Genomic DNA, 288,358 nt, shown 5'->3' with positions numbered 1-288,358 from the left:
AGATGTTCCATATGCCTGTCTTTGTATAGTTTAGTCTATAACAACCCTGATGATCTCTTGACCCTATATTATCCATTATTGAATACTCACAAATGCATTTGAGTTCAGCAAATGTAAGAAAATGCCAAGATTTTGTTGTGCTGCTTCCATCTTCATAAACATGCATAGGTGCAAGTCATCCACTTAAAGAACAATAATTTCATCATGGTGTATCCATTATCTGTGTACCTTTAGTTTCTATACTTGGAATCAATCATTGGGGGTTGATTTATGGCAGAGAAGGAGGCCATTGACATATTGAATCTATGCTGCTCCCCATGGATCAATCCGGTCAACTGCACTCCCTTTTTTGGTCACTGAGCGCCTGCAGGTGTATTTCCCTCAAGTTCCCATCCAATTTCCTTTTGAAATCATTGATTGTTTCTGCATCCACCACTCTCAAACAGGGAGTTCCACATTATCACTCATTATGGAGAAAAGGTCTTCCTCACAGTCCTTTCATCTTTTGTCCAAAATGTTACATTTGTGTCCACTGCGCATGTACAGTTAGCTAAAGGGAAGCATCTTTCTTTGTCTACCATACCTAAGCCTGCCATAATCTTGTGCACCTCTGTCAAATCTCCCCTCAATCATCTTTGCTTCAAGGAGAACGACAGCAACCTTTCAAATCTAATTTTGTAAACTGTACCTTCCCATCTCTATTTATGAAAGCCAAGATCCCACACACTTTGCTAACCACACTGTTCTGCCAAAATGTATCAACTCTGCCACTTATCTAGCCATTCTATGCCCTGTTGCAGGCAATTTGTACCATCTACCATCACCTGCAATTTTCTGTCCCTTAGACGTTTTTTTCAACTACACACAACTCCTCCACTTGCATAAGCCTCAATTTTGTTGACTTTCATAGCACCTTATAAACACTTAATCCACATCAACAACATGCACCACATTCCCTTTCTGTTCCATCGTTAAAAAATTAAATTAGATTAGTCAAACATGTTCTACCTTTTACAAACTTGCCCTGACTATCATTCATGAATTCAAACCTCCCCATACTGTTGATGTTTGTCCTGATTCCAAGTTCACCACTAATGTTAAACCACTGGCCTTATAGCTGGAACCGTCCATGCATTCCACCATGAATACAAGATATAACATTTGCCACTCTCCAATACTCTGGCACTTTCCACATATTTCGTCAAGCAATAAAAATTAAGACATTCCTTTCTGTTATCTTCGCCCCCACTTCCTTTAGGATACAGTTGTTTCTGCTATAACGCGCATTTCTTCAATGCGAATTGCCAATTACACAATTGAAGAATTTAAACCATTATTTGTAGAATGCAAACTTTCCTTACCTGTATTGGCTATAACATGATTCCGGTCCCATTGATTTAAATTGTGCTGCTACTATGCAATTTTCTTACAACCCAGGATCACACAGGAATGCAACTATTGCATTATATTAGAACAGACTCTACATGCCATCTAGATCAGGCCATTTACCTACCCCAAGCATGTACCACCTTTCCAATGCAACTTCGTTTCTGTTGTCTCCACTATCTCTGTTTCTACAGATACTTGCTCAAAGAACTCCTAACATTGTTCTCTGCATCCAAGCATGTAGAAGTTAATGTCACTATCGTCTTGCCAGACTGTAGGGCTGCTCTCTTATGAGAGAGAGGTACTAGTTATGGCTTAACCTGAGGGTCAACATGCCTCAGGCTCAGGGCGAGGTTGAAAAGGAGAATCCTTCATGGTAATGAATCCTTCATAAAAAGTGTGAGAATTGAACCTACCCTGTTGGCATCACTCTGTGTTGCAAACTAGCCATTCAGCCAAATATGCAAACCTAACCTTTGTTCCTAACCTGATCCAATGCACTTCCCACGACCCAATTTTTATTTACAAGCTGGTAGACTTTTGTGTTCCCCTTTGCATTGACTGACGTACTATTTGCATACTATCTTTTTGTCTGTTTCATTTTCCTCTCCACCTCCCCACTCAATCTGACCTGCTTCTCACGTGAAGAATTCACATGGTTTTTCATTATCAACTTACCTCTGTTTCAACGTGATTTTTGTTTCCGTAAGATAAAATCAAGACCTGTGGATGCTGGAGACCTGAGACAAAAACCAGACAAAGCTCAGCACGTCTGGCCGCACCTGTGGGAAGAAAGCAGAGTTAGTATTTCAAGTCTGGTGACACGTCACCAGAAATTAATTGGTTTTGCCATAATCTCTGCTTCCTCAACAAAGGAACACTGTTTATGCCTTACCTTTCACTTTTGTTAGAATGGACTTAGCCTGTACCTGAAGTATCTTTTTATAAAAGAGCATGTTTTTTCCATAGTAGTTATCCAGTCAGTCTCCAGTTCTACTTTATCCTAGTGAGATTCTCTTTCAATTTAGAAGATTTATGTCAGATTTTTCCTTGCTCTTCTGTTACTTGTCGAACAGAGAGATCTAGGGGCTCAGGTGCACAGTTCTTTGAAAGTTGCCTCACAGGAAGTCAGGCTGGTTAAGAAGCATATAGCATGTTTGCATTCATTGCCCAGACCATTGAGTATAAGAGTTGGGATATCATGTTGCAGTTGTATAAGATGTTGTTGAAGCCAGTTTGGAGTAATGTGTATTGTTCTGGTCATCCTGCTAAAAGAAGGATATTATTAAATTGGAGATAATTCAGAAAAGATTTGCAAGGGTATTGCCAGGTCTAAAGGGTTTACGTTATAAAGAGAGGCTGAATAGGCTGGGAGTTTTTCACTGGAGCATAGGAGGCTGAGGGGTGACCTAATCGAGGTTTATAAAATCATGAGGGACATGGTGAATAGTAACAGTTTTTTCCCGAAGGCAAGGGTTTAAGGTATGAGAGAAAAGATTTAAAAGCAACCTGGGGTGGGGGGGGAGAGGCAACTTTTTCACATATAGGGTCGTTTGTATATGGAATGAACTGCTGGAGAAAGTGGTAGATGTAGATACTGTTAGAACATGTAAAAGACATTTGGACACTACATGCACAGGAAAGGTTTAGAGGGATTTTACAGGCAAATGAAATTAGTTTAGTTTGGGAAACTTTGTTTGCATGTGCGAATTGGACCAAAGGATATGTTTCCATGCTGTATCATTCTGTGACTCTTTAAATCCAGACAATGTGGTATAGAGCTGAAAATGTGTTGCTGGTTAAAGCACAGCAGGTCAGGCAGCATCCAAGGAACAGGAAATTTGACGTTTCGGGCCAGACCCCTTCATCAGGATTCCTGATGAAGGGCTCTGGCCCGAAACGTCGAATTTCCTGTTCCTTGGATGCTGCCTGACCTGCTGTGCTTTAACCCGCAACACATTTTCAGCTCTGATCTCCAGCATCTGCAGACCTCACTTTTTACACAATGTGGTATAGAGCCATACAGGGTTACACAACAGAAAAAGCCCTTCAGCCAATCGAGCCTGTGTCATACAAAAACAACCAGCTGATGATTCTAATCTCATTTGCCAGCACTGGACCCATAGCCTTGTATGCCTTGGCATCACAAGTGCACATCTAAACATTTCTTAAATGTTGTGAGGGCGTTTTCCTCCTGCCCCCCTTTCAGGCAGTGAATTCCATTACTCCTGAATTGTCTGGCCCTAATTTTTAGAATATACTCCCTAGTTGTGAAACCTCCGACCAGTGAAACTAGTTTATCTTTACCTTTTCTGTCCTTTCCTGTTAATATCTTGACGATTTCGATCAGGTCATCCTTTAACTATTAATCTCACCCCATTACTTCACACCTGAAGCCCAAGTATCATTCTTGTAAACTCATGTTGTATTCCCTCCACGGTCAATATATCCAATATTCTATCTGTCGCTAATCTAGCAATTCTACCTGTTAGAATTGCAGCCATGTACTGTCATGTTTTATGCAAAAACAGATTTTTTAATAAGGGTAATCACTTCTGTAAGTCACTGTCAGACTCATGAACAAGGGGTTTCACTTCCCTTTAAAGTTGAGACCCTGTACTCGTGGTATCAATGGCATGAAACAAACCTTGCATAAAATTTGCCTTTTACGTGGAGCACCTAACTAGATGGTGATACAAATTCATAGTACCAGTTGCTCAGTAAACATGTAAACAAGCTCTCATTCTTAGGTTAGCCCATTGAACAACTTATTTTGTGCATTTTCTTTTGCAAAAGTATCTCTGAGTACATTACAAAACATTTCAAATCAGACATTATGGAAAATATAATGAAATATTTTTCTCAGTTTCTCACTTTGCACCCTTAGGTGCCTCAATCCAGTGTAAAAAGGTGACATTAGTAATATACATTGCATTTGAAGAATACAGCCCAAGGGAATGTATAAACCATCGGTCCTCAGTACATGATGACTGACCTTTACATCAGCTGCCCCAAGTTTTAGTGCGTCCCTGAGCATGTAGTCTTGAACCTTTAGAATATGACAGTCTGCAACATTCAGTCAAGGATAACTTGTTGCACTGCAAGACAAAAAGTTTTGGAGCAAACGAAATGAGTTGATGATAATCGAGGTATGATTGATGGTTGTCATGGTGTGCATCCCTGGGAACAGCCAATAGAGCATTGAGCCATGTACCACGGAACTGCTCAGAACATCTTCAACATGGAGTGTTGCACCTCTCACCAGACGATATTTGCAAAGGCATATTCCTCCAAAAATCAACCAAATCACTTTGTTGCAGCTGCAGCCTCAATGTCTTTCTGATTCTAACTTTATAACCTTTCCTGACTGTAGATCTTCACAAGGCAATACCTTGAAAGGGCTCATTCAATTGCTTTTTGGTGTCTTATCAATCTGATCATGACTATATAAGATCATCTAATTCAAATTGATTCCCTGCTCTTAACAGGGAGCCCCAAGGTACAGAGCATTAGGGGACGGTACTTTGTCTGCCACAATGCCTGGACAAGGTACTTTCATAACACAGAAAGAAACCTGTTCCCTGTTTGCAGGGAAGCCATTGTCTGTGTGGAAAAGTTGCAAACAACATGTTTATTGAAGTAGTTTTGATCATCTTATTGGCATGTCAGTGTTGTTCTTTAATTAAAGCCATCTTTGTTTGTTTTTTATTTAAAAAGAGCCCAGCATATGAAGTGATCAGTCAGGATTCTGTTCCTCTCCATTCCCCAGGTTGTCCATGTACCACGCTGGCTACCACCCAATGAACGCCACATACTAACCGAGATCACAACTGATTTCATTTGTATGCAATCAGAAACACAAGAGGCATTAAAATGCCTTGCAGCACTTATTTACTTGAAAATTCTACTCAAGGTTGGAAAGCAACCCAGGTCTAAACATGCATGGGAAGTTTATGTAAATCATAATGTATACATTCATCAATATTGCATCACTAAATGAAGACAATTCAAATTTAGTGCCAGAGGGCCATGACATTCTCATAATATTACCAGTGAAGCAAGTAATGCTCACAAGAATAAAAATCTGTTCGAGCCCAGAATGTGTGATAGTATTTCTATGACTCTAATGTGTTTATTTATTTCCCAAGTAAAGGCTAAAAATGTTGGCTTGCCTCAGACTGAATCTCTGTAAATGACATATAATAATATTGATAATATATACGATATCAAATAATATTTGTCTAGACTCAAAGAATAACAATCTGAAATGAAAGTTGAATAGATTATAACAGTAGTAAAAATTTGTGTGTCATTTTGCTTTTTTTAAAACAGTTCTCCCTCTCAATTTCATTGTAAAAGTGGAGATGATGTGTTACATTAAAGGATATCATACAGTACTTGGTTCTTGCACATCAATGATCAAAATACATGAGCAATCTACTGCAAAAGAAAAGAAGCCTTGTGCAGGCCATTTCCAACACTATCTTAACGATTTCCTGTCCACAGGAAGCCCATCATTTAGTGATTCATTTTGTAATTTGTTTTCCTACCCCCTGGATCTAAAGATAAGGAGCTTGCAATCTGCTATGCTTAACAATTCTCTCAAAATCAAGATGGTATAGTCTTATCTCCATCTTTCCACAAAAATAACACACATTTCATTGTCACTGGAAGTCCTGTCAGAATAATCTACTTTAATACTCCAACCAACAAGAAAAGCGGGTCACCCAGAGTGCAAAGGGGATGGCTCACAATATCCCATAGCTGTTGAGTACTGAATAAGTCTAGTACCCTACTCCCAGACTTTTTCAATCTTTGGAGGCTCTGAAAATAAACAACAGTGTATTGTCCAGTTGATCACCATACCAACATGGGGCATCATTTCTGTTTGGAATGCTGACATTTCCTTGTGTCAATAGGATACTTTGTGGAGGTTCACGGTTAGTGGCGTCAGATTTTTTAACTTGAGGTGAATGGCTCGAGATGGGACATTTCTGGACTCACTAGACTGGCCTTGGTAAAACAAATGCCGATTTATGCAATTTTCACTTGGTTTCAGGGGAAAGGGCATTGGCGACTGGAGGATGGCAGCTGTGGTCAAGCGTCGGGGTACATCTGCTATACTTCAGTTTGCTGGGATTGAAGCCCAGTTGTTTGAGAAACTTGAGAGTCCCTCTTCCCATTGCTTCTTACCACTCACATTCTATGGCCTGTGCCTGCTAACTTATTCCCCCATGTATCGCACCTCTCAGCTACCCACATCCTGAACTCCACAGCATTGCCTCCTCCGACCATCCCTACTAACTCCATAACCATCTACACAATTTCTGCCAAAGGCTATAATTGTCTTGCACTGCTCACCACTTTCCACTTCCTGATCCCAGTGCAATCCAGTCAATGGTTCCACAACAAGAGCCCTCCTTTCTCAGTGCTTCAGACTTCAGTCCTCCAACTTTTTTTCCAAACCCACCATTCAATTCCCATTGCTCCCACATCCTAACAACCCCTATTGCTATTCTCATAAAACACAAGCACCCTACCATGGATTGCATATTCCAACATCCAACCATCAATTTTCTTGTGACCTCTGTCTCATTTCATCCGTGCCCCAAAACTCTCTGAAAGTGCTTTGAGACTCCTACATCACTACCACACCATACCCTTAGGTACCATTTCTCTCATTCTCAAACAGCAAAGCTCCAGACAACTATTACATATCAAACAACATCATCCCCCGAATCCCACACCTTCTTACTCCCCTCTCTTGCATCGCAATACTTCCAAAATTCAACAGGACTCCCAAGATGCAATGCTTCCTCAGCAATACTCCCATCACACTTCTCTGCTTCTCCAACAACCACAATGCACCTGAAAATCTACCTGCATAACCTGGACTGAAAATGATGAGGGTGCTATTTGAGTTCATTGCTTCACAAACACAAACAAATAAAGCCAACATTTTAAGATTTCAGCACTGAAATAAAGGCAAAGAAATGTGGATACACTGGAGATCTGAAATACAAACAGAAAGTGCTGGAAAAAGTGCCACTTCATGGACTGAGAAATAATGTTCATGTTTGAATTTAGTATGACTCTTCTTCGGAACCTAGAATCCAAAGAAGAATCTTTTGAACTCAGAACATTAACACTTTCTCTCTCTACAGATGCTGCTGGATCTGCTGAGTTTCTCTTGTATTTTTTGTTTGTAATTCAAAATTTCCACTAAATTAGGAATATAATTATAGAATATTGTGTCATAAAAAGGCAGTTGGACCATCTCTTACTCTGACTCTGATAATCTATTCTACATTACTCAACATAAAGCAGTGTATCTTTTAACTCCCTCAGTAATAGCACAGTCGGTCTGCTTTGATTATAGATTTTGATAAGTAGAGATGATGTACAACAGAAACACAAGCCTCTATGTCAACAGAAACAAAAGAATCACATACTGCATGCTGGAAGCTGTGTGGCGTGCCACACAATATTCGGTCTCAGGCAGGCAATTTTATTTGTGGGTTGTGGGTGGCTGTGGTGAGGCCATGTTTGTTTCCTACCCTGCCTGTGCTGGACTTCCTTCCTTATAACCAGGTCATGATGCAAATTCCAGGAGTTGGATCAGCATCAATCAAGGAACATTTCTCCAAATAATGCTGCTGCATAATTTGGAGGGGAGTTTGATCATGTCTGTGGTTCTTTCAGACACTGCCAAAGAAACATAATGGAAGATGGTCTGGACCCATGCATAGTGGGTTGCCTTTGCTTTGCACACATCAGAAAACTAGATAGGGCAGAATAAACATGAAGAATGTAGCCAATTTTCTGAGGTTCACTACACTGATATGATTGAGTACACTTAAATGCAGGCCCAGAAAATATCCCGAATTATCCTTTGCTTTTTTGTTAGTTTAAATGCAAATTAAAATGCCATTAAATTGATTTGCAAGAGTTCTTTGTCCAGTTCACGCAGCTATCATTTTTATAATGCTTCGATATTACTTGTTTCATAACTTGAATTAAGTATATTTATACGTTCTAAACACCACCTAAATCTGACTTGAAAGTAGCCTCTAGTATTTATCTAATATCAATAGCATTTTAGCTTTACACCAGGGTTCCCACACCACGATAATATCCCTAGTCTGGATGAAGCAGAGCTTCAAATTGGGATTCTCATATTGGTTTCTATATTTCTTTCAGTCAAACCTTAGGACTTTTTGATTCTATTTGTTAATATTAGTTTGAAATAAAGTCATCATGGGTATGAAATGGGAAACCAGCTTTTATTTTGCTACTAAGATGAGTGAACTGAGGAATATAAGCTCCATTCAATTGGATATAACAATCTTTTCACCATGCTTTTTTCTACCCACAATTCATCCTCATACCTTCTTATCTCTTAGAAATGCATCCATTCTTCTAGTGATTGAGGAAATAACAAAGCTTTGAATGTTTGTCTTTCTAGGGCCATTATTAACAATCTAGTCCATGATTTAGGTGACAGAGTGTGAAATTTAATATAATATTTGTGAGTTTCCTGACTATCTAACCTGGTTAGGAAACTAAGTTATAAGGAGGACACAGAGGCTGCAAAGGAATATGTATAGAATGGGTGGTCAAGAACTTTGCAAGTGGGCTATAGTGTTGGTGAGAAATGAAGTTGTCTGTTTGGTTGGAAACGTGTATATTTTCCAAGAGGTGAAACTCATGGAAAGTTTGGTATTCAAAGGGCCTGAGTATCCTTGGAAATGAATTGTACAAAGTTACCATGAAGATATAATGAACACTTAAAAAAAACAAATAGTATGCTCATCCTATATTTCAACTGAATTGGAATACAAATGCAAGGGAAGTGGTCAAGGAAACTGACTATTACGGGCAATATAATGGGTCAATATCAGCGGTCCTGTGCCAAATCCCAAGAAACATTCTTTTTCAAAATAGTCATACTGCAGTTCTGAAAGGTTTTGATGTGACCTACCCTAGAGAGCTGTATAAATGGTTGCAGCTTATCTGACAAATGATATATTTGCAATGGTGAAGTGCAATGAACATTCATTAGACCTATTTTCTGGGATTACAGACCTATTAAGAGAGATTGTGTAGGCTAGATCCTCACTCCCCAGAATTTAGGCGAATGTCAGATGATTTTATTGAAACAGGTACAATTCTTCAGAGGTTTCACAGGTCAAATGCTGCGAGGCTGTTTTTTTTTGCAAGAACCAAAGGACACAGTCTCAGAATAAGGGGTTGTTCATGTAGACTGTGATGAGAACAACTTTGTTCACAAAGAGGTCATGAACCTTTGGTATCCTCTGCTCCAGTGGGGCAGGGATGCTCCATCATTTCATATCTTCCAGACAGCAATTGATGAATTCTTGAGAACCAAGGAACATACAAGCAGACTTGGACAAACTAGCCTACTCCAATACCTTTTTATTATGGCCTTGTGTTTTCATTGTCCGGGTTTGTTAGACTCAGAGATTCTGTCAAATATAGCTGATTATGGAAACTGGGAAACTGTTAACAGATTATAGTTCAGTTGAGGAAGAAGCTTCACATTTTTAATGAATATAGTCTTAACCAAATAGAGAATGTTGAGTATTTATGTCTAGCACAAGGAATGTTTAAGGGATTTCCACTTTTTCTAAAATGGGTTCATTCAAAACTAGGACATTTGTACCTTTGAACAACACAATTTCTTCCAGGAATATTCCGGGAGTATAATTACAGAGAATAATAGCTAAGAACTCTTCAGCAGAGTCACGTAACGTCAAATTCTGACGGTTTCTTATCAATCTGAAGAGATTCTTGTCTGAATATTATGGTCTAAATAAAAATAGCAAGGTGAATTGGTATTTACCAACTTCTGGCACTGTCTATCAATGTTTACTCTCCCTTTTTAAATATGTATTTAAATCATAGATTCTCGAGATTTCAGTGAGAATATTTGTAATAGAGGGAAAAAGGAGCAATCTACCTGAGCAGTCTTTGTGTTGCTATAGGGTGGGCTGGTATCCACATGTAGAGCTTAAATCCATATCAGATGTCTAAAGTTTCAGAAGGAGTGCAGAGCAAAGAAGCATTTGAAAACGTTACACGGAGTCATGGCAGGATAAGAGGACCATGCTGTTAGATCGAAATCTAATGATGCTGTTATAATTAAGTGGCTCTAATTGCAATTTTTACTGTTCTTTGGTTTTCTGTTTGGAGCTTGGAACAAGAATCATGCGAGCTTGTGATTTTAAATTCAAGTAATAGAGTCTAATCCTTGCAGAATCTGTCCACCAAAAAGCCAAAAGTAATGAGCGTCGTTCAAGAAAAAAACGAACTGTTCCAACCCATGAACCCACTGTTCAAAATTTGTTAGACAAGGTATTTGGAAGCAGTTGTTCTGGTTTGTGGTGAGAAATGACTGTCTGAATACTACAGAAATGCATCTTCTGCCCATCAAATAGAAACCAATCTCTTCAATATGTAAACCCAGAAAAACATTTCTGCTTATTTAACATTCGGTGATATGTTTCTTCATGTGTCATAAAACCTCAGGGAGATTTACAACCTAGTAGGACGTCATTCAGCCCATTTGCAGTCTTGTATCACAAAACTGTTGATTGTTATCAAATTAAACTATCTCAAAAGCAAATGCAAATTAATTCTGCAACATCAAAGTATCTATCAGATAACAAATGATTCAATGCACAAAGACTTCACATTGTGGTAATTTTCCAAGAGAATGCACCAATTGGTATGATTTTCTTCCTGAAATTCTTTTGTGGTATATGCTTCTTGCTGGTTGTGCCAGCACTAATTGCCCATTTTAGTTGCCCTTGCCCTTGTCCTTGAGAAGGTGGGGATGAGTTGCCTGCTTGAATCATTGCACAGTGGCTCACTGGCTAGCACTGTCCTCACAGAGTCACTGGGTTCGATTTCACCTTCAGGTCATGGCATGGAATTTGCACATTGTTCCCTTTCAGTGCGGGTTTCTTCCCACAGCCTAAAGATGTGCAGGTTAGGTAGATTAGTCATGGGAAATGCAGGATTACAGAGATTGAATGGGGACAGTGGTTCTGGGTGGGATGCTCTTTAGAGGGTCAGAGTGAACTTGATGTGCCAAATGGCCTGCCTCCACACTTTTGCAATTCTCTGGTTTTAATTAAGCAGCTCGCAAGAAGGGATGCAAGAAACCACAGAATCAGCGATTGATTTTGAATATGACAGAAATTGATTGCATTTAATACTGGAAACTATTAGTAATCATAATAATTTATTCTGGATATTTATATCTGCCAGTTAGATCAACTTCTAGGATTAAAAATTATTTTTGATGTGGCCATCTTTCATCTATATTTAAAATATAGCTTACAAATAATGGCAGTACACAAGTTGCTTGTGTGTTCATAAAGACATTGCATATATCATACTGAAGCACACTGATATGTAAGGGACTCTCATATACAGTTGAGGTTCTGGTAATCCAATTTGTTCTAATTCAAACCGTACACTGAAAATCAATTGTCCATTAAAATCAAATATGCCCATTAACCATTTCTCAATAAAATTGGCATCAACATTTGGGAATTTATCAATAGTCATCAGATAGGAACTAACATACGATTTGGGGGGTACTTTATTCCACTGTTTTAAATGAAATTTGTTTAATCCATGAATTTCCTTATCCATGAATTTGTGTTTTCACTAAGAATAGCAAACTGCAGATATCTTTTCCAATTTACAGTGCTCGGAGAATAGTGTCTTAAGTGTGTCCTACAATTAAGGGCCTGCTCCATGTTTTGCTTATTTTCCTCTATGTGTCACAACAGAGAGCAGGATGTTTTATGAGAATCTAATTTCTGGAAAAATTGCTTCCCAGCAGGTAAGAAGTGCTTTAGTCATTGTAGAGTTAATAAATCATGCTGACTAGGCTGTGTAAATAGATCTAGGCTGCCTTACCCAGCAGTTGAGTCCCACATACAGACTACTGTGTGCTTCAGCCACGCTCAGTAACACAGACCATTCATCAGGCAGTAGATGTTGGTTACTGCGCTGGCCAGAAGTCATCACTCATACCTGTTTGAGGGCTGGTTGCCAGAATTGTCAGCACATTGTTTTATGATTCCTTAGATCAAAATCTCTCAACGCTTTAAGGACTAAACATCCTTTGCAAAAGGGGCAAACTTTTAATAATAAATAAGATGAATGCTAGGAGCATTTTAAGTACTGTATACTTTCACAAAACTGATGAGTTAAAAATGAGCACTGAGATCAAATTCAGATTTTCTCCTGTCCTTCTAACATTCAGCTTATCTGGATCCAGTGTCTGAAAACTAGGACTGATTTGGGGATCCTGAGTAACCCATTAGAAAGGTACCTTTAGTATAGAGATTACTCCAACCCTACCCCTATCACTGCTGAACTAATTGAGGTGTTTAAGAAAATGAGAGAGCTAGATAATGTAGATGTGGATAAATTATTTTCCCTATTTAAAATTCCTGAACAAGATAACATAGCATTAAAAATTATAGCTGTGTTGTTTAGGCAGCTTCTTCATAAAATTCATAGAAATTTGGAACTCTCTCGCCAAAGTGGCTGAGCTGAGATCATTTGAAAAATTTGAATTGAGGTTCCTTTTGTCAGGGTTTCTAACCACACATATGCTCCTATACTGCAGTCTCCTGCCTCTGTCTTGACAACATTGCCTGAATCTAGTCCTATTTCAGTTGACACGTTTATGCCTTTGTTACCACAACACTTGGATTTTCTCTTGTTTTCCTGGTCAACCATGCACCTTCCAACCTCAGTAAAGATGGGCAGATCGCAACCTCTGCTGTCCATATTCTGTTCAGACATCACCATCCTGCTCAGTGACCTATATTGACTCCAGGTCTGGCAATGTTGCAATTTTAAATGTTAAAATCCTTATTTTCAAATCCGTCCAGTGCCTCACCCCTTGCATTCCCCATAATCACATCCAGTCCAACAAGTCCACACCGACCCTCTGAAGAGAAACCCATCCCCCTGTATTTACCCCTGACTAATCCACCTAACACTATGGGCAATTTAGCATGGTCAATTCACCTAACCTGCACATCTTTAGACTGTGGGAGGAAACAGGAGCGCTTGGAGGAAAATGTGCAAAATGTGCACGGAGAATGTGCAAACTCCACACAGACAGTTGCCTGAGGTGGGAATTGAACCCAGGTCCCTGGTGTTGTGAGGCAGCAGTGCTAACCACTGAGCCACCGTGCCACCTTGACAGTTATCTGCAGTCTTCCAATTTTGTCCTCTTCCATATCTCAAATTTAAAAAGCACGCAACCCCAGGTTATAGGCCAACAGGTTTATTTGGAAGTACTAGCTTTCAGAGCACTGCTCCTTCATTAGTTGCTGTGTAGCAGGATCATAAGAATTTATAGCAAAAGATCACAGTGTCATGCATGCAACCGATATGAATATTGAACAAACCTCAATTGCTGGTAAGTATAACCTGGTGTGGTGTGATTTTTAACTTTGTCCACCCCAGTCCAACACCGGCTCTTCCACATCATATCTCAAATTGTAATCCCTTTGCCAAGAGTAGCCAGCTTTCAGGTGCCTCAATCCTAAACTCTGGAATTTTCTTTCTTAAACTGTGGATCTCTCATTCTCTCCTCCTTTAAAGTGCTTCTTAAAATCCATCTCTGACAAAACATTTGCTTATTGATCCTAATAACTCCTTATGTCTCTTAATATATGGTTTTGTTTAATAATGCTATTACTGAAATACCTTGGAATGTTTTACTGTACTAATGCTACATAAATGCTGTTTATTGTTGCTCTTCTAAGTGGAGTTAAAAGATAGACCAACCATAATTAAATTGAATGGCATGTGGGGGTGAATGGCCTATTCCTATTCCTATATTCCTGCCGTTCAAGAATTCTGAGGAATTCAAACACACATTGAAATGTCATGAGAAAGACAGCTGAAAATGAGCCATTCCCATGAAAAATATGCAAGCTCAGACCTTGATTAAACTAAGATAATTTGCATGATGATCAGAATTATGAGAATGAGATATGAGCCTTTTCCTCACCAATCCACTAGTTGCAGTTCAAAATACAAGAATTGCATTAAATGTTTCTTTACTGCAGCCATTCCTCCAAACAGGAGATTGAAGTATTTTGCAAAATGTATCTAAAAATGTATTTAAACTTGCTTTTTGTGGCTGAAATATCATTTCAATGAAAATAGTCTTCGGCCCATTTGTTGAGCTGTCTGATTGAAGACCTACACTTGGTAGCACTCTTCTGAAATCTACATGGTGAATTTGTATATAATTTGTTGAGCTGTGTAGGCACCCAACAGATTTTGTCTTCAAATTCCTCATTTATCACCCATTGGGAACTCGCCAACCGCCCACCCACCACAAATAGGAAATGCATTTAAATGAGGCTATCTATTATTTACAATTGAAAGCATGCTGTGATGGGAAGTTTTACGACAAAACAATTTTTACATATATTTTTAAATACAACTTATTTTCTCCTGTAAATCTCAGACAAGCCATGTGTAACAGCAATGGTCTGAAGGCACATGCAAAACATATTCGGGGCAGGTTAGTTAGATTGGAAGAATATTGCATTCAGAACTAACAGTAGTTAAAGAAAACTTATTACGCAGTGAACATTCACAGTGCAGCACTGTACCGAAGCTTTGTTTCAAATAATTTCCCTTCAATGTGAGAAATTGAGCCTTATGTTTCACTTTATTTCAATCAATATTTGATCATTTTCACCAGCTTTATGATCTGTAAACAAAAAAGCTGCTGTGTGAAATGTTGGCACAGGCATTTTTATCTGTCTGTGCTGCATTTTTCCACTTGGTCACATGAATATTCTTGTTCTCTGAGAATGCTAACGTGAGTTTATATTTCATAGAATCATAGCATCCCTACAGTGAGGAAACAGGCCATGCTCATTGAGTCCGTACTGACCCTCTGAAGAGCATCCCACCCAGACTCAGCCCTCTGTAACCCTACATTTCCCATGGCTAACCCACCTAGCCTACACATCCCTGGACATTTGAGTAATTTAGTACGGCCAATCCATCTAACCTGCACATTTTTGTAACTGTGGGAGGAAACTGGAGCACCCGGAGGAAATCCATGCAGACACGGAGAGAATTTGCAAGGGTGGAATTGGACCCAGGTCTCTGTCACTGTGAGGTAGCAGTGTTATCCACTGAGCTGCCATGTTATGTATATTATGTGAGAAAAAAGCATAGAATCCAACCAGCAGCCAAAGCTACAGGGGCTGCAATATTATGGACTTGATTTTGTTTTCATACAATATTGAAAAACAGGGAGGAAAATGCATTAAACATTTGTTGATGAGAATGTAGGGGGCATGGTTAGTAAGTTTGTGGATGACACCAAAATTGGTGGTATAGTGGACAGTGAGTAAGGCTATCTAAGATCACAAAGAGATCTTGATCAATTGGTTCAATGAGCTGAGGAGTGCAGATGGAATTTCATTTGGATAAATGTGAGGTATTGTATTTTGGTAAAACAAACAAGGATAGGTCCCTGGGTAGTGTTGTAAAACAGACACCTAGGGGTTCAGGCACATAATTCTTCGAAATTGGCATCACAGGTAGACAGGGTGGTTAAGAAAGTGCTTAGCACTCTTGGCTTCATTGCTCATACCTTTGAGTGTAGGAGTTGGGATGTCAAGTTGCAGTTGCACAGGACATTGGTGAGGCCTCCTCTGCAATACAGTGTGCAGTTCTGGTCAGTCTGCTATAGGAAGGATATTATTAAATTGGAGAGCATTTAGAAGATAATTGCCAGGATGTTGCCAGGATTGGAGGGTTTGAGTTGTAAAAATAGGCTGGACAGGCTGGGACATTTTTCACTGGAGCATAGGAAGTTAAGGGGTGACCTTGTAGAGGTTTATACAATCATGATGGACAGTGGTGAGGTGGATAGCAAGGGTCTTTTCCCCAGGGTGGGGAAGTGCAAAATTCGGAGGCATATTTTTAAGGTGAGAGAAGACAGTTTTAGAAAGGACAGAATGGGCAGCTTTTTTATAGAGAGTGGTTTGGAATGAACTATCAGAGGAAGTGGTGGATGGAGGTAGAGTTGTGACATTAGAAGATAATTAGATAAGTACATGAATAGGAAATGTTTGCAGTGATATTGGCCAAACGCAGGCCTGTGGGACTAGTTTAGTTTAAGAACATGGTCGTGGCGGACTAGCTGAATCAAAAGGTTTGTTTCCATGTTTTATAACTCTTAACAAACAATCTCTGAATTGAGTTAATTTTCATTCATTTACAAGATTCTTAACTCAGTTTACCTTTTGCTCAAATGTGATCCAGCTTTAAAAAAAATCACACCATAGGCCAAATTGCATTCTGAATTCCTAGACTAATAGCATACTTTGTCAGAGTGAAGCACCACCTACCTGGCCCAGCAGGAAAGAAGACCTAACTACTGAGTCAACATGTTGATAAGAAGCCTGGCATTTTTACTGAGGCATCCAAAATAAATTCTGTTCAGTCTGCTTTGAGCAAAAACTTTGCTTTTCCTTTGACTTTATCCTGTTGTGTGCGGTAGGGGGAAGGGCACTAGAACTCAACAGATTAACTGCATGCTACAAACGTTTCACTGAAGTAGCAATTCTAAGTTTGTAATATTAACTATTTGAAAACAAATTGCCATCATCTTTTTCAAAAGACTAAAGTATACAGAGTGACGTTGACAAAGTGACTTGCAATTATTTTTGGAAGGTCAGGCTGAGCATAAAAAAATACGAGACGTCTGTTCGAATTCACGAGGTTCATTGTGAACTTAGGTGAAATTAGATACACACTAATCATAAAGTACATACTTGATAAAACTGGAAGTATCATTTGCACTCAGCTCTTCAAGATGCGTATGCATTCAGTTTTGCACCTAGAATTCAGTGTGCAGTAAATATTGCTCCATTTCATTTTGTAATAAACTGACTGAGAAAGTAAACTATGGCAGCAAGGACTGTCACTGAATAGCATAGGGGAAAAAAATTGAATTGTCTAGAATGCACAGCACAGAAACAGGCCATTCGGCCCAACCATTCCCTTATGGCATGAACGTTGTAGCTGAGCTGTTTCCTGACCTTTCTTTCCAACCGTCAGCATTACCCTCTATTCCTTTCTCCTTCATATGACAAGGTAGCTTTCCCTTAAATTAATCCATGCTACTCAATTCAACTATTCTCTGGTATAACAAGTTTCACAATCTTACCGTTCTCTGGCTGGAGCAGGTTCTTTCAAACCCCATAGTTAACTTCTTGGTGACCATTTTATCTTGAGGGTTTTGCCCTTTTCCACAAAATGAAAACGTTTTCTGTTTCTCCTGTTTCAAAGCCATTTGTAATTTCAAAGATCTCTATTAGATCACCGTTCAGCCTTCTCATTCAAGAGAAAAACGTTCCACACTGTTATCCTTCACTGATGGCTTTCACCTTATACCACGGCATCACTCTTGTAAATCATTTTGGGCCTCTTCTATATTTTGTGTGAAAAGACAACCCAAATTGTACACATACTGCTAAATCGAGGCAGCAGCATTCTGTTCCTCATAGGAAGCAATACTGCTCATGTTAGTACCAAGGTTTGCATAAAATGGATTCTTATACAGTTCCATTCTTGTGTAATCCATGTTATAAGAAAATCGCATAACGGCAGCACTATTTAAACTAATGGGGCTAGAATCACATTATAACCAATACACGCTTTAAAGGCTTCTGCTTTAGAAACAGTGTCCCCAATTTATCAATCACGTAATAGCGAATTCACAGAAATGAAACACGCATTATATCAGAAGAACCTGAATAACATTCCTGGATTAAGACTGAATTTTGTGGAAGATTCAAGCTTAGCCAATTGATATTGTGATAGGTTTGGTCAATTTTAAATAGTCAAATCCCTTTTTTCCCCACATTTTTTAAATCAGACAATTTTTGCCTTTTCAAATAAATGCATGGTGTTGATGCAATTAAAGATGAGCTTAACAAATAATATGTTTAATATTGGTTTGAATCAAAGAAATTAAGAATTACAGTAATGTGATTGGAGTTCCCCGGGGGATCTGAAACTGTCATTTCAATATGGCTCAAGTAACAGCTTTTATCTTTATCTCTTCCCTTTGACGCAAGCTCCTGCAGAGATTACACTCTGGCTGTATGGCTGTATTTGGATTTCATTTTCATCAGTTACTTGATAATTTGCTACAATAGTGTGAACATATTAGCCCGATCTCTTCTGTTTCATGGCACAGTTTTAACAGCCTATCACGTAGAGGTTGAACTGATAAATCTAGGAGGCTGTACCTCTGGGTGCTCTCAATTACATCACCTCCCATAGCTGTTGCTGCCCTTGGGAGAGCCAGGTGTCACTTGTGTCTTTGCAGTTGACCCGATAATAGAACAGAGGGTGATTGAAGTGCTGAAAAGATAGTCCCCTAAGATGAAAACCTGATTTAATCGAAGTACTTTCAGGCTTAATCAGTGGCTACACTTGGATTTAAATCAGTCATTAACTTTGTTACACTGGCTGCACAATCATTAGGTACCAGAACAAATCAAAGCACTACATAGGCTTGTTTTATCTGAGGGGAACTTTGTGCAAGCATCAACATATGTGAACACTTGAAAGTAGCTCAGCTTGGCAAAACTATATGAAGGTGCATTTAAAGAACACAATTGTCTGGCTGTGGATTGGATACCTGATCTTTTACACAATTGTATTTGCTTTATGAAATCAGCATGGTTAAAATTAAAGTTGAAATATTTAAAATAAAATGTCTTGCACTAACATTTTCTCAAGGATTGATGAGGGCAGAGCAGTGGATGGATGGAGTTTAATTTAGATAATTGTGAGGTGCTGCATTTTGGAAAGGCAAATCAGAGCAGGACTTAGACTCTTAATGGTAAGGTCCTGGGGAGTGTTGCTGAACAAAGAGACCTTGGAGTGCAGGTTCATACCTCTTTGAAAGTAGAGTTACAGGTAGATAGAATAGTGAAGAAGGTGTTTGATATGCTTTCCTTTATTGGTCAGAGCATTGAGTACAGGAGTTGGGAAGTCATTGGTTAGGCCATTTTTGGAACATTGTATGCACTTCTGGTCTCCCCCCTATCAGAAGGATGTTGTGAAACGTGAAAGGGTTCAGAAAAGATTTACAAGGATGTTGCCAGGATTTGAGGGTTTCAGCTATAGGAGGGGATGAACAGGCTGGGGCTGTTTTCCCTGGAGTGTCAGAGGCTGAGAGGTGACCTTCTAGAGGTTTATAAAATCATGAGGGACATGGTTTGGATAAATATATAAAGTCTTTTCTCCGGGGTGGAGGAGTCCAGAACTAGAGGGCATAGGATTAGGGTGAGAGGCGAAAGATATTAAAGGGGACCTTTGGGACAACTATTTCATGCAGAAGGTGGTGCGTGTATAGAATAAGCTGCCAGAGAAAGTGCTGGAGGTACAATTGCAACATTTAAGAGGCATCTGGATAGGAACATGAATAGGAAGGGTTTGGAGGGATGTGGCCCAAGTGCTGGCAAATGTGACTAGATAGGTTAGGATATTTGGTTGGCATGGACAAGTTGGACTGAAGGGTCTGTTTCCGTGTTGTATATCTCTATGACTCTATTACACTAAATATTGCAGCTTCTCAAAGTTACAGTAACATTTGTGCAAAGGCGAAAGTATGGTGCTTCCCAAATTCTTTTCCACTGTGACCCAATTTTGAGTCTTGAAAATTATCGTAATCTTTTGAGAAAAACTAAGTGGGGGTGTGGTGTGTGGGAATGGAAACCTTTGAGAAAGAGGTGAGAGGTACTGAGTTCGATGGCAACCATTGCTATCAACAAACTCATGACACCAAAATTTCAACTTGCCACTCCAACTCCCCTGCCACCACACTTTGGGAAGCCCTGCTTTTTTAAAGTAGTTTGGCCTTCAAAGCAACAGCCATTTGAACACTCCTCACAAATCTGGAACATTTCTCCCAGAGTCAGGCACTGCATCAGAACAGGATTGGCATAATGGGTCGTGCAGAGATTGTGGAGATCTCAAAATGGAGAACAAGAATCTGCTACTTTTGTCCTCCAGATACAAAGTGCTGCTTACGTTGTGAGAATAAGGATAAACATTATCAGATCAGCAACCAGAATGCTCCCTGTGGCACATGGAAGCAGGTGGTGTCTCAAAGGGAAGAAGAGGAACAGTTGTAGGGCGTTCAGTATATGTGGGGGGGCAGATAGAATCCATTCAAAGCACTGGCAATTCCACATGGTACATATCCAACCTACTGCCAAGTCAAGTGACGTCTAGAACCAGATTGAAAGGATAGTGTGTGTATGGTTGGGGGAGGGGGGAAGGGGGGCGGGGGAGAATTCCAGTCATTGTGATACGTTGGGGCATATGGTTTCCTTCTGTACAGTGCTGTTTCATTCTGTACTTCTACATGATATTATTTTAGGATTAACAGTGTAGGAAAGAAAGGCAAAGGATCTTGAAGAGAATACCAGGAGGTAATAGATTTTTCTTTTAAGAAGGCCACAAGGGTCATGCCTTTAGATTATTGACTTAGCTATGTCCAAATCTTCTTTGGAATGTGGGCTTCAAAGAGACGAATATGTGACTGAAAGGCTGGTATGGGAAAAGAAAACTCCTTTTCCTGGGATATTGATATCAATTCTGGGGTGGGAGGGAATTGTTCCATTTAGAGAGACCCTGGCTGAACCAAGGTGGAATGAGGTTCCGAATAGAAAGGACTGATAGGTTGGTCCCTGGCACATCAAAGTGATAAACAGGGCAAGGCTCAGGTGGATGTAAGGTGGTATGACTAATGATCCTAAAACAATTGAATTAAGAGAATAGAGAGTAACAGTCAGAAATTGTGTGCTAGGCACTACAGGGTAAGAATGGAAGATTTTATTTAATATAAAAAAGTAAGAGTATTAGAGAAAATGGACAGGCATGTTTCAAATAAGTGTTCTTTATACAAACACATGGAGCATAAGGAATAAATTGCAGACACAAACTCAACTTTGAAAATATGACATGGCATTACTGAGATACAACTGCAAGATGTAAGGACTGGAACTGAGTATCACAAATTATAAAGTTACAGAAATAGTATGGATTACAATAGGGAAAGCGGACTAACCTTAAAGATTAATGAAGAAGTTACTTCAAATGACAGAAGATGATGTAGGCTGTGAAGATTAGTTAACAGTGAAAACCATTTAAACTATTGTACAAGTGTGTATTGTCTCATTGGTAGCGTCTGTGAACTGGTAGAGTGGAGTATTGCAGAAATTACGTGGATATGTTATAAAGACAGAGTAGTTTAAATGGAAGATTTTGACTTTGTTAAAGACTGGGATAAACAATTGAGTTCACACCAGCAGTGAATATATTGACTTTGCTTTGAATAGTTTTCTGTGACAGTATCCTTGCAACAACAAAGAGCCAATAGTATGAGATTCAGATATAAAACTAAGCTAGATTTGGTTACTAGGGAAATGGTATGTAATCATAATTTTAGAATAGTGATCATAACAATGATTGACCTTAATGTTCTATTTTAAAGGGAGAAACATGAAGCTGCTACCAAGATTTTAAATTTAGGTAAAGTTGATTTCAATGAGATCAAACAGAAACTATCTACTGAGAACTGGGGATATCTTTTGATGGATAAAACAGAAGGAGAGCAATAGGGATTACAAGAAGAATTAGATAGAATACTAAACCAATTTATATTCCCAAAGGAGAACAGTTCTACTTGTCAGAGAGAAGAAATCAATGGACGAATAGGTAAGGGTCAATATTAAACTAAACTTTAAGCACACAAGGATGAAAAAGGTAGAGATGCGGGTGATTGGGAGAGATACAAGAACAGCAAGAAATATCAAAGCAATAAGAGTTACAAAGATGGAATGTAAAATAAAATGGCATGTTTTTTTAAATCAATGCAAAAGAAACCTTTGGCATCACCTAAATGGCTGGCTCCTTTTCTTAAGACAATGACCACTAGCTGTAAACCCTCCAGCAGTAGGATTCTGGCCACACAGCATCTACTCTCTCAGACTCTCTCAGAATTTTACCTTTCATCTCACTTTTCTAGGCTCAACAGGATGTCTCTCCTTATAGGATAGTCTTATCAACCCTTTGCATCCTATCCAAGGCAAGTACATCATCCTTACGAAAGGAGCCCAGAATTGTACGTGGTACTTCAGGTTTGATATCACAAAAGCCATAGACAATTCCAGCAAGGTTTCTGTCCTCAGTAAGGCTATGGAATACCATTCCTGTGTGACCTGGGTTGAATATTCGTGTCACATATGCACTAGTTTAGTCTCTTTGAAGATGGTCCAAACAAACATTTGGCGATACGTGGTTCAGGTAGGAACTAGTAAGCTGCTTATTTCACAGTAAGTAAATATACAGTACACTGTTATGACTGAACTCATATAATCTGTACAACTTATTTTTGTGAAGCAACACAAAGTACACATTATACTAAATAACATTCACAGGTCATTTTACATCATTTAAATAAATATGACTTCTAACTGTGTTCCAGCTTGTCTACCTCAATTTGTGTTAAAAAAATCTCATTTTTACTTTCAGTCCACTTGACTTCCCTCATAATCTCACTGTTTTAAAAAGCCGTGTCTCTATCTTTCTCTTATTAATCTTTACCAGTTCACAAACAGACAGGGATCAAAGGACCTTTCAGTACAATGGTGTGAGAGGTTTTCAAATTACCCAGCCAAGATAATGATTCTTTTTTATTGTTAATCTTTGCTGAAAGCAATTTCCACAAAGCATATTAATCAATTTTGTGTTTTTAGGAACATAGGAACAGGAGTTGAGCTAGCTCGCAATTCAATATGATCATGGTTGATTGAACACATCAATGCCTTTTGCTCACCTCATCCTCAAAGCCCCATACACTATTGGGAATCAGAAATCTATCAACCTCTCCTCAAAACATATTCAAAGACTGGGCTTCCACAGCCCTTTTGTGGTAGAGAATTCCAAAGGTTCAGAACTTTCTAATTAAAAAAAAACACTCATCATCTCAGTCCTCACCTCAGCACTGCTGCCTCACAGTGCCAAAGACCCGGGTTCAATTCCCGCCTCAGGCAACTGTCTGTGTCGAGTTTGTACATTCTCCCCCGTGTCTGCATGGGATTCCTCTGGGTGCTCCGGTTTCCTCCCACAGTCCAAAGAAAATGTGTATGTTAGTTGAATTGGCCATGCTAAATTGCCCGTAGTGTTAGGTGAAGGGGTAAATGTAGGGGAATGGGTCTGGATGGGTTGCTCTTTGGAGGGTTGGGGTGGACTTGTTAGGCTGAAGGTTCTGTTTCCACACTGTAAGTAATCTAATCTAAATGGCATCCTTTTTATTTTAAAATGTTTTCCCTCATTCTAGACTTCACAATCAGGGAAAACATCCTTCCTGCATCCGCCCTTTCTATTCCTTTAAGTATTTTGTAGGATTCAATGAGATCACCTCTCATTCTATGAAACTTTAGAGAATACAGATCCAGTTTACTCAACTTTTCTTCATCTTGGGAGGAAGTCTAGTGAAATATTGTTGCACAGTCTTTGGCAATAATATGCTACCTGAGATTAGGAAACCAAAACTATGCACATCATTCCATGTGTATTTAAACCAAGCTCCTATACAATTGAAGCAAGATCCCTCTGCATTTTCCAACATCTTACCAATTAAGAAATACCCTGCACATCTGTTCTTCCTAACAAAGTAGATAATCTCACATCTTTTCACATTATTTTACATCTGACATACTTGTCCAAATCATCCTAAATTCACTTCAGACCACCCTCACTACAAATATTCCCATTCACTTTGAATCATCAGCAAATGTTTAAATAATATGTTTGGTCCCGCGAACAGTTGGTCCCTATCTCTAAATCCACATTGTGAACAGCTGGGGCCCAATTATTGATTCTGCCATTTTTCCATTAGTGATAGCCTGCCAACATGAGAAGGGCCCATTGGTTAACAGACAGAGAATAAGAACAAATCATTCATCCATGTCAATACATTACCTCCTATGTCATGTGCTTTAATTTTTCTGGCCAGCTTCCTGAGGGTGACTTTACCAAAAGCCTTCTAAGCATCTCTCCTTTATCAGTTTTTAATATCTTTAAAGAATTCCAATATGTTTGTCAAATTTGATTTCATATTCTCAAATCCATGCTGACTATAGCCAACCAGTTGATAATTATTCAAGTCAATTTATCATGTTCTTTATAATAAATTCTAGCATTTTCCCTGTTGCTGAGAGAAGATGAACAGGTCTTTAGTTCTCGGTTTTCTTTCTCACACCCGTCTTACATAGTGGGTTGATATTTGTTATTTTCCAGTCTGCACGAATCCTTCCAGAGTCCATAGAATTTTGGAAGGTAATTATCAATACATCAACTTTCTGTACAGCCATCTCCATCAACCCTCTGGAATGTAGAATATTAAATCCTGGGGTTCGAGCAACTTTCAGCACCATTAATATCTCCAGTACAATCTTCTTACTGATACTGTGCTAATTTCCTTCAACTCCTAATTCTCCCAGCAAATTGCATCTCTACTTCTGGGAAATTTCCTGTATCTCAGTGAAAACAGATACAAAAGGTCTTATAGGGGTCTGAGCAATGTAGGTGATGACAAAGCATGTGGCAACATTGAGCAATGAGTACATTGAGGCTTATGTCAATGTCAAGATCATCTCACTTCGTCTTTTATGTTTTTCATAAGTAGTGAGACTGTCACTAGGCAGCACTGAGATGGCAATTGATGGTCATTATTACTTTTGAAAACCTTATTAACAACTTGGCTCATTCATAGTCAGACTCTTACCAAACTTGCCAAAACAACCCGACATCAGGAAAACTCATCAAGGAAGCCAGAGTGAGCTCCTGGTAATGATGGCTCATCACTTGCTCTGAATGACCTCCTTGTTGGAAACTGAGCACCAATATCTCCAGGGTACATTCCATTGGCAGTAGCCACATCCTATTCCATTAACATTCGGTATGTGCCAGCTTCATGGCAATCTGTGATTCACTTACAGACCGTTTCTTGGCTGCAATGCTGTACCTCAGGCTACACCAGTAACTCATTGTAATGCTGCAGCAAGGACACTGTGCACTCGGACACACACTCAGCTCATGGACTATGCCAGGCTGTATTTCCAGGCTCTTTGCTCACAGTTGTTGCACTCACTCATCCTTAGCCTACCTGAATGCTCAAAGCATTCCCACCACACATCGCCTTGGCTTGCCCTCTTGCACTCTGCCTCCTCAGCTAGAGATACTAGACTCATGTTACTGCAATCTCACCTTGCTATTTAGCAGAGGCACAAAGCCAGGAGTGTTATCATTGTTGTCATTGTTGTCAGCAGGTCTGAGTTAAATCAAGAGGAATAGCCTTTGCTCAGGGGTTCTTGGCAGAATAAGTCAAGAGCCATCTCCGATACAGGTGATCAGAGTCAGGATCCTTTTCTCATTAAGAGTGAGGAACTGAATATTGGGCAACAAACCTCCTGTCTTGACTCTTTCTATCCTATATCTGCTGTCTTTTGCTGATGCTTAGCTCCAAAGAGAAGCCACACATTGTTCTTCCAATCTTCCAACCCTCCCTTGCTAATGTACTGATCCTATTTCTTATGATCAGTACAACGCCACCTCTTTTTCCTTCTTATCATTCTTAAACATTGAATGTTTTTGAAGATTCAGTTCCCCAGTCTGGGTCACCGTGCAGCCATGTTTCTGTAACAGCTATTTGATCATACCAAAGTATCTCTATCTATGCCTTTAGAGTATATACTTTGTTGTAATGCTGTGCACATGTAGGCAGAGTGAAAAATATAACATTATTTTAAGATCATTGTTGTGGAAAATTACTTTAAAAATCTTGAGTTCTGGCAATGCCAGCAGTGGAAATATATTTCTGTACTGGGATTTTATGGCCATGGTCTTCCATTCTAATCTTGTCATTGTGAGCCAAGACTCACCTGTCACGCCAGTTACCCCATTTGTACAACTTCTGTCACCTTTTCGAGTTCTCGTTGGCATCGTGTTTTTCTATTTTAGCATGTTTGTTCATGGAACTTTGGAACCTCATTGAAAAATTGTGGTGAATATTACTTCCTTTTAATTATAACTCCTCTCTTCCAAAAATCAGAGGTAAATTTCAATTTCTTTTTAAATTCCTTGCTGTTTTTCATCCTATTTATGTTTTATAAACCTGCCAGCATTGGAAAAGCATTTTTAGCTAAAAGAATTCGTTATAAAAGTGGAAAGTTCCAGAAATACTCAACAGCATGGCAACATCTGTAAAGAGAGGAACAGAGTTAATGATTCAGGTCAGTTTTTGAAAGATTATCGACCTGATGCATTTAACCCCGTTTCTCTCTCCATAAATATTGTCAGGCCTGGATATTTCCAGAATTTTTTACTTTTATTGTGAGATTTCCAGCAACTGTCTTGCTTTTGTAAAAGTAGTTTATGTTTGTGCACATACTGTCCAAGGTTTTAATGCTACTTCAGGTTCTATTGCAATGAAACAGTGTACTGTAGTACATGACAATAGATCTCCCTTTCCCTTCAGCTTAGCATCTGATTGATGCAATTCTGATAAACACTCTCAGAAGTAGAGATAAAGCATAGTTTCCTAATCTGTAATGCTCTACCATCATCATACAATGAGAGACACTAAACAAAAGTGCACAATTCCCAACTGAATGCATGCTGTATAACAATTAAATGGCATATATTAATGATTTTGATGAGACAATGAAATACAATATCTCCAGGCTTGCAGATGGCACATACTGTGTGGGAGGGTGAGCTATGAGGAGGGTGCAGAGATGCTTCATTATGATTTGGACAAGTTGAGTGAGTGGGTTGGTGCATGGCAGATGAAATTCAGTGGGGATAAATGTGAAGCTATCCACTTTGGTAGAAAGAAAACAGAAAGGCAGATTATTATCTGAATGGTGATAGTTTAGGAAGGGGGGAGATGCAATGAGACCTGGTAGTGCTGGTACACCAGTCACTTAAAGTACACATGCAGGTGCAGTAGGCAGTGAAGAAGGCAAATGGTGTGTTGGTCTTCACACCAGGAGGGTTTGAGTACAGGAGCCAGGATGTCTTGCTGCAATTGTACAGGGCTTTAGTCAGACCCTACCAGGAGAACAGTCTGCAGTTTTGGGCTCTTTAACTGGGGAAGGATGGTCTGGCTATGGAGGAAGTGCAACACAGATTTACCAGACTGATTCCTGGTGTGGTAGTACCAATGTATGAAGAGAAACTGGATTGTTTAAGCGCTTTATTCACAGGACTTTAGAAGAAAAAGAGGGAATTTCATAGAAGTCGTAGTCAAGGTAAACAATGGAAAGATATTCCCCAGAGCCGGGGTGTCCAGAACCAGAGGTCAGTCTAAGGGTAGGACAGAGATGAAGAGAAATTTTTTTATTCAGAGAGTGGTGAGCCTGTGGAATTCTCTGCTACAGAAATCAGTTGAGTCCAAAACAAGGAGTTAAATATAGTTCTTACGTCTAAAAGTATCAAAGGATATGGGAGAAAGCAGGAACAGAGGACTGAATTGGACAATTAGCGTGATCACACTAAATGGTGGAGTGGGTTCACGTGGCCAAATTGCCTACTTCTGTTCCTATTTTCCATGTTTCTATGTAAATATACTTTCACTAAAAGCGAGAATTTTAGTTTACTGCTCTGGCTCCAACATTTCATTGAAAAAGTCTGATCTTCAGTTATTCTGTACTTCTTGGCAAGTACAGTTTAGGGTTTCTTTGATCCTGAGTGTAAGGGATGGACTCGCTACTGAGGTGGGCTTGTGTCTGAGAATTACCCGACTCACCAGATCTGTCTCAGTGAAAGTGCCTCAGATGGCTTGGTTTTCTACTGGGAAGATACGGCTGACAGAGGAAATGGGTAGGGGATGGTGGTTGAGGATGGGGTTGGAGTGGTAATGGTGTTGGTAGACGTCAGGCTTACTAAACCTGGAACCAAAGCGCTTGCAACCAGGGAAGTGGATGAGGTAGGTGGGAGCTGGTTGAAGGCTTGCTTCATTTCTTTGGAAGTTCCTCCTAGTGGCTTCAGAAACTGCTCCATGCTCGAACTCTCACCATGGTCCTTTATATTCTTCATGGCACCAATTTCAAATAGATGCTGCTCTTTCAGAGCAGGAATTGGACCGAACCCAAAGATTTAGTGACAAGTTTCTGAAGGCCTTTGGGAAAGGGTCTTTTCTTAGGACAGAAAATTGGAGAATTAAAGATTTGACCATCAGAGAGAGAGGTTTGCTTCTGATGCCAAAGTTGGAGGGAGGTGCAGAGTTGGATGGGAGGGAGTGCAGGAGGAAATTGGAAGGGAGAGCTCGTGTGGTCCACCTGAAATATTCCTTGCCTCTGGCAGCCAGGTGGGAGACAGAGCACACTGTTGGGTTCACTGGGGGGAAAAGAGTGAGACATTATCTTGACATAAGGGCCTGCCGTCTCCAAAGATCTAGTCTCAACAAGACCAGTCTCGGTGAAGGCTACAAGTCTAAAGAAAAGAAGGTTGCACTGGTATGTGTTTTGATGGCGCAAACTCTAGTGCCACAAGCTCCATCCCTTCAATGACACTAAAGGTTATTGTCACTCAATTTATATGCAGTCAGCTCCTTTCAGATCTTGTGGCATATGCAAACAGCTGCACACTGGTACTACTGCACCGTTTTCTCTGTTGGGCGGGGGGATGGAAATCATATCAACTTTCCTCTAGATATGCCATTGCAGAGTCAGAGAGCCAAGGCCTTTACTGACTCAGTCGGCTTCCCACAGGTATGAAGAGTAGTCAACCATGCGCAGATAGCAGTAACAGCACTAATTCAAAAGTTCGAAATTTTGTAAAAAGGAAATCTTTCTACGTGCAACTGTGTGACTACAGCAAAGCATTATGTGTACATCTGCCGGTTTTCCAAGCTGTGTTGCACTTTCGTCCTGGGCTAGCCCCTGCTGTTTCAGCTGTTCCAGACAATGCCACAGGCCTGTGTTTGTTTTTTGGGGCACTAAGGGTAACCTTTCAGGAGGTGGCTGCTGACTCCCTTATGATAAGTGGAGACACAGCCGTGTGCAGATGAGGAACACCTTCAGGCACTGAGTTTCTCTAAGATGCAGCTTAGATAGCTTGACTGTGATAGAGGAGCTCTCCAGTTCTTAGCTGCAAGGCTTTTGAACATAGTAGTCATTTGCTGCACACTCTCCAATATGATGGCGTGAAGAGGCTTCCCTTTTGAGGCAGTAGAAGCCAGAAACAGTGTTTTGTCATCAGAGGTGGAGGAGTACCAAGTTGAATTCAATATAGGTGATATGAAGGAAGAGGATGCTAAAGGGAACATTCAGGGGATCATGCTGGTGGTAACCATGACCAGTTTCAAGTGAGGTGCTATTATCCAGTGCACAAATTTACCAAACCAGGCTTTACAAGTTCACAACAAATCCATCAGTCAATCTCTGGTAAGCTGCAGTCACAGAATATCCCTCAGACATTGGTGCAATGTACTTTTGAGAAAATGGCCGTGCCCAGTAAGAAAGATTACCAACAGGAAACACTGACGTTAAGTGTCATCACCATGGCTGAATCAAGGATATTCAACCATGAATTTCACATTATCCACAGGTTAATTTTCGAGATGTGGGTCTTTTGCCTGAAACGTCGATTTTCCTACTCCTCGGATGCTGCCTGACCTGCTGTGCTTTTCCAGTACCACACTCTTGACTCAAATTTCTGCCAGAGGCTAGAGAAGACTTTGTGGCCACACTGCCCAGTATACACGTAAGCAGTACATGTTAAGGTGCATGCAGGCCCTACATTATGATTGTGTGATCCAATAGAACTTCAATAATGGATGATGTGCAGACATAAGCTTGACGTGTGTTCATGACACCTTCATCTCCATTCCACATTATCCACCTGGGCAGAGTATCAACTCTGTGTGACATAACAGGCAGTGCTGTAACTCATCAAGGCTCCTTCCACTCAAAGTGCATTAGCTCACAATGCCTCTGGGATCACTGCCAGATGTTTGAACATCTGCTGTTGTTGCTGCAAGAACTGTGCATCCTGAGGTGACTCTTTACATAATGCATACCAGAGCAACACCATGCCCTTCCCCCTCCATGAGGAACTGTGTACAGATGGGTCAGATAATGACACCTTCTTTCATACTCAGAGGAGTTGGTGGCATCGTGATAATGTCATTTGACTCGAAATCCAGATGCCCATACCAGTATTCTGGGAATATGGACTCAAATCTCACCACAGCAACTGGTCAAATTTAAATTCAACTCTTTAACTTGGAACATAAAGCTGGTTTTAAGTAATGATGATAAATCTATAATAGCAAGCAAATTGCAGTAATGCTCACCATGAAGCTCTTGTGTATTGTTGTAAAAATCCATCTGGTTCACTAATTTCTATTAGGGAAGGAAATCTGCTGTCCTTACTGAGTCTGGCCTACATGTGACTCCAAAACCTCAACTTGGCTGATGTTTAACTGTACTCTGAAGTAGCCTAGCAAGTAATTCAATTCAGGGACAACAAATGCTGCCCTTGACAGTGATGCTGACATGTAAAAAATGAGGTCTGCAGATGCTGGAGATCACAGCTGCAAATGTGTTGCTGGTCAAAGCACAGCAGGTTAGGCAGCATCTCAGGAATAGAGAATTCGACGTTTCGAGCATAAGCCCTTCATCAGGAATAAGAGAGAGAGAGCCAAGCAGGCTGAGATAAAAGGTAGGGAGGAGGGACTAGGGGGAGGGGCGATGGAGGTGGGATAGGTGGAAGGAGGTCAAGCTGAGGGTGATAGGCCGGAGTGGGGTGGGGGCGGAGAGGTCAGGAAGAGGATTGCAGGTTAGGAGGGCGGTGCTGAGTTGAGGGAACCGACTGAGACAAGGTGGGGGGAGGGGAAATGAGGAAGCTGGAGAAATCTGAATTCATACCTTGTGGTTGGAGGGTTCCCAGGCGGAAGATGAGGCGCTCCTCCTCCAGCCGTCGTGTAGTTGTGTTCTGCCGGTGGAGGAGTCCAAGGACCTGCATGTCCTCGGTGGAGTGGGAGGGGGAGTTAAAGTGTTGAACCACGGGGTGATTGGGTTGGTTGGTTCGGGCGGCCCAGAGGTGTTCTCTGAAGCGTTCCGCAAGTAAGCGGCCTGTCTCACCAATATAGAGGAGGCCACATCGGGTGCAGCGGATGCAATAGATGATGTGTGTGGAGGTACAGGTGAACTTGTGGCGGATATGGAAGGATCCCTTGGGGCCTTGGAGGGAAGTGAGTGTGGAGGTGTGGGCGCAAGTTTTACATTTCCTGCGGTTGCAGGGGAAGGTGCCGGGGGTGGAGGTTGGGTTGGTGGGGGGTGTGGATCTGACAAGGGAGTCACGAAGGGAGTGGTCCTTGCGGAACGCTGATAGGGGAGGGGAGGGAAATATATCCTTGGTGGTGGGGTCCGTTTGGAGGTGGCGGAAATGGCGGCGGATAATACGTTGTATGCGCAGGTTGGTGGGGTGGTAGGTGAGAACCAGTGGGGTTCTGTCTTGGTGGCGGTTGGAGGAGCGGGGCTCAAGGGCGGAGGAGCGGGAAGTGGAGGAGATGCGGTGGAGGGCATCGTCGATCACGTCTGGGGGGAATCTGCGGTCCTTGAAGAAGGAGGCCATCTGGGTTGTGCGGTGTTGGAATTGGTCCTCCTGGGAGCAGATGCGGCGGAGACGAAGGAATTGGGAATATGGGATGGCATTTTTACAGGGGGCAGGGTGGGAGGAGGTGTAGTCCAGGTAGCTGTGGGAGTCAGTCGGTTTATAATAGATGTCTGTGTTGAGTCGGTCGCCCGAGATAGAAATGGAAAGGTCTAGGAAGGGGAGGGAGGAGTCTGAGACAGTCCAGGTGAATTTCAGGTCGGGATGGAAGGTGTTAGTAAAGTTGATGAACTGTTCAACCTCCTCGTGGGAGCACGAGGCAGCGCCGATACAGTCATCGATGTAGCGGAGGAAAAGGTGGGGGGTGGTGCCAGTGTAGTTGCGGAAGATGGACTGTTCCACATATCCTACGAAGAGGCAGGCATAGCTGGGGCCCATGCGGGTGCCCATGGCAACTCCTTTAGTTTGGAGGAAGTGGGAGGATTGAAAAGAGAAGTTATTCAGGGTGAGGACCAGTTCAGTCAGTCGAAGGAGGGTGTCAGTGGAAGGGTACTGGTTAGTGCGGCGGGAAAGGAAGAAGCGGAGGGCTTTGAGTCCTTCGTGATGGGGGATGGAGGTGTACAGGGACTGGATGTCCATAGTGAAAATAAGGCGTTGGGGACCGGGGAAGCGAAAATCATGGAGGAGGTGGAGGGCGTGGGTGGTGTCCTGACATGCCCAGAACAAAATGAAGAATGAGGGTAATGTACCCTTCATCTTGTACCACCTGCCACATCTCTGAGAAATGTTAGTGTTAGCCTTTGCCTTCAACCTGCTTTGCAGAACCCTTACTTTGCACTCTACCTATACCGCATCGCCTGGCCTGTTCCCATCAATGACAATGTGCTGCTTTAAGTGTAATGGGCAAGGTACAATTGGATGCCAGTACTTGATTTGGGGGAGATGAAAGGCTAATTCAAAGGACAAAAGTTCCACATGTAACATCCTATAAGCAACCACTGAAGTACTATGCTAATATAAATTAATGCCCACATGAATTAAACAGGATTTACCTCTGCATTCATTTTATGCCTGAAGTTAGTAAGCCCAATTCTAACCCAGCCCGTGCATTGTAAGGTTTGTGCTATTCAAAGGCCTTTCTACCCGGGTGGGTGCAGCAAGTTAGGAAATTGCCCAACTCAGGTTACCTGCCTCAGGAGCAAGAATTCAGGCAATGAACACGAAACTGGGAGAAAAATACTTCCTTTTTTTTCTCAGAGATAACAGCATTTCAAAAAAAAAATATTTAAAGGGTAGTGGATTTTAAAAAAAAACTCTGATCATCTGCTTTGGCTATACCTTGTCCATTCTTCAAGAATGTTTACCTCTTTGTGACTATGCGTCTGTTTGAACTCAATGCAAATTTCAAAGAACCATGTTCAACTTGGGTTTTCATCCAGCTTAATACATACCCCAGCTTCTGCCCCAGGGGAAGGAAATGTTGGATTTGTTGGTAATGGGAATGGAACTTCCACAGACTGGTCCATTGTTGTTCTTAAAGATCAACAGAATCTTTGCAAGAAGCCAGCTTTAAGATTCATTACTTTGTTGCAGAATGCAGATAGATGTGAACATTTGTAATTCTATATGGTATGGGAGCATATCTACAATGTTCAACTTTTAGTGAAAAATTCTAATAATTTGCTCATCTACAATTGTGGAATGTAAAAGTAAAGGTAAGGAACTTGCTATTATACGCAACCAGATAAAGTTTAATCAGCCTCCAGTGCTATTTGTAGGAAGTGTGATTTAATCATCAAATTATCAAAGGGAAAATGTAGTGTGAATTCTGCTGATCTTGTAGTCTGCTGTAGGATTAAAACAAGTCATGCATTAAAACTGTTCATTAATTAGGGACATTCATTAATTAAAGACATTTAATTTAAACAGTCTCTGATTTTATCCTTGTTTTATATTGTAAATTGAGTAAAATAAAAAAAAAGCAATCTGGGCTTTTAAACGAATTTTGTCTTTTTTAAGCGGTAGTTTTTGATGTGTAAGTCTCAACAATCCATGAAAATAATACTTTGTGAACTATCTTATGATTATTTTAAAATATTTGCAAAAACTGCTTTAACAAGTTCCTTAAGTTCAAAGTTGTAAACAAATATAATGACTGTTCAGAATGACGGGATATAAATCTTTACCTCAGCAGTGATGCTGTTATGTAATAGGTACAAAATTATATTAATACTTATTACTCATTGATAATAAGCCCATGGCTGGAACTTACTGTAGCCGATGAAGAATCAGCACCTCCTGCTAGTTAGACTTGCCTTGGTCTGATTTTTCTTTGCAAGTTGCTATAAGTGGCAGGTGGAAGTGGTGCAGTGTCGCTACAGGACACCTAGGATCTATGTGGCAGGTCAAGCAACTGTGTATCTCCTTAACCAATAACATTGGAGCCTTGTGAGGGTAACAGGGCAGAATTTGAGTTGAACCAAGTAAGTTTGAATAGTGAGATCAATGTAAAATATGGTACAGAAAGCAAAACAAAGAGAAAGAAAGAAAAACTAAATAGATTTAAAAAAGAGAGACAGAAAGTAAAAGCAAAAACTATGTCTTCCTTAAAATTGTCCAACAACAATTAAAATCTGAAGGAATGAAACTTTGTACTTGTAGTAATTCATCTTCAGTGTCAGAGAGTTTTGTTTGGTTTAAGTGCGAGTTGCATCATGTCTTTTGAAGGATTTTTTTAGCGAGGCTTAACAAGATTTCACAACGTATTTTACCAAACCAACCTACACTTTCCCTATGGCATCCATCATGTCCGATTCCAGCAATATCTTACCCTGTGCCACTGCAGAACAACTCAGCACTCAGTGGATAGCCTCCAAAACACTGGCATTTCTTGCACCTGCACCATTTTTGAGAGGGCACTGTGTCCCTGCACAAGTGTTGGCAATCCAGCATTACCCCTCACCAGCAGTGTCATGGCATAGCAGCCACAAAGCCACACTGCTTGGGCACATCGCTGGCATGGCCAACACTCACTCACAATCCTGTTCCCACACCCGACTTGCTGTCTAACCACCGGGCCACACAGTTTACCCATCCATTGCTACATTCCATCCGAACACCCAATCAGTCTGTGGTTTCCATTGTCCATTGTAGACCCACAGTTTGTCATTGAACATTATGTGTAAGCAGGCAGTAGACATGAGCTTTTATTTACAGACAGTAAAAGAGAACACAAGTAAAAGTAACAGAGACTCACCCTCACAATGCAAACCAAATGCTGACATCATTACCGATGATTATTTTCCAGTCCCTGATGGTGTGCTGCAGCCACATCCTATCTACTGGAAGCGGACGTCAGTCAGGTTCTGACTGGTTTGTAGAGCCTGATACAGCTGACCTCTGTCATGCACAAGGAGAACTTCCACCTCTCCAAATCTTTGTCGTCCTCAGAAGAAGCTCCCTTTCTGTCAGTTCCTCAGCATCTTGGACATCACCTTATTGCCTGCAGTAGTTGTGCATATCACAGCCCACCAGGTGATGATGTGGCACACTCTGTCCAGACCATACCATAGGGCACCTCCCAGCCCAGTGCAAGCAGCGGAACTATATTTTCAACAGCCCTATCATCTACAGCACCATGCCCTGGTCAGCGCACAGACAGCACTGTGTCTGTGCTTTGCATCAATCAGGGGGTTTGCTTAATGCTGTCATCAGCTCTGAAAATGTGTTGCTGGTTAAAGCACAGCAGGTCAGGCAGCATCCAAGGAACAGGAAATTCGACGTTTCGGGCCAGATGAAGGGCTCTGGCCCGAAACGTTGAATTTCCTGTTCCTTGGATGCTGCCTGACCTGCTGTGCTTTAACCAGCAACACATTTTCAGCTCTGATCTCCAGCATCTGCAGACCTCACTTTTTACTCTAATGCTGTCATCAGCCATGGTCACAATGGATATCCCTTGCCGCCAGTAACAAGCCTCGTAAAGTTCCTGGACTCTCACAGACACCAATACAAGAGAGTGCTCCAGGATGTAAGTCATAACTTTTGCCAGAAGTGGTAACAGTGATCACACATCACCTGAACATGATTCAAATGAACACCTTCCTGTTGATGAATTCCACAGAGTGGACCCTCTCAATGCCATGCATGCATAATCAATGGTACCCTGCATCTAGGAGAAGCTAGTCATGTTCCTGAATCCTACAATCCAAGCTGTGGAACTGAGTGTGTCATAGGAGAATGAAATGGACAAGTCTGTGACCTTGCACAGATGACATCAGCCACAGTCCTGATGCTTTTGTGGGAGCATGACTGAGAAATCCCACACAGGTTACTCATCAGTCGCTGGTGAAGCCGATTGCTTCAAAGTTTAACATATTTGAAACCTTACAGCCACGAGGAAAGAATAGCCTCCCACTCCTGCAACCCTCAGATCTAGCAGAGTTCCATCCCAGTGTGCCAGTCCATATAAACGTCATGGGTTTGGACAGCCTCTGAGACTGCAACCTCTCTCTGAGCTGGCAGCTCCTCATCCTCTGCTGCTGCTCCTGAGCTCCCTGCTGGCCCTGAATCCCTTGTGTCTGCCTTCAGCCTCTTAGGAAGGCAGTCACAGCGACCAACACCCCACCAGTGACTGGGCACAAGGTTCTGGGTGAAAATGATCCACACAAGGAACATGAGAAGGGAAAGAAGTTGTGAAGTTTTAGCTGAACCAGTGCTAGCGTACCCTGCAGGCATGGACTGCACACTCTGCTCCATTCAGTGAGACATGCAGCAGCTGGGAATGAGACCTCAATAACAAACAGCCATGTCTCCATTCATCCAGCTTCTGCCTCAGCACATGGAACAACTCAGTGACGTTGCTGCGCTCACTGAGAGAACAGCACATGGCATTAAAAAGGAAACACCTGCTGTGCTCCCACCCTCTTCCCATCCCAGACCCATTTCAATCTTATGACTTCTGTAGCATTCTGTGTAGACTACCTTTACACTGACATGGCAGATGATGAGTGAATGGTGTTCATCCTCTGCAGCATCTTGGAAATTTCGCAAATAATGGTTCCTTTTGGCCTCCTTTAATTGCTTCTAACTTAAGTGTCATTGAGATGCTATTGTTCAACTTGCAAGCACTCGTGACCTGGCTTTCAACAGCCTATGACCCTTGAGCACCTTTACTGTGCATGCCTTGCAAAGGGCAATGAAGTGGTTGCAAATTAAACAGTGCTGGGCTTTGGAAACATCTGCTTCATGTACTTGTTTGTTCAGTGTCCTGGCATCCAGCAAATATGGCTTATGTGCTTTTGCTCATCAAACTGACAGTGACTCTGGGCGAAAGTGAGAACTGTCGATGCTGGAGATCAGAGTCAAGATTAGAGTAGTGCTGGAAAAGCACAGCAGGTCAAGTAGCATCCGAGGAGCAGGAAAATCGACGTTTCGGGCAAAAGCCTTTCAGGGCATTCCTGATTAAAGGCTTTTGCCTGAAATGTCGATTTTCTTGCTTCTCGGATGCTGCCAGATCTGCTGTGCTTTTCCAGCACCACTCTAATCTTGACAATGACTCTGCCCAACCTGGGCTTTGCCTCAGCTGTTTTGTGGTGATATTTCACATCTAGAAAAAGAAAAGTGATGGCACTATGCTGGGCACTGTCAGTTCTGGCCTTTGCTTCATCACCAGATTTTCCCCAGAGTCTCCAGCTCCCTTTCCACTTTACAGTACCCAGACAGACAAGTTCCACCTAGGCCCTCCTGTGGAGACTCGCCACATAGAACGTCACCTGCTGCTATCCTCCCTGACCCCTTAATCTTGACATTATTCCTCAATGAAGCCCGCTTTATCCCCTGTGCTTTCCTGTGGGGGCCACAGACATGATCACTGCCAGTAGGCCACCACACCCATAGCCTACCATGGGTTCTGATGCTCTTCCCTGTTCACATCGCTGAAAATACCATTGCTTCTCTCCTTCTTCCACCCATCTTGGCAGCGAACCCTCCCTGCTGACCTTACAGACCCCACTTGCATCCCACAGACCACTGTGTTTGCAGCACACCAACTGAAAATGCCTGATCCCTCTGTCTGCAGTGATGTCCCTACAGGACTGACCGCTGCCCACTTCCAAGATTGCAGTTGGATAGCTCTCCTGACAATACTTAAAGTATTTGGCTCTGGCTGAAGCATGAACAGGAACAGCATGATATGATGTGCCATGGCAAGGCAAGACAGGAATACTCTGAGCATGAAGGTAGCTGCTCAGTGAGTGAGTGTGAGGAGAGAAAGCAAGCAACCCTGAGGGTGCAGTTGGCCTGATCTTTGATTTGGGTGTCTCTCCCTGCATGGAAAGTATCTCTGTTGCAGCCTTTCAGCACTAGTTGCTGGTGCATCCTGCAAGGCAAGTCTGAAGAGTGGTGGGTGTGTGGAATGCACTGCTTTGGTTCGAGACAAAAAAAAAGCAATCCTGAAGAAGGGTTATACCCAAAACATCAACTTCTCCATCTCCTGTTGCTGCCTGGTTTGCTGTGTTCTTCCAGCATCCTGCCCATCGATTTTGGAATACACTGCCAACAGTGGTAGCAGAGTCAGATACATTAGGGTGTTTAAGCGACTCATGGAGAGGCACGTGGGAGATAGATTAGTCTGAGCTCAGAGTAGGATAAAAGATCGAGGGTTGAAGGGCCTATATTGTTCTATATTCTATGAATTGCCTGCGTGTATCAGAGATGTGTCATGATGGCCATGAGGTGTTGGCAATGTCCTAGGACAAGGGGTTCATGCAGCTGGTGCCATGGATTGTGCCCTGAGATGCTGATTGGTGCTGGGTGACATGGAAGCCCTTCAGATCGAGTGGCAAGCTGAATTTGCTGGATTCCCACTCTGGCTTCTGTTACCTGGTTTTTTGAAGGCCAGCTTTTTTGGTTCTATGGAAAGTTTAGCTTGTATCTACCATGTAACTACAGGAACATGGTGCCAGTTAGTGCATTTGAATGGTGAGATAGACAGGACATTATGTATCATCAGCTGAAAATGTGTTGCTGGTTAAAGCACAGCAGGTTAGGCAGCATCCAAGGAACATCATCAATAGCACCTTCCAAATTTGCAAGTAGATTAGATTACTGACAGTGTGGAAACAGGCCCTTCAGCCCAACAAGTCCAGCCCAACAAGTCCACCCCAACCATCCGAGGAGCAACCCACCCAGACCAATTCCTCTACATTTGCCCCTTCACCTAATACAATGGGCAATTTAGCATGGCCAATTCACCTAACCTACACATTTTTTTTGGACTGTGGGAGGAAACCCATGCAGACACGGGAGAATGTGCAAACTCCACACAGACAGTTGCCCGAGGCAGGAATTGAACCCGGGCCTCTGGCGCTGTGAGGCAGCGGTGCTAACCAGTGTGCCACCGTACTACCAGCCTTATAGTTATTCTGAAACAACTTCCTGATTCTAAAATTATTAATAATCTCTTATATGTCCACCTTTCTTTCACCTTTACATATACATCATTGTATGTTGTCATCTGAGAAATGTTTGGTCAATGTATGACTTAGACCTAACTATAACTGTGAAATCACTTTTCGCTCCTTATTGTATTTTTAAAAATATTTGTATCTCTTTACAAATTTCTCAATATTTGAGAAGCAAGCTGGCAAGTCCCACTGGTCCCTAACGTTCTGAAAGGGCAGCATCAGGTGACTTTCTGTCCGGTCTCCCTTCTGCACTCCAGTGAAAATAAGTCCACTTTGGCTTGATGTCTCCACCTAATAGTTGAACCATGAGTGGATGATGCATCCAAAGGCACGTCATGCAGTACTAGTATATTGTGCTATTACACAAAAAAGGACTATCTCTGCGACAATCATTAAACAGGGCACGTTGCATGCAGATAGCCTTTGGAAAATAATATTAATCCCTGGACTGTTTTAAACCTGCAATAAAGTTGCTGGAATAGCACCACTGACTTTGTACTTTTGAAACTACATTTTCAGCAAGATTGTATCTGAATATCAAAAGAAATGTTGCAATGCAGCAAAAAGAAGTTCAGGGGCCAGGATTCCCACTGGAACTTCATGTTGCTTTGAACACAAGCCAGTTACAACTCCAACAAAGGAAGTAACTGTAACATTAATTTTAAATTTGGTCTTTGTCAAACCTTAATCTGTTCGGTTCCAAATACCCTGATCCTTCAATTAAAGCAGATTCTGAAATTTTTATCATTTGGAATTATACTGGGAATGAGGTGGTTGTTAGTTATGTTAAAATGAATATGAATTCATTTTAATCTATTGTTAACACCTAATAATTCAGTCACCTTATTCCTATAAATTAACACCTGTGGGTCATTAATATTCATGATGTTATTCATGATGAATTGTGAAATAAAGATCAAAGAACTAGAACAATTTACAATGATAAGAAACCATATGGAGACTGATGGATGAAAAATGGGAGGAATATTAAATATTTAACATTTAATTCCTGATCATGTGTGGCCAAATCCCCCATTACAGCTGGTCTGGAAATTGATATTTGTGTTATGAACTGACACCAAACTTCCAATAACAATGGCTGCACATGTAGTGTAAAGGGTTAAATCTGATTTGTGATAGGCTAATAAAGCACAGTGTAAAGCATCACGGGAAGTGATGGAATGTCATGTGATCTTAGGAAAGAATGTAAGAGTAGGCTGTTCAGCCCCTCAAAGCAGTTCTGCCATTCTAGATCATTATTGATCTTCACTGTAATTTTTTGTGCTGTTGTCATAACCCTCGATGTCAATAGCTTGCAGAAATCAATATTTCTCAATCTGGAACATACTTATTGACTAAAATTCTCATATGCAGGGAATTCCAAAGATTCAGTACCCTCTGAGGACAAAATGTCCTCTTGATTTCAGTCCTGAATGCCTTGCTCATCATACTGAGACCCTATCCCTCATCCTCAAGCTCCTCCATCCATTCTGCATCTAGACTTTCTAGCCCAGTAATAATCTTGTAAGGTTCAATGAGATCATTTCTTGTCTTCAAAGCTCTCTTCAGAACTCAATCTGACCACCCCAAGAATTAACCTGGTGAACGTTCACTGCACTCCCTCTATGGAAGATATATTCTTCCTTAGTTAAGGGGAGCAAAGTTTGTTCTCTCATCTCATGGCAGGATGAGTTGACAGTAATATATTTCTGAAATGAAATCAATGCTTTCGATACTGTAAGTATTCTTCAGCAACGCAACGAGAGAGACTTTTTTTTTAGATTTTAATGTCATCAAAGAGTATAGGGAGAAAGGAGGAACATGGCATTGAGCTCGATGATCAACCATGATCATATTCAATAGTGGAGAAGCTTGAAGAGCCTAATAGTCTACTCAGTTCCTGGTTTCAATGTTTTTTTATGGAACCAATCCAAGAATATTATTCAATGGCAGCAAGTGAAAGAACACTAAGGAAAAGTTTCTTACATTACTGAAAAGCTTTGAGTAGGTCACAAACAGTAATCAAGCAGACAGAATTGGCGCCAATGATTTATCAGGTTTCACACAGCCTCTGGACTCACTGCAATGCCCAGCAGACAAGAGAAGATCATCTCCCTCATGCATGCCATGGGTGGCTGCATAGATCAGATTGTGGAAAAGCAAAAGCTTGATAACGCTAAACCAATCTTTGAGGAAGTAATGGCATACATGTTGGTTACTTGTTGAAAAGAATTCCATTTTTGAGTGAGCAAAGTTTAGTCAGCATACCCAGTAACAAGGGACAAGTAGTGATACTTCTATCAGCCATCTCTATTGACTGGTAGTCAACTGTGAATATAGCAACTTCAAAGAAGAACTGATCAGGGACAGAACTTTTGTCAAAGTCATTGATGAAGCAACGTCGGACTGCCTACAGCTGAGGGATGGCTTAACGTTAACAAGGGCAATTCAACTAAGCAGATAAACTGAGGTTGAGAAGAAAAAGCATTTGAAAAGAACAGTTTAGCATACTATTCAACGTATGTTATCTGTGATTGAAATATTAGCTCAACTGGGAAAGAGTTCAGTCTTCACAAAGCAAAATGCAAGTCATTTTTGGCAACTAACCTTCCAGGAACAGTCTTAGGTTACTTACATATATTGTTGCCCAGTTGGAAGGTTTTGTTTTAATAAAATAACCCTTGGCATCACATTCGCCAGAAATCTTCCAGAACATAATGTCAAGTATCCTGAAAGGTCTAAATTTATTGTATGTCACATCGCTGATGCCCTGATCCATGGATCCACCCAGACAGAGTATGACACTAGAGTGCGAGCTGTGCTACAAGACCTGCAGGAATCAGCAAATTGCCTTCAACAACAAAGTATCATTCTCACAGCCAACTGTCAAGTTCCTTGAGCATCTTACGGATGCATCCAAAGTCAGAGTCAATTCTCAGAACAAGAGAGCAACCATGGTATCTCCACTTCCTCAGAATGTGTTTGATCTTCCAAAATTCATGGGTTTGGTAAACCAAGTTGGAAACTTTCTGCCCAACAAGGCTATTGTCAGTGGGCTGCGATACCAACTGCAGTGACAGGACGGTAAATTGTACTGATAGTAAGTACAGCAGAAATCTTTGGAGAAAATCAAAGAGAAGCTGGTATTACTTGATATTTCAGCTTACTGTGATCCACGACTACTTGCTAACATTCCTTAGATGCCTCTTGTACAGGATTAGGAGCTGTACGTTTTCAAATCCAGGTGAATAGAAAAAGTAGACCAGATTATAATGCACCCCATTTGTGTCAGTGACTGGACAGAGATGTACAATGATAGATAAAGAAGCAACTGTTGCATGGGCTTGTAGAATGTTTCCAGATTATAGAAACATACGTAGAAGCACAGAAAATAACCACAGGAGTACGCCATTCAGCCCTTCGAGCTTGTACCACCATTCAATATGACCATGGCCGATCATGCAATTTCAGTATCCCATTCCCCCTTCCTCTCCATACCACTTGATCCCATTGACCACAAGGACTATATCCAGCTTCCTCTTAAATATATCTAATGAACTAGCTTTCTGTGGTAGAGAATTCCACAGGTTCACAACTCTCTGAAGGAAGAAAGTCTTCCTCACCTCAGTCCTAAATGGCTTACCCCTTACTCTTAGACTAATCTTTAGTTCTGGGCTTCCCCAACATCGTGGAAATTCTTTCTGTATCTAGCCTGTCCATTCCCATCAGAATTTTGTATGTTTCTATAAGATCACCCCTCCTTCTTTGAATTCTTATGTTCTTGATCTTCATTTCAAAATTGAAGGAAACTACAAACCTTTAGCTGACAAATTCTGAGCAGTTAGCCTCCAAGTATAACCATGCAGAGTAAGGACAATAAGCTTAGATACAAAGGCAGAGTATGTTCTAAGAAAACAGCAGACTGCAGAAGATGTGATACCCCATTTCCTTATGACGTGGCCTGAACAAGTAGATGGAGTTTTTTTGGTGAAGAGATGTAAACCTTTACATTAATAACAATCACAACTCTACCAGGAACAGCTCAATAATTAAATTAAATCAGAGATGTACACAAATCTGTTGAAGAATGTATTCCGGTCAAAGGGTACTGTATCAGACGATGGCCAGCAGACATATACACAATTACATTTTTTGATAGTATTATGTACAGAGAGGACACCTCAATAGCAAATATTTTACTCATCCATGATAAGAGATTGGACATTCCTAGAGTCCAGAGACTCCATTTACCACACCAAGTGCACTTAGAGCATATGTGTGTGTCACAGAATGTCGTGTCAAGACAAGGTATTCTGACTGATGGCTAGGCTTTTGAAAGTCATTTGCAGAAATGCTATTAAACTGTAGTGTTTACGATATTCATTGTCAGGAGATGAGAACTATTGGTGCAATTTTCTTTTCCATCACAGCTATGGGAATGTCTTGAAATGGACATCATTGAAGTCCAAATGCATCGACGTCCAGCAGCAGTCGGGTCACCTGTCTGTAACAGCCATTATATCTCTGAATAATTGAGCCCTTCATTCCTGATGAAGGGCTCTGGCCCGAAACGTCGAATTTCCTGTTCCTTGGATGCTGCCTAACCTGCTGTGCTTTAACCAGCAACACATTTTCAGCTCTGATCTCACTTTTTACTCATTATATCTCTGAAGACAATCTTCACAACACATGACCTTCTGATCACCAACCGTGATCTCCAACACTACTTGCTAATGATTACTTTTAAGAGTTCAGGTCACCATATGATACACACTACCAACTCAACAAGATGTCAAAGATATAAAGTAAAGCTACAAAAATAATTAGTACAGTGAAAGCATTCCTGAAGGATATTGGCATCTAACTTGCATCTCGGAGCTATTGTTAACTCCACTCCAACATGGATCAGCTCCATGTGACCTCCTAATAGGTGGAAATAAAACTGATGACTGATGCTGAGTATAGCCTGACGACTTAGACAAGGTGAGGGAGAAGGTGAAGGAGAAAGAGGATGTGAAATTATGACAAATATAATAAAGCGTACAACATACCAGAGACTCCCTGCTAGTTTGAATTTGATACTAAACACACCTTATGAACAAGTGGTAGAGTCCACATCCACAACGCTACCTCATTCAGATTGAGCCAATAAAGTGCAAAGGAGTAGATGTACAATAGTGTCTGCACCAAGTCAACTTGCTGCATAGTCAAAGTTGTCATGCATTTATTAAGCAGTCAAGATGACTATCTGATTGCTGAACCACAGTCATGCGCCAATTCTCCTTTTGCACAGCCGAGTCTAAGTGACTACACAGAGAGCTCAACTTCCCAATCTCCTCCCAAGTAGCTGAAACACACTCAGGTAAGCCAGTAAAACCATCACAGAGGTTATCTCCTGTCAAAAATAGAAATTCAAGTCAGAGACTTGGGGTAGGGAGTGTCGTATGAGGTGTTATGTTTGACTGTGCAATATGCTAATGAGATTATTTATTATCACAGGAAGTGATGCAGTATCCCATGATATTCTCCTACAATCTCATGGCAAGCTGAAGCCACATGATAATACTTCTTCATGGAAACCTTACCCCAGCAGACTTCGTAAATGTTCTTTAGTGCTGCATTGAGACCAAGAATATTATAGCATAGATCATTCACCAATTGCTCGCATCAGATTTTTAAAATATGATACAAGCATACCCTTTCAGTAATGTTTGGTTTAATGACATCTGTAGGAGAAAATGAAAACTGCAGATGCTGGAGATTAGAGCTGAAAATTTGTTGCTGGAAAAGCGCAGCAGGTCAGGCAGCATCCAAGGAGCAGGAGAATCGATGTTCGGGCTTGAGCCCTTCTTCAGGAATTACATTCCTGAAGAAAGGCTCATGCCCGAAACGTTGATTCTCCTGCTCCTTGGATGCTGCCTTACCTGCTGTGCTTTTCCAGCTACACATTGATGACATCTCTACCCAACTAATAATCTGATGCAAACTTTCTGTTGACATAAATTTGAGATAAAAAATCTACACACATATCTGATTTTTCAAATTCAAGAATGAAGGTAAAAAACCATTTACTTGATTAATCCTAACCTGACCTTGAATGAATTCTCAATGCATGACCAACTGAGATGTCGTAAAGGGCATTTTTGCTTGTTATTGACAATTTAGTGTTGACAAGCTAGTTGATTAAGCTTGTTTTAATAAATTGAAAAGTGCTTTGGCCTCAATGAAACAGGACTCTGCAGTTCTTTCCTTTCTTGTTTCAGCCAGGGTAACCCAACATAAAGCAACATTGTTCAGAAAAGATGTGCAAAATACCAGAAATGGCAAAATCAGCTAATTTTCTAGGAGATTGCATGTCTACCCAAGTATGACCCAAGTCCACCTTTTATGCATGCTCCAGGTTGTAAGAAGAGGTGATTATCTCTGAGCATCAGTATTTAAATTTTATCTAAGAATGATACGGGGACAATTTTCTCTCCCTTGAGGCTGAAAGCATCTTGAGTAAAGTGACTCTGGAGAGCAAAATCTAGTTTCCAGCTTTTAAGTTTACAGCTCAGGACTATGCATAATTCACAATTAATTAGCATAAATTGGAAGGCTCACTGAGAGATACAATAAGGATAGATAGTGTGGGAAATGTAAAATCTACCTAGTTTGTTGTTCACAGCTTGAGCTGAGGTACATTGGAACATAGAAGAGAGTTTTTATTTTGCAGTTGACTTGTGTATTACTTCAGCAAAATTGCTGATAAAGATTACCAAAGGTTGCATACTGCGCCATTTCCACCACCTTGATGAAAAAATAATCCCTCAAAAAACTATGATAAATGTGACTGTGGAAGGTATTTTACCCATAAATTAATCAATAAACCATTTATTAATATTGGCCCACAAAATGATTATTGTCTGCGCATCACCACTTCTGCCCAATAGTCATTAAATTCGACAGCAGATTGTGTTTGACATTTGTCAATAGATTTTCTCGTTCCATTTGGTAATTTTTCCTCATCTGTTCACAGCATGGGGAAGAAATGCTCTAAGTTGTGGCAAAATGGGTCATTATATTATTTTCACATGTCATTATAATGACAGAAAGGCCACTTGTTCAAACAAAATGTTTGTTACACAATTACTGATGAAGATTGTACACTTGTTTAAAACCAGAGGACTCAGCTGTCCATTGAAATTATGACCTTTCACTTTGCCTCCTCTGCATTCCTATGTTCTTCTAAGTTGTATCTGTGTTTTATAATTGAAGCAAATACACTGCAACAATAAATTCCTGTCAGAGGCAAAATTGTAGAAGCAGTGGGCCAGAACTCTGGATGCAATAATCTTAATCCACCTCTTGAAAATGTGTACCCTAAGATGGTGCTTTTCTGTAATTCAAGAACAGATGAGGTTGGAAATACGCAGCAGGTCAGATAACATCCATGGAGAGATGAACATAGTTAACATTTCAGGTAGTCTGAAACTAAATGCAATTATTGTGGGAATGGACTGCACACATGGCTGAACAAACAATGGAGTGGAATTTAGTGTTGTACGTTTTGTTTGAGTTTAGGACTTTCCCTCAGTCTTCAACTAAAATGTCATGGTGCTACAACTTGCCTGCAGTGATTTGGCAATTCAATCAATGGTACATCCAAACCTTGGTGAGCAATGTGACGAATAGTCCATTGTCTTAGCAAATGCAGTATAAAGGATAGAGAAAGAGATAGGATGAAATGAAGTCATTTAGAGAGAGAAAAATAATACTTAAAAGGCTAGATTTTCATTGAGTTAGGGCAGTTTGCTGATCCCAGAATTCCCAACCCCATAGCTATGTTCCCAGTTGTCACCATTGCGAGTAAAGGATGTGTGTTGGTTTTTACCCTGCATTCGCAATCTGGCCAGCCTCATGCAGGGATGGTCATGACCCAATCCTTCAAATATCCATGGAGCCAAACAATCTTTTAAAGGACCTGTGATTGATGGCCCCTCAGATTTGTGTGAATTATCGTCTCAATAAGGGATCCTTTTGAAAGCTAAGTGCGAAAGGTGTTGCCCATTGCCCATGCCATGCTCTTTCCTCCACTCACCCACCAAGAATGTGTGTAGAAGCTTGGCTGAGAGCTCAGGATCTATGATTTTGCTGGAACAGTAACACTCCAGGAAAACATTTCTTGCTGTATGATCTATTTTGTCAATTGCACAATGTTTACATACACAAGATAAAGAGATGTCAAAAGCTTGTAGTTTCTAGAATTAATACTTAAAGTGTTTGGATGATTGATGTTTTTACATGTCCTTTTTTAAAGGAAATAATAAGTTATAAATGAGTGACTTTGAAAGTGTTTTTTTCACACAGCCAATTGCTCCTAAAGGAGTTAATTGGTTCTGTACAGAGTGATTATTGAATGAATAGGCATGGGAGTACTATAACGTTGAGGAATTAAGAAACCGTGAACGTGTGGGTGGATGGAAGGGCATAGCTTAGCATGCAGGGTAAGAGCAACAGAGGGGTGGGTGGAAGGGCATAGGTTGAAGGGAGGGGTAATAGGGGTAGTGTGTAGGGAACAGATTAGTATCTAAGGTATAAAGAGAGATGGGGATGGGATATGGTTTGATGCAAGTGGTCATGCGTATGTATACGTAATGTGTAGGGGTGAGGGCATATGAAGGATGAGGGTTTGACGACTGCTTTCTGTTTAATGAATTTTATTGTAACTGGGACAGAGTCCCAGAGGCCACCATGACAGATCTTTATAAATAGCCCGCCTTGGTATCTACATCCCACATGGCTGCCTCCAACCTCTTTCCTGGGGCAGAAGAAGTAACTTCTGGTAGCAGCAACACTGAATGAAAATAATGCAATTTTTAAGTAACGTTACATGTTTAATAGCAGGAACTTTCTCTCAAACATTAGAATGTTAATTTGGGAAGCTTCCCAAATTCCACGACCCGCATGTAGGGTGAAAAAAAGAAATTGCCAAGAGTAACCAAAGAGAAAAGAATAATAGGAAAAAACATTATAAATCTTAAAGCACAAATTATTTGTTCATGAGAAGAAATCTCTTGTAAGAATTAACAAATTTTAAAAGTTTCATTTCCAAGTCTCTGAGCTTGAATTGCATCACTGGAGCTAAAGTCTTGTCATTTGAAAACATCCTTACCTACCAGCCTGAACTATCTGCATTCATTCAGTTCATAGTTCTGAGGCAACGCCAGCAATTTCTTAATGCAGGAGAAGGTTGATAGTGAACTTTGGTTTTGTGAGCCTCGTAGCCAAGAGACAAAAATCATCATGCAATTTGTTGTGATATGTAGCTTTATATCCACTAATATTAGTGCATGTGTGCTATAACTTTAAGATTATTTTCTCAGTTGAAGTAGAATGAGCTGAAATGAACTTCTGAACTTTAGCCGATGACAGCACACTGTTGGATAGCAACATTATGTTGTATATCAGAATTCATCTTGTGAATCATTGTATGTATTTAATCTACCAGTAATGTGTTGCAGACATTCTTTCACTCTTGTAAAAGCTGACTGCCATCTTTTGACCTCCACAGGATTGAGGAGTTGTGTGCCTTTCATATAAATTTCTGAAAGAACATTGAATGATGTTTACTGATGGGACAACCCAAATGTTCTTTCACCTATGGATACACCTATGAATAATGTATGTGCATGACAAAACTACCTTTTACCTACCTTCAAATTCTGTACTTCAAAATAAGCAGTGTGATCATTGTCATGTTAAACTCAAGGATCTATTGTCATGACGGCAGTGATTTTAATCATATCAGACCAGTGGAAACCAGGCAAATAGGCAGTTCAATGAAAACAAAATACTGCAGATGCTGTGAACTTAAAATAAAATTAGAATGTGCTGGGAAAGCTCAGCAGGTCTGGGGCATTGCTGGAGAGAGAAACAGACTTAGTGTTTCTAGCCAAATATAATTGTTTTTTTTTGGAACAAGCTAGGCAGTTAAAGAACACAGCTAAAATGCCTTGTGTTATTCACCTGTAAAGTGGCCAAACCCAAGTGTTACAACTTTAATCAAGGGCAAAGCTGGTTTCCTACTGTACATGTAGATCTGTGCCTAATGACATCATTAGCCCCCTGCAATTTTAACTCAGTCACCTGGCCCCCTGCTTTAGACTCCCTTTCAAATCTAGAGTCACCAGAATCACAAGAGTCGTTCTATCACAGAAGAAAGCCATTCAGCACAACATGCCTGCACTGGTCCTGTTACTTATTGCCCACCCTCCTTTCCCTCATTCTGGAATTCTGCACATTCTGCCACTGGGGCCTTCATACAGGCCAAAATGGAAGGACACAACATTGCTGCACATTACCAAGGAGTATCCCCTGTACAGATTAAGTGGCCGACGACTTGTCCCAAGCTTGGCAAATGAGGAGATTATCACATGGCCCTGGGATTTGCTTTGCTTATCGGATAAGTAATTCCAGCATCCAATTCCCACAGCAGCCAGCCAAGGGATAGTATTTTTCCAGAGACTGATATCTGCCCATTAGCTGACAATGCATTAAAGAGGCTCAGGCTTCAAAATGCCTCTGGCATGTCCTTGGGTGAGTTGGAGAACCCTCATTAACATGCTGCCAGTTCATATAACCACCCACCCACTCACCTCCGACTCATCCACAATGAGTACTGGAACTCCTGTGTGAGTTAATTTCACTTTCAGGGATGGTTTTAGGTTTGGGAATTAAATGGATACAAGCAGTGTTCCTGAGATGTGAGTTCAAGTCCCATATTTCTTAACTAATGAAGCATTGATGGGTGCCCATTGTAACATGGGACTCTAGTGCCTTCTTACTACACTATGCTTGTTGTTCAAAACATTGTAGTCTTCATTACAGTGGTGTAATCAATTTGAACACAAAAATGAGTTTTAGCAGATGCAGTGAAATTTCCTGTGGTACAAGTTAACAACTTGCCAAATACGGCATCGATGAACGGACATTAATTTGACAATTGTTTTTTCAGAGGTTACAAGAAGGTGCAAATCAGACAAAATAAATGTCACTCGACAGCATTGAGAGCAGTTCTATTGACATTGTGCCTATTTCATGTCTTGGCCAATCACGTTAGTGCTGCAAGGTGGTCCTTGATGATTGTGAGTGTATTGAGGCAGATATTCTACTTTGTTGCTATTTATAGAAAATGAACTATTACAAATCAAAATGGTGGAGTATTGATCTAATGCATGAACTGATGGGTTGCTTCTCTGTGATGCACTGCTCTGGCAATCCTGTTGTACAACAATGAATGAGCAACAGTAAAGAAAGATTTTAAAAGCTAGTTTTCTGCTACATACTGTGTGTTTCAGGGAACTGTTGATGAAGTCCTCAAGTAGTATTCCATCTAGGTACTTCTGTGTTTACTGCCCTCATGACATGCATCTATGTTGTTGCTTCCGTTACTTATTCAGGGAGTATCTTCTATGGCCAGAAGTATCATGATTTGCACTGCATCATTGCTGAAGCAACATTTTCTGTCGGCTCTGGGCCATTTTCTGGTACAATTGCCCACTCTGTGGTCAGATTAATGAAATTTCCAACATCTTTACTGGTTAAGTGGCTCATTAACTGTTTGAGAACTATTAAAAAATCATTATTGTGGGTTCATAATGACTAGCTGTTAGTTTTTCATAGCCTGAGTTCATGCAATATGCCACAACAGTTTATCTACAAAATTCTTAATTTTGACTCTGGGGATGTTTCCCCTAATGCAGACATTAACTTGTATAGGGCAATACTTTTGTTAGGTCTTGTCTATGATCTTATATACTTAAAGGCTTTTTAAACAAAATATCTAAGATGGGACTTTCAAAGATCATTACAATTCAGAATTTTTCAGACACAGTTTCTAACACCACCTTCTCTCACTCACCCAAACTCCCATGAATGTTTCATAATGATACTCCACTTAATCACTATGTCTGCAATTCCCAGCTAAGCACAAAATCTTAACTCTTTACTTTCTGTCAGGTGTTGAATGAAGTTCAGGCATTTTATCAAAGAACTGGAAATGAGATGAGCAATATCCCCCTCGGATATCCCCCAGTTGATAACTACAAATTAGGATGGATGCAAACTTGAGAGCAGATCTCCAACAAATTTACTCAGAGACAGATCATAGAATCCCTACAGCATGGAAGCAGGGCATTCGACCAATCAAATCCATGCTGACCCTCCAAAGAGCATTGCACCCTGACCCACCCCCAAACTCCACCCTATCAGCCTGCATGACTCATGCTCATCCACCTAACCTGTACATCTTTGGACTGAGAGAGGAAATCAGAGGAAACCCACACAGAAATGGGGAGAATGTGCAAACTCCACACAGACAGTCGCCCAAGGATAGAATCAAACAAGGTCCCTGGCGCTTTGAGGCAGCAGTGCTAATCACTGAGCCACCATGCCACCCAGTGGATATTTAGAGAAGAATATAACAATCTGTAGTTATTTCTGACTCTGTATGATGTTTCTGTTCATGCAGTTATTATTTGTTTATCCTTAACTCATTCTGCCTTCCTATTTTATTTCCTTCTACTCCATTTTCTTTCTTTCACAATTGTTAAGGGTGCGAGCAGATATTATATAATTTATGCCATACTATGTGAACTCTAGATTTGATAGCATCCTGTTACAAATTCTAGGTATTATGGTAACTCCAGCCTCAAATATTGTATTCTTCAGGAGGTCATAACACCTAGAACTCAAGTTCCAATGATGGAAATTTAATCGGGAAGGACTTGAATCTACAACTTTGGCCTGATGCTGACTCCTTGCCATGTCGAAGGGATGGGGTCAGTTCCATGGTTGAAATTGACGACTAGTTCTTATATGAGTTAATTATATACAGGCAGAAATAAGAGTGCAACTGTAGATCATTGGCTAGCAACTATTCTGGTCAACATCAAACTGTATCTTTCCATTTGGCAATTTTGTGATAGATTTTGAAGATCCAGAAGAGGACTCAAGCTGTACGAATGGCTAATTGGATGAAGTTGAGGGGCAGTCCAGGGATGGCCACCAAAGCCTTTCTTCAAATGCACAGAGAGCTCATATCCCAAATCATAATGAGGGCTTTGGGTACCCAACAGATTCCAACTCCAACCCATAATTATGCCACCTTCTGTGAAAATGCCTGCTTTGCCATCTAACGTGTGCAACTCGAGTCATTGTCTTCTTTGCTAAAAGAGTGAGAGAGCAAAGGAGCACACAATAATTCATAATGACATGAGAACAGGTGGATAGGGTGTATACTGATACTTCTGCACAAGCTATGGATGAGAGACAATTGAATTGATGATATCATATCAAATATTAAATATTTGGACTGTAACCACTTGTTTGTCTATGTTGATCTTAATCAGAACAATAGGCGACACATATAAGCTGACATTGCAGTCCATAGGCATACAGTCATTCTGGCATGAATTTTTAATTCTCAATTGTTTGTGTGTTCTTTATAATGACACACGGTCGTGAAGCTTTATTGACTTCAGAAAACAACAGCAGGATCCTAAAGGTAGGCCACTGGAGACATTTGCTCAAACACGAAATGTAGTTTTGCATTGGAGAAGGGTTAATCTACAGCCAGATCCACACTTTTCCATAAACGCATCTCGTGTAGATTCTTACATTTATTCTTGATAGTGAGCTGCTCTGTACTAACCACTAATGCTATCTGGCATCAAAGCAGATTTCTATCTTTTTGAAAATGTAACAGGGTCAAATGGATTCATGTAAGAATTCCTTTCGAATCTAGGAGTGCAAACATGACACGTACCCAGTTCCTTACTGTGGCTGGGATGAAACTAGCACCACTGCACTAGAATTTCAAATAAAGATCATAAACTTACTCTTTTATATTTAAGATTATAAGAGATACATAATATGTAGGAGCAGAAAAAAGGCCATTGCATTTGCTCCATCATTTAATGAGATCATGGCTGATCTGACAATCATCAACTCTACTTTCCTGTCTTCTCTGCATAATCCTTACTGATGAAAAATCTGTCTATCTCAGCCTTGAGTATACTTCATGATGCAGCCTCTACAGTCACTGTGGTGAAGACTTCCCCAGGTTCACTGCCCTCCGAGAGAAGATATTCCTCCTTATTTCTGTCCTAACTGGGTGACCCTTATTTTGAGATTAAGTCCTCTGATCTTTGACTCTCCTTCAAGGGGAAACAACCTCTCTGCATCTCCTCTGTCAAGTTCCTGTAGGAGACCCAATCGGCTGAATTACCTACTTCTGCTCCTACAACTGGTCTTTTAATAAGGTTGTATCTTATCCTTCTAAACTCCAAACAGTACAGGTCCACCTACACAACATTTCCTCATATGACAATCCCTCAACCTAGTGAGTCTTCCATGGACTCTCTCAAATGACAGTGTATCCTCCTTTAGGTAAAGGGACCAAAATTGTTCACAGTTCTCCGGTAAAATCCGATCAGTGTCTTGTATAGTTCTAGCAAGGCTTTGCCATTTTGTACCCCATTTCCTTTGAACTACAAGGCAACATTCCATTTGTCTTTCTTGTTACCTGCTGAACCTGCATGATAACTTTTTTGTGATTTACGTAGGAATGCCAAATTCTTCTGCGCTGTCTTTTGCAGTCTTTCTCCTTTGAAATTCATGGTCCAGGAGTTTCCTTATAGTAGATTCCTCATCATGTAAAAAGTGATCATTTGTACTGGTCACATCAGCCAATTTAATCATTCTTTGTGCAAGTGAATTTAAAAAGTTTTAAAAATGGAGAACCATTTCACAAACAACTTTGAAAATTATTTGTAATTTAAATGTTCTTCATTCTTTGGGTGAAATTGTGCCATGGTACTAAATAAGACTTCTTGTGCTGGGCAAAATCAGGCAGTCAGGAAACACTTTATATTTGGACACTATAATTATTCATTTAATTGTCACAGCAAGCCTTCATGGAAGGAGCGTGATATTTTAATGTGTGTAACACATATAAAATATCTATTTTGGTAGTGAGAAATGGCTTAGTATATTGAATCATACACAGAGCAAAACAACTCTAGAAACAAAACAAATATTCATTTCATTTTACAGAAATTCATAGCTTACTGCCTCTCTACTTAAAGAAGAACACTGTAGTAGTTTGCAGGATGTTCAAAAGTGTTTATTTTCAACATTTCAGAGTTAAGATTTGCCTGAAGTTCAAACTTTCCATGTTTAATTGAGACATTGAGAGAACCTGAGTCAAATTTCACCAGTGTACGTAAAATGATAGTTGCTATACTGTTAGCAAGTGTATTATATTTGGAGATATTACAGGCTGATTGCTGTAGCAAGTTTATCGAATCATAGAATACCTACAGTGTGGAAACAGGCCCTTCAGCCCAGCAAGTCCACACTGACCCTCCAAAGAGTAACCCATTCCCCTACCCTATTACTCTACATTTATCCTGACTAATGCACCTAACCTACACATCCCTGAACACTATGGACAATTTTAGCATGGCCAATTCACTTGGCCTGCACATTTTTGGACTGTGGGAGGAAACTGGAGCACCCTGATGAAACCCACGCAGACAGAGGGAGAATGTGCAAACTCCACACAGACATTCACCCAAGGCTGGAATTGAACCCAGGTACATGACACTGCGAAGCACCAGTGCTAACTACTGAGCCACCGTGCTACCCTGAATTGTGGTGAGGTCTTTCTGTGTGTGAACATTCTCCACTCAGTACTTCCTGCATCCCTGTATCCATAAGATATAATACAGACCACTGATGATACAGTCAGCACCGTATTCTCACCATTATATTGTGCTGTATCTATATTTTTTTCAAAACTTTGTTTTAAAAATTCCAAGCTGCACAAGGCATTTGCAAAATCAAAGCATAAGAAAATGTAGCACTCCAAAGTTTTCTTGGGTAAAGACTTGTACTTTACCCCCACAAGTCAGCATCATTGGAGCAATGTTGTGCGGCTCGTACATATCTCGCAGCAAGTTGCCCCTCTGATAAAACTTGCAGTTTTATGGACCCACCCAGTGGTCACTGATACCGAAATCTCTCTGAATGGGTAATTCGAAATGAAAGCTATTGGAAACTAATTTGTTTCACCTCATTTCATTTGGGGAAAAATGATTAAGGAATTAAATCTATGTTTAAAATTTAAGATGACTCAATGTCAGAAATTTGCAGCAAAATAACAGTAGATTCCTTTTATTATGCTTCTTTGGGAGCATTGGAAGTGTGTTGCACTGAGAGATGTGCTATAAAGAGGATGTTTTACACATCTAACCGTGAGGACCGTACTAGATTGGAGGTCACAGTTTTCAAAAGCTGCTGAGTTTGCAAGCAGCTAAGAAGTAAAACACGGCATGAAATTGCAAGTTGAAATTGTGAGACAGGAGTATCATAAAACTAAAATCATCAAAAACAAATGAGTCTTCAGTAGCTCAGGAGCTAAATGTTAGGTTATCATGGTCAGTGAATATTTGTTCACGAAAACATTTTGAGGCTTGCAAAACTGATTATCTTACAATAGTGAATAGTCAGCTTATGAACAAAACTTGGTTCTTCTTTTCTGTTGGATTTATCCCCCGCTAACTGAAGGTGATCAATCATTGAAGCATAATAATATGTCATTGGATCAAATTGCTCTCTTCAGAATATATTTTAAAATTAGTTTTCTTCAGGAAAATTGGTCCTATCTATGGTCATTATTTGACAATGGTAAACAGTTTTACAAATATGTTGATGCCAAATGGATTGCTCAAAAAGCAAGAAAACATGAAAGAAATATTGCATCTCTCCCTTGATGCACAGTGACCTGTAACAAGCTCAAACTGCATTGAAAACTGATGTGTCAACTACATGATAAATGTGTATAGCTCACCATGTTAATAGCAATTTCTAGTTAATAGGGCCATTAACCCAACTGATCAGGCATTTCTGGTTACTTGAATTTTGTATATAATGTTGCCCATATTGAGTATACTATGGTAAGAATTTTACTGACCTGAGGAACTTCATTTTTCTAACTCTCCAATAACATTAGAACTACAACTCCTCAGATGCCAAATCAGCACATGTGCCATGTGCAACAAGACTGAACAAGGTCCAGGTATGTGCTGCTAACTGGCAAGTAACATTCTGCCACATAAATGGCAGATAATTACCATTTCAAACATGAGCGAATCTAACTACCACCACCTAACATTCAACAGCATGATAATTGTTGAATTCCTCACTATTCTCTGCCAGGACCACTCAGCTTCTGACCTCATAACAGCTTTAGTTCAGACATGCATGAATTCCGAAGATGAGGTAAGAGTGACAGCCCTTGATATAAAGGCTGCATTCAACCAAGTATGGCATCAAGGAGCCCTAGCAAAACTGGAAATTATGGGTATCAGGGGTCAAATTCTCTGGTGGTCAGAGTCATATCTAACACTCAGGAAGATGGTTATGGTTGTTGGATGTCAGTCATCTCAGCTCCAGGACATCTCTGCAGGAGTTCTTCAGAGTAGTGTCCCAGGTCCAACCATCTTCAACTGCTTCATCAATGACCTTCGCTCCATCATAAGATCAGAAGTGGAGATGTTCACCAATGTTCAGCACCATTCACAATTCATCAGGTACTGAATCAGTCCATGTACAAATAAAACAAGATCTAGGCAATACTCGGGTTTGGGTTGACAAGTGGGAAGTAAAATTTGTGCCATACAAATGCCAGACTGTGAACATCATCAACAAGAGTCCGTCTAACCACCGCCCCTTGACATTCAATGATGTTACCATCACTAACTCCCCCACTGTCAACATCCTGAGGGCCATCATTGACCAAAAACTCAACTGGACTCACCACAGAAACACAGCAGTTACAAGAGCAGATCAGAGGCTAGGAATAGTGAGGTAAGTAACACACCACCTGACTCCCCATAGCATGTCCACCAGGTACAAGTCAGGAATGTGTTGGAATACACCCCACTTTCCTGGATGAGTGCAGCTCCAACAACACTCTAGAAGCTTGACACCATTCAGGACAATGCAGTCCACTTGATTGGCACCACACCCACAAACATCCACTCTCTCCACTGCCGACACTCACTAGCAGCAGTGTGTACTATCTACAAGGTGCAGTGCAGAAATTCACCAAAGATCCTCATACAGCACCTGCTAAACCCACAACCACTTCCATCAAGAAGGACAAGGGCAACAAATACATGACAACATCACCACCTTCACATTCCCCTCCAAGCCACTCAACATCCTGACTTGGAAATATATCACCATTCTTTCACTGTCGCTGAGTCAAAATCCTGGAATTCCCTCTCTCGTGGCATTGTGGGCCAACCCACAGCACAGTTCAAAAGGCAACTCACCACCACCTTCTCAACAACAACTAGGGACAATCAATAAATGCTGGAAAGCCAGCAACGTCCACATCCTGCAAATGAATAAATCAAAAAAACCTTGAGGATGACCACTGACTGAATTGAGCCAGCCATATAAATATAAATATTGTGACTACTATAGCAGGTCAGAGACTAAAAGTTCTGCAAGACACAAATCAATGATGGAATAATCTCCACTTGTCTGGATGGTAGAATTTAAACAGCACACAATAAGCTCAAAGCCATCCAGGAAAAAACAGTTCACTTCCTTTGAACCCCTTACCCTCCACCAACAATGCACAGAGGCAGCAATGTCACTTGTGTGATTATTCCTTCACTGTCACTGAGTCAAATACGTGAAACTGCTGTCTCACAGCATTGTGAGACCAATTATACCACATGGACTGCAGTGACTCAAGAAGGTGGCTCACCACCAGTTTCTCGGAAGCAAGTCAGGATGGGATTAACGCCCTGGAAATCCATTTTAACTGTTCAGTAAGTGGACCTAAAAGACATGCAGGTGGTTCAAGTAGGTTGCTTATCACCACTTTCTCACGGCAAAAAGGAATGGGTGACAAATGCTGGCCTGGCCAGCGATGTATTCATTGCATGACTGAATGGTAACAAAAAGAAAAAGATTTGATTAACACATTCACTGAATGTGCTCAACACTAGCATTTATGCTCAGAAGAAAAAGGTGAAGAAAATAACCTTAAATTTCACTTAATTTGGGGTCAGAAGACATCCTTTGTTTCTAAGCAGTCAAGCTTGAAGAATGCAGACACATTTTTGCAATTTGATGGGGAATGGAGGACTACTGTTCTAAAAGATGTTAGCCCTGTTTAGACGCAGTTGTGGGTTTGTATTCTGAACAAATCTGCAAACAAAAATATTTTAGAGCACCTTTAGTCAGAAGAAGACCATTTGATTTGAAATGCTTCTGAACATTATTAACCTACACTGAGTTAGGACACCAATCAGCATTTTTCTGTGTGGTCAATTGTAATTTGTCCTTAGGCCTGAGCATTTGATTTTCTGATTTCACAGTTTCCCTTTGGACATTGCTTGTGGGCTCATGTCTGTGTTCAGGGAGCATGGGTAGCAGTTCAGTTGGAACTGTGGACTTCTCAATAGTTTGTAACAATGTCTCTCCATAGTCAGCAGACAAGTGATGGCTTGCTGCAGGTTGAGAAAGATGCTTGAAGCTGAGCCAGCAAAGCAGATAAATGTGAAACACTGCTGTTCTGATCAATATACAGTTAAAAATTTATTCCTGCATAGTGGGGATTATATTACTGGGTTCTGTGCTTTCACATGAGTATATTCCTCACTCCTGTGCCTGTTTTCTCGTGTTCTGCTGTTAATCCATTCTGCGAGTGCATACCCTCATTATACATTGGATTTCGTGCACCAGTAGCTGCAGTAATAGGGAAAAGATGTTTTATTTATTCATTGTATTCATTTTAAAGCAGTGTTTTGGTCCAATAGCCCTGTTCAGATGTTGTGAATCTCAGCCATCCAAAACCATGTTTCACAAAATGAGCTCATTCTTCCGGGCCTCGTCAGTCTCTTCTTTCCCTCCCTGAGGTGAAATACTCATGTCAGTACATCTCCATCTAGCAACCCAACCAATAACTGGCATCATTTTCCCATTGAAGGTAGCAGCATTCAAATGCCAGTCAACTGGCCTTCAGGCTCCACATCAGTGTTCAGTATTCAGATCAATTCAGACTTCACATTTGAGCCAGTGTGTTCAAAAATTCATATTGTCTTAATTGGAAACTCAAATTGAGCAGTCAGAGCATGAATAGGACGTGCTTTCATCAACTATTCAGGGCAGCTGACATGTATTCAACATTAAGCTGCTCAGGATGACGATAGTCTCTATCCCTCCTTCTGGACTCTGAGAGAAACAGATGCCCACCCACCAGACAACAGGAGATACAAGATGGGAATCCTAATAGGATGAAAATATGTTTAAATCCCTACTTTATCTTGGAGTTATTCCAGGCAACTGACAATTCAGAGGAGTACCTGTCGCATGTAAGTAAATAATGATTTCTCCATTTTACTGATCAAGGCAAGGGCTTTTGGTACAGAAAAATGGGCAGCATTTGGTTAAATTTTCTGACTTGCCCTAACTGTGTACTGCAAGGCCAGTCCAATAGCCTCACTGATTGTGACTCCCAACTTCTTACTAATTATCATCAACTCAGGTTCAATATTTCATGGTAACTTGGTGGTCACACAAAACTGAATTGCAATTGTCCAAACTCATGGAGCTTCTTATTGTTTCCACTATCAACACACCCATGAAAGAATATATTCTGGCACTCAATAACTATCTGAATCATTTCCTGAGTTGGTGAAAAAGCAAATGAAAATAAGGATTAAACATGGCACTATATCTTCAAAGCAGTAAATGTAATTGTTTTGTCATCGTGGTTGGAAACTCCCCCAAGAAGATGCTATTAAAAATTTCATCCAGGACCTTCAAAGCCCAGGTTTCCAGGAAAGGAACAGTGTCCTTCAAGTCAGGACAGAGTTTGTCAGGGCAGTTGTCTTGCGGGGGGTGGACTGGAGCGGTGAGAGTTAGATCAATTTAAAGGGATAGTTGGGTTGGGTCAGGTTGTGGCTGCCAAGGTGGGTAGTCAAGTGATGAGGATTGGTAGTTTGAGTCGGTGAGATGCTGGGGCAGTTTATGTAAGTTGGGTCAGGGAATAGACAGGTTATCGGGAAGGTTGGGGTGTTGGAGAGGTGTCTGTGGGGGCAAATATTAGTTGTGTTGTTGCTCAGGTGTTTGGCCAGATTTTAATCCGCCATTTCCTGGATCATTATCCAGGCAACACCCTGGAATTGTCTGACATCTCCAACTCTCGCTCAGGGTCAGGTATGTTCATGGAGAGTTCTGCAGAGAAATAGCCTGCCAACAATTTAAACGAGGCTCATGTATCAGGACTTCCACAAGCTCCTGACGTGTCTTCGATTATAAATTTGGTGTTCAGTGATTTAGAGACTGGGAGACCATAATCCTTTGTTTCACAGTTCTTTGGAAAGGAAAGAGTGAGATTTGTTAACCATTGAAAGTTGACTTATATCTAATCCTTATTAAAATATTTTCTTCACCCATCTCGTCTGTACCACTTGAGTCATATTTGCTCTTGAACAAGCAATGCCTCAATTTTAAAATTTGGACCTTTTTCTCAAGTGCCCCATGTCCTTTCCCTTTATGTAATTTCTTACAGTTCCATATCCTGCAAGACATTTCTGATAAAAGCAAATTACTGCGGATGCTGGAATCTGAAACCAAAAGAGAAAATGCTGGAAAATCTCAGCAGGCCTGGCAGCATCTGTAAGGAGAGAAAAGAGCTGACATTTCGAGTCTAACTGACCCATTTCGGATCTTCATTGCTCCACCAATAGTGGCCTTGCCTTCAGCTATCTTGGCACTAAAAGGACAGCAAAACTTCTCTACCTCGCTGACCTTTTCCTTAATTTACTTCTTAAATCCTCCCTCCGGCTCTGATCAAGCTTTTGATTAGCTGTCTGTCTTGCCCGACATGGTTTTGTATTGTTTTACATTATGATGGACCTGTATCGGGATGTTTTATTGCATCAAATGTGCTATGTAAATACAAGATGTTGTTGCTGAAACACATTTTCCTGCAAATCCAATCCTGCACACTACTCATAGAATACCTTGAAGAATCTACGAGAAACTTTGACTTAAAATCAAACTATTAAGACCATTATTTTGGTATTGTAATCAGCACACCATAAATTAATAAATGCTTGTGGTCATCATTCAAAACCAGAACCAGGCATTACCGTCTAAGGATATGGGGTAGGCCATTTAGGTCTGAGAAATCTATTTGTCAAGACAGTGATGAGCCTGGAGAATTCTCTGTCACAGAAATTAGTTGAAGCCAAAACATTGGATGTTTTCAAGAAGATGGAGTTCTCGGGATGAAAGAGATCAAAGGGTGTGGGGAGAAAGTGGGAAGAGGTTACTGAGTTGAACGATCAGCCATAATCACGTTGAATGGTGCAGCAGGCTTGAAGGGCCAAATGGCCTAATGCTGCTCTTATTTTCCATGTTTCGATATATAATACTTAATATTGTCAAAGTAATCGTCTGAAACTGAAACTGCTATACAGTAGTCAAAGCACTAAAGCTGTCAAAGCAAAAAATCTTTTCTGGTACCAGGCGATCTTGATTAAATTAAATTTCTGTTTATTGCTGGCAATATTTTCAAAGAGCTTTCAGAAAGGTTATTGAGATTTCAAATGGTCGTAACCTAGCCAACAAGTTCAAGTTGGATGGGAACACCCAAAAGCAGGTGGCTGAGAATCATGGGAAATGTTTTAAGGCAAGAAATCTGAAACCAGAACTGAGCTCTTGCTCTTGTCGTTTAAATGGAGACAGCTCAAGAGCCGAGAGATTAATTCACTCATGGCAAGGAGGTTGATCATCTAAACAATGCCACATAACTGCGTACATGCACTTAAACAGTTTATTCTTAACCTCTGGGCCAAGTTTTCCCAGGTTTTAGGAAACATGGCAATGTAAAGGAGATGAGACAGGCTGAATCTGTCTCAACAGTTTTGCAGCACTAGGTGCACCAATAGGAGCAGGCATTTTTCTGCCAGGTCCAACAGATCACTTGGCAAATCACTCACCTGGTCATCTTCCTCATCTTTCCCTGCCAATCACCATTTGTCACCTCCCCCCTTCCTCTGTGAATGCACAAAACTGTTGTTGGGATCACCGACCCTGTGAAGTTAGCTACCATCCTGGAAGGACCCCAGCCCAATTATCAATGGGATGGAACCCATTTTAGGGAGCCATGCAGTGATGCTCTGTAGCACAGCCATCCTATCATGTTTCCTGACTATACCCTCTCCTACCCTTTAGGACTAGGCCAGTAGGGCTGAAAAACAAAATACTGTGGATGCTGGATATGTAAAATGAAGTACAAAACTCTGGAGAAACACAGCAGGTCTGGCATCATCAGGTGGAGAGAGAAACAGAGTTAACATATTGAGTCCAATATGACTCTTCCTCAGAGCTAGGAAACCCTGTACCTCTCTGCACAAATTCTGCCAGACCTGCTGAGCTTCTCCGGCACTTTCTGTAGTCGACATGATCCCAACCTGTTGAAAACCAGCCATTCGTCCAAGGACTCCAATCCTGATTGTTTCTTCTCTCTGTTATTATTTACTAGCCCTTCAGAGTTAAGATGCATAAAATAAGAGTCAGCCCCGATAAGCAGAAAATGTCACTAAGCACAGCTTCTGCTAAGATGGAAGCAAGCTATTAAAATGGAAGTGATTGCTGTGTTCACCTCATCCCGCTGAGGTGTGAGCCCAGGGACCACATGGAGGTCAGCCACTGCCGACACAATTGTGCCTTCAAATTTCACACACAGCCTGGGAAATATAGAAGAAAGAGGTGAGCACTAATTTGCTCCAGCAATTGTCTCCTTTCTGCCTTCCTGCCCCTCAGTAATTGAAATGGGTGACCTTCCAGCTTTGTGTTGCTGAGCACATTTGCTGCCAGCTCAGGTCACATAACATGGGAAGAGCCCCAAGTGCCCCCAGCAGCAGCTCCACCATCATTTACAAGGCCATCAGGAATACTGACAGTTTAAAATAAGTCCACAGCTTTACACCTTAGTACTCAGCTCCTGAAATCCAGGTGGCAGCCTTCTTACTTTGAGTTTTAACAGGGCTGTTAGTTTGCATGGTGACCAACCTCCATTTCCATAATTCACAAAATGCATTTGAATACAATTCTTTCAACCAGCACTAATTTCAGAGAAGCCGGGTAAACCTTGCTCAATCTACTTTCTGAAACTCAAGAAACTTCCCTTGAACAAGAATTGCAACTGATCTTGTAATACTGTGCCTCCAAATGATGTGTATTCCCACTCTATTATGGAGTGCTCCCTGGGGCAAATATGTGACTGAAGCACCTTCACTAGTTGTTACTGTAGAAGTGAGATTTGACTTTCACCAAGAGTGGCAGAATGCTGATTGTCAGAGACAGAATCTTCTCTACCCCCAACACCCAAACTACCTCCCAGAGAGATGACACAGGCCAGTGCAGACAGGGGAGGAAGTTTACCAAAGGGAAGGACAGTCTTCATAACCTAGTCACAACCTGTGTTTCCAAGTTACCCAAATGCCGTAGCATCATGATCAAACAGATTGGCTCACTCCTAAATTCAGTTTGCTTTCTGCATTAGCTAAAGTGCATAAAGAAATCTTAATGTATCAATGTAGTCTTCTCATAAGCACTGTGCAAACAAAATATACAATGACTTCATGAAATATATATGTGGACGTGAATGTAAACTCTTGAAGATACAATAAAAACGAAAGATTATTGAACTGCATAAGCTTCAAATGCACATTAAATATTAAATGTTGTGCAAGAAGGAAATGTCATTAAACTAATCATGCAAAAGTGAGAGATATTGATGAATAATGGTGTTCAAACTCATGTCATCCCGGAGGCATATTGTTACAGCCAATGTTAGCACATTACTCTAGGGTATAAGATCTTGTTGTTGGTATTGCTTTTATGCCATTTCTCGGACAGATTTTATAATTATAGTAGACCTTGTATGGAATTGCTTCCTTTGTATATCTCCCTTGTTTCTAACTTGAGCCTATGAAATCAGTTGAAAGAAATGAGTATATGAAAATAGGATGGAACGGGAAAGCAAGAAATGGAATTAAAAACAGAAAATGTTGCACTTAAGGGGCTCAGTCACAAAGGCAACTAAATATTCAGTGTCACTCTTTGTGGGTCCTGATGAAAAGTATTTTCAATGAATGGTTAAACCTGAAGCATTAACCTACAATTTTTCTAACAGATGGGAGCTGAGCAATCTGTAATATTGACTATTTTATGCATGCTCAAATCTATGCATAAGATCTTGTTTAATAAGTCAATTAAATGCTTTAGGGCACATTTGGCACATCTGCCCTGCAATTGTTGCTCCGATTCCCTGGCCCACACCTTTCCTCCATTCAGCCACAACTCTGGGGACTGCAGGATTTGCTGAATTGATTCGATAGACTGTGCTGACTGGTGCATGCTTATTTGCTAGCATGCAGTATTCCCTATAGATGTTAAGCACTCAGACGATGAACAGAATGTTCACTCCCACTGGGTTTCTGGTAGGATCCCATGGGTTTGAGTCAGATTCCTGCTTGTGGAAGAATGTGACAATGCTGACTTTAACCATTGGGCAGCATTCACAAGCTGCTAGCCAAGAGGCCTATGAAAACTCAGTCAGGCCTTGCCTACCCACCAGCTCTGAGGTGAGTATTGGGTTTGAAGTCCCTTCGGGGGTTTGAGTTTGGGAAGAGGAAGGCCTGAGTTTTCCAAGTGCTCCTAAAGGAGATGCGACCAGCTACCCCCACTTTACTCAGTGGTAAAATACCAGCCTGTGGTTGAAGACGTCATCGGCGTATTTATAGAAGAGCCTCATTGACAACAGGCTCCTGATGGAATATCTGCTGGGTGATGTTAGTTCACTAAAGAAAACCAGACTGGTAGAATTAAAATTAATTCCAATGGGCATGCCTCCTAAAGAGATCAGAGACTGAGTTTGAGCACAACATGGGATTGCATGTAATCCACTGCAGTTGGAAACATTGCAGTCAATTAGTCATAGGTCAGTCAGCAAGCCAGTCTCCCAACAAACAGTCTCAATTAAGTTCACAGCAGGAACAAGTATCTGGGGGAATCTTGCTCTCTCTCAGTAAGTTGTCAGTTAGACTCTTCATTAAGCCAATTGCTACCACCTATTCCTGAGCCCACCAGAGGTTAGCGGTGATTCATTGATTGTATGCAAGTGGCATGGTTTCCTGGTGACTCCAGAATGCCACTGGTTCGTGGTTTCTCAGGGATGGGTTTGACCCTCTTTCAAGGCAAAGTGCTCAGTTGGACTGGGGTAGGACACTAAAGCCATCTCACTGCTCTTGTCCCTGACCCCTTCTGTCCCACAACCCACTTACCCTCACTCACGTGACCTGGGCCCCTTGCAATATGAGTCCACATCTTGCCTTCAACCACAGTAGCCAACACAGGTGTGGGTGATCCCCACAATGATGGACTGCCAGCCTTTGACTATACTCTTGGCAAGTGAGATTTACGTCTCCTTAAGTCCTTAATTCTGGGAATGGCTCAGCACTGACCATCAGCTGAGGCCTCCCTCTTAGAAGTGATGTGGATATACACCAGTTCTTCAACTAGTGAGCTGAATTTGCTGGAATTACATTAAATTCCATCCTTTGGATCAGAAAAATAGCATGAGCAAGATTGGAACAACTAGGGTGGGCCACATAAAGTAATATATAAAAATAAGGTTGCATCACAAACATTTTTTATCACATGAGGTTGCTTTTCCTTTGGTATTTGGGATTTGGCTGAGGGGCTGAACATGACCAGCAGTGAGCTTTCATGAAACATGACCATGACCTATCCACAATCTAGGTTTAAAATGTTCAGATAGAGGCCTGGTTTTAAGTTGAGAAAAGGGGTAGAGATGAGGAATGGTCAACATTAATCAGGCAGAAAGTAAAGAAAGCTGAATATTCAAGTAAAGAATTGAAGGCACAGTTAAAAATCACTTTGAGTGGACTTTTAAGACCAATGGATATAGAAGCAGAATTCAACCATTTTGCCCATCGAGTCCGCTCCACCATTCAGTTATGGCTGATGAAATTCTCACCCCATTCTCCTTATAACCCTTAATTCCCTGAGTAATCAAGAATCTATCTATCTATCTATCTGTTTCTTAAATCCTATCTATCTTCCACTCTTAGGCGACTGTCTGTGTGGAGTTTGCACATTCGCCCCGTGTTTGCGTGGGTTTCCTCCAGGTGCTCCTGTTTCCTCCCACAGTCCAAAAATGTGCAAGTTAGGTGAATTGGCCATGCTAAATTGCCCATAGTATTAAGTGCATTAGTCAGAGAGAAATGGGTCCGGATGGGTTACTCTTCGGAGGGTCGGTATGGACTGGTTGGGCTGAAGGGCCTGTTTCCACACTGCAGGGAATCTTAAAAAAAATCTCAAGACACTTCATGACTTGGTCTCCAAAGCAATGCATTCCATAGATTCACCATTCTCTGGCTGACGAAATTTCTCCTTATCACAGTTCAAAAGGTTGTCCGTTCACTTAAAGCTATGGCCTCGGGTTCTAATCTCTCTCACTTTTTCTCCATGTCCACTCTATCCAAGCTTCTCAGTTTTCTGCAAGTTTCAATTAGATTCACCTTCATCCTTCTAAAGTCCTTTAAGGATTATGGATCTTTACTCTATCACTGCTCATATGACAAGCCCTTCATTCCCAAGTCATTCCTGTAAACTTTCTCTGGACCCCCTCTAAGGCCAACACATCCTTGTTTAGATACATGGCCCAGACTGCTCACAATATTCCAAATACGGTCTGACCCAGACTGTCTAAGTTCTTTGGCAACCTCCCATTTCTTCAACACTACCTGTTCCTCCATCTATCTTTGTGTCACGTACAACTTAGCAAGAGTGCCCTCAGTTCCTTCATTCACACCATTAATGTATCATAGTGTTGTTCCAACACTGACTCCTGTGGAACTCCACTAGGCACCGGCTGCCATCCTGAAAAAGACCGCTTTGTCCTCACTCTCTACCTTCTGCCAATCAGCTAGTCCTCTATCCATGTCAGTACCTTGCCCTAATACCATGTTTAGCAGTGTCCTATGCAGTACCTTGTCAAAGTCAAAGCATTGAAAGTAAAGGGAATTAACAAGGTAAAGAATTGATACAGGGAGTTCTTAGATTCAAGAGCCTCAGAGATGAACAAGCAGGCACCAAGGGCAGAGCAGGGATGTGGAATGGTCTAATGTTTGTGTGTGTGTGTGTGTGTGTGTGTGTGTGTGTGTTGTTGTTGTTGTTGTTAGGGAGGGGGTATGGAACATGGGGAACATGCTTATTCAGAATGTGAATGCAAGAGAATGTCCTTTGTGGGCTTGTATCTGTGAAACTCTTACATTGACATCTACTGCTGTGAATATCTGTATGTTTGTTCAATCAATATTTACTGTGGATGGGTTTGGTTGTGTGGCAGGTCTATTATAACACATGTGCTTGTAAGCATTGATGTTTACTTTTAATATGCATGTATGCATTCCTCACGTTGGGATATATTTGTGTGCACGATTAAAGCAGCAAAGTAAATGGAAAGGCAGACCTTGCCAGTAGCCTGCCTATTAAGTGATAAATTAGTTAAATAGCTTTGTTTGCCAGCAAATTAGGACTAACAGTGATAGCACTGCAGTGAGCATTGATGTGAACATTAAACAGGTTTGCACAAGGAGGGCATTATTTTCATCTTTTATCGATGCAGTGTACTTTAATTGTTGAAACTGCGATGGTAAGTTTGTACCAGGTGTTTATCCATAAAAGTGTATAATTTTCTCATTGTCCATGTAAAAAGACTATGCTTTCATTCTGTTTGTCATTGTTAGGGAAAACTGAATATATGGATAAATGCTTTCACTAAACTATGCAGTTCAACCTTCAACTGGTTAAGAATTGGTGCATTATCCAAGCTCATGGTTCAATAAAATGAGTAAATGACACCCTAGTTACCACAATTGTTTTATTTTTTTATAAGGAAAAACAAATATGAATGAACTTTATCCTGGGAAATGTATAATAAATGGAAGAAGGAGTTTGAGTTACTTCCTGGATAATTTCAAAATATTGTACTCCTAATGGAATCCTGAATTCTAAATAATCTATAATAACAAAACTGATATTGCTACTGTTGCATGGGAGATTCTAACATGGTTTTGCTCAATTTTTATTGGCCAGTATTACTGACTTTTATAATTTCAAGATGCAAATGAGTTTGAAAATGTAGAAAAAAAATCAAGATCAGCAAAATACTGTAAAACTCATCTGATTCCTCTAAATTATATGTAGTTTTATTTTAAATATATAAATGATACTGATTAGGCATTAATGCTCTGTGTGAAAATATGCTGTAACTAATTTATATTGACATTGCAAAATAAATCATGATGCACAAACATATCTGCTATATCATTCAACTTTTCTGCAGTCTAAACATTTCAGGCATCTTTTTATTGATGAAAGTAGGGTCAGTAAAGTATTACCATTGCTACACCCATTCGACATATCTGTTTCTTGATATCACGTGGCATAAATTAAAGTGGCTACAGACTGCCTTCTCTAATGATGGATGCTTTGAGCTGACTGGTCAGGCAGTATCCGATGAGCAGGAGAATCAACATTTCGAGCATAAGCATTTCATCAGAAACGAGGGGTTGGCTCAAGGGGGCTGAGACATAAATGGGAGGGGGTAAAGTTGGGGGAAGGTAGCTGGGAATGCAACAGGCCAGTGAAAGTGGGGGTGAAAGTGATAGGTCGGAGAGGAGGGTGAAGCGGATCGGTGGGAAGGAAGATGGACAGGTAGGGCAGTTCAAGAGGGCAGTGCCGAGTTGCAAGGTTGGATCTGGGATGAGGTGGGGGGAGGGGAAATGAGGAAACTGGTGAAATCCATATTGCTCCCGTATGGTTGGAGGATCGCAAAGCGGAAGATGAGACGTTCTTCCTCCAGGCATTGTGTGGCTAAAGTTTGGTGGTGCCCCTGGGCCTGTCGTTTTTTGGAGTGACACGGTGGCTCAGTGGTTAGCACTGTTGCCTCACAGCACCAGGGACCTGGGTTCAATTCCAGCCTTGGGTGACTCTCTGTGTGGAGTTTGCACATTTTCCCAGTGTTCCTCCCACACTCCAAAGATGTGCAAGTTAGGTGAGTTTACCATGCTAAATTGCCCATAATGTTCAGGGGTTTGTAGGTTAGGTACATGAGTCATGGGAAATGTAGAGTAATAAGGTAAGGGAATCGATCTGGCTGGTATGCTCTTCGGAAGGTCAGTGTGGACTTGGGCCAAATGGCCTGTTGCCACACTGTAGGGATTCCATGGTAACTGGACAGGATCAGTGTGTATTTCACCAGTTTCCTCATTTCTCCACCCCCACCAACCTTATCCCAGATCCAACTTTCCAACTCGGCATCGCCCTCTTGAACTGTCTTACCTTCCTTCGGCATCGCCCTCTTGAACTGTCCTACCTTCCATCTTCCTTCCCACCTATCTGCTCCTACATATCACCTTCAATCCCATCTTCAGCTACCTATCACATTCCCAAGCTATCTTTCCCCACCTGCCCTATTCCCCTCCCACTTATCTCTCAGCCCCTTGGGCCACCCACACCCCCATTCCTGAAGGCGAGCTTATGCTCAAAATGTTCAACTCTCCTGCTCCTCAGATGCTGCCTGACTGGCCATGCTTTTCCAGCACCACACTCTTCAACTTTGATCTCCAGCATCTGCAGTCCTCACTTTCTACTACTTTGAGATGACTGCAATGGAGCATCTGCTTGGTACTTCCGGCTGAGAACGCTTGCTAATGTATTGGCTCAGTCATTTGAGTGCTCGGGTCCACTGTCTTTCAGGATGAGCATAGTTATTGAACCTCCTCTCATGTTGGTGTCTGACTATTCACTATTATTCTCAACTGCCAGGCTTGATCCTCTAGTTGAAGAGAGGGGGTAGCTTAAGGATATGCTGAGCCATGATGTTACAGAATGTGATGACACATAATTTTGCTGCCACTTATGGACCACAACACATTATGTATACCCGGTTTTGACCTGCTAGATCTTTATGGAATCCATCCAGTTTAGCCAAGGATTGTCACGTATAGCGGATGTCTTCAGTGTGAAGACAGGACTGAGCACTGCCACTGATAGTCTTATAGATAAAAGCGTCAGTGACAGGTGAGTTGTTGAAGATGGGATCATATTATTTTTCCCTTTTGTGTTGGTTCTCTCATCACCTTGCACAGACCTAATCTGGCAGATACATTCTTCAGGACTTAGTCAATTTGGTCATTAATGGTGTGATTGAGCGACCTTCAATGATAGACATTTAAGTCCAACCTGCAGAGTGCCTGCCATGCTCAGTGCTTCTTCTAAATAATGTTGAATTTGGAGGACTACTGATTCATCAGCTGCAGCTTGAGGTTGATGGTAATCAATGAAAGGTAGCCTTGCCTGTGTTTTACTTGATGTTATGAGGCTTCATAGTATCTGGGTTTAATAACTCACACTTCAAGGCTACTCCTTCCTGCACATTTAACACTGTGCTCTGTCCATCAGTGCCACTGCCATACTCAGGAATAGTAATGCAGGAATCTGGAATGTTGGCTGTAAAGTATCGTTCGGTGAGAAAGATGGTATCAGATTGTTGTTTGACTAGTTTCTGAGACAGCCTTGCCAAATCTGGCCTAAGTTCCTAGATTCTAATCAGAAGGTCAGCTATGTGTCACTTTGTCATGCCAGGGACCCAGGGCAAAGTTGGATGAACCATTTGGTTTTATTGTTTAGTCTTAGTGTGGCAGTTTGGTACAACGAATTAGTAGCTTACAGAACTATTTTGTTAGATGTTAGTTTAGAAGAAACTTCTGGAATCATCCAAGAGGAAGATCAACATCATAGATTAATTTCAAACCTAATATAGCTAAAACTTGAGAGTGCAACTACATTATGATAGGATTAGTGCAAGCCCCTATAGGTTGCCTTGATGTCATATTTGTCCAAGTGTGATATCATCCAGCTATGATAATTACCCACAAACCCAAGTATTTAATATTTCAGGTCCACAGCAAGCCAGCTGGTATCAAATGCACCTTATATATTATTCTCCCTGATCCACAGCCCCTACCATGCACCTTGGGTAAAAGTAAGACCCCCCCAGCAAGGGGCAATTGCCAGGGGTGGTGGGGGGGGGGGGCGAGGTGTAACAACATTCATACTTAGCAGAAGATTCTGAAAGTCAAATATTGTTGTCATGTTTTTGGATATAAAGATTATTCCTTGAGCATAAAACTAACACCAGTCAAGTTTCACAGTCTTTCTGTCCTTTATGAATACATTAGCAACTCCAAAAAAAATCAAGTTTTTATTTCAAAATGATTGAATCAGTATGTGAGAACATAATAATATTCCCTCCTCCGATTACAGTGGACAAGCACTTTTCTATTCAATACATGCTGCATTAAGTGGTTTATAATCTACACGCACAGAATTAAATTCTGTTGATTGTATATTCCACTGACAATAATGGGGAAAGCCTGGTACTGATTTGCTCCACTATAATCTAATTGAGGGGCTTTATATGACATCATGAAGCCAAACTTTTTTTTAAATCCTATTCAGAGCTTCAAAATTAGGTTATAGCTAGAAATCACACCTTGTAGCTGTTATTTCTGAACAACAGTTCTATATATTTTTAAGTTATCTCTGTTTTCACACCTTCTTGGGCCTCTTCCTTCTTGGAAGCCTTCAGTGCTATTTGGAATCAAATGAGAAAATGAGAAGTCTTCATCAAAACCTATCAACATACCTTTCTGTTACTTCCTGCACCAAGTTTAATTAGTTTTCTGTTAAATGCACGTATGGTATTTGGCTTAACTATTCCTTGAGGTAATAAATTCCAACTTTCTGGGTAAAGAGGTTCCTCCTGAATTCCCAAATTGATTTATTAGTCATTTTTGACTGTGCAGAATCTAATTTTAGACTCCCCACAAGAGGAACGACCTCTGTCCAATTAAACCCTTTCATAATCTGAAGCACTTTCAAGAGTTAATTACTCAGATTTCTTTTCTCAGGGAAATAGCCCAGTCTTTACTGATACCCTCTCTGCTGTGGCATCATCTTGCAAATCATTTTTTCCACCTTCTCCAGTGCCCCTCTATCCTTTTTATAATTTATGTTTTGTGACTGATGTATGAGAGTTTAAAACGATTGTGTACTTATTGATTGCTGTGATAGATTTTAACTGGGTTGAATTTCCTGGTAAATAAATGTGACTTGCCCATTTTACGGGCTTTGCCAAATGCTGCTAAAGGCAAATGCAGATTGCCAATTCTCATAATTGTCAGGCCTCCCTCTGTGCTCTGATGTTAATTTGGATACAATTGGCATTTGCTGATGGTGTGTAAGTCATATGTTACTTTAACCTCAAGCATTTCTCCATAACATGGATTGTCAGTTCAATGTAAGTTAATATAGCTTTGTGCTACTTGTCAATTATTCTCTCCCAAAACAATAATCACCAAAAAAAAACAGATGTGGAGGAAGGAGCCTGAATTATGCTGAAAACAAGACTTTATGACATTATTTTCATCTGAATTTGTGGCATGCCCAGGAACCCCAGAAACTAACCATGTTAAAGGTATGATTTACATACCACAAGTTCAAGTACCCTAGTGTTGAAATCAGTTTCTCTCTTTTGCTTGCTTGCAGAGCTTGTCTGTATACAGTATAGGACACAAAAATTGTCAGTGGATATTGGAGTTCATTTCTGTGTCAATGATACATTTTGGTCTTGAAACACAGACATTTTGAAGTAAATTGAAGAGATGAAAATAATACTGTTCTCCTTCAAATAATCCAACCTGTCCCTTTCAGGTCAACTTTATACTAATTTATTCCAAATCAGCTAATAAAAAATTCCTGTGATGTGGAAATAAAGCTGTCAGTAAATATATTACTGCAATATGCAGAGGATTGTTGAGGTGAAGTCATTGAATATAATTGAGGCTGAGATGGAGAGGTTTTTAATCAGTAAGGGAATGAAAGGTTATGAAGAAAAGGCAGGAAAGTGGATATGAGGACAATCAGATTGGTTATGATTTTATGAATGGATTCAGTGGGCTGAATGGCCTACTTCTGCTTCTATGCTTTGCATATGAAATGCTGCACAAAGAGAGGTATGTGCATGAACGCATAAAGCAAAGTTATTGTATAAAGAATTAATACTGCTGTAGAAATATTGAAAACTCTGAGCACAGAAGGAAGCCATGTAACTCAACAACACCAGAGATAGGAGGAGGAGTCCACATACAGTCTATCCTGTATGCTCAGCATTCAACACAATCATGGCTGATTTTGATTTTCATAACCACTTTCCTGCATATTCCCCATATACTGCAATTCCCTGAAAGAGTAAACATCTGTGTATATCCTATTTGTCACATCTTACATAAAGTCAGTGATGAAGCATCCAAACCCTCTGGAGTAAACTACTACAGACATTCACAATCTCATCAGTAATGTCATTTCTCCTCAAGTCAGTCCTAAAGGAACAACACTTTATTCAGTGACTGTGTCCACATGTTTAATTCTCCAGCCAGTGGAAATAATCTTTAAGCATGTCCCATGTCAGCTGAGTTTTCCAGCCTAATCCTACTGCCCAACACTTGACCCATAGCCCGCTAAGTTGCAACACCTTCTCTGCAATTCCAAATTATTTTCTCTAAATGAGGCTTTCTGCCACCACCACTCTATCAGGCAGTGAATTACAGAAAACAACAAATGTGCTTGTGTTGATTTTGTTAAGTTATCCTACGGAATATATACAACAGAGAGTCGGACTTGTATTGAGTCAGATTCTAGAAATGTATTAACAACTAACCATGTATGATGCCTTAGATTTACTTATACAGTCAGGGTTATATGTTTATTCAGATTACTGTATTATTAGACATTGTTCACTGCCTGACAAACAGACTAACTAGCAGATTGCTGACTTCACTGCAGACTGGAAACTTAACAGAGTAAGATCTACGATAACATCATATGTTGTGACAACATCTAGATGTATAGGTATACATCTTTTCAGTAGAAAAGAAAACCTCTACTTTCCTCTAATCCTCTGGCAAATACCTTACATCTATGCCACACTCATTGACCTTCCTGAAGGTATTATGTCTTTCCTACCTACTCTATCTACACCCCTCACAAATATATAAACCTTGATTAAATCTTCACTCAGCTTCCTTCTTCTGAAGAAATTAATCCCAGCCCAATCTATCCACTCTTTCCTCCAATTACAAACTCTCTATTCCTACCAATGTCTTCGTTAAGCGGCTTTGTATCCTATCTAGTGTGATCAAGTCCTTCTGGTAATGCATTGTATGGTTGTATTTGACATTACAGAGAAATTATCAAATTAGCTGAATACTTAAATGTTTTAAGTTTTATTTATTTAAAATAATCAAGACCTTGAAATTTTTGATGCTAATTGTTGATCTGATACAAACCAAGTTTTGAAAAGCCTGTACAGAAACGAAATTGAAGTGGCTGAAATTCAAATGATGTGGTGGGACATTCTCCCTCAGCATATTTACAAGATCACTTCTGGTTGAAAATGTGTAGTGGCCATGCTGTTTGTAGGTGACATATCCCATTCACCATCACTGATCACACTGCAGTAGTTAGGATTCTGGGTGTAACACGATTAGTTAAAAAATCGAGCAGCAATCCAGCTCACTGGATCTTCTGCTATTCTGTGTTATGTGTGACGTTTCAGTTAGAGTGTATGGCTGGCCTCAGGATTTTAGCACTTTGCATTTTAATACTTTAATGAACTGAGATAAATTAGCATATATCACAGGGAATGTGTTTTGCTTTCAGTCTGACCATGCAAAATGAATGCATTTATAAGTTGTCCCTTTAACTGATATTTCTGTGACTATTGATGCAGCGACCATGTAGACATTGCAATTACAGGAATCAGCCACTTTATTTGTTTAGTTTTAGGGGTTTTTCCTATGCAGTATAATGACAGAAATATAGGGAAAATGCAGAAAAGTGATATGAGGAATGTTCAATCAGCCGTGATCCTATTGAATAGCAGAGCAGGGTTGAGGGGCCAAATGGCCTACTCCTGTTCCTAATTCTAATAATCTGACAGAATATGAATAATTCTAATGAGTTGCAAAGTTTAATTCATGTAGACATTTTTATGTTTTTTTTTAAAATTTCCCCAGCTCTTTTCTGCTGTGTTGCTTGTGAACATGCTCAATGATCCTTCAGATAAGCAGTAGCACTGGTGGTGGTTACATAGTCAACTGGGGAACTGAAGGCAGTCCACAACTTGTATCTGAAATGATCCTTATTGAGACTGCAAGTGTGCCAGGGATATCATTTGGAGTATGTATTATGTGCTCTAGGCTATCAAAATCAGCACCTGTTCTTGTGCAGAGCTAAGTGATGGCACAGAACCATCCCTGAAACTAATGCCAACCGACTGCTCCTGTGCAACTCTGTGCCTTCCACAACTTGAAGGCATGTCCTCACAATGCCCACCTGTGTGACTGCATGGAACAGTGCCCAGATCGTGGGGCTAATTAGCTCAGTTGGCTAAGTTACTGGCCTGTGGTTCAGGATAACTCTCAATTGTTTGGGTTCAGTTTCCATTCCAGTTGGGGTAAAGTGGGGATCAGCTTTCTTTCCCTGCCTCTGAAAGTGAAAAGCCATGATGAGCCACCATGTCTGACCTGCTAAGTATGCCCAGTATTTTCAGGAACCTTGTGTCATAGTGGTACTGCTCCTACCTCTGTCACAGAAGGTCCAGGCTCAAGTCGCACCTTGGGATGGTATGTTAATGGAAGTGTGTCATAACATGTCAAAACTTTTTTTTGGAATAGTGACCATGCAAAAAATCTTCCCTACAAGTTTATTTAAACAATGTATTCACTCAATGAGTTGAGCCTGTCGCTGATATTCCTGAAGTTTATATTGTTTTATGTCAAAACGGGATAACCCTATAAATAACTCAGCTGGAAGTACCAGTATGTACCTAAATGTTTAATAATAACCTAAAATGCAGACAGTTTAATGACCTGTATTAGTTACTGCACAGACCTCCTTTCCACTAAAATGTGCAAGATTACACGTATCTGTTCACCATGAGTGCTGGTTTACCAGCTGCCACTTTTAGGCAGATTTATATTCTTAGGCACCTTAAATGGGAACTTTAGCAGTCTTCACCTCTGCCTTGAAGGTTTCATAACAACTACATCCCCTTTCTCATAACAACTACATCCCCTTTCTCATAAATGCTTAGTACCTTCTGTTCCTATTCTCAATATTTTCCACGATGCATGTCTTGACTGTTTTTGTTTCGAATGGCTAGATAGTAATCAGGTGGTTAGTCTTTTTTTTAGGTACAACTGGAGAGTCATTCATCTTGTTCTGTGATGAGGACAGACTACACAAGATGATTCTCTAAGCATTCTTATTCATAGGGTGCTATATTATCATTAGCTACCATATGATGCAATGGTTCACAGTTGGAAATTAAGAGCAAATTAATTTATCTTGTAAATCATAGAAAATTTAATTACTGTGATTATATATCAGTGAATCAAGCCAATTTTCACACTTCAAATACGTTTTAAATTCTTGAATAAAATAACAAAGATTTTATTTCCAACCTAGATTATCAGTATTCACCGTTGTATTCCTCCACTGCAAAAGGCAGTCATACATAGAATCTGCACATATTCAGAATAGTACAAAAATCCACAAGTTGCTGTTAGTAATTCGATGGCCCTCCAAAGGGTTTACATTTCCAACTTCCTGATGGCAATCAATGGTGGTCAAATTCACTTTAATGTTGTTGATCTTACAGTAAAAACAAAACTCTTGAAAAGATCACACTTTGCTGAATGAGTTCTAACTACGCTTTTAGAGTCATGTTAATTTGAAAATTGTAGCTAACCATCTCATTGATTCTGAAAATGTTGTGTTTGTGGAATATCAATGCTTTTCATAATGACAATAAAAATCCCCACTTCATTTCTAATTTAAGTTTTAATTTGCAAAAGAAAATAATTGTGTATAGTCAAATAGGATAGCAATTTAGATAAAGTTAAACAGACTTTTAATAAAATGAGGTGAAGGATGTTAAGCATTTTAAAATTCCCGGATTGATGTTTGTAAGAATTGATCAATGCAATAGGCTTGGTCACTTCGCTCAGTTGATTGGACAGTTGATCATTGATGCGGAATTCTGCCAAAGTGGCCCAGTGGCTCAATGGTTAGCACTGCTGCCTCACAGCACCAGGGAACCAGGTTTGATTCCAGCCTCGGGTGACTGCCTGTGTGGAGTTTGTGTGTTCTCCCTGCGTCTGTGTGGATTTCTGCCCGGGGCTCCAGTTTCCTCCCACAGACCAAGGATGTGCAGATTAGGTGGATGGGCCAAGCTAAATTGCTCATAGTGTCCAGAGATGGGTTAGTTATGGGAAATGCAGGGTTACAGGAGTAGGGGCTGGATTTTGGTGGGATGTTCCTCAAAAGGTTGGTTTGTCTCTCAATGGGCCAAAAGGTGTTTTCCATGCTGTAAGGATTCTATGATTCTATTAACAGCATGGGTAGAATTTTGCTGAGATTACCAGGACAGATTCTCCTTCTCAACCTCTTCTCCTCACCTGAGGTAGGGTGAACCTCAGGTTAAGTCACAACCAGTCATCTCTCTCTAATGAGAGAACAGCCCCATGTCTTTGTAAGACAATTGTGACTTTACCTTTCCCTAACTTGGGTCTAAGATGCCTCCTTGTAGTTTTGTATTTGTCCTTCGAGTAGAAGAGGGTCTTGGTTAAAATGTGATCATGCGAAGCACTAATTGTCAGCATGAGGATGGCATTCCATTGTATTCCCCACTCCATTAAGACAAAGGTTCCTTTCCAGAAAGTAGAATCACAAAAATCTTGGCATTAAAATTCCTCAAAGGGATGTCCCTTTCTTCTTACGGAATGTAACCAAGGATATAGTCCTTAGTCAGAATATAATTTTTGCTTGGAATCTTCATTGAAGTTAAAGGTTGGGGTATAACAGCTGATGACAGTGGCATACAGCTGAACTGTCATGGGTCTTCTGTTTGTGCATTTGGGGTATTCTGGCATTGTATCCAAAAGCCTTTTCCAGATGGCAAACCGACTCTGTGGATACAAGGGTTACCATCAACCTTTCATGTCTTTCGATAGGAAAAAGGGTCTCAGCAAGGACAACAGTGTCATTTTGATCTTGTTACGATTGTAATGCTTCTATCCAGATGGTCACTGTTGAGTTTATCCAAGTTATAAATTTTTTATTCCAGATTTTCAGCAGAATTTTGCTTTTGTTCAAGAAGATTTGTAGCTCTCTTCTCAATCTTCTTTCAATTCATGTTCCACACAGAGGTTCTAGAAAAATCTGAGCATTCATGAGCACCACAATGGGGTGTCATGTCAATTGCTGAAAATGTGTTGCTGGAAAAGCGCAGCAGGTCAGGCAGCATCCAAGGAACAGGAAATTCAACGTTTCGGGCATAAGCCCTTCATCAGGAATGTCAATTGGTCATCCATTTGGTTTTTTAGCAGAGCTTTGTAACATAACAAAGTCCATCAAAATTATTACAAGCACATTAACTGTTATGTACATTTGTAGGCTGAGGTTTTATTCAGTAAGGTGGAGGGAATATCATTAAGAAACTTTTGATTTATGAGGCAAGCCCAGTCAAAAGTCAGCGGAAACAAAAATGGAAATGAAATCTCTGTTTTTCTGCTGATTTCAAATCTTGACGTTGAAAGATACAATGCACATGTGGGAATTCTGATTAATCATCCTGAAAATCAGCCACACTTCATGTCTTTGCAATATTCTTGTTCAGTCCTTTTATAGCTCAAATAGCACAGGAAAAGTCTTTGGTCTTTTTGAGTTGTTTTTAAATAATCCATGAATTACTGATTTTCAATTTCCGTTAAAGTGAAGTAATGTTCTGGTGCTTTCTTTATGGCATAGATTCCAATATTTAATTTCTGCAAAATACTAGAGACATGCCATTCCCTCTGGTTATTATAATGTCCAAATCTTGTCTGTGTGCCATGCTCTTTAAAGATATTAAGGTTCAAGCTTATATTGTTCATTTTCTCAGAGTTCCAAGATGTGCTGTACACATGTGCACTCATGTGCTGTGCGGTGCTGTGCTGTGCTGTGCAGTGCTGTGCTGTGCAGTGCTGTGCTGTGCTGTGTGGTGCAATGTATGCCAGCTTGATGGAGATATTAACATGCCAGGTGGTGTTTATCCCCTGGAATGATGCAGAGTAGGCACTTCATGGTGCCAATCAGCATGCACTGCCACTTTGACATCAGCACTACTGTGGAACATTTGTTGAGGAGCTGGAAGGACTTCAAATCCCAACCCTCCATCACTGCGACATAAAGAAACTATGAACTACTTGCAGGTGAAGTCATGATTGATTTTTTTTCTGGCTGTTGGTACAATTTTGCTATTTGTTTTGGTGCTGGCCACAGTTGTTTCAAGTTTCAGTAGTCTACAAGAAGTGGTGCTGCAGATGCGGAGGTAGTTTTTGGTCATTTCAGGGTTTCTGCGCAATCAAAGAATGCTCCCACATATCAGTGCATTAGTGGACCTTCCTTTTGGAATAAAGTGTAACCAAGAGAATGAGAAAAAGCCATGAAGAGCAGCATAAAGTGCTGTTAGATGATGAAGTGGGCTGGGCAGGGCTCTCAGTAGACAACCATATCTGCCCAGAATGCTCAAGATATAATACTTCTGCTTGACCTTCCAACATATAATACAGATATGTGTCTATATATGAAATAAAAGTAAGCTTCCTAAGGATGTTCTCGACAAACTTTGCAGCAACAACAGCAACATGCAGCTGCAAAGCAAGGACATCATAATGGGTACTGTACATGGCAGGTTAACCATGATTTCCCATGAGTTTGCCTCGTACCTGGATGTTGTGGATATTAAAAACACCTCACAGTTTTCCATCCACAATTAAATAAGGCAGGTCGCTTTAGCCTTTATTTAAAGAGAGATAATTATATTTGATTGTCCCTTGCTAAAGCCAAATACATGGAGCAATACAAATGTTTGCTTGGATTTAAGGTTTACCTATGGTGTATGCTGTTATTGATTGCATGCACATTGACTGATGGGAGCTGTGTGCCAAATTTACCAGAACTGAAATGGTTTCTACACCCTTAATGTCCAACATGTGACTATAAACAGTGCATCATGAAGGTCAATGTGTCGCATTCTGATAGCAGTCATTTGGAGCATTTCAACCACAATGGCAAACCAGAAAGTGGCTATTGGACATCCTCATTCCTGATGAAGGGCTCTGGCCTGAAAGGTCAATTTTCCTGCTCCTTGGATGCTGCCTGACCTGCTGTGCTTTGTCAGCAAGACACTCTCAATCCTGATCTCCAGCATCTGCAGACCTCACTGTCTCCTAATGGACAGCAGGACCTATCCTCTGATAATAGAACATAGAACATAAAACAATACAGTGCAGAACAGGCCCTTCGGCCCTCGATGTTTCGCCGACCTGTGAACTATTCTCAGCTCGTCCCCCTACACTATCCCAAAATCTAAGGATTGTTTAAATCACTGTAACGTGGCTGAGTTGACTACATTAGCATTCCACGCCCTTACCAGCCTTTATTTAAAGAGAGATGAACAATGGCTCCAGTTTGCAATCCTTGCGCATATACTGGGCATGCATACAATGCTGCCATAACCTGAATGGGCAGGTCATTAGCATGGTTAAGTAACAACTCCACTGCCAGGAGCAATTTGAACAAGCATTCCTCTGCTGAGCAGCTCTCAAGATTTACAGTGGTCAGATACACTTTGCACAAGCCTGCCATCATGAGGTGGCAACACTTGCTAATCAGGCAGAGGAGAAAGAGAGGCAGTAGCCTAGTCAATCCTTTATGCCTTGACTGTGTATGAAGAACTAACTCAAGTGGGAAGCAACCTTATTTCTCTGTTCACCAATAGTCTCACGCTCCTTTCCTTTGCTCTGTCCTCTTCATTGCAATAAGTATCACCACAAAATAGATAGTCCAAACCAAATTGATCAGTGAAATCATGCAATTGTACATAAAAAGGGGAGCAGTCACTCTTGTATGTAGGCTGCTTATCTTCTGTTTGCTACCTTTGCCTGTGTCAGTGTTCCTATGTAGTATTACTGCAGTAGGTGTAGCATTGGCAGTGAAAGCCCATCGACCAGCATCTCGGGCCTTGGCATATCTTGGCCTACAATGTAGGCTGGCTGGCTAACAGGCATGCATTGGCGAGGTAATGGATGGAAGGGTGAATACTGTCATCTTGAAAGAAGACAGCAGGTTGTATTCCTTGGGACTGAGCTTAAATGGAGGCCATCTTCAGCTTGCATGGCCATGGATAAAAGATGCATTTCCTTCTGTCCAATTCTTTCACCAAGTCCTCCAACATGGCACCAGTAACATCTTGGAGCCTGCACAAAACACAGAACCTGCTTCAGTCACTTCACTGGTGCTAGCAGCAAGTTCATCTCCTCCTCATTGATGCACGCAACCAGCCAGTAAATAGTGTCATCAATATTGGCACAAAGCAGTCATACATAGGAGCAGGCAACACAAAGATGTCAGCATCACATTCAACAGGCACAGGTTATCTGTGCATTGTGATTCCCTACCTGTTTTGGGGGGGATTATCTAGTTTTTGCTAAACTTGCGTAGAACTTTGTGCTGTGGATTTTGACAAATCTGTTCTGATGATATTGTGCTATATTAGTTAAAATAGAGCTAATATCCTGATAAATTCTGAAATTGAAATAATGGCTTATTATTCAGGTAAACAAAACAGGAAAGAACCAATAATAGTTACAATTGAATATACTTATTTTTGTGGAAATCGTTGTGAGGTACACAGGATAGGTCAGATCACTGTGCATCATTTGCAGGTTTTACAGGTTTTTCCTTCAGCTCACACCAGAAAGAAATGATTGTGAAAACTGTCATCTTAAAAGGCCAATTCATTCACTACTATCTTCCTAGGAAAGGAATCTATGTTCTGTTCCCAGTCTATTTGATATCAGTCCAGCTCATTGTGATTGGCCCAATGTCCTCAGATGTAGCCATGCATACCAATCAGTTGTCAGGGCAACTAAGAATGGGCAATAAGTGCTGCTTACTAGCAACACCATGAGTACAACTAAAATTGAATCAGGATTTCAAATAATCAAAAGATATGTGAGGAAACTGGTGATAGACCTTGCATGGAATCAGACAGCACGATAAGGGAAGTCAGAAGGTTTCAGTTCTAACTTCATGCTGCAGCTATGCCCAATGAAACTTTGAGCCTGAAAATTACTTTGTTATCGGGGTGATTTCCACAGTCCATGCCTTAGTTTCCTCCTCCCTACTCAATGCTGCTCACCTTCTAGTTCAGGGCATAATTTAGCCCTAACAGTATGATGGAATGGGTTTTCATGATGAGGCACCTTGTCTTAAAGAATACCTCAATTATTGACTTTGAAACCCAGTTATTATTGCTGTTTACACAAGCATGGTGGCCATTTTACACACGGGAAGATTTTACAATGAAATCAGTGACCAATTAATCTTTCCCTTTGTCTGATGTCAGTGAGAGAACTGTTGAGCAGGACACCAAAAGAACTCACCCATTTATCTTTAATCTTGACGCATGATCAATTACCTCACCACCTGAACAGACAGAGTTTATGCTCACCATCTAATCCTAAGAATAGTACCTCCAGTGGTGGAACTTAAGTGGCAGTCTTCATGAGAAGCATAATATTTCTTGTAAGTTGTATCAAATTAAAATTTAAGCATATTTCATTTGTGCATTATCGCAGTTTTTGTTTTGTGTTCATACTGAATTGCGAATCAAAGAACCCTATTTTATGACATCATGTTTTACAGGATTATCATATTTGAAGCCACATTTTACTTATTAAAAAAAATTGCATTTCTGTTATTTGAAATAGCCACCAAGAAGCCAGAATTGTTTGTGTTGCAACCCAAGGGAACCTGGATTAGTTTTCACCATCAGCAATATTAACTGAATGTTTCACGCAGCAAGTTTGAGGTGAGAGTAAGTTGTGATATTTAAAGCAACATTGAACTGAAATGAAATTTTTACTGAGTCAATTGACTAGCTTCTCAGGAGCAGTCCTTTAACATTTGCTTTGTCATCCATTTATGGATTAGGACTACATTCTGTCCTGTACTGGAAACTGTTGAGTGATGGAAACATATTCCCTTATCTCAGTAGTGGTGTATGTTACCTGTAGTCCTGCTCTATAGCAGAATTACATGTCTACTCTGCCCATCAAGGACAGAAGGCCTCCATCCCATAAATTTCAAGTAAGCAGTGGTGAATATCGCACTGTTATTTTCATCACAATGCATTGACTTTCATTTGTTTGAGTTCATACAGGACACCCTGCTAAAATTGTGAATTGAAGCTGAAATATTTGGGCAATGTACAGAAATAATGCTGTCGCCCTCAGGGCTTTAACTTATGACAAACAGGTTGCAGCAAAAATAACTGATTTCTATGGCATTTAGTGAAGTATGAATGCATTCTGGGCAAATCTTCCTAAAGAGATTAAAGGAAACTTGTATCTCATTTTTATTTAGAAACAGATTTCTTGATCCCTGACCATTTTGGTACTGACAATTATTTTTTGCTGTGAGGTAGCTGAACATTTGTGGTTGTGACAGGGACAGTGACTGTAAACTCATAATGAATCTGCCCTCTAGCTTGCGCTTGACCCCAGTGACTGTTTTGTACAAAAATTCCAGTGTAGTCTGATGAGCAAAATGAAAGTAATTAAGGGGAAGCAGCAGCAGTGGATGCACTGAGACAGAGCCAATCACTAAAATTATTGAATTATCAGAGTCTGAAATCACAGCATACAGAAAAGGGGACAGTTGTGTTCTCTGATAGAATCCTCAGGAGGCTCAGCATTGACCAGCCTGGTAGCAGCGCTGACAATTAGAATAAGGAGGGAGCTGCACAAGGTTCGAGATCAGTTCGTATCCAGTAATTGGGTATTTGTACCTGTGCTTATAGCAATTATCAGATGTGATGAGGCTGAAAGGGTGAGGATTTAGTTCTGTGTCAAACCTGCTGTACTATATTACACTGGATTAATCAGGATCAGGGGTTGATGAAGCTGAAAGGATGAGAGTTTAACCAAATCATCAATCCTGATAAATAATCTGCAGCGTTGTATTGCATTGTATGAAGACAGTGATCAGGAGGAGGATATAGCTGAAAGGCTAAGGGTTTCACCACAGCCACTGATATTTTATTACAAATATGTTCGAAGAAAATGTAGGCAGGACAATTAACCTGGATTTACATTTGCACTGTCTTGCTTTTCTCCGAACCCATTATTAAAACTTTACAGTGTTCTACGAAGAAGCATGTGTAAGGGACCTGTAACTGGTGAACTGTTTTAGTACAGGGCTAGAAATGAAACTGATGCCATTGCAAGTACCTGTACATTGTGACTTAAAGTTGGTACATTACAGAGCCACATACCTGCTTTGTGACGTAGTTACATCCATAGCAAGGTTATGGTTAGTATAAACTTAAAACTAAAAAAATGCCCGTTTTCTCAAGGCTAGCAGTGAATGTAGTATGTAAAATTGCTGTGTAGCTTTGATGCTTACTTCAGAAATACAGGCACATAGAGTTGATAAAAAGGGATACTGAGGGTGCAAATGGAAATCAGTTTCTCTTCATCTCACTGCTGTCTCCTTGCTCAGGTGAGCAGAAGCCCCTTGCTCTACCTGTCAGATTTGTGAAAAATAATGAACGCAAATATCATTATGTTAATGTAGAAATAGAGTTATAGATTTGGTATAAGGGATGGGAGCAGCCAGGAATTAGAACAGCTTAATGGGCCCTGAATAAAAAGATAGTCCTAATGACAAGCTGGCTGACAGTCCTAATTAATAAAAGTTATAAAATCTGCTGTCAAGAGGAAAACAGTCAGACACAAAGGAATTCTAAAACTCCTCGAGTAGAAACAGGAGCTCTCTAAAAATCTGTCTGTATATGGGAAACAGAAGGTAACATTACCTCCAGATCATTTGTTTGAGTTCTTATTAAAATGAAGGGAAATGAGATCATTCAGACCATCATTATGCAGTGGGCATTGGTTAGCTCGGTTAGCTGGATGGTTGGTTTGTGATGCAGAGTCATCCACAGTGTGGGTTCAATTCCTGCACTGGCTGAGCTTACTGTGAAGGGCTCTCCTTCTCAACCTGTCCCCTTGCCTGGGGTAGGGTGACCCTCACTGCCTCCACCAGTCATGTCTGGGGCCATGCTGGCTAACATCATTTTAAACAAAGGTACCATCCACACTTCAAGCCTGTCTTTTAAATGCATTTTAAAATGCTGGCTTCAATTGGAGCAAAACATAACCTTTATTAAAGTTATTGGTTGCATAGTGACCTCAGCATCAGCTTGAGGAATTTGCACAAGGAACAACTTCTTCCAAGTTCATTTTGTGTGAGTTAAATGTTGGATAAGCTCTTAACCTCAACAAAATGATGTCATTTCCCTTACAAGTGATGCTTGTGGTCTCTCTGATTTTTTTTGTGCCATTTTCTGGAATTCTGTTGAAATTGTCCAACCTCATTCCATTTAGCAAAGCACTCTTACAGATAGGAGTGGAAAAGGAAACTACCAGCATGAGTTGATTACAAAGCCAGGTCTAACCTACTGCAGCTTCTGGTCCCCCCTCTGCTTTTGGATATATTTATTGCAATGCAAGGGAGGTCTCCAGCACACGGCAGCACGGTGTGTCAGGGTAGCTTCCATCTGTGTGAAACAAACCTCAGTCAGTGTGAGCATCAACCAGTTCTTATCTAGCTCAGTTAAAAAAGGCACAGATTATAAAATGCACTGTGCGTACCTCTCAAAAAATATTTTTCTCAACTCTCTTTTAAACTCCAAAATGTGCACACCTTTCCTCAACTCTGCAATATTTCATGTTATCTCATGCACAGCTCTTTAGGCACCAATCTGTTTCTTCATCGCATGAATGGTTGTGAAAAAAAATGTCAGTGTGGCGAATGAGGAAAGTATTTTTAGCATGCAGGAATAGTCTGGCACTACTAATCTTTTAGCCATTAATGACATTAAATGCATTGAGAAGAAATTTAACTTCTTGATTTTAGAAGTGATTTCAAAGGGAATGCAACTAAAGGTGCAAATTTCTTTGATTTGAACATAAAACTGTGCATGAATGCATTGTAGATGTAAGGAGCCAGCACAGTGTGCCTATCGGTTGAAAATCTGCTGACTTGTGGCTTACTGAGAGCACATACTGTGAAGAGTGGCAAGAATGAAATTGAATGGTCGAAAGGAAGCTGGAGATCAAGGTAAATAGGAGGGTGAAATATAGGTTTGTCTATTTTAGGTCCATTTTCTAGTCTTAATTATTTTACACGTGAGATGGGCATTGCTACTTATTTTACATGGCCATCATCTAGAAAAGCAAAAAAATGAATTGTACATTGTCAAGAATACCAAAAGCAATTCAGATTGTGAACTGTGCTGATGTTTATTTCAGGTTTCATTTTCACAAGTTTGTAGACATATGAACATTGCTGTCACAGTATGTATTGTCTTACCTACCCTATAGATCTGGACACACACTTACATCAGAGAACATTTATATCAATCAATATTCACTTGCTCAACAATACTAAAATTATTGGATTTGAACTCTTGGCTTCCACTCCTCCCATTTGTGCTTAAATCATGTTGAGAAGCTTTACTGACCTGGCCATGCCACTTCTGATGAAAGGTCTGACCCAACATGTCAACCTCCTTTTTTCAGCTGCTCACTTAAACTGTTAAGTGCTTCCAGGGTTTTTTTTGGAAGGATTTTATTTTTGTAACTCTGCCTAAGCTTCATCCTCCTGATCAGAGTTGTGCTTTTATCTATAGAGTAAAGCAATGCAGGCAATTGTGCAAAAATAGTTCAAATTCCAAATTGAATTGGAAAGAGGAAGCAGTGCATTATCACTTCAAGGAGAATGAAATCTTGGATTGTTTCCTTATCCCAAATTAACCCTTAATGTGCTATTCATGATAGCTATTGTGACAGCTCAGTCATGCTGCGTGGGAATAGTTAATGTATGAATGGACAATATTATTTCCAGTAGAGGTTTCGATTGCCTGAGGGATTCTGAGAGCAGTTTTACAGATTTCTCTTATTTAATGCCGCTCCCAGGAGATCACATGACTGCTTAGGGTGGAGGAGGTATCTAATCATGAAGTTCCACGTATCATATGCGGGACAGGCTCGATGGACCAGCTAACCTTTCCTTACCCGTCATTTTCAGATGCTCGTATTCACTTTTGCTTGGATAGTAATAGTTAGTGCTTTATAGTGTAGACAGTAGAGCAGGTTTTCCCTAACAAGCAGATAGTTTTCTGAGCTAACCACTGTGCATCAACAAAATGGATGCTATCCCATTAACGATATACTGATTGTGATACATCAGTTCAGAGATTTTCAAATGTTTATTGCCATAAATTTTTTATGCCTTAAAACCCTAGGCATTAGCTTGCAATGTGGAGCTGGGGCAAGCCTGTGAAGTGGCATCAATAGGAAGCCAGTTAAAAATTCCTTACCAAGCAACTCTGGGAGGCTTTAGTGATTTTTGTAATGTTTTATAGTCCTCCTGTGGCACGGTCTTTCAAAATGAAATATTGCTGCACTGTGTCATGCTATTTTACAACAAAGGAATCGCACAGGCTTTAATTGTGTAAAGCAGCCATGGCCCCTGAGCTGAGAGGGAGAAAGCAATTCAAACACACACAGATAATTTGATTTGGATTGTAACAGGAACAATTTATAAACACAATTTCCCAGCTTGAATCTGGACATGTTAACAATATTGTCCAATGGCAACTCCATTCACATTTGTATGCTGCATTAATATCATATATTACTAGCTATCTGCAAGCACAATTTCGATAACCTTTATTACGTACATATATAAATATGTGTGTGTGTGTATATATTATATATATATAATATATAGAGGGAGGTGGAAGTGTATCTATTTAATTTATACAAAGCACCTGTGAGCAGGTTTGGTGAATTATACTTATAAAGGATGACAGGGTTAGCTTTGCTCTATTTTATTCAGTGATTGTATTATTCTCCTCCTCAAACACCATCTTTGGTTTGCCAAACAAAGGAGAAAAAGCACTTGATGGCAAATGAAGGAGGACATTGACAGGAACTGCCACCTTCCCAGTTGTCAGACCAACTATATAGTGTTTGACAGATCCAAGCATGGTGCATGATTGTGCCGTCTCTTTTATATCAAGCATGTTGTCTTGGGAGAAATAAGGGAATTATGTGCAACTTGTCGCTATGGTTTCAAACTGACAAACTCGCAGCCTGCATAGCTCAGCAGGTTGGAATGCAGGCCACCAATGTGGCCCAACAAACAAGCACAAAAAATAAACTAGATTTGTTAACAAACTACAAGCTGTGGATGACTTTGAGATTGTTCTACCCTGTTTTCAGAAGACTTTCCCTTAGATTAATTAATCAACAGAATTTACCAGGATCTACACTCCGCATTGTTGCACCTGTTACACAGGCTAAAGTAAATGCAGCAATAACCAGTTTAACAGTTCAGAGGTCTGTGCCCTATTTACAAAGCAGTTTGAACCACTGTTAAATTGATTAGCACCATTTTTATGTGACACTAGTAGCTAACCGATGTGAATGCAGACTTCATCTTCAGTATTGAATTAAAGCCGTGAAAGATCTAGGATTGTGAAAAGCCACAAAAATATGAAATCCAACCTCAGTTCAAAGCATCAGGGCCTAAGTACTGGAATTTTCATTCATGGTTGCCATTTTGAGTTTAATTATAACTGTTTTAGATGTCTGTTTATTCCTTAATTCGGGATGGTATGATCAAGTAATACAGAACCATGTGTTTTCAAAGTGGAGTGACTGTCCATGGCTGTCTAGGGATTGGATAATTTTGAGCTTAAGAGTGAGAGATCTGTCTCAAGCTGTGAGAGGTCAGTGAAGTGTCCGGTAAATATAGAATATTGTGAAAGACGAGTTGGAAATTGACTGCAATTTGTTGGAACGAGTTACTGAGATTACCTAGAAGAATGAGTACTGGGTGCATTAGATGAAAAGCAAAATAATTGTAAAGACCACATTGTCTGCTATGATGAGATTGTTCAATTTCTTCCTGCACTGCAAAGGAGATCTAGGGTTCAAGGGAGGAAATCTCATTGCTCTTTCCAGCAAGTGGGTAAAATACTTCTGGTGAATTTCTGACCTGACTCCAAGCAGATCATTTCTTTTCCTCCCTATCTCCCTTCTTGGTTGCTGTTCATTTATTTGAACTAGCTGTCATCCACACTGGCAAGGTCGCTTGCCTCAATCATTCCAGACATGACCTCTATTCAGCAGTCCTCAGATATTTTTGGAACCAATCTCCTTCCTTGCTTAGGCCTTCCCCACAAGTGCTGCCTTGCAGTCAGTCTATATCAGTGAGCCTGTTTAACTTAGCACAGCAGTTTATTGGGAGGCAAGAGACAGTGTTCACTGCCACAATTTGAACACTGAGAGAAATCTCATTGTCTTAGTACCAATGGCGCATCAGAGTTTCGAACCCTTGGAACCTATAATGCAAGATGAAATTAGCAAAGATCTAGAAATATCTGGATACGGCAATCGTCATCAACACAAGAGTTGTTAAAGACACATCTTAATTGACAAACTGAATAGAGATTTGTCAAAGAATTGACCAAATGGATCGAAACAGTGGATGGATTTTTAGAAAACATTCAGTAAATTGAATCACATATGACTTGTTTCAAATAGTTGGGTGTGTCGTGTAAAAGAAATGTAGCAGTTTGAGTAGGAAATTAGTTAATCCACAGGAAATGTCTAAAATAAATTATCATTGTTTAGATTGGAGAATGTTTGCCAATGGGAAGCCTCAGGTGTCAAATGAAGTTGTGTTCTTTGTCAATGTAGATAATTTGATGGTTGTCATAAAAATCTCAGTACAAACTTGGGGCTTGACAAAACAGCAGTAAAAGATTAAAGGGAGCTATGGACTAGGCAGTAGATGTGTACAGATGACAAGTGCAATGTATTGAAACGTTATACCTTTTGGGATTGAAAAAAACATTGAGGGGTGTATAGAATTTAAGGTTGGCAGTCAGTGTACCTCTAGGGAGAGTTGAGCTTAAAATTAGTCATACAAGGAAAAACTGTTGCAAGTGAACATAAATTATTTCAAAGAGAGGAATAGAACTGTATGAAAGTAATGTCTTCTAGATAAACCTCAGAGAATGGGCAATAGTTTCGATGGATACGGTCAACCATATTGAATGCCAAAGAGAAATGATACAATATGGTGGAATTGGACTGGAATATAGGCACCATTGGGGATAAAAGGGAACAGTTGGGCAATATAGCTGCCAACATAAACCAATCAGTCAATCACTTTATCCATAAGTAGTAATGATTTGTGCCCATCCTTGAATTCACTGTGTCCAAATTCACAATATGAAAATGAAAATGCTCGTCTTACATTAACATATATTGGATCACACTTTAGTGCACCCATCCAGCCTGATTTTGATACAGATGGAAGTCAGTCATTGTCACAGTGAAACTTGTGGATCAGCAATAATGAACAGGACTAAATTTGTTTCAATTTGAATCAAATAGAGCAAAACTCAGAATGAGAACCTAATCATTAACGTTGCTATTTCTGCATCAGTACAAAGCAAAAAACTGGCTCAGCCCCAATTTTCTCATTTGAAGAAAATAAACTCAATTTCTATTTATTGTTCTGACCTAAATATGATTACTTTGGGTGTCCGTCCACCCAGGATTTTCACTTGTCCCACAGATGATGCTTATACTTCATTTTAACAAAATTAATAAAAGAAACATCAACCATGTTTCACATCACTAGTGTGATGGATAGTTAAGGAACATTTATTTTTCCATCAAATATAATAATACTGCTAATCACCATTTTGTTTTAATATCTCATGATTTCTGCATAATTTAACATGATATAATGAGATTTTAATGGTTGAGAGGGTTTGTTTAAGTCTACATATTTTTCTGGTAGTTGTTTCCTTTCTTTTTAGTGCTCATTAGAATGGAGGTGTTTGACAATGCAAGATTTTTGCATCACTTTTATCTTTATAGATAAAGCTAAATCTTTATGTGAGAGTAAGTTTGAGTTGAAGTGACTATTCTGGAATTTTGCCAGAGTAATGTTCCTTGTAAATTAGTGATTTCATAATCTAACTGTCATATTGCAACAAGAGAGCTCCCCACTTTCCCCCTGTTTAAAAGAGAAAGCACATTCTAAGAAATACAAACATCTGTACGGTTCTCAATTAGCCTCAGTTGTTTCTTGATGTTATATTTGATGCTTCAGACAATGGGTTAGTTGGTAGGGAGAAAGCGATTTGTGTAATACTTCCATTCCAGTGATATTCCTGCACCAGCTGAATTTACCATGACAGCCCCACTTTGTCAACCTCTCCCCTTGCATGGTGACCCTCAGGTTAAACCACCACCAGTTGTCTCTTTCTAATGAGAGAGCAGTGCCGTGGTTCTCTGGGACTATGCCAACTTCACATTATCAGAAAAAAAAGAGGGTCTGCCATTTCTAGATTTACAAAATGGAGAAAGTTTAACGTCAAGTGTTTCTTTTTCTTCTTCTTGAGTTCTCTGTCCAAGGTAGGACCGACCCATGGTGCTATGATCTTGACCAGTAGTAGGGCAAGGAGGCAGGCCCAAATCCACCCTCGTCAGAACAGACATTGAACGCTATGTCACGGCACCAATCAGATCCATTCAGCCAACTGGCACCTGCTACCTACCCATCCCCGCAAATACAAGGAATCTACATATCCTTTGCAACGTTCACTTTCACGTTCATATTGTAACTGTAGAAGAATGATGATTGAGGCTTCAATTTCTTTCTGTCATGGCTTGCCATTCTCACTGCCTGCCACTGGAGTATGTTGGAAGGATTTACAATTTGTTCAACAACCTGTTTTGCCACACTATACATGTACTTTGTGTAGTTTCCTTGTCCAGCAAGCTCTGAAGTGAGATTGGAATATGGAGTTTTGGCTCACATTCAGGGACACTACTCACTGCATCACAAGTTTCTCCTGGCAAACATTTATTCCCATATTGAAGGTCGATCAGTAGAATGTTGTTTCTTTCAAAAAGAGGTTTATCAAGCAAATGATTTAGTGTGTTGCATCCAGTATGATGATTCTTCACAATGAGACTCAAGCCGGACTTGAAATATTAATTCTGTTTTTCTGTCCACAGAGGCCGTTAGACTTGCTGAGTTTCTCAAGCATTCTCAGTGTTTGTTTCAGATTTCTAGCATCTGCAATATTTTGCTTTTAAGCAAATGATTTGTTTGCCGCCAAAAAACCCAGCCACATTGTGGGCTTGAGCAGATGTCGCACATCCCAATTATGTGGAAATTCCCGATCTATCTTGAACTGTTGAATTTGTGCCTAGAGTAATGTAGCTGTTGAAAACTGTGCCAGTGGAAGAAGCGATGTTACACTGGATAGAGTTTGCCTATTTTTAGTTCGTTGCTGGAAAAGCGCAGCAGGTCAGGCAGCATCCAAGGGAGCAGGAGAATCGACGTTTCGGGCATGAGCCCTTCTTCAGGAAACTGGCCGAAACGTCGATTCTCCTGCTCCTTGGATGCTGCCTGACCTGTCGCGTCTTTCCAGCAACACATTTTCAGCTCTGATCTCCAGCATCTGCAGTCCTCACTTTCTCCTATTTTTAGTTTGTGTTTTGTCATGTGAGATTCATGCTGCCCAGTCTGCACAGTGCTCTCCTTTTCATCTTTAATTATGCAAATGGGCTTTTGGGGATCTTTCTTCGGGATATCAGTCAGAGATGCAGAAATGCTCACCACTACCAGGACCTTCTGCCATTTATGCCATTCAGCCATATTTAAAACCCAGCTACACACAGTTTCAGAGTCTGCAGGTCATGAATGACCCCTCACATGATGATGATCCATCATGATCACTGAGGACATATCTGCAGGAAAGGAAAGGTCACTTCATGGACAGAGACCTGGAGGTCATCGCAGATGGGGTGGTGGAGAGGAGGACAATTCTTTTTCCTGCAATCAATCTACGTATGGATGAGTCCCAAACATCAAACCAAGGTCGCAAAGATAAACCCCATCATCTTCTCACTGCTACCTCACACTTGCATGGCCATCACTCTCTCTAACTCTGCCTCATCACACACTTCTCATTGAGACTGATGGACTACAGCTGTCACTATTGCATACATCACATCCACTCAATGTCTCTCACCGACCTCAAACTCCCAAGCTACTGTCACTCTTACCCTCTGTTTCAGGTTCTCACTCACTTGGGACATCTTTTTGCATCATCACTAATTGCTTTTCCATCTACTCCCATCAGACTCAATCCCTCTCTCTATTACATAGCAGGAAAAGCTGGTTTCACCCTGGACTGAAACCCCTCACCCCTCTTACTGAGCTACCTGTAATCCCTGGACTGGTTGAAATGTACTAGCAGGACCAATTGTGGCCCAGGCCCTGGATTGCAAGGACATGGATTCCTGATCTCTAGTAGGAGCAAGTGTCTGTCTCACTGTGGTTAACATCTTGTTATATAATCCGATAAACAGATTGACTGTGGATATACCCCCTGACTGAATGACACCTCTGTTGACCCCAGTAAGGGCTGCTTCTTTGCCGTTCACACTTGGCCATTTGCTTGAAGCACATGCAGTATATTTTGCTGCGCAAGCTACTGGCACATGCTGAGGGTGTGACATTGATGTAGCACAGTGCTGCACAGTAACACATCCACCCCCACTGCGCTTCAGTGATCCCAACCTCAGTTCTAAAAATCAATGTAAGCCACAGATACTGGAAACTTGTAAATCAGTGAAGGCAGTGTGGAGTAGAGAGAGGCTGGCAGCATCTGCATAAATGCAAAGTGATCGAGTGATAAGGAAACAAGCTAAGAGTCATAAGATGCATCCTGCACAGATACATGAGATGCATGTGTGTCCCTGCATACAAAGTGAGCTGGCAGAAATATACAAGACGCATGTGTCCCTGGGCTCCAAAATAAAGTGTTGAGGGCCTGTGATTTGGTCTGAAAGCTGATGGTTTGATGGTGCCAGGGCAGAAGGGCAAGGTCGATGGTGGCCATGGTGCATGCAAGATCATTGTGGCAAAAATGCAGTCAAATGTTGGCCTAACCGAGCATTCGGGCCAGCCGTGGGCCCACCTTGGACACTCACTCTGATGTACAGATTAGGGATTTGCACCATCTAGCTTCTCAAGAATAAATGTGAATTTGGAAGTGGTGCACAAATAAGGTGTGTTGAACCTTCAATGAATCACAAATGCATGGAAATGGGGTAGTGCTGCTCAATAGTAAGTTTCTGATGTCACCATTCAAAGTTTGAGGGGAAAATTGCAATGGTTCTGTTTTTTTTGTTCTTTCCATAGTTTCCCACCTTCCTCATTATTACTCATGCCACGCCAGGGAAAAGAAAATTCCACTTAGTGTTCTGCAACAGGCAGTATGCAATTATGACTCAAAAAGTAATTGTACCAGATTACAATAAATGCCATGCCTTTGTGAGTTGCTCACTAACTTTTCATGGAAACACTTCAGTTCGTATGGTCTCAGATTATAATTGAACATTGACTATCAAATTTATCTCCATATTTGTCATTTTTTTCTAGTACACATGATAATAAAAAAAATTGCAACTTGTAAAAAAGCTGTTATCACTATGGGAATTGCATTGTCAAACCTTAGTGTTTCATCACTAAAAAGACATTACCTTTGAAGAAATAATCACAACAAATTAGCCCTCTCTCCTGACAACAGATCTCGACCCCACCTGCAGTCTGTGAGGAGTACCACCTCCCCACACCATTCAACTTCACCAGCTTTCACTACTGAGGATCTTTAACCTCAGCCCTAAGAGCTGAGTCTGCAATTACTGTCGGATCATCCATTAATACAGTTCAAACTGTGACAGTCAGACCTCGGGGACCTCCAAAAGCTCTGAGTACCTCGCTGCACTGAAGCTAAATCGTCTTCTTTCTTGCTGTTTTCCTTCAAAGCATAACCTTTTATTCAGCAATCTGCTCAGTTCATCAGTTTTTCCCCCCTGAGTTTTTTTGTACATATTTTGTTGTTAAACATGAGCGAAGGCTGCTGGGTAGTGCAGCTTTGGCTCAAATGTTCCATCGTTGCTTGTTTTTTGCCAGGATTTGGCCCTGGAGAGGTCTGTTTCTGCATTGCCAGCTGTATGAAATACAGTTAATCCCAGGCAGGACTCCATTCCTTCTGTTCAGTCCCCAGTGCAGGATATTTCCTCCTCTTTCAGTCTTTGCTTCCCAGCAGGGCCCATTTGGAACGGTGAGGGATTGCCAGCAAGAAGTTGGATTGCAGCACATTGTAATGACAAGTTGTGGTCTATCTCAACCCCTCCCATGGGCTGTCATGCTAGATTAAACCCCTGTTGGTAGTGATTTCCCAATACTATTACAGAGGATGCATTCAGAAATCTTTCATCATTAACCATTTCACTGACGTGGAAATCTAAACACCAAGTTGCTTTGTGAAAAGGAACACCTGGTGCACAGACAGGGCTCTGAGTGCTGTAAGATTCTGACACTGGGCTCAATGAGTCCTTGTGTGGTATTTGCTCATCGATAAAACTGACAGCTGGTTGGAGCTATTATTCTAAGGAATAACAACATACTAGACATCCCAGTTGAACCTATTCTGATACTTTGCACAACAAAGCACTCTCAGTACAGCCTCTCATAGAAGGCTTTCCTCTTGTTACATTACCATTCAGGAGAATACAGGTATTACTTTGTAATCCAAACTGGATCAATGCTTCTTCTTTTCCCCAAGAAAGTTTCAGCGTTTGTGACTTACTGCCTACATTTCAGTCTCCACAATGTTACTCCAATCATTCTCTTTATCTCAAATGTTAAAGCTGTGATCCGCTCAGTGTCAACCCTGCCCATGAGCTAGCCTGGCTGTCCAACTTTCACAGAGCACTTTGATTTTGACATTGTGGAATTGGCTAGGGACTGAGAATACATAATTAAGGAAATGTATGATACAGTTTTTCAAATTGAATGTGGAAATCTCAAAGAATGGGCAGGTGGCTTTAAAGTTTGAGGTAACAATCTTAAAATCTAAAGGGACGAAAACCTCAACAAGGCCTATATATGATCAGGTACCTGTTGCGGTCCTGTAGAATGCAAAGAGTTAAATTATTCACAATGAGGGAGTGCTGCATAACTACAGATTATAATACTGCACTCAGACTTGGGAACCTGCTCAAGCCTTTTTTTGAGGCAGTTCACGGTGAGGGAGAGAGAAAGAAAGAGGGAGAGAGAGAGGAGAATATGCTCTTATATGCATACACCGATACAAACTGAGCAGATATGAACTCTCAAAAAAAGATCAAACATACAAATCTTAAAAGATCTTTTTGCATAGTATGTGCACATGAGAGTGAATGTTGAAAATCAGAAATAATTTACGGGAAATGCTACAAAGAAAAAAAAAATCAATCAGTATTTGTTAGGGAATGGTCATAATGAAGGGTCCCACGCAACACACTGATCCATCTTTCTTTAAGTCAACCAATTGTACATTTCCACATTTTCTGTTTTTAAAGCAGATTTGATGGGTGAACACACAAAGGCACAGATATAAAAAAATTTGCACACAGGATTATGTAAACACGTGTGTACATACATATCAAACTCATCATTCTCATTAAGTATTGAGCATTTTTATTATTCTGCTGACAACCTGGACCAGTTCCAATTAGAAAGCTTTGATGGGATTTAATGAAATTGGTGCTTCCCAATGAAACTAATGTACTTCTGGAAATATAACTCGTTCACGCCTTCCTTCAGTTTAGAAAAAAATGGACAATTTATTCTGATCGAGTACAACACTTAACATTCCTTGAAACCCAAAGGATTGCTTAGAAACCAATAAAAACCTGCTGCAGCAGCAAATCAAAGAATTGATCATTAGCAATTGTGCACAGCTCTCAGTGCCATATCAATTTACGCACACCCCATAACCAACTGGGAATTACTTTTGATGCAAATGCTGTCCCTTTCAGTGCAACTTTCTTCTGACGGTGTGAAATTTTTGAATGTACCATTTTAGTATTTTAATAACTACAGCTGTGATACCAATATGTAACATACAAATTTTAAAAATGCTTACATCTAGCAAAGGTAACATCAAAAATTTCTTTGTTTTAGATTTTGATCAACCCATAACATGGTTGTTATCCCTGTCATAACTCTAAAGGATTGGTCCTGTTGTGCTTTTGGTTTCTTTCCTCACAGTGTGAAGACTTTAGCAGTCCATACTCAGGGTCAGTTTTTCACATTGAGCTGTTGTATTGTGCTGTATACAATTCCATATGAACTTCTAATAAACTGTTGCACTGCAATCTCCTGGGAAGAGGCTGCAGGTATTTTCTTACCTGTATGCACTCATTCAGCTGAAAGTTAATTATGCTAATCAGGGCCAGTGAATGGAGTTTGCTGACCAAAGAAACTAAAATGCAAATCAAAGACCGCTAAGGAACCAACTGTACTTTACAATAAAGCAGTCTGGGAATAATTGACACAGAATCATCCAAATCAAAGGAGAATAAAAGGAACGGACTTTGGAGAAAGCTCCCTTAAAATTTGTGAGGTGCAGCCCAACTACTGCAAGTTCCTTCTGAATAAATTGAAATAAACTCCCTGTAATTTTTCTAGATTTTTCTTTTGTTGTATCACTTAGAATCTTCTGCTCGACGGGGGAGTCTCAGAAGTATTGGACAAAGGCTCAAAGTTAAATATTGAGACTGCTAAGGAACCAACTGTATTTTACGATAAAGCATCTGGGAATAGTTAGAACATAGAACATAGAATAATAAAGCACAGAACAGGCCCTTCGGCCCACGATGTTGTGCCGAACATTTCTCCTGTCTTAAGCACCTATCCATGTACCTATCCAATTGCCGCTTAAAGGTCACCAATGATTCTGACTCTGCCACTCCCACAGGCAGCGCATTCCATGCCCCCACCACTCTCTGGGTAAAGAACCGACCCCTGACATCCCCCCTATACCTTCCATCCTTCACCTTAAATTTATGTCACACAATTTAGTTGCCACAAAGCTTAAAGTTTTAAATAAACTGTTCTTTGCAAATGCATACGACACATATCTAAATTTACTTTAAAACCAAAAAATACTGAGAAGAATGACAAAAAGTGTTTAATATACTTTATTTTATTTGTGATCCAGGATATTGTCAAGGAATTAGAATAGGAGATGATAATGAGTCCAGAAAGAGGCTTGTAATTTCAAATTTCACAGAAATTATGAAAAATACCTACTATAACAACACCAAAATTAGCTCACTAATCAAAACAATGAATCTTCTTTGTGTGTTTTTCCTGATTGTATGACTTATGACTGATAATCACAATGAAACGTCACAATGTACAATACTGATTACTCTTTAGACCGTCTCCAGTTGCAGAGTAATAACTGTCCTGTGTAATGGCTCAATGACAACACACAAGCAGTACATCACTTGAATTTTCTATTGAAGCATATGGAAACGTGTTTCAGTAGGGGAGAATATTTCAACAAATGAAAAGGATAAGCTTTGCATAGGAAGACAAATCAATCAGAAGCGACTAGTCAAAAGCTGGTAAAACTTACATGACCCAAGTACAAAGGTAAAGCCTGTGTGCTACTAGAAGATAATAACCATGACCTTTATGGATATGATTTAAAGGTTTATATGTTCAAGATTTATCTTCTCAAAATTGGAACCAGCAGAATAAATATTAGTGAGATTATAGCAATGAAGGTGGCATGGTTTTGACAATTACACTACGTAATGGGAGTGAGAAAATGATTTCCTTTTGTAGACCAGATGATCTCTTTTATTGTTATATTTGAAGACCTATAAGAAGTACATTATCAAAGAGGCTGGGTGACAGGTTAAAACATCGAGCTCTGAAGAGGAAAATATTGTTGAGCTATTTGGGAGGGTCAGCTTGGAAAGCATGACGTTTCTAACACATCATGATATTTTAGCTTCAGCATACTGTGATAAAAGTTTACATAGTCATTACTTATGAATTTGGAGCAAATCTAGAGTAGAGGAAAATAGATCCTAGTTGTTAGTTCTGTAGAAGTGTTTTTTGTAAGAGGTCGGATCATCATTTGGAACAGTGAAATAAAGACATAATTTCCAAAAAAAATGTGGATTTAAAATGTTAAAAGTCTCATTCAGATTCTTGGTGAGTTAACTGATGAATGCCAGTTTTACAGCTACAGAATGGCAGATAATCAGAGACCAGAATAAGGTTTCAGTTCAAAAAATAGTTTAATATCGGAAGAAGGTAGTGAGAATGGGCAGAAATCTCCAAGCTGTCAAAACTGGGAAGTGGTATTCAGGCCGTCAGAGCTGAAAAGAAATCTGTGAGCCACCAGAACTCGGAAGATTTAGTTGAGTAATAAATCTTAAAATTAAGAAGGGAATGACCCTTCTTTGGAATTGAGTGACAATAAAGGATTTTGCTGGGTAAAGCATTTAATCTTTGTTATTGCTGTTAAAATCTTTGTTTTTTTTTTATATATAGCTTATTTGTGTGTAATAAACTTGTGTCCTTTTGTTGAAAGAAGATTGGCAGGCTTATTTGCATACGTTCAGTGACTGACCACTGTGATAACCAAATTTTATGATCTATCAAAGAAGGTTCCCATGTTCAGATCAGACTTGTTCAGTACTATCATCAGCTGGGATCATAGAACCTCAGCTGTACACATAACACAGCATGTAACAACATTGTGGTAGCTACAAGTACAATGTGCTCATTTACTTATGTCATTGACTGCCTTCACAGAGTAAAGGGAACCTGTTCATTACAAGCATGAAACTTTAAGTAACACGTATCAAAGCACAACAAACAGTGAATTTTATTTTAACAAAAGTAATTCGTAATGAAAATCCTTGTATATGGCTCATGGAGAGACCAGTTGACAGATAAGGAGTTAGAATGCAAGTACTTCTGCTGAGCTGTGTATGGATACCAAACTCAGTGGGCATGCCCTGATATAAAGCTGGGACAGAACCACAGACTCAGCTGAGCAGTCCAAACACCAAGCTATAGTCATGGCTAGTTCCAACTTACTTGGAGAATGCCTATAGTGATCACGAGGTAGAATTTCAATTCACTGGCATTATGTAACCCTAAAAGGATTAAGCCTACAGAAATTCTAGCAACAAACACCATTGTGGAACATGCAAATCCATCTGCGTCTATTAGAGATGCAAGCAGCAAGCTCTATGTATCCCCATGCAATGGACCATTTGGTTGTGCAGCAACTTCTCAGGACTCTGTCTTCCACTAGTACAGCAAACTTGCAGGCAGCAAACTTGACAATACACCAGGAAAACACACCAATTACTACATCATTTGAAATTCCAGCCTCAGAGGATGCACTCACAAACATGGCTCCTTACTATCATTGGTTGTGCATTCCAGATGGTCAAGTGTCTCTTCAGGTTATTGTAGAGCAGTTACCACATCAGACTTCCATCCTTCCTGTTGAAACTTAGTTTGCTGCTGCAGTTTACCTCAACCTGGGTAGCTCACTGCATTGTGACAGACCCACTGTGTGACTAGAGGAGTCAGAAATAGACCAATACTCAAAACAGAACAACAGTTTGGTAGTGCTTTCTAGCTTTGTTGAACCACTGTTTACTCCTATGTCCCTTATTGCTAAAATTAACAAACACATGAACTTCAGTAGCAAAGCAATTAAGTGGTCATTGGTGTAGTAGTAACACTAACACAACATCTCACCAGAGGGCTTTTTAATTCATTCCATTACCTCCATGGCACTCCACCACTTAAAAGTCTTCTAATCAAAATATAACTCAATTTAAACTCTATTTTGCTCCATAAATGAATGGATATAGGAGATAACAAATATTGCCAGAGATCAATTATACCCCTCCAGTGTGTATTTTGAATATGCAAGAAGCTTTGACCACAAAGTGATTAGTGTTGATATTTTAATATTTTATGAATGTGAGTGTGTCGCTTAAACATCCCTGCCAATTCCTGGACTTCTAGACTGCTGAGGGCTGAAGTGAGGTTTATGTAAAGTAACAAAACAAGGAAATGTGCAAACAGAACACTTTAAGGGGTTTTGAGGGCATTAAGTGAAAAATGATCCTGTTCTCCACTCATGCCTATTTTGTTTTAGGTTTCTGAAATGTCGACAATGCATTTACAAATGAAGGTAATATCTAAATTGCAATTAGTGAATCGATGTGATCACACAGCCCTGCTACCCACCCACCATCAACGCCAGGACTTGGCAATGAAGCTTGCATTTTGATTGCTGGTTGGCATTTTGTCTTTTTGACGGTTGTGAGTGTGGGAGTTTTGAAAAGGACGTTAGTGGTTGTTCATTGGTGGTGAAATCCTAATTTAGATTCTAGGATCTTTAGGATTATGAAAGAGTTTGATAGGGGAGATGTAGAGAAGTTGTTTCCACTGATGGGTAAAACTAGAACAAGAGAGCAGAGGGCGGCACGGTGGCTCAGTGTTTAGCCACTGAATTCCAGGTTCGATTCCAACCTCGGATGACTGTGTGGCATTTGTACATTCTCCCCGTGTCTGCATGGATTTCCTCCGGGTGCTCCAGTTTCCTCCCACAGTCCAAAGATGTGTAGGTAAGGGGAATTGGCCATGCTAAATTGCCCATAGCGTTAGTCGGAAGGAAATTTGGTCTGGGTGGGTTACTCTGCAGAGGGTAGGTGTGGACTTGTTGGGCCGAAGGGCCTGTTTCCACACTGTAGGGAATCTATGAAACTATAAGACCACACTCGGGGAGTGCTTAGAATGTGAAACTAACTACTGCAGAGAGTAATTGGAATGAATTGTCCAGATAAGCACAAACGAGTAAAGAGCTACAGTTACAAGAAGAAAGAGGATGTTTGTATCAACCATGGTCACCGGTATGGGCTTATTGGGTCAATAGCTTATTTCTATGTAGGAAATGTTCTATAATACTTGATAATACATGAGTATTAGTGTGAGATCTTTAAATGTGAATGGAATCATATTTTAAACTTAGTACTAACCCACTTCCTTGAAGCCCTTTGTATGTTAGGAATCCTACCCAATTTAGGTTTCTCTTCAAAAAGAATAGATAACTCAGGGACCACCCATTGCAACCCTTCAAAGAAAAGTCACATGTCCCTGGATTTTAATGCTGTTTTTTTTCAAATCACCAGGGAGGAAGTAGCAGGGCTGTGCCATATGCTGCAACCTGAGCAGTGGCCAACTCAGCCACAGGCACTGCATTGCCACTGGCTGTGAAGGTCACTTCAGTCCCTGTCTTTTACTCATCAGGCTCATTCCAGGCATTCTGAACTTGTGTGGGAGGACACTTTATGTGCCAAACAGGATCCTCCCATCCAGTAGGAAATCAGAGCTTGACAGCTATGAAATAAAATCAGCTGCTGACAGGTTTTGCTCGGTGCTGCTGCATTGGATTTCTTTAACTTCATTTTTATCTATATTTCCACTCCTCTCCCCCACCACAGATTTAGCTTCTTTTTTTTTCAGTTTTTCTAAAAATCTATAAGAACTTTGCTGCATCCCTTTTGCAATCTTCAGCCAGAAGTACAAAATGGATGATCCACCTCCGCCTCCTCCAGTGGTCCCCAGCATGACAGACACCATTTCTCAGCCAATTCAAATCACGTCATGTGATATCATAAACAGTTGGAGACATTCTAGCAAGAGTACTGAAGGCTTGTGCTCCAGAACTTGCAGCTTCCCTCACCAAGCTGTTCGAGAACAGTTACAGCATTGGAATCTACCTGACAGTGTGGAAAATTGCCTGGGTATGTCCTGTACACAGAAAATACAATAAATCCAAACAAACCAATTACTGCCCTATCAGTCTACTCTCCGTCATCAGTAAAATGATGGAAGGTGTCATCAACAGTGCTACAAAGCAGCACCTGCTCAGCAACAACCTGCTCAGTGACTCCCAGTTTGGGTTTGGCCAGGGCCACTCAGCTCCAAACCTAATTAAAGCCTTGGTTCAAACATGAACAGAAAAGCTGAATTGCAGAAGTGATGTGAGAGTGACAGCCCTTGATATCAAAGCTGCGTTTGACCAAGTGTGGCATCAAGGAGCCCTGGCAAAACAGAAATCAATGGGAATCAGGGAGCAAACTCTCAGCTGCTTAGAGTCTTATCTGACACTGTAGAACGTTGGTGTTGGAGATCAGTCATCTCAGATTCAGGACACTCTACAAGAATTCCTCAGGGTAGTGTCCTAAGCCTAACCATCTTTAACTGCTTCAGCAATGACCTTCCCTCCATCATAAGGTCAAAATGGGGATATTTGCCAATGATTGCACAATGTTCAGCACCACTCAGGACTCTTCAGATACTGAAGCAGTCCATGTTTAAATGCAGCAAAACCTTGATAATGTCTCCAGCTGAGCTGACAAGTTAGCATTCATGCCACATAGATGTCAGGCAATGGCTGTCTCCAATAAAAGACATCAAGCCCCTTGATGTACAATGGTGTTACCATCATTGAATCTCCCATTGTCAATATTGTTGGAGTTACCATTCGCCAGAAACTCAACTCAATTTGCCATGGAAATACAGTGATTAAAATACAGATCAGAGGCTCTGAATACTGCAATGAATTACTCACCTCTTGACTCCCAAAACCTGTATCCCATGTACAAAGCACAAAGGGTGTGATGGAATACTCCCTACTTGCCTGCATATGTGCAGCTCCAACAACACTGGAGAAGTTTGACACCTTCCAGGTCAAAGCAGCTCACTTGATTAGCACCATATCCATAAGCATCCACTCACTCCACCACTTACACTCAGAAGCAGTATTGTATATCATCTACAAGATGCACTGCAGAAACTCACCAAAGATCCTCAGCACCTTTCAAACCCATGTCCACTCCCACCAAGAAGGACAGGGCAGCAGACACATGGGAACATCAGTTGGATGTTCCCTTCCAAGCCACTCACTATCCTGGCTTGGAAATAAATCACTGCTCCTTCACTGCCACTGGGTAAAAATCCTGTAAAAGTCTCCCTAGGCATGTTATGGGTCTACCTGTAGCACTCTAACCGTATCACAGCTGTTAAAAAAGGCAGGTTATCATGACCTTCTCGAGGGCAACCAGGGATGGGTAATAAATGCGGGCCAGCCAGTGATGCCCAAGTCCCACAAATTAATTTTAAATAACTTCATATGCACTGTTAATATTTCAGGTCCAGTGACCCTTCCTCAGAACTATTCAAAGGAAGATCACTGGACCTGAAATGTTAACTCTGATTTCTCTCCACAGATGCTGCTGAGTTTTTCCAGCAATTTGTTTTTTTTTTCATTTCTAGCATTGGCAGTTCTTTCAGTTTTCTTCTATACTGTGATTTTCCAATTCCCATTGGATACCTTCATTCAGGAGGTTAAGACATCAAATAATTCTCAAATGATCTAGACTTGGAAAATTTTTCACATTACTGAGAAAATCTCACAAATGCAGACATTGGTTTAGCACAGCAATAATTCAATTCCTGAAGAAGGGCTTATGCCCGAAACGTCAATTCTCCTGCTTCTTGGATGCTGCCTGACCTGCTGCGCTTTTCCAGCAACACGTTTTTCAGCTCTGATCACCAGCATCTGCAGTCCTCACTTTCTCTTAGCACTGCAATAAACAATTACGGTCACTGAAAATCGAAATGAACATTTAAAATTGAATCAATTTTCAGGAACCATTTTTCATATTACAATTTTCAAATTGGACAAATATCAGAGTGATATCATGGAAATTCCATTGAAGAACAATCTTATTGAAGCACCACAAATTTCTTCATAATTGTTGTATCGTATGAATGATACTCTCATTCATAGGAATGGTTTGTCATATTAACGGAAAGTAAAGTAATTCATTTGGTACAGTAGGGCAAGCCAAGCCACCATCTGGGTAACTAGATTGATGAAAACATGAGGCACTGATAAAGCAAATATTATGACACAAAATGACCAAGCTCAAAGTAAAAATATGTAGTGACTTCTTCTATAACACGATAGTTCAGTTCGTGTGCAACTCCGCGCTCTACAAAAATCGCACATTACAAATAACATTTCAAGTATTAGTGATCTCATTGCTTTGTAGCCAACCCACGTTTTACAAATCATGTTTTAAAAACCGTGTTCCCAATTCATCAAACAAGTTACAGCTAATGCATGTTAACAAAAGACACATTATAGCAGAATTGGCTGTACAAACAACATGTGCCACATTTGCAATCTCCGCTTAAAGTACAAGTACAGAACGAGCTTGGAGGTGAGAAGAGAAGACTGAACAACAGTTGGAATAAGCATCTTTCTTATACTTGTAAATATTGCTAACCTCACCATGAGATTAATTTTCAGGCAATTGGAAGTTTCCTCCTGTGAAGAATGGTTCACTGAAACAGAAAAATAGAACATAGAAATAGGAGTAGACTGTTGGGCCCTTCAAAGTCGAGAATATGGTGCTGGAAAAGCACAGCAGGTCAGGCAGCATTAGAGGACAGGGAAATCAACGTTTCGGGCATAAGCCCTTGATCAGGAATGAGGCTGTGAACTGAATGGGTGGAGAGATAAATGAGAAGGGGGTGGGGCTAGGGGAGAAGGTAGCTGAGAGTGTGATCGGTGGATGGAGGTGGGCGCAATGCAGGCTTGCAGACCTGTTGCTGTGCTGTAGTTTTCTTTGTTACTCTATTTGGAATTCCTGAATTTACTGGTATTCCTAATATCCTTTGTTAGGCGTGGTCTGGCCATGTTATATTTTTATGCCAAAATGGGATGAATAACTTTAGTGGTCTGTATGCTCTTTAAATGTTTGCCTTTACCTATCTACCATCATCCCTTTAAGTAATGATCCTCAATTTATCATCACCAGCTCTTATCTCATATTATTGTAATTTCTTTTATTAAATTCAGGGCCCTGATCCCAGAAATAATTTCATCACTTTCCATCTTAATGAAGAATTCTATCCTGTTGTGATCACTCTTCCCTAAGGGCCTGCATACAACTGGATCAGCTATTATTTCTTCCTTGTTACATAATACCCAGTCAAGGATGGCCATTTCTCCCATTGGTTCCTCAACGTATTAATTCATGAAACTATCCTCTATGTACTAGAAGAAGTCCACGAGATATTACTATGATTTAATTAAAGACTCAGTTTCATCTGGTTATCTATTCTACTCTGGAATTTACACAATTTATCATATTATTCTCAACCTCAATTAATTGATTGTGAGTTTTCATGCGGTCAATAATTATAAAATCTTAATAGGAAGAAACAACTTCTCAGTGATTTCTTTTTAACCTTCCAATTTATTCTGTCATTGCAAATAATAAAAGATACATTGGTGAAATTGAATAAATGTTTTTGCATATTGTTGGATCCTTCTTTCAGTACAATCCATGCTATATATTGCAGGCATCTCATTCCTGCCTGCACCAGAGCCTCACAATCTATTAAAATTAGAACCTGCCCACAATGTCAGAAAGCTGATAGAACCAGAGAACTACATTGGTGCTGCCGAGTCAGCTGAGAACAAAGGTATCCATCCACTGGAGGAGAAAAAGAAAGATACCAAGGAAGCAACATGTGCTTCAACTGATTTAGTGCCTCAAATTTCAGCAAAGTACCAGAGAATTGTTATGAATTACACTGAGCAAGACTAACTAACACACTGTCAGCTGTAGGCAGCCATTATTGAACTAACTTTATTTCCACTTTCACAACAGAGAGGTGACATAACAAAATGTTCAGATCTTAAAACACACTGCACTCCCTCCTCACCTAAAATTAATTTATATATTAAAAAAGCAAATGGGTATATGTAGATAAGTCCACAGAGTCCAATATGACTAAATCAACATCAACAGTGCTTGAAACTTTCACGGGTTGTGGAGTGCTTTTGATTTTACTGTAATTAAAACCAAAACATCAATTACTCATACTTGCAGAGTGATTTACATGTAACTGAAAAGTTTTTTCCATAACACTCATATGTGTTTTTAAAAATCACCATTTGACAAAAAATTATAATTAGTTTTTTTTCTTCTTCTTCCTTACATCCTTTCAATTAATCTCTCTGGCATCTTTCTCTTTCTGTCTGGATATCTCCTTCCATTTCCATCAGCTTTCCCCTATTTTCTTGCATCTCTGATTGTGTCAATCTGAACTTGACTGACTATCAACGTCTATTAATATTTTTGATGGTAACATTAATTGAATTGTCCTACTCAAATACCCTCACTCACTTTGCTCTGCCATTGAATTCTGTAATATTGTTAAACTTTCCACTTCTTCATGAATTTCATTTTCATACTGATTTTCCTTTGGGCTGTTGGAGGAATTTGGACTCTTGAAGGTTTCTCCAGTTCTCCCTTTGTCAGATTTTAGATTACTTACAGTGTGGAAACTTCAGCCCAGCAAGTCCACACTGACCTGCCGAAGTGCAACCCACCCAGACCCATTCCCCTACATCTTATACTACTGGCAATTTAGCATGGCCAATTCATCTAACCTGCACATTTTTGGACTTTGGGAGGAAACCGGAGCACCAGGAGGAAACCTACGCAGACACAGGGAGAATGTGCAAGCTCCACATAGACAGTTGCCTGAGGCAGGAATTGAACCCGGGTCTCTGGCGCTGTGAGGCAGCAGTGCTAACCACTGTGCCACCATGCTGCCATTTCTTCCTTCAATCAAGTAATCTGCAGGATATTACTTGTTTCTCCCTCGCTTTCACTAAATGTGTATGTACGTCTGTTCTGTGTAAGGGATGTCAATCACATACCCCTCCATGTTACCACTGTGGCTTTTAACCGTGACTTTCTGACCAATGCCAAACTCTTCATTCTTTCATATTTTTTATCAAGTTTTATATGCTTCTCATATCATGATCTATATTCCACATTGTGGAATTATTATGTAAAGAAATTGAAAATGTGTCAAAGTATGATATGGAGCTTACTGCCTGGATTATCACCAAGCAAATATTTCTGCAAAGGTCTTTTCACAAATTGTACATTTATCTCTACATCACTATTTGATCCTCGATGATATGTTAGTTGTATAGTGTGTTTGACACCATTCTTACTGAGAGATATTTCAAACATAAACTGTGGACTGTTTTCTGGTGCAAACCAATTCTCAAAACTTTGTACTTTGTATGTGTGTGGCATTGGTTATAGACTCAACATTTATCCTCTTGTTATATTTATCGATTAAGGCAAGATACATTTTACTTTCCACTTCAAAAATAAAATGATAGATACTTATTCCCTTGATTTCCTTCAGCTTGGAAAATGAAACAAATTTTCGTTGAATCATTTTTCAATCTGAGACACACTTCACAATTATTCACCAACTCTTCAATGACTGTCTGCACCTTTGGGTACCAGAAACAACTTCAACCATAGGTTTTATATGAACTAACTCCACGTGATTTTGACAAATTAATCTAACAATCTCTAAACCTTGGAGGTATAATGACTCTTAAATCCCATAGAAGACTGTCTTGATCTTCACTTACTTAATTTCTGTGTGTGAACACTCCTGCAGTTTCTCATCATCACATCACCAGCCGTAACGTAATTCAGCATTTTACAGAACACTGCATCCTTGCAAATTTCTTCATTATTTCCTCTGGTAATTTGTATGTGAAGTACTTCACAGGTAAGTCAGTGGCTTGGGAAATCTCAAAAGAATGTCCACATTTGTATCCTCAGTTGATGTGCAATATTTAATGCTCATTAAATTGTTAATGTTACTTTTTGGCCCTGTTTGCTCAAAAATCACTTTGTCCTCTCATCATACTTTCACATTATCAAATGTTCCCATTTTGATGCTGAATATAAATCGCTCAGCCCCGTTTCCTACCCCATATTACTATCAAATGGTAGTAATGCAAATAATGGGATGCAGCGTCATATTCCACTTTGATATTAAATTGAGCTAAGACTGTTATTGTGAAGGAATACTGTTACTGGAATTAACAATTGGCTTAACATTAGTTTTGTGTAAAGGAATGTAACTCCTGAACTCCTTGCATTCTGCTTCTGAGGTAATAGACACTGTGTTAACAATGAATGTAAGTTGTGAATCTGTGACTTTAATCTCTACTACAAGCATTGGAATTATTTGTTCAACCTTAATATTCAAATTTTCCATATACCATTTTATGTGCGCTCTCAGTGAGTACAATCTTTGCTCTTCCTGCTCGTTAACATCTACTTCTGATCCCATATCTACCATATGTATAATTGAGGAATACCAGAGACCTGAACTAGCATTAGATTAATCATGACCTTTACCAAGTGTAAGGCTGTGACCTAATGTATGACTGCTTTTGTGTCTGCAATTCATTAGAATATATGACTGTTTTTGTATCCGGAGGTGATCAAATATGACTGACTTTCCCACAGCTCTTGAACTGGGAGTGGGGTTGTTGAAATAGCCGGTGGCTATAACAGCAATGTCAGCATGTAAGTTCATGACTCTGAGGCTCAAAACTTGGCTGCTGTGGTCTGGACTTTGCTGAATGACTTTGACCTCCCCTCCTAATTCAGGAAAAAAAAATCCTTGCAATTTGCAACTTTTTCTGTTTCTGTAATTTCCTGGCTGTGGACATATTGCAGACTCCCCATTTATTGCTCATCCCGAGTTCCCTTGAGAAGATGATGGTAAGCTACTTTCTTGAATCGCTGCAGTCCATGTGCTGGAGGTTGACCCACAAGACTGTTAGGGTGGAATTCCTTCTCTCAAAACTTGGCTTACATTATGCTGTTCTTCCAATATATAATCATAAAGTGGTTTCTAAGTTCACACCATACCCTCAGTGGGAGTTTATTTAATCCAAGAATGTGATCTGCTACAATTTTATTTAGTGTGCTTCTTTCAATGGGACATAACTTTGATTTTTAATCATACCGTATTATGAACCTACAATTTTACGGATTTTAGAATTTTCCACAGTACCGAAGTCTAACATGCAACACTGATTTGATACTCAATCAAAAGCACCTGTCCTCATCAGGATGAAGAAAATTTTACTTTCTCCTCATCTCTCTTTTTTCCACATTTTAACTTAACCTATTTTTCTTATCAACCTGGTCAGAGAGGTTATTTCACACTTTTGGAGCAGATAGGACTTGAACCTAGGCCTCTTAGTTCAGATGTAGGAACGGTACCACTGTGCCACACAAGAGTTTTATGTCAATATTTTCTAATCAGTCTGTTTAGAGATATTATTGCATACTTCTGGAGCAGGTGTGACTTGAACCTGGGCAACCTGCCACTGAACCACAAGAGGGCCCCTACATCTCTTTTTTTTAACTTTGCGTAGCATTTGTTCATGATTACACTCGTCCCATTTATCGTGGGAGAATTCCCCAATTGTCTTCAAATATACCATGAGTGCAGTTGTTTTCAATTACATAACATGCTCATTTACTCTAAACATGAACTTGGTATGTACACAGAACACAGTCTTTCAAATTGCTCAAACTTTCTCAAAAACAAGTTTAGGAGTTGCAAAACTTTCAAAATATTTCAGTCCTTAATGACTTAAATGAAAAGTTTAAAAAAAAGTCATCCCAGCCCGAGCATGATATTCAATGGGGTTTTCTGGAGATTGACTGAGTAAGGTGACCACAGGCTCATTATTGAACTAATTTTATTTGTTCATTCCCCAATGGAGACAAGAGCAGAGGACAAGATAACAAAATGCTCAGATCTTGCAGCATACCACAACAGCCACAATATTTTTTGTGTTCAAATGTTAAATCTATCCAAAATGACAAGACAATAATTTATTCACTTTATTTAAAGCAAGCAAATAAGCAGATAGTCAGGACATTCACCTTGTGATTGCCAAAGTCAGTGATTGTTAAATCTATCAGAGAATACTTCATGAACTCTCTTGTTTTAACAAATAAAGGAAATGGTATCTCACATTTATCAACATGTGAATCCTTTGAATATGTGCTAGCTCCTTCATTATTTGGCGTTCATTTTCTTTTGATCAACTAAGCATCTTTTCAAGGACTATGTGGCTTTGTTAGGCACCAGTGGTGTTTCTTTTTATTGCATGTATCTTTTAAATTTTGAACAAGTGCTTCAAGTTGTTGACATTTCTCTGCAGTCCTTTGCATTGCTTGCTGTTTCAGAAACATTATTAAATTAAAGTAGAACATTGGACCCGGGCTTCCAATAGCCTTTTTTTTGTGAACAATGAGTGCTTAGTGGTAGACAAACAGGTTATATTTTGATTTAATGTTTAATGATTACAAATACTTCTGCATTAGCTCTTTTTCAACCTCACTTTTTGCCCTTTTCTGGTATAAGATACATGCCATATTGATCATGTTTTTGATCTCTGCTGGTTACAGCAGTAAATCTGAATAATTAGGTTAAGATTCAGTAGATTAGGATATGCAGCAGGCTAATGGCTGGTAAATATATGCAGCTAATGCCATGAAGCTATTTAAGTGCCTTTACACAAGACAGTCTGAACATAAGGTTCTTTGGCTTAAAACTTATCTTCCATTCGATACGATTAGATCACTGAATGCTTTACAATGACATAATAAAACAAGGTAGAGACACCTTATTGACATGCAAAACTATTACTTTGCTCACAAAAAGGAACCCATCTTAATAGAGAACAGGGCACTCTCATTTGGATAATGGAATATTTTTCTAATTGAAGAGTCAGGTTGGTTTGTTTGCTGATATGTCTGGCATAGGCAGGATTTGCTAAATTGCAATTGTAGGAATGTTTAATGCAGCCATGGACTCAGTGAACATTAATTAAAGAAGGCTGTGTACACAATATTCATAAGGCTGCACGTTCAGATAGAATTTAATTCAAACCAAACAAGATGTCCACTTTCGTCATCCATCGGTGAATATCTGTGCAAAAGCCACAATGACCCAATTATGCAATCTTACTGTCACAGTAACAGTGGAGTAAACATTTGAATGTTCAGTGCTTAAATAGATTTATTGACAGCTTGAGAAATATCTGGACCATTTTTTAAAATGTTCATGAAGGCATGGACTTGTGCTCAACTTGGCTTATGTGCAGTTGTAATACTCCAGTGCTTTGTCCAAGTACCCATTTCTTACGTGTGAGCATAGACAATAAATGTTGGCAAACTATTCGCACACAGAGGTTACCCCAAATCTATTTCGGAGTAAACACTGATCTGGACACAATAAATGGATAAACAAATATAGATCAAAGAATAAAAGGGCTTGTATAGAGTTTTACATAATGCTATACAAGTCTCACATAGGTATCTTTAAATGCTTCGAAAAACAAGATTTTAAAATGTTTTGTCACATCCGCCAGGTACTCATTTTGATCATTATAGGAAGAAGTTAGCTTATATTTGCTACTAGCAGAGGAGAAGGGGTGAATCTGTCCCTTCTAATCAACTTCCTTGTTTGGCTGCTGGAAAGATGTATTGTTCTTTTCAGCATGAGGCTGTACATCTCTTATCCAGTTTCTATTGTACCAGTAAGAAGCCAATTACAGTGCTTTCTTAAATGAACAAAAAGAGTAATTTTCTTAGCCATGAGAAAAATAGCAAAGCGACAACCTCAAGCATTCACACAAGAATAAAGTTTCTAATAAGGGGACTAGATCCCTGTGCAAAAGGAAGATGGAAGACTATGCCCCCATTTAACACATTTAAGGTATCCTTAATATGTAAAGGTTTTAAGCTGAGACCATAGTTATTTAATTAATGTCTTGAATCCACAATGGTATTGAATACTTTGGATCCCTTTAATTTCTCTGTATCTGTATGTTTCTCTCTGGTTGGTGCTGTCACCAGCTGTTTGGTATTTTGAGAGGCAGAAGAAAAGCTATCTCTAGTTGGTTCCATCACAATCCATTTCACCAGCTTTGCCAAAAGCACTTGCAATATGTGCTGAATTATGTATTCCAGTGTAGTGAATACACTGTTTCCAAACTTGATAATTGTATGTGATGTTGTTTATCTCCAGTAATTAAAACTTACCATACCAAGGTAAACCAAAATAAGAGATGACGGTTTTTTCATTGCCTGACTGGGTGGACTCATTTCAATGTCTTTTGATTAAAGCATTGGGTTATACTTTGTCAAATAGCAGTGAAGTGACAATTTTAGCAAGTATTCTGGAAGTTTCCCCATGAGACCTAGTGAAATTTATCAGAGTTGTGCAATAAAGGTGCAGTAAGGCTGGTCCGTATCGGACGCCATTGTCCACGGACAGTGGGTGTGCATGGTTGCTTCCCATGGAGTGTGCCCTGAGATGTTGGGTACTGGTTTCCAAGATGAAGGGCAGGAAGAGCACGCAGCAAACATGGGTTGCTAGGTTACTGCTTTGGCTTTCAATTTGGAAATTGCTGCTGTGTAGTTTCTATCCAGCAGGTGGGAGAATGGAAAACAGTGTATAGGAGAGGCAAGGTCAGAGTGGTAAGAGTGTGGAATGCACTACTTGCTAATGTAGTCAACTCAGTCACATTAGGGAGATCTAAACAATCCTTAGATAAGCACCTGGATGTTTTTGGGATAGTGTAGGGGGACGAGCTGAGAATAGTTCACAAGTCGACACAACATCGAAGGCCGAAGGGCCTGTTCTGTGCTATATTGTTCTATGTTCTATGCTCCATGTAACATGGAATGTCAATTTATGCAATAACTGCATGTGGACTTGTGCCACTCAGTAGTGAGATTGTCATCTCATTGTTCAACACCTGGTAGGAAATTGAGACTTTTTCCCCTTGGGAATCACTTCCCTGCTGATCTCACGTGATTTTCCCCTTTCTCACCAATATTGTACAGTGGTGGAATGTTTCCATCTATTAATTTCAGTTCAGTCAATTTTGTTTGTTTCATGTTGATTACACAAAGCTTGGCTAAGTTGTGGCCAGCTAGTTTCTAAGACCATGTTAAGTCAGTATTTTTATTTTTTATTTTCAGTTCATTAGTTCCAATGCCAGGTTTTAGAATTAGATAATAGAATTGGGAAAATTATTGTTGTGACCCCTACCCACCAGAATCAAAGGATATTTTTCTGATTTGTTTGCAGAGAGCATACTGTTACAAGGTCAGAATGAAATAATGTTACAGAATTTGGGACAACATATACCTTTTGGATTTTCTGGCATCTTCCTAACTGTGGATGAAACGTAGCTGGACTTGTTCCTGAAGCTATTATTTCTGTCCAAGTTTAAACTCTTACAGTACCTGGTTCTAAAATCCATGTACTGAATTCAGGCACTTTGATTGCTAGAAGGGTGTCTGGGTTTACATTCCCACACATCAGTGTCAATTAACTTTACATCCACCCTTTTTGATTGGGTGAGGTTTGAAACTTTGATCTCCAATGGGTAACTCTGCGTTTACTTCACTGGCATAACTATGGTGGCCTCCATCAGTGATGTTTGTTGTGGGGTATCCTTCCCTCCCTTTTCACCTTATTTTGGGAATGAGCTTCCCCTGACCTGTTCCACTTTCCATGGCTCACTATTGCTATCCTCCCCTGTGGCTCTTCCTGGCCTACCTGAGAAATTGTGTTTAAATATACCATAAAGATTTCCATTAATCAGATCTCTCTCTCTGTTCTGTCATTTTTTTTGTCACACATCTGGCCCTCTTTTGCCTTACTTTATGGCTGTTGCCTAGCTCCACTCCTTCTCACTCTGAGTTCTGTCCTGATCCTATCTGATACTGTTGGTTGAACTTCAGTCCTGTTATTTCAAGTGACAGTTCTTGAGTCAATCCATTACTAATGGATTTTGCTGCCCTCTGTAGGGCTCTGTCAGTTCCTGTGTGACGCCTGAACTAACAGTTTTTTGTTTTTCACGTAGTGTGCCTGGCTTCCACACTGGAAGGACTTGTGGCTGTTTCCCACCTGTCTCCCATCCAATCCCTTCTCTCAACGTTTGGAGACAGTTGGGTTTTTTTTCTGCCTGGTTTCCCTTTTTTGTCCAGCATATGCCGGGAATATCACTCCTTTCTCTCTCTCTCTCTCTCTCTCTGTCTCTGGTCTACGAAAACTTCTCAATGCCATGCTGCCTGAGTTTAAGTCTGTGCGGTAACTCCTGGTTGTCATCCAGAATAACCACCCTCTGCCCTATGACATGAGTCCAGATTAGAAACAGTATGAAGTTTATGAAATCCTCAAGGAGAATAATCTCTTGAATGTGGCCTCAATTTTAATTGCCTGGGATCCATTGGTTAAAAGTATGTTGCTCAGCCACTCAAATTCCACTTGTGTCTGGTCAAACTGTTTCCTGAGGGTGTGGAATTTTTGCCAGTATGCCTGCAGCACTAACTGGTATCCACTTCAAACAGCCCCTTCCATTGCCTCATAGCTAGTTGCACTCGCCTCAGGTAGGAGAGTGTCAGGATGCTCTGCAATTGTGTTGTCCATTATTGGACTGGTGACTTTATCTGCTATGCTAACAGTCCAATAGAGATAAAGGAGGCATGCATCCCTTCACCATCAAACTTGGGGATTAAATAGACAAAATTGAACGCATCAGCTGTTATATCTGAGTTTAATATGGCCCCCTCACCAGAATGCCTTCAGTTGGAATTTTCCACTCAAAACCTGACCTATTTCAACTTAAACTCCCTTTCTTTCTGTTGTTGTGGTTCTGTTCGCCGAGCTGGGAATTTGTGTTGCAGACGTTTTGTGCCCTGTCTAGGTGACATCCTCAGTGCTTGGGAGCCTCCTGTGAAGCGCTTCTGTGATCTTTCCTCCGGCATTTATAGTGGTTTGTCTCTGCCGCTTTCGGTTGTCAGTTCCAACAGTCCGTTGCAGTGGCCGATATATTGGGTCCAGGTCGATGTGCTTATTGATTGAATCTGTGGATGAGTGCCATGCCTCTAGGAATTCCCTGGCTGTTCTCTGTTTGGTTTGTCCTATAATAATAGTGTTGTCCCAGTCGAACTCATGTTGGATGAGTTCGACTGGGACAACACTACTATTATAGGACTAGCCGAACAGAGAACAGCCAGGGAATTCCTAGAGGCATGGCACTCATCCACAGATTCAATCAATAAACACATCGACCTGGACCCAATATATCGGCCACTGCAACGGACAGCTGGAACTGACAACCGAAAGCGGCAGAGACAAACCAGTATAAATGCCGGAGGAAACATCACAGAAGCGCTTCACAGGAGGCTCCCAAGGACTGAGGATGTCACCTAGACAGCGGACGAAACGTCTGCAACACAAACTCCCAGCTCGGCGAACAGAACCACAACAACGAGCACCTGAGCCACAAATCTCCTCACAAACTTTGAATCCCTTTATTTCTTCCTTCTCTTTCCTAGAATTTTCTCCCTCCTTTCCATCCTGCTTCTCTGGTTATTATTTTTCTCCCTTTCCTGAAATTCCCTACTTTTTTTTTACTATTTTGAATGTTCTGTTTCTAATCTCTGTTGCTTTGATTTTAACTTATCCATCAATTTGCATCAATATCTTCAGTTTCCAGTCTAAATGTTGCACCTTCCATTTTGCAATTTCTACTTTCCTAGCTTTTTGGCAGAACAAGCGACTTGAGTGTTTAGTTACAACTTTGAATTCTTCCAAGGACAGCGTCATTCATGTTTTATAAAGTAGCTTCTCAATTTCTGTGAAAGTATTTACCTCAAATTCCAACACCTTAGCACCTCAATACGTAGAACTATAAAACTCTTCTGCAGTTTTAATTATAAAATAATTTTGTTTTACCCCACGCCATTTCTGTCATCAGTCTGTGAAACAATTTCCGAGCACAAGCTCCCAATTTTGTCATGACCAGGCCCCATCTTTTCAATCTCCTCAGTTGACTGCAACTTATTGTTATTTGCAGTTTAAAAGCTACTTTTCTTTGTCTATGTCCATTGTATCAGTCAGGAACCATTTTCAAAGTTTTCTTGAGTGAAATAAGGAGCAATTTTCTTATCGACCAAGCTAAAGGAAAGATACAAAGTCAAATATGTAGACACTTTAGGCACAGGGTTTGAAAAATGAATAGTGTCTAGTACAAAATAAAGAGAAAAAGAATGTATGGTTTAAAATTCTTAGGGTGTTCTTGAAGTATAAATAGTTTAACCTAAAACCTATAGTATAACCTAAGTATAAATAGTTTAACCAGTTGTTTAATTGGTGTGTCTCCACAATGGTGAATATTTCAGATCTCTTTAAGTTTTGAGTGTCTGGATGTTTCTGTCCAATTTGTAATGTTACCAATTATTTTGTCTTTCGAAAGACCATGAGAACCGGCTAGTTCCAGTTCTGTCAAAAGTAGGTACCTGAAGTACAAATAAATACAACATTATATATTCCATTATCTGACAACAATGCCTGCAATTATCAAGCTTAAAAACAATGTCTTGAATTTACAATATGTAAACTTATCAGATACGTGGAAATCAAAATAGAAAATGAGGGCGTCTTCATGCCTCATTGGATAGCTGATGCAATTTTTTTTTCTTTTTTAAATCCATTTCAGTCCTTGGAATTCCGGTATTAAAATCAGATAATGGAATTTGAAATTCAGTGGACTTTTTTTTATCAGTATCATGGCACCACTTAACTTATTTTGGTGGTTGTGATTTTGAAAAATTGTTAAATAGAACATTCAGAAAACTCCCTGCCTTTCCTTGACTATTGCCAAGCAATATTTAACAAGCAGCTCACCCACTTGTACCACCAGTGAAAAGCTCAATTTCATGTTTTGTCTCAAGAGTAAGGAGTTTGATTGATTGATCTTTCCCTCCGTAACCTAAAAGTAATGAGACCAATAGTCATGGTCCAAGCAAAATGAGTTGTTCAAATTAGACCACGGGTTGTATCTTGGAGCTTTCTGGGATGTGAAGGATGATCTGTCTATCCTGTCAATGGATTTCATGGATCGACCAAGATAATGATAAGACATGGTAAAGGTAAAACTGTGTCCCCTGCCATGGAGGGAACTGTATTGCTTTTTCTGTTGTTATAGATCTTTAAACAAAGTGCACAATGATGTCAATCTTGTATTCAATTTTCAAACGTGCAGCAACTCATTGGTCCCATTTCAGAAATGGTGCGCAGGGAGACAGTGGTGTTGTGGTAATGTCACTGGACCAGTAATCCTATGTCCAATCCTTGACCACCAGCACTACCCCACTTCCCATGACACGTTCCCATGTAACTGTCCTTTCACCTCTTCCCTGCTCACCATCCAAGGGCCTAAACCATCTTTCCAGGTGAAGCAGTATTTCACCTGTACCTCCCCCAATCTGATCTCTTGGATTCTCTGCACCCAATGTGGCTGACGCTATGTTGGAGAAAATAAACGCAGACTTGGTGGTCGCTTTGCAGAATGCCTCCAATCTGTGCGCAAGCCCATAGCCGATCATTTTAATACAGTGTCCTGCTTCCATGCCTATATGTCTGCCTTCGGCATGGTGCAGTGTTCCAGTAAATCACATTGCAAACTGGAGAAACAACATGTCGTCTGGGCTCCATATGGAGTTCAACACCTTCAGATTATGAACCCATTCCCATTCTATTCCTTTCGTTTAGCGTTACTAGTTATATTCACTGACACCATGCCTTTCACCACCACTACCACCCTCCCTCCCCCCTCCTCAAGCTCCATTGGGACTGTCTGTCCTTTCCAGTCTGGCAGTTAGACACACCACTGATCTGCCTTTCTTACATTCTAATCACTTAATCTGCACTTTCAGCACACTTTCTCCCCAGCACTCCCCCTCCATCACCTCACCAACCATTGTCTAAATGCTGCCCCCTTCACACTTCATGTCAGCTTTGATGAAGAGTCATCTAGACTCGAAATCTTAGCTTGCTCTCTCTCTCTCCACAAATGCTGCCTGACCCACTGTGATTTCAAGCATGTTTTCAATAAAGAGGGCAATGAAGTGGGGCATAGGTTCCTATTCCACTACTGCAGCTGGTAGAATTGAAAGATTAGTCTGAAAACGAACCTTCCTGCTCAGCGTGCAAACCTGCATCTAGATTAGTCTCTGTTGTGGTGACCATGACAGCTATCATCCAACCACAAGGGTGCTTGTGCTGCAGTGGTAGTGTCCTTGCCTCTGAATTGGGAAACTTGAGTTCCAGTTATGTAATAACATCTCTGGATAGGTTGATTAGAAAATATCCAGAATTGATGCATCTACAAATAATGAGGCAATAAATGGGATAACAGATGATGGTTCTCAATAAACACAGATTTGTTTCAGAGAATTAGAATTTAAGAATAACAGGCCCGTGATGTACCAGAATTTTAGAATATTAGCTTTGATTCATTGGCAAAATGAAAAGCTTTTATGTCCAAGCTCCACTTCGGAAACTTGAGCAGATAATGCACTGAAAGAGCGATGTGTTGTCAGAGTTGCTGCCGATGTCCTAGATATATACTGGCCTGGGCCTGGTATATGGTTATGTTCATCCAGTTGCTTTTGGAGTCTAATGAAAAGTCCTTTTTGTATTTGATATGTATTTACAATGGAGTTATTTATTAACCATACAAGTTTCAGCCTAGTTTAGATTTTGAAATCCATGTCTTTTTAGAAAGGGTTGTTTGCAATTGGTTCACGATTGATTGGTATTACAAATTAAGTAAGAATAATAACATTCTTGATCTACACCACCTGGGGAGGACATCATGAAAATGTCTGTGACGGAGTCTGGAGGGAGTGAAGTGTGGTAGATTTCTTCAGTAATCCAGTGAGAATGATATATGGTATATTGCTTTATATGGATCTTGAAAGTGAAATAATAATATGTTTACAGCATGATAGTCTGTGGATGGGATGGGACCATTTTCTGATAGTCAGGGCAAAGAATGAGTTCAAGTTATTTGGACTATCAGATATAAATTTATGCCATCAATGTTCAGGTATTCTGAATACAAAGCAGGAGCTCAAATTGATTTTGATAGTGATTCCTAGAAGTTGCACTGTTATTTCTCTGCTTCATTGCCTGCTTTCACTAGCTCCAAACCTTGGTCTATTCTGCAGTGTCAAATACCGAAGTGCTTATCAATAAACCATTATTGTCAGTCATCCCTACAATATTACTCAGAGCTGTCAGCTTGGCATATTTGAGTTTGTGTTTACGTTTGAGTGACTGAACATATGTCAGAAACCCTATCAAAACACAGCCAGCTTTTAATATCTGACTGTATATAGGCTAATAGTAGTATTTAAAATCATGGCTCTGAGCAACTGGCTGGAAGAACATTAAAAGAAAATGAGGTACTTCATAAGGGTACTTTCCTGACAACTCTGTGTGCACGGGCCAAATTGACAAACGGAGTGGCGTGATTGGCATTGTGATAAAACAGCTCAGCTTGAAATCTTGCGAGCTCTTGTTCTCTTTATGTGATGAGTCTAACTGACTGATCTCTGTCAGAGGGAAATCAAGGGTTCTGTTATCAGAATATTCAGCTGGTTCTCTGATTTAACCTATCAATGCAACAGCTGGAAATGCTGACAACACTGTAGTACTCAATCACAGGCTATAATCAAGTATTATCAATTAATTGATCTCTGGTATTTTCCTCAGCAGCACAATTGTGATCTGCTGAATTGCTCTGTGTACTAATGGTATGCTTTACAAAGCAGTATTATTTTATAAGAGGTCTGTTCATCAGTTGCTATAATCATTTTGAGAACAATGTGCACATATATTTGGTAATTATTAAACCTTACCAATTTGGGACAATAAGCATTGACTCACTTTAGGCCCTGAGGGATTCCGGGAACATTTTTGTTTCTGGCCTCACTTGGGAATTCAGTATTTTGGAATATTACTGTTCTTTTCTAAAAGTTCACTGACAAATGTTTCTCACAAAGTAGAATGATGAATATTTCTTTACACACAGTGTATAAACCAAGACTGAAAGCATTTTCACTCTGAGAAATATTATAAATTTGTCCTGTGTTCTTTTCAGGGTAATCAAGAAGCCACAGCCCCTCCGGAAGCGATGGCACAGCCCTACCCCCCTGCCCAGTACCCTGCGCCACAGAACGGAATCCCAGCGGAATATGCTCCAGCGCACCCGCACGCTACTCAGGACTATGCTGGACAGACCACAGTACCAGAGCACGCCATGACAATTTACACACCAACACAGACGCATTCCGACCAGCCTTGCACTGATGCAAACACACAGTCCTTAACAGGCACATCTACAGTACCGGTAAGTGCCCAGTTGGTAAATCAGCATTGGATTCCATTAATGGGCCAAGCATGAGTCGCGAGCACAAAACAAATCCTGTTAAAGAAAACTGAAGTTTATTTTGAAACATTGAAAAATATCCCCACTTGGAGATGGTTTGGACAGTCTGTTACCATCCTGATCTTGCGATCTCTGAGGAGCTCTCCTCTAAGCATAAGCTAGATCTCTCCCGTCTGGTGGTGAGGGTAGAAGGGAGAGAGGGAGGCTGTGGAGCCAGAAGTGGAGAGAGAGAACGATGCTGAGAGGCAGTCTAGAGAATGTTAGGAGAATACGAGGTGAACTGGGAGAGAGAGAGAAGCAGTAAAGGAAGTGAACAAGTTGTCAACCTCTTAACAAGGGAAACTGCTAATTAGGGGCCAGGAAAACTAGAAATCACTGAGGCAATTAACTCCTTGCAAATGAATGTGGAATCTCTAGATTAAGGTTGCGTATGATCAGGAGCTACAAGAAGCAGGAAAAATGTCATTAATGTTATTGAAGTGAACCCTGTAACAATTATTACATCCAAATCTGCAATGCATTGTAAAGTACAGTAACCGGCAACTTAAACTTCCAACTTTGTAGATATGTAAAGGAAATTCATGCATAATGATCTCATGAAGGTGTGTTTAAGGTGATGGGTTTTTGTGTGCAGAATTGTGTCAGATATTTTGAAAAGAAAAGTTTGCTAACTTTTGCCTGTAGTCTTGAGCCAATTCAAGTATTTGGGACTCTGAAAAATTAATGTGAAGTTTGTTTTGGGTTGTTGCTTTGTTGCTAATTATTGAGAATATTTATGTATTTGTCTAATTCTGCCCCTGTGTGAGCCCCAATACTCATACGTCAAGGTAAATGTAACAGCTGCACCACTGAACAATTCAAATAGTGAGAATAAAAAAGTTGCTTTCAAATCAAAAAGTAGCACTTGAGAAAATCTCTATGAGAAGCCTGTGGTGGTGGGGGATTATTTTGTTCCCTCTTCACAATCCTGAAGGATGTGAGAAGGAGAGTTAAAGACTAAGGTGGTGGTAATACAGGTGGAAGATAAGAGACCTAGAAACAGCAGAAGCACTGAGCCCAATTATTTCTCCTGATGATCCCAATGACCATGTAAATAAACCTCTGACTTGGAATTAACTTGTAACATTATGGTCCAAAAAATGCTAGTAATGTCTCATCAGTAAATACCAGTAAATAAAATTGCTACATTCTCCAACAAGCTGAATGCATAAACACACTAAAAAGAATACTACCTGTATATAGTCTTTGGCACCAGTATGGTAAGATACAGTGTAAAGTGGCTCATCCAGTCTCGTACTGATTGAAAAGAAAGATCTAAATACATGAGTCTAAATCACAATTCAGCAACTGGTAAATTCAAACTAATCAATTTCATTAAATTCAGAGCAAAAATCTCACGTCACTCATGGTGACCATGAACTGCTAGGCTGTTGTAAAGACTCATTTGCTTCATAGATGTTCCTTCGGGAAGGAAATCAGTTGGCGTCATTTGGTCCAGCTCATAGCCATTTGAAATGGCCAAGCAAACTGTTGAGTTGTGTTTAAGAAGATGGTTCATTACGTCTTTCTCAAGAGCAATTAGGGGAGGATACCAAGTGCTGTCTTACCTGCAAGGTTCATATCTATTAAAAGAATTAAAAAGCAAAATAAAATGAAATTTTCTTTTAAAACGAGACTTGTATTCTTCTCATGGATCAAGAATGTAGCCTCAAAAATGCAATATGTATAAATTCGCAACACTGCAGAGGACATGCACTGTCCAATACACTTTCTATCATATATTACATGTGGTTTGTAGGAGTTTTGGGCCGCAGCCAGGTTTCAAGTGAACGATGAGGGTTTTGCACGTGGGATTGTATTTAGAGTCATAGAGTCATACAGCACGGAAACACATCTTTCAGCCCAACTCATTCATGCCATCCAGGTTTCATCAGTCTCATTTGTTAGCATTTGGTTCATTTCTTCCACACCCTTCCTATTCATATACCCATCCAGATGCCTTTTAAATATTGTACTCACATCTATCATCTCTTCTGGCAGCTTATTCCATACATGCATCATCGACAGTGTGAAAAGTTGCCCCTCAGGTCCCTTTTAAATCTTTCCATCTCATCTTAAACCTATGCCACCTATTTTTGGACTCACTACCCTGGGGAAAAGACCTTGGCTGTTCACCTTATCTATGGCACTCGTAATTTTGTAAACCTCTATAAGGTCACTCCTCAGCCTCTGACCCTCCAGAGAAAAAAGTCCCAGCCTATCCATCCTCTTCTTACAACTCAAACCCTCCAAATTCAGTAACATCCTTGTAAATCTTTTTTGCCCCCTTTCCAGCTGAATGACATCCTTCTTACAGCCAGGGTGACCAAAATTGTACACAGTACTCCAAATGTGGCCATACCAATGTCAAGAAGGGTTACACCCAAAACATTGACTTGTCCACCACCTGATGCTGCTTAGCTTACTGTGTTTTTCCAGCCTCCTTCTTGTTTGCCAATGTCTTGAACAGCTGTAAAATGACTTCCCAACTCATATACTCAATCACTAATGAAGGCATGCATGCCAAATGCTTTATTCACTACCCCGTCTATCTGTGACATCACTTTCAAAGAACTACATACCTGCACCCATAAATCTCTCATTCAACAATGGTGCCTGGGGCCCTACCATTAACTGTGTAAGTCCTACTTTGTTTGTTTTATCAAAATACAGCACCTCAGGTTTATCCAAATTAAACTCCATCTGCCATTTCTTAGCCAAATACTTCAGTTGATCAAGTTCTCATTGTACTATTTCATTTTGGACTGACGATTTTTAACTCTCACAATATTCCCTTAAATAATTATTAGCCTATTCTTTCTGTCCAGTGTCTTTGTATAGTTTTAAGTTGGTTACACTATTAATAGGAGTTTAGAATTTGGCAAATAGCTGGAATGTATTTATTAGCAGCAGTACTGCATTTGCCAGCTAAATAAATTCATTTTTTTTGCAATTAAATAATAATAATAACTTATACTTCTTGGGTAAAATTCCATTTCCATTAAGAACAAAGGGATTTCAAAAGATTGCCTTCTTAGTTAGACATGTTAAGGATTGTTCCTGAAGTAGTCATAACATTCAATATGTCAAATAAAGAACAGTTTGATAGAAATAAACTTTGCCAGATTTTCACAATGAATTTAACTTGCTATTTTTGTTTTAAAAAAGGCCTGAACCTGTGCCAATGAATTCATCATAAATTGACTACATTTGACTATAGAACTATTTCTGCAATGCTGTGCCATGAGGGCATTTCAGGAAATGTAACTCTCTGCTCATAATCTCAATTATAGGCAATATATCCAAATGTCAATCAGCAGCAAAAGTCATATTCAGTGCAGGCTTATTATGGAATCTTGGAAATTTCAGTGTGGAAAAAAGCCACTTGGCCACCTAATCTCTGTTAGCTTTGCATTAAATTTAACGATCTGAATTTATTTTCTGCCCTGTCATAACTTTGAAGTTTAAATAACTCCCACTAAAATGCATTGATCTGATCTTACCTCTCTAGTAACTGGACCAAATGCTTGCATATTCTTACATTAATGTGTTAAAAGGAAGAGTGCAGAGTGGTGCTGTGGTCCTGCGTGGAAAACTCAGATATCTGGGCTCTCTGATGCACTGGTTTGACTCCAAGGCATGTGACATTTAGCCCTGGAAGTCACACTGAGTGACAAGTCTGGCTTCTCACGAGGCTCCCCCAGTCTTGAATGCCTGGGGCTCCAAACCTTGGTCCCGGATGGAGAAGGTACCATTTTGGCAGAGTCTGATCCCAGACAGTGATGGGGGAGGGTTGAATGGTAAAGGGAGTCTGGTAGTGAGGAAGCTTGCTGTTCAGTGAAAGTCTTTCAGCCCCTCCTGACCCTTGCTGCACTGAGAAGGCACTTGTCTTCTGCTCAACACTGTTCTCTCCTCAAGTTTCCCCTAGCTCCAGGAAAATTCAACTGGATCTCACAAATGAAGGCAAAATCAAAGTAATTTTAAGGAAGGGTTTTCAACTTGGAAAGCAGAATGAAAAATTTAATATAATGCAGTCCAGGACAGTCATATTTCTTCATTGAATTCCCAATCATAAGCGATTGGTAGCAGAAAGGATGAAGTATGATTTTAATGAATGAGTTAACAAGCCAAATGAAACCCCTTGTGTGTCTCCTGCAGGCTGGTTCCAGTATGTTATGGAACAAATATCACAAAAATTGACCTTTGCTTTCATGGCATTGAGAACTGATAGCAAGTAACCCTAATAGATTTAAATTCTTGACAGAAAACAGAGTCTGCTATTACTGGAAATTGGTAAATGTCAATATGATGTGTCGTAGATCTTTAAAATGGATAGATGGTGATATTACACCAGGATCTACTGTCAATGCTATTAAATTAAAATTGACCTAACTGTCAAAATTCCTTTAAAGATGGCAACTGTCCGTTAATAATGCCTTCAATTCTCACTCATCAACTGACTCTTGCATTCTTCTGAAAAGAAGCCAGAAAGTCGAATTGTTTATATTAGTTTGCTATCAGAAGTGACTGAAACCTTGCAGTGTATGTTTAAATTAAATGAAATTACTGTAGTACATTTAAAACTATGAACAAAAGAAGGTACTTCCAATTCCTGCTTGAGGCTTGAAGGATGCAGTCAATGAAGTGCAGAAAATGTCCCAGTCCAACGATACCTAGTTTGGACTTTTAAAAGTGGCCTTTTATCAACTTGGAAGTACAGAGAGCAATTTAAAATACATAATTATACAAGCTCAATCGCAAAAAATTGATTGAAACTTGGCCAAAATGTAAAATGCCACACACAGACAAAGTAGTCCAGCCTTAAAGGTAGGACGGGTTTAAGTGTAACTCTTAAGAAATTATTTGGAGGTGCTGGTGTTAAACTGTGGTGTACAAAGTTAAAAATCACACAGCACCAGTTTATAGTCCAACAGGTTTAATTTGACAGCGGTAACTTTTGAGGCGCTGGTGGTTGTGGAACATGACTATATGACACAGAATTACAAATCCATGACACTGTAACCATTTTCCTATCAATTCTGTGTCGTACGGTTATGTTTCACAACCACCTGATGAAGAGGCAGTGCCTCGAACGCTAGTCCTTCCAAATAAAACTATTGGACTATAGGCTGGTGTTGTGTGATTTTTAACTTTGTCCTGAAGAAAGGTGAATGGAAAATGAAATGAATTTTCAATTTTAAAGGCTCTTATTTGCTTTTTGGGCTCTACCATCCTTCTGTGTAGCATAGTCTGTAGATTGAAGGTAGGCACCTCATGTAAGCTGGTTTTCTGTATGTCACTCTCTGTTAGAATGACATTTGTTCATATATACTTTCCAGTAGGTCTCTCCTGGAACATTACTGCCAGCAGGGTATGCAAAAGTGTGCAATGCCCTCTACAGGATAGCTGGGAACAATGTAAACAGGGCAGGCAGATTGAAGAACCACACAAGACAGGGGCCCCAAACTGATGAATCCCCAAAACCCAGGGAGCTCACAGGTTGTGTAATTGGACCCCACCCCTCCTATCCATAACACCAGTGGTGACTATGGAGAGGAGGTACTGCTGGAACAATACTCGTTCTGAGGCCCTTTAATGTGTGTACATGTACATGATATGTTTTTTCCGCGTTGGTCTACTGGCCTTGGTTTGGTGAATTCAGCTCTGAGACCCAATTGCTGTCTCCAACAGCAGCTGCAAAATGATAAGGATGTCCTTGCCTGTTCTCTGAACCCTATCCCTTCTACACACACCCCTATCTCTAGGTATAAAGATAAAGTTGCTATAGTCTGGTATGGGGCTGCTCTCTTGGCAGAGAGAGACAGTAGGCGGTGGTTTAACCTGAGGGTCACCCCAGGCCTCAGTTAAGGGGAATGGTTGAGACAGAGAACTTTTCATGGGGGAGTTCAACCCACATTATTCATTGCAAATCAGCCATCCAGCAACAGAACTATACTGACCATACCCATACAACCCCTATCCATATATGAGCTCCACCATCGCAGTTCTTTATCAACAACTCTTATAATTCCCTCCCCTTCTCAATTCCATGTCTCCCATTGCCTGACAGCTCTACCCTTCACTCCTGTAACTACCCTTCACTGTTTTCACAACCTTAACTCCCTGCCATAAATCCACAGTTCTGAGTTCTACTCACTCCCCTCCACATCTGGGACAAGAGCAATTTTCAAACTTCAAGGTAAGCTTACAGTGGGAAAGGAAATTATTTTATGAACTGCCAAGAAATAAATTTATCTTAAATTCAATGTCAGATAAGAAACAGAGAACCAATTTAAGAGGAGAGGAAGATGATAACCATAGCGTTCCCACAGTGCAGAAGGAGTTGGCATGGTGGCTCAGTGGTTAGCTCTGCTTTCTCACAGTGTTAGGGACCTGAGTTTGATTCCAGCACATTGCACATTCTCTCCATGTCTGCATGGGTTTCCATTGGGGATCCAATTTTGCCCCTCAGGCCAAAAGATGTGCAGGTTAGGTGGGTTGGCCATGCTAAATTATTTGTAGTGTCTAGTGATGTGCAGGCTAGGTGGGTTAGCCATGGTAAATGCAGGGGTTATGGGGATGCAGTAAGGGGTGTACTGGGTCTGTGTGGGATGTGTTTGGAGGATTGGTGCAGACTCAATGGGTGGAATGGCCTCTATCTGAACTGGAGGGAATCTAAGATTCTATGACTGATAAATAAGTGATAGAGGTAAAAGACATTGAACCAAAAATCAGAGTGAACTCCAACTGTAAGTAAGTGAATGAGGATTGTTTGCCTGTGATTAAGGTATGCAGTGTTCCTAAAAAGACATTTAAACTGAAGTGAACAAAACCTCTGTTTTTAAGGAAAAAGCAGTAACACTTACAAATTGGACCCATTGGTCTGACTCATCTTGTATGCCTCAGATTGAAGGTCCAGTATGACCAGTACATTCATTTCCACGTATGACTGTTTCTTCCCTCTGGGGTACTGAACTTATTGCATACTTATGATGTTATGCCATCCATTACATTTAAATGGGGAGCCAGAAAAATGTCCTAATTTCATGCAGATTACAATGGAATGGTACATGGTGGAGAGTATCTCGTACATTTTCACCAGCAATGGCCTTTGCCTCAAGTTGCTATACATGTTGCACATAAACATCTATCAGCAGCTAGCCTCACAGTTATTTCCCTAGAAAAATCCAGGTTAATGTAGAATCATAGAATCCCTTCATTGTGGAAGCAGACCATACAGCCCATCATGTCTACACCGACGCTCTGAAGAGTATTTCACTCAGACCCATTCCCCACCCCATCCCTGGAACCGTGCATTTCCCATGGTTCGCCCACCTAGCCTGCACATCTCTGGATACAATGAGCAATTTAGCACAGCCAATCTACCTAATCTGCACATCTTTGGCCTGTGGAAGGGAATCGGAGCACCCAAACAAAACCCACACAGATACAGGGGAGGATGTGCAAATTCCACACAGACAGTCAGCCAAGGGCATATATTGAGCATAATTTGATATGACATGAGCAGTTAGCCACACAGTTATCTCCAGATAAAAATCCACACTAATATATCTAACATAATTTGATATAACAGAAAGAGTCATAGAGCTGTACAGCATGGCAATTGACCCTTAAGTCCAACAGGTCCACGGACTAGACATCCTAAAGCTATCTATTTCCTTTTGCCAGCATTTGGCCCATACCCTCCTAAACCCTTCCTATTCATGTACCCATCCAGATGTCTTTTAAATGTTTTAACTGTATCAGCCTCCACAATCACCTCTGCCAACTCACTCCATACACTCATCACCCTCTGCTTGAAAAGGTGCCCCTTAGGTCCCTTTTATATCTTGCCCCTCTCACTCTGAACCTATGCCTTCTAGTTCTGGACTCACCCACCCTGGGGAAAAGACCTTGGCTATTTACACTACACATCCCCCTCATGATTTTATAAACTTCTATAATGTCACCCCTCAGCCTCCGATGTTCCAGAGAAAGTAGTCCCAGCCTATTCAGCCTCTCCCTACACCTCAAACGTTCTAACCCTGGCAACATCCTTGTAAATCTTTTCTGAACTCTTTCAAGTTTCACAACATCTTTCCTCTTGCAAGGAGACCAGAATTGAACGCAACAAGTAGCTTAACCAATGTCATACAAAGCCGCAACATGTCCTCCTAATTCCTACACTATATGCACAGGCCAATAAAGGCAAGCATATACCAAATGCTTTCTTCACTATCCTATCTACCTGCAACTCTACTTTGAAGGAACTATTAACTCCAATGTCTCTTTGTTCAGAAACACTCCCCAGGATCTTACCATTAGGTGTATAAGTCCTGCTAAAATTTGCTTTCCCAAAATGCAGCACCTCACACCTTTCTAAGTTAAACTTCATCTGCCACTCCTCAGCCCATTGGCCCATCTGTTCAAGATCCCATTGTACTTTGAGGTAATCTTCTTCACTGTCCATCTCCAATTTTGGTGTCATCCGCAAACTTACGAACCATACCTCCAATGTTCACATCCAAATCATTTATATAAATAACAAAAAGCAATGGCATACTGCTGGTCACAGGCTTCCAGTCTGAAGAGCAACTCTCCATCACCACACTCTGTCTTCTACCTTTCAGCCAGTTCTGTATTGAAATGCACGGATCTCCCTGTATTCCACATGATCTAACCTTGCTAACCAATCTACCATGAGGAACCTTGTTGAACACCTTACTGAAGTCCATATAGATCATGTCTGCCTTCTACAATCATAAACACAAAGTTTTTATCATGAAAACTTTTTATTTTAAAGTAGTATCACTGACTGTATTGCTATTCAGCATTTCATAACTTTTATTTTCCTTTTGTCATATGTTACCCACTAATAATGTCTGAATTTTTCAATGAAGAACTTAACTGGTCGCATAAGGAAAGATAGTGTGTTAAACTAGCCAGTTATGGATATCGAGGTAAACACAAAGACTGCAGATGCTGGAAACCAGATTCTGGATTAGTGGTGCTGGAAGAGCACAGCAGTTCAGGCAGCATCCAAGGAGCAGCAAAATCGATGTTTCAGGCAAAAGCCCTTCATCAGGAATAAAGGCAGAGAGCCTGAAGCATGGAGAGATAAGCTTGAGGAGGGTGGGGGTGGGCAGAAGTTCAGGCACTGTAAGAATGAACAAGAAACCTCAAAAGGGCCAATTCATCTATTTCTGTCAACATTCAAATAGCAACCTAATTTATGTGAGGGGACTGATAACTATATTTTTCTTTCTTGACCTCTATCCCACTATCAACCAGTGATCTGAAGATTCAGGGCCGAGAATTGGTTGTACATGTGCTGCACCCTGTTTTCTTCAGCAACACAACGATAACTAGCCTTGCAGTATTTTGGGGATTTTTGCATCTTCTTATCCTTAATTATTTTTGTGGTGGTAGTTTAGATCATTTTGTCGTCATGTCACCAAAGTGTCAACCAAGCCTTAAGCTCTAACCTCCTACACCACAGCATGGGAGACAGAGTAGGAAACCCAGTATGTTCATTACTTGTGCATCTTGTTTAGTTTTATAGCTTCATGGAAAGTCTTGGATAGGCTATTGCTAAGTAAATAAATCAACTTGTATATCTTTAAATTTAACGTTAAAAATCACACAACACCAGGTTACAGTCCAACAGTTTAATTGGAAGTAACAGCATTGTGAATTTAACTAGCAAAAGACATAAAAGTAAATATTGCAAACATCATCAGTTTAAACTAGAAATAAGTTCACATAATACAATTAATGAATAAGCAATAACAGAATCTTAACTAAGCACTAATCTCACTATCTGTAAAACATTTTAAGTAATACTGTGTTTCTTTTTCATTACAAAGAAATTGTATTAATCTTGACTGCCTCCCTCAGGAGTTCCAGTTGGCCTGTTTATTCTCAAACTTTCAGTTTGACTCCTGGGTTCAAACCTTTATTAGATCTTAAGAAAGACTTCATGCAGCTCACTGGTGTCTGAATAATTGAACAGGAATATTCTTTTAATAAACATTTTCAAACAAACACAAGCAGAACCAATCACAAAATTATTTTTGAGTTATTCTTGTCTCAACTCGTTGGTCAAGCTTGAAACATTTATTTAACTTGAATGAGGGTCAGGATTCAAGCTGCCATTAATTTAAAATGAACTCCTTGCACTCCATGACACAATGTAAAAGGTACAGCTGGTACAACTGAATCAAACACTTCATTTTGATTCTCTGCCTGAAGGCAGCTCTGAGTCGTGATCATAGAATCCCTTCAGTGTGGAAGCAGGCTATTCGGCCCATCAAGTCCACGTCAACCATCCAAAGACGATCCCACCTAGACCCACCCCATCCCTATAACCCTACATTTTCCATGGTTAACCCATCTCGCCTGCACATCCCTGGATAAATGGGAAATTTGGCATGGCCAATCCACCTAGCCTACACATCTCTGGACTGTGGGAAGAAACCAGAGCACCCAGAGGAAACCCATGCAGACAGTTGCCAGATCAAACTTAGCTCCCTGGTGCTGTGAGGCAGCAATCCTAACCACTGAGCCACCAGGCCATATCATAACGCTGTGCTCTCTACTGTCAGTAAGGCAAGGAGGAAGATCCCAAATCCACTCTAGCTGGGATGGGGAATCAAATCTCATTTTGTTGATGTCAAGCTGATCTATGCCAGCAGTCCAGCCAACTGAGTCAACCAGCTACACCCAACTCAAGGAGCTGGGTTGCTGTGGCAACATACACTTTTGCATCCATGTTGAAGTCTGGAGCTATAAATAGTAATGGTATAGATTCCAATTTCTTTCTGTCACACGGTTAACCAGAATTCTTTGCCTGCCTGCCATTGGTGTTTGTTCGATGGGTCTTGATCACCTTATGAATGCACCTTCTTTGTCCATCAGGTCTTTACAGGACTTGAACCCCAAGCTCCTAGCTCAGAGGCTGGGACACTACCCACTGCACTACAAGATCTCCTTTAGAGACAAAACACTGTGGACTCAATCTTTACTGACCTGCGTGACCAGAATGCCTTGATTGTTTGTTTGTGGGGTAAGGGGTGGGGGAGTTTCCAAACACCTTTGAATTTTCCCACACAGTGTTAAATTTTCACTTCTCAATGTTCATGTTGTGCGATTGTCCAGTTTTCTGTGCCAAGTGTCAGCATGGTTGAGAGATCTGGTTTTCAACCAGAAGGGAAACCCGTAGGTAGAAGACCATCAAATTTGCACCAGAGTTGAAGGAGGGACTGATTTCAGAAATGGGTAGAATATGTATCATGGGGGTTTGGTTGGCAGGGGATTGGGGAGAGTGTGGATGGGGACTTGAGTCAGTCAGTGGGCTTCCCGTGGGCCAGGAGTGAAAGTGTTTGGGCATGCACAGGGTATCAAAAGCCTGGGGATGAAGGAAATGGAAGCTAGGAGTGTGCAACAGGTTTAATATTTGCTGAAAGACTGGGGAGGGCTAGCTGTAACAGAATATGAAAGGTGTGATTGAAGACCTCAAGAGGAAGATTAATGGGGACATGCCTGATGTTAGGCATTGATCATTTCTTAATCTGCAGCTCCCCTACCCCCACTTCCATTCCTGAAAAAGCGTTACACTCAAAACATTGACTTCTCCACCTCCTGATGCTGCCTGGCTTGCTGTGTTCTTCCAGCCTCCTGCTTGTTGATTCAGACATTTGTCAAGCAGGCACATGAGATCCAAGAGATTGGATGTTGGATGTTGAAGCTGCGGGTGACGAGAACCCAGTGGACTTCATTCTAGGGTCTAAAAGGCAATGCCTATTCAGATAGTGTATTAGTTTTAACTTTCCAAAGTTCCCTTAATTAGATTGAAAGATAACAAATATAACTTGTATTGAGAAAGGGAAGGAGACTAAAAATAGAATCTACAGGCCACTTAACATCTGTCATAGGGAAAATGTTACAACCTAATATTAAAGATGGCTTAAAACAACAATTAGACATGTTCAAGATAATCAGGCAGAAAAACCAGGTTTTTTTATTGAAAGGAAGTCATATTTGGAAAATCTATTGGAGTTCTTTGATAAGTTAACACATGGATAAAGGGGACCCAGTGGATGTATTGTACTCAGATTTGCAGAAGACATTTGAATATGTGTGACATCAAAGGTTATTGTGGAAGATAAAAGCTCATGGTGTAGGGAAAGGCATATTAGCTTGCTAATAGGAAGCAGAGAGTAAGGGTAAATTAGTCTTTTTCAGGTTGGTGTGATGGAATAAATGATGTGCCACATCATTTGGTGCTGAGACGTCAACTGGTTATAATTTAAATTAATGATTTAGATGAAGCAGCAAAAGGTATGGTTGTCAAATTTGCTGTCAACCCAAAACCAACTAAGAAAAAAAAATTGTGAAGAGGGCATGAGGTTACAAAAAGATATACATAGTTTATGTGTGTGGGCAAAGATGAGACAGATGGAGTGTAACATGGGAAAAATGTGAAGTTATCTATTTTGGCAGGAAAAAAATGTAAGCGCTAAGGCGTTGTAGAGCTCTAAGATACAGAGGGATTTGACTCACATATGATTCACAAAGGGTTAGTATGCAGCTACAACAAGTAATTAGGAAAGCTAATAGAATGTGATAATGTATTGAGAGAGGAATTGAACACAAAAGCAGCTTTATGATTCAGCTGTACAGAAGACAGATTGTTTCCAGAGTGCTGTGTACAGTATTGCTCACCTCATTTGGAAAAGGCTATAAATACATCAGAGTAGTTTAGCGAAGGTTTACCAGACCAGGACCTGGAATAACTGGGTTGGTTTAGAACTGGCCAAAGTAAGCCTGTATTTGTTGGAGTTCAGAAGTGTAAGAGATGACTTGGTTGAAACGTGTAAGATTTTGAAGGGTAGATGTGGAGAGGATGTTTTCTTTTATGGAATAATCTCGAACTAGGGGTCACTGCTTAAATATCAGAGGTTGCCCATTTAAAATTGATATTAGGCAAAACAAATTTCTGAGGATTGAGGGTCTTTGGAACTCTCATCTTGAATACGTGGTGGAAGCAGAGTTTTGAATATTTTTAAGGGAGAAAGAGTCTTGTTATGCAATGGATTGAAAGGTTATCGAGGTGGGGGAGATATGTAAATTTTGGATTACATTCAAATCAGCCATTATTGAATGATGCAGCAGACTCTAGGGACTGAATGGCCTATTTCTCTTTCTAATTCATATCTTCGAATGCAAGAACTTGGAGCTGCCATCCAGCTTCCTACACTCAGGGTTGGAACACCTCTGAATCTGTGAATGGAACTGAAGCGATATTCTAAGTATCACTGGCAATTTATCAACAAGACTAAGGCAGACCCAGTGAAAATCTCTGAAATTGTAAATCGAGGAATGTTCAGAATACTCTGCATTTTATAATCTAGAAATTAATGGAAAAATACATTTTATGCATCAAGGAAATACTGTATAATTTATTTTGTATTTTATCACTGCACAAATCACTCATTTTTCCTCAGTATTAATAGCAAGTTACTATATCATTTGGGAAAATAATCTGAAACTATGGTGGAAATTGGCCTTTAATCCAAATCCTTTGATAGTTCTGTTTGTTGCCTTTGGATTTTCTTTTTATTGGGTAGGTAGGGTTCTCCTCTGAGCACCACCTTTTAATTAAATTCTAAGTGTCATGATGCATATTGTGCTGGAAATTTCTCCCAAATGAAATGAGGACGAGGTGGGTGCCTGTTTATTTAAAGGTGCGTTATGTTTCATCGACATGTATGTTTCTTCGAAGAACTTTGGTGTTGATGTCATTGGAGTCCTAGTCATAATTCAGTAAAGCTCAGTTACAATGTTGAAGGGATTAATTTGCAATGTTTAAGGGATTTACACAAACTGAGTGTATGGGTTAGCGAGGTGAGTTAAACGTAGTCCCAAATAATACAATTTGTGGCGTTTCTACTTTTAAAAAAATATAGCAACATAGAATATAGGAGCAAGAGAAGGCCATTTAGCCTATGAAACCACCTCCGCCATGCAGTATGATTATATAACTCAATACCCTTTTCCCACTTTCTCACCTTTGATCTCTTTTGCCCTAAGAATTATATCTAATGCCTTCTTGAAAACATTCAATAAAGTTTTAGTAAAGTTTGTAATTTTTAAGTGCTTCACACCACATGAAAAAAACAACCTGTACATTTTCGCTATTTTCAAAACTTTTGAAGACATGTTTTTAAAAAAATGGAAATGAATCAATGGCAAAGGACATAATGGAACTCCATTGAAGACTGGAAGAATGGGCCACTCTTTAGAATAAGCTTGAATCCCTAAAAGAAACAAAAATCATTGTGGCTTGAAATGTGCTGTCAAAATGACAGCAAATCTAATAGTGCTCATGTTATGTATATAGGGAGCGAGAATAACTCTCATCAGCTGCATTGGAGAATAGCACAGGCACCATTTTAGTTCCTCAAAAAAATCATTTGCAAATATTAAAATACCTGTTCATTTTTTTGAGTGTCATGCCATTTAGAGTTAGGCATGTTAAAGAGAATTGCCCAGTCACACTGAATGTTAAACATTTATTCTTCATTTTAACCAGTCAGGAACTAATTACATCCTGTCAGCTAGTGCAGTGTCTTTTCATTATTTAAATCCTTTATTATCTCTGGCTTGGAAAAGAAAAATACACAAGGGGTTTTTCAAAGGTAAAACCCATTTTGTTGATTTTGTTTTTATAGCTCAGAGAAACTGTGCAGACTGGGAAGGTGACTGTCTCTTTTAACAAGAGGTTTTTTTTCCTTCCAAAGGTTTTAAAATCATTTCAGGTTAAGAGCCACTCACTTTAATCAGCTGCAATGTATCAGTCTGGCTGATGGCCATACTGATGGCTTCAATTATATGCTGAGTCGCAACTACCAGCATTCCAAAAGGGAAATCTACAGACGATAGCACTTCAGAACAATTTCCCGATAAAGACGGAGCAGGCAGGGAGTGCTGTATTACTGGCTTTCCAGCACACAGATCGGGCAGGTTTCATATCATCTTGGAGGCTAATTCGATTAAAGGATTGTTGTGATGCTATCAGGAACAACAGGGTATGTTAGAACCTGGTGGAGGGGAGGCAACAACAGCCTTCTGGCTTAAGGTCCACAGGCACTGATAGCCTGACAGTCCATGATGAATAACATCCAATAAGTGCTCTGCTTCCCATGGGGTTAAAGTAGATACACAGCAGCTCCAGCTTCCCAAATGCTACCGTAATGTACAACATAACACCCAGCAACAGTGAATGTTTTCCTTTGATTTGTACACTTGTTTTATATGATGCAGCAAATTTTAACAACCCGCAAAGTGCGTTTTTGTGTCAATTTGTATCAAAAATGCATTTCCGAAGAATATAATGGAAACAGTTACATCTGTAACATTTTTGGAAGCTAAGTCACAGCAGATGGGTAATGAACAAACAGTTTTAGACATGAGTCTGTAAATTTCAAATCAATTGACAACGAAAATGTCAGGGTAAGCTGATGTAGGCATTATGATCATGAGAATCATCCATTAAAGCTCATAGCCACACCACTGGGCTGTGGCATAGATGAAACTTTATATATATAAAGCAGACTTCTTGCAACAACATATCCAGCCAAAGACGAATTTAAAATTTATTTTAAAATGAATCATGAGTGAAATTTGAGGAACCAGAAAGTAGAATGGCCCAAAGTATGTTGTCAAAATTATAATGAGCCTAATAGTTCTCATGTGAGAGGCACAGTAACTTCACTTGAAGTCAGATGTACAATTAAATGCAGGAAGTGCACAACTGCTGTTGTGATCAGCAGCTAGGCTGTTAGCTAAGTGAAAATGGCATCTCGTTGTCTGACTCCATATTCAAATGCATTCAACAGAATGAAGCTCCTACACTTTCTCAGTGGAAATGAAACTTAAGACAAGTCACATCTTTTAAAGTACCTTTAAACATGTCATGAGTGTTAATCACTAGAAATGTGGACTATTGTAAGCACATTCATTAAAGTTTTAATTGGAGATTTCATTCAAATTACTTTTTTTTCAATTTAATCTTTCTTCTGCTTTTTTTTAATCCAATCTTTCCCATTCTGTACTTGTTTTGACACTGAAGTAACCCAATTCTAACTTGCTCTTCCTTCTTGGCCTCTGTCCTGTTACTTTCAGAATTCTTCAACCTGATTGGTTAAGAACCAACTTTCTTACTCTGTTCATAAAAGTTCCAGATACTCATTTCCAGTTTGCATGTTCAGTGACTTGCAGGGTATCATATCAATGACAGTCAGCAGATAAGAACAGGACTGACTAACAACAGGATCAGTTAACCTGCCAATATAGGTATAACCTGTACATCTTTTATCATCCCCAAGCTTTTACATTCATTTTTAAGGAAACTGTGAAAAAATTACTTTTCCTTGTATTTGTTTTACCAATTTAGTAAACTACCAGAAAGATTATTATCATGTGCACAACATGAAATGTTTCAAAAGTCTTCACCCAATTCCATCAACCTATCAGCCCATCAATTTGAAGTGGACGTGATTAAGCTGTTTACCTACATCTTCCCTTGTATTGCTGTCATTTGGACATGCCCAAATAATTGTTCATCTCATTGCCTATGGTGATCAACTCCATACAGCATCTATTTTGACTTGACTGAGGGGTGGGCCCTCTTATGGTGCAGTGGTAGCATCCCTACCCTTGGACCAAGAGACTCTGGTTCAAGTTCCCCCTGCTCCAGTAGTGTATAATAACATTTCTAAACTGGTTGATTAGGGAAAATAGATTTGACATGACAAGGAGCAGGTGGATCTTGTGGCCCAGAGGTAAGGGGCTACTACTGCACCATAAAAGCCCTCATGTCTGTCCAGCAAGCTCTCTGTAATGATCAGCTTCTCTCCACGCATTGGATTTTGCGACTTGGCCAGCTGCTATACGTGAAGATGTTAACCCTTTCAGCCAACTCCACTTGGTACAAAGAATTAATAATGAAATTCAATTAAGTATCAGTGGAATGAAGCCGATAAAATGGTTTGCTGGAATTTCTTGCTTCTAAATGAATTATTGATTGTTAAGTAACATTTCAGTCCATCAATTTTAACTATAAAACATTTGTCGTCTATTACAGTTTTAGGTGTCTGTTTTGGATGCAGGAAGAACTCATTACAAAATAACCTTTGTCTACAATTACAGCATTACAGCTAAAGAATTATAATTACAATGCACACTTGGAATAAATGAAGAAAGATTTTGTGGCTCAGATTCCCATGCTTAGCTGGTTCAGCCCTACATTCAATACTCGAAGTAGGCTTTAACGAACGATACTGTTGTTTACAGAATAGTATTTACAAATTTAGAAATAAACTAAGTATTTGTTCTTGCCTCTAAGATGCAATAAACCCTTAAAATGCTGGGTTTTTAAATCATTTCAATTTTTAAAAATATCACATTGAATCCCTAAGTGTTTAAGGCGACATTAACCTTGCAATATCCCACCCAAAACAAACCAGAAGTGATGCAGATCTAACATTACGATCCACCTACACATCTGTAGCAGCTGGCCAGCTCAATCATTTAAAATAGTATGCAAATCAGAGTACAGCCGCTATCTTTGCATAATTCCTTCTTTCAGTGTTCTACCAGTTCCCTTCAGGCTGTCATAAAGCATTAGCACCAGTTCAGGGCATTGAGGAGAACAGAGAAATGGGTTGAAAGGCATCTACAACTGAGAGTTTCAAACCACCTTGGATACTTAATTGGCAATGTTGTCAGCAGAATCATTGAAATCTTAATTCTTGTGTGAACAAACTGGTAAATTTAAAAAAATCGATCATTAAAAATCATTTAAATAGTTTGAAGTGGAGCAGCATTTCCTGATGGTGCAAATATTTTAAATCTCCATGTCTCAAGCATATATCCCCTGTATATTTCAGTCAAGCTGCAGCCTATGATTGTTTCTCACTGAGCCCATGCCAGATATTGTCCACCTTCATCTTAGCTACAATGTTGAGGAAGCAGAGTGCTCCTGTGCTCGCCAGTCAATGAGTTGCCTGAAATTTGAGAAAATTACAGGTTGGAGAGCACGCTAGTGGCAAGTTCTGCTATTCGATAGTGATATTTGATTTGTCTTTAAATTAAATAAAGAGTACAAATGCTGCAACAATGAACAAATTAAAAGAGGATCAATAGATAGTATTCTTGCTTCTGGGTCAATACTTTGAGTCCTAATCCATGACTTGAACATGTAATTTGGTCTGGTATTACATTACAGCCCTGGCTGTGCTGCATTGTAAAAGGTGCCTCCTTTGGGTGTGAAATTAATTAATATCCTGACTATTTGTTCTGATGATTCAGCTGAAAATGAAAGCATTCATGGCATCATTTGAAGAAGAGAATGGGCTTTCCAGGTGTCCCTGTCAGCATTTTTCCCTCTATCTGTCACCAGCTTTGTGGATCCAAGGGATATCAATAATTTTTTGAAAGATAACTGAACTTATAATGAATAAGTAGAAGGATAACACAAAAGGATTTCAGATTTCAAGACTTTTACTGTAATAAATGAACAAATAGCAACATTGGCTAAGCAATTTTAGGGAGGCAAACTCAATATTCTAAACCACAGAAACATTTCCCCATTGAATATTTACATTGACTGAAAATCCCTCTCCACTTTTATACATCATTCTGTCCTTTTAGTGGACATTTCATTCGCTGGACTCAAGATCAAAGTGACTCTCAATTCCTGATGACTTGCTTCTTTCTTTTACCAGTCGGAAAACATCTAATCCCTAACTGACTCTCAAAGTAGCAGAATAAATTGGGGATTCTTCCCTCTATCGAAGTTAAGCAAACCTTTCATTCTCATTTAAATCCCCACAATCGCAATCTCTTCAGTATGAGTATGAGCTCTCATTTATATTTCACAAGGTGACTGACATGGCCAGAAATTTCTTTGCCTAAATGCTGCATTTACTGTCTCAACCTGTTTCTCTGTCTGTATCTTTCACTCTGTCTTTTTTTTCTCTCTTTCTGTCTCTCTTGTTTTTTCAGGACTGTAATATTGAAACATTTACTGTCAATGCTCATCTGTGAAAAATGGCCATTGTAATATATTAACAGACTATGAACATCCACAGAACTATATCGCATATACAGTCAGAGTCATTAGGGCAAGGGAGGGGGGAATATAAAATGAGGGGAATTGCTTAAAAGAAAAATACATGGCCAGAATTTGCACATGAATCCTTTTTACATAAAGAGTGCTATAGGTGTGGAATACAATGCCTTCCTAATGTTGTATTAAGTCTTCCGCCACGTGTTGCAGGCATTTATCTTTCAACTTACCAACCATGTGGAATTATTCTGAACTAATTTATTCTTAAGGCTTCTCCAAAACTCTAATTGTTAACTGCCTTGTCCAAAGTTTCAGTAGTTACCATTTTCTGCAAAAAAAATGAAAAGTTAGGGTGGCACGGTGGCTCAGTGGTTAGCACTGCTGCCTCACAGCAACAGGATGCCGGGTTCGATTCCAGCCTCGGATGACTGTGTGGGATTTGCACATTCTCCCCGTGTCTGCATGGGTTTCCTCCGGTTTCCTCCCACAGTCCAAAGATGTGAAGGTCAGGTGAATTGGCCATGCCAAATTGCCCACAGTGTTAGGTGCATTAGTCAGAGGGAAATGGGTTTGGGTGGATTACTCTTTGAAGGGTCAGTTTGGACTGGTTGGGTTGAAGGGCCTATGTAGTTTAACTACATGCACTGTGAAAATTAGAGCAATCAAACCCCCCAGCTATTGGGATATAACTGTCCCTTAGGTTCTGCTACTCAAGGACTATCCAACTGTCCGCTAGTGTATTTTTCAAATCATTATCAGTTTTTAATCTCACAAATTTATTTCTGAACACTGATGAGAATCTAGATGAATACTTGTTAATACTGATATTTGTATCTCTTACTTGAGGTTGGTCCATAAGCGTTTTCCTTCATGATAAGTTTTTGATCTCACTCAAGCCATTAGTCGACAGTATTGAACAGGAAGCCCATTAGCTTCTCCCAAAAGGGAAAAGCAGAGGGCGGGTTATTCTCAGCAGTTCTTGCGAACCCACTCGTGGCTTTCACAGAACACCACAGTCCAAGACTTTGGATTAGACTATCTGATCAGAAATGTGATGCATGGAATTGCTAAAGTAATCTTAACTATCCATTCAGTTCAGGGAAGACAACAAATTGTTCAAATTGTAAAGTGATATTGAATAAATGCCAACTCAAAGTTACCCACCAACAGTCAATGGTCTTAAATCTCACCTCCTGTTCCAAAAAAAAATGTTGTTAGGACTTGCGAAACATCCACTAACACTTTCTACATGGTTCAATTTCTAATCTCCATGTGTACAAAGGCAGATGTGTCCCTGCTTTAATGTATTCCAAAGGATATATCCAGAGTCCAGTAACTGGGTGGACCAGATTTCCGAAAGGCAGACACAACGTGTCAACACCAACTGATATTTTCACATTATTGTGAAAATTAGAGGCAGCAGGATTTATAGATAGCTCTGTCAGGCATATTATCAATATCGAAAAATGCCAAGTTCAACTTCATGACTGTTATTATTTTGATTTTCTTGAATTTCTTTGGTGTTTTGAAAATGTACTTTTTCTGTTAAAAGTGGTGCAGTTATTCCTTATTGGCAATCTGTTTATCAAGAAAGACAGCTGATGAAATGGGTAGTTCACCACAAATCGGTACAAAACGGTCAGCTGTATGTGTAGGCGCAAGACTCATATAAAAGATAGAAGGTCAGGCAGCATCCGAGGATGCTATGCTTTTCCAGCACCAGTCTAATCTAAACTCTGGTTTCCAGCATCTGCTGTCCTTGTTTTTACCTCATATAAAAGATACCACAGAGCTTTTCTCCTGCTCCCACCCTCCCTGTCCCTCCATCTCTACCTCTACATTAAGTAGAAGCAAAACATTCTTGCTCTTTGCATAGTGGAATAAAGACCTCTGTTTAGATCCTGAAAATTACCTTTCTGTTTTGCTGAATTTGAGATCTAGTCCTCAAATGGCCATTGGTTTTTTAACACTTATTTTGGCTTAAGTCCCAAGTATTCTGAACTTTCAAGGGGGAAGGACAAAGAGCGAGAGAGAGTCTGGAAAAATGGCATGTTGATTTTTCCATCAAAATTCCATGACAGTTTGGATGATTCAGAGTGTTTAAACATATTGTATAGGTTTAAAATTCCTTACCATTTGGGTTTCCATATGGTTCTGACCTGCGTTAGAATTTCAGATGTTGGTCTGGCAGACCAGAGTTCAGTTCTAAAAAGCATGCTCAATCCCCGTATAGGGGATGTAGAATGTGGAACTTACAACTATATTGGAGTGTTAAGGTGATTAGTATAAATAAATGTATTCTCTGAGAAAAGGCATATTTTGGCAAAGCTTCCACCTTGATCTCATCAGGACAATTCACAAGGATGATCAACACAAAGGGAAAAAGACATTAATACTGTATGAGAGAAGAATGCTGATTAGTTGCCAAATGGGCTCTTGTTTGGTAAGGGTCCTGCCATGGAAAATGCACCAGATAATGACAACTGACAGTTAAATACAGTGCTTTGTTTCAGTTTTAAACCAGGCAGAGTTTAGATTAGAGAGGTACTAGAAAAGCACAGCAGGTCAGGCAGCATCCAAGGAACAGGAAAATTGACATTTCGGGCAAAAGCCCTTCATCAGGAATAGAGGCAGGGAGTATCCGGGGTGGAGATATAAAAGGGGAGGGGTGAGAAGGTGGAGCTGGGGAGAAGGTAGCAAAGAGTATAATAGGTGAATGGGGGTGGGGATGGAGGTGATAGGTCAGAGGGGAGGGTGGGGGAAGGTAGCAGAGAGTACAATAGGTGAATGGGGTGAGGATGGAGGTGATAGGTCAGAGGGGAGGGTGGAGTGGATTGGTGGGAAGGTAGGACAGGTCATGAGGACAGTACTGAGCTGGAAGGATGGAACTACAGTAAGGTGGGGGGAGGGGAAATGAGGAAACTGGTGAAGTCCACATTGATGCCGTGGGGTTGAAATGTTCCTAGTTGATTTAAACCAGGCAGGTTGACTCTTTGGTTGTACCATTAGCTTGAGAAATAAACCAGTGCATGGAACCATTTCTTTTCCTCCATTTGCAATAGGCATGCTACGTTCAGGTGTTGTGTAGCTCAGTTGGCTGCATGACTAATTTGAGATGTAGAATGATGCCAACAGAGTGGTTTTAATTCCACACCAGCTGAGGTTACCATGAAGGGCAGTCCTTCTCAACCTCTTCCCTCATCTGAGACAAGATAACCTTCAGGTTAAACTACCACCAGGCAACTCTGTCTAATCAGAGAGCCATGTGCTCTGATAATACGGTGGCAACTTTATCTTATAATGCATATATATATTCTTTCTATCTGCGAAGAACAGGTCCCTCTGTAGCTTCCAGTACACACAAGTACACCACACAGTGAGCCTGACTGACCATCCTAAATTGGGTGTCAACGTCATTTTTTACACATCCAGCATTATTTAGCAAATATTGTCCAATGGTGGAATCACATCTAATGCTGGACACTGAATTGTGAATTTTGGAAGAGTAGGGTGATTGATTTGGTGTGGGAAGTAACTTGCCCGTTGCAACCAGCCAAGTTGTTGGGGATGTCTTTGGGAAGTTTCCTATGGGGAGGAACCAAAGGCAGAGAGGTAGCCTGTAAAATTTTAAACTCACTCACTCCTGAGAGCCAAATTCTCCTTCAAAATTACACAACAATGTGAATTATTCAGTTTCAAATGAGTAATGTTAAGTAGAAGACATTTTAGTCTTGACAGCAGCACCATATTAGTAGTAAACACAGCCATTACTACATAATGGTAACATGAAACAGCTGGCGTTGCCTTTTGCTTAAAGAGATGTCAACAAACTTTTGAGATATCTAAACCTTCCAGGGTAAACTGAGGTAGACTTACAATGTCAGGCTTGTTTACAAGTTTCCACAGTGCACAATGAAAAATGAGCTGAATAAGGTAGTCATTATCACACAAGATAGTTTTGATACACACTATTAACAACGTCAAGCTGCACAAACCCTGTTTAAATGTTTGCTAATGAGATCAATCCTACTGTGTGTAGAACTGTAGGATAATGTATATAATAACTAGGAGGTCGTTTTGTGGTAGACCTTAGTAAAGAACCCAGCTGGTTTCTCAACAGTTCCATCAAGAAAGGAGACCCTATTCTACTGATCCATTTCAAAGGTGAATTTGAACACAGGATGGAGCCCATTAAGATGTGAAAATTTCCTTACATACAACTGCGGCTTCAAGTATAACAAACATATAATCTCCATATTAGAAGCATGCATGGCAGAGGAGCAACAGGTGAAATAACTCTAACCCTATAGAGTAATTGTGTTCTTCACTAACAACGTAATTCTGTAAAGCAATGAAGACATTCTGCCTAGAACACAAACGAGTAAGTTGGATGGAGTCTGCAGGGACTCCATGTACAAAACTTTGAATAAGAGGGGGAAGAACATACCCAATGCCACCTACATCCTGATGGTCAACTTTGTTTGTAGCTGCAGCAAGCTGTGTGTAGACCCTCGGTACGCAAACACCAAGTGTCACTATGTGCATAGAACATAGAACGCTACAACGTAGTACAGGCCACTCGGCCCTCGATGTTGAACCAGCCTGTGAAATTAATCTGATATCCATCCAATCTACATCGTTCCATTATTATCCATTGTATGTCTAATGTCCATTTAAATACCCTTAATGTCGGTGAGTCTAGTACTGCTGCAGGCAGGCCGTTCCATGCCCCTACTACTCTATGTGTAAAGAAAATACCCCGATATCTGTCCTAAATATTTAACCCCTCAATTTAAAGCTATGTCCCCTTGTGTAACCCTTTATCAACGGAGGAAAAAGGCTTTACTGTCCACCCTATCTGACTCTGTGATTATCTTATATGTCTCGATTAAGTCACCTCTTCTCTCAAATGAAAACAACCTCAGTTCCCTCAGCCTTTCCTCGTAAAACCTTCCATACCAGGCAACATCCTAGTAAATCTCCTCTGATCCCTTTCCAAAGCTCCCAGAGAATAAGGAGGATAAATCCCATCAGCCCAAGGGTCTAATCTATTTTCAGATCTTCCAAAATTGTTAAAACCTGTTTGTCAACATCAATCCCATCTAATCTAGTAGCCTAGATCTCCATATTCTACGTAACATTGCATTTTTCCAGTGTTAATACTGATGAAAAGTATTCATTAAGCACTTCTCCTCTGTCCTCAGATTCTATACACAATTTCCCCCTACCGTCTTTGATTGGCCTTAGTCTTACTCTAGTCATTCTTTTATTCCTGATATACCTGTAGAAGACCTTGGGGTTTTCCTTGATCCTATCCACCAACAACTTCTGATGTTCCCTCCTGACTCTTATTAGCCCTCTCTTTAGATCTTTTCTGGCTCACTTATAACTTTCAAGCCCCCTAAATGAACCTTCACGCCTCAGGTTCTACCTGACCCAGTGTTGGGAAGAATGGGACTGGCCTTGGTGCCGTTGAATGCTCCAAGGAGTTGGACTGTTCCATAACACTTGTCCTTCATGAAGAAATTTGCAAAGAAAACCACTTTTGACTACAGGTCCATCAGGCAGTGGTCAGCACATAGTATACTTGAGACCCTGCGGGAAAAGGAGAGGGTGGATCCTGTCAGGTGGTTCCCTGAGCTGACTACCAAAGTCATTTGGTAAAATGCCTCATTGCTAGAACTTTCCAACAAGCACCGAGATATCGCTGAGCTGAGAAGTGCACTACCCATCAGATCTTTAATCAACTCCCAGACTCTGCGCCACCGCACTCTGCCCTCAAAACTTGTGAGAGGGGCTTGTGACTGTCACACATTTCCTGCTGGAATACACCTTTGCAAAGGAAGTTTGGAAAAAGATGCAGTGGTTTTTGTCAAGTTTCATCCTGAGCAGCTCCGCAACATGGGATTCTGTGCTCTACAATCTAGTCCCTATGAGACACACCAAGACAAACATTGACTGTGCCTGGAAGACCATCAACTTGATGAATGATATTCCTTGGTTTGTCTGAAATTTATTGGTCTTCCATAGCAAGGAGTTGATCTCAACTGAGTATTGCAGACTGGCATGCTCCAAGGTTCAGGACGACCTGCTGAGGGATGCACTAAAGCTTGGAACAGCTGCCACCAAGGTGCGGTGGTGAAAGACCACCATCTAAGGGCTTTCTGGTGAAGTTAGAGTTCAGTAATCAGACCCTCAGGGTGCCTCAAATATATGTAAATAAAGTCACATATACATAAGAGATGTCTTGGGTTTGTTTATTCTCCATGTGTAGTGACTGTACAAAATCAAATTGTTCCAGTGAATATGTAAGTATATAAAGATTTTTTTATAAATAATGTATATTTTTGAAATTTAAAAATACAAATTTCAGTGTGTATGATGGCAGATATGTCAGCCATACATCCCAAAGTATAGTGGATGGTATAAAACTGGATATCTCTTTGGTTGTTCACAACAAACAAGCTACTGATGGCATCCAACTAGCCCAAGCTTGCAAAACTCATACCCCAGTATCCAAAGTTAAATGTGATTCCATGATTGACCAACATTTTCAAGATAATCCTTAGTACATGTCGAATAACACTGGCAACCAATTTCGGATTGTCAAATGGGCTCACAGTACCGCACATTTGTGAATACTGGAAACTGGATATATGAATACACAAGGTCCTGGGGTGTTTGCAGACAGAAAATGTACACGTTAATATACCTATATCAACTCAACAAGATAAGTAACAGCCACTTTATGATTTGATTCTCAGCGCAATATCTTGACTATTCAAAGTCAACCTGCCTTTACTAAAATTTAAACAAAGCTTGGCAGTTAACTATCGGTCATGTTTAATTGGTGCTTTCTCCATGTGATGCCTCTCCCACTGTCTACATACCAAACAATCAACACACACCTCTCAACCAGTTGAAATGTTGTTTCACCTTTACTTCATTATTAATTGCAAACTGTCCAGATGAGTACCAGACAAAACGTTTAAACAAAATATTTTTATTCTCAAGTTCTGTACTACCTAATGACCTATAAATGTAATTAAGGACAATCTAGATGGGCATATGGAGTAGAAAGAAATAGACTAATGGAGTAAAATAAAGTAATGTAGGAAGAGATTGGATAGAGTATTGATGGTTACGTAGTTCTGTGGGGCCATATGGCTGGATTTGTTCTGTAAATTCTGTGAAATGAATACTGACAGAGGTCCTGTCTCTCCAGGTGTGCCGACAAACAATATATGTATATAGACAAACTTTATTTGAAACACAATTATAATTTGCTGTTACATCTAAGTGACCCCCATTCATAGATAGGCACAAACAACTACAGCTCTCTCTAAAGACTTTTCCTCTTTAACAATTCATAATTTGAGACTTGATCACTGATTGTTTAAGATCCCTTTCTCATTCACAGTCATTGATTGAAAAATCTAGAGCTCTATGTTTTATGGAAGAGGAGGGCCAAATTCTGACAGCAGCTCCCCCTAGACTGAATTTGAATGATGATCATCATTTCCCAAGGTCTCCAATGGCATACCCATTACGCAGACCTTATGTATCGCTTCAGTTGTTTTGCAAAAGATAATTCCCGAATTGTTTAATTAAACTGATAATCGACAGATAATATGGACTCTTGTGTTTGTTGAAACTGCCAGATGTTCTGCCATGTGTTTCCTAGAATGCCAGTGGGCTGGAAAGAACAGTTGCTCCACAGATCATTGGAGAAACAAAACAAAAACTCTCTCTGTCATTGAACATGTATAGAGAGGATTGTTCATTTTTCACTAATCTTGTATTTGGATGATTATTTATAGGGGCTAGGCATTGTTCCCACTGAGTTGAAATATACACTACTAGCATTCTATTGCTTTAGGTGTCTCAATTCATTGTCTGCAAGAGTAATCTCATGGGATGGATAATACTCCATTGCAACTGACTACTTATATTAAATCAATTTAAGGAAATCAATAAATACTGGTATATCTCCCAGGCTTTATTCACAGTTCTACCAAGATCTGAAGTGCCAAGCCTGATGCTTATGACAGCAACCTAAATACAAAAACAATTTGCCCATCACTGTGTTATAGTCGCCTACTGAACCAATATTAAAACATTGTTGACAAGGTAGACAAGGATTACATGTATGGCTGATACTGGAAATACAATTCTTATGGATAGGTAAACGTTATTCCTGACTAAAATTGTATTTTTAAACTTTACTCCAAAAGGCTTTCATTACGAGAAATTCAATCTATGCATTCATGTAGGAAGGTGCACTCGGTGGTCAATGAATCAGAGATCCAATATTGCAGTTCTATATTTGACTCAAGTCCCTTTCAGGTGAAAGCTCCCCAATGAGATTGTAGAGTTACACATTTGTCCATTTTTGTTGGTAATTTATGTTCTACACACATATCTGTTTTATATCTTTATATAACTACTTAATTTACTTTCCCTCCATCCCCAAGCCATTTTTCTTAGTCATTCAAATAATTAGAAGATTAATTTTCCAACTGTTTTCCCATGGTGGATTTGTATTCCTTACTGAGGTTGACAATAGTGTAATGTTGCTGAAAATGTGTTACTGGAAAAGCGTCAGCATCTCCAGCATCTGCAGTCCTCACTTTCTCCTAATAGTGTAATGATGCACAAGGTTTTTGCTATTATTGAATTTTATTTATGACCTTGGATTGTCATGGTGCACTGTGGGTATTTTAGTTCCATGAGAGAGGATAGAAATAAAGCTCTCATGATGCATTGCTCTTGTTATATGAAACCTTACACAAGACACCTTGACCACTTCAAGAATTTGATTCTGTCTTGTCATGTGATACAACCTTCTCAAGCTCTGTGAGATACTTCATTGAGAACAGAACTTGGACTGGGCTGGAGAGTTTTAATTATGAGATTGGATAGACTGGGGTTGTGTTCCATGGAGCAGATCAGACTGAGGTGAATGCAATTACGAGGGTAGACAGTAAGGAACTTTTCCCATTAGAAGGGATTATTGACCAAGGGGCATAGACTTAAGGTAGGAGGCAGTAGGTTTAGAAGGGATGTGAGGAAACGTTTTTCGCCCAGAGGGTAGTGGGAATCCAGAACTCATTAACAGAAAGGGTGGTAAAAGCAGAAATCCTGACAGCATTTGAGAAGAATTTAGATGCGCACTTGCAATGCTAAGGCATAATGGGTGATGTGCCAGATGCTGGAAGATAGGATTAGAAGAGTCAGGTGTTTGGTTTTGACTGACACAGACTCGATGGCCTGGCTTCAGACCTCAATGACTTTGCCGTAGCTTTATTGTAGGCTGCAGAGAAATAGAATGAAACAGGTTAGAATGTAACAACTTCCCCCCCCCCCCCCCCGCCCCCCAAAGCTGAAGTCACTTTACATACAGGGAAAGTTTGTTGGCATGGCATTGACATACTGACTGCTACAACAATAGTTTTCGATATGTGATCTGTGGATTCATGAGGCTTTGGATAGATTTTGAAAGTTATTTCTGCAAAATAATGTGAAAGTGAGTCAAATGTGAAAATACAGTTGCACACTTGAGCTAGCTGAACAGGCAACACTGAATGGAGAACTGCGGAGATTGGCATGTTTGAAAACACGCTTTCTTCAAAACATATCTTAGATAATCTTTACCTGTGTAATTTCATATTTTGGGGTTATATGATAATTTAGATATAAATCCAGTGCAAAGCCTTGAAAGGAATCATGTGACCAATGCAGTTTAAGAACAGGTAGGCCCAAAATGGACATTGCTGTCCATTTGGAATGAAAATTGGGAACAAATACCACATTATAACATCTTCCTGTGATTCTCCATTGAGCCTTCAATGGTGTAACATTGAGCATGATTGAATAAGTTAATAAAATGTGAGTATATTTACCTTGTCAGTTTTAAGAAAACAGCAATTTACTTTTTGTTCAGCTACTCAAAAGATTGGCACCCAAGTGAGAATCATTCAGAAATCTTGCAGGTCTTCACTGACTACTATTCCCAGCTACAAAAAGAAACATTAGCCTGACAAGATCTTCACAGCGTCACTTGGAATGAAGCCACTTTGCTTCATAACTGTGCTTCGACCATTTCTGCAGGCAGAATGTCTTGAATTAAAGCGCAACTTTGCAATGTAGTTATCGATAGTAGAATCCCTACAGTGTGGAAACAGGTTATTCGGCCCTTCATGTCCACACTGACCCTGTGAAGAGTATCTCACCTAGACCCACTCCCGTACCCCTGCATTCCCTATGGTTAATGCATCTAACTTAAAGTGCAAACTCCACACAGACAATCATGCAAGGGTGGAATCGAACCCAGGTCCCTGGAGCAGTGAGGCAGCAGTGCTAACCACTGAGCTACCAGCTGCCCCTAATTATGGATCTGGAAGACCATTTTAGGATGGTTATCCCTGCCACTCCATCTGGCGATCCAGTTCATGTGTTGATTATTTTTTTGCAAAGGAATCTTTCCTTTGTTTACATTTTATTAGTTTGAATCCGCATCCCTTCGTAATATATTTGAAGTTCAATGTAGTTTTTTTTGTTCGCCTTTTCTGTAGCCGCTTCTGTACAATTACAATATCACTTGGGATTTGTGCCAATTTCCCTCCATTTACAATAAATTTATATTTGCTTTGAGAGATGGGGACCTCGATCCTCCTGCTTTTGGGTTTTCCCACTGTTAGTGAACTTCAGCATTTCAGGGGTTTTAATGGAGGTTTGGACAACGAGAACATGGAGAGATATTGCCTATTGCAAAGGCAAAATTGGTGCCACCATTAGAGATAAAGTCAGGCAAGCAGCTTGAATCATTGAAGAACATGAAATCTATATTTTGAAAAAAGACTGTAGTTATTCTTTGAACTAGGAATTCAAAAAAGCTGCATCTTGAGGGGCTTGGGTGTGACACTCTACCATTTTACATTCCACCCATTCCACCCTCCCCACCTCGGTCCCAATCCAGAGATCCAAGCAGAATCCTCTTAAACCTTGCAATTACAGGGGCAACCTGAGGTTACAATTAAAACTTGACTCTGAAAATCCTTCTGTCATTCAATACAATTTAGGTGTCTTCTTCCAAAGATCAAAATTTTACTTACCATGGCAGTGATTCCTTTGTTCCTTGGCAACCAGAAGGCCATGATATCTAAAGTGCATTTTGTTTTGATGAAGAAACTCAACATTCTCCTGGTTCAGCATTGCATGGACTTTTAATTGCTAAGTCTACTAAAACTCCCAAGTTTCTCTGGGCCAGCACTTATAGCATAATCCATTCCAAATGGCGCTTAGAAGATGATGGTGAGATACCTGTTGAACTACTGTAGTCTGTGTTGTAGTGACTTCACAATGCTATTAGAGAGGGAGCTCCAGGACTTTGACTAACTGTCAGTGAAGGAACAGCATTATAGTTTGAATCAGGATGAGTGCTTGTTTGTAGGGAAACTTGATGTATCCGCATTCATTGTCCTTCGAGGTGACAGTGGTTCCAGCTTTGTAGAGTGCTGTCGTAGGCGACTTGGTGCATTGTTGTGTGCAGGTTTTAGATGGTACACATATGCCACTGTGAATGTAGAAGGTGGTGGACGAGTTGCTATGTTTTGGATTGAGTTGCATTTCCTGAACATTGTTAGTGTAGCACTCACCCAGACAAATGGAGACCATTCAATCATTCTCCTAACCTGTGATTTTGTAGATAATAGATAGGCATCAAGGAATCAGAAAGGGAGTTACTAATCCCAGAGTTTAAAGCCTTCTTTTGGAATTACAACATTTATATGACTGCTGCAGTTCAGTTTCTGGTTAATGGTAACCCCAGGATATTGTTAGTGGAGGATTCAATTATCGTAATACAAATAAATGTTTGCTAGTACATAACTTGAGTATTGTAGAAAAAAGCATTTTATAATCAGCTCATCTTGCAAACTGCGAAGTTTATATTTATTTATTATGTGTGAGAGATGAATGCTGACGAGTTGACAAATAGGATCTCTGATTGGTAGAGATATTTCCATCGAAAAGCACTAGTTATGTGATGACTGATAGTGAAATGGCATATTTTGCTTAAAGTTAAACCAAGTAGTTTGACTGTGATTGGTCAGGACATTGATGTGAGAAATGAACCATTATATTGCCCTCCTAATTCATGGCATCAGTGTAGGCTGCTGAAAATTCACAAAAGTGATTTTACTGTACTCTCCATTTTATCTATGGCATGTTCTATATAATATGAACTGGCCAAATGGTTGTGTGAACTGCTAAACTCAGTTTAAGCAAGTATCCACTGGCACAGTGAGGACTTCTTCATATTTGTAAATATCATGCAGGACTTGCATGTCAAAAGCAATGCAATGTCCTTGTGCTCATTTGACATTCCTGACATATTCATCATTGTACCACTCAATAAAGCGATATACATCTGTACTGCAGTACTATATCCTGGTAATCTCTAATCACTGTTAACTAATTTGGGATTTTCATGCTCTCAATGCAGTTGCATCAACTGATGTATACTAATACACTGCGCTCTTTTCTCTGCAAACAGAAAGAATATATGCACCCTGTTTCAAATGTGCCTGTTTCACCTCAAGAAAATAGTTGTTAGCCATTTGTTGGTTCATTTCTCAGGGTAATGCCTCACCTAATCAGAGCAAAACCTTTAAACAAAGCCTGGCTATTATTTATCCATCACCTTTAGTTGGTGCATTCTCCATGGCAATATCTTTACTATCAGAGTTCACCCAATCAGCCTTCTCCTCTAATATATTATAAGTGCTGTTTTTCTCGTGAAATTGGATTCTTGTGAATTGTCCTGATGAGTGCAGGACATAAAATTTTGACAAACTGTGTCTTTTTTTCAATAATAGTCAAGACTATAAAATTCATGAATGTGTGGTGGTTTGATTCCATTGTATTTGATGTGTTCATTGTGTGGAGCTTGTGTGGCACGGATGTTGCTTGCCATTTATCAACCCAAACCTGAATGTTGGCCAGGATTTGCTGTAAATGGATGCAGACAGCTTCAGTTCTTTAGTAGTTTAGAACTCATTCATGATACTGAACATTGTGCAATCATCAGCAAATATCTCCATTTCTAATGTTATGGCAGAAGGAAGTTCATTAATGAACCAGCTGAAAATGTTTATGCCGGGAATACTAACTATGAAAAACTGGACTGTTGTGAGCACAGTAGTGTACCCCCCTCTGAGCCAGAAGGCCCAGGATCAAGTCCACCCTCTCCAAAGGGGCTGATAAAATCTCTGAACAGGTTGATTAGAAAATATTTACGATGAAAATCTCCTGCAGCAATGTCCTTGACTGAGGTTATTGACATCAATCCCCTGCAACTTTCTTCCTTAATGATAGCTATGATTCCAACCAGTGAAGTTTCCTTCCTGATTCTCACTCATTCCAGGTTCAGCAGTGATTAAGACTAGTTGAGGACCTATACTGTCAAGAATCTGACTCAGAAGTGAGTGCTGCTGCTATAAGTATTTGTAATTGTATTTGTGCCGCATCAATGTCTGCTCTGTGAGCTTTTTAAATGTAGCTGGTGCCAAATGACCTACCCTTGTCCCTAGTGTATTCACAACACATTATACTAGTTCCCCAAAGCATTGTAATATCAGGTAAGAAAAATTGGGGTACATTCTATCATTGTTTCAGCTCATTGTACCCAATAAGCAGTAGTTCCAATAATAGTTCAATCAGAAATCACTATTGACCCCTCTAATCTTTCAACCCAATACATCCATTTACATCCTAATAGTTAGACTTTGATTTATGTATGACTACTTTGACCCCATCTTTGCTTATTTCCTACTTTCTCTTCTCATTATGTACATTTTCAAGGCAATTTTGGCAATTTATTTTTGACCATGTTGCCCTTGACATGTACCTTTTTCCCTAGTATTTATATTTTCCCTGCTGTTATTTGTACAGCATGTTCTGACAGTATTCTCCTAGCCAGTCTGCTTAGGATAATGATGTAGCTTTTATTTATTGCAACCCTTTCTCTTCGAAAGAGGTTGAAGTAGTTTCCAATAAAGTGTAAAAAGAGCTAAATAGGCAGAGATTAACGATACTGCCACAATAGTAATTAGAAGTGGTAAAATTAGATCAGTCTGCACTATAGAAGTTTTGTAAGTGGTGAAATGTAGAAACTTATTCCATGTTGTGCAATTGCAGCATCTGCTGTAGATTTTCCTGCTGTGCCAGGTTAGACGGTTAGTTGATTTTCACTCAGTGCTTGCTGAAATGGTTTTCCAAATCTAGTTACCAATCCTTCCATTTAGCTTGAATTAACTGCAAAATGAAGATACAATTGCCAGAAGATTAAAATGCGGACTATTGAAATATACATTTGCAAATCTAAGTCAGTGCTTCTAGTTAATTGTTTCAAATGCCTTAGATGTTTCTCTTTGAAATTCATGCTTAGAAATGGCATCAGTTGACCATTTGAGATTTCTTGTGTATCCTCAAAATTCCCAAAGAGACCACATTATTTATTCATTATTTTATGATCTGTGTGAACCAAGATCATTTTCGCTTAAATTTACCTTTGGTCATTCAAATTGAATTGATATAAAACATCTCCGTTTTAAGAGCAATGAGTACCCATATTGATTCAAACACCGGTTCCAAATTATTACAAGTTTTAAGGAATAACTGAGTTGTATTTAACCCTTAGACATAAGCTTAGACAGAATTCAGGTTTTCCTGGCCAGCCATTTATTTCTAGTTGTCAGATTATACAATGTCATGCTTGGAAGACTGGATTGCAATATAAAGCTGCTCAGCTGTTGGATTATTCACATTACTACATTATCAAGCATCTTACACTGAAATAAATGTTTAAAACAATCATCATTTGAATGTTTATGAAGTTATAAGACCCTGTAATACCTTTAGAAAAATCAAGTCTTTAATCCATTTGGTTTGGATTTTTGAGGTCAAAGAAAGCTGAAAGGTACCCACTGTTCAATAACTTTGCAGCTGCCCAGACTTCTACTGGGCTTTAGTATGACAATGTAAAATAACCAGAGAATTCCATTTATCCTCTGTAGAAGATCTGGAACTTTATGAATTGAACAAACAATAGTGTATCTTTTCAACCAATCAGATGCTTTCACTTACTTGTTGGACGCATAGGGTAACTGCTTCACACACAGTTTCCAACTCATTTGTTAAAAGCCACAGCTCACAGCAACTGAGGGGAAATAAACTGGTTTTCTTCAGGCTTGAGGTGCTTTTTTTTTAACTCCAGAACTATGGACATATTTTTCTTTTGTGGAAGTCCAATGGATTCTGACTCATACCCATAAGCTGATCAACTAGTTGGACGCCAATCACATTGTTGTTGGCAGGAAGAAGGCATTTGTCAATGGCACCATTCCACAGGCCAGTCGAACCTTCTGAAGATAGGTCACTGGACTTAAAGTGTTAACTCTGCTTTCTTTCCACTGATGCTGCCAGACCTATTGGGTTTCTTCAGCAACGTTTGTTTTTGTTTCCAATCTTGTTGCCTGCCAGGTTTCCCACCAGATATACCTCCTGGCTCCTGTTCATCCCCCACTGCTTGAACAAATAGCAGTGTAAACAGCACATACAATGAGTGTCAAATAACTTGCTTTTATAAGGTGCAGCAATCCTTTCCACATATTCTTGTTTTTTTTAAAAGCAGTCCTTTTCCCATTTTTGTCCGTAATCAGAAAAACAGGAAAATAAAGAAGATATGATCTTTATATTGGCAAATTAAGTATCCTATGCAACTCTGCTGGAAGTGATATTAATAATTCTGTGCATATATAACTTAGAACAGCATTTAACCTCGTGGTGATTAATTTCCCCCTCTGACACTTTCTTTGTTGACCAACAGAAGCTGTTAGCACAGCTAAAAAAGTGAGAATCAAAATCCATGGTGACTGACTGAGAGTTTACTCCTGGTACTGTTTTGTCTTTGTTTTGGTGGATATTGGCTGATGTACAATTTTGGGCAGTTTTGTTTTCTCACAATTGTTATTGCTTACTCAAGTCAAATTCTGAACAGTGTAATGACAACAGTGGAAAAATTAAACCGCTCAATTCCTTAGACAGTTCATGATGCAAATTCCTAACAGTAGAAAGGGTGGGGTTTTATCATGTCCAAAGATTAGTTGTGAAGGTTAAGACTTACATGGTTAAGATGCTTTATTTGTGAAGTAGGCCTAAGTCATTGTCTGCAAAATATCAAAATTGACAACATAGAAAATTTAAAAGTAAAGGTAATAAATTAAGCTTAAATTACTCATAAGAGTCGGTATCTGCTGGGAGCACTTCCATTGCCAGGCATCTCGACATAGAGTTGTCTGTTGCATATAATTGTTATAAATCTCACAGCTGTCTGACATCACAATGATAGACGAAGAATTGTTTAATGCAAGAAAACCATTTAAAGAGTACTAGTATTTATTCACAATGGCAATATTGTTAAGTCCCATTAATTTCTTTTTGCCAGGGAATGTAATGTTTTTCCTATTGATTTATCACAATTACTATGATTGTCATGAGCTACTATTGGTATGACAAGGAAAAGCAGATTCTGTTAAATATCATCCTGGGTTTCTACATATTACAGTAGCGCAGCATCCATGGCCTGCCATTCTTTGAATGATGTACATGCCCACACACAAAAGCTAACTGCCCTGGAACAAAATTCGTATGGTTTTTGTTTAAATCTTTGTCAATTAGCAAATGTACAGTTTAAATAGAATCTTACAGCAAAATAAGTGCAATATCAATAATTTTATTTTCATTGAAATTACTGCACAAATCCAGTTCCTGTAAGTCACTCAAACCAACTGCTATGCTGATGATAGAGGACTATTGTGATGATCTGAACCAGCTCCAGTCTTTCATTAACCAGTTTATGCTCAGTATCCAAACATACAAATTGTTGCAGTCAATCGCAATCTCTTTTCATGTTTGACACATCACCTTGTTTTAAGTTTGCAAAAGATCAGAAGAGCAAACGGTTGCAGCTCAGACCTAAGCTCTGCATTGACACACTGGGGGTTGGGAGTCATTGACATTCCATCAAATGGTACAGCTTCATGAGATCATTCTTAATTGAGAAACTATTGTTAGCTTATTGTTTGTGTTCAGCCTTCTCGAGTAATTGGCAAGAAAAATATGTTCGGGATTTCAGGGCACCTGAGTAACTTTTCAGAATCAAAATTACTGGATATGAAAGATTTTGAAGACATAATTTACACAGAATCAAAGAAAGTCCTGTAATTAAATGTGGCCAGTATATTGTGAGGTATTATTTGATTATTCCTATGGTGTGGATATTGCTAAGGCTGTGGGGAGCATAAGATCTCAGTCAAGAATCATTTTAGTTTTCCCACTTAATAATTTTTAACTTTGTACACCCCCATTTAATAAGTGAATTGACGTCAGTTCTACCTTTATATATGGGCTAATGGTGGATTTTTGATGGAGGTTTTTTCACTCACTCAATGTTTCAATGTGCTACTTGAAAGAAGTGTTTTCCTTAGAATAGATTATCTTAAAGATTGTTTTGTATTTCCCCTTTTTATTTATGTGACCTTTCTCCCACAGTGTTTTGTTGAAATTTGATTCTGCAAAAGAATGAGAGATGTGGTATGAATCCTGGTCAGATGGTGCAATTGGCTGTGGCCAAATATAGTCCTTGAATAAAAGTGTAGTCACATTGGCTTTATCATATTGTTCTAGAGGACATAGCCATTGCATAAGTTACAATAATCATGCAAATACCTTTCTCTGCCATTTAATGAAACATACTGCATTCTGAAACCTTTTGACATATTGCACAGTGCTAAAATATGGAATTGCATTAAACTTGACAATTAGTTCAAATAGCAGTGCTGGGCCCATGATGCTCTTTTTTGTGCATAAATGTTTTTAATCATGAAGTTAGACTGAGAACTGACTGAAAATATTACTGTGTTAGATTTGTAGGTGTGATGATTGTTGTAAAACCATCAGCACTTCTTCAGAATACATTGAGAATTCTTCAGATCATCTTACTAATTAGTTTGCCATGATCACAAAATAAGTCACATGATTTTTCAACCTCTTAGAAATGGAGCAATTAGCTTCATGTAATTATACTGGATGTAAAAGACAATTTCACATCTTTGCATAGAGGCCAATTCCTAATGAACACTATTCTCATTCCTAGATTTGGTCTGCAAGTGATCTATCAATACTCAAATTGTCCTTTGTTGTTGTTCCCCTGGGTAGTTCAGAACAATGCACATTCCAACATTAAATAGATTGTACTTTAAAAGAGAATAGTAAGAAAGGAGGGGACCATGACTAATGGGGAAGGTGTGCAAATATGGCTCTTCAATTTGACAGTCAATTTGGATTCAAAATGGCTAATTTGGGAATGAGAATGCCTCACCTTACCCTAACCTCACTTTTATGTCATGGCTGGCATGCTTTGCGTGTTACTTGCCTGTTGTTTTATCATTGCCTTTTACCATTCTCCCAGCAGACAGATGAAGCCGCACAGACAGATTCGTCACAGCAGCTACAGTCATCAGAGACCACAGAGAAACAGCAGCCCAAAAGGTTACATGTCTCCAACATTCCCTTCCGATTCAGAGACCCTGACCTGCGACAAATGTTTGGGGTAGGTTCATAGCTTTTAATCATGGATGTAACAAACACTTTCCCTGCCTCAGAAATTCTAAGCTCTGACATGTATATTCACACTTGGTCAGCATTCTATCATCAGGTGCAATGGAAGTAGACAGCACAACCTTTATTGATTGAATGGTTTACAGATTGGATGATTGATTGTAATTTTACAGGAGAAAGAGATGGTGGTAATTTATTGTGGCAGTGTCAGCACACTTCAAAGGCTTTTAATTAGGGATTGTGCACTTAACGCCAACATTTCCAATCAAGTGATTTGAAGAAGCTGTATTCTTCATTTTGACAATTTACGACAAATGTGCTGAATTACTAAATGTTTGAAACTGTTATTTTTTAATTTAATGTGGAATAACATCCCTGCTAACTTCCAGAGCTGCCACTTTTTACCACCAAAGGTTAAGACAGGTACAAATCCATGACCCTCTCCCCCTAGGCAATCTTTTGTTACAAGATATTGGTCTCATGATAGTAATAGTTGTTAATTGAAACAGAGAGCAACGCATTCTTTCTAGAGGAACTTGATTATATAATCTTTTCCATATAAGTATGAAAAGACATGCAATGTTTAGAACAAAGTCCAATGACAGTGCATGCATACCCATTTTTAAAAACAATGAACAGGGAATGCAATTCATTTGCATCAAATACTCCAAATCTCTAATTAAATGATTCTGCATGAGAATTAAAATTGGGCCATGGAACCGTCCAATCATGCCTTTACATTGTCACTGCATTCAGCGTATATTGTGACTACAGTCTTAAAACATGAAGCCTGCTACAAGTAGGCTGAGGGCACACAATTTTTGATCTTTTTGCATTAACTGCTTGTAGTAGTTTACCTCTCCCAGAGGTCAGATGGCTGTCAACTGCAATAAATTATTTATAAACTTAAAACCTGACTTGGTGAGTGTCCTTTCTCAATAGAACTTAATAACAACACATTATATTGAATTTGGAGATTACGAGATATCTTTTCCTCTGGGTATTAATTTAAATTAATACCCAGAAGGTATCTGGGATGATAATAAACAAGTCTGTAGAATATGGTACTACACTTTTTATTTCCATTATGATGGCTCCTTCAAGTCTTGCTCACAGCCTGGAATGAATGTTGGTACATTAATGAAAAGAGGAAACAGAAAATAATGTAATGTGTTTCTTCAGGAGTCTGAAACCTTTTTAAAGACATGTCTGAGAAAATCCTGAAGAACTGTGCAGCACCAGGCTTAGTTGGAAACCAAGTCAGACTCAAGGCTGATTAAATCCTCAGGATCTGATAGCCAACATCTTTGGGTTTTAAAGGAGATGTCTATAGAGATTTTGGATGCCTTGGTTGTAGCCTTTCAAAATTTCCTAGATGCTGGAAAGGTCATAGTGGATTGGAGAATTGCAAATGTGACATCCCAATTCAAGAAAGGAGGCAAGCAGAATACAGGAAACTGGAGATCAATTAACCCAACATCTGACAGTGAGAGAATTCTGAAATCTATCGTTAAGGAAGATTGTGCAGGATGGTTATAAGGAAACAGTTTGGAGGTCTTTTATTTGAGGAAAGATATAGTGGCAGTCCAGGGAAGGTTCACGAGCTAATGGAGAAGAGGTCAAGTAGGCTGGGCCTATACTTCTTCAAATATAGAAGAATGAGATGTGACCTTATTGAAATATACAGGATTCTTAGGGGATACTTGTCAGAATGGATTTGGAGAGTTGTAGGAGAGTCTAGAACCAAAGGGAATAATTTTCAAGTGTGGGTTTGTATATTTAAGACAGGAATGAGGTGTAATTTCTTCTCTCAGAAGGCAGTGAATCTGCAGAATTCGTTCCTGCAGAAGGCTGTTGAGGCTGGTTCGTGAAGTATGTTCAAGGTTAAAAGACACATTGCATTCAGGAAGAGTTTATCTTTACTTGGACATAATATGGTTTTCATCAAGCAGCATGAAAACATTTTTAACAATTAGATTAGATTAGATTAGACTTACAGTGTGGAAACAGGCCCTTCGGCCCAACAAGTCCACACCGACTCTCTGATGAGCAACCCACCCATACCCCTACATTTACCCCTTCACCTAACACTACGGGCAATTTAGCATGGCCAATTCACCTGACCCGCACATCTTTGGACAGTGGGAGGAAACCGGAGCACCCGGAGGAAACCCACGCAGACACGGGGAGAACGTGCAAACTCCACACAGTCAGTCGCCTGAGTCGGGAATTGAACCCGGGTCTCAGGCGCTGTGAGGCAGCAGTGCTAACCACTGTGCCACCGTGCCGCCCACTTTTTTATTTTCAAAATTCTTTGCGGATGCATCAAGCACGGTAGATAGAAGAGCCAGTAAATGTAGTGTATTTGGACTTTGGAAAATCATTCAGTAAACTGCTACATTAAAGCTTACTGTACCGCTTAAGAATTCATGGCATTTGTTACAGATGGAGGATTGCCTAACAACAGGGGAATATATTTGGGATAAATTAATCATTTTTATATTGACAAGTTGTAACTAGATGGGCACCACAGGGATCTGTGCTGGGCTTCAATTCTTTGCAGAGCTGAAAAATGTGTTGCTGGAAAAGCACAGCAGGTCAGGCAGCATCCAAGGAGAAGGAGAATCGACGTTTCGGGCATAAGCCCTTCTTCAGGAATGAGGAGGGTGTGCCAAGCAGACTAAGATAAAAGGTAGGGAGGAGGGACTTGGGGAAGGGGCTTTGGGAATGCAATAGGTGGAAGGAGGTTAAGGTGAGGGTGATGGGCCAGAGAGGGGTTGGGGGTGGAGAGGTCAAGAAGAAGATTGCAGATCAAGAAGGCGGTGCTGAGTCCGAGGGTTGGGACTGAGATAAGGTGGGGGGAGGGGAAATTAGAAAGCTGGAGAAATCTGCATTCATCCCTTGTGGTTAGAGGGTTCCTAGACGGAAGATGAGGCGCTCTTCCTACAGGCGTTGTGTTGCCATGGTCTGGCGATGGAGGAGGCCGAGGACCTGCATGTCCTTGTCGGAGTGGGAGGGGGAGTTAAAATGTTCAGCCACAGGGCGGTTGGGTTGGTTGGTGCGGGTGTCCCAGAGGTGTTCTCTGAAATGTTCCGCAAGTAGGTGGTCTGTCTCTTCAATGTAGAGGAGGCCGCATTGGGTGCAGCGGATGCAATAAATGATGTGTGTGGAGGTGCAGGTGAATTTGTGAGGGATATGGAAGGATCCCTTGGGGCCTTGGAGGGAAGTGAGGGGGGAGGTGTGGGCGCACGTTTTGCATTTCTTGCGGTTGCACGGGAAGGTGCCGGGAGTAGAGGTTGGGTTGGTGGGTGTGGACCTGACGAGGGAGTCGTGGAGGGAGTGGTCTTTCCGGAACGCTGATAGGGGAGGGGAGGGAAATATATCCTTGGTGATGGGGTCTATTTAGAGGTGGCGGAAATGATGAAGGATGATACGATGTATCTGGAGGTTGGTGGGGTGGTAGCTGAGGACCAGTGGGGTTCTGCCCTGGTGGCGATTGGAGGGGCGGGGTTCAAGGGCAGAGGAGCGGGAAGTGGAGGAGATGCGTTGGAGAGCATAATCAACCACCTCTGAGGGGAAATTGCAATATTTGAAGAAGGAGGCCATCTGGGTTGTTCGGAATTGGAATTGGTCCTCCTGGGAGCAGATGCGTTGGAGGCGAAGGAATTGGGAATGTGGGATGGCGTTTTTACAGGGGGCTGGGTGGGAAGAGGTGTAATCTAGGTAGCTGTGGGAGTCGGTCGGTTTATAATAAATGTCAGTGTTGAGTCAGTCGCCCAAGATAGAAATGGAGAGGTCTAGGAAGGGGAGGGAGGAGTCTGAGACAGTCCAGGTAAATTTGAGGTCGGGGTGGAAGGTGTTAGTAAAGTGGATGAACTGTTCAACCTCCTCATGGGAGCATAAGGTAGCGCTGATACAGTCATCAATGTAGCGGAGGAAAAGGTGGGGGGTGGTGCCCAATTCTTTGCAGTCAATATGAATGGCTTGGATGAAAGGACATTGCACTTATATCATGTGGGAAAATGTGAAGTCATCCTCTTTGGTTGGAAGAAGTAAAATGTTGCTCAAATGGAAGGAGATTACAGAACACTTCAGTACAAAGGGTGTCCTAGTATGTGGATCACAAAAGGTTAGTATACAGGAGAGCAAGTAATTCGTATTTCAAATACAACCATAGAATTTTACAGAGGTCATTCAGCCCATCACATCTATACCAGCTCGTATAAGAGATACCCAGTTAGTCCCATTCTCCAGCCCTATCTCTTTAAATTCATCACTTTTAAATGTATATCCAGCTCTCTTTTGAAACGTTTGATGGAATCAGCTTTGACTGCTCTCCCAGGCAGTACATTCCAAATCCTAACAACTCTCTGAGCAAAGAAGTTTCTCCTTATCTCGCATCTAGCTCTGTTGCTGACAATTTTGAAATTGTGACCTCTAGTTACTGACAAACAAACTAGTGGAAACAAAATATCCTTCTTTACCCTGAAAAATTGTCCATCAAATTGACCATTTCAATAAGGTCACCTCTTAATTTTCTCTGCAACAAGGAGAATAAGACCAAATTCTCGAATTTTACCTTGTATCTAAAATCCCTCAGTTCTGGTGTCATTCTGATATATTGCCTTTGAACTCTCTCCAGGGCTTTAATATCCTTCCTTCAATAAGGTGGCCAGAACTGAACAGAAATTGACCAATGGTTTGTAGAGGTGAAGCATCACCTTCTTGCTTATATGCTCTATGCAGGTTAGGAGGGCGGTGCTGAGTTGAGGGAACCGACTGAGACAAGGTGGGGGGAGGGGAAATGAGGAAGCTGGAGAAATCTGAATTCATACCTTGTGGTTGGAGGGTTCCCAGGCGGAAGATGAGGCGCTCCTCCTCCAGCCGTCGTGTAGTTTTCAATCCTCCCACTTCCTCCAAACTAAAGGAGTTGCCATGGGCACCCGCATGGGCCCCAGCTATGCCTGCCTCTTTGTAGGATATGTGGAACAGTCCATCTTCCGCAACTACACTGGCACCACCCCCCACCTTTTCCTCCGCTACATCGATGACTGTATCGGCGCTGCCTCGTGCTCCCACGAGGAGGTTGAACAGTTCATCAACTTTACTAACACCTTCCATCCCGACCTGAAATTCACCTGGACTGTCTCAGACTCCTCCCTCCCCTTCCTAGACCTTTCCATTTCTATCTCGGGCGACCGACTCAACACAGACATCTATTATAAACCGACTGACTCCCACAGCTACCTGGACTACACCTCCTCCCACCCTGCCCCCTGTAAAAACGCCATCCCATATTCCCAATTCCTTCGTCTCCGCCGCATCTGCTCCCAGGAGGACCAATTCCAACACCGCACAACCCAGATGGCCTCCTTCTTCAAGGACCGCAGATTCCCCCCAGACGTGATCGACGATGCCCTCCACCGCATCTCCTCCACTTCCCGCTCCTCCGCCCTTGAGCCCCGCTCCTCCAACCGCCACCAAGACAGAACCCCACTGGTTCTCACCTACCACCCCACCAACCTGCGCATACAACGTATTATCCGCCGCCATTTCCGCCACCTCCAAACGGACCCCACCACCAAGGATATATTTCCCTCCCCTCCCCTATCAGCGTTCCGCAAGGACCACTCCCTTCGTGACTCCCTTGTCAGATCCACACCCCCCACCAACCCAACCTCCACCCCCGGCACCTTCCCCTGCAACCGCAGGAAATGTAAAACTTGCGCCCACACCTCCACACTCACTTCCCTCCAAGGCCCCAAGGGATCCTTCCATATCCGCCACAAGTTCACCTGTACCTCCACACACATCATCTATTGCATCCGCTGCACCCGATGTGGCCTCCTCTATATTGGTGAGACAGGCCGCTTACTTGCGGAACGCTTCAGAGAACACCTCTGGGCCGCCCGAACCAACCAACCCAATCACCCCGTGGCTCAACACTTTAACTCCCCCTCCCACTCCACCGAGGACATGCAGGTCCTTGGACTCCTCCACCGGCAGAACACAACTACACGACGGCTGGAGGAGGAGCGCCTCATCTTCCGCCTGGGAACCCTCCAACCACAAGGTATGAATTCAGATTTCTCCAGCTTCCTCATTTCCCCTCCCCCCACCTTGTCTCAGTCGGTTCCCTCAACTCAGCACCGCCCTCCTAACCTGCAATCCTCTTCCTGACCTCTCCGCCCCCACCCCACTCCGGCCTATCACCCTCACCTTGACCTCCTTCCACCTATCCCACCTCCATCGCCCCTCCCCCTAGTCCCTCCTCCCTACCTTTTATCTCAGCCTGCTTGGCTCTCTCTCTCTTATTCCTGATGAAGGGCTTATGCTCGAAACGTCGAATTCTCTATTCCTGAGATGCTGCCTAACCTGCTGTGCTTTGACCAGCAACACATTTGCAGCTGTGATCTCCAGCATCTGCAGACCTCATTTTTTACTATATGCTCTATGCCTCTATTTATAAACATAAGGATCCGATAATCCTTCTTAACAACTGTTTCAACTTGATTGGCCAACTTCAGAGAATCATGCAAATAAACCCTGAGGTCCCTCTGCTCTTACACTCCCCACAAATTTATGAAATTAAGCCTGTTTTATCTCTCCATGTTTTTTCTACCAAAGTGCATTACCTCACATTTGTCTACATTGAAATTAATGTGCCAGGTATATGCCCATTTAGTCAATTTGTCAATGTCCCTCTGAAGGTGCTCAATATCATCCTCACAATTCACTGTTCTCCCCAGCTTGTTCATTTGCAAATTCAGATATTTTGACCTCAACATCCCTCTCTAAATCATTTATAAATCATAAAAAGCAAGGGTCCCAACACCAATGCCTGGGAAACACCACTTTTAACACGTCCCCAATCTGAGAAGTGCCTACCCTCTGTTTCCCATCTTTTAGCCAACTTTTAACCTATGCTGCCAACGACTCAACAATACACATATTTCTAATTTGCTAACCAACCTACCATGTGACACCACATGAAATACTTTCTGAAAGTCCAATATATAACATTCACAGTATTATCCTCATATATTGCCTGTGGCAGCCTCATCAAAGAACTCAATTAAGAAAAACAGAAATTGCTGGAAAACCCAGCAGGTCTGGCAGTATCTGTGGAGAAAGGGAGATGTAAAGTAGGTGTGAAAAGGAGAAAATGGGTCTGTATGCTAAGACCAAAGCCAACAAGACCCGCCAGGAGTGGTGAGGTTGTTATTGAAATGGAAGACAGAGGTCATGCCTTGAAGTTTATGAGCGCAATATTGAGTCCTTGAGGCTGTAAGACATCTAGGTGGAAAATTAGATGCTCTTCCTCCAGCTTCCTTTACCTTTGTCAGAACACTGCAGCAGGCACAAAGTAGAAATGTCAGCATGGAAGTAAGATTTAATGAAATCACAAGCAACTGGAAGGTCAGGGTCATTCTTCCAGATGAAGCAGAGGTGATCCCTTATGCTGAGATTATTCCCTTTGGTGCAAAACTCTCCCACGAGGTTAAGCAACCTCTACGTATCTACCCTGTCAACCCCCTAAAGAATCTTATATATTTTAATAAGGTCACCTCTCATTCTTCAAAGGTCCAGTGACTATAGGCCCATATCGGCTGAGAGCAGAAACAGTGAAGTTGAAACAATGAAAGGAAAAGTCAGAAACGGTGAAGGCGGAAGCAGAACGGAAAGTGAAAACTGATTAGTTTTTCTAAATCTGATGTATTAGAGGAAGACTTGTGGGTGAAATACCAAGTACAACATGAGAAAAGATGTGTCACATACCTCGCACAGAGAGACAGGAATAACTGGAACCCATGTGAGTACCCATCGCAACACCATTGTCTTGGAGAAAGTGAGACGAGTTAAGGGAGAAGCTGTTGAAAGTGAGAATGAACTCAGCCAGGTAAAAGAGGGTGTGATGAGTATGGAGTGTTCAGGCCTCTTTTCAAAGAGGAAGTAGAGAATGTCCAGAGTTTCCTGCTGAGGATGAATGTGTAGAGGGTTTGCAAATCCATGGTGAAGAGAAGGCAGTTAGGGTCAGAAAACTGGAAACTGAGGTAAACTGTTAGGAGAATCACGAATGTCAGTGGGAATAGACTGAACAAGGCAGGGGAAACAGAGTTAAGCTTAGAAAAACTAAGTTCAATAGGACAGGAATAGGCTGAAATGATGGTTTTGCCAGGGCAGTCTGTTTCTCTATTTTGGGAAGAGGATTTCAGTGCACTATGTGGGGCTAGGGGACCATAAAGAGAGATGCTGAGGAGGGCAGATCTCTAGAGGAGGTGAGGTCAGTAACAGTCCTAGATACAGCAACTTGAACTTCAATAGTAGGGTCATGGTCCAGAGTAAGATGGGAAGAAGTGTTTTTAGTTAGCACTCAATCTTTGCAAGATAAGGGTACATTTGCTGACAACAGCATGACTCTTCTTGGTAGTTGATAACAAAGTCAGGGTTACACTCTGAGAGAATGGAGAGTAGCAAATTCAGAGGGAGGCCGGTTAGAATGAGTGAGTGAGGAGAGCAGAGAAATAAAAGTAGCCAGTATCATGTCACAATTCTCAATGAAGCGATTCAGTGCAGGTAAAATACCAGAGGGAGGGGTCCAGAGTCCAAGTGGAGGGCAATATTGGAGATAGTTGAAGAGTCTTTGGAGTGGGAGAAGACTTCTGTCCAAAGAGGTGGACATGAAGGCAAAGGTTATGGAAGAGAGGTTTGATATCATTTTCATGCCACAGTTCATTGAGATGGGAGCATAAAGCCAAATCCTTGACTGAGCACATATTGCTCAGCATTAGATTAGATTAAATTACTTACAGTGTGGAAATAGGCCCTTTGGCCCAACAAGTCCACATCGACCCTCCGAAGAGCAACCTACCCAAACCCATTCCCCTACATTTACACATTCACCTAACACTACGGGCAATTTAGCATAGCCAATTCACCTACCCTGCACATTTTTGGACTGTGGGAGGAAACCGGAGCACCTGGAGGAAACCCACACAGACACAGGGAGAATGTGCAAACTCCATACAGACAGTTGCCCAAGGCAGGAATTGTAACCGGGTCTCTGGCACTGTGAGGCAGCAGTGCTAACCACTGTGCCACTGTGCTGCCCATTAGAAGGAGGAAAATCTGATGGTACAGTGAATTTAATATTGTGTGTTTCTGTTGGTTACTTTTATTGCAAGAAGAATTGATTATAAAATTACTGAAGTCTTAATTGCTACATGTATACAGAACTTTGGTGAAATCATATCTGGAGCATTGCAATCAATTTTGGTCTCCTGATTTAAGAAGGCCTATACTTATATTGGAGGCAGTTCAAGGAGATTTCTCTAGATTGATTCCTGGGATGAAGGGTTTCCTTCTGAGGGAAGGTTGAGCAGTTATGTGCAATATTCATAGGTGTTTAGAAGAAAAGGAGTGATCTTATTGAAACATACTAAATTCTGAGAAACTTGTCAGGGGTGTAACTAGAACTTGGGAACAAAGTTTCAGAAGAAAGGATCTCCATTTAAAATGGAGATGAGGAGGAATTTCTCCTCTGAAAGTCATTAATCTTTTGGAATTCCTCCCCCCAGAGAACAGTGGAGACTGGGTCACTGAGTGTGTTCATGGCTGAGCTAGACAACAGAGTTATAGAGTCATAGAGATTTACAGCACAGAAATAGACCCTTCGGTCCAACCCGTCCATGCCGACCAGATATCCCAACCCAATCTAGACCCACCTACCAGCACCCAGCCCATATCCCTCCAAACCCTTCCAATTCATATATCCATCCAAATGCCTTTTAAATGTTGCAATTGTACCAGCCACCGCCACTTCCTCTGGAATCTCATTCTACCCTCTGCGTGAAATAGTTGCCCCTTAGGTCTCTTTTATATCTTTCCCCTCTCACCCTAACCATATCCCCCACCCCAGGAAAAAGACTTTATCTATTTATCTTATCCATGCCCCTCATAATTTTGTTAACTTCTATAAGGTCACCCCTCAGCCTCTGATGCTCCAGGGAAAACAGCCCCAGCCTGTTCAGCCTCTCCCTATAGCTCAAATCCTCCAAGCTGAAAATGTGTTGCTGGAAAAGCGCAGCAGGTCAGGCAGCATCCAAGGAGCAGGAGAGTCGACGTTTCGGGCATGAGCCCTTCTTCCTGAAGAAGGGCTCAGGCCCGAAACGTTGACTCTCCTGCTCCTTGGATGCTGCCTGACCTGCTGCGCTTTTCCAGCAACACATTTTCAGCTCTGATCTCCAGCATCTGCAGTCCTCACTTTCTCCTCCAATCCTCCGACCCTGGCAAATCTTTTAAATCTTTTCTGAACTCTTTCAAGTTTCACAACATCTTTCCAATAGGAAGGAGACCAGAATTGCACGCAATATTCCAACAGTGGCCTAACTAGTGTCCTGTACAGCCGCAACATGACCTCCCAACACCTGAACTCTGTACTCTGACCGAGAAAGGAAAGCATATCAAATGCCTTCTTCACTATCCTATCTACCTACAACTTCCCTTTTAAGGAGCTATGAACCTGCACTCCAAGGTCTCTTTGTTCAGCAACACTCCCTACACCTTACATTTAAGTGTAGGAAAGAAAATAAACATAATTTGAAGTCACGTTGGGTGGCTTGCCATCAAGCTTCTGCCCAATCTAACTCTTAAGACAAAAATATCACTTTCCATGACAGTCCTGTGGTTTGTATTTTACAATCTGTTAAGCGCTATTTATGTTTCCTTGTCAACTATCTTGCGGAACACTGATCATCATACATGCTCATATGCTTATTATTTGGACCAATGAAAACAAGACTGGGGTGGTCATTCTCTGTCACCCTCTGGGAAAAAGCTAGATCTTTGAGTGTCAAAAGTTAATAGACGAGTATCCCTTGCAAACTGAGATTTGAATGATGTAAGCGCAGACCCAATGTAATCCTGCATAACTCCATACCGATGCTCCAGAAAGCTGAACAGGAGGTATTGGTTCCAAGAGGATAAAAAAAACATAGGAACAGGAGTCAGCCATTCAGCCCCTCTAGCCTATTCTGCCGTTCATTGAAATCATGGTTGATCTGTGGCCTAACTCCATTTAGCTGCCTTTGGCCAAAATCCCTTAAGAACTTTGCTTAATAAAAATGTATCAATCTCAGATTTGAAATTCACAACTTGCTTAGCATCTACTGCCATTTGTGGAAGAGAGTTTCAAACCTCTACTACCCTTTGTGTGTAGACATGCTTCCGAACATTCCTTGTGAACCATCTGGCCCTAATTTTCCATCTATGCTTTCATGTTCTCGGTTCTCCAGCTAGGTGGAAATAGGTTATCTTTATCGACCCTGCATTTTCCTGTTAATATCTTGAAAATTTTGATCACTACACCCTTTAACTTTCTAAATTCTAGATTTTTTTTATAATCTGTCCTCCTAACCAAATCTCTAAAATCCCAATGTCATTCTTGTAAACCTATATTGTACTCCCTCCAAGTCTAATATTTCCTTCTAAAGAAATAGTTGCAAATGTGTTGCTGGTCAAAGCACAGCAGGTTAGGCAGCATCTCAGGAATAGAGAATTCGACGTTTCGAGCATAAGCCCTTCATCAGGAACATTTGCAGCTGTGATCTCCAGCATCTGCAGACCTCATTTTTTATTCTAAAGAAATAGTGCCCAGATCTGTTCACAGTACTCTAAGTGGGGTCTCACCAAGGTTTTTTTGTAAAACTGCAGCACAGCTTCTGCATACTTACATTCCAATTCTCTAGATAAGGGTTTTTATTCCATTAGCTTTCTCCATTATTCTCTGCACCTGTTTGTGACATTCTATAGATCTATGTACCTGAATATTGAAATCTCTTTGGACATGCACTGTATTGAACTTAATATCATAAACTTTTAAAACATTTGTTTGCTAGTAATTGTAACATTTTCAAGGCATAAAGCAAACATGCACTTGTGAGCAGGAATGCTTCTGTGCCAACATTGAGTCATAACTCTAATTATCCACTTTTGTTTATGCAAAGTCTTTCTCCCTCAAATCTAACCACTGTCAGGATCTTGGGCTTGTCCACATTGATCATGGTTGACCAGGCATTTTCAGCAGTTTCATTAGCGCTGGCTCCCTCAGCATCTCAGTCAGACTTCTCTTCTCACTCATCTGAGGAGACAAGTGGCTGATCCTTCTCCCCCTCTTTTAGGTTGTCGCTCCCATAGTAGAGTTAGTTATGGAGAGCACAGCAAACAATCACTATTTTGGATACCCAGTCTGGCGAGTGCTACTTCTCAATGCTCCAATCAACAGAATGATGACTCACTGGGCTGAGTCTGTCCTGATGGTGGGGTAATTCTTCCCCAGGGATGGTATTGAGGAGTCTAGGATGTTGGCTGTAAGGTATGAATTGGTGAAAATGACTGTGCCAAAATGTTATTGACTCATCTGTGGGTCAACTCTCCTAATATGACCAGAAGGCCAAAGTACAATTGAGGAAGACTTTTCAGGTTGACTGGGCTGGGGGATGTCTTTGTAGTGTCTATGCCCAGACGAAACTTGGCTGGTGCAACCATTTTTGCTGTACTGTTTATGGTGGCTTGATACAACTGAATGGCTTGCTTCACCACTTCAGAGGTCAGTTAGCAGTAAAAAGTTGCAGTTAGTTTGGAATGACATAGAAGCCAGGGTGGATAAGGATGTCCTTCCCTAAAGGATAATAGCAGGCCAGAAGGGTTTTTATGACAATCCAGTAGTTTCATGGTCATCATTACTGAAACTGGCTTTTTATTTTAGATTTTATTCAATTAACTGAATTTAAATTCCCCAGTTACCTGTGTTGGATTTTAACTCCATTTCAACTGGACTATAGATAACATAACCACTATGTTACCATGCTATACATTACCTTGTAATTCAATTGTCTTGTATTAAATTCTACCTTTTTGCAATATTTAATTCAAATTCCCTTCTGTTGGTTTGGAATTAACAGATTTTAATATGCTAAATTCTGTCATAATACAACCATGATAAACTTCCCCATAATAACTATGTATTACTAGAATCTTTGTTGAAAGTGAGAAATGTCTGAATTTTAAAACTGTCCATTTGCCGTATGTTAATTCCCTATTGTTCTCATTGTTGTTGGGAAAATTGGTTTACAATTGGAGGACAAGAAATAGTACTTGCCCAGGAGATAGCAGTAACAATACACAAGAACAGACTTGTTCAATGAATTTGAGAAACTGATTTAAAAGCTGTAGAATGAGGAAATTAAAGAGGTCTGCGGATGACTATGCAAACCAAATGTTCTGCACCCAGTTAATCATGCATTAATATGTCCGTGCACACTAGTTGTGCACAATTGCTGAATAATTCATGTCTTAACTATGCAATGCCCAAAGGGCATATCACAATGTAATTAAGAATGAGGAAGATTATTTGTTCTTGCGCCCAGATGCGCCATAAAGTTTCTTCAGCCCTTTCCCTATTGCAAACTCCGATTGTTTCTTAAATGCATCTAGAATTTTTGAGTTCCTCGCTTTAGAGATAAACCTGTTCCAAATGCCAATCATTCACTGTGCAAGAAAGAAGTTCCTGATATGTTAAAATTAAAATTAGAAGTGACGAGTTTGAACCAATGGCCCCTGTCCTAATCTCACTAATAAACATAGCATTCAAATTCAGATTTTCTATTCTGCCTTCTAATAAGATGACCTCTCAAGCTTAAAACAAAATTCATTCTTGGGATGCAGGCATCCCAGTCTTAGAAAAATTTAGAGCCTCCCCAAGGACATAACTTGAAGCATGGAGAGAATTGTTAACAGCTAGTTGTCTCCCTTGTCAGTAGCAGTTCTGATGTACCAAGGGCTGCATCTCAAAATACTGAATCGTGTACATCAGTGTCTGTCATCTGTGCAGTTAAAGGAACTTGCAGTAAAGATATATAGTTTTATTAATTCCATGCTGCAGGGTTTTTTTTAGCAGAGTGCTCTCTGAGCCCCCCCAGTTAATAAGCACCTGGGAGTGGGACCCACAGGGAAGGGATGTGTGGAGGTTCATAAAAGAAAGCAGTGAGAATATGAGAAAAGTAAGTTGACTGTGGTGAGCTTGAGTATGCAAACATTATATTATTATAGTGACAGTAAAACAGACAAATCCTTGACTGGTTTGTATGACATTCCTCCTTACACCATTGTATATTGTTATTGTTTTGTCATTATTTTATTGGAAAGAAAATGAAACACATTTAAAAAGAAAACTAGAAAATAGCAACTACCAGTTCAGTTCTTGAAAATCTGTCTATGAAATAATAATGGCAAATTGTGAAGATCAATGAGACTAGAAGATTGGACAATAAGGCCTTTCACATGTAGTTCTCCCCGGCTACATTTTCTGGATACAACTACCATCTACTGTGTGCATTGTCCTTATTGTTTTCCACTGTTTACACCTGCTGGTCATTGAAGTACACATTTAAATATTGGCTGACTTGGGAGCACTGTGATCATTCATTGCACCATTACCATTTCTCTGACCTTTTATGAGGCATGTGGAAAGACTGACTTCCAGTGTGAACTGCATGTTTTCTTCAGGAATATTCTGTTTAACCTTGCATGCCTCTGCATTATTGCTGTAGTAGGAAGACTCTGTCACCAGACATGGTAACATAATATTGCACATTTTCCCAAGTGGCCAGCTGTCTTTCCTGCTTTTGCCTTCAAAGAGCTAAGTTACAATTTCCTCAGAATGAACAAGCCATCCATGATATACATTATTTTGTGGCTTTGCCTGCCGAGGATGTTTTATATTGAAATTGAATTGCTACTAAAGGTTGACTACATATTGTAAGCAAATAATATCCTGTACCTTGAGAATTGCTATCAGATGGGGTTTTGTTTTACTCTTTCATAGGACATGGGCTTTGCTGGCTCGGCTATCATTTATTGCCACCTTCAAATTCCCTTTTTGAGAAGATAGTGGTGAGCTGCCTTTTTGAATTGCTGTAGTCCATTTGGTGTAGGCAGTTTGGGAGGGAGCTCCAGGTTTTTGACCCAGTGATACGAAAGACATTGTGATATATTTCCAAGTCAGGATGGTGAGTGGCTTGGAGGTGATCTTGCAGGTGGCGATGTTCCCATGTAACTGCTACACTTGTCCTTCTAGGTGGATGAGCTCCTGGATTTGGAAGGAGCTGTCTATGGATCTTTGATGAATTTCTGCAGTGCATCTTGTAGATAGTGTATGCTGCTGCTACTGAGCATCCATGGTGGAGGGAGTGGATATTTGTGGATGTGATGCTAATCCCTTTTATCTCTCTCCTTGGGCTCCTTACCGATCCTCTCACTTCTTCCTATCAATCCCCCCTCCTTCCCTCTGCCGACCATCATCACCACCTTTTTCAGCTACTGTCAGTTTGGAAGAAGGGTCACAGGACTTGAAGTATTAACCCTGTTTTCTCTCCACATGTGCTACCAGACCTGCCAAATTTCACCAGCACTTTTATTTTGGTTGTTTCACTTTCATCACAGCTTGTTTAAAATTATAATATACAAAACTATCATTTCCAGATTTGTTCTTAGTTAATACTTCCGAGTAATATTGGTAGATTCACCAAATTTTTTTAACACCTTGTAAAAGTTCTCGCTGTTAAATATATTTTCAAAAATGTACTATTAAATATCAGCTGCATATCATCATTAAATCTGATTTTATGACGTGAATGCAGAGCTATAACTACAAAATTAAACTTACTTGCACATTCTACAGTTAAAGTGGTCATTTAGATACTTAAGGTGCAGTAAATCAGCTTTATCATGCATTATGATTGGCTGGTTTTCTGTCCACTTGTTAGTTTCCAGTTTTTATTAAAGGAATCACAAGAAAAAATATCATGGCCAACCACGTTTTGATTGGATGTTTAAAATTGTCCAGCAGTCACATTATAGTTATTACTTATCAAAGTAAAAATGATCTTTCATAGATTATCAGTTTTTGTCGATTGTTGAAGAACTTTTTGGCAGACAGAATCCAATAGAAAGAGAAAGCATCTATCTTGTCCATCTTTGAAAGTTTTGGTATGGATTTTACTTTCTGTGTGGTTACTGGTGGAATTGTGACCTATTCTCTCTCATTATCTGGCACTGATCCTGAAAGCATTTCTAGTGTTTGCTTTATGTGGCAAAGTAGGATCTGAGTGCAGTTAACACTCTGTTTTGGGAAACTTCTGTTAGCGAGTATGCTTGTTTGTTTCTTAAACCTAAAGCAGCTTAAATTACAAAGTGACATCCCAAAATGTGATCATAGATTTATTTCAGTTTATAAACTGAAACTCCAATAATGATGGAAATCACGTTACATGACTCTTTCTGCCTTAAGGTTGTCAAGTAAAGTAACTTCAATATTTCCACCACCCGACAATGCAAGTCACCTGGTATGTATGGACAAGCAATGAAAACCAGCATTTCTGATGTGGTGTTGATGGGAAATGGTAGCATATCATTATTCCACTCAATTCCAAATTATCACCGATGCTTCAGCAAGTGATCTTCTGTTCATCAGAAGAGACACCAGAAAATTCAATGGCAAGAAACAGGAAATCTTGTTCGGAACATCCTTCCCCTGGACTCTGAATTGTTAGAATCCCTACAGTGTGGAAACAGTCCATTTGGCCCAATAGGTCCACCCAGACACTATTACTGTACATTTCCCCTGACTAATGCACCTACACATCCCTGAACACTATGAGCAATTTAGCTTGGCCAATTCACCTAACCTGCACATTTTTGGACTGTGGGAGGAAACCAGAGCACCTGGAGGAAATCCATGAAAACAAGGGGAGAATGTGCAAACTCCACATGGACAGTTGCCCGAGGCTGGAATTGAATCCGGGTCCCTAGCATTGTGAGGCAGCAATGCTAACCACTGAGCTTACGTGGCAGAGTCCTGTAAGAATGTCAAGTACATAAAGGTAAATCCACCATGGTCTTACCAGACCATATGGCTACTCGCTAGCTCATTTTCCATCTCTCCACTCCACCCTCTCCTCCCTGACCTATCACCTTCATCTCCTCCCCCACTCACCCATTGTACTCTATGCTACTCTCTCCGCACCCCCACCCTCCCCTAGCTTATCTCTCCACGCTTCTGGCTCACTGCCTTTATTCCTGATGAAGGGCTTTTGCCCGAAACGTCGATTTCGCTGCTCCTTGGATGCTGCCTGAACTGCTGTGCTCTTCCAGCACCACTGATCCAGAATTTGGTTTCCAGCATCTGCAGTCATTGTTTTTACTCTCTCTCATCACAGAGAAATGACTGGTGGGTGGTTTAACCTGAAAGTCAGATCAGGGTAAGGTTAAGAAGGGAAGTCCTTGATGGAAATCACATGCAGCATGGGAATTGAACCTTAACTGTTGGTGTCACTCTGCATCACAAACCAGCTGTTCAGCCAACTGAGCTGAACTAATTCCCACCCTCAACTCCCAAATCATTTGTACATTGTCATGTGGAGACCTTCGTTTGAAAAGTATAAAGGTCCACACTTGCTCATAATTAATCTGTACATTTGCATAGATAACTCAAATAAATAGAAATAAGCATCACTTTTCAGGTTAATGAATTTTCATTACCTTGGTAAATGAAAAGATAAAATTCAATTATGTCCAACATTTCATTGTTCCCATTACAAAGTGTATGTACTTCACTGGAGGGCTGTCATCGGTCTTTTTCTGCGTCCGGTAACTGGGTAGGAAAAACTTATCCTCATAACAGTTGTAAGTATCCAAGTCCTATCTTAAAAAAACAAAAACATTTGTACTATTTTTCCAAACTTTCTTCCCACACTCTGAATAAGAAAGCAAGTATGCAGAATTATAATGGTTCAATTACAAAAGCAAACGTCCTGTTATGTTTATAGCCTGTAGATATGGCTTTAAATGACAAAGTTGATGCCGAGTGGGATGTACTTTATTATTTAATGGGAAAGTATATCCATAAAGCAGTATTTGGTAAACCTTTTTTTAACCTATTTACAAGTAAGATGATGATGGAACAAATCGTATCAAAGTATGTCCTGCTGGTGCTAATATACCTGATTCAATTTTAATATTAATGTGTCCTGTACTTTCTAACAGCAGTCAGTGCACTTCCAAGTATTGTATTGCAAGAATCTTGAGATGTTTGTGAGAGAGATGAAAATTAAATCTATAAATGCAGGGTATATTTCTTAAAAATCATATTTCAACCAAAGAGAAATAGTCTTTCAAATATTTTTATATAGACAATAATAGAAGCAACAGCTGCCATTGCATTTGCTGCTGACTTTACTCTTTTTAAAAAAATAACTTGCAGCCCATAAAAGTCTATTCCTTCTATCAGCCATGCCAGTGTTAATAGCCATTGAACATGCCTATGCTAACAAATCCATAGTGCATCACATTGCGCAGAACTGTTAGGCAACATAACTGAATAAATTTGGGGGCAATTTTAACCTACTCTGCCAGGATCCCGGTGGGATTGAGTGAAACACTGGATTTACATCCCATCCAATATCACGATCCTCTGACTTCAAAGGAAGTAAAATTGAGCAGAATATGAAATAAGCATTCTACCTATCAGATTTCAAGTGAGTTGTTCAGATAGAATTGCCCTTTATATGTCTGTGCATACTTGATGTTTTTAGGACCTGACTATGTTCATTGAATAAATTAATATGCAGCATTTGAGCCTGAAAGACTTTATGTCCTGGCTAGATCAATATTCTTGTAACACATTTCTAACTTCCAGAAACACTTGCTCCAGTGTGATTTCAAATTGACTTATTTCTACAGTAAGAGAAAGTGAGGACTGCAGATGCTAGAGATCAGAGTTGAGAGTGTGTTGCTGGGAAAGCACAGCAGGTCAGGCAGCATCCAAGGAGCAGGAGAATCGACATTTCAGGCATAAGCCCTTCTTATGGGCTGATGCCTGAAACGTCGATTCTCCTGTTCCTCGGTTGCTGCCTGACCTGCTGTGCATTCCCAGCAACACACTTATTTTGACAGTAGTATAATTATTGTTGTAAAATAAATATTTTACTAGCCTGTCTGAAAGTGCTATTAAGTGAAAATACTACATAGGATTAAATATATGGAATGCGATAAATCATATTCAGTGTGGTAGTAACCTGCAAGAGGAAGCTGTCAGTTAATGGTACAATTATATCAGGGAAATATAAACAGTGCCTTAGATTTCAGTAGCAACTGCTACATATTTCCAGCTTTGATATGATTTGTCATAAAATAATCAATTGCTTTGAAGTAGCAGCCAATATGATCCAGCAGCTTAGCAAGATCTGAATAAATTAATCCAGAAACATTCATGCCTTAAACCAAATATCATTAAACTCACTATCATTTTCAGACTCTTCAGCACTTGAATAAGATGCCTTAAATATAAGAAAATAAAACTTGCATTTGAAATGTGATCTACCCCTGCAGCACAAAGTTTTTTTTTAAAAAAAGCAATCCAGCTCACTATTAATACAATCCCTTCTAATGACATAATGAGGAGCAAGTAAACATGGATCTGCACCTGTACTCTTCTAGCAATAATTCTATTTCAGATCCTACTAGCTGTTCTTCAACAAGCATTCAAAGTCTTTGTAAGTAAAATCAGAGGGAGGGTTGAGACAGACTTTGTTTATTATCACTAGTTTGCATCATTACATAAAGACAGAATGAACTCTTAGTCTTTCCAATCCAGCAGTCATTAACTAGCTGGTTAAGGATTCTGTGCTCTCTTCCAGAACATTCATGAGAGAACGTGTTCTGCAATTGAGTTTCCTTGAATTTGCCACATGCTATGCATTTTCAAAAAAAATCTTCGTGTAGCACTGTAGTGACATTAATCCTCATTTTCAGAAGTGTCAGTGAAGATATCACGATGTCCCACTGAAATGGAACTGGAGGTCTCCAGGATCAACAACCTTGCATAGACAAAGAATGTGCATAAATACAGTAGAGACTGCTTTTATTGATAGTTTACGTGGCCCAAAAGCTTTGCAACATCCAAAGACAACATTAGTCTGCTCCATCTATCGTGCACACAGTTTGCCCCACAACCTGTGGGAAAATAGTGTTTGCCTGTGTCTATGCTGAATTTTCTTGACTTTTTAAATTATGTGAAGAGGGAAAACTAAACTTTCCCCCTCCCTCACTGAAGTGTCTGAAGGTTTATGTATGATGGCTATTTAGGTTTGAACCTTATTCATAAAAATGTTGTTGTACAGTTTAAGTACAGGCAATATTAGTTCAACTCAGTTCTGACAGAGGGGGTTTTGTGATTGGCAGTCACTTGACTTTCAGCTTGACACACACACACACACACAGTCATCACTGAATTGTCCAGAGATTGCTAAATGGGGTGTGGTCCAGCCTCCCTGCAGCAATCACAATTGTAGTTATATCATCACAAGGTCGAAGGGGCACATATTTAAGATTTTGGACGAGAGTTGAAGGGCAAAAGTGAGGAAAAACATTTTTGCATAGTAAGTGCTAGTGACCTGGAATTTATTGCTTGTGAGGTTGGTGAATGCAGAAACAATCAATGAGTTAAAAAGGAAATTGGATGGGTGCGTGAAGAAATAAACTTGCAGGGCTACAGGGGCCAACTGAGGAATGGGATTGACTGGATTGATTTGGGGAGCCTGCATGAACCTGATGAGCTGAATGGCCTCTTTCTATGCTGTAAATTATTTCAGATTCTTTGGCAGTAACCAGTGAATCCATGATTGCAAAATCAAGCCTTATACCTTCATTTCACGGAATCCTTGTTAATCCTTTTCTTTCTTATGGTCTGTTCCATGGACTATGGAAGCAGTGTCACAGTTTGATGCATCAGTTTAATATGTCTTTGTAGTATAATTGAACATTACAGTCATGTAAAATGCATAGGGTTATTGATTTAAAATTTCTATATATGATATTGCTTTATTTATTGGAAAGTGCTTATCAGGAAATGAATGCACACTTCAGTTTCAGTTAAATAATAGTATATTAAACATATTCATTTAAGTTAACTGGTAACTGAGTAACTCCATGACACACAGTGCTGCAGAACATGAATGTGAACTGTGCTATCATGTGATGGCGCACTGGTTCATGTTATTGATTCTGCAGGTAATCCATCTCTAACCCACACCATGCCATTGTGGCTAAATGCAGAGTGCAACCATTACATTTCCTCACAGATAGCAAGGAAATGTTGAACAGCGAGTCAATGAGGCTGCTGTTAGCTTTTGTTCAGTGATCCCTTAAAAAGTGTTCTCACCAATGGATTAGTACCAGATTGTTCTGTTAGCTTAGAATGATGCCTGATGCAGAGAAACTTTGGAAGAAACATGGATAAACACTCCTAGGAACTTTGCAGAGGGACATACAGGAAAAACAAAATCGGTGGTTCAATGTCACTGCAACCCTTCAACCAAGCAAAAGGACTGCCTTTGATTTCATATTTCCAAATGCTTCCCTGTGAAATGTTCTCTGGAGATGTTATCCACTTTTCAGAGGCCCTTGCTCTTATAGCGTGTCAGCTACCCCAAAGCAGCATTCACAGCAAAATCTGAGGGACAATTTTCATGAATTTCTCGGTGTTATTTTAATGCAAAATCAAGAAAAGTAAATTTGTGTGCCAGAAAGTGGGGCATGAATGATGCAAACCTGAACTCTGGCTCCCTAGGATCTGCCTCACCATATTTGCTTGTGCATTTTGCTTCATCCCACTACGTTCCTGGGGTCAAAAGTGATTCAAATGAGCAGCTCCAAGTGTCTCTTATTTTTCCAACAAGGCAGTCAGGGTAGCCCAAGCCAAGAAGAGTGCAGCAGCTTCCAACATCAGCTGAAGCTGGCGGAAGTGAGAACCTTCTGAAGCTAAAACACACAGAACATTTCATACAGGATTTCTATAGCTGGAAATATTTTGTACAGTATTGTTTCTTTTTCCTCCCAACCCTTCCTGGGCACTGCTTCTTGCCAGCTCTTATGGGGTCAAACCCTTTACATTCCAGAGAAGATGCAACACGCTCTATTGGTGCTTGCAACAAAGACAAATCATTCCTCATGTTGACACAAGTGAGAGCCTTAATCACGAGAATCCTATTTGTCACTTCTTGCGCAGCCTCAGTAACTGAGCTCAGAGCCCACACAGAGATTTTATGTTATTAAAGTATCTTTCTTTCCAGGTAAGTATAAGAATTCTGAATCCTTATGCCTCAAAACATATGGACAAGCTGTCCTTTATTGAGAAGGTGGCACATTGCCAGTACTTCCAACTCCTCGTGCTCTATGAATCAAGCCCTACCTAATTATCTTGGGTGAAAGTAACTGACTTGAGTGCATAGCCGTGAAGTAAATCAGGCAAGGTGAGTTGGAGCTGAGGTTGAGGCGGAGAAGCACAGTGCAGGACTTAAGAGCTAATTCATCATTTTTCAGCTCCTTTGTCATCATTGTCCTTGCTCTCATTAGCATACAGTCCGCAGAAGGTGGCCATTTCTCTGTTCTTTGTCTTCCCACCTCTGATGCCATTTGCTTTCTTAGTGGAGCTGCAGGAATAAAGGGAAGAATGTGAGAATGGGTGACTTGTACAGACCAATCCTGGTGCCCCCTGTTTATTGGCACCACTGAGCATCCTGGAGAAATAATAGAAAGTGCCGAATTTACTCAGAACAGCAGATGTAATATGAAATAATGCCAGGGCCACTGAAAGTGTGAGATCAGGGTATAGTGATCAATTAGCATAGAATTTAAATGAAACTGCAGCACTACAATTAGAGGCATTAATGCTCCATACACATTTCCTCTTAATCTTCCCACCTTATCTCCATATTCCTTTTATCCATTCTCTTTCATTTATGCATTGTCTTCCCTTAAATCCATCAGTGCTACCAGTTTCAAACAACTCCATATCCAAGCAGTTTCCACATTCTCACCAGTCTAAATACATCATTTGATCTGAAAGTAGCTATCTTGTTCTGGACTGACCAGTGATAAAGATAACATCTCCCCATCCATTTTTTATCCACAGCCACCTTCAGAATTTAAAAAACCTCCATCAGTACTTTAGTGTGAATCTTTTTTTGGAGTCTTCCCAACTTCCCAGTCCTATTAAAAACAGCAAGATGCAGATTTGAAAATCACACACCCACTCTCAAATGAAACTTTTTTGCCAATAGGGAATGGGAAAAAGGCATAACCTGTGCAAAGTAAATTAAAAGTGGAAACAGACACCATATTGGCTGTTGAAAAACCTTAACACAGAAAATGTACATGAGGAATTGACAGAGTAGATGTAAACCCTCAAGAATAGGTGCATCGTGATCTGAAGTTTGTAAATTGCTGTCGATGTCAAATAAAACAAGCTATAGGTGTCAGTAGCAGTTTAAACTCTCTGATGGATTGCTTTGACTGTAGGCTCAGTTGAAAAATGTTAGCATAATTTGGTGCAAGTAAACTCATTGTCACTCTTGACAAAATTCAGCAGACATGGCAGCATCTATGGAGAGAGAAACAATTTGAGTTCAATATGATTCTTCAGAATTGAGAAGGATTTGGAAATGGTGGCTTTTACACCGTTGAGATAGACAGAGGAGGAGTTAGGTGAATAGATGATGTGGACGCCCAGTGGAGAGGACAAAGAGTCGCTAATTGATGTGAAAGAGAAATAGAGATGTAAAATGTTATAAATGATGTTATGGAAGAGTGAATTCCATGGGGCTGCTGTAATGTTCCATGGTGCAAACTTGAGGAACAACACCTCATTTCCAGTTAGGCACTTTACACAGCCTCGCTGATTTAGTATTGAATTCACAACTTCAGACACTGATCCCATGATATCTGTCCTCAATTTTCCTAACATACTTCTCCCCCTCCCACCAACCCCCACTCCATAGGTTTCTCTTGTTTATGTCGTGTTTTCTGTGCTGTCAGCCAAGAGGGCCAATTTTCTCTCTCCATAAAAGAAAAGGTACTTTGCTACAATTGTGTAGAAGCAACATCTGGCATACTGTCTAGAGTTTTGGTCTCCTTTTTCAGAAAGTAAATGCAACCCAGAGAAGGTTCACTCAACTGATACCTGAGAAGAATCAGTTACCTTGTGAGGAAAGGTTGGATCTGTATCCATTGGAATTTAGAGGGATGAGAAGTGATCTTATTGAAACACATAGAATCCTGAAGGGATGCAACAACATGGATACTGAAGGGATGTTTCCCCTTCTGGGATATGCTCTAACTAGCGAATGCAGTTTACTCCTCTTCAGTAGTGCTGTCAGGTATTTTAGCTCCACTCAAAAGGGCAGTTTAGTTTTTCATCTGAAAGGCAGATAATACCAGGAATGAAAGGATAGAATTATGAGTAACTTGAAGAATACAACTATGTCGACTCCAGCAGTAATGATTGAGAGAAAGCTAATAAAATTATTCAAAAAGGTTTAAAGTGTAAAGAGTGAACTATTATTTATATGGATAAATGATTTGGTAACATGAGGCACAACCTAAAACCAAAAAGGATAGTGTAGAAGGAGGTGCTAAGATCCTATAAGAAATGTAGAGTACAAAATAAGCCCTTTTTCCCCCTATATTCTGTACTTGTCAACTCATAATAGTGTGGAGGATTTCCTGTCTCCCTTTTGGATCAGAAATTGAAAGACCCCAAGAAGACAGTCTTTGTTTCAAATAAAACCTCTTTTTAACTTCTTTCTCAGCAAGCCCATTTCTCCCCAGTTCCTATTGAATAAGAAATCTTTTGCAAGTGTCAACAAAATCTAGTTTCACTGCACAAGACTGCAGTCTATTCCATAATTCAACAACTCTTACTATGAAACAAGACAGTGGAGGAACACATGTGGTGCCATGAAGTAACAAGGCATGAATTTTACACCAGCGGTCTCCTCGACAGATGAATATTAGGTATTAACCAGATAGTCCGAGTGAAATATCAAGTGGAGGCCATAGACTTCCACAAAAGTGAAATGGAAAAATCATCTCCCCCTTTCACACCTGATTCACAGCAAAACTGACAAAGGCCAGAGAGCAAGCCATCTGGTCTTGCACACAACCAGATTTGGCGTTTAGCTAGTGAGGTTAGAGAATAGGGAGAAATCAGATAAAAATCATAGACACTGAAAGCCCTGAAAGAGGCAGTCAGACTGTTGTATCTGTGTTCGCTCCAATGTGCCCCCCCCACCCCCCCACATCTCCTCTTGCCCTGCAAATCAGTCCAATACGAATACTTTCTCAACTGCATTCTGGAAATTCTGAGGGTATCTGATTCCACCCCACATTCACGAAGTGTTCAGATCTTAGCAATTTTTAGTAATGAAATTTCTCAGCAAGTTCATTTCCTTAATTCATTCTCAGGATGAGGGTGTCACTGGCTGAGCCAGCATTTATTGCCCAGAGGACCTTAAAATACAAGGTCCAGTCTTCAGTCCATTTTGGTCTTGGTAAGGTTGCTTGTTGGAAGAGACTAGGTTGTCACATGACAGCCCCTCAGGCTTGAGGATGACTTGCTTCTGCGCCATGAGGGTTGGGTTCTGCAGTCCTAGAGCTGCAGACTCTGTCATTGGTAGGGCAGGAGATGGTTGATGAGGCAAGTGGGTGGGATGCTTTGGATTCTGCATGCTCTTTTTGTTGTTTGTGTTTGACCTCCACGTGCTCCACCTAATGATACTCAAAGTGGTTGGCACTGTCGAGGATGCGTCTTATCCAGTTTGCATGTTCTAGGCCAAACAATTCCCATGTTTTGGTGGAAATGTTCTATTTGTTTAGTGAGGGTGTCCTTGTAGCATTTCCTCTGTCCTTCTATTGATCACTTATCATTGCAGAGTTTGGAATAGAGCATCTGTTTAGGAAGTCTTGTGTCGGACATGTGAGAAATGTGGCCTGCTGATTGCATGCTCAATGCTGGGGATATTGATCTGGAAGAGGACCCTCACCTTGTTGTGCCTTGTTCTGTCAGTGGATTTTGCGAAGGCACCACCAGCAATACCTTCCAGGGATTTAAGGTACAAGCAGTCCATGATCCATCTTTCTGAGGATGGAGACCATGGGTCCACTGTAGACCAGGAACTTGGTGCTGTGTTCGAGGTGATGGATTTTGAACACTGTTTCTCAGACATCTGAAAGCTGCACTGGCACACTGGAGGCAATGTTGGATTTCAGCGACAATGACTGCTCACAGTGAGAGGAGCCTCCCATGATATGAGAAATGACCCATGTTGTTGAGAAGATCACTGTGGATTTTGATGTCAGGGCAGTGTTGTGTAGCAGGAGTGGATGGTAGAGAATCTTGTTTTCCAGCTTTTAAAACTGAGGCCCATTCTTTCATACACCTCAGTGATTATGTAGATGATGGTTGTAGCTTGGCCTCTGAGAATATAACCATGCCGGCATTGTCTGTGTACTGCAGCTCAATGATAGAAGTTGGGGTGGTCTTGGTTCTGGTCAAGAGATGAAGGTTGAGCAGCTTCCCACACATCATGGGGATGTGCTGGATTGTTGAGAAGCAGAAAATGGAGAAGGTGTTAGTGCAATGACAGAACGTCACTTGACCCCAGGTTGCACTCGTATTCAGTCCATGATGGATCCACTGGTGAGGATCATGACTTGCATGTCATCACAAATCAAGCAGAGTATGGTGACAGATTTCTGTGGGCAGCTGAATTTGAGGAGGATATTGCACAATCTCTCACAGTTGACAGAGTTGAAAGCCTTTGTGAGATCAAAGAAGGCTATGTACAGAGATTGGTGCTGTTCCCTGCATTTGTGGTGCACTGAACATCATGTTCGTAGAATCATAGAATCCCTACAGTGTGGAAGCAGGCCATTCGGCCCAACAAGTCCACATCGACCCTCCAAAGAGGATCCCACCTTGACCCATCCCCCCTATCCTAATACTCTACAATTACTCCTGGCTAGTGCACCTAACCAAACTCCCTGACACTAGCATGACCAATTTACCTAATCTGCACATCTTTGGACTGTAAGAGGAAACTGGAGCACCCAGAGGAAATACATGCAGATACAGGGAGCACCCAGAGGAAACACATGCGGATACACGGAGCACGTGCAAACTCCACACAGACAGTTGCCTGAGGATGGGATCAAACTTGGTTCCCTGGCACTGTGAGGCAGCAGTGGTAACCACAAAGCCACTGTGCCTCTTGACGGGCAGAAGCCTCATTGAGACCCAGGGAAGAGTTCTTCAGTCCCCCAGGAGGATTATCACGATGACTGTGGAGGACAGCAGGGAAATCCCTCTGTAATTTTCACATTATCATTGCACGTAAGCAACCCTTAACTGGCTGCCTACAATGAATAACGGTTAACTTTACAGGGATGCAGCTCCATGTGGCAATCAAAATGTTCCCATCTCAGGTAAAGTGAATAGTTAAGAGTCATAAGGTAATGAAATGCTTGACAAAATATTATGGCTGCACATTAAATGGAGAGATACATGTTTATGGTCATGTGATCGACTGACATAATACTTCCAACATCCTTTTCAGGTGAAGTGAGGGTAGAGAAAGAGGAATTTGAACCAGCATGCAATCATCTAATTCAGTCTCTTTCAGTCATATACTGTTTATATTACCAAATCCTATCTAGATTTATAATAGAAATTGGATGTGTCAGTGTCCTTCTAATAGCCACATGTGGTTAATGTGGAATCCAGATGTGGCTAATAGCATTTCTGATCGGTAACTATAAATGATTAATAGACACCATCAATGGACTTGTGAGCTCAAAACTGTTTAGTTTGATCCTTAGTTCATTTGTTGGTGTAGTGGCAAGACTAAACACAATGTTCTCTGATTGTTGAAAGTGCTTTACTTCTATAGTGATCAACTGATTGTAAATATCAAGGAAATCTGCACTGCCATGGGAATGCTCGGAGGGCATTTTCAACCAATATCAGTGTATGCATCTAAAACAATGCTGCTGATATAATTTCCACTGAATTGATGCCACATAAATTTCAGAGGTTCCTACATTTTTATTAACCAAAGATATTAAAGCCAAGTGTATGGGCTGTGGTCACAGACCATTGTTATCTCAGTGGATGGAGGAACAGGCTCAAGAAGCCAATATACCTACTCCTTTTCCTATGTTCTTTCAACACCAATCTATATAAACATAAGAGGTTGGTTAGCTCAGTTGGCTGACTATAGTATGGGTTAAATTCCTGTACTGGCTGAGATTACCATAAAGTACTGTCCTTCTCAATCCGTCTCTTTGCCTGAGGTGTGGTGATTTTCAGGTTAAACCACCAACAGTTCTCTCCCTTTGATGGGAGAGCAGTCCAGTGATCCAACAGGACAATGGCAACTTTACTTTTATATAAACATAAGCTGTAACTACTTCCTCCCATCAGTAGAGATGCTGTACTGCTTATATTAGCAGTTTCATTTTGACAAGTTTAATATATATCTACCATTAAAAAGACACAGTGACAGATTTAAGTAATGAATATACAATGCATACACACGTGCAATGCTTGACAACATTACACAATTAACAGCAATAAATTAATTTAAATTCTGCTGTTGTACATTATTTGACAGCTGGTTCATTTGAAAATGTTATTTTTTTTTACTGTGATCTGTCTGTTTCACATCTCTGCTATTTTAAGAAGGTCATATAGATGTAGATTGGTTGTTAAAATGCAGGAATCAGTTCAAAAAAGGTACTTCCCAGGAAGACAGTGTGCACTGATTCAATATATTAATGGCATTCTGTGTCGGTTTGTGGGTCTCATTAAAGTCAGATATTCGTGTCAGAGAATGGAACATTCTTTACAGCCAGTGACACCTTTAAGCAATGAAGATTTTACACAAGATGGGCTCACTGCAGTTGAAACTGTCCATATATAACCAACAGAAGCTCAACTCCAACCTCAGAAGATCAACCTAATTTCCTCTGCCTCATATAAGTCACATGTTTAATTTCTTTAAAGATCTGACAATGGCATTTACTGCCAGACTTTAAGTTTGGTTGATAAATACGAAAGCAGTGAAATTAAAAACAGATATTTCACAACTGTCACAAAGATAGGCAAGGTCTTCAGCTCTTTAGATGAACTCAACAGAGGTATAAGTGGGATAGATTCTTGCAAGTGTACATGGACTTGATATCAGATTGTTGGAGCAGTGAGCCACCTGATTATGTTGCTGTCTGCTGTGACAGCTATTGAGTCTTCGATGTCTTCAAGAGGGAGCTAAACCAGTTCCCAAAATGGGGCAACAGTCATTACAATTAACACATGGATTCAGGTAATCCTTGGCCTGAGTGGACTAGAAAGGAATCTTTGAGAGTATTGTTTATCTTATTGAGTTGTTTTTTTTCAATTTTACTGCACCACTCAGGCAAGTCCGTGGTTATGGGGGTCAGGAATCAGGATGCTTCAGCTGTCATGTGTGGAGTCAATATTAAGAGTCCAGCTAGTTTTGCATCTTTATAGCTGCATAACAGAAGGAAAAATGCTCTCCCTAAAGGTTTGTGATGATACTATTTGCCTGATCTTTTCTTTTGCTTGCTACACAAGTGATACTTTAAACTCAGACAATATAGATGAGAATTTACCCCACTCCACCCCCATAACCCAGTCCCTGCTTCCTTGCACTTAATAGTACCCTCTGTGTTAAAGCTACATTATAAATGGGGCAGCATGGTGGCTCAGTGGTTAGCACTGCTGCCTCACAGCATTAGGGACCTGGATTCAACAGTCCAAACTCCAACAGTGCAAAGATGAGCAGGTCAGGTGAATTGGTCATGCTAAATTTACCATAGCATTAGGTGCATTAATCTGAGGGAAATGGGTCTGGATGGGTTACTCTTTAGAGGGTCGGTGTGGACCAGTTGGGCCAAATGGCCTGTTTCCACACAGTAGGGAATCTAATATAATCTCAGTGTAAAACCTAGCAGTCACATTGGCAACTATGATACCAATTTACACTCAGATAAAATAGATCTGTGGGTGCAATGGATCTGAAAAGATTGAGCTTTAATAAAATGACCACACCAACCTCCTACTCAGGAAGCATTCCTTTCTAGTTAACATGGATGCTTTAAGTGGTCCAGTTTTGTTAATGTTAAATATCTTGCTTAAATGGTCTGCAAGTTGGTTTTGATGCTAGCAATTGTTTAAAAAGTGGCGCTAAGAATGTCTCTGCATCTGTCAACTCTCTTCAATATTCTGATGTGTCAACTAAGCACTTTGAATCCACTATTTCTCTACTAGAAAATAGAATTCATGGACTTTTTAACAGCAATTAAAATGAGAGTTTTGTATTAATTAGCCCTTTATGATAAAAGCCGCTATTATATCCTGTCAGAAAAGGGAGCAAGATTGTAATGTGTATCTCAACTTGTCCCTGAGGGTTCATTAAGATTTGAAACACAATGCGGTAATTGTATAGAAAAAAATGATGCCCTCAAAAATAATACTAAAAGGCAAGAGAGGAAAATTATTGATATTACAAAGAACAAAGACAAATGGATTTCAACAAAGAAACCTCCTCTGCTCATTCCGAGTCCTTCAAATTGGATCAATGCACTTTATGTTTACAGAGATCCATTTCCTTTGTATTGCTCAAAGATGACTATAACTTGGATTGTTTGGTGGAGGAATTGCAATATCTTATTCAAGATCTTGTGTATTTGGATACATTTTGTGCACAATTGTTCCTCTTCATGTATAAATCCTCCTGTTAGCATTTCTTTTGCATGAGAAATTGCCTTTGCAAAAATGTGTAAGAGGAATTATCAACATAAATTATTATTGAACTAATGAAAATGCATTTTGAATGATTTTTTAAAAAATTGAATGCCCCTTTTCTGGTTCACGACTGAGATCTATAAAACCTGGCATTACATCCAATGCAATGTCAATAAATGTGTCAGATTTTCTCAACTGATTCTCTGCACCAGTGACAATACCAAAGTATTCCACCATTTTTGTGCCTGGAATAGGTGCCATAGAAGCCTGAGTATCAGCATTGAGCCTCATCTGTAGATTTTGGTTGAACTACCAACTACTGTTCCCTCACAGGCACCTCTCCCAATGGAAAAAACCGGGTTGCAGTCACATGCCTTCTTGGTGAATCCAAGAGGTTGTGTGATATGGAGATGGGCGAATGTTGGATATTGGGGCATAGCAGTTTGCACAAGGGAGAGGATGGTGAAGGGATTTGCTGCAGTAGGTGACTGCAGTACATATGAACATATGAAGTAGGGACAGAAGCAGACTGTTTGACCCCTCAAGCCTGGAGCACCATTCAGTAAGATAATTGCTGATCTGTTTGTATTTCAATCTGCACCTTCCCACCTGCTCCCAATTAATTTTGACTCCCTTCCCTAAGGAGAATCAGACTTCCTCCCCTTTGAAAGTTTTCAATGCCCCCACCTCTATCGCCTTCTGAGGCAGAATTCCAAAATCACACAACCCTGTGATGAAACCATGAGTGGAGCAGGGCCAAGCTGCCCCAGTCCTCTGATGAACAATTTGTGAAACGGGTTCTTTGGCAGGCATTAGGCTTGAGGTTTCTGAAAAACTGGTCCACTGAATTTAACAGTGGGGTCAACGCTTGGCAAAATTGGACATCGATCATCCACTATTAAATTGCATCTGTTTTATATCTGATAAATTAACGCAACGCAATTTTTGCATAGCAATTTTTAGCCACAGTCAGTCCCTAATAAATCCAATAATTGGACAAATCTAGCTTCAACCACGCAATTTCATAACACAGCCACAGGAATCTTTATTTGCAGTTTTGTAGCAATCTTGCATCTTATCAACTGAAATGATAAAAAGAGCAAATAGAATTGAGTACAAAAGTAGAACTGGATGCCATGGCTGTTTCGTGAGCAACTGTTTACCTGCCAAAATTGTATTCACTTATCAGAAATAGTTATTGAATCCTGTAAGCCTTAAATAACAATTTGAACAGTGTGAAAACCCCAGTAGAAAACAGGAGAATTCTGTTCGCTATCAGAATATTACAAATTACAGATACAATCTTGTGGCTCTGTTCCGTTCCCTAATTTGTTTTCTAATCAGAATTAATCATTTGCAGAAAGTCATTTGTGGAGAATCTGATGAAGGTGTTTGGAGTTAGAAAACTAAACAAGTATTCTGTAATGAAAATTCACTCACGAATTCTAAGTGGGAATATTTCTGCTGTACTTTCAAGTAAAGATTTATTCGTGATGAAATATTAAACACTCTTACCTGAGCTAAAACTTAATGCAATATAATGGGAAATTAACCTAAAAACACAGGAACAGCTTTGGAAGCTATAAAATGTGGATAAAATACATGCACTGAAAATTAATTTACAGATAAAAAAAATTCAGTCATTAGGTATAAATGCTAAGGATATAACAAAATAGATGGTGGTTTCAATCAATATTCATGGAAATGGTCACATATGACCGTGTTAATGTTTGTTTAATGAGAATATCTGGATAAGACACCATGCTAGAAATCTTGACTGCAGATTATTATTATGTATTTGGATTTTTTTCTCCAAAATGTAATATGTAGGGACATTGCAGAATAACGAATCAATTTTTAACCATTGGTAGGTACAAACAAAGGAATACAAAGGCTGGGTGCAAAATTGCCGAAGGAAGGCTAGATTCAGAAATATCTCTTATTCGAAAGGCAACGGGTGTGAAATTGGATAGACCTTGTGAAACAGGGCACAATTAACCCCATCCCAAAATGCAGGCAGCGCACTGTGTTTCAGTGTCCAGCTGGTGCTAACCATTCCACTGTTTGACTGGATGCCTGAGCAGAGAACCGATAATGTCAAAGGCGATCACTGGTTAAAATCAGCTTCTACTGGTTCAAACTAGCCCTCCTCTATTGAAGGAGAAATGCATTGCAGTTGGAACTGGAGGTCTTTATGATCAGAATCTGACCTAGGAAAGACCGAACAATGACACAACATGGGAGATTGCAGGAGACTTTCTGGGCACAGATCTGGGGCATTGGTGGAGAAGATGCAAAGGAGGAGAGCTACCCTGTATCCAAAAGCAACCAGGAGATCCACCAGAGGCAGTGGAAGCAGATAACTACAAAATTCAATGCCAGGAATCCAGTGCCACAAGGATTTAGTTCATCGTCAAGATCTGTCAATGCACCACAAGCCTAGGAAATTAGTGCATTCACCAGCTCCCGTCACTCACCAAACAACAGCTTTGAGAATCAGGCCTCATTCCTGATGTATGCTCCAACATACAGTCTTGTACATAGTACAACTATCAGCCTTATATCCGCATCTCAAAAGATCGCATACATTGCCAACTATTCAGCTACATGTGGGCGGCACGGTGGCACAGTGGTAAGCACTGCTGCCTCACAGCCCCTGAGACCCGGGTTCAATTCCCGACTCAGGCGACTGACTGTGTGGAGTTTGCACGTTCTCCCCGTGTCTGCGTGGGTTTCCTCCCACAGTCCAAAGATGTGCGGGTCAGGTGAATTGGCTATGCTAAATTGCCCGTAGTGTTAGGTAGGGGGTAAATGTAGGGGTATGGGTGGGTTGCGCTTCGGCGGGTCGGTGTGGACTTGTTGGGCCGAAGGGCCTGTTTCCACACTAAGTAATCTAAAAACAGCCAAAACAGATAGTGTAACACACTAGGAGAAAGTGAGGGCTGGAGATGCTGGAGATCAGAGCTGAAAATATGTTGCTGTAAAAGTGCAGCAGGTCAGGCAGCATCCAAGGAGCAGGAGAATCAACATTTCGGGCATGAGCCTTTCTTCAGGAATGAGGAGAGTGTGCCAAGCAGGCTAAGATAATAGGTAGGGAGGAGGGACTTGGGGGAGGGGCGTTGGAAATGCGATAGGTGGAAGGAGGTTAAGGTAACACACTAACAAATTTTCCTTTCTTTCACCATTGTATTATTGGCACTCCACCAGGGTTCTATTGCCTGTTAGCTAACTAGATGAGTCTACTGCCATCTTGCAGAAGTGGTAGAGTTACAGGTGGGCTGCCTAGCCTGCAGCTATTACAGGTCGTTCTGCAAGACCATCTGAAGTCTCTTGCACCCTATGCATTGCACCAAACATGCTGTACTCACTGGTGTAACACCATACAGGAGAACTAACACAAGCAACGTTACACTGTGACAGCCACTAAAGGGAACACATAAGGGTAATTTATTGGTGTTGTATGCAATGTACAAATCTATTATTGATGAATTTGGTTTGGAATGTTTTTGAGTTAGCTGTTGGTTTTACAATGTATTCAAAATGGCACCATGGTTAGTAATAAAGGGAAGGGAAAGTGTGGGGCTTTCAATGAATGAGGAATTTGGATTATAATTACTGACATAAATATGAGTTCTCCATGACAAATGTGGCCTCAAAATGGATATGTTAGCAGCCCAGTCTCTTCCTTCTGCTCCTCCATCCTCCAAAAGCTGGTCCCTGTTAATTCTTCACTCTCCATGCCATGTGGTATTCTGGGGAGAAGCTGGTTTTTGTGGAACCATTGAAGTCAGCAAAAACGCCGAATGCACTATTTCAGCATTTCCTGTAAATGTATGTAAATTTAATACAAAAAATAGACAAAGCAGCAAATACTTATAGAATTAAAGCGACATCCAGAAAAAAAAAGAACCACAATTGAGTTGGAGGTACAGGCAGGCCCTGGGTTGCGAAAACGTTCTGTTCTGGAGTCCACTCACAAATCAATTTATCGCTTTTTGAAGCACAATGCAGGACAATGGGAAGTAGCCATTTGTAAGTACAGGAAAGATACATACACCGGGTCTTTAAAAATTAAAACCATACATGGGACCGCATTCATAAGTACAAGCATTTGTAAGTCAAAACATTTATCAATGGGGGATCCCACACCCCCATAGTTGATGGTCTTTTTCAATAATGCTGGTGGGATCCTGGATTGCAACTGAATGTGTGATCAGCTATGCAAGGTGAAGGGAGGGCATTAGCTGAAGTATCGAACTGTAAAGTGGCGTGGCTAATGACAAAACCAGCATTGTATACTGATTGAAGCCTTAATTAAATGGCATCCAGTATGGTTCACCCTAAAACTACATGAGAGCTAAGGACACCATTATTGCCACAAAATGAAACCTACGGTGTCCAAATAAATTCAAACTGTGACCAATTCAACTTCTGTACTCTGACATTAGAATTACCCAGGGACTATAAACACTCAGTCCAGTATTGACACTTAATTGAAGCTACTTAGATTGTTCAGTTAAACTGATCCCACAGAAGCAGAATCCTCAGCTTACCTTAAGGAGGACTGTCAGAGGAGAGTTATTTTGAGATCATCAGCCCTCAAAGGAGCACCAACATTGCCATTTCTTTACTGTGATTATCATACCTGAGACATTTTCCCCAATGGGCAATTAGCTTACTTAAATGTGTAAATCTTTACCTGCTATTTTACATTTTTTTAAACTATAATATAAGCAAGAGTCACGATTTTTTTTTGCAACATGCTGAAAAACAAAACTCAGGGCATGCAGATCACTATGATACCTGCAATTAGACATGAAGATTATTTCCTTCAAATCTGCATCTCTCAAGTTCATTATTTCAGGTACGCATTCTACCTGTTGTTCTTATTCTTGAATCTCTTTTTCTGTGCATTCCTTTACCAATGTAACATGAGGCATATTCACAAAAAAAAAGGCTTGTAAAGTAGTAGATTTATGAATTATAGGTCTGCATGGAGAAAGGTGGTTTTAGGCATAAACATATATGAATATCAAATTCGTTCTGCTAATGTGAAATCATTTGCTTATTTGCAGTTTGCTGCAACTCTATATTATTTTCCTTGGACAGCTATTGGAATAGTGTTGCAGCTTAAACCCAAACCCACATTATAATAGACAGAAAATCAGGCTGCTAAGTGATTAAATTTTGGTTGTGTTTCAATTGCAAACGTTAACTCATGAACTTTCAACTCTTGAAGTGAGGTATGTAGTGGGTAAAGGAGCAGGAGGAAGATAGAGTATGTATCTAGAACAAATGAAGTGGTGGTTACCTTCTGTTAGTGTTCCGTATATGTTTGAAGCTGATTTTCCTTCTTTGAAGGTGATTTGAATATCGCTCAATACTTTTTGGCCACAAGCCAGTGAATTAGGGCAATAAATGTTCCTTTGAACCTTTTAGTGATTTGTTTTTCAATCGGGTGAGTAATTTCAGTGATGTTCTGGTGCTTCCTCAAGTTTAAACAAAATGTACAGCCAGGCAAATATTTGAACATATTCACTTCATGGATTTAAACTTCTTAATTCTGGTGCAAATAAAAATCTCGTGTAATAATCCTCACTATTACTTTGGTGTAAGTGCGTAAACGTAGATTTGCATTCTTAACAATGGGCCAAATTTTATGAGGACCAGCAAACTTGTGCAGATTACCCACTTCATCCCTCCTATTTTACAAAAGGAGAGAGATCCACATTTTTCTTTGGAGTTTGATGGGGAGGAAGATCTAAGGGGGAAGGCGGCCTGTGCCTAGGGGAGGAGAGAGGGAGAAGAGAGGTATGTAGTGGGTAAAGGGGCATCAGAGCAGGAGGAAGATAGAGTATCTAGAATGAAGTGGTGGTTACCTTCTGAGAGCAGGGGCAGAGTCCAGAGGGGGTGAAAGTGGGTCTGGAGCGACAGAAGAGATGTCACGTACTGGTGGTGTCAGATCAGGGTCTAGAGGCTGTAAGTAGTCTGGACGATGTTTAGCTGGGGCTGTAAAAGTGAAGTATGGTATAGGTTGAATAGTTACACGAGGTATTTGATCATCTAGCTTTTCCTGAGTAAACATTGACCTAACTTCATCAGAAATCCTGAATTCTCTAACTTAAATGGAGACTTTTGGAGGGTTCTAGGTCTGGTGGAATTGCCCAATGATTTCCCAAGTAATTGTTTTGGAGTCTGCTGCAATGGGGGTTCCACATCGTCCCTAAGTATAACTCCACTTGAATAACGACTGTACGTCCATCAAAATGTTGGAGCCAATAAAATCAAAAGTGATCAACAAAGCTGAAGGTTGCATTTTATATCTGTTTGTGGTGTTTGCTTCAATGGTTTTAACCAGAAAATTCAAACATAATTTCATGTCATTTTATTAGGGATACATTTACGACTAGCCAAATTGCACAGCACCTTCTGTGAGAAAGTTAGATTTGTGTCACAGAGATAATCCTTGTATGAAGAAGAATTAACCGAATACTGTGTGTTGTCACTAAATTTGGAAGAGGAAACCTTCATTGCAAATGCATTTGTGTTCCAATTCCTTCCAACAGTTCTAAGTTCTGCATCACAAGTATCTATATCTTTGTAAGGAGGCAAGAGAGCTTTCAGCTTTCAGATTGTTTTTGAAGTCTGTATGTGGTTAATCTAAGTATAATAATTCTAACAAATGTCTCTCTTGTTTCTTTTTCAGCAATTTGGAAAAATTTTAGACGTTGAAATAATTTTTAATGAGCGGGGATCTAAGGTAAGCTAGACATTCCAAATCTGTTTGCTTTATCATTTAAAGTAGTATTTCAGTAGATTTAACAGAGATATTGTGGATATTTTATGTGGTGCATTAATGTACTAAGTAGGGTTATTAGACACAACTCATACGTTATTGTATGAAGCACATTCTTAATGCTGAACAGTTTTCTCGATTAGAAACAGATACATACTGATGTGGCTTCAGTAAATTTTCAGTTCTGAATAATCACAAATTCCCCAAGCATCATGATGAGATAGATTAACCAATGGCCTCAAATAGCAATACACAGAGGTACACACAACTTTAAATTTGTCAATGAATTCTGAGCTCCATTGTTACAATCTGCTGAATATTTTAGTAATAAATTCTGATGTGAAAGCTGATTTCTATGAGTGACTGAATTGGATGGTGAAAAGAAACTGCATCAATGTTTAGAGCTGAAATCACAGAATTGCTGAGGCACTCCAGGTGAATGGCTGTGTGCTGATACTAACAGCTCAATTGCACAATCAGATTTCGGGGCAGCTAGTTTACCAGGACTCATGTAAAACAAATATAGCATTACATTTGTTCTCAGGTATTTGCCTTTAACAAGGGTGCAGATTATGTCAGTGAACTGGTCCATGTGGAAAAGAAACTGAAAATAGTGAAAATTAGACTGAGCATCGGTTTTCAGTTTGTGCTATTGATGGGTGCTCTTATTGTTTCTTGGAAAGGCAGTTTTCGGTGGTTTTGTGATATCACATTTATCAGTCATGTTAATAAAATTGAGCCATGTGGAAAATGCCTAACCCTAAGGCACAAAATGAATGTGATAATATTCTAATTAAGTATTCTACAGACGGATTTCAGAGAATTGAATGTCTTAATATTTGAATACTTTTCAGAGACTAAAGTGGTCTGTGGTCCTGAAAGAGTTGTGGGGTGAAACAGCAAGTTTAAAAGAGATAATGTGTGAAAAAGCAGGATTAGACGATTAATGTGTGAAGCAGCAGGGTTAGAGGATTAATGAGTGAAACAGCGGGTTAGAGGATTAATGCATTAAACAACAGGTTTAAAAGATTAGTGTGTGAAATGGTAGGTTTAACAGGTCAGCATTTGAAACAGAAGGTTTTCTGGGTTAATATGCAAAAGAGTAGTTTTAGAGGATTAAAAGTGCAAAACATTCCTGCAGGTGGGAGCTGGACATGGTATTTGCACGATCATTAGACCAACTTCAGACTAACACCAGGAGTAGGGACAAGAGAAATGGAGAGGCTGGATCATAAGAAAATAAGAACTATTGATCTACCATTCAGTTGCCACCTCACTGTTGGAGAGGGTACAGCATTATAAGCAAAATGCCTGCTTGAGGTTAAACATTTCTATATTAGCACTGTTTACTATTAATTCCAGAAAAACAGTAACTATTAGTATTTTCACTGCTAAATCCAATTTTCCAAATCGTAGTCACAGGGTTATTCTACCTCTGGGATCAGAAAGTTGAATTTTGTGGTCTGCATACTGGAAACAATGACTGTTATGGCTTGTTATCTCCACAACATTAGATTATTTATCCAAATAATATTTCTACATTACCACTATTGCAACACTACTATAACTTCTTCAGTTATTAGTATATATCTACAACTAACTTCTAATACATTCCTTTCTCTACAACAACTGTTATTACCAATATTTTGACATTTTCACGACATGATTACCGTGAAATCCTTCGACCAGCAGGACAGGATTCTTGCCAAATGTCCCTCCATGTATGTCTTAATTTTCTCATTGTGTTGTATCAATTCTGAAACAATATTGCCAACTATCTGAGGAACCAACTTTCAATTTTAACAATGAGGCATGTATAATAAAGCCCAAGCATCTGTACTCTTCAGAGCCAGTCCATTTTGTGAAGAGGAAATAAAGGCTATGCCATGTGATTGAACAACTTTTAGCCATTCATATGCTAGACTTGAGATAATGACTGGTAAATGACAACTTTAATTAAAAATACCCTCAATTTATAGTTGCATCAATGTTGTGTTAATTGATCACAATTAACTATAAATTATTCTATAGATGTTCCAAAATCAATCTGAACATTTGTAAATGTCGGCTATATCTTCTGCCAATCATGGTGCATTATGTTATCTAGTGAAGAATTGGAAATATGGTAGTTTTGTTCGCTGAGTGTCACTTTCCCATATGCTTGAAAAGATCCATATGTTCTTTATCAACCCACATCTATTCTAAGACATGGAGTAATTTGGAATAAATGACAGCATGTCGTTAATGTATCTTAGATGAGCATAAGGTGACTTTGCGTCTGCTGCGGATATCCTTCCACAATATTTGAAAGCAACCACTTTAGCTGACATGCTGAAGTGTTTGTTTTAAGACCAATGTTTAAAGACAACTTCTTCAGAATAGTTTCAAAATACAGGAGGTATGTAACCTGGAGCCAAATAAGGTACTGTTATTTTGCTTCCTACTTGTTGCACAACTAATGTTTTGAACATTCAATGTAGCAGTTGTACCAACTTGTAAGGACAGCAAGATGGACAGAAAAACAGGGGTTTAAAATGTGATCAATTGATATTTTTAGATATAGCTTTGTGTATGCACTGTTGCAATCCTCCAATAGACCACCAATTTCCCTGTATAATGTTAACACTTCCTCAGATCTACCACTACATTTCCCTTACCCTGCAGAAAGAAAACTAGTTTGATTTTTTAAAAATCTGCTAAATCATTTGCAATTCCTTGAAATATCTATCATTTTTATAATTTTTCTTTTAAACATTTAATAACTTTGATACAAAACTTAATTTTCATTTTCATATTGAACTAAGTGACATCAAAATATCTTTCTGGGGAAAAAAAATTCCTTTGTAAACTCTTACTTTCACATTGGTGCAAAAGCAGCAAGCCATGCCACTTTGTGCCAGAAGATGATAATCAGACATTTAAGGTTAAAGCTGAATAACTAAATTAACATTGTAAAAGATGAGATATAGATCTAGATGTATTTTCAAAGTAAAAAGAGGTTTGAAATGTGATTAAAGACTGCCCCAGTATTTGAAGGGTTAAAGTTGTTTAAGCAATTTATTTTACAAAAGAATACAGACCCCTTTAATCTCATAAGATGCAAATGTTATAATTTGTGGAATGAATGATTATTGAAAGATATTAGCAAAGCCTAATTTCAGGAAAATTTAAGGTGCAATTTGTTTTCTCTTCTCCCTATCGAGTGATGCAAGTCCTATAAAATGCTCTGTGTATTCTTTGTCTGTCAAAAGACTTGGAATCACCTTGAGACTTGAAAATGTACAGTAGCTCTTGGCTACTAGAAGTCATAATTTGTCTACTACATTTCAATTCATTGGACTGATTGTTTTCACATGTGCAGAAATTCTACTGATGTCGAAAGATGTCATCTGACCACTCATGTTGTAGGAGTAATAACAAACAGGTTCTTCTTACTGTGTAAGGAATGGCATGCAGGATACCATTGCTATAATTACCAAATTAAAAATCCTGACATGTCAAATTTATATAATGTTGATGTTATAGCTTTATGAGCCAAAAAAAACCCAAAAATAATGATCAGGCATGTTTGTAATCAGGTACACGAGAGTATAATACATTTTAATAGATAATTCCATTTGTTAAATGGATCAAGCTGAATAGCTCCTTCTTTATGAAAGAAAAGTGCTATCTTTGAGTCTCAATCCTTCAGTATTGATGGCAGAACAATTCCTGTCCAAACATCAGCATTACTTGACCCACACCTGTGGATAATGCTGAATTGTACCATCATGTTTTCTCATTTCACTATTCTATAAGCTGTGTTCTATTGATGTGTAGCAATCATCCAACTCTGATCAATTGTGTTTAAAATACCAAAAGACTCTACAGGCTCAATGGCACAGATGCCATGATCTGCTTGAACTTTTTTATAGTCCTGATTCCAATCCATTATTTTCAACAGCACTCGTCAGAGGAAATGTCCTTGAATACTTGAAAAGGAGCAAGTTGTGATCCCAGAGTAAGGGTTCTAACACTTGCCTTAATAACTACCAACTATTACCTGTTCTATCAATAAATGGAAACTCATGAAAGCTACAGGAAATAAAAGTCGCTTCATGTTCAGTGTTTCAGCCATCACAAACTACTGTATCAACAGTAATTTGCAGTAATACAGGATGAATGTTTTAATCACTGAAAATGAAGCAATTCTCCCTATTTCCAAAGCCAAGTGAAAACATCAGCCCTTCCCATTTTTAGGATCTTTTAAAACATCAATACATCCAGAAGATGAGATGTCATGTCCTGAACTAAATATTCTACTTTCCAATTAGACGCCAGTCCCAAGTTCATTTGTCTTTGTATTGTATTGGCTTCACAGAGTCTTTGTCAAAAATGTATTTGGCAACATCCTGTTTCCTGCCTTCAGCACAGACTTGACACAGATAATAACAAACCATACCATCCCTTTTCTTGGTGATGCCAGTAAATACAAGGTAGCTAATTATATAGATGAAATGTTAGCAGCAACCAAATCAGTCAGGTGAGATGGCCAAATTACATAATACCTTCAATGGTAAGGAGACCAATCAATAACTCTGTTGAAAATAATTGTCATCTTCGCAACCTTTCTCTACTCTACAGTTTCCAAACTTTTCCCTTTTATAACCATTCAGTTTTTTGACCTGGTAATCATATTTGACCTACACTAGGAAAAGCAAGTGGCAGTGCTGGAGGTTGGGGGGGGGGAGCGGTGGATGCAGAAAGATGCTGGCTTAAAGTGAGACTCCTCAAGAATACATGGATTTCCTTTTCACTGTTGGAATTCATTGAGAACTGAAAAGCCAATATCTACTCTAGTCATCCAATATTGTAGTTGTGTTTAGCTGACTGCACATAATTTATGTCTAGATCCACACAGACTAGTGGTCTCAATAATGATATCCACTTCAATGCCAGACTCCCAACAACTGTGGAGATTTGTCAGCAGCTGTCAGTTTTCAACAAGATTATGACACGAGTAATACCACAAATACCACAGTTGTTTGTGTTGAAACTAAAGCTCTATATTTTTGTCAAAACTCATATGACACTGTACAGCTGCACACACAAGACCTGCAGCTAGGCTTTACACACTGTTTGAGGCATTATCTGCTAGACAGTGTCATCACTCAGAACTTTCCTTTAGCTCATGCATAAAGTTAAAATTACTTGCTGCACTAGGGTTGTTGAATGTGCATTAAAAATTGGAGGCAAGTAGCATATCTGTTTACATCTAGTACAACCACTACAAGATAAATCAAAATCTAACATATTTGTGTTTATGTTTGACCGTGGCTATTGTCATATATGATGTAGCGTGGATTAAAAACTATAAAACATGTTACAACTATTTTTTGTTAAGACCTTTCGACATCTAATGACCTTTTATTATGTTCACTGCAAAATAAAAGGCCTGCATCAGTATGATTATTCAGGATGAACTAACTTGCAGCATCGTTGCTACATTTTGCCTAATTTTATAAAGTCACAATTAAAGGAAAGGAGCTGGTATCAGGAACTATCAGATCAATTTTGAAACTGGAGCATTATGTTTGTCCTCCTTCCATCAAATATCCAAAACCTAATGTCATTGTATATTAGCACAAAACAAAAACTGTAAATTATTTTCCTACATTTACAATTTATCATACTAGTTTTTTGTTCCAAAAACAGACTAAAAAGGAAACTCACTGGGAATAGCTTGAACTTTAAGAAATTAAAGTGGTCTCACCGAGGTTAGTCCCTTCTAGTTGCCAATGTTCCCTACTTTACTTAGCCACACAACCATTGGAAATGGACCATTTTGCTTATCCAATTTTATTGGTGGTAGACTTTCAAGGTTCAGGGTCCGAGCAAGCATATGTTAGCTATCCCATTATCATAACAGACATGTAAATAATCAACTTATGTGTTTTCAATACCAACAATATCTTTTCCTCTCAGCATACTTTCCATTTCACATTCTTGGGTCTATTTGCTCTGTGGCCTGATGGAATGACTTTGCTACCTTGATGTTCCAGCTGGTATACTGAAACATTTCAGAAGACTGTCTTATTCCCTGTATAATCATATGCATGTCTCTCTTTTCCTTTTCTCTTACCTGCATGCAGGGATTTGGTTTCGTAACTTTTGAAACCAGTGCTGACGCGGACAGGGCACGGGAGAAATTAAATGGAACAATCGTAGAAGGTCGTAAAATAGAGGTGCAGGTCCAATTCTTTTTCTTTTCCCTACTTTAAATGTCTACTTCATCATTTTCTATTGATTAGTCTGTGTGCTTTTTCCATTTCCTTCCTTCCACCCTTCCATACTGAAGTATATTCCCTTGAACAGATGCCTCCATTTTACAAAGGAATCACAATGCTATGTTTTGGTTCTCCTTATTGGTCTTGACTGGTGTAGTATTTAAGGTCAACATTGTGTAAAACTCTATAGCTGATAAGTCACATTGCCAATTAAATCCATTCAATAGCTAAGTAAAATGATTTTAATTGTATAAGAGCACTTATTCCCCCCAAGGAATTGTGCTTATTCTTGAGATTGAAGCACAGGAAATATGAAAATTCTACGGATAAAGTTTCACTCAGTTTTTGCTTTTGATGCTCATAAGGAGGGTATCAAGGTCAAGAAGAAGAAGAACAAAATGTTTTATGAAAATAGGGCACAGGCATTTTGTGCTTTTCTCTTAGGTGATGTTATTGCAGACATAATAATTAACATAATCTCACTCAATCTTCCTGTGTTGGGGACAGTTGATATGCCCAGTGCCTTGTTTTCTAAGCAAAAATGTAAGAGCAACTATCTCAGCCACCAACATTACTGAGATGGAAGAGTGTTGAAGATATTTTAAAAGTTTTTAGTACAAAGAATATACTCTTGCATTGGTTCTAAACCATCTTTAGTTTGATGTTCTTTGTTACTCATTTCCATTAGTTTTGCATTCACTTTTAGGCTGATTAATAAACTCTGATATTAAATGAATCCCAGGGGAATTCATCTGCAAGATTTGGCTAGAAGCATAAATGATAGAAATGTATTGGAGCTTTGGCTGTATTCTTTGCTGTCACACAGCACTTGGAGACTTCTGGAACAGTGTACAAAAGTAATTTTGGCATTAATGATAGATTAATACAATTGCTGAACTGAGACCAGAGCAATGTACTACATGAATCAAAAGTGGATCGGTATTGATAACAAGAAAGCTATACTTAATTACAGGACTATTGTAAGATTACAATCAAAATGCTTCCTCTCTTGTGCTCTAGTTTACAATAGCCCAAGTTTGTGGTCAGCTTGGAACAACAGTGTTCTCCTCTGACCCATAGAGAATTAGAGATCTCGGTGGTGTGGATTTCACCTTGCCTGGGGTTAATTTGATTCTGGCATCAAGTTAAGGGGATCTCCTGGCATTCAAAAACAATAATGGCATAATGTAGGCTAAGTAGCTTATCACTCATAGACAACAAGCAAGAAGTAAAATGCATAGATTGTAAAATTTATAAACAGTGAATGATAGCAAAATATAGATTGGGATATACTCATTATGTAAGAACACTGGATTTTTAACCAGAGTCAAAAACTTTAATGTTACACAAACACAACATTAGTTTTCCAAGGCCAAAGAGGTCACTCAGAATTAGTTTGGATTTAGAAATTGTTTAAAACTGAATTGCATCTCTTTGTCAAAGCAAATCATTTTTGACAGCAATATCATAGTGTAAAAGGGCAATTTCTTGTCGGTTCAGGGATTTCAATGGATTACCATCTATGCGCTCTTCAACAGCACACCGTATGGAAGCACACAGAATCATTGGCTGCAACTTCTGGATTGCTGTGTTTAAATGTATGCAGAGAAATTATTGAATTGCTATCAATTTTTTAAGGCAATGGTAAAGAACATACCCGGGTTCATGCTCCATCTTTCTCCCTGTCATATACAACATGTTTCCTCATTTGCTCTCAACGCCAACTCCCCACACTGCTAACCTTGTATGGCATCTGTGCTGCCTATTCCTTTGTGTGGGACACCTCACCAGCTAGACCTCACTTGCATCAGCATTCACAACTGTGGGTCCCACTTTCATCACCTTTAATACCACCACTTCTCTAATTCCCGAGGAAGCAGCCCACAATAGGGCAAAAAGAGCCAAGATGGGTGGTTGGGTGCATGGCATTCAGCTCCTCAACCCCTGTGAGGAAATGATCCTGAGCCTGACCATCACGAGTGGCCAAATTATTGTATCTAAATCCCTGGACTGGATCGGAGAGTGTTCTTGACTTATTGAACCAGGACCCAACCTGGAACAAATAGTGTCTCCTTTGAGGACTACTGATAACCGTGATAAGCTTCCAGGTTTTGCAATAAACAGCACGGTGAACAAAAGGACTGTGAACCTGGCAGCTCGAGCTGTGAAGACCATAAGACATAGGAGTGGAAGTAAGGCCATTCGGCCCATCGAGTCCACTCCGCCATTCAATCATGGCCGATGGGCATTTCAACTCCACTTACCAGCGTTCTCCCCGTAGCCCTTAATTCCTCGAGACAACAAGAATCTATCAATCTCTGCCTTGAAGACATTTAGCGTCCCAGCCTCCACTGCACTCCGTGGCAATGAATTCCACATGCCCACCACCCTCTGGCTGAAGAAATGTCTCTGCATTTCTGTTCTGAATTGACCCCCTCTAATTCTAAGGCTGTGTCCACGGGTCCTAGTCTCCTCGCCTAATGGAAACAATTTCCTAGCGTCCACCCTTTCCAAGCCATGTATCCTCTTGTACGTCTCTATTAAGTCTCCCTTTAGTCTTCTAAACTCCAATGAATACAATCCCAGGATCCTCATCCGTTCCTCATATGTTAGACCTACCATTCCAGGGATCATCCGTGTGAATCTCCGCTGGACACGTTCCAGTGCCAATATGTCCTTCCTGAGGTGTGGGCACCAAAACTGGACACAGTACTCCCAATGGGGCCTAACCAGAGCTTTATAAAGTCTCAGTAGCACATCGCTGCTTTTATATTCCAACCCTCTTGAGATAAATGACAACATTGCATTCGCTTTCTTAATCACGGACTCAACCTGCATGTTTACCTTTAGAGAATCCTCGATGAGCACTCCCAGATCCCTTTGTACTTTGGCTTTACTAATTTTCTCACCGTTTAGAAAGTAGAAAGACAATGCACAATAAAGGCAAGAAAGGGAATGCTGCGAATATCCAGGTAGCCACAGGTTGAGTGAGAACCAAGACAGCCAAGTGAGCAACCGTCAGATTTCAGTCTATGAGCTGAGTGCTTCTCCCAACATGCTCCATGTCCTTGCAGCAGCATTGCAGTGGTAGTTGCCAATATGGCCTGAAGTGCAGCACGACAGTGCAGCACGCTGGTCTATGTGGATTGGAGATGTACCATGATGCAGATATGTTGGCAAGTGCCCAATGCCAACATTTATGGATATAGGATGCAGGAGGCTGGTGAAACATGGCCTGAGATATTAGTGCCAAGTGCCAATATAGAGGTCTGGAGGTCAAAGGGGTGATGCCAGAGTCACCAGGTACAGCACAGCCTTTCATGTTGAGAATTCTCAGTGTCTAGCTTCCTCATAGTGAATGATAGGAGAGTATCTGCATATTAACAAAGCTGAGATCTACAGTTAATGAGGCTGACACTAAGCAAAAAGCCCCTTAATAGGCAACTTGCTGAGCAAGAATCTCACCTCAGTGTTCAGAACTCTGTTGGAAAATGCAGCTAGTTGCTTCCTATGTCAAGAACGGCCTCGCTGCACTTCTCACCTGGATTGTCCCAGATTTCAAGCCATTGCCTAAGTTGTTCAGATCCCTGTAAGATTCTGCCCTTTTTGACAAAGCAACCAACCCTCCAGTACTTCACTTACATGTTACTATAATCTTCAAGGTTCATTCACTTCTTCTGGAACCAACCCAATGACATTCAAAGGCTCTCAGGAATTTTTTTAAATTTGTGGAGATCTTTTTATTAGTTGCTGGCTATGTGGTACAACAACCTCTCCTTTAAATATCTCATGGCCATCATTTCCTCGGCTACTGTCCTGGTTGGGAGGAGCATTCCAAACTAACTTTGCTAAATGCTTTCCAACATTCCAACAGGACCACTGTAGATCTTTTCTTCAAACTTAAAGCTAGGAAAATCTTCCAGCTCCTTGTCTCCTCTTAAATTCCAAACTTATCACAAACAGTCTTTCATATTCTACACAGTGAACAGTGAAGGTACTGTTTTCTCTGTGTAAATACAGACCTGACTAATGCTACTTTCCTTTGGTTCTTCCAATTCAATGAGCTGCAATCTGTACCAAATCAAATTTGCAGTTGTCTTCAATTTGAAATACCCAGATAAATTAAATATCATCGACAGTCCATTTCCATGACAACACCGCATGCATTTGAATGTTCCCAAACAGAAATTAAAACTACTTATGTTTTACCTTCAACATAACTCTTTGATTCTGTAATCCATATGAATAATTTATATTTCTATTCAAGTTACGTGGATATGAATTGTGAGTAGATATTCACAACAATCTGGAATAGAGAGATAAACTCTAGCTCACTGAAGAGTGCTGAAGGTCATGTCTGGAAACACATGAATGGTCCTAAAAATAAAGTGTTAGCCTGGTGAAACTACATGGCAAGATTCATTAGATTAGATTACTTCGTGTGGAAACAGGTCCTTCGGCCCAACAAGTCCACACCGACCCGCCAAAGCGCAACCCACCCATACCCATATATTTACCCCTTACCTAACACTACGGACAATTTAGCATGGCCAGTTCACCTGACTTGCACATCTTTGGACTGTGGGAGGAAACCCACGCAGACACGGGGAGAACGTGCAAACTCCACACAGTCAGTCACCTGAGGCGGGAATTGAACCCGGGTCTCTGGTGCTGTGAGGCAGTCATGCTAACCACTGTGCCACTGTGCCGCCCACAAATCTGTTTGATTCCTTGTGTATCAAACAGAATATGCAGCAAGTGATAGACAGAGCTAAGCAATTCCACAACTAACAGATCGGATTTAATCTCTACAGTCTTTCTGCATCCAGTCATGAATGGTGGTGAACAATTAAGGATCTTAGTGGAAGAGGATGCTCCAAAATTATCTGCAACCTCAATTATGTGAGGCCCACAATTAATAATACTGAAACATTTGCAACAACCTTCAAGCACAATTCACGTTGCCCTCCTCCCAAAGCCACCAGCAAGTCTTCAGCCAATTCAATTCACTTCACATGATATCACAAATCAGCTAAAGGCATTGGATTCTGCAAAGCTACAAACCTGGGAATACCATTAACTGGAAACTTAATGGGGTTGGTCACCAAAATTCAGTGGTAACAAGAGAATGTCAGAGGCTAGAAAAATATTGTGGCAGTGATACTGAAGACATGGCTCCAGAACTAGTCGTGACCTCAGCCGAGTTGCTCCAGACTGGATAAAACAGTGGCATATATCGGCATTGTAGAAAAGTGCCTAGGTATGTCCTCTACACAAAAGGCAGGAGAAATCCAACCTAGCCAGTTACCACCTCATCAATCTGCTCTCAGTCAACAGGAAAGTAGTCATCAATAGTGCCATCAAGCAGCACTTGCTTAGCATTTACCAGTTCACTGATGCCTAGCTTAGGATCTGCAAGGGCCACTCAGCTTCTGACCTCATCACAGCCCGATTCAAGTATGGATCAATGAGCGGAACCTTGACACCAAGGCAGTATCAAGCAGCTCCAGCAAAGCTGGAATCAGTAGGAACTCGGAGAAGGTTCTCCACTGGATGGAGTCATATCCAGTACAAAGAAAGTGGTTGTGATTGTTGGAGGTCAGACATCTCAGTCACTACAAGAGTTTCTCATGATAGTATCCTCGGCCTTGCCATCTTTAACTTCTCCATCAATGTCCTTCCTTCCTTCAAAAGGTCAGGAATGGAGACATTTGCTGATGATTGTGCAACTTTCACCACCATTTGTGACTCCTTAGATACCAAAGCAGTCAGTGTTGAGCTACAGCAAGACCTGGAAAATATGCATGCTTGGGCTAACAAATGGCAAGTAACATTCATACCACACAACTGTGAGGCAATGACCAACTTCAACATTCAGTGGCATTGCCATTGCTGAATCCCTCATTAACAACAACTTGGGGTTAGCATTGTCTGGAAACTGAATGGGACTAGTCACCAAAATTCCGTGGTTACAAAAGAAGGTTGAAGGCTGGGAATCCTGCAGTGGGTAACTCCCCTCCTGACTCCCCAAAGCCAATTTACAGGGCACAAGTCAAGAATGTGATGGAATACTCCCCACCTGCTGGGATGGGTGCAGCTCTAACAATCAAGAAACTTGACACCATCCAGGTCAAAGCAGCCTGCTTGACTGGCACATCATTGACAAACATTCAAACCCTCTACCACCAAAACTCAACAACAGCAGTATGTAAGGGTAAAAAATGAGGTCTGCAGATGCTGGAGATCACAGTTGAAAATGTGTTGCTGGTTAAAGCACAGCAGGTCAGGCAGCATCCAAGGAATAGGAAATTCGACGTTTCGGGCATAAGCCCTTCATCAGCAGCAGTATGTACCAATTATCGGATGTACTGCAGAAGTTTGCCATCGCTCCTTAGGTAGCACCTTCTAAACCCACGACCACTACCATCTTGAAAAGCAAGGGCAGCAGGTACGTGAGAACACCACCATCTGTAAGTTCCCCTAAATCTGACCCCTAACCCTCTCACCCTACCTCCCCACCACTAACTTGTAAATACAATGCTGTTCCTTCAGTGTCACTGGATCAAAGTTCTGATGCACCCTCTGCAGCAGCATTGTCGGTATACCAGATGGGCTGCAACAGTTTAAAAAGGCAGTTCATCACCATATTTTCAAGGGCAATAATTGGTATTCCAGCTTGTATTCTCCTGAATGAATAAAAAAAATTGTTACAACTGCTGATATGAGAGCTGCTGTTTTTGTTGGCATGAATACTAGTGCAGATGGGAACTGCTAAGTACTTGTAAAACCTCAGAGAGAACAAGCAAATTAAATCATCATAGTTGCTTCAAAGTATTGGAATTGGATGGCTTAAAATGCATAAAAGTGGATTACTCCCCAGGACCTGATCAGGTGTACCCTAGAGCTCTGTGGGAAGCTAGGGAAGTGATTGCAGGGTCCCTTGCTGAGATAGTTGTATTATTGACAGCCACAAGTGAGGTGTTGGAAGACTGGAGGTTGGCTAACATTGTGCTACTATTTAAGAAAGGTTGTAAGGAGAGCTTGAGCTTATGGGTAGGGGCTGAATAGGCTGGGGCTATTTTCCCTGAACCTTTTAGAGGTTTATAAAAATCAAATGGGGCATGAGTGGGGTAAACAGACAAGGTCATTTCCCTGGGATGGGGGAGTCCAAAACTAGAGGGCATAGGATTAATTTGAGAGGGGTAAAGTTTAAAAGGGACCTAAGGGGGAATGTTTTCACGCAAATGGTGGAATGAGCTGCCGGAGGAAGTGGTGGAGGCTGGTATACTTACAGCATTTAAAAGGCATCTGAATGGTTTTATGAATAGGAAGGGTTTAAGGGGATATGGGCCAAATGCTGGCATATGGAACTAAATTTATCTAGGATATCTGTTCAGCATGAATGAGTTGGACTGAGGGGTCTGTTTTTATGATGTACATCTCTATAACTCTCTGGAGGTGGACTTACGAAGTTGAAAAGTATTAATACTGTTCACTATATGTATGAAACAATCTGTTCTCCATCACAAGAAAATAATTGCAACTTCTAATACTTTTCAAGTACTGTCATCATAATTCTCCATTTTCAAGCTGTCTCTCCTTTCCTCTTTCAAACTGGAATGCCAAAGATTTTGCAAATATTTCCATTTCATTCAATGTGATCCCAATATGCTGTCGCTTGTTCAACTCTGAGCATGGTTAGCACAGCAGATGCAATAGTTTGTATTGTACAGTAATGACTACAAATGCCTGCTTTAGTATGTTTCAATAATCTTGGAAACAGTAAAATTTGCTTCTAATAGACGAGGTCTTCTGATTTTCACAATAGCACTGCAGGCTTTCAGTCTGTTCTGAGAAGTGATTCTGGTCCAATGCTAAGTGCCTGAAACACTGTGCCTGGGTTCTTGCAGTCCATTATCACTGACCCATACCATTTCTGAATCACTTACCTGTGTCTACTTCCATCTCTTTTTATTTATGAAGTTCACCACACGCTCATATAGATCATTTCATAGCTTCTTATTCATGGTAAGCATGTTATAAGCAAAGGCACTTAGTTTAATATAGCTGGCAGTTAATGCTTTGAAGTTAAATTATTTGTTGATTGCATTTAGATCTTTGCACTGGAAATCTTTATGTTTGAAAATGCATAAGGGGACATAATATTTTTTTAAAATTCCATATTCCTTATCAAAAAGAGTTTTGGGTTGTCATTTTTCTCCAACTGTGAAAATATAAAATATTAATAGAATTTTCATGTGGAAGCTTTTTCTGTGACCAAAATTATCAAAATAAGTGATATTAGCTTTCTTGTTTCCTTAATAGTTTGTAGAGGTGAATAAATTCTACAGGTATAAAGTAGCTCTAATAATATCTTCTTCAGATGGATCCTAGATACATGGTTTATGTTTTACTGAATAATAGAATTTCTGTACCATTGTCACAGGTCAGGTCATTATGGAAGGTAATTAAATCATAGCAATTCTAAGCATATAACCCTGGCCACAGCAATGTATCTAGTACCTATTCCATGTCAGATACCACAGATGCTCAGGTGGGAAAGGTCTTCCCTCATTGTTGATCAGGGTCTAGTCACCAGAGAGCATGGTGGAGAGCTCCTACCACAATATGGAAGGGTACCCAGAGGAAAAGGATTACCTCTTCCCAGGTGATCACCAATGTACCTTCTTATCACCTTTTCACAAGAGGTTCATCTTCACAAGATTGTGTGAACACATGAATTAGGAGCAGAAGAATGTCATGTGACTCTTCCAGCCTGTTGTGCTATTCTGTAAGATTGTGACTATTCAGTTTGTGTTTCAAATTCCATATTTTCATCTTCTCCAATACTCTTTGATTCCCTTACTGATAAACATTTGTCTCTGTCTTCTTAAGACAGTGTTACAAAGTTGCTCACCCAAAGATGCTAAAAAAACTTCTCCTCTTCTGTCCTGAAATGGAGACCCCCTAATTTGAAAACAGTGTCCCCTAGCGCTGGATGCACCCACAAGAGCAACTATCCTTTCCACATTGACCTGATCAGGATTTTATACACTTCAGTCAGGCCACCCTTCACTCTGCTAAACTCCATTGTAAACAAACCCAGTATTTCCAATTTTTCCTCATAAGACAGTCTGCTTTGTATTGCCTTCAATACATTAATACCTTTCCTTAAGAAATAAAAACTGCACATAGAATTTGAGACATCTACTCCCCAATGCCCTAGTTAAAAAGGTCGCTATAGGGATGCTGTCTCATTATAGAAAGATGGGCATGGATGAGTTGGACTGAAGGGCCTATTTTCATGCTATACACCTCTATGACAGTGTCATCATGCCTCAGATATGAGAGAGGATAAGGAGGAGAGTCCTCCATGGTAATTTCAGCTGGGGTGGAAACAGAACCCACACTGTTAGCATCACTCTGCATTGCAGACCAGCCATTCAGCCAACTGAGTAAATTTAACCCCTATCAATGCCCTGTAAGACTGTGGCATAATATCTTCACATTTGTGTTAATTTTTTTCTTATAATAAAGGATATTATTCCATTAATTTATAAAAGTACTTGCTGTTTCTGTATGCAAACTTTTTCTGACTCACACAATAGAAAACTTTGATCCCTCTGCATCTTTTAGAATTCTGCAGTTGTTCTCTGGTAAGGTTTTATTTTATTCTTCCAATAAAAGTGACCAATTCCATATTTTTCCGCCTTATACTCAAACTGTCAGATGTTTGCCCACTCACTCAGTCTATCTATACTGGTCTGGAAACTCACTATGCCCTCTTCACAAAATACTTTCTGACCTGTGTTATGTCATCTGCAAATGCAACTGTCCTGCCTTTCTAATCTCAAAGTTGTTGATGTAAACTAGAAAAAAGCTGTATCCCCAACACAAACCTCAGTGGGACTCCATTCGTCACATCCTGCCAATCAGATAAAGATCTCAGTTTTCTGCCAGCCAGCTAATCTTCCATCAATGCAAATGTATAAATCCAAATGCCACGTGCTTCTACTTTACACAGCAACCTTTGATGTGATACCTTGTCAGATGCCTGCTGGAAATCCACAGCACATCTACAAGCCCCTCCTTATCCAGACCACATGTTATTTCTGAAAGCAATTACTTAATTTCTCTGTCACAAAGTTAAAAATCCAACAACACCAGGTTATAGTCCAACAGGTTTATTTGGAGGCACTAAACAGGATCATAAGATACAGAATTTATAACAAAAGATCACAGTGCCATGCAGTGGAAATGATATATTGAACAAAATCTTATGGTCCTGGTTCATAACTACCTGATGAAGGAGCAGCATTCCATGAGCCAGTACTTCCAAATAAACCTGTTGGACAATAACTTGGTGTGTGTGATTTTTAACTTTGCCCACCTCAGTCCAACATCAACTCCTCCACATCGTCTCTGTCACAAAACCATTCTGACTTTTTCTGATTACTTTGAACTTTTCTAAGTTGCCAAAGATAGTTTCTTTAATGATTGATTCTAACACCTTTCCCAAGAAAGAATTCAAGCTAAAGAGCCTATAGGTTCCTGATATCTCTTTCCTTCCCTTCCTGAAGAGACAGGTTATCTTTGCTACTTTGCAGTCTGATGGAACATTTCCAGAATTCAGTGAATTTTGGGAAATTAACACAAGTGCATCTATTTTAGGACCCTGTGAGGATGTTGATGCTTGTCAGTCTGCAACACTACTAGTTTACCCAGTTCCAATTCCCTGGTGATTATAATTTCATAATTTTCTTCTCTTCTTTCCATGTCCTTATTTATACCCTTTCCTGGAATTTTTTTGTTGTATCCACTACAATGATATGGGAGCCAAATGCTTGTTCGTTTCAACAACCATTTCCTCATAATCTAATGCTAACACCCTTTCTTCACCCTCTAGAGGACTAACACTTGATTTATTACTCTCTTATTTGTTAGGGCCTTGTAGAAATTCTTGATTTCCGAAGTAAAAATTAGAACTAATGAGGAAAAACTGAATTATGAAAGGTTTGAGATGTGAGATATTGCTTGCTGTGTGGGACAATCTAAAATTAGAAGTCATAAGTTCTTTATAGCGACTAATAAATCTGTTAAGGGATTCAATAGAAATGCCATTGGCCAAACCACAGTTAGAATGTGGAACATGGAATATGAAGACATTGAGGTCACCAAGATAGATGTATATGGAGAAGCCAAGTAAGTACATGAGGGTAAAAGAAGTAGAACGGTATGTTGTGAGGGTCAAAATAAGTAAGGTGGGAGGATGTTCATGTGAAATACAAGCATTGGCAGAGATCAGTTGGGCAAAATAACCCCTCTAAGTTCTGTGAATTCTAACCTGAACATGCCTCTCAGAGAGAGAGCTTCCTGTGTCTTCTGCCAATTGAAGAAAACAAAAAACTTTCCCAATCCATTTATGGGAATAATTGGATTTTCTTGAATGTAGGTTGTGGAATTTCCTTACAAGGTCATCAAGAACAACAGTATGGAAATTACAAAGTCAGAGTTAGGAATTCTTGATCCATACTGCTGTCTGTCACCCCAACTTGCTGAAACAACAAATTGCCTAGCTATGAGGCTAAGATTGAAGAAAACATTGTCAGTCTCTTTTCTCTCAGACAGTCTCCAGTCAAAAGGTTCAGTACTACTGGGGAAACAATATAATCCCTTCTATGGCAATTAATGATTAAGCAAATGAGATCCACAGTAGGGCTACCATTTCTTTCCTTTATCCCTACCTCTGGTCTAGCATCCTAGCATAGAATATAAGGGAGTGGCATACTGAATGCTTACAGGATTGGTAGGCCAAATTAAGCAGTTGTAAACTCATTTTTATCATTGTTGACTAATGAGAGCAAGTTGGATTTTTCTTGCAATTATCTCTTGTCCTTGTTTTTACAGTCTTTGCAATTTATCAATGGATCAGCTTATTCGTTGATATGAAAATTTTATGAGACTGTTGACTAAATATGTTTATTTGGCAGATATAATGGTCCAGACAAATATCATTTTGAATCTTGAAAATGTCTGAAATCAAAGAAAGAATGATGAAAAATAAGGCTTTGCAGTTACTAGATCAAAGGAATAGGAGTCACATCTTGGGAGGTACTGTATTTGTTTAAACACAATAGTCAGACTGAGACTATCACAGATAGAAGGCTGATCATGATACTTAATACCCGATGATATACAAGATGTGAATGGCATGTTTCAAGAGTTCACGGTACTGAGAGTTAGGATACAATAGGTACTTTTGTTGTTTTTTGCATTTTGAGAGAATTAATAGTCTTTGTCGTTTTTGAAAATATATTGTCTGTACTCAGTGCTGTTCATTACGCAATTTAAAGTAAATAAATTGTTTGTTACAGGCTTAATCTCAAACTATGATCTAATATCTTCCAACAAACCAGAATACAATGGGATGTTTTCTTTATTTGCCCCTTGAACATTGTAAATGAGCAGATAAAGGCACAGTTTGGTTCATAAGAAATGAGAAGTATTTCATACAGGAATGACGAATGACAGTACATTTAAGGACAAATTCTGCTAATTGGTCCTAATGTGGTGAATTTTGGCTTGATATTTTAATTAGAGTTATCATCATTTATCGAGTCATAGGGATCTACAGCACAGAAAAATGCACTCTTCAGACAATTGCATGCATGCCAGCACTTGGCCCATAGCTTCTTAAATGATAGGAGGTGTTTCTGCCTCTACCACCTTAGTAACAGTGAGTTCCAGATTCCCACCATCCTCTGGGTGAAAAGGATTTCCCCCACATCTCCTTTAATCCTTCTGCCCCTTACCATAAATTTATGCCACCCGGTTACTGATCCCTCAGTCATGGAGTAATGTTTCTTCCTATCTACCATATCAATGCCCCTCATAATTGTATACATTTCAGTCATGTCTTCTGTCAGTCCCTTCTGCAGGGAGAAAAACCCTTGAGTCTGTCCAATCTCTCTTCATAACAGAAACTGTCCAGCCCAGGCAACATGCTCTTCTTCAATGCTATCATATGCCATTTACTGCACTAAAGATGGCCACTTGGCCCAACAAGTCCCATGCTAGCTCTCTGTAGAGCAAGCCAATTGGTCCTAAATACCCTGTCCTATCACCATAACACTGCGTATTTATTACATTCAACTGTCCATTCCTTTTCCCATGATTGTGTCATGACAATAATTGTGTTTCATTAAGAAAAAAATTGCCTGTTACTAGTTTCAACTGGTACTCCTTTTCAACTGGAGCAGAAATGAGACAGTCAAGCGAATTCCTACACTACAGGAATGGTCAGATCCACATGTTTTTATCTGCAGTTTATTGAGGAGCTAAAACACTGGCATCTACATGATTATGTGGAAAATTTCCCACAGGAGAAACATATCTCAGCCCATTACCAACTATCAGTTCACTGTCAAGTGATGGAGGAGGGATAATAACAATGCTCTTAAGCAGATGAATTTTGTGAGAACCTGCTTACTGACGTTCAGTTTGTGTTCTGCCAGGGCCACTCAGGGGTCAGGTAAAAGTGAACACCCTCAACGCTAAGACCACAAATTGCATGTCAACTAGTGCAGCATGAAGGCCTAGCACTAGGAAAACTAGAGTCAATGAGATTCAGGAAGAAAAAAATCTCGACTGGGTTTGGACATGCCTAGGACAAAAGAAAATGGTTGTGGTTGGTGATCAGTCATCTCAGTCTGGGATGTATCTGCAGGAGTTCCTCAGGATAGTATCCTAAGCTCAGCCATCTTCAACGGCTTCATCAATGACCTTCCGACCATCAGAAGGTCAGAAATGGAAATGTTTGCTGATGATTACACAATGTTCAACACCATTCACAATTCTTGAACTGTAGCAAAACCTGGACAATATTCAGAGTCAAGATTAGAGTGGTGCTGGAAAAGCACAGCAGGTCAGACACCATCTGAGGGGCAGGAAGATCGATATTGACTATAATCTCCTGCATCTGCAGTACCCATTTCTGCCTGGACAATATTCGGCCTCGGGCTGACAACTGGTAATACTTGTGCCACACAAGTGCCAGGTAATGACCATCTCCAATAGGAGAGAATTTAACTATTTGTGTTTTGACATTCAATTGCATTACCTTCACTGAATCCTCCACTATCAACATTCTGGGATGTTACCATTGACCAGAAACATAAATACTATAGTTACTAGGAATCCTGCAGCATGTATCTCACCACCTGATTCCCCAAAACATGCCCAACTACAAAGCACAAGTCAGGAATGTGATGGAACATTCCCCACTTACCTGGATAGGTGCAGTTCCAACAACTCAAAGGAAAACACCCATGTCTGTCCAGGACAAAGCAGCCCACTGGATTAGCACCCCATTCACAAACATTTACTCTGTCCATCACTGAGTGATCACCACCTATTGCAGCAAACACAGGAGCCCAGCACAAGGGTACATACATGCCAGCTTGAACCTATCAACATTGCAATGGCTTGGAAATTGCAAATTTCGTTGTGGAAAGATCATCCAATACTCTGAGAATTATCAGGAGAGGCATAAAATCCTTCATGAAGTTAAGCCTTTTGCAAAGAAAAGCTGTGATAATCAGAAAATGGCTTCACAACTTCCCACCCCTTCCTTCACCCCTCTGCAGTTTATAGTTCCCGCACTCATCGGATAGCATTAGCATAACCAATCATACTAGCCTGCTTTGTCTTTCTAAACTAATCATTTTTTGCCACACTGGTCCACTATTTTACACTTAACCTATCACATTACACCACCACCGTCTTTAGCATGAGCTCATCTATCAGTGATTTACCTAGCCTATCACAGTGTGCTACCATTATCTGTTACTGGTACTCCTGTAATATGATCCTGTGCATGCATTACACCATTACATTAATTATATAACTACCAAATTAGCTTCCATATATTTCATAGTTTCAGTGCAATTCCAGACTGCAGCAAGTGACCTCTGCTAACCCAGACAATTAGCTGTTCAAATCAGAATTTCCCAGATGTATGATAAGATCTTTGCCAAAGCCAATTACTCTATCTCCTTCCCATGAATGCACTGAAACAGGAAGTCTCCAGGGTTTCAGAGCTCCCTTCAGTTCTGAGCATCATCTCCTATTGCTTGGGACAATATCTCTGCGCCATGTCTAAAACACTGGAGAGCAGACCGGGAGAGTATTGTGAGAGATTTTTTGGAAGTGCCTATCTGATCTGTGCTTCTCTTCAAACTTAGCTGCAGGAAATGGAGAGGCCTGTGGCCTGCCTTGTCTCAATAAAAGTCTTCTTCGGAGATCAATTACAGTTGCCTGAGATTTCTGCCTAGGGGGATGAATGCTCCATAACACACTGGTGTCAAGCAAAATGATCACACAGAAGTTAGAAATTGTTTTTGCCACACTATTCAAGGTGTAGGTCCTCTGATACGTAGTCAGATAATGAAGCATTTCCTGTCCTCACAGATTAAAAAGGCACAAGCTCTGGTTGGCAAGTGGGAAATAGCATTTGTTTAATGCGAGTGCCAAGCAATGATCATCTTTGACAAGGAGTCTAAATAGCTCGTTTTTGCATTCCATGGCAGCACTATTGCCAAGTCTCCCACCATCAAAGTCTTGGTGGTTGCTATTAATCAGAAACTCAGCTGGTCTAGTCACATGAGAGGAGACACTCCTAAAATAGGTCAAAGGCTAAGAATTCAGTGGTGAGTGATTCTCCTCCTGAATTCACAAAACCTCTTTGCTACTTTAAGGTACAAGATGGGAGTACAACAGAGTATTCTGTGCTTGCCTGGATGAATGCAACTGGAACATTTGAGAATCTCAATGCTTTCCAGGAAAAAGCCAGTCAACTTGATCAGCACCTTAGCAGGCACTCTCGGTACCAATGCCTTCCAGCTTCGCTGTGTTCTATCTATTAGAATGCACTGCAACAACTCCACAGTGTTTCTTCAATCATCCCTTCAAAATCTATAAACTCCATGGGTGGCACGGTGGCTCAGTGGTTAGCACTGCTGCCTCACATCACCAGAGACCCAGGTTCAATTCCCGCCTCAGGCAACTGTCTGTGTGGAGTTTGCACATTCTCCCCGTGTTCAGTGTGGGTTTCCTCCCATAGTCCAAAAATGTGCAGGTTAGGTGAATTGGCCGTGCTAAATTGCCCGTAGTATTTGGTGCATGAGTCAGAGGGAAATAGGTCTGGGTGGGTTGCTCTTTGGAGAGTCGGTGTGGACTTGTTGAGCCAAAGGGCCTGTTTTCATACTGTAAGTAATCTAATCCAATACCAAGAAAGACAATAACCACAGTCACATAGGAAACCACTACCTCTGCCTTCCACCTTAAGGAGGCACCATCTGGATTTGACTTATATCGTCATCTCTTTGTCACTGGATCAATGTCCTTGCACTTAGTGCAGGACAGTCTTCAGTACATGGACCTCAAGGATATGATTTACTCTCAGTTTCTCAAGGTAAACTAGAGATATGCAAAAAGACAGGATCAGCCACCAGTGCCTATATCCTGCCTGAGGCTGATTTTTCTTTAAAGACGGGCTCAACACAAAGGATCAATGGTGCATCACACTGGGACATCAGTAAAGGGAATGGAAGACGAATATGGACAGAAAGATTGTCGTGAAGAAGAGCAGAAGTGTTACTATTGAAACTTCAAACTGTAATTAATTTTATGCAATGTAATTACATTTTGATAGTTCAGAATAAATTGCGAAGAAGTATGAAGGATTGCATTTAGAGAGAGTAGGCCTTACTATCTTGCAATGAACCATGATGTGTTCAGTTGATGCATCTAAATGAACTTTACTAAGAATTTCCATTTGCAAAGGTGAGAATTGAGGTCATTAATAAAAAGCAGAAATGTGAATTTAAATGCACCATGTGTATGGATTGCAAAACTATATACTCAGATAGAAATCACCATCATTGTCATACACTTAATAAAGAAGGCTTGCACAGAAACTGTTCATGGAAATGGTGTTTTTTGTGAATCAGCACATTTAAAATAGAAAATGTCTCATCTGTATTGTCCAGTCAATTGAACAGATGTTTGTCTCCACAATAATATAGAACAATACTATATATTTTTCTCAGGGTTAAGCTATGGAAAATAATTGAAATTCATGTACACTCAAGATTGACTTTTGAGGAATGTTATTTTAATATTTTTGTTATAAAAGTCATTTATTATGAATTGTTATGAAAAGTGTAGTCAAAAGGATATGTTAACGCATGTACCAGGACAATGTCAAATTGTTTTAACTAACACTTATAGGATTTTTAGGAAAGTTGATGACAGTATTGTGGAACAAACTTTTCTGAACAGCATCCTGAAATGTATATAAACTAGTTAGCATTTTCTTTCACTCTCTTTCCGTTTAACTTGTTCATATGTTTTTATGTCTTGTTTGTCGCTATCACTCTCAGGTTTCCTTTCTTTGCCTTTTGCTTATTGGGATTAGGAGCAACCTGTGAGATGTGAATTCAAGCAGTTTTAATTTATTTCCAAGTGGGCATTGGTTCACAGCACAGGAAGATGTTTCAACACAAAAAACCAATCTGAGTTATGAGGGCAATAACTGATCATGGAACTTGGAAATATCATTTCGGTAAAATGGAGAACACTCATTTGAGGTGGGATTGAAGTTTATTGCAAGGGAAACTGAGCTTGTCATTATATCTTTGTTACAAATCCATTCTTGGAACATTACCTTGCAACATAATACTGTCCCGAGGACCAAAGTAAAGACCAAAACTTTTTCGTAGGTCTGTCTGTCACTTCTTGTCTGTTAACAACCAAAATTACATGGGGTGAATTGCATTGTGTAATATCGGTTAATGAGTGAATTAACATGAAATTACTTTGCTGTTTTAACAGAAGCATGACTGCAATTACTTAAATGCTTCCTCTAAAATAGGACACAAGGCAATTATGGATACCTGGGAAGCTTGTAACTAATTCATGGGCTGAAACCACAGGATAAATCTCTAACAGTTCAACAAAAGTCGTCTGTAGATTATAGCTTGTAATGTACCTTGTGATTTTACATGATTATATATCATGGTTAACATACAATGTTTTAGTTTCAAAAGAGCTACTGCAACCTGTCAGTATTCCACAGAGTGCATGGAGTGCCTACAGCAAGATCTTGGGACTTACACAAGCTGGTGCACTCCTTTCTGAAACAATTAATACAGGATTATTATTTCACTTGACTGAAGGTTCCTAGGTTGTATGGAATGAGCTGCCAGAGGCAGTGGTGGAGGCTGGTACAATTGCAACATTTAAGAGGCATTTGGATGGCAATATGAATAGGAAGGGTTTGGAGGGATATGGGCCGGGTGCTGTCAGGTGGGACTAGATTGGGTTGGGATATCTGGTCGGCATGGACGGGTTGGACCGAAGGGTCTGTTTCCATGCTGTACATTTCTATGACTCTATGACAACAGGTTATGCAATACAATAGAGCTCACTCCAAGAATATCTTATTAATTCCTGAATGTGATTTGTTTCATCATTTAATCACAGGTAAACAATGCAACAGCGAGAGTAATGACGAACAAAAAGACCCCCAATCAATACACAAATGGTAAGGTAATCAGCTGTCGCTGACTCATTTATTTCTGTAGAGATTGTTTTTGTTATCAACAAATAAATTGTGATTTAAGAATTTAATATTAAATAAACAGCCTCCTTGAAAGTAGATTTACTCAGGGCCATATTTCCCCTTTTGAGTTGAGCACAGTCTATGCATAAACAGTTACTTTTGGGGTAATTGCAAAAAAGGTTTTATTGGACTGTTTTTGTATTATTGGCTTTAAAAAAATCAATAAACCACAATAGGAATATAGACACTTGACTCTGGGGTACGCAGAAGTTGCTTTGCTGGACAAACTTAGATAAAGCTGTGATGAGTAAGAGCTCCCTGTGTTGTGTCAAATTATACAAGCATATGAGTACGTGTACAAGAAAAATTACTGATCTGAGCAACAGAAGATTAGTTTCCACAAGGACAAAGTAATAGGTTTTCAACTTCAATTATAGTATTTTTAAACCTGCGGGAAGTAACTTGTAGCAGCAATTAAAACTGCACTGTTCCAGATTTGATTCATTCTGACCAACATATTGCAGTGCTCAGTACCATCCAGTCCACAGAGCAATCCATCCAAGCACCTGCATAGATGGAGAAGATTAGCTTTTATAGATGACAGAAATATTGTCAGCAACTTTGTGCAATTAAATTAATTTTATTCAAACAAAAAGAATGGCCCTCCGAAATTGTCCACAACTCCTAAGAAATTGTTAATGTCTTATAATTGCAACAACAAAACCAACATCCATTCCAAATTTGAGTTGGGAGATCCAACTTCTTTCCTACTTAATGATAAATAAGAGAAAAAATGTCATTGTGTGTTGCGTTTTGAAACATATTTTCTGTTATAGCTTTTGCAGATAAGCATTTACAGTGAATTTTGCTGTCACTATTGACTAACAAATCTTTGAATTGAGTAATATGTTTGAATTTACTCAGAAGATGCTTTCTGCTAGTGCTACAGCGTGAGATTGATGTCTACATTGGAAATGTTGCTGCTCCATAATACTAAGGGGTTTGAACTCCTACTTTTACTCCTACTGCAGCCTGTTATTAACATGGGTATATTTCCGACTCCTGGAGTTGAATGGACCAGGTTTAATCCGCAATCTAGACATCTAGAGAATCTAAGCATGCATTATGAAGTTTCACTGAAGCAAGTCATCTTGGTATTAGCCAAAATAAAATCAATGAAAAGGAGGCAGATTGAGTTTTAAAATGCCTCATGTTAAGGGATTCTTCCTCCAGCAATAATTCATAAACTGCAAATCAAACGTCTGTCTCTCCTTAAACTTATTTTATTGTTTCTTCCCAATCTTCTTCATGAAAGGAAAACTTGGTTCCATTGCAATACTTCACAAATTGGAAATAAGACACTTTTAAACTTAATTTGTATTTTGTACCCATACACATAGCAGTTGTGCTCTGGGAAATATTTTTCCAGATGCAACTGGAAATTGTCGATACTACAACATTGCAGACATCAACTCGTTTGAAATAAATAAATTAATCTACCACTAAGGAAATATAAAACCATACCAACCTTAACCCAGCAATATAACTAACGACTGCTGTCACTGGGAATCTGATCCAGTTGGTTGCAGAGCCCTACTGCAAGAAGTGTCCTAGGGTTGATACCACCATGGTAATTCAGCAGAGCCTGGGATATGGAACACTCCATTTAGAAGAGCTTTGTTGGACTCGAAACATTAACTCTATTTCACTCTATGCCGATGCTACCAGACCTGCTGAGTTCCTGCAGTATTCTCTGCTTTTATTTCAGATTTCCAATATCCAGTTTTCTTTTGTTGTCATTGAAATTATTTAATTACTTTAAGCTCCTGGGTGAAGAAAATTAGTTGAGGCAAACTCCTGTTTGTGGTAGAGAGATCACTGGCAGAAATGTGTGTTCATGTCAGGTGAAGAGTAGGCTAGGCTGTGATGCCTTGCTTGTTCAAACAGCCTCACAACCTTCCTAGTCAATTGGTTTGCATGGATAATGATCCTTGGGAGAGGTTCCAAAGGTAGACCTCTACCTGTAGAAACATAGCTCAAGGAAAGAGAGAGATTATATAGACCAGGGTTACTTTTCTTGGAGCAGTAGAAATGGAGGGGGAATATGATTGTCATGTATAAATTATGAATGGCATAGAAGGGTAGACAGGAGGGAATTTGTCCTCTTGGTGGAGGGATCAGTGACTAGGTGACATAAATTTAAGGTATAGGGCAGGAGGTTGAGAGGGGATGTGAAGAAAAATTTAGAGGGTGGTGGGTATATGGAACTGACTGCATGTAAGGGTGGTAGAGGTAGAAACCCTCAACATTTCAGAAGTATTTAGCTGTGCATTTGCAATGCTAAGACACACAAGGCTATAGACCAAATGATGGAAATTGGGATTAGAATATTTAGATTTTTGACCAGCACAGACTCATTGGGCTGATGGGCCTTTTTTTCAAGCGGTGGACCTTTGTGACTCTTTGACTCTAAAGTTGTGGAATAGCAAGAGAATGCATTAAGTATTTGTATATCAATATGGTATAGTGTAATGTTAGGATCCAAACATTATACTTAACTCATTGGTAAAATCGGCAGAAGTGAGGACTGCAGATGCTGGAAACCAGAGTCTAGATTAGAGTGGTGCTGGAAAAACACAGCAGGTCAGGCAACATCCGAGGCAGCACAAGCCCTTCATCAGGAATGGTTGTAAAATAGACCAATTGTCCAGATATTTGAATATTTTGAATAGTTTGGAGTATTTAAATCTTATATCTGGACTGTCCAGACTGTATCAAGTGAAGTTGAAGGAGGGACAATTCTTCCTGAACAGTGGGAGTTCTCATCTCTGTAACCACTAGACCCATACTTAAAACACTTTGTCCTCCAACCGCACCACCATACTGTCAGGAAAAATTTGGATTTGGTAATGTCTGCAGCTACCAATGTTAGTTGATGTCATGGAGATCTTTGAACAGGAGAATTTGAAAATACCCACTGGACATTTTTCTCCTCAGGTTATTTGTTTAAAAGTGCTGTGAAATAAACCAACTTTTTTAAAAAATGTTGTCAACTAAAGCCACTTCAGGAATGTAACTTGAGATTTACTGCCTGCTCCAATTTAGATCCACTAACTTTTTACAAATCAAACAATTTGCTGTTATGTCACCTTAGTCTTACCAGACCATAGAGGCTGCTCTCTCATTAGAGAGAAGTGACTGGTGGTGATTTAGCCTGAGAACCACCAAACCTCAAGCAAGGGAAGAAGGTGAGAAAGAGAGTTCTTCATGGTAACCTCAAACCTGTGATGGGAATTGAACTCATGCTGTCAGCATCCCATTCTCTGTAAACCAACAATCCAGCCAACTGAGCTAAACCGATCCCCAATTTGTAAATAGGATGTCAGTGATTAAATATCAAGTTTTCAATAACTTTTCTAATGTTGAAGATTACATCTACCTTTTGTTTGTTTTGTTTTCATAAACTAGTAGGTAGAAGAATTTATATTGATGGAACATCATGAAGACAATACTTTTGTAATAATGTGACTTGAATTGTAGTGCAGGAAGAAACAGTCAATTTGACCTCGAACCTTCGTCTCCTTATTTTGATCATGACTGAATTATTTTTACAATGACAGGAAATGGTGCTGTTGACAGCAGCGTGGTGTTTTTGGTAGATTATTAACCAATAACCTACCTTAAGTGGATTTGATTTTAAATTACACTAAGCAATAACTGCAATCTAAAACTAAAAGTTTCGCTCAAATTTTCCTCTGTCATTATATGGACAAATGCAAGCTTAGAATTGACAATAAAAACATGAAAGTCAGTTTATTTCTTTGAATAGGGCTGAAAATATGTTGCTGGAAAAGCGCAGCAGGTCAGGCAGCATCCAAGGAACAGAAAATTCGACGTTTCGGGCATAAGCCCTTCATCAGGAATCCAAAGAAGGGCTTATGCCCGAAACGTCAAATTTCCTGTTCCTTGGATGCTGCCTGGCCTGCTGCACTTTTCCAGCAACACACTTTCAGCGCTTATTTCTTTGAATAGTTAGGATTTGGACATCAAATCAAGTAATTACAATCAAAAGCAGTTGTCTGGTTAGCTATCTACTGAGCTACCGTGCCGCCCAAACAGTAATAAACTGTTTCAGATTGTAGTTAAAACAAAATTTTTAATGTGTTTAAACATTGTAAGCAACATTGGTCACTCATTTGTTTCCTATTATCATGTGTGGATGTTATAGTGCATGCCATTGTATCCAATGTGGGAGTTGAAAATCATCTGTAAATTAACAATTTCATTAAAATATCACTCAGAGGAATTGAACACAGTATGCCAGCTGGTGCATGAAAAATAGTGCGCAGAGGAACTTTAACACATGTTAGAAATTGTGACTGTTTGCACTTTATTTCACCAGTGAGTTCACGTTATGCAAGATTTGTCTTATAAGTGCAACTAACTACTGGGAATTATTTTAAAATGGTTGTTTTAATTGGTCAAATTTAGATTCCAATGAGAATAATGACTGCACTCTAAGTCTACATTTTTCAGGAATACCAGTCTAGATGTTCTGATCCATATTATTAACATCAATTGAAGAATACACAAAAAGAAAAATTGGGGATTTTTTTGTCGTTAATTTAAATAATGATTTGGAGGTGCCAATGTTGGACTGGAGTGTACAAAGTTAAAAATCACACAACACCAAGTTATAGTCCAATAGATTTAATTGGAAGCACTAGCTTTCAAAGCACTGCTCCTTCATCAGGTGTTTGTGCACAACGACCTGATGAAGGAACAGAGCTCCTGAAAGCTAGTGCTTCCAAATAAACCTCTTGGATTATAACCTGGTGTTGTGTGATTTTTTAAGTTTTTTAATAAGATTTTCTTTTGTTAAATAAAACCTGTGTACTTTTATTTACACTCTGACACTGTTGGAATGGAGAAGGAAGAAGATTTACTCTATTAAATTTATGAAAGATGGATTTACAGTAATACTGTTGGATCAGATTGACAGTGTGTAAATATGGAGGAACTGGAGGGAACAAACTGGCAAAAAACCATATATCAAGCACTGAAATAAATTTGTGATTTTGTCAGCTCTTAAATAACTATGTTTGTCCACGTGTGTCAAACAAATAACTGCTTTTATGCCAAGCGATCTTCCTGTATTTGTTTGCATTCTTTTATCTTGTCAATAGGGACTCCTGTTAAACTAACCTTTCTGGCTACATTGATGATTCTGCATGAATAATGTATTCTAGTAAATAAATACAAGTGTGAATTTAAAGTCGTGCTGTAATTACCAATCCTCTGTGTATGAAAGTGACTCTTAAACTGCGAGTGAAAATGAGTGCAAAGCTCTGAAGTTGGCTATGATGAATGTAGTTTGCTGTTGCAAAGCTGTTTCACATCAGACCTGTCTCTTCTTTCAGGCTGGAAATTAAATCCAGTCGTCGGAGCTGTCTATGGCCCAGAGTTTTATGCAGGTAAATAATTTTACAAGTCAGAAAATAAGTGAAAGCAATAAAGAAACCTGTGGGATAGCAGTATGAAAAGGAGAAACAGGATGATTGAAATGAAAGCAGGTGACGGAAAGAGCTCATTTTTCATTTTTATTTCCTTTTCCTGATGCTGTACCAAATCATCTTTAATGGATACTGCCTTCATTTCAAAGCAAGGCAGTCTGTCGGCTCACTTGATTAATTTACCACAAATCTTTTTCTCTCCCCTAACCATAGTACTGCAGTTTGCCAAGTCTAAACGTTACCATATGTTTTCTATTCCCTGGAGACGCAGTAAATAGCCGTCTTTGCCTGGCCACATTCCTTGGATATATTCACAAATAATTATCGAAGGATTTAATATACTTTCAAAAGGAATAAACTGGATAGACAGTAATTAATCACTGTTTATCAACAGGCTTTCTCTACTGGAGTTTAGTGCTATCAGTCACTGTAAATCCAGTACTGATGACAAGCAAGTCTCCCTCCATTCATCCCCAGGCTTAGTTTTATTATAGTCAAATCTGCTTCACCACAATGACAAATGGAGCCGTAACCTGTTTAAAGAGACTCTATCCCTTTTCTGTTACCCTGCACAGTCCAATTTTCTACCCAATATTTTACATAAATATCATCATGTTTTGCTGACTGAGGCCTTCTCACAGTTAGAAATTGATTTAAAAACTCTTGAGTGCAGCTTTTAAACCTGCTGCAACCAGCATCCAATGATCTGCTTGTCGATTTCCAGACAGTTCCATGAATTCAAAATGAAGCAGCGAGTGATCACAGCTTACTTGGGGTTCTATGAAACCAGGACTATCAGAGAGCAGATCACTGCAGTAATTTTTTTAAAAATTACATTTAACCCATATCCAACTGTGTGGAAAAAATGGATTAAAGGATAGTGTTGTCTCTTTTTGAACCATTTTTCGACAATCTTGTGATAACTCCTTCCAAAACTTAACAAGAAAATCATTTTAAAATCAAGTAAGTGGACTCAATAAGAGATTATTGCTTTCTTTTGCAATAGGCACCAGTACAGAAGGTAAAAGTAATTAAGAAATTGTTCTAATTTTAAAGCCACAGTGCCTTGTACTTGTTTGTTTTTACGTGACATGTCAATAATAGAAAATCTCTCGGTCAAAACATTCCATTTAAACTGCTATCATTGTGAGGAAATTTCATTTTTCAACTGTCAATTTTACAAGTTTTTAATTTATGTACTCTTCTTACTGACTTCCATAATCTGAAAAATTTAGCGATTTACTGGTAGCCAAAACTCAGGTGAAGGATAAGGAAGAGAGGTGCGCAATTTCTTCTCAAAATGTATTTCCACTTTTAATTCCCATGTCTTTTAAGTTTCTGAGTATACCTCTTCAAGGCATGTGGATATGAATCACAGCCATATAAATGAATTCTTCTTCTGCAAAAAACAAATATTCAAACAGTTGGATTTTCTTAACTGCCACCCAGGGCCACTGAATCTTTTCAATCGGAAACTCAGGGTAAGAGATGCTCTGCTTGATATGTGTGTGGCAAAATCACGAACGTGCTCCTGAAATTTCCTCTGATCAGCATTTCTTCGAAATCATAAAAACCTTTAATGGGTATAAGAAGTATCTACTGACGAAATCCTTTGTATTTTTAATGTAAATGTGAGAATCAGTGATATTTAACACCAATCACTCCCATTAAGAACTTAATATTCTGGAGCTTATGTAAAGAGATTTCTTCTCACCAGTTTTCTCTGCTCACCTTTTCTGAAGATATTGTCTCCACTAAGCTGTAACACAGTTTGGGTTTTGACTGATCCTGCCTTTGTCTTAACTGGTATCAAGTCCAGTTGCTCTATCACCCTTTACTTGCTGATTGACATTCGCTCTGAGGCAAATAGTGTATTGAATTTAAATTCCTCATCATTGCCTTCATGAAATGCCTTCATGTGCTCACTTACCCCCAAGAATCTTGTCATCACCTTCAGTACTACAACCCTTTTGAGATATCTGTGCTCAGTTAATTTTAGTTTCTTAAGGTATTCCAAGTTTAATTGCTGCACCATTAGTGGCCATGCCTTCAGTTATCCAGGTCCTGGGATCTGGAATTCCCCCCTTACATCCCTCTGTCTCTCTACCCTGCTTTCTCCTTCAAGGCACTCCTTAAAATTTGAACAAGCTTTTGGTCATCCTGACTCATTATCTCCTTATGTGGCCTTGTGTTTTTTATTTAAACAATGCTCGTATTCTGGACTTTGTGCCATTGCATTACATTAAAGGTGCTTAGATACTGCCAGCAGAGGAGTGTTTACAGAATAACAAGCAGAAATTAAAATCAGAGATGCTAAAATGGTCAGAAATCATGCTAAATGTCCTTTTTTAATTAAGCCTTTCTGGCCAGTCTTTCCAGTTACCTTCTGACCTGAAGATATATGTTACTTCCTGGGATAAGAGTACTCTGCTGTAATATGCCCTTGTGATGATGTTGCTCCTTTAACAAGATATGTGGTCCTTGGTGTTTTTTTTCAGAGGGATCATAAATGCAGAGTTGCTGAGAGGTCTAGGTTTGAAGGGTTTTAGGGCCAATTTGATTATAGCTAACAGATACTGCCTTCGGCAACAGGCTTTCAAGTTTAAAACAACTTGTACAATAAAAGGGGAGTGGCCAGTTCTCAAGCTCAGCTTTTCTCTGGTTTGGTTTGGTTTTAGCAATCCGTAAGTTATGAAGCCGCTGGACTCAAAGAAGCAGGTCCATGCTGATCCTCCCCCTTTCTAGCATCTCTCCTGTAAGAACCTGTGTTGCATTTTACCTTTTTTTTTGCCAAAAGGTGTTTATGGGGATTTGCGCACATATTTGAAACAGCATCATTATGTTGAGATAATCTGTTGGGTTTTCAGATATGTTAAGTTACTCTGTATTCTGGTCTTTGTTGTTTGTATTTCATTCAGTAATCTTGCAAATAAATTCTGCAAATAAACTCAGTAGTTGGACCATCTGCATCGCTCCTGGAATATCCTGCTTAAAACAACGAGCAAAGTTAAGATCCAGGCTACTGTCTTGAAATGCTTTGAGGGAGTCTGGTCTGGTCCATAACACCCTCCAGTGCCTTACACAATGAAACAGTACTCAGATTGAAACCTTGACAGTAAGTGACATGTAGGTTGTTCATCCATAAGGTCAGATGAACTGAACTCAATAATTCAAAAGAGATTACTTGCTAACAATCAAGAACTTGGTGAATTTCCTATTCTTGACCCAGGAGGAGTGAGGATTACATGATCTCCAATAACTTCCGAGACAACATACCCATTAATTATGCGGTCTTCCGCACAGTCCTTGCCACTGGACTAGGAAGTTCAGGTTCAAGAAGTATGTACCTTTTTTTTGGAAAGCAAGTCAATTTGTCTAAGGGCACAGTTTCTTCAGACTTTTTTACAAGTTATCTTAAGGAGATAGATGTGCACATTGACCCTTGATTGGAATAACTAATAAGTACTGTTTGCCTTTGTAACCATGCCTTTGTAACCAAGCCTTTGCAGATATGGATTGTTCAGCTGTGCAGTCACTGAAGTTGCTAAACCACCAGGGAATTTGTATTGTTGAAAGATTAACAAAATATTTGGAGCAATGATTTACATGCAGTATATTCTCAGTTAGTCAATTAGCCCAGCCTACACATGATAAGTTAAAAGTGCTTTGCAGAGCATGTCTTTCTGTCATACCGATGTCAGCCATTTTACATAGAACAATACCTGATCAAATGTGTGACTGATTTGGAGAGAAGATGATTAATCCACTGTTTAATCTTCTGTTGATTAGCATTTTAATTGAATAATCAGTAGAGCTGTGATAGCTCATTCACTCCTTATTGGTTGCAGTGATGTAATTGTGATTGAGAGTGTTACCTTCCAAACCATTTCTACGCTGGATATAGATAATCCAAACTGTGAATGAAAATGTCTTCAGCAATAAGTCCTCAACAATACAATATTGTATAAGGTTGAAATGCACTGCCACTGTAGTAAGAAGACAAGTGGCATTGTTTGGCATCTGTCCAGATAATTCAGCTACACTGACTAATACAGCCTCAGTTACGCACACTCAGATGTACAAGCTGAAAGTGCTCCTTTTCCTGGTTTCTCCAAAGCAGAAAGCACACACTGTACATTTGGATCCGCATGTATTCCATGCATGCTCGTGCACGCACAAGTGTTTTGAGTACTTATGTCAGTCAAAATGCCCAGTGCTTGACTTGCACATCCTGACAGTATATTTATCTACCAAGATGTCAGTTTATGCTTGATGGGAATGTAATCCCTATTTGATGTGAACAACATGACATTCCATTGTCAAGATATGTATTGGATTTTGAGTTGTTAGCTCCTCACTTTAGGCTAGACCTGGATAATGTCACATCTGGATCACTGCTACAAGAGACATGGAGAACGCACAGTGGTTTTGTTTCTGGAGTCCTGGGTTCAAGTCCCACCTGCTCCAGAGGTATGTAATAACATCTCTGCACAGGTTGTTTATAAAGTACCTCCAGAAAGCCGGGTTAATGCTTTGGGGATGTAGGTTAAAATTCTATCAAGGCAAATGGTGAAATTTGAATTCAAAATTTTTTAAAAATCTGCAATTAAAAGCGAGTCTAATGGTGACCGTAAACCCATTATGAATTGTTGTATAAACACTTTAGGTATGAGCTCCTTTTAAGGAAGGAAAAATCTGCCTTCTACATATGGTTTGGTCGACATATGGATCCATACATTGTAAAGTGGTTGACTCTTAAGTGCCCTCTGAAGTTGCCTAGGAAACTATCAAACTGATGTCCCTTCAGTATCATTGGATCAAAATTCTGGAACTCCCATACTAACAGCTCTGTGGATGCTTTCAACTCCCATGCAGTTAAGGTGGCACTACCATCTTCTCAAGGTCAATTAGGGATGGGTAATAAATTCTGGCCCAGCCAGTAATACCCAAACACTGTGAATAAGTAAAAGAAAATGTTGTTTGGACTGCTTTGATTTTGGCTCTGCATTGAAATTTTCAGGGGACATTTGGACTCCTATGATTGGTGTAAACATCTTCAAATAACAAGAGTATTGAGCATTATAATCATGGGCATCTGCTTCTCTCAGCTTTTGTTTTTCCAGAGATGCCCAATTCACTCATGCTGCATGTCAACAGTGATGTTTCTGTCCCAAGAGGAAAGCTGTACTACTCTTTTCATTTGATTATGCCAAGTTTATGCTGTTTGCACAAGGCATCATAAGGAGTAAAACAGCCACCCATCCACACTTATAAAGCAAATAATGGCCAGAGGCAGTGAGTTCTTCACCAGTTAGATGTTTTCACCCCTCAGGCTGCAGTGGGAGATCTAGTGTAGATGTGGTAGCCAGTATACTGATGAGAAGTTGGCATACTGGTTTTCATGTGAGCGTATGTGACAATCAGCCTTATTCCTGAGGGAACTGAGAAGCGAGTTGTAGTACTGAACCAGGGACTGCTAAAGGCAAACTACCCATTGCCACAGGGCAAGCAAATGTCAGAAATGGGCCTGTTGTAATGTTTGCACACCACAATAAGACATGCCAACTTACTGAAACCACAAAGCCAAGCAATGCCAGTGCTGGAGGAGAGAGGCAGGTATCATTCCCATGTTTGTTTTTAAGTTAATTCACAGGATGTAGGCATTGCTGGCTAAGCCAGCATTTACTGCGCAGAGGGTAGTTAAGAGTTAACCACATTGCTGTGGGTCAGACTAGGTAAGGATGGCAATTTTCTTCTCTAAAGGACATTAGTGAACCACTTGCATTTTACAATAATTGACATGGCTGCTATTAGAATAGCTGTTATTGAATTCAAATTCCACCGCTTGCTGTGGTGAGATTTGAACCTATATCCCCAGAATGTTAGCGTTGACCTCTGGCTCACTAGTCCAGTGACATAATAACTATACCATTGCCTCCTGCAACTGCCAAGAAGAAGACTAGAAGATTTAAGGCCACCTTGGGTCGGTGTAGCACTCTTGACTCTGAAAGTTAATTGATCAAATCCCCACTCCCTTTGGTGCAGAATGGCAATTCACTGAAATGCTGAGGCTGTACAGTCTTCCATTTGGCATGTCAGCAGCCTCTCAGGTGGAAACAAAAGATTCCATTGGGTTATTTCAAAAGGAATTCTCCTGGGTCTTCATGCCAATATTTATCCTTCTACTAGTATTACTATAAATCAAATTGTCTGCTGTTTATTTAATTGCTTGTTAGTGATTTGTGATGTGTGCAAATATGTTTCAGCATTTCCTTGCACTACAACTGTGATTATATTTCAAAACAGGTGCAATTCATTGGCTTTCAGTCACTCTGGAATATCTTGGGGTCATGCAAAATCCCGTTCAAATGAAAGATTTTAAAATGAAGTCAGATATGGGAGGAAAATGGCTAAAAGTAATGGAGAAAATAGCTGGGAGGAGGGAGTGCAAGACAGAACTACCTGGGGAATCCTGGGATCATTACTTAGTGTAGTTAATGTATTAGGTCTAGCTGGTGCTTGCTTGTAAGAAGAATTTGGAATAGAACATCAAAGAAGCTGGCGATGAGAATTTAAAATGCTCACATCAGCTGACTGAAGGAGTTATGCAAATTCTGCGAATCAAGGAAAGTGGAAACAAAATCTGCTCAAACAAGTGAGTTAGTTCCTGTGGGATGTGTATGTGGAATTATTCATATAAGTAATGTTCCACTCTTTGTTCAGATTGCTTTTAATCTACGTGATTGTCTCACAGAAATAATTTTGACTGCAGCAGCTGGTTAGAGTTTCCAGAAACCACATGTTAAAATGGGTTGGAGGATAGCATGCAAGCTGGAATCAGTCTGTGGCAAATATGTTGGCATGTAAATCTAAACATCGTGCACAGGGTGGGTATTTGATGGAGGGCTGGTGAGCAATCCACGTTGCCTCTTTAAGGGAAAACCCATCATATTTCGTACCACTCAGGCACTTAACTGAACAGCAGTCACCGAGACCAGGGGTCTTGAGGAGACGGGTGTCCTAGCAACTTGACTAGACAAAATGCCAACTAGAGAAGTGATGGCTGCTGCTGGTACAACACTTACCTCAGGCCGAGAGTCATCCCTAAATCCTCAGCAACAGGTGACTGATGGCAGGAAGACGGTGCTGGGGGATTTGTTGATGGGGGCAAGGTGGGGGTTTTAGTCTGAGTAGGCTACCCACTTTGTCATGCCATTCCCTTTATCAGATGCTGTGTCTTTAACATTCTCCCCCACCATTGGAGTCTGCAAGTGACATCTCACTGGTTTGAACTCACCTGCCACTGGGCTAATATCAGTGGAGGTCAGGCAGCATCCCAGAAGCAGGAAAATCAATGTTTCAGGCAAAAGCCCTTCATCAGGAATTTGCCCGAAACATAGATTTTCCTGCTTCTCAGATGCTGCCTGACCTGCTGTGCTTTTCCAGCACCACTCTAATCTAGGCTCTGATTTCCAGCATCTGCAGTCCTCACTTTTGCTTAATATCAGTGGAAGCAGAATGGGCATTAGTTGCTCATTTATGAATTCACAGCAGGATAGAAAAGTCTTCAATTGGCCTGCCAGCCATAGAAAGGATGGAGGCAGGGAGCCGACGTGATCTCCAATTGTCACCATCCCACCTGATTAAGTGGATCCCATGAGCTACCACACTTACCACTGAGTTGACAATGAAGTCCTCCCAAACTTACCAATGGCAATAATTGACAAATGCTAAGAAATAATTGCTTTGTTATTTGATAGTGCAGAAGTTGCCTATTACAGAAAAAGAAACATATTTTTGTCTCAAACTCATCAGGACATTTGCAAAAATACCAGTGTAAAGTGGAACAACATTTTACACTTAAGGGAAGAGAGCTGTTGGCAGACTGGTTGGCAAGTGGACTCTGATTGGTAAAGGCATTGTCATGGAGAAAATAATCAGTTGGATGATGATTGACAGTTAACTGCAAAAGTTTGGCCAATCAAAGTCAACCTACTTGGTTTATATTTAAACAAAACTTGACATTTAGTTGTCAGCCATAATGATACTGGTGCATTCTCCATGGCAATGCATTTAACAATCAAAATTCACTTGCCAACCAATAAGCACCCCCTACTCATACAGTGTAAAATGTTTGTACATGGGAAAAGTTGCCATAGGCTGACCAAAGTATAGGCCTGCTCTTTCATTAAAGAGTGGGACGGCAAGACTGAAAGTTTCAACAAAATATTTTTATTCATCATCATTCAAATAATTGTTTCTTAAAGTAATCATAATATTAAATAACGATACCATACTTATCAGTGTTTAATCTCTCTTTATGTAATGTCAAATACAAAATGGATTTTTAATATTTCGCTGAGAAAATTGAGTAAATTAGTTATGTAAAGCAATTATATGCTCTGGTCAAATGTCCTTCCATTATGCTGAATCTTTTTAGGAGCACATTCACAAGCATAATATAATAGAAAGTAGAAGAATTCTTATTCTGCCTTTTAAATAATTACTTTCTTACAGAGACACTTAGAAAATATTTTATTCTGCCTCAGAATACACAATCAGAAAGTCTCAATGGGGTCAATGAACTCTTAACCTTTTAAATGTAGCACCAGGAAATACATTATAGGTTAACTTTTAAAGAGGAGAGATTTTAATGGCACGGATACATAAATCTTTAATCACAGGTAGACATGTTTATAAAACAGTAAACTAAATAGAGACACAGGATACAAAAATAAAGTAATGGATAATCTATATGGTGGCTTCTCGGCCAAGTGTAGCTGTCTCTCAGCCCGGCATGTCTGTCTGTCTCTCAGCCCAGTGTATCTGTCTCTCAGCCCGGCATGTCTATCGATCTGTCTCTCAGCCCGGCGTGTCTGTCTGTCTCTCAGCCCAATCTGTCTGTCTCTCAGCCCGGTGTGTCTGTCTGTCTGTCTCTCAGCCCAATCTGTCTGTCTGTCTCTCAGCCCGGTGTTCTGTCTGTCTCTCAGCCCGGCTTGTCTGTCTGTCTGTCTATCTCCCAGCTCAGTCTGTCTGTTTGTCTGTCAGCCCGGTCTGTCTTTTTGTCTGTCAGCCTGGCGTGTCTGTCTGTCTGTCTATCTCCCAGCCTGGTCTGTCTGTCTCTCAGCCCAGCGTGTTCTGTCTGTCTGTAAGCCCGGTCTGTCTGTCTGTCTCCCAGCCCGGTCTGTCTGTCTGTCTCCCAGCCCGGTCTGTCTGTCTGTCTGTCTGTCACCCCGGTCTGTCTGTCTATCTCCCAGCCTGGTCTGTCTGTCTGTCTCTCAGCCAGGTGTGTCTGTCTCAGCCTGGTCTGTCTGTCTCTCAGCCTGGTCTGTCTGTATGTTTCTGATACCCGGTGTGTCTGTCTGTCTCTCACCCTGGTCTGTCAGTCTGTCGGTCCCTCAGCCCATCTGTCTCTCAGCCCAGCGTGTCTGTCTGTCTCTGTCTCTCAACCCGGTCCGTCTGTCTGTCTCTCAGCCAATCTGTCTGTCTCTCAGCCCAGTCTGTCTCTCAGCCCAGTCTGTCTGTCTATCTCTCAGTAAAAAATGAGGTCTGCAGATGCTGGAGATCACAGCTGAAAATATGTTGCTGGTCAAAGCACAGCAGGCCAGGCAGCATCTCAGGAATATCTGTCTGTTTCTCAGCCAATCTCTCTGTCTCTCAGCCCAGTCTGTCTCTCAGTCCGGTCTGTCAGTCTGTCTCTCAGCCCGGTCTGTCTGTCTGTCTCTCAGCCCAGTGTTTCTGTCTGTCTCTCAGCTCAATCTGTCAGACTGTCTCTCAGCCCAGTGTTTCTGTCTGTCTGTCTCTCAACTCAGCGTGCCATTGCCTGGTGTGGCCTCAGCGTGACCTCTGGCCTTGAGGTGATTCCAGAGTGGCCTCATGGCTTCGAGAATCTTGAGGTGAATATCATTACGGGTCTGGAGTCAAGGCCAGGGTGGACTGGGTTCGAAATTCTGGTATTCTGAACTTATTTTTTTTTACTTCGCCAGTTTATTCCTCAGATCTGTTATATTGGACTTCTTATTTATTAATTTTTCAAATTTTTTGGTCAGAATTTCTACTTAAGAATCTGTACATTTGAACGTAAAATGGTTCTCTATGACGACACATAAACGTTTCACTATACTCATTTATTTACATGTGACAATCAAGCTAATTCTAAATTCTATTTGCCAATAGTAAGAATACCACAATAAAAATAGAAAATATGACCCATTTTCAGACTATGTCCAGGAAGATAAGTTTAAAAAATAAATTAATCTTGTTGACACTTGTTGTACTGGTCATTGCAGTCCACCAGAAACAGCACTAACCTGTTGTCAATAGGACATCAAAGAATATGAAGGGGGTCAATGTGTCTTTATGGCAGCTACCAGGATGCCTAAAAATCATGCAGTGCTCAGAACAAATTTTAACATTTTTGTTTTGAATTTCTTGACCGGTTTCTAACTGAATGTTTCTGGTTTTGTGTGTCCTCCTTTAAGAAGGGTTTCAAGGCCACGAAAAAAGTACAAAATAGACTTGTAAGGATGATCCCTGGGATGAGAGTCTAGAAAAGCCAGTGCCTTAATTTACAAAAAGGGAAAAAGTTAAAAGAATATCAGATGGAGCGGTTTAAATGTCTGAAGCATTTTAATTAAGTACGTTGGGATTTCCACTAATCATTGAGTGAGTGAAGTTGCACAAATATAGGGCAGTATTGTCATTGCAGAAACAAGTAACGAGGTAGAGGGGATAGGCTACATAGGATTTTGTGTTAGGGATCCCTGCTCCTCATTAGATGCATTGAGAAAGCGGCTCTTTATAGTTCCCACTTCCTCAAATCCCTTCCTCAAACCTTTCCCTAACTAACATCTCCTTTAAAATCTGCTTCTTCAGTTAGGAACTTGTGTTATCTCCTAGTGCCAATTTTTGGTGCCCATTTTCCTTCAGTAGAGAAAATGTTAGTTGTTTTCCTAAAGTCTTACAACTCACTGGAAAAGGAGAAGCTGTGCCATTAGCCGAGAAGTAAACCAGAAATGAAAACTGTGCTGACTATAATGCTGGGGACCTGGGTGTTCTGTTTCAAAGCTATACCGAAGAAGTAAACCTGAATTTTGGGACGAAACTCCAAAAAGCTTTCCATCTGTGTTCCTCAAGCCACCATCTATCAAAAGCACAGGTGGCAAATTAATGTATGGAGGATGTTAATCAAAACTTTGCATTTATTTATCCATTCAAATCAGAAAAGGAGTGTTAATATCAGGGACAAATCAAAATTAAGTGTGCTACTCACTTTATACATGTTTCTTGTAGCGTACCACCATGCAACATTGGGAATCCCACATCAGTTTGGAGGCACATTACCCCACATACTTTTCATGAGGGTGGTCGCTGACTAAACTGATGTTATAAAGGGCGTGAGTCATGGTATCCCTTTGTTGTTAACAAAATGTTTATCAGCGGAATCAGCAAAAATGAATGCAAAGCAGTATTTTTCCTAAGTTCCATCTACACAGTATTTTAGTACTTCCAACAATGTAGATAATTTGGAATACCGCTAATTGAAGGCTTAATCCATGCTTCTTGCATGTGTATTATCATGTTCTTGCAGTTCGAGTGCAAGTTTCTTCCTTCATGAAGGTCATGAGATTTCACATGAAAAGCTTTGATGTGTTGTCACAAAACTGGTTTCTTTTTTCTAAAAGCTGTTCCTTTTCTCAAGGATACAATGTCCTTAGTTTATTTTCAGAGGGGTAATAAACTGCTCTTAGTGCCAATTAGACAGGTTTTGTACAGAGATTAAAGGGTATTGAGAGGCCTTTTTGTTTATATGTAAACAGATGAGATTTCAGGCCAAATTGGTCATGTTTTAGAAGTGACCTGGATAATGAAAGGGCAGTGGTCAGCTCTCCTCTCTCTCTCTTTCTGCCCTTTCTAACTTCAACTTGTAAGCATCTGTTCTGTTTTTTAATCGTGTTTTAAGGGAGTTTGCTTATTGGAACTGTTGTGTGTATTCGGAACAGCATAATTAATTCCAGTTTGGATAGACTGAGTTCTGTAGGGGTTCTTTATTCTGTTCTTTGTGTTTCATTGTATAATTTTGTGAATAAATTTTTGTTCTGTTTTAGAACCTGGTAGTTGACCTGGCTAACTTAATCTGGATAATTTTCATTGTACACTTACCAAAACAAATTGCAAAGTTATGGTCTGGGCTGCCTGATTAAGAATGTTTTAAGTTGTCTGGCCTAGTCCATAACAATGTGCATGGCTTCTCCCTTGCACACTCGGGAACAACAATGCCTCCTGAAAGATCTGCATCCTACTCAACTGCAGGCACCTTCTTTGAATGGAAGTACCATTTTTTCCTATCTGAGTATTACTGGCAGCACTTGTTATGATCAGTTTTCTGCTCGTGTTTAGTTTGATACGTATGTATTTTATTTAAAAATGACATGCCAAGCTGCATAAATGACTCGATGAATATTCTAAAGGTATTATTTTCAGCACTGCTACACAGTAACCTGAGACTACTGCTGAACATCAGACAATCATACTTTGTGAATGGAACAGTTTAAACATTTTAATGCCAATGGAAACTCATAGGTGAAATCTTAGATTGTAAGACCATAAGAATTAGGAGGAGGAGAATTAAGAGGTGGCTCTTTAAGCCTGCACTACCCATTCAATAAGATTATGGCTGATCAGGTCATGGTCTCAATTTCCTGTCTGACCCCGTGACCTTTGACTCCCATGTTAATCAAAAATCTGTCCAATTCAACCTTAAATATCTCAAAGCATCAGTGCCCACTGCTTTCTGTGGAAGGCAATTTCAAAGACTATTCTACGAAAAAAATCCTCCTTATCTCCATCTTATTTCTAATCGGTGATACCTAGTTCTAGACTCCCCCATGAGAAGAAGCTTTCTGTCCTGTCAAACCCCTTTAGAACATTACAGTTACACCAGATTCACTTCTCATTCTTCCAAACTGCAAGTAGTAAAAGGCCTTGCTGAATGTTTCTATATCAAATAACCACTTCTATTTTATTCATTCATGGGATCTGGACTCAGGAAGTTTGTTGAAGTTTACATACTGCTTGTTCCTAATGGCCCTGGAGAATGTGGAGGTGAGCTGTCTGTTGAGATGAAAGAACACCCACGGTGCTGCTAGGAGTGAAGTTCCAGGATCTTGGCCCATCAACAGCGAAGCAACAGTGTTCTGAATCAGGATGATGTGTGACCAGCTGGGGAACTGCTGGAGTGGTGTTTCCAAGCATTTGCTGCTATTGTCCTTCTCGGTTGTAGTGGTCAGAGGTATGGAGATGCTATTGAAGGAGCCTGGGAACTTCCACCACAGGAATCAACCTTGTTTTCTGAGTACTTTTTTCACTGGTGATCATGATTATTTTTAGTTCCTCTCTGCCTTCAGCAAATTGTTTTTCTCCTATTCTTTGGATGATTTTGTGTCTTCTATAGTTTTATATATGTTATGTGTGGATGGGTGTGCATGTATACTTATTCAACAATATCTGCTGTTTCATTTTTATGACCATTATTAATTCAACAGTCTAAACCTCTAATGCACCAATGCTTTGCTACATCTCTGATCACTGTAAAGTTAAAGAAGTTCTTATTGTCTATTTTTATGTTTCTTGCTAGTTTTCTCTCATGATGTAATAATGAATATAATCATGATTACCACTTCCACATTAATGTGCATGACCAAAGTGGCAGCAAAACTACAGGATCAGGCTCCTAATTTAGTAACTGGAGCTGGTTCCAGTGTGATTCTGGAAAACACCTGCACATTGTAAGATTCCCTTCACTAGAATGTTCTCTTAGAATTTCTTCTGGAGAAAAACGAAGGACATATTTTAAATTCACTTCAACACTAAACATTCAGTGTCGTAAACAAGCTGATGTTCTGCCGAGTCTTCCCTAATATTGGAATGTTATCAGATGAAATCTTCTGGTCCTGCAGGTAGTGGGACACAGACTGGAAGACAACTTAACTCAGCATGGTGGTGGCATTCCAGAACCCTGCCACCTTCCCAACTCTGCCAGGATGATTTGTGGTTGAACATATTAACATATTGCCCTGCAACTGAGGCCCTTAAATGGCCAATTAATGACTGGATAAGGACTCCCAAAAGGTCGATTCCTACCTTGGATGCAATTATCTCAGCTGCAGCTGGGAGAAATAAGCGGCCTGCCTCACTGGTAAACTAGTGTGGACTGTCTGTCAGTTCAGGAATGGGGGATGGGCTCCCTTAATTTACAATAAATTATACACAATCACCAGTATGGACATACGGGGGGGGGGGGGAGGGGTGGAATCCAGCCCCTCCTGCCTTTGTATCCTTACCACCTTCTTCCCTGTGATCTCTAACACCAGAAACACTTATCCTCATAAAGCAATACCTTCCTGGTTCGTCTTGTCATTCCTGGTTTTCAGTAAAGACTGTGGCATCCTTCATGGCAGTGGCCATTATGTGAAATGTTGGTGTCTGTTGGCTGGCACCTCTCACAAAGCCAAGCTTTCATCCCTGGATGATCAGATTTCAGAGGAAAGCCAGTTGGTGCCCTCGAAACTGCCCTACTGAAAATAAGATACATTGGACTTTGCTCTGAAGTGTCAGCCAGGGTCAGGGAGCACACCGCTTACTGCCTAAGCAGATGGGACACCCAGTGAAAACAAATAATTCCACCCATTAATTCCAACAGTCTAAAATATCAAAATGGAAACTGGAGTTCTAAACACAGCAGTAGCAAATCTACACAGCTCCAAGATGCTCAAAGATTTCCACAGGGACCCACCCCAGACTATTTATACCATTTACAGCATTTGTGGTGCCGAAACATTGCTATATGATCTCAAGCAAGTTCTGAAGTCTGTCGATTTATTTTTCTGGGGAGTTATTACGAACCTTGATGATTACCACTGTAGTGTGTAGGCGATAATTTTCTAAAGTTACTATTTCAAGCAAAATTGGAAAAGCAGTCTGAAAGAATAGACTTATAACTCTCCAAGATTCAAAACTCCGCAGAAATGTCCTGTCTATGGTTCCAAGCCATTTTCTTTTCTGAAATCATACTTTGGAATTTTCTAGGTATGGTCATTGTGAGGAAAAGTATTGTTCCAGATTGTCCCAGATGGTGTTTAACTAAGCACTTGAAAAAAGGCCTCATATTATATTCAGTGTTATTGCATGTTTGAGACCATTCTCATTGTACATAATTCATTGAATACTTTGGATAGAGCTTAGATCTGGAAAACCATGATGAGATGTGGAAGTAACTTAACTCTGGACCACATCCCCCACCCATACCTCTCTCTCTGTGAGCCCCTCCCAGTGAATCCCTTCCCAGTGAATCCTCCATATTATTTACCTGAGACATGTGTGACCCCCAAACCTGGGATTCCAAAATCCTTCAGGCACTAGGGGTGCTGCTGAGCACAAAAGCTGGCAACCTCTGATTGGCCAGAAGCTCTCAGAAGACAAGACACTCCCCGCCCACAGGTTGTTGATTCCAGGAGAAGACCCAATAGTGGTGTCGCCACTGCCTGATTGGCATGTGGTCCAATAGAACTTTCCAAAAAGAGGCGTCACGGAACCCCATACTCCCAATGTCACAATAAGATTCTATTCCAAGCACCTGTATCAAATATTCCTGAGTTAGCTGAAACATGGTAAGATACAGAATAAAACTTCCCAATGCTCTACTGTAACAAATTTGCCCAGCCTTCCTTTCCCCTCCCTAGGAAGAAGGACCCACACGAAGCTATACCATGGTCTCTTGACTGAGATTGTTAATAAAGCTTTGGTCCCATAGCTAGTAAAATCTTGATTGTTATCAGCCAAGGAGAAAGTGAGGACTGCAGATGCTGGAGATCAGAGCTGAAAATGTGTTGCAGGAAAAGCGCAGCAGGTCAGGCAGCATCCAAGGAACAGGAAATTCGACGTTTCGGGCATAAGCCCTTCTTTATGCCCGAAACATGGAATCTCCTGTTCCTTGGACGCTGACTGACCTGCTGCGCTTTTCCTGCAACACATTTTCTGCTGTTATCAGCCAAACTTTGCACCTTTATGGGTAACAAACACTGACTTTAATTGCCTCAGCCTGAAATGAATTTGAATCGAGGTCTGAGACGTAAGAGGCCAGTGTATGACACGTCACACCACAGAGTTTTCTCCTGTTTTTCATCTGGCAATTTTTATTTCCACTGAAGTGAAATAATGAACTATCATTGCATTGGAAATAACTATGATAATTGTAGAACAAGTTTTATTTTAAATGACAGAACAAGTAGCAGGATGTTGCATTGGTGACCTCCAGTGCGTTGAGGTCTTCCATGCATATGAAAGAAGATCAGCCTCATCTTCTATTCATTAATCACTGCTGAGTTCAGAATTAAACACGTCCGCGAATGCAGCCCACACTGTTGAACCATTTGTATTTTTTTCCTTGAGTGAATTATAACTTATCAGTGAAAGCACACATACTCCTGTCAAATGTCTCATATTTTTTGTTATGTTCTGTAAAGATAAACTGAAGTGCTTTCAGTGACTGAGGCTGAGTTGAATGCTTTCATTAACATACAGAGTTGGGATTTTGTTTCCTTCATTACACTAGTCAGTTATTATTGGTGCGTAATGACTGTTGTTTCTACAGCTTAAATTACAGCACACAGGCCTTTTCTAGTTCTTCACTCCTGGCAATTTAACCTCTGAAAGACAGGCTGCAGTTCTTGTTGTGCTTTTATTTCTTATTCACTGCTTATGGGTCTGAAGATGGGCAAAGAGCATTTCTTACCACAATGGTGTTATAAACAAAAATCTGAATGATTAGTCAATGTTAGTATGTCCATATGACACAAGCTTTGGTCAGACTTCGCTTTACTTAAAAACACTGAAGTGCATAACTCATTTATATTTGAAATTTTTCCAATTCACAACAGAAATTCCAGTCATGTTCCTAAAAGTTGAGTTTGCAATTCCTGTAAATGGCCATGTTAGTTCTCCATCTACTCTCTGCTGCAATTGTAGATAGGTGTTAAAAATAGGAACCAGAAAGCTGTATTGAATTTGTCTAAATTGTATTCTTTCTCTGCTCCTTCCTATATTTTGTCTAAATGGATCCAAACTTATTTATTTTTAAATTTTTTTTAAAGGCTTTGTTACTAAGATTTCTGAAAAAGGTCAAAAAAATTAGGTTAAGCTGCTCCATTTCAGTTAATATAAGTATGAAGTTGCTAACCTTGGCAATAAAGTACCTTCAAGAAGACATTAGCAGCAATTGGTACATTTACTGTTTCAGTATTGGTGGAGGTGGCAAACATTAGTTGAACAGCACTAATGTCAGCAGGGATTAATCACCTTAGCCATCCTGCATTTACTGGCACCTGAAGCAATTGAGCAATACACCGCTTGAGGCACATTAGATGGATGAACAGCAGAATTCTTAGTATTTGAATGTTGCGCAGAAATTCAGATTTTTTTCTCCATCATTGTGTAGTTCATATTCATCTGTTTTATATAAGTTTTACCACGTGAATTATGGTTCCCCAGCCTCAGCTCCATGGACATGACTTCCACCTTAAGTTAAGTGCAGAGGTCTGGAACTTATATTGCTTATTCCTGAGCACTTCACCCCCATGTTTCCTCTATCACTGTGACCATTTCTATTTCTTGAGTATGCTTTTTCTGCTTCCAAAATTCTGATTCCAGTCTTTATCTCCAGGTAAATTTCTCCGGTACTCACCCAGAGACCTTCATAGTGTGCAGCATAGAACTCATCCAAAACACTGTGGGACATGTTAACACCATCACTCTACGGCTGATATGTTCATTGTCCATGTCTTCACCAGCTCTGCTGGCTCATCGTGCCCTGGTGAATTGATCTGAGGAACCTTGTCTTCACAGCTTCAAATCTTTCACTACCTCAGCAATCTTTTCCAACTCTGAATGCCTCCTATTACACCAAGCTAGTCCTTTTTTTTCCTGACTGACCATTCCTGGCTGCTTTTGTAGCCCCTTGCCATCTTTTACGGCTGTGTGTCCCTCCCTCCTCCTCAACACACTGAGGGTTTATCTTTCCATCATTTATTCATTCAGCCTCCTTTCCTTTGTCTTTGCCTGACTGTTAGTGGCTACTAGTTTTCCATTTGCCTGTAAAGGGCTTTATCATGTCAATTGGCACTTGAGCAGCACCAGAGAGTTGCAACTTCTAAGAAACATTTTGTAAGGAATGTTTTACATCTTTGTGAGCAATATGCTGCATAATGAGATCAATCAAATGAGTGCTCATATGAAACACTTAATCAATTTAGCTTCTAATTGAGCTGTAATGAATGCAAGGCAATCTAGTAAACCTGATTTTCCTCTCTGTCTCTAGTGACTGGTTTTCCATACCCTGGAGCTGGAGCAGCTGTGGCCTACAGAGGAGCTCATTTACGGGGGCGAGGTCGCGCTGTTTACAACACCTTCCGCGCTGCACCCCCACCACCACCGATCCCTACATATGGAGCGTGAGTATCAGTACAAAACTGGCAGTGTTCTAGATTTGGCAGATTTCATTTTATGGCCCATTATCATGTGCCCTGTGCAAAATCCTTTCTAAGAATTTAATTTTCTTCAACGTATATTAAATAATAGACTTGCAGTGATAGATGTTTCGAGTCTGTTCTGTTGGCATTAAGATTAGAGTCTCGTTTTCACTTCAATCCTGGCTGTTTGGTGTAGTATTAGAACATAGTGTTGCCAATCAGGACAAGTGATGTGTTATATATCTGTGTTTGAGCTTTCATGATCTGAGGATGGTGTTATTTTCCTTTGTGCTGTTTCACCAGTGAGTAATTTACAATAGATTACAGACAAATTCTGTAATTTGAATCAACTCAAGAATATCAACTCTGAAGATGTTCTGTTCTTGTCTGTATAAGCTATTTACTTTGAAGTGCCAAAATATAATGGAAAATTTGACATATCTATGAGGAAAGATTTCCACAGTACTCTATATATGGTAAAATTGTAAGGCTATGTATCGAAAAAAGGCTTACAATTTTGCCACACTTAAAACAAATCTCAACTCCGGTCACTAACCTAGGCCTTACTGTGAAATTCCCCATAATTTAGTGATTATAATCACTCACTTTCCCTGTTGCTGTGACCTTTGAGAACAGTCTTTGAGGGTAGACTTCCTAATTTTAAAAAATGTACAAGCAATAACTGTTGCTCCTAATTAAACAAAAAGACTGATGGGAGAAAATACTTCAAATGATGCTGTAACAAAGTCGAAGTGAGCCACTACAACTTGGTTAATGTGAGATGTAGAGGGCAAATTTGCTTTTGAAAGATTATTTGTTTTATGCAGCGGAGATGTATAATTGGATCGCTTTTTAATTAAAGTTTTAATAGGAAAATTATTTGTCCTCGATTTATATTTGAAGTTCCTATTTTTCACTACAAATGTGGTTAATTATTTGCTTCCACTAAGTAACAGCTCCCCCCCGCCCCCGCTCCTACATCTGACTTGAATTGTACTAAAATAGAAATGGTCCATTTTCAACCTTACCCTGCAGCATTTTCCTGTTTGTCTCGAACAGGGATTATAGATATTAGCTTAATTTTTTTTTGTCCTCTGTTTGTTTATTTTACCAGAAATGCGAGTGCAAGTTATGAACCCATTCTCTCACTTTGCTTAATTTCTGCACTTATTGTCACCATTACAAAAATAAAGGAATATAAGTGCTTTTTCTCAAAGGTTCTATTAGATATCTGGATGCATGATTACAAATTTGTACTTCAGAATTAACTTAATTGCTTTATAACTCAGTTAATGGAGAGGTTCAACTTGTAATAAATGAAATACTTATAATAGATATGACCTAACCTTCCAGCTTTAAATTAAACTATTCCCAGTTATCCTCACCCAGTCATTTCAGTGTGACTAGAATTAGTAAAATGGTAATCTAGTAGCTTGAATATTACCGTTAGAGCATCAGCTCTATCAAACCTTGCTTTTGAGGAGCAAGAAATTTGCTTTCACTCTGAGGGCTTCTGAGTTGCACAGACTGAGTAATTTGACGGGTTAAACTGAGAGGGCTTGTGCAGATATGAGGTGAAATATATGGAAATCTGGAGGAAAAACAACAGAGAGATACAAATAAGAATAGAAACTATAAAAACAGAATCTGAAAATCTTGCAAGAAATATCAATGCTAAATAAAAGTTTTGCAAATATATTAAATGGAAATTGGCAAAGACAGGAGTAAGTGAGAATGAAATGGACAGTATCAGTTTTGGTGGAATAAATAGGCAACATAGCAATGGTACGGGGAATTTTAAAATGTCAAGGAATGAAATTTAATTAATTTAATTTACATATACACAAATTGATCAGATGTATGAGTTTTCAATTTCCATCTAGATTATTGGTGGCGACATTAGTCACAATTTTCCAGTCTGTCTCAGTTCAGAGATTGTGCTCCTCATTTGGAAAATTGTTCATTAAACTTCATGATTTAATGAAAGGGCAACCAAGTAGTGCCAGTTTAGCATCTACAAAAGGAAAGATACTGGTATCTGTCATTAGCTACAGAGTGACTGAAGAACTGAACACGTATAAGCTGATCAAAGAGAACCAACTTAGATTTGGGAAAGATAGATCATGTCTGGCTAATCCAGTTCAATGCTTTAGTTAAGTCCTGCATAGTGGATCAGAGAGATTTTGAGTCTTTGATTATTTGAAATTACATCAATAATTTGGTAGCTTTCCACACAATAAATAATTAGTAAAACTGAAAGTCTACAATATTATGAAATGGTTTGGTAATTTGACAGGATTTAGATGAAGGGAACATGCACTGATGGATATAAATGGTGTCCCCAGGAATCTTGACTTGGCCTCAGCTTTGTTTTGTACTTGTTCACAGAAGGATTGAAACCAGGAGCAGGAATAGGCCGTCAGCTTCTCAAGCAGCTTCTGCACTTCAACCAGATTATGACTGATCTGGATTTTAGCTCCATCAATCTCCCTTACTTCAATAAGCATTTAAACTCTTCTTTAATAAGCGTTATCAATTTGAGTTCTGACAAATTTTAGGTGACATAGATCAACAGCTGTATTGCCACCTGGACCTATGGATGAAGGAATAGAAAGGTGCCTGCCAAGTTTAATTTGACACTCAATTTGGTGGCTCCTCCTGTGTTCAGTTCTGGATGTCATCCCTTTGGGATGATACACTGGCCTTGGAGATGCCATACCACAGTTTCACTGGAGTCAAATTCTCCAAGTGGTGAATTAGGTATACAATTGGCATATAGTTACTTTGCTTTCTCCTATATTAAAGCATGACCTAATTGAGCTTCAGAAAATAATAATTAGAATTGTTTGGCTATACATGGAGGAACTACTTTAGTTGCTGGAGGAATCGAGAACAAGGGAACGTGATTCTCAAGTGAGAGCTCATCAATTTAGGGGTTAAACCAAAAAAAACTTGTTATTTTAAACAAAGATTAATGGAAATCTGGAACGCCAAAGTAGTGAAGATAAGTAAATCCTTTAAGAGACAGATCAGTTCTAATTGAACATGAAACAGACTGGAGGGACTGAATGGCCTACTCCTATATTCCTGTAGCAATTGGTGTAAAATTTCACGTTATAAGTGGCAGGTTGGGTTCTATTGACCAATTGCTGAAAAATGTCTCTAGTGATTAAATTACTTTTCCAGCACAGAATTATTATTTGTGATGACAATTCCTGAGTGTTTTTCATTTCCTGAGAAGTTACATTAAGTAATTATCTAAAAAAAATTATACATCCACATATGGACAAATTCACATTAGGTTTGATCATCTTTATGGCATATCATCTTCTGAAATGAAAACAAGGCGAACAATTTCCAAAATTCTGCTGTCACTAGGGGGTAAAAAGAACTGCAGATGTGCTTCAACTCCATCAAACAACTTAAGATCAGCTGATATTTACTATTGATGCTTCATATATAATCTAAGAAAATCTGTAAAAAAAAAAGTAACAACTGAGACTGATCCCAAATAATATATTCCTTGCACAATTTCCAAGGAGATCAACTTTCAGTCAACAATTTGTTGTTATTAGTAAATGAGCACTTTGTGTATAATTCCTGTCATGCACAGAAAGCTACCTTGTTCTTGGCATACATCTCATCTCTTCTACACTAGTCTGCAACACCATGCTACAAAAAGCAAGTCCTTAGTCTATAGAAGTACAAATTTACCAGCAGGGATCCTTATCCAGCCAGGAGGTTGGGACAGTGTGAATGCCATCAATCCTACAATTCAAGTTGGCAGGGCTTTATTTTGCTGTAACAGGCGAAGCTTCATGCCACTATAAATTTCTCTATTGAACAGCATACAATTGTGAATTAGTGGTACATAGTGGTGATTTATCGAGGTTTTTCTTGGATGGAACTGGGGAGCTGAGGAGGAAAAGCCATGATTAAAAAGTACCTTCAGGCATTAAGGATTTAAGCTGTGGCTTTTGTATGAAAATCTCAGAAATCTTCCCATTGTTCACTGTAATCATAAGAGCACAAATTCCTGCACAACCTGGAGAATGGTATTCTCTAGTCAAGAGCTGCCAAACTGAGATCTTTGTGTGGTTGGTTATCACTTCCACAACAGGTTGAAAACCTAATATGAAAATCTCAGCTACTTGATCATGTCAAACTCTTACATGCCTTCTGGGGGCTGTATGTATTAAGGAGTGCTCAATTTGACAAAGAAATGTATGTATTGTTGTCTTGGTTTGAATGTAGCCTGGACGCTGCAACTGATGGGTTTGCTCATTAGTGGAGTACTGTCCTCTGATCATACTCAGGTTTAATAGCAGATGTTTTACAATCAAATATGTGAAAGATAATTCATGATGCTTCCTGTTTTTTGCAGAGTTGTTTACCAGGATGGGTTTTATGGGGCAGAAATTTACGTGAGTATTGATTTTAAAATCAAATAGTTTACAACTGGTGAGTTGAAAGCACATATGCCTAACTTTTGTCTGCATTGGGAAGGTGTACAATTATTACAGAAACAATATCTACTCCAACTGCTGAAATTGATTGAACTTTTTGAAATTCCTTTGGATATGTACATTGGTGCTAAACCATTCAAAACTTCATATATCAATAAGTCTAAAAGAAATGCACAGTGCCCCCTTGAAGAGGCAAGTCTTTGATCATTGTTAGAGCAGAACAATAGTTCTTAATTAGAGACAGGTTTAGCAGTTCTGATTATTGAAATGATACAGTTGCTCTTATGTCAAATTGGTTTGGCATGAATCTAATTAAATTAGAGCACTTATAATCCAGCAGGAACAAATATAAAAACCAAATGCTATCTACCAGTTACCAAGAGAAGGGTGAATCATTTTGAACAAATTTAGCTCATTACATAATTTTAAGAACATTTGCTACATTTGAAAATTAAAATCAAACTGCATAATTTCTCAAACTGTTAAGTTAAAGAACAAGGATTTAGAACAAGCTACAAGTTGGAGCTTAAGTCAACACTTCTTTTGTAATCAGAAATTGCCGTTTTAAATTACTAATGAAAGAATTTCAGTGAAGTCACTGTTTAATATCAGCCTGTTCCAAAAGGGGCACAGATCAGAGACCACAATGAACGAGTCTCATTATACGGCAAATCCACTTACGCATATAAATAGCATTACTCGGTAGCTTGGCAATACATTGAATCGTATAATACCACAAATTACTTCAAAACTTTACCAAATAGAGTAGATAATATCTCTGTACCTTCCCTCAAGGTTGATACTGAATGAATGGGCCTCAAGTACAAGATCACAGTTGATTGTTACCAGCATAAAGGGTTTACTCAACCACTAAATTGAGTATAACTACACTGCTTTTCCTCCAGAATACTTCGACTCTGGATCTTGCAGTAGTGAGATAATGATCCAATAGTCCTGCTGCTGTGGTTAGAGTGGGGAATAAATCTGATGGTAGATTAAATTTCAAGCTACACACACGAAGAGATATTAAATAGGCCTGAGCAGCTGGATCTCAGTTGTTGTGATTGTTATCTCACTGGTTTTCGGTTTGCCTTCAAGTTATCCATAATAGTCGACATTCTGTGTTGGGGCTGTCAGCAATCTTGCTGTAAAAGAGTACTGGATCTCATGGTATTTTTGGATAAGGTTTTGCACAGACTTTATACTGCACTATATTTTCTTGAGATTTAAGATGGAGTGTTCCCAAATCATAAGCTGTGATCCCCCATGAGGTCACAAGACAAGCAACTGAGGCTGTGAGCACCCAGTCCTCTGCAGCAGCAGTACTGATCACACAGGTGGAACAGCCCTGGGATTAGCCCCCTTGGTGTGTGTGTATGTGAACTATTTTCTTGCCTTGGTCTGGTGAGTGTGGTCTAATGAGCCTCCTCCAAGGCCGTGTTATTTCTTCGAATACAACATAACGGTAGATGGAAAAAAAAGCAAGCATCCAACTGCAGCAACCCCCCCCCCCCCCCCCCCCCCCAGCTCTCACAACTCTACTTCCATTTGCTCTCACTGTGCTCCCTGGTAGACAAACAGAAGGCTGGAAGAGCAGAGCAAGTCAGGCAGCATCAGGAGGTGGAGAAGTCTGATGTTCCGAGAAGGGTTATACCTGAAACATTGACTTCGCCACCTCCTGATGTTTTCTGGCTTGCTGTGCTCTTCCAGCCTTCTGTTTGTCTCCTTTTGGATTCCAGCATCTGCATATTTTTTTGTCTCTCACTGTCCTTCCTCACAGCTTTACTCCTCACTGTTGGAACCCTCACTGTTTTTCTTTATGTTTTACCATTTTTAGTTTTGAGCTGTGAACTGACAGCTGAAGGTGACCTTTGAGCTGTGATCAGCGCTGGTGTTTCTTTTTTTAAAAAAGACAAACTGATAGTCGCATATGACTCTCCAACTCTTACCATGCCCCTAAAATACAACAGCCCTATTAGTGAGCTCTATTCTCCTGTCCCTTTGGAATCTCTGCAGAATGGGCCACAGTGGTTGGGGGGGGTGGGGGGGAAGTTCAGTAGCACTGATTTAAGACAAAGAGTTTAGGTTCTGAGTTGGATATCGACAATGTCAATGTTTCGAGCAGGAATAGATGAATTGCCTGAAAATGTTGAGGAAGTGAGGTCTGCAGATGCTGGAGATCAGAGCTGAAAATGTGTTGCTGGAAAAGCGCAGCAGGTCAGGCAGCATCCAAGGAGCAGGAGAATCAACATTTTGGGCATGAGCCCTTATTCAGGAATGAGGAAAGTGTGCCAAGCAGGCCAAGATAAAAGGTAGGGAGGAGGGACTTGGGGGAGGGGCGTTGGAAATGCGATAGGTGGAAGGAGGTTAAGGTGAAGGTGATAAGGTGAGGGTGATAGGCCGGGGTGGGGGCGGAGAGGTCAGGAAGAAGGTTGCAGGTTAGGAAGATGGTGCGAAGTTCGAGGGTTGGGACTGAGACAACGTGGGGGGAGGGGAAATGAGGAAACTGGAGAAATCTGAGTTCATCCCTTGTGGTTGGAGGGTTCCTAGGCGGAAGATGAGGTGCTTTTCCTCCAGCCGTCGTGTTGCTATCATCTGGCGATGGAGGAGTCTAAGGACCTGCATGTCATTGGTGGAGTGGGAGGGGGAGTTGAAGTGTTGAGCCATGGGGTGGTTGGGTGGGTTGGTCCGGGTGTCCCAGAGGTGTTCTCTGAAACGTTCCGCAAGTAGGCGGCCTGTCTCCCCAATATAGAGGAGGCCACATCGGGTGCAGCGGATGCAGTAAATGATGTGTGTGGAGGTATAGGTAAATTTGGGGCCTTGGAGGGAAGTAAAGGGGGAGGTGTGGGCGCAACTTTTGCATTTTTTGCAGTTGGAGGGCAAGGTGCCGGGAGTGGAGGTTGGGTTGGTGGGGGGTGTGGACCTGACATGGGAGTCACCGAATCAACACTGGCACTTACTATAAACCGACCAACTCCCACAGCTACCTAGACTATACCTCCTCCCACCTTGCCCCCTGTAAAAATGCCATCCCATATTCCCAGTTCCTTCGTCTCTGCCGCATCTGCTCCCAGGAGGACCAGTTCCAATACCGAACAACCCAGATGGCCTCCTTCTTCAAAGACCGCAATTTCCCCCCAGACATGGTCAACGATGCTCTCCACCGCATCTCCTCCACTTCCCACTCCTCCGCCCTTGAGCCCGACCCCTCCAGTCGCCACCAGGACAGAACCCCACTGGTCCTGAACAAGGGCTTATGCCCGAAACATCGAATCTCCTGTTCCTTGGATGCTGCCTGACCTGCTGCACTTTTCCAGCAACACATTTTCAGAACCCCACTGGTCCTCACCGACCACCCCACCAACCTCTATATACATCATTTCATCCATCGTCATTTCCGCCACCTCCAAACGGACCCCACCACCAGGGATATATTTCCGAAAAGACCATTCCCTCCGTGGCTCCCTCGTCAGGTCCACACCTCCCACCAACCCAACCTCCACGCCAGGCACCTTCCCCTGCAACCGCAAGAAATGCAAAACTTGCGCCCACACCTCCTTCCTTACTTCCCTCCAAGGCCCCAAGAGATCCTTCCATATCCGCCAGAAATTGACCTGCACCTCCACACACATGATCTACTGCATCCTCTGCACCCGATGTGGCCTCCTCTATATTGGGGAGACAGACCACCTATTTGCAGAACATTTCAGAGAACACCTCTGGGACACCCGGACCAACCAATCCAAATACCCCATGGCTCAACACTTCAACTCCCCCTCTCACTCCACCAAGGACATGCAGGTCCTTGGACTCCTCCACCGCCAGACCATAGCAACACGACGGCTGGAGGAAAAGCGCCTCATCTTCCGCCTAGGAACCCTCCAACCACAAGGGATGAACTCAGATTTCTCCAGTTTCCTCATTTCCCCTCCCCCCACGTTGTCTCAGTCCCAACCCTCGAACTCAGCACCACCTTCCTAACCTGCAATCTTTTCCTGACCTCTCCACCCCCATCCCCACTCCGGCCTATCACCTTCACCTTAACCTCCTTCCACCTATCGCATTTCCAACGCCCCTCCCCAAGTTCCTCCTCCCTACCTTTTATCTTAGCCTGCTTGGCACACTTCCCTCATTTCTGAAGAAGGGCTCATGCCCGAAACGTCGATTCTCCTGCACCTTGGATGCTGCCTGATCTGCTATGCTTTTCCAGCAACACATTTTCAGCTCTGAAAAATGTTGAGGTCTGTATTTGAATCTGGAGTGATGCTGATGAATGTGCCTAGTTGATCCACCAAGTCCAGGTTTTGTTAGATTTCCCTGTTTCTGTACTCATTCCTGGAATGCGTGGCTGAAGCAAATAAAGGAAAGTCATTTGCTGGTAAGGACGACAGCCCTGTCCTTAAATTTAAAAGGATGAAAAATCCAGAGAAACCTTTTTCTTAGAAATAAATACTTCCCATTTGGTTAACTTCAATTTTCTGTGCCTGATGCAATATGCTCAGGTGTAGGATCAGAAAACTCTGCCTGATGCCTTTTTGAAAGTCGTATTAAATCGTTGATCATTGTTGTGCTCTGTGCCTCTTTATGCCCTTTTTCGCAGATTTCCAGAAACCTTCGCCATCCTATTTGACTGGGGAAGACTTTGAAAATGTCTACCAGAAATTGATGATCCATCTTTTATAGCAGAATTGCAATTATTTTTCACAAAGCTTTTAATTAACTGGTTATTAAATCTTTTTTTCCTTCATTCTTCATGGTTTGTTTGATTGCCTCATTGTTATTCATTATCCATGACCAGAGCACCAAACTGTAGGAGCAAAACCGTCTCATTGGACAAAAAATGTAACAGATAGCTTTCAGAATCCAGCTACAGTGAGAGTAGCTGTTGCTGATTGAGGCATATATTTCCACAGTCGATGTTGCACTCTTCTATCACTGTTTCCTTACACTTTACTGCCACAGGCAGGCAAATTCTACATATTTTCTTGGGTGCATGAATTCTGTGGTATTAAGTGATTTGTGACCATGAATCTGTAAGATTAAGACGCTGTTATTACAATGCTTTTTTTTGTAAAATGTGATTAGTTTAAGAATCATTTGCAAACAGTGCTCATTGTTGCTTGATAATTGAAATGGAGTGACTGGAAATAGCAGGTGCAACAAACTTCAGCTGAGACCAGTGAACAGGACATGGCTTACGGGCTGATTATATCATGTAGCCTACACAAAAATGACTAAAACAGCATATTTAAATAAATATTGTGCAAGTGCATAATGAAAAACATTTTATGTTTCTGGTCCATTTGACAAACTACTGTCTTCCATTGCATCCAATATTAGTACTGAAATGGTTTTCATGGAAACAAGTAGCCTCAGGCTGCATTGCAGTGTGATATCCCAAAGGGATGTCATTCAAACAGAGACTGTCTCTTGCAAGCTCATGCAGCAAGTTGAGTTCCTTTGTTACCATCAGTACTAAAGAGATCCTCACATTCCCATGCTATAAAAAGTATTATCTAAAACATTAGCTGTAAATTAAACAAGAACTAAAACTTGTGGTTGAAACAGAATACATAATGAAAAGGTTTAGGATCAAATGAGTAAACTTTCCTGAATATCACAACTAACAGGCATGTGGAAACAGGGCAAAAAGTGGATAAGTAATGCAAAATAGTGAGGACACTCTGTTGCTAAGTGACTATATTTCTAAATTTCCTCACTGGTTTTTAGATTAGATTACTTTAGATTAGATTACTTTTTTTTTAGATTAGATTACTTACAGTGTGGAAACAGGCCCTTCGGCCCAACAAGTCCACACCGACCCGCCGAAGCGCAACCCACCCATACCCCTACATTTACCCCTTACCTAACACTACGGGCAATTTAGCATAGCCAATTCACCTGATCCGCACACCTTTGGACTGTGGGAGGAAACCGGAGCACCCGGAGGAAACCCACGCAGACACGGGGAGAACGTGCAAACTCCACACAGTCAGTCGCCTGAGGCGGGAATTGAACCCAGGTCCCTGGCGCTGTGAGGCAGCAGTGCTAACCACTGTGCCACCGTGCCGCCCTATACCTGGTTTATGCCAGGTATTTGTGTTATGTCCTGATTGCATATGTCTCTAGGTGAAAATACTCAGCTGCTTGCCTCATTATATTGGATGCAGCCTTAATTTAATTTCCTGTAATTATACTGTTTTAGAAAGGATTTAAAATTATTAGAATTTTTGGTACAGTAGGAAACAAAGGCTTACTTTCGATACTTCGCTACAATTTTAAAATTTATCCTCACTGAGATCTGCTGTGGTATTTTGTTTTTTTGAATGCATTTTGTGGCATTCAGTATATGTGACATTAAAAATTGGAAAGCTTCCCCGATGCAAGTTCTTAAACAAGCTGTGCCTAATGTCTGTGACTAATGATTAAATGGCTTCAAACTCGAATTTTTATTCCTAAAGAAATATGGTCTGAGTTCTGTGCTTCCCTCAGGTCCCAATTCTTTACACTGATTTAAACCCAATTTTACAAACCAGCACATGCTAAAAAGATTGGCATGAAATGTATGCACATCCATGATGGGTCAAATGGCCTGCATCCCTGCTGTGTTGTACTTGATTTGCATAAATGTGACATCATTTTAAAGAATATGTAAGCAAGTGTGATTTCAGATGAAATTTCATGATTGAAATCCCAAGGGGAAATTTCCCTCAAAATTTCTGACATTCCTAAGTTTAAGTGTCATATTGAATATGACATGCATGGAGCAATAAATGAATTGATGGGAAATTATTGATTCAGTTTTATTCATTGATCTTTAGCCAAATTCTCACTGAACAACAGGATTTTGGTGTGTGTAAGTAGTCTGAGATTTTTACATTTATTATTGTACAGAACCTCACCTGCTAGATGTTCTGTAGATGCATCTAGAAGCTAGACTTGAAAATGTACCTACTTTGCCAAGGCCAAGCTATTCTCAAATTTCCAGTGAATCTTCTGAGAATACACCAACTATAAAGTCAGTGTAAATCAGTATGAACAGTAAGGAGTCAAGAAAAGCATTAAAACTATTGAATGAAAAATAAAGCTTCAACTCATTTATGCACTCTCGGCACATGTTTAATTACCTACAATTGAGGAAGCTTTGGGATTTTTAATGCCACTTGCATTTGTGCCATAAAATGCAAGCAGCAGACAATAAAGACAGTCTCAGTGATGACAAACTTAAGGAAAGACTCAATTGCAACATGCATTAAAAAAGCATATTTCTTGCTTCACCTAAAAATCTGCTCGCACTTTGAAGAAAAGCTTTGAGTAAGCGCTGCAGGAAATTCATGCGGGAGGCTTTGTAATTTCAACGCATGGTCTAAATTTTTTGAATGGGGAAATTGATCATAAAAGATTGAAGAAGTGTATTCAAGTACTTTATTTACTCATGTGACCTTAGCAACCATCTTACTGATTTGCTCTGCAAATAAAAGCGAAGTTCAAAGTTTTTGTACTTTTATTTTGCAAACTACATTTCCCCACCCATCCAAAGTGAAAGTTTGATGTGTATTTTGGCCATTTATTTGGAGAGCTTGCACACCACTGTATGATATTAACTTGTTCTCAAGCCTAGTGTGCTCCAGATTGTGTTTTTTTGGGGGGTTTAAAAAAGGATCAACTGTAATTTATCTGAATGGCAGAGCTAGCCTCTGATGCTTACTGGTCTATTTTGCTCCCCAATGTTCCTAGGCTAGAGAAATCAGCTGTAAGTATGCAAGAACACATCATTGTAAATTGGATTTAATGGCAAAGGAATGATTAAAACATCACTGTCGTTTTAATCAGAATGGCCATTTAAAAATGGTGCTGCCTATGGAGAACCAGATGACATAAAACTGTTGCCTGACTGCTGTGAACCGGATTAGTACATCCCAGGGTGTAGTCCCCTTGGTACCTACCAAGTGTACAGAGCAAATTAAGTTTTAATATATTTCATCCAATTCCTATATAAGGGATTCCACAGCAACATGTTACCTCCAGCTGAGAGACATTAATTGACATTGTAGCAAATAAAAACTCAACTTTATTTTGGACAGGTTGTAATTAAAATATCATGATGGAGAGGGCAGCAGCTATGTGTGTTTTGTAACGGGATCTGAACCCAGTTCATCAGTGTACAAAATGAAAATTGTCACAGATTTATAGGCTGCAGTAGATTGTGAAGAAACACCCATTAACCTTCGGGAGGAGGGCCGCTGTTTAGGAATCGTTTAAGATCCTTGTGAAAGGTTTATGAGAGATTTATTTGAAGAGCTGTATAATTGAAGCTATCTACAGGATGATTTCTCTTACCTTTTAATTTAATTTCTAGGTTAATATTTTTTAAAAATCCCATCTGAATGTTAATGAGCCTAAAACTCCCATAAGGGGGAGGGAGGGGATGACTTTATTAGATAGGCAGCCCTCTGTGGACCCAACAATACCCAGTTCCATTCATTCAATTGCTGTTTAAAAAGTGAATGAGATGGCATGATGCCAGGGACCCATGCTGCAGTCCCTGTGTTTTAATTAACACTGCGCTTAGCACAGTATATGAGGGGTTTAACAGTATTGAGGTTTCAGATCGATCAGTCACTGCCATGCTCACTGCATCTTCTATCGAAATCTCTGCAGTGTCTGATTCCCATTCTGAACACACTGCTGAGACACTAAACACTTCACCAGCCCCCACCTGCTTCGCCAAAGCTTCAGCATTGCAGCCCATGCAGGGCCGTTCATCCATTAGTGCTTATCAGTTCTGCTCCCTAGCATCTGGATGTTACTATTTTCTTAACACAAAACAATGAGAAGTCACTTTTATTAGGAAAGCCTGTCAGCCATCACTCCAATCCCAAATTCAAATCCCTCCTTATGAATTTCACGGGTAGCTCAGTGGTTAGCACTACTGTCTCACAGCACTTGGGACCTGGATTTGATTCCAGCTTTGGGTGACTGTGTGGAGTCTGCTTGTTCACCTTGTGTTTGTGTGGTTGCTCCAGTTTCATCCCACAGCCCAAATATGTGCAAGTTAGGTGGTCTGGCCATGCTAAATTGTCTGTAATGTCCAGCGATGTGTAGGCTTGGTGCGTTAGCCATGGTCCAGGTAGGGTTACAGGATAGGGTAGGGAGCTGGGTCTGGGTGGGATGCTCTTCAAAAAAATAGTGCAAATTTGATGGACTGAATGGCATCTTGCTGCACTGCTAGGATCCTATTATTCGAGTTCCAGGAGCCCACTGATAAATCACAAGAATTTATTTTCAACAAATATATCAGTTACAGGTTTGAATGGTCCTTGTTAAAGCACAGAATGTTCAAGTCATGAAACACTATGAGATGAATCTGAACCCAGCTAACTCTTCATCCTTGTTGTTGAAATTGAGCATGTTACTCCCTTGGTTCTTCTCGCTGTTTCTGGCAAGGCTGGGTAATTTGTTTTTAATGTCATCAGTGATATTCTGTTACAGACTCTGACCAGAATTGGGAGGACAGATGCTGTGGCTTCTCTACCATTTTAAAGCTGACAGCAGCAAGATTTGTAACACTGCCACAAAACATTTAAATTGTTTTCTTTAGACTGGTGTTAGCAATTAGTGTATTGGAGAGGGCAAGATGGATAGTTCCAGGGCATGTCAATACTCCAATGTGGCTCTAAAAAAAAATCCATCTATTATTTAATGATAGCTTAGCTGGAGCAGCACTACCAAATTCATAACATCTTTTTTTAAGAGTTAGTAAAACATTGGAAAACTTGACTTCCACTTCTGAACCACACATTGAACAAGCACTAACAACATATTTTGAGGAGCAGATATAGGGCACACTTCCATAAGGATTCAGAAGCTATTATTTCTTCCAACAAACCCTAAGTGTTCCCAGAAAAATATATAGTTATTAGAAAAGTCCCATGTAATTAACAACACAAGGTATCCTTTGGCACTAGATTTCTAATTCTGTGTTTATATTTTTTAATCTTCAAGAGCCTACAGAAGTCACTAGGGAAAGTGAGCGGGTTTAGTGTGTTACAGACAAGGATTAACTTTGTTTGCTTTCTAAAGTGCCTGTTGTTTTCACGGATACTCTGTCACCTGAGAAAGGAGATAGTCAATTATCAAAAGCAGCAGATCATATTGAGATGCAACTGTATAGGTCTTTCGGTCTTCGCCGGAACTCATATACCAGCATTGTATTTTGCACCAACTTAAAAGAATTCTTTTCATGAAGAATTTTTCCTGGGCAAATGCTTAGTAGCAGTAATGACCTAACAAATTGATGTTCACAAGAGTACAATAAGTAGTACAATCTCAACAGGTCAGCAATTCTTTCCATCCAAATTAATTGCACCTCAGATCTAGATGGCGCCAATCAGCCCTGCTCGTGGTTTGCCTGCATCTCCGGGTTGTGACTGTTTGCAGAGCCTCTACTTCCCTGACCATTTCATTGCCTCTTACAGACTAAGCATCATTTGCCACAGTATTAATCTATTCAACACAGTCTATAATCAAGCTCTTCTTTCTATTCCAGGGAGGCTACGCAGCATACAGATATGCCCAGCCTGCTGCAGCTGCTGCCGCCGCAGCATACAGTGACAGGTATGACAATCCAACAAGCACCACTTTATTTATTGGCTCACTCCTTTGCTCACCCCTTACATTTATCTCAAAGTCTGGATGAGAACAACAAGTTCTTCCTGAGCGTTCTGAAACTCTCTCTTTATATATAAATATTGCCTGGCAGAATTTTCTCCTGTAGGCGGAAGCATCATTGTTTCCCACTCATTGTTGGTTAAGCTCCACAATGCCAGTGGAATCTTACAAATTTGGTCAAAAGTGTTGGAAGATGTTATCAAGGGAAAAATCTAATGGCAAAGTAATGACCGTTAAATAATGTATGTAAATATATTTGTAAAGAATTTGAGGATTGTTGCAGTTGTGTGGAACAGCGGAGCAATTTAAACTGAGAATCACTGGCTAATTGTTTCAAACCTCAGCTTAAATTCAGGCATAGATTTAAATTCAATTGGTTATGTGAAGAGCAAAATAAATGAAGAAAGAAATAAATGGCATTTATTCAATGCTCTTATACTCTTATAATTGGATTATGTAGAACTGGCCAAGAGTTTGCTGTTTTGAAACTCTGATCCAAGGATAGGGTGTTGTGATAATAGAAATTGCGTTGATGGATTTATGATCTGTTATAATGACATGTCAAACAGATTAAAGCACAGAGCCTGGAGCAGATTGAAAAGAAGAGCTGACATCCAGAAGCCAGATTTTATGAATGAAAACAAATCCATGAACAGCCTGGACCACTGGCTGTCCACATTGCAGGTCGCATTGTCTACAATTTTTCAACCATGAATTTTAGCAGATTACAGATTGTGGGCAGTACGCCCATGGTTTCTGAATATGTCTGGCCAGTGGTCAAGGCCTCCCACTGATAGCATACATTTGTCATAAACTGATGGACCAAAACTTGAGCAGTTTATCACTGTCACTTTAACCCTGAGATTCGGTACTGACTTGGAGGTACGTTTTGGTGTGTAATACTTGAAAATTGCATTTTCTACCTTTTTCACTCCTGGCCGAGAATGCAGCAAACAAAAAATGTTTTTCAAAACAGATGATTACATCTGGAAATGAGCGGGATCTGCACTGTAAGATGCATTTTAAGCTATAACCATGTTGCCATTGATGCAGTGAGTGTGCATCTCTGAATCCAATTGTCAGCTGATAAAGGAGCAATTGTTCTGTAATCTGGATCATCTTTAAATTCTGCAGTAAGGGCAATATTCTTTAAATGACAGCAAATCTTTGTTTGTTACAAAGCCATGGTACTCTAGTAGTTGCCACACAGATAATTCCCGAAGATCTGATGTGATAAATCAAAGGCTGGCTCAAGTCAATACCAAAGCATTACATAGAAAGATCAGGATCACAACTTTCTCCTGCACAAAATCTCTTTCATTATCATATCTTCATGATAGAATAAGTGCTTGATCCTATCGTAATAAAGTTAGGTTTTTCACAAAGGAATTAAAAATCATGTTGAATTGTTGCTCTAAATGAAGATTATCATATTGGCTGCCTGTTTATGTGAATGAAACTTAATAACAGGCCCAGCTATGATGTCACCTATCTTATATTCTGCCTTACATTTTAACCCCACCATCTCAGGGTTAGAGGTTTACTGTTTATGCCTTTTCCTTGTTGTTTTGAGTTTTAGCAATGTTCAAAATATTTTAAATTGTTTTTCTGCCTCTTTTTTTGGAACCCATCACTCCAAAGTGTTAACGCTGGAAATTAAATCTGAAAAATAGGAAAACCTGTGAGTGGTAAAAACTGGCTTTGACTACCTAGAGGAATATATACATGCTGTTCTAGATATGGAATCATACAATGAGAAAGAATTAATTCATCACCTTGTAGATTAATCTTTCAGGAAAATTGACCGAAATATGCTTGAATTTTCCTTTAATTTTGGGAACTATATAGTTCAATCAAAACCCATTCCCTTAAACCTAAACAAAGGAAACTGAAGGCAGGAGGGGAAAGTTGCTTGTGGTAGTTTGAGAAAATACATTAAAAGACTTGATGGTGGTCAGGCATTGGCTACCACTGAAAGAATTGATACATGATTTGTAATAAATATACATACCTTTAATGTACAAAAATCCAAAATGGAAAATGAATCAACTCTAATAAAGGAAGTTAAGGATCGTAATAGATGAAAGAAGGAGATTATAAATTTATTAAAAAGCAGTAAGTGTTAGAGATACTCAGCAAATTTGGTCGAATCTGTGGAACACGAAACAGAGTTAATCCTTCAAGTCTAATGTGACTCTAATTTGGAACCCCTTTTAGACTCATGTAAACTCTCTTTCTGTCTCTCCACAGATGCTGCCATATCTGTAAAGACGCTCCAGCATCTTGTGTTTTTATTTCATATTTTCAGCGTCTGCAGTATTTTGCTTTTTGTTGGTATAACTGAGGATTGGGAGCATTTTAGAATTTAGACAAAGCAGAACCAAAAAAAATCAAAAGAAGGGAAAAATAAAGGTAAACTAGCAAGAAGCATAGGAATGTAAAAAGGAAGAAAAACAAAGACAAATGGGGTCCACTGCAGACAGAGTCAGGATAATTTCTAATGGTACATAGCGAAGAACGTCAAAAATAGCTTTGCGTCCATCTTCATTGAGGGAGAAACAAAAAAATCTCCCAGAAATAATAAAATACAAGGCATTAGTGAGAATGAGGAACTGACAGATTTTTTTCATAAAGTAGTATTGGAGAAATTAATGGGACTATAAGTTAACAAAGCCCCAAGACATGATAAAATGCATCACAAACTATTGAAAGAGGTGGCCATTTAAATTGTAGGTGCATTGGTGATCATCTGTCAAGATTCTGTTAGATGTTGGAGGGGTGCCTCCAGATTAGGCAGTTATAAATGTAACTCCACCGTTGAGGAAAGGACACAGAGAGAAAAGAAAGGACCACCAACCTGTTCGCCAGATGTCAGTTGTAGGAAAAATATAGAGTCCACTAAAGAATGTGATAACCAGATATTTATAAAATAAAAATCTGATTGGGAAGAGCAATCATGGATTTGTGGATGGAAAGTCATGCTTGACAAACTTGCTGGAAGTTTTATTGTGAATGCTACGAGCAGAGTAGACAAGGATCATCATATTAATATAGAAAATAGTGGCAGAAATAGATCACTCAGACTCTCAAGCCTGCTCTACCATTCAATAAAATCCTATCTAATCTCAATAACTGTTGAATCCCTTGCCTAATAATAACCTATCTACTTCCATCTTACAAATGTTTGATGATCCCTCTTACACAGCTTTCTGAGGCAGATAGTTCCAAAGCTGCACAACCCTCAGAGAGAAAACAGAAGTCCTTATCTATCCAAAAAAGGTGATCCTAATTTTGAAAGAGTGTCTCCTCCCTGTGGACAGCCAACAGACATGATGTATTTGGAGTTTCATAAGATCCCATGCAAGAGTTTTAACAAACAAAATTAGAGCATATAGGACAGGAGGTAATGTACAGGCATGTACTGAAGATTGGGTAACAGGAAATATGACTGGGTTATTCTTAGGTTGGACCATACCTACTGGAGCTCCATGAAGATCAATGCTTGGGCCCAAGCTGTTCACAATTTATGCTTGGGGATTGAACATAGTTTATGGATGATGATGTGAGTTGTGAGGGGGATGCAAACAGTCATCATGAGATTTGGAAGTGCTAGGTCAGTGGGCAAGATAGGGCAGATAGAGTCTTATATGGATACAGAGGAGGTTGTCCACTTTACGAGGAGGAACAGAAGTGTAAAGTATTTCTTAAGTAGTGAGAGTTGAAGTACAAGGGGACCTAGTGTCCTTGTTCATTACGCACTGAAAGCTACCATACAGGTGGAGTTAATAATGAGCAAGGGAATGGCAGAACTCTCCACTGAGTAGAGATTGAGGACACTGGACATGGAGCCTCTAGTGTTAAGAAGACTGGGCAAAGGGGTGGGTCTCATTACAACTTTTGATGTTCTCAAAGCGATAGATGGACAGGTTAGATGAAAATAAAAGACATTTGCTGTGGCTGTGGGGACTAGAAGCAAGGGACATAATCTTGGAATTAGGGACAAACCATCTCAAACTGAGTTGAGGAGGAATTCCTTCACTTGGAAGCTGATATTCTGAACCCTGGACAACTGTGTGAGCTTACTCTTTGAATATGTTCAAGACACTAATTGAAGATTTCAAGGCACTATTGACATTAAGATATATGGTGATAGCATGGGAGCAAGGTGTTGAGGTAGATGATCAGCCATGTTCTTGAATGGCAGTACGGGTCTGGACTGTGATTGGCCGACTACCGATCCGATGTTTGAATAAAACGCCTTCAACCTTATTATTAATAAACTGAAATAGAGTAGAATCTCATTTTTTTGTTCCTGCTTTGTAGGTTGTGAAGTAAACTAACAATGACAGCAGCATAGAATGACATGTCCTGGATCTTTAGTGGACTTTAATGGGAAACACTGACCAGTTGACCACTGATAGCTGCATTGGCAATAGCACTGAGACAATCTTTGTCTATCTTGTTGCAACTTCAAAATAGAGCTGGCTGAGTAGACCCCAAGTGTGAGATTTCTGATTGCAAGGCAGTTCACCGTCTGGCAAAAGGCAGACCACATTTTGATGTGTTAATATACACACATCATAGTGGTTACTTGGTTTAATCCAGAGTTCAGATTCAAATAACAACTAGTTTGCAAAGTTTTAAATCAGCCAGTGAAAATCATTGTACAATGAGAACCTCAGTCAGGTTGATCAGGTCCAAATAGCAACTCATAGCTACCAGCTGAGCATGAGTTTGTAACTAAACTACTTCAATCAATTGTTATCCTGGTTTCTGCATCAAGTACTACTTGCTAACTGAAGGCTTCAACTGAAGTAGTGGGGTGCAAAATAAAATGTTACTGGGATCAGTCCCACCTCCAAAAAAAATCAAGGGATTTAAAGTGAAATGGGATATGTAAATCGAGTGAGAATGGAATGCAAGGTGATTGTGACAGGGTTGGATGAGGATGAGAAGAGAGTGAACCCCAGGCAGTAACAATTTGGACTAAAGTGTCTGCAACCATGCCTTGAATTCTATGTAAGCATATCTCCTGCTATCTGCTGTTCAGAAGTCATTTAACAAAGATTGCAGTTTGATTGTCCTATATTCCTACTGACAGAATAGATAAAATATGGCAAAGGATGATGGCAGTGAAAATCAAGCTGCTAATACAATATAAAAACATATTTACGCACCAGTAATATTCAGGCAAAAGCCCAGAACAGTCAAGTGTCACTTTCACCACTAATAAATTTGTAACGTCCCTTTAGTGATTATTGGCTTTTGTAGAAAGCCAGTGGAAAAAAGGAATTTGTTTTTCCACCAACCTTCATTCACTGTTTGCGTGAATAGTTGGGTCCCTGATGTGATTGGGATTATGAAGTTGGTTATCTTATTGGCTGCTGCTACTAATTGAGGGAGAACGGTGCACTTGCTTCTGAAGAAGCTCTGGGAAAATATTTTAAACAAGAAATTCCTCTGTGGTCACAGAAATCTTCCTTTGTCTTGTAACCTTTGTGTCTCCTCTTTGTGAAAGTGGCTTTTCCACGTGGAATTACATGGGTAAGAGGTTGTAATAAGAACATTTTTACACATTTCAAACAATAAGGAACCATATTTCAAGTGCAACCTCGTAAGAGCTAAGTACTGAGCTGAAAGTTATTCCTCACCCCTCGAGCTCTCCAGGGAAATGTGTATTCCAATAGGATTGTCTCAAATATTTCACTGATTTGCATGGAATATAATGTGCTGGTAGAAGATGTGGATGGACTGGGTAAGTTAAAGAAGATTGTTTTCAAACCATATTCTTCAATTCAATTTGTGAGAATGTTCCCTTATTCACTGCTGGAAACACCAAATTATCTGACAAAAATAGAGATTCTACTTGATGCAGTTCCCGGCACTGTGAAAATTACTATAGTTTTCTGACCATTTAAATGTTACAACTGATATGTCACAATGTAAATATTGGAATAGCAATCTAAGATTAATGATCTAATCTGCATATAAGATCAGATGTACCATTCTAAATATTAGGAAAGATTGCCATCAATTTGATTTTTAGTACAGGTTCCAAATAACATAAACATCATGAATGAATTTGACCATGTCATTATCACAGTGAACTGATGACAATTTAAGAATGATGGAGGATACTTGATAAATTAGAGTTCATTCGATTGATTTCAATCTGCTCACAACCTAGGACAATGATAAATATTATTAAACAAAAATTAAAGCAATCGTTCTTGCTGTTTAAGTGTTTAAAAACATATCAAAATATGTTAATAAATATCAGTATTTATGAATTCCTTGTAAACTCCCAAGAGTGTGTACATAAGGCTCCCAGTAGGCTTTACATTAAAACACACAGAAATGGTCACAAGATAGAAACAACTTCACTGCCTAATGTTGTCAGAGCTTCATGTTTTCCATTATACAGTCAATATACTTCTCAAAAAGGCTGTTTTTTTTGTATTTTGATCTACATCATATACCGAGTGTGTTTATGACTGTCTGCAGACATACAATTTTTCAATCTATTACAGTCCCTCAAAGCTTTAACAATTGGCAGCCATATTCTTCTCGATATTGTTTTGGAGAAGAACCAAAACATTCTTAAGTCATTTTGTTGGCAATCAGTGACTTCAGGCAAAAACCAATGAAGAGAATTGCAAGGAAATTGTCTTTGGAGTGATTTCAGTATCTCTATTTGAAGACATGAAAGTTTTTTTTTGCACAAATCCAGACTTCAGAATAGTTTCTGTTTTGAATAATGTTGACAGCAAGGCAAAAAGTTGTGAATGCATTGACAGATTTGTAGTCCTTAATGTCAGGACTTTAAAAATGGAAATGCAAAATATGGACATGGGTTCACACCTTCATTTACAGAAATCTTTCATGTGATAAATCTAGATATTGTGTAGCTGTTTGTAAAGGAGCAGGAATGTGGAAATGTAAGTGTGACCAAATCATGACAGGAGATAAATATTCGATAGAAAGCCATACGTACAGCAAGACATTTTGCCTAGAAGTCCAATTTGAAATCACTGTTCCTGGAGGGCGAGCCGTCCAAGAATGCTAAAGGAGCAATGGAGGCAGTAACTATAATTTGCCAAGAATGTTTGGAATCAGGAACTGTGCCAAAGGACAAATGCTATGTCTGTTTCTCAAAAAAAAAGCGGAAATGGTAAGCAGGGAAATAATCAGCCTATCCATTTTACCTCATTTCAAGTTTGTTATGAAATGTAATTGGTTCATGTCTTATTTTCAAAATCTCCATACAGCTTTGGCACAAATAGAAACAGAGTGTAGATATATCTTTACTATGTCTAACACTTTCTATGCCATGTTTCAGTTAGTCCTTTCAAGACAGCAGTGTTCTTTCAGAGACATTGCTGACTGTATCACACTGAGTAAGTTTGCCAGTTTGAAGGATGCACCATTTTAAATGGTTTGCCCAGATTTTTTAAAAAATTGATTTATTCAAATATGGGTGCTTTCCTTCTTTTAAACTATCCCAGCCATTTACCCTGAAACATAAATTTCCCTAAGCAGAAAAATGCTTGAATTAAATGTGTACAATATTCAATGAATTACATCACTGGTAGCACGGTTGACTTGATTCCCTCAGAATACCCTATTTCTGGGCAAGGGCTGCTTTGTTATTTGCTCTAACCTTGTTAACTGCAGCACACCGACCTCAGTTGCAGTCTGTCACTTTAAAGAAGCATCCATAATATTGTCTTGTATGCTGGAAATCATTCGGATCGATACATTCAATGTTTTTAAAAGTTTTGTCTTCAACAAAAACGGATGAAACTGCAGAATTCTGCTGTAACTGATGGCATGGGCCTTCCCAGAACTCTCATTTATTTTTATCAATGAGGTCAGTGGATTCTGTCAAAAGAGTCAGCTAAAGGCAAAGCTGTGGTTTTTAAATGGATTGAGAACAAATGTACAATTAAGAATTATTTAATCGGCTATAACATGGTCACAGTGTAAAGATAAAATTATCTGGACTCTTCCAAACTGTGGTTACATTCAAAGATAGGGACCAAACAGTTCAGATGACCTTAAAGCTAGTTTTCAGTCCTTGGGATAACAAAAGTCGAGAAAGGATTTTACTCATTGCTAGCTCCTCAAAAGAAATAAGCATTCTGTCATGTTTATTCAGAAGCTGTAACTCTGTGAAGTTATTCTGACAATTTATTTCCCATTATTTGCCAGTTTCTTTCCTTTTGTTTCCTTGACTTCCTTTCTCAGCAATGACAACTCTGTACTTGAGTATTGTTCCACAAGGTACCAGCAGTTCTCCAGGGCCTATCCCTAAGTAGTCATTCTTGTGATTATTATGTCTGGGTGCCTGAAGACCAGATGAGCTCAATCTGATTCTCAACAGACATCTGTCATGCAAATATTCTAACATAGTTCACTGAAAAGTATTCAAGAACAGATATTTTCTGCTCCTCAGTACTGATGTGACAAAAGGGAAAAAGTATACAAGTCAAGTATGTCTCAGTTACTAGTTTAACGGTTTTTCCATCTGGAATGACCAGTTAACTCTGTGTAGATTAAATCTCAAAAACTGATTCTGTATGGCTTGTTCTAAGTTTAAAGCAACATACATCTCTGTGTTATTTATGTGTTCAAGTAACTCAATCGATGAAGCCCACCTTTCCCTGGGTAGAACTGGAAAGCAACAGAGATACAGCATCATTGAGTAAAGAGCTCGGAAACAGATCCTTCAGTCCAACTCGGTCAGATTGAACAGATATCCTAAACTGATCTAGTCCCATTTGCCAGCATTTGGCCCATATTCCATTAAATCCTTCCTATTCAAATACCCATCCAAATGCCTTTTAAATGTTGTAATCGTACCATCTCCACCACTTCTCTGACAGCTCATTCCACACACACACACACCACCCTCTGTGTGAAACAGTTTCCCTCAGGTCCCTTTTAAATCTCTCTCCTCTCACCTTAAACTTAAGCACTTGAGTTTTGGACTCTCGCACCATGGGAAAAAGACCATGGCTATTCATCCTATCCATGCCCCTCATGAATTTATAAATCTCTATAAGGTCACCCCTCAGCCTCCGGTGCTCCAAGGAAAAAAGCCCCAGCCTCTTCAGTATCTCCCTGTAGCTCAAACCTTCCATCCCAGCAACATGTTTGTAAATCTTTTCTGAACCCTTCAAGTTTCACAACATTCTTTCTACAGCGGGGAGACCAGAATTGAATGGAGTATTCTCAAAGTGGCCTAACCAATGTCTTGTACAGCTATAACATGACCTCCCAACTCCTTTACTCAAGGCACTGACCAATGGAGGTAAGCATGCCAAATGCCTTCTTCATCACCCTGTCTACCTGCGATTCCACTCATAGGTCTTTTTGTTTGGCAACACTCCCCAGGCCCTGTCTTGCCTTTCCAAAATGCAGCACCTCACATTTATCAAATTTAACTCCATCTTCCACTCCTCGACCTATTGGCCCACCTAATCAAGGTCCTGTTGTACTGAGATAATCTTCATGCTTTATTACATCCTTGTTCTCCACAGTTCATTGCTATCAGAGTGAACTAACTTCATGCAGGCACATGGAATGCAGTGTAGACATGTTTAGCACAGGTTGCACTCATGGGATAGACTGTTGGGCCCAGCGTGCAAGCTTCAGAGATCAGTAGAAAGGAAACCCCAAGTGAGCTCCATTATAGAGGGGCCTCTGCAATGTTTTTTGACCATTGTATACACTCTTTGAAAAAAAGGATTACCTTGTATTGATTACAGGTTGAACTGGATACTCAATGGTTCATGATTCGGAGGTGCCAGTGTGGGACTGGGGTGTACAAAGTTAAAAAAACACACAACACCAGCTTATTTGGAAGCACTAGCTTTCAGAGCATTACTCCTTTGTCAGACAGTTAAGATCGTAGGACGCAGAATATCAGTTCCCTGATGACAGATGACTGACCTAGAGTGGTAAAAATGCAAGTCATATTGAAATCCACTGACATTAAAGTAATTCGACTTGTTAGAAAATGTGAAAGATAGTAAAATAAAAGAACTTGTGTTAATTTTTGAAAGGCCTATACTTAGTTGCACTTAGTTTTAGTCAAAACAGACATGATGTTTGCTGGTTAGTGAAATTAAACCATAGTGTGTAGAAATCTGAATTTATAGTATTTCGGTCATATTGAAAAACGTCCATATTACAGGGAGAAGTGCTGGATGTCTTGAAGTGCATAGAAGTGGATAAATTCCCAGGACCTGATCAGGTATACCCTAGAACTCTGTGGGAAGATAGGGAAATGATTGCTAGGCCTCTTGCTGAGATATTTGCATCTTTGATAGTCACAGGTGAGGTGTGGGAAGACTGGGTATTGGCTAATGTAGTGCCACTATTTAAGAAAGGTGGTAAGGACAAGCCAGGGAACGATAGACCAGTGAGTTTGACGTTGGTGGTGGACAGGTTGTTGGAGCAAAACCTGAGGGGCAGGATGGACATGTATTTGGAAAGGCAAGGACTGATTAGGGATAGTCAACATGGTTTTGTGTGTGGGAAATCATGTCTCACAAACTTGATTGAATTTTTTGAAGAAGCAACAAAGAGAATTGATGAGGGCAGAGCGGTAGATGTGATCTATATGGACTTCAGCAAGGCGTTCGACAAGGTTCCCCATGGGAGACTAGTTAGCAAGGTTAGATCTCATGGACTACAGGGAGAACTAACCAATTAGATACAGAACCGGCTTGAAGATAGAAGACAGAGGGTGATGATGGAGGGTTATTTATCAGACTGGAGGCCTGTGACCAATGGAGTGCCACAAGGATCAGTGTCTTGTTCCACTACCTTTCTTCATTTATATAAATGATTTGGATGTGAGAATAACAGGTATACTTAGAAGTTTGCAGATAATATGAACATTGAAGGTGTAGTTGACAGTAAAGAAGGTTACCTCAAAATACAATGGGATCTTGATCAGATGGGCCAATGGGCTCAGGAGTGGCAGATGAAGTTTAATTTAGATAAATGCGAGGTGCTATATTTTGAGAAAGCAAATCCTAGCAGGACTTATACACTTAATTCCTAATGCTCATTCCTGATGAAGAGCTCCTGCCCGAAACATCGATTTTCCTGCTCCTCGGACGCTGCCTGACCTGCTGTGCTTTTCCAGGACCACTCTAATCTTGATTCTGATCTCCAGTATCTGCAGTCCTCACTTTCGCCTTATACACTTAATGGTAAGGTCCTAGGGAGTGTTGCTGAACAAAGAGACCTTGGAGTGCAGGTTCATAGCTCCTTGAAAGTAGTGTCGCAGGTAGATAGGATAGTGAAGAAGGCGTTTGGTATGCTTTCCTTTCTTGGTCAGAGTCTTGAGTACAGGAGTTGGGAGGTCATGGTGCAGCTGTACAGGACATTGGTTAGGTCACTTTTGGAATATTGTATGCAATTCTATCGGAAGGATGTTGTGAAACTTGAAAGGGTTCAGAAAAGATTTACAAGGATGTTGCCCAGGTTGGAGGATTTGTGCTTTAGGGAGCGGTTGAATAGGCTAAGGCTGTTTTGCCTGGAGCGTCGGAGGCTGAGGGGTAGCCTTTTCGAGGTTTTTAAAATCATGAGGAGCATGGATAGGATAAATAGGCAAAGTCTTTTCTCTGGGGTGGGGAAGTCCAGAACTAGAAGGCATAGGTTTAGGGTAAGAAGAGAAAGATGTAAAAGAGATCGAAGGGGCAACTTTTTCACGCAGAGGGTGCTACTTGTATGGAATGAGCTGCCAGCGGAAGTGGTGGAGGCTGGTACAATTGCAACATTTAAAAGGCATTTGAATGTTTATATGAATAGGAAGGGTTTGAAGGGATGTGGGCCAGGTCCCGGCAAGTGGGACTAGATTGGGTTGGGATATCTGGTCGGCATGACAGAATCTGTTTCCCTGCTGTACATCTCCATGACTCTATGTTCTGCACAAGCCCATCTTTTCTCTAAAAAGACTGTGATCGGTGGAGATTGTGTATGTCACCAGCAATATTTTCTCTCCTCCTAAAATGAACATGATATGATGCAGTAAGCAAATTATATGGGAAAACACAATTTCTATCATTCAACAAGAACAAAGTGTAAAGGGGATAGAAATCCAAAGGCAGATGTAAAAATGGAGCAGCAACTAATCCAAGGTATTGACGGTAAGATAGCTTGGAATAAGCAGATTATTTGGCTGCCATCTTGCTCAGAGAACAATGTGGAGTTTCCAGAAAATCATGTTAAAAGCACAGAAACAGGTTAAGCAACCCAACTGTTCCATAACAATGTTTATATTGCTCCTGGGATATTCCTCACACACTACGTCTTCCATTTTCTGCCTTGAATTCTCTTGTCCTTTCTTCCTCTTGTGTGTCAAGTTTTCATGTAAGTTCATCAGATGCTCCAACAAGTGGAAATTCACACTCTCACCATTCTCTCTGTGGAGAGATTTCTCCTCACTTTGCTATTTAATCTGTTTGTGGCTACCTTATATTTATGCTTCCTCTTTTCTGGACTCAATCACAACTGGAAGTAGGTGCTCCTCAGCCACGCAGCTTTAAGGACCTCTATTTGATTTCTTTTTGATGTTTAGAAATGTACAGCATGGAAACAGACCCTTCAGTCCAACCTGTCCATGCCAACTAGATATCCCAACCCAATCTAGTCCCACCTGCCAGCCCCCGGCCCATATCCCTCCAAACTGTTCCTATTCATATACCCATTCAAATGCCTCTTAAATGTTGCAATTGTACCAGCCTCCACCACCTCCTCTGGCAGCTCATTCCATACACGTACCATCCTCTGCGTGAAAAAGTTGCCCCTTAGGTCTCGTTTATACCTTTCCCCTCTCATCCTAAACCTATTTGCTGAAATTGAAGAAAAAAATCCAACTTGTTCAACCTTTCTTCATAATTTCAACCTCTCAATTCTGATAGATTCATAAATCTCTTCTTGTACTTTCTCTAGTGCTTTGGTATTCATTTTTACAAGGTAGGGACCAAATTGTACACACACAACCACAAAACAATTCAGCCTTAAGACTCTAAATGAGAACAGGGACTTTGTGTTGACTATTTCTAGCCCTATTGATATCATAGAATCCCCTACATTGTGGAAGTAGGCCATTTAGCCCACAAAGTCCATGCTGACCCAGCGAAGAGCATCCCATTCAGACCCATTCCCCCTACCCTATCCCTGTAACACTGCTTTTCCCATGGCTAACCCGCCTCATCTGCATATCCCTGGACATGATGAGCAATTTAGCTTGGCGAGTGCACCTAACCTACACATCATTGGACTATGGGAAGAAACCAGAGCATCTGGATGACATGGAGATAACGTACAAACTCCACGCAGACAGTTGCCCGAGAGTGGAATCGAACGTGGGTCCCTGACACTGTGAGGCTGCAGTGCTAACCACTGAGGCACTGTGCAACCCTAATTTGTATTGTTTCTATAACTGTTTTTAATGATGTGTGTATGCCTAATCCTCACTCTGTGTAGGCCTCCATAAAAATTAGTTTCATTCCTTCAGTAGTGCAAGTTGGCTTCCTTATTCCTCCAAGTAAAATGAACCACCTCACAATTTTCTATATCGTGGTTCATTTAGCATTTGTCTGCTCAGCAAACTTGTTTATCCTTCTCTGTATTTTGGTGCAGTCCCCACAACAATGTCCATACCTTCAATTTTGTACATTCTGGTAAATCTGGTGCAATATCTCCAATTTCTGAGCCTAACTCTTTTATGAATATTTACTTGTGACACATGAAGTCCAAAGAAGGAAAAACAATTTTTAATCACAGCCAATTTCACACTGTGTGAATATTAGCCTGCCGTATCAAATTATTTTGCTACTTTAACTGAGGCATTAACATGTTTATTTTAAATAAATTACTCCCTCTATTAAAATGGCAGGTAATAGAATTTCACAGAAATGTATTTTTCCATTAATATTCAAACAGTATAATGCCACAGCAGTAACCCAATTTACCAATCTAACTGCAACTTAAACCACGTTAAACCTGTTTGGAGTCATAGACTCATACAGTATGACAGTAAATCCTTTGGTCCAACTCATCCAGGCTAATCGTGTTCCCAAACTAAACTAGTCCCACTTGTCTGCATTTGGCCCATAGCGCTCCAACCCTTTCCTTTTCATGTATTTGTCCAAATAGCTTTTCAATTTTGCAACTGTACCCGCATCCACCACTTCCTCTGGCAGTTCATTCCACATACGAACCATTGTCTGTGTAAAAACATTGCCCCTCTTATCCTTTGTAAAACTTTCTCCCCTTAAACATTTATCTCCTAGTTTTGAACTACCCCACCCTTAGGAAAAGACCATTCCTAATCAGCTTCTCTGTGCCCCTCATGATTTTATAAACCTCTATAAGGTCACCCCTCAACCTCCTCTGCTCCAGTGAAAAAGTCCCAGACTCTCCAGTCTATTTTTACATACCAAACCCTCCAACCCAGTCAACATCCTGGTAATATTTTTCAGAATCTTCTCTAATTTAACAATATGCATTAACATGGAATAATCAGTCGTACAAATCACAATTTGATACTGAGATAAGCTGGATTCCTACATGGCTCATATTGGCTCTATATTTGATTTGAAATACCAGCATCAGCCTGGGTGCTGCAGTACAGCAAGTGAGCCTATCACAGAACCAGGCTGAATGGCCTCTTTTTGCACTGAGGGATTCTATGATTCCAACTGTTTCAAATTGTTCAAATCTTCTTGGCATTTACTGTTATACACTCATAGACACTTACAGCTCAGAGGGACACTATTCAGCAAGTATGCCTGTGCCAGTCAACCAAGATCTGACTACACTAATCTCAGTTTGTACCCGTTGACCCATAGCCCTACATGCTATGGAAATGCCAGCAAATATTGAAATACTGCTTAAATATTTCATGAGTTTCTGACACAAACACACTTTCGGGCTGGAAATTCCATATTCTCACCACCCTTTGAGTAAGAAAATAATTTTCCCTATGTGTCATCTTGGTTTCCTACTATTGGCCATATATCTATGTCTCCTGGCTATTGACCACTCTACGAATGGTAAACGTATTTTCTTACCAGCTTAACTAAGCCCCTCACAATCTTATATACCTCTACTCCTGCCCCTTTCAACCTTTGCTTCTCCAAAAAATAGCAACCTCAGCTTCCTCAATAATTCCTCAAAGATGTATCTGCCATAGCTTCTCTTTTACTTTTCTTAGTCCTTAATCTCTATGTCCCTTTTCATTCAGGGTTCTTTAGTCTTGAATGCCTCCAACTGCTTGAACACTGTTTTATCTGCTAGTAGCTACTCCCAGTCAAGTTGTGCCAAACCATATCTTATTTTAGGAAAATTACCTTTTCCACAGTGCTGAAGTTTTATTCCCAGCTCATCCTCATCATTTTCCAGAACAAACCTAAATCAAACTGGGTTATGCTTACTATCACCAGAATGCTCTCCTATTATTATGTCTTCCATTTGGGCTAATTTCCAAATGTTAGAATTGCCTCTTCACTCGTTGAGCATTCTATTGACTGGCTAAAAGGTTCTCCTAGATGCAATACATACACTGCACTGGTTCACGATAGCCGCTATCACCATCTTCTCAAGGGCAAGTGGGGATGGGTAACTACTCACAGACACGTAAGAGAACATCTCTGGGACACCACCGACCAACCCCACCTCCGCGTGGACTGAACACTTCAACTCCCCCTCCCACTCCGCCAAGGACATGCGGGTTCTGGGCTTCCTCCATCGCCACTCCCTTACCACCTGATGCCTGGAGGCAGAACACATCTTCTGCCTCGGGACCCTCCAACTCCATTGCATCAATGTGGATTTCACCAGTTTCCTCATTTCCCCTCCCCCTATCATCCTAGTTCCAACCTTCCAGCTAAGCACCACCTTCATGCCCTGTCTCACCTGTCAATCTTCCTTCCCACCTATCCACTCCATCCTCCCCTCCAACCTATCACCTTTGTCCCCATCTCCATCCACATAGTGCATTCTCAGCTTCCCCCACCCCCCACCCCGAGGCTCCCAGCCTCATTTCTAATGACGGGTTTTTGCCTGAAACGTCGATTTTCCTGCTCTTCAGATGCTGCCTGACCTGCTATGCTTTTCCAGCACCACACTCTTGACTGTAACCTCCAGCATCTGCAGTCCTCACTTTTTGCCATGGGCAATAAATGCTGGCCCATCCAGCAATGCTCACATCCCATAACAGAGTTGAAAAAATAAGAATTTTGATCCCTCCCAGTTACTGTCCTAATGTTTTTACTGAAAATTGGTGACATATTTGATCCTCTGTGTATCCATGACTGCTTGGAAGCCTATGCTGCACACCACCAGTATGTTTGTCCCTTTTGTGTCTTTAACTATAACCCGTATGGCCTCATTTGATGGTCCTGCCAAGATATGAATCTACCTCACTGCTATAATTGGTTACCTGATTAATATTTGGATCCTACCCAGTCCTCTTCTGTCACCCCCACTCATCTAAATACCTTATAACCAGGAATGCCAATCATACCCAATTTCCATCCAAGTCTCAGTCTCAGATGTGACTTCATCTTTTTCAGTTGCATGGTGACCACATGCTGAATCATGCTATCCTCAAACCTTTCAGACTCATGAATACACCGTACTGCCCCTAGCTGCTCCTCAAGTCCAAAAGACAGAGCTCAAATTGCTGCCAGAGACGACACCTGCAGTTGGTCATATCTAGAATTTCCCATTTAGTTCAGGTTTTGCCAATCATGAGCTTAAGATCTCCAAACTTAACTAAATAAAATATGGAGCCTTTAGTCTTATTTTATCCTTGCTCCCACTTAAGTATAGATTTTTTTTTATTTCAAAATATACTTTATTCATAAAATAATTTGATGGTCTGTACAGTTGGTCATGCCATACATACGTAAACATTTATATACAGAGATCAGAATTTATCATTTTTATATACAGGTCTGTACATTTATCAATCATATGTCCACATATTTAGCTGAGGCGTCAGCAGACCCCAAATGACTGCATGGGCCCCCGTTCTTCTTAGGCAGGCAGATGTTACACGGTGGTCTTTCCCCACCACACCTTGGCGGCAGCTGCCCCAAACTTCAGCGCATCCCTCAACATGTAGTCCTGACCTTAGAATGTGCCAGTCTGCAACACTCAGTCAGGTCAACTCCTTCAGCTGGAAGATCAACAGTTTCAGACCGCCCAGAGAGCATCCTTCACTGAGTTGATGATCCTCCAGGCACAGTTGATGTTCATCACGGCGTGCGTCCCAGGGAACAGGCCGTAGAGCGCAGAGTCCCACGTCACGGCACTACTCGGGAACAGACCTCAACAGACACCACTGCATTCCTGTCCAGACCTCCTCTGCATAGGCACATTCCAGAAGGAGGTGTGTGACAGGCTCTTCCCCTCCCCCCCCACCTCCCCAGCCAAACCATGTCTTGGTGTCTGTTGGAAAGTTCTGGCGATGAGACATTTGCCAAATGGCTTTGACAGTCTGCTCAGGGAACCGCTCGATAGGATCCACCCTCTCCTTTTCCCGAAGGGTCTCAAGGACACTACGTGCTGACCACTTCCTGATGGACTTGTGCTCAAAGGTGTTTTTCTTTGTAAACTTCTTCACGAAGGACAGGTGATACGGAACGGTCCAACTACTCGGAGCATTCTGCGGCAGCGAGGCTAGGCTATGCTGTCATAGATGACAAAAATATTTTTTTATATCCTATTTCTGTCTCTGATCTGTGTGCTTTTCTCTGGGGGCCTTCACTTCACCCTCTCTTCTTGGTGTTGCTGACTGCCTGTTTCTTGTCCTCCCTCACCCTCTCCTGTCGGTAATGCTAGCTGCCCGTCTCTAATCCTCAACTCACCCTCCCCTCTGGGTGATGCTAGTCCTCACATTATCCTCTCCTGTCGGTTTTACTGACTGTCCCTAGTCTTCACCTCACCCTCTCTTCTCAGTGAATGATTGGCTTTCTCTAGAGCATCATTGCTGAGATTTATTTCTGAAAGGACAGTACTATGAATGACGTACGACTTCTTATTATGTGTGATCTGCATCTCCACCTGTCTTAGCAAATTTATAATTCTGCACTGATTGTTGGAGCTCAAGCCAATGTCTCTGGAGCTGCTTCTGCTATGTGTGACCTGTTTTACAGGATAGTTGCTCCCGGTTTCAGTGAATTGATGATCCAGATTGTTCCTTCCTTTCCTGTCCACTTATATTTGTTAGCTGAGCCAAAGTCTCCTTTCAAGATGTTGTCATCTCAGAAATTGGATTTGTTCTGAGCTGGTCGTTCAGCCTTTTCTTCTTGCACTTGCAATTTTTTCCCAGCGGAGAGCAGTGTTTTTAATTCCACTAATTCAGAAGAAAGTAAAGTGTTTCTTCAGCCAGAGGGTGGTGAGTCTTTGGAACTCATTCCTCCGGAGGGCTGTGAAGGCCAAGTCATTAAGTAAAAATGATTGATAGGTTCTTGATTGGTAAGGTGATCAAGGGTTAAGGGAGGAAGGCAGGAGAATGGGGTTGAGAAACATATCAGCCATGATCGAGGGACAGAGTGGACTTGATGGTCCAAATGGCCTGATTCTGCTTCTATATCATATGGTCTTATAGTCTGGATCATTCCATTCTCAGTTCTGCAAGAGTTTTTTGATGAGTCCGCTGCAGTTTTTGATGGGTCTCTCTGTAACTGATGACATAAAGTGTAACCAATGCGAGGTCACTGATAAACATTGGCTGTCTTGCTGCTCAGTTGCTGCCTGACCTGCTGTGCCTTTTCCAGTGCCACACTTTATCGACTCCAAGATCACAGCATGCTGTTGAAGTTGTGATTTCTGGTCCAGCAGTGTCTACGATGTAGAACACCTGTAATAGCCAGGCAGATTGATTGTATTTGCACTCCAGCCCCATTGATTCTGCACATGGAACTGGTCAACCATTGTGTGCTGTTTGTAGATTTCATCATGGCTTCCCAAGTCTGTGGGTGCATTTTATTTTCTCAAATTCACGAGGGTTTTACATTGGCATTTGCAAATTGGTAGCAAATAGTCACGAGTTGCCTAAACATGATAATTTAAGTTTTGCACCTGCTTCTGACCATATGATGACATTAATATTTTCCATGAGATTGACAGTGTGAAGAATGTGTTCACCAGTTTTTTTTCATTGTAGATATCATCAGATTCTAGTTTGTTGATCACTTCATATCTTTGCCTCAGGCTGGATACCAGATGGTCTTTATTGTAGCTGGAAAACACTCCGTCTGTTTAGGTTGGTGCACGCCTCTTTGTAGCTACATCATCCTTTGTTCTAATGCATTGCCTCTGTCAATAGCTTTTTCTGCTACCCACCTTTTAAAAAAAGGGCATTTTCTTGGTGCATGCAGAAAGCAGCACCCTCCACGTGTCTTACTTTATTTGAGTTTTGGAGCGATTGTGTCAACCATCACATTTGTACTTGTGACCAGTAAGCTTGATTGACCTGCAGAGATCACTTAGTACTTCCATCTTTCCTTCAGGAGCTCTTCAAATTGATGTAACTTTAGACTGTTCAGCAAATCTTTCTGGAAAGCTTCTATGCAGGGTGAATGCAATCACCAACTCAACAACTTTGTTCGCTAGTTCTCCATCAGGAAAACTTTATAAGGAACACTTTCTCTGCAAGTAGTCTGGTGAGTTCTGTAGGCTTCTGGCTGAACTCCATGAATTCTAATCGATGAATCAAAATCTGACTCTGAATTGGTCTTCTAACATGTCCTTATCTTGAAGGATTCTTTGGTGTTAATCACAATATGCTAACTCTGGATGGACTTTTGGTCTTAACTCCTGAACAAATTTGAATGGTTTGTTTTTCTGCATCAGACACATCCAAATCTGTTAAAGCACAACTCTGTTTAAAGCACAACTCTCAACACTATTTAAACATTACTTTGTTAGGAAGATCAGAGTAAGCCATTCAGCCCATGAAGTCTTCTCCACCATTTATTATGTTCGTGGCTGATAAAATAACTCAATACCTTTACTCAACCCATCCTATAACCCTTTATGCCGCTGACAATCAAAACTGTATCAACCACTGCTTTAAATATACTCAAAGACTGAGCTCCCATAGTCTTCTAGTATAGAGGGTTGTAAAGGTTCACACATATAAGAAATCTCTTCTCATCTTGATCCTAAATGGCATCCTTCGTATCATTAAGTTGGGCCCCTTGGTTCCAGACACACCAACCAAGAGGAACATCTTACCTGCATCTCCCCTGACTATCCCTTTACATGTGTTGTAGCTTCAATGAGATCAACTCTAATTCTTCAAAACTGTAGAGAACATAGCCCCACTTTGTCTAGTGTCTTTTCAGAGGACAGTCCCACCATCTTCAGAACAAGTCTGGGTAGAAGCTCTGCTCTATCCCATTTTAAACTCAGGAATTGTGTGAACATACTGACAATATGCCTTTGAGCTGCCCTTGGTTCCTTGCTTGCCAACGACCTTGCACACACCTCAATCATTTGCTTTTCTTAAGTAAGTTAAACTGCCTTCTTGATAGAGATTTGTCAGCTTACCGGCAAGATGTATTTTTGACTCTGACACTGCAATAGGCAAAGAGATTGAGGGTTGTCTCATACTCTTTAGATTTAGGATTGTAGACCGTGTGTTGTACCTTGGGTTAACTTGCTGACTGTTCAAGCACAATGAGTCTCATAAGCACCATATTTTCTACTACCATTCACCATGCCATGTTAATAATAATAATTATCTCACAGTCAATCAATCATCAAGGATTGATTGACTCTGAGTTGGATTTTTAAGACAGTAAAAAACATCTCAAGTTATGAAGCAAAATATTATGGCAAAACAACTGATTTCAGTGTGTGCAACTTACAGACAGAAAGCAGATCAATTACCAGGCAGAGTCACAACATTGTATGCCCCCAGCACCGTGATTCTTAAAGGTGAACTCTCTTAAAGGCAAGGTATACAAACATCTGACCCCAAGTTGAGCTATCAATTTCATATCTTCTCCACCAACATTATTGTAACCTTCAAAATATTAGCAGACTTTTGTCCATTTTAGATTCAATTATTCTAATGAATTCCTGGTTTGCCTTTCATCTTTCACACAATATTAGCATACACTCATCCAAAACTCGACTTCCCACAAACAGTACTGCAGCATATCTGTCACCCTTATTCTTGTCAACCTACATGGTTTCTCAGACACCACTGTCTTCAGCTTAAATCCTCCTTTCTCATGTTTCATAAAGGCCTCCCTATCTGTGTCTTCTTTCCAGGTCTACACCTGCATGTTCTGCTGCCAACTACCACATCAAAAACTTTCCGTTCTTTAAGCTCTGGTCTCTTTGCGTCCTTTTTTCCTTCACCCCTACCATTGGTGGATTTGCTTGCAGCTGTTTAGGGGTAGATCCACTCCCTGCAATATCTTCCATAAGCTTCTCCACTTCCTTATAAGACTGCCCTTAAAACCACTTCTTTGTTCAAACGTCTGGTAAATTTCCCTCCTGTCTCTTCCTACTATTCAACGTCCATTATGTAAAGAGCTTGAGACCATTTCAACACCATAAAAGCACAATATAAGTATGGTTTGTTGCTGTTGACATGAACTTGAGGTAAATTTACAAATGTACTCTTTTAACTAGCAAACCTGGTCAACTACAAGCATGAGACAGAAATTCCAAAAGACATTGCCCACAATTTTCCAGCTATTGTACCCAACAATCAGAAAGTCCTGAGCCATCCACACCTTAATTTCTGAGGTGAATGCTTATGTTTTGAGGCTCCATCCTGAAAATGTGGAAAAATTAACTCTTTCTTCCAATCTGCAAGTAACATTTTGTGTTTAAGGAGAAGTCCTTCCAATCAAGCCCTGATGGGCCTGTTTTAGTGCACTCAGTGAAATGATATTTACTATTCCTGTGTTTTCTATTTGGAGCAAGCCTTTAACCCGTTTATAAATCACACTCGTTAAGGAGTCAGACTCCAAAAAAAACCAGGACCTGTTTGAAAATATAATTTACATATTGGCTGTTTTCAGTAAAAGTAGAAAAGATTGTTAAGTTCAGTAGAAAAACCTCCAGTAACAGCAGTCAACTGTACACATGAAATAGATTTCAAATGAAATTTCTGTATTGGAGTGCCCTCTAGCAGATAATTTATAGTTAGCTATTTCAATGTGATTACTGTACTGTGGCAGTGCTTGAAGCTATTGTATAAGTGGAACCATGAGGTAAAATTCTTGCTTCCACCATTGTTATCATTGAAGACATATTCTAAATATATATTAAGGCCATTAACTTGAGGAGAACAACACTGTGTTAGAATTGCAACAGACCAAAAACAGCTCATTGTTGTAAATTTCACTGGCAATGCTAGTTTTCAGTTATAGAGTGCAAGTTTCTTGAGATCAGACCATTTTAACCACTTGTGTTTGATGCCAAGTTCTGGTGGTCATACTTTGAAAGTTTCAGTTTTATTGACTATTGTTGAAAATTACAGTTGAAACATTTTCTTATGCTTTGCACTTGGTCTTGTTCATTCTCTGCTGGCCAAAATCAAGAATCAGTGCATTAAGCTATAAGCACTGGGATCCTTGAGGGTTGTTGAGATGATTGCGTGAGCACAAGGCTGTCAAAATTGTAACGCTCAAAACATTGTTTGCTAAGACCAGTAGAAGTGAGTTGATTACTGTATGTTATATGTACTTCTTCTTATATTTCAGTTATGGCAGAGTCTATGCAGCAGCTGACCCCTACCATCACACTATTGCACCAGCTGCAACATACAGCGTTGGGACCATGGTAAGCATCAAAAATGACACTTACTATTTACTGACATTTTCCACAGATGTAAAGACAAATATGTACTTTGTGGGCGTGTGCCTAATGCATTGTAAGAACTTCATAGGCAAGTAGCTGAGCCTTTTCAGATTTTAAATCCAGCCTTAATTTACACACTACACTTACCCTAAAATCTCAGTTATTTTATTAAAACTGTTTGAACCCAAAATCATGAGGAAACACACACTCAAGCACATGTTTGTACAGTCCTTCCTTTGTAAAATGAACCTTTTAGATGGACAACACCTTTGGTACTATTAGGTTTTCTGTTCTCGTTACTACAGTAAAGCAGTGTACCCATAGATGTATGTGACATATACACATATGAACCAAACCTACAGATAAAAGAAAGAACAAATCCCTACTGATAAAATGGCTGCGGCTGTCAATCTGTAGATCTGTTTCATAAAGGATGCACAAGTCACATATGTACGTTTATCCGCAGAGATATACACAGGAAAGCACTGGGAGAAACTACATCCCCTCACTGACGCCCAATGTGTGTTTTGTTTATACCAACCAGGTAATAATAATGCAGATTCATCAACTAGTGTTACATTTATTCAAATGTTAAATTGAGTTACGTTGAAACATTTACATTCCGATAGCAGTTGAAAATTTTTTTATGTCATGAGAAAGTTGTTCATACCCCATGAAGAGAATTCCATTTCCACAGATGCTATTCTATTGCAGTGAGGTGACAGATAATGTACCTACAGCTTCAGAAAGCACACATGTAACATAAATGCACATAGATGCAAATATATGCATAAGAACACATAAAGATAACGAAAGTGAATTATTAACCTTTTACAGGGGGAACGTACCTAGGCTTTTATAGTAATGACTTTGTAAACTCCTCTGGGTTCTCGAATTGCAACAAAAAAGGTAATTATAAAAAATTCCGTAACACCCAAAAAATTATGTAGTTTGGGAGAAATCTGTTATTAAACAATCTGCTGGCTATTGAAAGACTAGCTAACTTAGACTTGGTCCTCTCTCATCTCTGACATCATTGAATAATCTTCTCATTAGTATATCTATTAGTAATTTCTTACCTCCTGCCTGCTTTGTCTTGTAATTTCAACATGTCCAGTTAGACAATCTCTTGTTCCCCCACTCATTTTTCCCCCATTTTCTTTCCTCCCCCATGTTAACCTCCTGCAATCATGGCATCCTCCTCGTTAGAGAGAGTGGGACGGTTCATCTCAGAGATATCTCCAGGAATGCCGTCAATGCCAGTCCTTGGTTGGCCTACCAGGTAGGGATTAAACATTGAACTGAACCCAAAATCCAAAAGGATTTAATCAAACCAAAGCCAATCAGAACTTTCTCCAGTTTGGATTAAGCTTACTTCTGAGTTTTTGAAGTCCAAAAAGAAGTCAAACAGCAAGGTTTCTGGATTTTGTGCAACTGCAACCATTCATTTGATTTTAAGAAACATTTTCCCATTGGGTAGTTCCCACATATCCCACTGTAATCCTAACTCTCAGCTCAAATAGACCAGCAAGCAATTACTTATCCTGGGTTAATGGCTAGAATATTGGACCATCTCAGAAAACTGGTCTTTTGCTTACTAATGTGGAGTGCATGCAAATATCTAGGCAGGTCTGATCTCCAGTGATATAAACGAAAACTTTTTATGTAGATGTGGAAACTAGAATTGTTGGCACCAGGAAGGATCATCTTCACTCTATTACCCAGGGAACAGGTGAGCTACATGACCTCTGTGATGAACGGCTCAGGGTCTCAAGAACATGGAACTACATGAATGCATAAAAGACACACACGAATGATTATGGATTTATTTGGATTTAGAAAGATCTTTAACATGACTGTCATAATGCTTGCTTCCACTTCCCGTTCAAATGAAACAGGGAGGTGAAAGATATATTTAAATTAGGAGTGCAAACGCTAGCTGGTCACTCATTTCCACTTGCAGTTTACTTCAGGGAAGGTGAAGATTCAAAGTCCCAAATTAGACAACTCCCTCCTTAAATGTTCTATCTGAATTTCACTCCTACTAACATGATATTTGATGATGTCATAGAAGAAGCAAGAGTACTAACAGAAAATAGTTTGATTTATGAAGATTTTGAGTTGCAAAATAAGGGCTTCTCCTAAACTACAGGTATAACTGCTCTAAATTTAGCAACTTTCATTTCAGAATATTTTACTGCATACTGATTCATTTCACTTCTTATTACTTTATATTATTTTTAACCTTTTTTTTCATCATGGTATTATAATCATAATGTAGCTTTATCATAATCAAGTGTTGAAATGGCAGAATTTTGATTTAAAAGCATTAGATGTTGCTTTTAATAACTAAGAGCAAATGACTCTATATCCTGCCTATGTCTCAGTGGTGAGTTCTCACCATTTTTTAAAAAAGGGACTGTTCACCACAGCAAGAGAAAAGTAGAAAATGTTTTTGTTTTCTTAATTCAGTCCTTGAGACCATGCCATTCTGGACAATATCACTAGAAGCTATATTGTAGGTGAGGGTCCCTTGTACCCACAGCATCAGTGCAAGGAAGCCATCATGGATTTGTAGGCAATTAGGGAATTAATTTATTTAATTAATTTGTTAATGTAATTTATTTTAAAATAATAAAGATATATGCATATACTTAGTTGAATACCATATGAAGGCCTTGGGATTAAGCATTTTTGATACACAATTATTGCCAATGTCAGGAGTAAATTCATACACATAGATTGTTCTCTCTTCCACCCAGTCTCTTTTGTGTGTGTGTGTGTGTGTGTGTGTGTTCCTGCGAGCGTTTGGGCCTCTCTCCGTCTCTCTCAGTTCTCACACTCACTGTAGCGAATACTTTTACTGATACACGTGGTTTTTAGCTAGCTTTGCAGCCAACATCATTGATGAAAAAAAATTCAATTTTCCATTTTGAGAGCCTCAACAAAAAAAAACCCCGAAAACATTAAGATTAATGAATGGTGATTGCGGCAAAGCCCTCTGTAGCTATTTTGCAGAGAGAAAGAAAGACAAAAAAAAAGAGCCTGCCACTCCCTTGAGCTTCATCAGCGCAATGCCTTCGTTTAGACAAATGATTTAAATTTGCCGAGGTGACGTGCGTGTGGTTTCAAATCGTGCAAATCTCCGGAGCAGCTGCTAGCTAAAAGCTTTCATTAATTAAGATGATTTTTCTCCCTTCATTCTCTTAATTAGATTTGTGGCTTGTGTTGCTGTAGCATTTCGTACATTAAAAAATATTTATTCGATTTTTTTTCATCTTTGATGTTGCAGGCTAGCCTGTACAGAGGAGGTTACAGTCGCTTCACCCCGTACTAGCAAGAGAAACTCAGAGACACACTAAAACCCAGCAGGGCTAGAAACGTCTTCTCAGAAACTGTGGGGGTTTCGGCACGACATGCAGTAATGTTTTGTGCTGACACTCTCTGGTTAACATGATATTTTTACCTCAGATGTTTTTTTTTGTGTTTATTACATGTTCTATCTGTGGTGATTGCAAATTTTTTTCTTGAGTTTTGCTCAGTATAATCCACTTTGGAAAATTTCTGATGTATAAACCTAAAAGAAAACAACAGGAAACTTGACAGCTATATTGTTTTCTTTTGAAAATTGGCATCCAACCAGAGAGTTTCCTTGGTTTAGGCCGATTTTTAATTTTTGCAATTTTTTTAAGTGACTCTATTAGGTTTTCAGGATGGTCAATTTTAAAGTTACTTAAATGACCAAGATTCTGTATGAAATGGGATACACAGCTTTAAGGTGATAGAAAGCAAAACCTACACAGCATATAATTCCTCCTAATCTAATACC

The 288,358-nt window shown here is 40.0% G+C and overlaps 1 protein-coding gene across 2 annotated transcripts; it reads left to right on the top strand.

Annotated features, from left to right (window-relative positions):
* The first annotated feature begins 121,962 nt into the window (after positions 1-121,962).
* On the top strand, positions 121,963-287,866 carry rbfox3a (RNA binding fox-1 homolog 3a). 2 transcript variants are annotated; one of them, XM_060844519.1, is made up of 11 exons: positions 121,963-122,205; positions 159,948-160,088; positions 197,521-197,574; positions 203,742-203,834; positions 222,420-222,480; positions 227,919-227,972; positions 246,385-246,517; positions 250,920-250,959; positions 261,551-261,618; positions 284,433-284,511; positions 287,822-287,866. In XM_060844519.1, exons 1-11 carry the CDS (start codon positions 121,990-121,992, stop codon positions 287,864-287,866), a joined length of 984 nt encoding a protein of 327 aa, XP_060700502.1. In that variant the 5' UTR covers positions 121,963-121,989. The 2 variants fall into 2 exon arrangements, with proteins under 2 accessions (XP_060700502.1, XP_060700501.1); XM_060844518.1 differs by having other exon boundaries at positions 121,975-122,205; positions 159,951-160,088.
* Positions 287,867-288,358: the final 492 nt, after the last annotated feature.

This window comes from Hemiscyllium ocellatum, chromosome 25, assembly GCF_020745735.1.
Source record: "Hemiscyllium ocellatum isolate sHemOce1 chromosome 25, sHemOce1.pat.X.cur, whole genome shotgun sequence".
Lineage (NCBI taxonomy): Eukaryota > Metazoa > Chordata > Chondrichthyes > Orectolobiformes > Hemiscylliidae > Hemiscyllium > Hemiscyllium ocellatum.
This window is presented reverse-complemented; position numbering and strand designations above follow the sequence as displayed.

What these genes read in the sequence shown, in the direction of transcription:
- rbfox3a (XM_060844519.1), top strand. Translation starts at nt 121,990, where the DNA reads ATGGCACAGCCCTACCCCCCTGCCCAGTACCCTGCGCCACAGAACGGA. An exon ending in TAGAAGGTCGTAAAATAGAG is followed by an intron (nt 203,835 to 222,419) that starts GTGCAGGTCCAA and finishes ATTTAATCACAG; the next exon opens with GTAAACAATGCAACAGCGAG. An exon ending in CCCCAATCAATACACAAATG is followed by an intron (nt 222,481 to 227,918) that starts GTAAGGTAATCA and finishes CTCTTCTTTCAG; the next exon opens with GCTGGAAATTAAATCCAGTC.